The 212121-nt window shown below is 41.1% G+C and overlaps 1 protein-coding gene, 1 long non-coding RNA gene and 2 pseudogenes across 3 annotated transcripts; 2 read left to right on the top strand and 2 right to left on the bottom strand.

Annotated features, from left to right (window-relative positions):
- Positions 1–22742: 22742 nt before the first annotated feature.
- Positions 22743–29188, bottom strand: LOC150018458 (uncharacterized). The gene is made up of 2 exons (XR_016508689.1): positions 28988–29188; positions 22743–23882 (listed from the first exon to the last, which is right to left on the bottom strand). It is a non-coding gene; the product is annotated as an uncharacterized LOC150018458 (long non-coding RNA).
- Positions 29189–29341: 153 nt separating this feature from the next.
- FAM168A (family with sequence similarity 168 member A) lies at positions 29342–204881 on the top strand. 2 transcript variants are annotated; one of them, XM_090265244.1, is made up of 9 exons: positions 29342–29472; positions 146978–147065; positions 185671–185751; positions 188912–188938; positions 194142–194267; positions 200101–200243; positions 201735–201909; positions 203267–203397; positions 204256–204881. In XM_090265244.1, the coding sequence occupies exons 2-8, from the start codon at positions 146996–146998 to the stop codon at positions 203377–203379; spliced, it is 735 nt and encodes a 244-aa protein (XP_090121370.1). In that variant the 5' UTR covers positions 29342–29472; positions 146978–146995; the 3' UTR covers positions 203380–203397; positions 204256–204881. The 2 variants fall into 2 exon arrangements, with proteins under 2 accessions (XP_090121370.1, XP_090121363.1); XM_090265237.1 differs by lacking the exon at positions 188912–188938 and having other exon boundaries at positions 29414–29472.
- Positions 57857–58188, top strand: LOC150018457 (large ribosomal subunit protein eL33 pseudogene; annotated as a pseudogene).
- Positions 91208–91471, bottom strand: LOC150018456 (cyclin-dependent kinase 2-associated protein 1 pseudogene; annotated as a pseudogene).
- Positions 204882–212121: the final 7240 nt, after the last annotated feature.

Here is a 212121-nt window from a genome sequence, read left to right as displayed (position 1 = left end):
ACACATCATATTTTGCATATGATTTCTGGGAGTTCATAGACTCCTGAAGCCTGATGATTACTGTTGGGATTGTTCTTAATTTCCAAAGCTGTGTAGCCTGGTGGAAAGAGTGTGATTGGCAAGTGAGGGGCTTGGAGAGCATAGCAGGAATCCCAGCTCCAGCAGTCCTGCCTTTGAGAGACTATCTGTTTAAATCAACTAAAATTTATTGAGACGAACAAGCCAACAGTACCTTTCATGTTTCTCTTGTAACTGTGGTACACAGAATTTTTTTTTTTTTGTTCACACTATTACAGATGTCCCCCGTTTCCCCCTCCCCTTTGCCCTCCTCCTCCACCTAGCTCCCCTCCCCCACTTGACATTGTTTTCTGTGTCCATGGGCTTTGCACATATGCATATATGTCCTCTGGCTAATCTCTTCCAGTCCTCCCACCCCCTCCCTTCTGAGATCTGTCAGTCAGCTCCATGTATACATGCCTCTTCCTTCATTCATCAGTTTATTTTGTTCATTAGATTCCACATATGAGTGAGATCATATGGTATTTGTCTTTCTCTGACTGGCTTATTTCACTTAGCATAACTCTGACTCCAAAAAACCTCCGCTGCCTTGCGGCATACCTCTTCAGGGGAAAGGCTAAGGGAGTAAACCCCGACAGAAAATCCGGAGCCGGAGTCCCTAAGGCGGTTCGACGTTGTAGTCAACACCGGCAACTCCTGCGGCGCACCTGAAGCCAAGCTGTATTGACTCCGTCTTTCCCTTGGACCCTTCAGCTGCGAAGAGAGGGGGGGTCTGCTGCATGGGCAACAGTAGACCCTCCATATCACCCTGCCCAGGCTCTGTAGCTTCAGCTTCACTGGAGAGGACACTCCAGGGTCATCACAAGATGTCGATTCAACACGGGAGGAGACAGATACCGTGTCACTCCCGAGTTGGACTGCACAGCCATTCTCGGCGGTGCAGATAGACTCTTAAGAAGCTACACCATCGTCTCTCGAGACGGACGGCTGCCGACGACGAATAATATCTAGGTCCATAGATGCTGTCACGAAGAGTAAGAGTTCTTTCTTTTTTATAACTGCATAGTATTGCACTCAGGAAGCTACGCCATCGTCTCTCGAGACGGACGGCTGCCGATGATGACGATGATGGAGTATTGCACTGTGTAAATAAATGTACCAACTCTTTTATCCACTCGTCTACTGATGAGCACTTGAGCTGTTTCCAGATCTTGGCTATTGTAAATAATGCTGCTATAAACACAGGTTTGCACATATTCTTTCTGCTTGGTGTTTTGGGATTCTTAGGATATATTGCTAGAAATGGGATCACTGGGTCAAACGGCTGTTCCATTTTCAGGTTTTTTGTTTTCTTTTAAAAGAGGGGACGGGAGGGAGGGAGAAAGAAAGGGAGAGAAACATTGATGTGAAAAATATCCTATGAGCAGCAACCACACCAGCTAGGGCTCCATTTTCCGTTTTTTGAGGAAACTCCATACTGTTTTCCACAGGGGCTGCACCAGTCTGCATTCCTACCAGCAGTGCACTAGAGTTCCCTTTTCTCCACATCCTCGTCATCATTAGTTGTTTGTTGATTGAATGATGGTAGTCATTCTGGCAGGTGTGAGATGATACCTCGTTGTGGTTTTAATTTGCATCTGTCTGATAATTAATGATGTTCAACATTTTTTCATACCTATTGGCCATTTATATGTCCTCTTTGGAAAAGTGTCTCTTCAGGTCCTTTGCCCATTTTTTGAGTTGTTTGTCTCCCTGGTGTTGATTTGTATCAGTTCTTTCTATATTTTGGAGATTAACCCCTTATCAGATGTATCATTGGCAAATATGTTCTTCCATACAGTGGGTTCCCTTTTCATTTTGCTGATGGTTTCTTTTGCTGTGCAAAAGCTTTTAGTTTGATATAGTCCCATTTGTTTATTTTTTCCTTTGTTTCCCTTGCTGTAGGAGATACATCAGAAAAAAAATACTGCTATTGAGCAATGTCCGAGATTTTATTGCCTATGTTTTCTTCTAGGCTTTTTATGGTTTGGGGACTTACATTTAACTCTTTAATCCATTTTGAGTTTATTCTTGTGTATGGTATAAGTTGGTGGTCTATTTTCATTTTTTGGCATGTACTTGTCCAGTTTTCCCAACACCACTTATTGAAGAGACAGTTTTTGGCATGGACATATGTGTTCATTTCTCTTGGTAGTGATATTTCTGGGTCAAATGGTAACTGTATGTTTAACATTCTGAGAAACCATCAAACTAGTTTCCAAAGTGGCTATATCATTTTACATTCTCACTAGCAAAGTATAAGAGTTCCAATTTTTCCACAATCCTTGTAATTGTCTTTTTTATTATAGCCCTCCTATTAGGTGAAAATGATCTCATTGTGGTTTTGAATTTTTATTTCCCTGCTGACTAATGATATTGAGTATCTTTTCATGTGCTTGTTAGCCATCTGTATATCCTCTTTGGAGAAATGTTTATTCTAATATTTTGTCTATTTTTTAGTTAATTATTATTTTTTTAATGTTGATTTGTAAAAAAGGTTTTTAAACTAAAAAATGAAGGTAGCATTTACATTTCCTGGATGGGGGCATCCAAAAAAAAACCGAGCCCATGACAGGGGATAAGGAGGACAACAATCTCTTGGTGAAAGCCATCTTGGAGGGGTGCATCCAGGCTTCCTGAAGCAGAAGTTAGTTTTATGTGTCAACCTGGCTGGGATGTGGTACCTAGTTATTTAATCAAATGCTAATCTAGGTGTTGCTGTGAAGGTATTTTGTAGATGTGATTAACCTCTACAATCAGCTGACTTTAAGTAAAGGAGATTATCCTTGATAATCATTCTATTAGTTGAAGGGTCTTAAGAGCAAAACTGAGATTTCTCTGAAGAAGACTATACAGTGTGCAGACTGTAATCTCAGTCCCTGCCTAAGAATTTTCAGTCTACTCACCTGCCCTACAGATTTCAAACTTGCCAGCTACGCCTCCCCGCCACACCGCCCTTGCCTGCTCCATTGCATAAGCCAATTCCTTAGATACATCTCTCTATATATTTGTTCTGTCTCCCTGGACAGCACTGACTAACACAGGGCGGAAGAAGATGTCTTCTTGCCATGAACTCCCCATTTCAATCTACTGGAAGCACCAGGTTTGGAAATGGAGGAGGAGAACCTGGCAACCAAGGAAAGGGTCTGAGATCAGGGGTATTGAGACAGAAGAAGAAACAGCATCCTGTGCTCAGAGCTGAGGGCGGGGGTGGGGTGGGGTGAGGGATGCAAATAGTCCCTGAAAAAATGCTCCAACTGGATCATCAGATGCATAAGGATCCATTTCTAGAAGGTCACATTGTTAATCACTGTTTCCATTGTTCTTTGTCTTAGGTCTGCAACCTCTTGTCTTAAGATGAGAGGTGTCTTTCAGCCTCCTGTGCTCTTGTTCAATGATCATGACCTTTCAGTTCAAGAGAAATAATTTGGTTTTGAGAAGAACAAGTAATGCTTTTTAGTTTTTCTTCAAAGTCTTTGACTTGCTCTCTGAAGGTCTTCAACTCTTCATTCACATGCTCAGCTTATCCTTTGCTTCAGAACTTTTCTCCTCTTACACCAAGTAATAATGGACAGATAATTTCTTAAGAGACTCCATTTCTTCCTCTTGACAAAGATCAGTCATTTCATTTTTTCTCCCCTGGAGATTTTGGTTTGCACTTTTTCAGCTGAGGTTTGCTCAGCCTAAAGACTTTTAAGATGATCTGTCATGTGGGCTTTTCTGTTTTCTTTTTGAGCAATGTTGATGTAGCATTGATTTTTCTCTCCATCTTGGATGTTTAATTACACACTCGACTTTTCAACATCAGTCAGTTTCCTCCTGGCTCCTCTTGTTTGGTCATAAATTCTGTCTCCTCCTGCTAGTTCCAAGTTCTACCCATGTTTTCTTCTCCATGGGAAGCTGTCAGGTCTTTCACCTTAGCCAACATTTCTCCAGACGCTTGGTCTAGACGCTTCACACATGTCCTGGAGAACTGTGAGTCTTTCTTTTGTTATCTATGTAGTTTTAAGTTTTCTTTTTCTTTAAAAAAAAAAAAAAGACTTTATTTTCAGAGAGAGGGGAAGGGAGGGAGAAAGAGAGGGAGAAAAACATTAATATATGAGAGAAACATCAGTTGGTTGCCTCTCACATGCCCCCAAATGGGGACCTGGCCTGCAACCCAGGCATGTGCCCTGACTGGGAATCGAACCAGTAACCTTTTGGTTCATAGGCTAGTGCTCAATCTACTGAGCCACACCAGCCAGGGCTGCTTTCGCTTTTTTTCTACTTGCATTTTTTTCAGTTTCTGCTTCAACAGACAGGTTCTTTCTCATATTATAAGAGATTAGCTTATCTTGACCTGAATATTGAGGTTTTTCTTTTCCTAGCTGGTTTGCTATTAAGTGTAAGAGGTACCAAATCATGAGGTTAGAAGTATTGAGGGCATCAGGCACTTTGGCACTTCTTTCATTTCAGGGTGAAACTTACAAGAGCTTTAATTTTATTGAAACTGGTGTTAAATTGCTAAGGGTGTGACTTTTAGTACAGAAAATATTTATTTTCATTGACTAAAAAATTATGCCTGAAACCAAGAGAACTGTTAACACACATACTGTCATGGCAAATGCACTGTTTCCCACTGATGCCTGGGAGAAGGAGACTTGGTCTCACATGGTCCGATACTTCTGCATAGAATTCTGCAGTGACTCCCAAGTTTGCCAGCAGTGCAGATCCGTAGCAGGAGGAAGCCCCTCCATGGTGCCCAGGCTGCACAGATCCCCCTCTGTTGTCACCAAATCCTGCTGGGCTCAGTATGCCGTGGAGAGAACACTGAGCAAGTTTCTTCCCAGAACCAAACCTGCATCTGGCAACTAGGCAGATCATAAATGAGAGGGCTGAGATGGAACAGGACTGATACAACAGCCCTGTAGCATATACCCTGAGACCCCCTCAGTCTTGTCCAGGGCTCCTTCTTTTCTCTATTTTTGTGGCCCTGAAGGCCTCAGTGTGTGCCCTTCCCTCTGCCTGGAAAGTGCTTCTGCTTGCTGCCCTCCTGGAGCCAAGGCAAATTCTGTAGCTACCAGACCTCATCATTCCTGTGTTCCCAGTGCCCAAGCCAGGGCCTGGCACACACTGGGTTCTCAGCGCTCTGAGAATATTCATGGAGATAATGAATGAATGAGTGAACAGAAGAATGAGGGTCCAGACCATCATTTGCCGCCCCTACAGATTAACACATAATGCCAGCTCTGTTGCCTCAGCAGCTGGTTCCCTTAGGAGAGCTCAAAGCTCCCTTCAGAACTCAGCGCAGGATGGTGGAGAGAAAGGCAGGCAGAAGCAGCTCTGCCCCGGGCTCCTCGTTCCCCCTGCTGCTCCCACCCCACCACCCCACTGGGAGGCTTTGAACAAGTCACCTAACTTTTCTGAGTGTCCTTTCCTCATCTGTAAATGGGGGAGAGCAGCGCCTCCCTCACGTGCTGTTGTGAGGATTAACACAAGGGGGGGACGTAGAGCTTGGCAGGTAAGTGAATTTTTGATTCCATTATCTGAGGTGTTAGCAACTCCTTCCATTAATCAAGCAATCCACCCAAGTTTAGCAAGAGCACTACGATAAGAAAATAAAATACCTTCTATAAATTCAAGAAAAAGAGATAAAACATTTTTACTGTTAAGATTGCATGCACGGTAAACATAACAGGCTATTAAAAAGTACTAGAATTAATAAGAGAATTGAGCAAGGAGACTACATGTAAGATAAACATAAAAAGCAAAAAATATTTTAAAGATAACTTTATATTAAGATATAAGATCAGCTGCAACAGTTAGCTCCCCTTTCTGGCACCCTAGCCACCCAGGCCTGGCTGGTTCAGCAGCTCTTCAATGCCTTTTCTAGTTCTCAGCAGGAGCACTCACTGCCAAAACGTTGAAGCAAAATGTCAGTCATTTTTTCTATTCTTAGAATGAAAACCTACAAACAAAACGGGGGGGGGGGGTGTAAAATTACATTTATAACAACCAAAACTATGAAATCTTCCAAATGCCCTTAACAAGAAAGGTATAAAACCTATAACTAAAAAACCACAAAGTTTTATTAAAAGATATAAAACAAGATTTGAAAGAATGGAAAGACGTGTCATGTTCTTGGATAGAAAGATACAAATTCATAAAGGTGTCAATTCTCTAATTACTGTGTAAATTTAATTTAATTCCAGCTAGAATGCTAACAAATTTCCTCCTCCTTCTTTTTCTTTTTTAGGAATTGACAGAGGAAGGATGAAAACTAAGAACAGGGAGGAGATTTGCTCTCCAGAAATCAGGGAGACTAGAAAACCGCTGTGGCCCGAGCAACCTGTGGAGATGCTGCTAGTTTAGCTCCAATATTCGTTCTCCTCATCCTTAGTAGAACCCTAGATTCACATCTGGGCACTTAGCCACTTGTAATAAAGACCACATCTCCTATAGCCTACCTTCCTGCATAATGTGGTCATGTGAGTAAATTCTAGGAAATGAGACATAGGCAGAAGTATCCTGTGAACTTTGGGAAGTGTCCTTAGAGAGAGGGGGACATATCTTTCTTTGTTCCTTTCATGTTCTGTCAGTCGAAAGGTAGTCATTATGGTTGGAGCTTGAGCAGCCACATTGGGCCATGAGAGAAAATCTATGTGTTGAGGATGGTGGAACAAGAAGCCTGGGCCCCTGGAACTGTGTAGGGTCACACCAGCTCTAATGATTTATCTCTGGACTTCATTTATGTGAAAGAGAAATAAGCTTTTATTTAGTTTAAGCCACCATGGCTTTAATTTTTCTGTCACTCACAGGTAAACATAACTCTAATGGATGGTGAGTTTGGTCCCTGGAAATAGGGCACTGCAAGTGACAGAACCTACATACTTAATTAATGAGTGCAGTTGAGTTGCAGATGGCAAGGACTCAGGCACTGCACAATGGGAAGCTGTGACTCTTTGTTATACAGAACTAAAACATTTGATTAAAACCTGGTGTGTAGCCCTGGCCAGGTGGCTCAGTTGATTGGAGTGTTATCCCATGCACCAAAAGGTTGTAGATTCGATTCCCAGTCTGGGTACATATGCAGGTTGGAGGTTCGATCCCCAGCTGGGGCGTGTATGGGAGGCTGCTGGTCAATGTTTCTTTCTCTCTCCCTTTCTCCCTTCCTCTCCCTTTCTCTCTCTCTCCCTTTATCTCTCTCTGTCTCTCTCTCTCTGTCTGTCTCTTTCTCTCACTATCTCTCTTTCTCTGTCTCTCTCTCTCTCTCTCATCAATGGACAGCCCTGACTGTACAGCCCTGACTGGTGTGGCTCAGTTGGTTGAGGGTCACCCTGCAAAGTGAAAGGTTGCCAGTTCGATTCCCAGTCAGGGCGCATGCCTAGGTTGCAGGTTCAGTACCCAGTCAGGGCATGTATGAGGCAACTGATCTATGTTTCTCTTTCTCTCTTTCTCCTACCTTTCCCTCTCTATATAAATTAAATATAATAATACAATTCAATAAAATAAAACAAAAATCAATGAACAAATCCTCAAGTGAGGATTAAAAAAAACAAACAGCTGCCTGTTGAAAACAAAACAACAACCCTTGTGTGTGTGTGTTAGTTACCTGCTACTATGTGACAAACTACCCCCAAACTTAATGGGCTAAAACAACAAGCATTTTATTACCTCTCACAATTCTTCTGGTTGACTGTGATCAACTGGGTGGTTTTCCTGCCAATCTCACAGGGTCTTTGACGAGGTTTCAGTCAGATGGTGGCTGGGGATGGAATATCTAAGATGACTTCACTCGTGTGTGTGACCCCTTGGTGGGATGGCTGGAAGGGCTGTGACCTTTCTCTCCATGTGGCTTGGTGTGGGCTTCTTTACATGCTAGTTGATTCCCAAGTGTGCAAAAATGAAAGTTTCCAGACCTCCTTAAGGCTTTAAAGTGAATCACAGGACCAGCCCAGATGGAAAGGGAGGGTTCTACACAAAGGTATGAATACCTGGAGATACTTCATCGGAAGCAGTCTTCAGGCACTAGCTACCTCACCCTGGAGGGCATATCATGGGCTGACTGAGGTTGTAGCAATGCAGTGTGGCAATGCAGAAAGGAAAATTTAGAATAGTGGTTCCTCCTTGCTCCTTTTAGCAAAGTCCTACTAGAGAAAAAGAGAGAAACTCAAACTAGAGCTAGCTACTCTGTACAACTTTGCTAAGGGAGGAACTCTGCTATAACCTGTAATCTGACTGAGCATCCTGTAATTTTGAGTTTTGCAGAGTTTAAAAAGCCAGCTGCTTCCACACTGGAGCACTTATAAGTGGTAACTGCAAAGTGGCAGCTGTGAGAGAGGAGTTAAGACTAGTGCCCTCTTTAGAAAAGCCATGAGCCGGTAGGCAAAGAAGAATGGTGCTTTCCTGCCCAGCCTGTTGTTTCAGATAGCCTGAGGAGAGCCATCACCCAGTTGAGGGAATGACCCATAAGTAGAAGAGCAGTCTTTAGGCTAGAAAACCATAGATAAGATCTTGGGATGTAGAAATCACATTGGAACTGACCAGAACCAAATAGATCAAAGGTCTACTAAGTTTTTGAAGGAACTGTATTATCAATGTAACCCCAAACCCTGTCTGCAAAAACCTGTGATTGCTCAACCCTCAAAACATTGCTTCTGGCCTTGAACCTGACCCAGCAGGAAGTGGCCTTGGATGACTTCCTCCTGAAGGTCCCTGTGGCCAGAGTATGGATCTGAATCAACATTAGATCATCCCAGCAGTGATCAAGGGCAGTTAGACTTAGTGGAATCTGGAATAGGACCATCCTCTTTGAGTAAGCCTCCAGAGTTCTTGGACAATTCTGGGCGTGGGGACCAAGAGAAATATGCCAAAAACACTTTTAAGAAAGAGAGAGAGGATGCCCTTTTTGTGTCCCAACTAGATTAAGCCAGTTCTGTGTGGTGGCAGGACTCCTGGGAGAAGTTCTGATCATAATCAATAATTGCCTAGTAAGGTATAACTTCTGTTGATGAATAATCAATTGTTGTTAACTTAATAATGTATTTAATCCCCAGTCGGGGCACATATAAGAATCAACCAATGAATGCATAAATAAATGAAACAATAAATTAATGTTTCTCTCTTTCTGTCATTGATAAAAAAATTTAAAAATAAATAAATAACATTACTTTTAGAAAGATAATGTATTTAGTATTGATTATATGTGAAAATGAGTCTATGAAATTGAAAGATCCTCCATTTTTATATCTGTGTGCTGGTCATCAGGGGACCACAGGGGGCCCCTTGGTGGGCTGAGACCACACTAGGAAGATCAGGGGCTCTATGGGGCACAGCACACCGCCACCTCCAGTGCTGATGGGACAACCCTGAGACAGCACACATCTTGGCAATATATAGGATTAAAAAGGAAACCAACAGTATTGAAATTTGATTATCAAGATATAAAAAAACACTAATATAGTAAAGTATGTGCTTCTTTATTAACACATTTAATGACATAATCTAGAAGCAGGTTTAACAACTTAATTTTGAGTGAGTGTTAAGTGTGAATGATGAAGATCTGGAACAACTGATAATGTGGTATGAAAATATTTGGTTTCTGTTAGTGATATAGTCACTGTTAATAACTACCGCAGTGTAGTTGCCAACATTCATAGTTGAAGGAAATACTAAATTCCATTAAGGATTAATGAATATAAAGATATAGTTTTTTCCCAACCAAGTTTACAAACCTCATGAATTATATGAGTCTGTGCATCCCAGATTAAAACATCCTCTTGAAGAAGGAGTGTTTCTAAGCACTAGGGCATTTGCCCCCAGTTGTTAAAGTAACCCTAGCCCTGGCTAGTGTGGTTTATTTGGTTGTAACGTCGTCCTACAGAAAGGTTGCGGGTTCCAATTACCGTCAGGACACATACCTAGGTTGCAGGTTCTGGTCCTGATCAGGGCGCATACCATCCTGGCTCTGGGCGCGTATGAAAGGCAATCAATTGATGCTTCTCTCTCTCCCTTCTCTCTAAAAGCAAAGCAAAAAATAAGTCCTTGGGTGAGGATAAAGTGACCCTAGTCTCCTGGCTGTTATAGTTGAACAAGTATTTAAAGAATGTCATTTTAAAAACACATTGAGTTATATGCTTGCATCAGAGCACCCGCAGATCTCCATCTGGCCTTTCTGCTTGTGATCAGGCTAAAAACAACTTAACGCTGTTGCTGGTTGAAGCCAAATCCCTGCAGTTTACAAGATGCATGAGTGCCCTCTCGTGACCATACTTGGTTACCGCACCCAAGCCGAGCGCCCAGGTCAGTACAGGACTTTCCAACGCTTTAGCCAAGGTGAAGAACAGGGTAAATTGGATACCGCTGTGGGCTGGCATTTTAGAGCATCCCTTCTAACTAAGGTGACCTGAAAGTCTCCGGCTTGGGTAGCACCTATAAAGTTATCCCTAACCCTAATGATTTCCACCAGCAGCCTCTTTTCATGGAGCAGAGATGGGTTAGAATGGGTTGTCAATTTGAACAGCTGAAGTTCCTTCCTAAAGAACCACCAACTGCTCGAGATTGTGGTCTTGGCATTCTCAGAACACAGTATTTGGGAGGACCTTGTGTGAGCCTATATGGCAGAAATCCTGAAGCCCCACTTCTCTGGAGTGTCTGTCTCCTTCCCACACATGTGACAGGCACACAAAGGAAGACAGGCGCGAATGCATACTGAGTGCTACGGAAGGCAGTACAAGGTTTTCAACAAATATCTGATTTATGCTTTCAACAGCTCAGTCTCTGGAGGTGAGAGGAACTGGTGATTTCTTGAGATGAGACCTGGCAGATGAAGGCCTTACCCTGCATGCAGCTTGAGGAGCAAGACTGCTTGAGAGGATAGAGCCAGTGGCAATCACTAAATATTGACATTGGTCAATTCTAGTTTATAGCCACCCTACTGTAACTATCCTAAGAGTTCCTCTTTGCACAACTCTTTGTTTTGCTAAGAGGTTATGGGACACATACAACTAGCCTCACTCAGCGTACAAATATTAAATAGGGTGGAGTAGGGGAAACACACAAGCAGAGAAGCAGGGCACAAACAGACCCTGGTGCTCTCATTACCTCGCTGCACCGTGGCCAGTCCAGTAGAAAGGGCCCTGTTCCAGTAATGCTGAAATGGAGAAGGAAAGTATTTTGCTGACATGAATGATTTTAAAAAATAAATTTTTTCTTTAAAAAGATATAATAACATACAATCTTATATTTGTTTCAGGTGTACAACATAGTGATTAGATATTTACATAAGTTGCAAAGGAACTTTAAAATTGAGTGTATCTGGGGAGGGAAGAGCTATTTGACAATGTCACATTGGAAACGCCCCTGTGGAGGAAGTGGACTAGTGAGAAAGGGGAGCCCCTGCAACCCAGTGGCTGATACCACTGGGCTAATTCAGATATGCTGATCTGTCTGTCTTGGGAGAGGAAACGGGTCTCTAAGGCTATTCAGATATGTCTCTTCTCACACTTAAAAAAACTCTGTGACAATTAGGATGTTTTTGATTTTACCCGAGTCTTCTTAACTGAAAGTGACTTAAGCCATCAAGTTTTATAATCTCTTTTTACAGGAAGTCAGCAGAACAGTCCTTAGATTGACTCAGTGGCTCAACTTGTCACCCAGGACCTTGCCATCTGTCCCCTCAGCCACCCTCCTGGGCAACATCTTCCCTCAACGTTGCAAGATGGCTGCTGCAGATCCAAATACACACCGTTACAGGACAGTGTGCAAAACCTTCCCTCCTTGTCTTTCTTTTTTCTTTTCTATCTGGGAGAAGACTTTTTCTTAAAATTCTGCTCCCACTCTCCACCAGACTTCCCCTTTCATCTCGCTCTCAGAACTGGGGCACACAGTCTCTACTAAACCAACTGCTGGGGGTGAGGACTGTTACCATGGCGGACTTAGAACAGTCACAGTTCGTCCTGTCAATAGGGAAGAAAGAAAGAGGGGCCTGTTGGGAAGCGACCACTTATATCTGCCATTACAATTTTTTTGTTCTTGTCTTTGATTGCAAAAGTCATATATGTTCATTGCAGAAAATTAGGGAAATCCAGAGAATGATAAAGAAGAAAATAAAATCTCCCAATATCCTACTGCCCAGATCCAACTACTATCTTACCCAACTGTAGTATATGTGCTGCTGCAGTGAGCACCGTCTTCTCCACTTGGCACGTGCTTTATCCATCCTGCACTTCACTCCTCCCGGCCCCTCCGCCCTCCTTTTCACCAGTTCTTTAGAGCAGCCCACCCACTCTCAAGCAGTAACAGTTTGTTGTAGGCCCCAAACTCCTCCTCACATTTTTAACTTTGGGAAAAAAAAAAAAAAAGGAAAATCAGAAATAATAGGATGTGTTTAATGGATGTGTATAGTTCAAAGAATACTGTAATGATAAAATGAACACTTGTGAACCCAGCTTTCAGCTTCAAAAATAAAGCATTTTTAATATTTTGAGGCCCTGATCACATCTCCTCTTTTCTTTTTCTGAATTTGCTATTTACTGTATTAGTCGGTTGTTGCTATAAAAATGCCACATATTGCCTCAAAATTCAATGAAAATCTATCTCACCCTCATGGTCTTCGGGTTAACTCCTTTGCACTCATCTAAGCGGGGTTTGGTGGGGGTTTGGTTGGTTGGCTCCAGGTCTGCCCCATGTGTCTCTCATCTTACTTGGATCAGAGTCTGCCTGGGTCAGTCTTCTTCCTGAAGCTCCTTGAAGTCTGAGGGCCACGTCAAACAGCAAAAGCACATTTAAGGCACCACTCATGTCACATCTGCTAACATACCGCTGGCCAAACCAAGGCCTATGGTCAAGCCCAACCTCATAGGGTAGGAAGTATAGTCCCTTCCCAGTGGAGGGGGGTACAGGGAGTATTTGCTAAGCCATAGTCCAGACTATCACAAACATGCCTGGTTTTCTTCATGATTTTACCAACTAGCGATGTATCCCAAAATAATGTATCAGTTGTCTTCTTCTGTTTTTGAACTTTATATAAATGGATTCGGAGTAAATATGTTTTCCTTGAGTTACTTTTCTGCTGCCTCCTCCGTACTTCCTCTCTCCCTATTTTATCAGTCAGGATGCTTGATTGTGAATAGACTCCAGTCCCGGCTCACTTAAAGGAGGTGATTGGAAGGATGTTGGATGGTTCACAGAATTGATGGGAACGCTGGAGAACCAGGCTCAGGAAATAGAATACAGATCAGTACTTGCCTGAGGGTGGAGATGGAGGGGAGATTCCCTGTAAAGGGACACAAGGAAACTTTTCTGGGTGATGGAAATATTTTATATCTTGATTGTGATGGTGGTTACATGGGATATCTATGTTTTCCAAAACTCACCAAACTATACACTTTAAATGGGTATTGAATGTAAAGTATATATTATGTTGATATTTTAAAAAGAGTACCTGCTTTATTTCATAATAATTTTTAAAAGTCTGCCCTGGCTGGTTTAGCTCAGTGGATTGAGTGTTGGCCTGCGAGCTAAGTGTCGCTGGTTCGATCTTCCAGTCAGGATACATCAGAGAAGGAAAACTCTGACTCCAAAAAACCTCCGCTGCCTTGCGGCATACCTCTTCTGGGGAAAGGCTAAGGGAGTAAACCCCGACAGAAAATCCGGAGCCGGAGTCCCTAAGGCGGTTTGACGTTGTAGTCAACACCGGCAACTCCTGCGGCGCACCTGAAGCCAAGCTGTATCGACTCCGTCTTTCCCTTGGACCCTTCAGCTGCGAAGAGAGGGGGGGTCTGCTGCATGGGCAACAGCAGACCCTCCATATCACCCTGCCCAGGCTCTGTAGCTTCAGCTCCACTGGAGAGGACACTCCAGCGTCATCGCAAGATGTCGATTCAACACGGGAGGAGACAGATGCCGTGTCACTCCCGAGTCGGACTGCACAGCCATTCTCGGCGGTGCAGATAGACACTTAAGAAGCTACACCATCGTCTCTCGAGACGGACGGCTGCCGACAAGTGGTTAGTGCTTGATAAAGCAACTGTGGGTTCTCCCCAGGCCAGTTTTACATGACTTGGGGTGATATTACTGGCTCTATACCTGGTCCTCTAGGTCTCTTGTTGATTCTATGAACTCTCCAATAGAAATTTTTTTTTCATACAACACGTTTATTGAGATTCAGTACTTTTGAGTATATTCACAGAGTTGTGCAACCATTATCACAATCAATTGTAGACCATTTTCATCAGCACAGAAAGGAAGCCCACACCCTTTAGCAGTCACTTCCATTTTCCCCTAGTCCCCCAAATTAGTTTGCTATGGCTGCTATAACAAAGTACCACAAACTGGGGGGCTTAAAGCAACAGAAATGTATTCTTTCACAGTAGTGGAGGTTAGGAGTTGTCCAAAACCAAGGTGCTGACAGGACCATGCTCCTCAGCAGGCTCTATGGGAGAATCTGTTCCATGCTTTTCTCTGAGCTACTCAAGTTGCTGGCAATTCTTACTGTTCCTTGGCTTGTAGGTGCACCACTCCCAACTGTGGCTTCATTGTCACCTGATACTCTCTCCTGTGTCTCATATTTTCACATGGCATTCTTTCCCGTTTGTGTTTCTCTTCTCTTCTTATAACATCAGTCATATTATGAATCCACCCTTCTCTAGTATGACCTCATTTTGTTTATATCTTTTTTTGAATATGCTTTATTGATTATGCCATTACAGTTGTCCCAATTTCTTTTCCCTTTGTTCCCCTCCACCCAGTGACCCCCCCACCCTCCAGTTGCCCACCTCCGTTTAGTCCATGCCCATTGTTTGTGCATATAGTTTTCTCAACACCTCCTACTATGCTTCTTAATTCCTGTACCATCTCCCTCCCTTTCCTCCCTTTCTCCTCCCACTGACCCCCCCCCAAATGTTCCCCATACCTACAATTCTTTTCCCACTCTCGTTGCCTACTTAGTTAGCCTTTGTTTCGATTCCCTAGCTTCTGTTGTTGGTTGTTGTGATACAGTTTTCATTTGAATGTTCATAGTTTTGATCCTCTTTCTCCTAAACAAGTCCCTTGAACATTTCATATAACAGTGGTTTGGACCTGATGAACTCCTTCAGTTTTACTTGGTCCTGGAAACACTTCCTCTGCCCTTCTATTCTGAATAACAGCTTCGCTGGATAGAGTAATCGTGGTTGTAGATTTTTGCTTTTCATTACTTCGAATATTTCTTGCCAGTCCCTTCTTGCCTGCAGTTTTTTTTTTTTTGAGAAATTAGCTGAGAAGGCTTATTGGGACCCATTTGTACATAATTCTCTTCTTCTCTCTTGTTGCTTTTAAGACTCTCTCTTTAATTTTTGACACTTTGATTATGTGTCTTGGTGTGGTTCTCCCTGGGTCCAGTTTATTTGGAACTCTCTGTGCTTCCTGGACCTGTAAATCTATTTCCTTCCCCAAGTTAGGGAAGTTCTGATTCATTATTTTTTCACACAATTTTTCCATTTCTAAGTATTTCTTCACCTTCTGGCAACCCTATGATTCAGATGTTGGCCCACTTATAGCTGTACCATAGGTTTCTGAGCCTCTCCTCATTTTCCTTACTTTTCGTTTCCTCTTTCTGCACTGGTTGACTGTTCTTTCCTATGTCCTGATTTGTTGATTTGATCCCTGGTTTTCTTTCCCTCACCACTAGTTTCGTATGTGTTTTCATTCATTTCAGCAGAACTAGCCTTCATCCCTTCCCCATCTTGTTTAAGATCTGCTGTTAGGTCTGTAAGCATTCGTATAACCAAAGCTCTGAACTGAGCCTCAGAAAGATTTCCTGTCTGCTGCTTAGTTAGATTAGATATTTGCTGGCTGGTCAGCTGCGTCACTGGGATCTCTATCATGATCTGTGCCATCCTGACAGTTTTGTGTTTACTTTTGCTTCCTGGGTGTGGCTGTCACCCTCCAGCGCTATAGGGGGCAGAGCCCCATGCACTCATCACAACCAGGTGACCCTTCTCACCACACTGTGGCATTTTGAGTGGGGGCGGGGGTCCACGATGAATTCCTGCCGTTCACTCTCTGCTGAGCGATCAGGAGCTTCCTCCTCCTTCATCCCCGCAGTCCGAGGCAATGGGGGTCTACCTTCCCTGGCATTGGAATCGCGAACTGACGGGTCTGGTGTGCAGCCAGGGGTGCTCCCCAGGTGCTTCTCACCTCCCCTTACCACCATCCCGCCGCTGTCACTGCAGCTGCCGCCACCAGCACAGCTTGACCTCTCCGCCTCGTCTTTGCCCCTTATACCTGTCTGGACAAGCACTATTTCTTTATATCTTCATACGTTGGACTTCCATGTAGCTTTATTTTCTGGAACTTCTGGTTATATCTGGTTTTGTGGTAGTTGTATTCCTTCTTAGTTGTGGAGGGAGATGGAGCGTGTCAGTCTAGGCCTCCATCTTGGCCGGAAGTCTCTTCTTATTTATATCTTAATTATATCTGCAAGAACCCTTTTTCCAAATAAGCTCACACTTACAGGTACCAGGGGTTAGGAATCTAACATATCTTTTGGGGGGATGTAATTCAACCCACAACACCCTCTCATTCCTAGGCAATCATTAATCTACTGTCCATTTATGGATTTTCTTACTCTGGATATTTCATGTAAGTGTAATTATACAATATGTAGTCTTTTCTGTCTAGTTTCTCTCACATAGCGTAATGTTTTTAAGGTTCATCAACATTGTAGTGTGTCGTATCAGTACTTCATTACTTTATTTTTTAATTCTCACCCAAGGATATGTTTATCGATTTTATTAAAAAATATATATATATTTTTAGAGAGGGAAAAGGATGGAGAAAGAGAAAAAGAGAAATATCAATGTGTGGTTGCCTTTTGCATGCTACCAACTGGGGACCTGGCCACAACCCAGGCATGTGCCCCGGCGACCTTTTGGTTCACAGGCTGACGCTCAACCCATTGAGCCACACCAGCCATGGATGTTTATTAATTTTAGAGAGGAAGGGGGAGAGAGAGAGAGAGAGAGAGAGAGAGAGAGAGAGGGAGGGAGGAACATGTGAGAGAGAAACAGCACTTGGTTGCCTCCTGTATGTGCTCAGATCAGGGATTGAATCCACAACCTGGTCAATGCCCTGACCAGGTATTGAACCTGCAACCTTTTGGTGCATGGGAAAATGCTGCAACCAACTGAGATACCCAGCTATGGTATGGATACACCACATTTTGTTTATTCATTCATTAGTTGATGGACATTTGGGTTGTTCCCACCCTGGCTATTATGAATAGTGCTGCTGTGAGCATTTATGTACACATTTTTGTGTGTATATATGTTTTTATTTCTCTTGGGTATATATCTAGGAGTGGAATTGCTGGGTTATATGGTAACTCTATATTTAACTTTACGAGAATCTGACAGATTGTTTTCCAGGGCAGTTACGCCATTTTACATTTCTACCAACAGTGTATGGGGTTTTCAATTTCTCCACATCCTTGCCAACACTTGTTATTGTCTGTCTTTTTAATTATTAGCCATCCTAGTGAGTTTGAAGTGGGATCTCATAGTTTTGATTTGTATTTCTGTAATTGCTAATGATGTTGAGCACCTTTCCATGTGCCTATTCCCATATTCTTTTAATAAATTCCCTTAAATCAGCCAGAATTTTCTGTTGTTTTTGTTGCTTACAACTATTACTCTCTGAAAATTTACTGCAAATCTCCTTGAGAGTTGTCTGTCTTCTAAGTGCATTGTGGGCCTAACAAAGGAGTTCTCTAAGGGTCCTTAGAGTCCTCCTGTAAGGTCCCTGAAGATTCCATGGGTACAGGAGTTCCATTTTGCAGAGGCCCTCCAAAGTCACTAAGGCCCTCAGGGTTGTGAAGCTGTGCCTTAACTCATTCAATCATTCAGTAAACATTCACTGACTCTCCCTACTCATTCCTTGCCTGGCTCTGTGCCTGGGGTCCTGCCTTCAAGAAGCTCATCACCTGCTACAAAGCAGATGTGGACATAGTTGGTTATTGCTCAGATTAATCAGTACTGTTGCAGAGGGAAAGGAAGGGCTCTCTATGCCTGGGAACAAGAGGCTTCTCAGAGATGGAGATAGCTGAGGATGAGTGGGAGATAGCCAGGTGAAGGTGCAGGGTGTGTTGTGGTGCTTAAGAAATGTCTCAGTCAGAGGAAAAGCTTTGTATTAGTGATAAGTTTAGCTTGGTATAACAATGATCTTACGTGACCTAAATAGATCTACTTTAACTGTTCGAGTATAAGCAGTTCAAGTGAGAGTATAAATTATCTATTTCTGCATTAAAAGTTATCCCAAAACTCAGTGGCTTAAAACAACAGACACTTATTGCCTTGCATATTTTTGGTGGTCAAGAATTTGGAAGTGGCTTAACTAAGAGTTCTGGCTCACGGTTCTCATAAGGTTGTACTCAAAACATCAGTCAGGGCTGCAGTCATCTGAAGGACTTTGACAGGAAGCTTGGTTGTTGGCAGTGGGTCTCAGTTCCTCATAATGTGAATCTGTTCTCAAGACATGGCAGCTGGCTTCTGACAGAGCAAGTGATCCAAGAAAGAGTGAGGTGGAAGCCACAAAGCTTTTTATGACCTAATCTCAGAAGTCACATTCTGTCAGGGGTAAATAACAGGAGGTTAAAATTATTGGGGACCATTTTGGAGGCTGGTTAACATAATCTGCCTTTTGACCCCAAGGGAAAATACCCTTCCTCTCTAAGTTCCCTTAAAAGTCTTGTCTCATTACAGCATCAATTTGAGATCCAGAATCTCTTAGTTTAGTCAAGTTCAGGTGCAAATGAGGCTCCTTGGGTGTAGTTTCTTAAGTAATCTCATCAAGTATAGTTGTGCTTTTTCTGGACATCTGCCAATGAATGAGAGGCGAGTTATGTGTTCTCTCCCCACCCAACGTATTGTGGTGGCACAGGCCTCCGGTAACTACTATAAACCCTCCTACTCAAAAAGGAAGGAAAGAGGAGGCACACAGGAGTTGCTGGTCCATAACAATTCTGAAATGAAGCAGGGCACACATTGATTCTGAAATTGAGCAGGTCCATCATTCAGCACCAACTTGGGAATACTTCTCTGTGGGTATTGGTTCTGCACTCTGAGTCATCCTCTCTTTTTAATGAAAGGTAGCCAGTGTTTGCAGCTGAGTAGTTTTTTCAGTCTATTTTCTGTTTGTACAAGTTTAGGAGTCTAAAGCTTCTTTTCATTTTATATGGTCTCTGTCCCTTTCAGATATAGGCATTTAAGTTTTTGACACATGGTTTAGACAAAAAGGTCATGCAGGGAAAAACAAAATCTGGGAACTCCCAGGAGTTCAATATGACAGTGCACATGAAATATTTATTGATATTTTGGAATATAATTAAATCTAACCAAATTTTAAAGAACTGAAACAACACAGAGTATCTCAATAACCACAATTGGATTATGCTAGTAATAAAAAACAAAAAGGAAACTAAAAATCCCAAAAGATTTTGGAAATTGAACAGTACACTACTAAATAATCTATGGATTAAAAAAAAAAAAAGCACATTTCCCTGGCTGGTGTGGCTCAGGTGGGTGGAGCGTTGTCCTGTGGACGAAAAGGTTGCGGTTTCAATTCCAGTCAAGGCACATACCAAGGTTGTAAGTTCAATCCCCGGTTGAGGAACATATGAGAAAGCAGCCAATTGATGTTTCTCACATCAATGTTTCTCTCTCTCTCTTTCTCCTGTCCTTCCTCTCTTTCTAAAAGCAATGAAAAATGTCCTCTAGTGAGGATTAAAAACAAAAACAAAAAAACCCTCAATAGAAATTGAAAAATATTTAAATCAAATGATAATGAAAATATAATATGCTCTGGCTGGGTAGCTCAGTTGGTTAGAGCACTGTCCTGATATGTCAAGATTGTGGGTTCAATCCCCAGTCAGGGTACATACTAGAATCAACCAATGAATATATAAATAAGTGGAAAAACAAAAATTAATGTTTCTCTTTCTCCTTTCCTCTCTTTCTAAAATCTATAAATAAATAAAAAAAAATTTTAACTGTGGAATGCTGCCAAAATCCAATAAAAGGAAGGCGCTCGCACTGCTCAGTGCTGACCTATCTGAGCTGCCGCAGCCCTCACTCCGTCCCATTCTGTCTGCTGGAATTACTTGCGTGCCCTCGACCACAAAGTACTACAACAAAGGAGTTAGGAAAAACATCTAAAAATTAAATCCAAATAAAGTAGAAGGAAGAAAAAAAAAGTTCTAATAAAATGGAAAACAAAGATACTAAAGGGGATCAAAAGAACAAATTAAGAATACTAAAACTGATAAACTTCTGGCAAGTTTGATGAAGGTAAAAAGAGACAATCAATTTAGAAGTAAAGCGTGCCATTACTACAGATCCTATATTAATCAAAAAGATAATGAAAGGATATTATGAATAATTATATCTCAATAAACTTGAAAATTCAGATGAAATGGACAAATTCTTAGAAAAATACAGCCTACTAAAACTGACACACGGAGAAATAGGAAAACTGAGCAGTCCTGTTTCTATGAAAGAAATTACAATTTTTATTTAAAAAAATTTTCCCACAAAGAAAACTCCAGGTTCAGATGTTCCCAGACAATAGAAAAAGTGGAAGTACTTCTCAACTAATTTTATGTGATCAGCACTACCTAGATATACAAACCTAACAGGGACATTATAAGGAAAGGCAATTACAGGCCAAACAAAGATGCAAAAATTCTAAAAAACAAAACAAAAAATCCAACAAACTAAATCCAAAGATCTATAAATAGGATAATACTATACAACCAAATTGTCTTTATTCCAGAAATACCAGGTTGATTTGACATTTGAAAAGTAACCAATGTAATTTACCACACTAATATAAGTTTTTAAAAAATCATAGAATCATCTCAAAGAGATGTAGAAAAAAAATTTGTAAAAGTCACCATCCATTTATGATAAGATCCTTTTGAAATTACAAAAAAATTCACATGTATTGATTAAAGAGAGAGACAGACATCTACTTGCTGTTCCACTTATTCATACATTTATTGGTTGATTCCTGTACATGCCCTAACCAGGGATCGAACCAACAACCTTGACATACTGGGATGATGCTCTAACCAACTGTGCTACCTGACCAGGGCTGATAAAATTCTTTTCAAACTAAGAAAAGGGAACTTTTTTTTATCTGAAAAAGAGCATGCACCAAAAAACCTACGTCAAACATCATATTTACTGGTCAAATATAAAAATAGGGTGCCCTTATCACCACTTCTATTAAGATTGTACTGGAGGCCCTTCCCAATGAAATAATAAGAAAAAGTGAAGGATTAGGAAGAAGATGTAAAAGTGTCAGTATTTGAAGGAAGGGGCTTGGCCCGATTCCTCTGCCAGGGCTGGGTAACTGCTGAGTGGACAGATGGAGCAATGGATGGACAAAGAGAATGTTAAGCGGTGAGGCCCCAAAGACCTTCGCTACACGGGCACCGACCGACCATTACATAATCAACAGAAATAAAAAATCTTATGGCAGTGAAATTGCACACAGTGAAGTTTTTTTTATTGATGAACAGTTGATGGAAAGACCAGAGAAATATTCTTGGTAAAATACACATCAGCAAAGACTTGGCTTTGATCTCCATTTCTATTTTCTTTCCAGGAGCTTCAATATAGCAGTCAGGATATTCTCCTGTTTTTCTTTTCTTTCTTTTTTAAAGGTTTCTTTATTTTGAGAGAGAAAGGAGGGAAGGGAGAAAGGGAACATCAATGCAGGAGAGGAACCTGATTGGCTGCCTCTCGCACACCCCAACCTGGGGATCTGGCCTGCATCCCAGGCATGTACCCTGACCTGGAATGGAACTGGCAACCTTTTGGTTCGCAGGCTGGCACTCAATCCCCTAAGCCACATCAGCCAGATGTTCTCCTGTTTTGACCCTAATGATGTTTTTGTCTTGTGTTTATGAATACAGAGTTTTAGATGGAATTACATCATATTGATTACTTTTCACTGAGAAAATATTTCCCAGAACAAATGCCATTGGGTCAGTTCAATACCTTTGATTTTTCTACATAGCCTATTTTTTCCTTTATTTTTATTGTTGACACTATTGTCTACATAGCCTATTAAATCTCTTTTCAACTTATCCATTTTCAATTAAATTGAAGTATAATTATTTTCATACAAAAAATAATTTTCTGTATAAATTTATTACGATGGTTTTTAAGTATCAACTTAAAAAATCCATACCACAGTTCAGTAATTAAAGCTTGTGTCACTGTAAGTTATCTTTTATGGTCATCATTTCTATGTTCTATCAAGTCTACTTTTCCTGGGACAAATTTTACAGATCTACATTTTGCCTGGAAGATTTACTTTATTTTTCCATCAATTTGTAGTCAATAAGTAATCTTATTGTGTGCAATTTGGCTGCTATCAGTTTTATTTTTTCTGTTGATTATTTAGTAGGTATGAATCTTACTCCACAAACTTAGGGGAGTAAGAAATAACATATTACTTGTCCTGGCTGGTGTGGTTCAGTGGATTGAGCACCAATCTATGAACCAAAGGCTCACCAGTTCAATTCCCAGTCAGGGCACATGCCTGGGTTGCAGGCCAGGTCCCCAGCTGGGGGTGTGTGAGAGGCAACCATACACTGATGCTTCTCTTCCTCTCTTTCTCCCTCCCTTCCCCTTTCTCTAAAAATAAATAAAATATAAAAACAAAAACAACCATATTACTTTATTGAATTTAAATCAAATTAAGTCCAACTTATATCCTGGTATTTTTTTGGCCCCTTCCCTTGCAAAGGATCTGGGATCTTATGTAGAAAAAAATATTTGGGGAGGCCCCTTTCATGCTTCTCTCTACCATATGCTATTCCTCCTTCACCTTTAGAGAGCAAGCCACACACACGTCCAAACCCCAAACCCTATAATGAATAAGTATCGAATCGAGGACATGGCAGTCCAGTAAGGAGAAATGATTTTCCTAATGTCACAGCCTAAGTGACAGAGCTGGGATATGAACCTAGCTTCCTCATGTCTGCACTTTTTATGACACTAGAGTTCTTCACACTAATGTGAAGTATGAGCCATCCCAGGAGACAGGGCAAGAACTAAGAGTGCAATTAAATGTTAAAAAGAGAAAAGGCATAGATTTAAAGACAATGGGTGTTAACACTAGTTTTGCAGAGCTACTGTTAGAGATGACAAATTAAATGAGCTGATAAACATTTCCCAAAACAGGCTCCTCTGAACTGGTATGGGGGGCAATGTATTTGCTAATGACTTGATTACTTGGGTTTCTAGCTTAATTGCTGTATTAGTTTCCAAGGGCTGTCTTAACAAATTGCCACAAACTGGTTGGCTTCAACAATAGAAATTTGTTCTCTCCCAGTGGTGGAGGCCAGAAATATGAAATGAAGAAGGTATTGGCAGGGTCGGTTCCTTCTGAAGGCTTTAAGGGAGAATCCCGCCATGCCTCTCTCCTAGCTTCTTAGAGGCTACTGGCAATCTTTGATGTTTCTTGGCATGGGGTACATGACTAATCTCTGCCCGTATCTTCACATGGCCTTCCCTTTCGTGTCTGTGTCTCAAATCCTCTTCTTCCTTCTCTTATAAAAGCACCACTCATTGGATGTAGAGCCCACCTAAATACAGGATTGATGTCATCCTGAGATTCTTAAGGGCCAAGACCATACTTCCAAATAGGGTCACATTCACAGGTATAGGCATTAGGACTTGAACATGCAGGCATACTCCACAGACATTGGGGGTTTGGTTCCAGACTCCCACAATAAGGTGAGTTGTAATATTTTTGCTGGTGGAGGGTCTTGCCTTCGATTTATAAAAATGCAGCATCTGTGAAACACAGTAAAGTGAAATGCAATAAAATGAGGTATGTCTGTATTTTTTTGGAGACACAATTCAACCCACTATATTTGGTATGCTTTTTTAAAAAGTTTATGAACTTGAGCAGCATAATTTATGTAAAGGATCCTCCTAACTGAAAACTTCCCTCTCAATTCTCTTCTGACCTTTGTTAGTAACAACCTTTACTTCTGTCAGCTCTCATCGCATGAAAAACATCTGATACCTTAATTAACTCTTTTATCTGCCCTAGGAGTTCTGCAAGGTCAGCCATTGTACGGATGAGAAAACAGGTACAGGCCCTGGCCAGGTAGCTCCGTTGGTTAAGAGTATCATCCTGATACACCAAGGTTGCGAGTTTGGTCCCCAGTCAGGGCACATACAAGAATCAACCAATGAATGTATAAATAAATGGAACAACAAAACAATATTTCTCTCTCTTTCTCCTTTCCTTTTGCTTTCTAAAAATATCAATAAATTAAAAAAAAAGAAAAGAAACAGGTAGGTACAGGAGAAGAATCGACTTGACAGAGGACACCCAATCCTGACTGAGGCAGGATTTGAACGCAGGATGGCAAGGCTCTTTCCTGCTGCTGCTGCTGCTGCTGCATGGGAGCTTATGTAGTTGTAATCAATTCATGAAGATTTGTTTGTGATTTACTTTTGCTCTTTATTTAATGTGCACTTTTCCCTTGTGATTAAAATTTTTTTTCAGCTTTATTGAGGTATTTTCCCTGTCATTTTAATTGACAAGTATATATAGTCTATATACTTATTCTGATTGATTGATTCATTAATTCAATCTCCATTTACTGAAGCCTTATCCTGTGAGAATCTCTGGGCTGAACAGAGCTCTGGCCACAGAAATGAACCAAATCACCTTGGTCCTTGTCCTTGATGGCAGTAAATGGAGAACAAACATGATAGTGTAAGCAGGCTGTGGAACTAAGTGGGCTCCTAACCTCAGCAGGTGAGGAGAGGTTTCCTGATGACTGACTTAAGTCTTAAAGGATAGGCAGGATGCAATCATATCCCTTTAATATTGGTTATTAGAATTAAATATTAGGATGGGCATTTGATACCCATCTATCAAATATTAGTTGTGTATTATTAGTTTTCTAGCACTCTGTTAAGCTAGCATAGGTTTCTTTAACAGCCTTCATCACAAATGGCAGAAACATTCATTTGCCCAGTGTTGGGTCATTTACAAAACATTTTACACTTCTATCACTTGCTGCTACAAAAAGCTCTTTGAGAATACTTTCTTTACAGACATTTTTCTTATTTCATGTCTTAGCTAAACTCAAAAATTATAATTTAATTTAATTTTTCAAAAAGATTATATCAAAAGTTTAAACATTGATCCTAATTTGGTCAATCCCTTTCTCTCTCTGGGTCTCAATTTCTTCTACCATAGAATGGTCATGTGAAGTACATTTAGGCTGAAGGATTAAATGAATGATGAATCTTAAGACACCAGCACAGCACCTGGCTCATTAAAGATTGGTTCTCCTAACATGGTCTCTGATGTTCATTTTCCTGCAATTCTAAATCAATTCTTAAGGTAATACTCCAGTCCACACTTGTGCCAAGACTCCTAAATATTATACTTTTAGAGAGAGAATCAACACCAGTTCATTACCATAGCTGGGACAAAACCATCTCAGTTCTCATTAATCAGATAGTTACAGGCAAAGGACAGTGTTTGACACTGTCATTTTGCCCAAGTTTGTTTTAGTTGGGTTGCAGAAAAAAAATGGAACGTGGTAGAAATAATCAACACAAAATAAAACTGACAATGGCTAAATCTACACGTGGTAAAAATTTATTATGGATGGAAAAGCAAACTGAATGATCCCATCTTTGTTGATGGCACTGAACACCACAAAGTTGACTCCAGGGAAAATTCCACTTGGTAGAAATAATCAACACAAAATAAAACTGACAATGGCTCAAATTGCTCCCAGGAAAAGGTGGAGTTGGTGAAAATCATGACTAGAAATTTCATAATGGCTAAAGCAATAATCAGTAAGAATAGTAAAAGTAAATGATGAATCAAATCTTTCTTGTAAAATTGATAAACGCATATATCTTGATGAAAATTCAATAAAGAAAATCTAGAAAAGTTAGAAATTGTTTAACTGTGCTATATAGAAAATTTATCAAGGAGTTAAATTGGATTAATGGAGTTAATTCCTTAAATACTTTAATAAATTCATTAATAATAATTTAAGTTTGAGTAAAGAGTATACATGCCAAGACTTGGCAGGGATCTGGAGAGATAATTCTCTAATTAGATGACGGGTTTGGACTATAAATGGCACTTTATAACATTCAAAACACTTTCATACATATTGTTTTATTGGCTTCGCCTAATGACCTTATGAGGTGACAGGACAAGAATCATTCCTTCCATTTACAGAAGTAAACAGTGAGGTGCAGAAAAAGACTTACTAAAGGTCATCCAGCATGTTCATGGCAACGTCTAATTTAGGATCTGATTCCCAGATTCCTAGGCCAGTAAGCTTCCTCATACCGATTCCCCTAATTCAGATAATCCCTTACTCATGGGACAGGCCAGACTCCTAATTTTGATTACCACTCTCTGCCATTAGGGGAAGTAGGGAAAAGGAGGAGGAGGAGGGAAAAGGGTTTAGGAGAGGGGAGAAGGGGCATAGCTAACTTTTCCTAGGTATTTTTCTTACTATTCTAAGAAAAGAGAACAGAGGAATCAGATGGGTTTTTTGGGCTGTGTGTGGGGCGGGGGTAGGAGTGGGATTTTAAAGTTGAGAGAACAGGATGAAAAATGAGACACAGTTTTAAAAAGACAGTGCCTCATGTATTTTGAGGAAGTGATTCCTAAGAGATAGGAATGTAACTAGATGTAGGTGGGGTTAAGCTGACAGATTGGCTGCAGCAGGACTGCTCTGATCTGGGCAACTTGGGCTTTCTCCAGTAGGCCTGCATTTCTTATGTGGGCTGGCTAGTAAAACCTAAATGTTCTGGTGTTTCTTGCACGACACCACTGAACAATGACATATGAAATCTAAAATACTGTAATTGAATACAAGATTTATGCTAAATTAGAGATTATCTGACTTAATATTATATATTCTAGGAGAACTGGACACAGAAAGAAAATGATTTTTAAGTGTAAGACCTTTATTGTCTAGAGACAATGCTTTGTTTAAATATAGCTTTATAGACCTTCCTGCCTCACTCCCCCTTTCCCACAGTGATCTCTGGCCTAAAGATCAGAAACCACCACTATAAGAATTCAGATATAAGGAAAATCTGTGTGCCTAAAATGTGTTCTAGGGAAAGCAGGACTTTGTCTTGAGCTTCAAAATTAAGTAGGAGATTAGGAGCAATGAGTGTGGAAAGACCAGAAGAAGGAAAAATTTGAGAAGAGACAATGAAAATTGAGACAATTCTGCCCTGACTGGTGTGGCTCAGTGGGCTGGGCACTGTCCTGCAAAGTGAAAGGTTGTTGGTTTGATTCCTGGTCAGGGCACTTTGCCTGGGTTGCGGGGGCCAGATCCCTGGTTGGGGTCATGTGGGGCAACTGGTTGATTTTTCTTTCCCTCTCTTTCCCGTCCCTCTAAGTAAATAAAGAAAATCTTTTAAAAAATCACCTATTACAAAATAATTGAGAAAATTCTCCCTACTAATGTAATGTTCTTATGTGAATTTTAAGTGAACACCATTATTATATTTTTAATCCTCATCTGAGGATATGTTTTTATTGACTTTATATAAAGAGGAAGGGATCTACCCTGATGGGAGATGTAACCTGCAACCTAGAGACAACACTCCAAGTAACTGAGCACCCGACCAGAGTTCATTATTTTAATAGGACTGTTGAGCTTCCAGAAAAACAAGACAGGCCTAGTCCTGGAGCACCACTGAGGGCAATAGGAAGCCATGGAAAGCTTTAAGGCAGCAAAGATATGGTTGTTGGGTATAGAAATTGTATTTTTGAAAATAATCTTATAGCTTAAGAAATTATGTGCTTCTAAAACAGTTCAGGCAATATGAAAATTAAAATTACTTGAAACCTGATACTTTTTCCTCCAAGATTATCACTGGTAATATTTTGAGGAACCTCTTTCCTGAAATCTATGATTATATTGTCTCAAAGTTCCCATAAATTGGACCATTCTACACATGTTGTTCTGTAATCAATTTTTTTCCCGTCGAGATTAAAATGTGAATAGCTTTTCATATCAATAAAGAGATCTATATTATTTTAAATGGCTGCTTAACACCATATTGTTTGTATACACAACTTAGCTGTTGATGGACATTTCCGTTTTCCCCCTATTATCAACACGACCTCATGTAACAACCTCGCGCATTCATCTTTTCCAAATTGTCCTATTATCTTTTTAGGGTGAATTTTACAAAGTAACGGAGGTAGGTCAATAATTATGGCCTTTTTACATTTGGATTCAAGTTGCCAAATCGTCCTCGGGTTTTCAGGGAGACCAGGACGAAGGTGCTGCATTAGTTTTGTGAGACAGTGGCAACGGGGATGGCGAAGAGAGCACCATCTCACAGGTGAGCTTATCCTCCTAGGCCTGTCCTCGGTGGGTTGGCATATTCCTTTCCTTCCTCCACCCCTTCACTTCTTTTTCTTAACATGGAGGCGGACTGCGAACTGAGTCTCCTAGCATTTTGCAGGGACCGGAAGGAAGGCGGGAGACTGTGGCGCATGCTGGAAAATGTAGTCCAGCGAGCCGAGAAAGCGGTGTGGGTGGCTGGGTGGTGGTGGCGGGTGTGCAGATGTGTGTGTGTGTGTGTGTGTGTGTGTGTGTAACTTGTGGTGGTGGTGGCGTGTGCGGACGCGCCCGCGCGCCTGAAGAGGTTGGAGATACTGAGAACATCTCCACCTGGGGATGGTGTGTGTGTGTGTGTGTGTGTGTGTGTAACTTGTGGTGGTGGTGGCGGGGATGGTGTGTGTGTGTGTGTGTGTGTGTGTGTAACTTGTGGTGGTGGTGGCGTGTGCGGACGCGCCCGCGCGCCTGAAGAGGTTGGAGATACTGAGAACATCTCCACCTGGGGATGGGGCCGTGCGGCGGCCTAACTGGTCTCACCTGTGGTCTCCGAGGCCCTAGAAGGCGCCCGCGGATGGCTGGCTTCGTCCCATTGTCCGTGACCGTGGAGGGCGCGGCCCCTCTGCATTGAGCGCGCGGCGGCAAGCGCAGGCCGCGCGCGGGCCAGAGCAAGGCGTGCCGGGAGTTGTGGTCCCGGCCCGCTGAGGCTGTGGGACGTGTCGCGGCGCTGCGCCGGCTCCTCCTTCCCCGCCCTGCTTAGAGGTCCCCGGCTCCCTCCCTTCGCCTCCTCCTTCCTCGCCCGCAGCGGAGCGTCCCCTCCCCCACCGTAGGGCTTCTCGGCAGCTACTGCAGAGGATTCGGAGCCGAGTGGCTGAGGAGGAGGAGGCTCCCGGTCCCTGCGCGCCATCCGCCACCTTACTGGACACGGGCAAGGGAGCGAGAGCGTCGCCTCGGTAGCCTCCAGAGAAGACAAGGGCATCACCGCCTCAGCTGCCGCCGCCGTTTTCTCCTGCAGCGGCTCGCCGGTGAGGAGAGCCCCCACCCCCTCCCCCGCCCCCGGTCCGTGCGCCCTGAGCCTGGGCCGGTGGTACTGGGGAGAATGAGAGTGGAGACTGCGGAGCGCGGGTTGGGGGAAGGGGGTAGCGGTGGAACGGAGGGCTGGCAGGGGAGACTTGTCCTGGCGCGGGCTGGGGGTGGGGTGAGGGTGGGACCCAAGCAGGTTGGGGGTAGGGGGCGACAGGGGAAGGGGACTTTTAGTGGGGAATAACCGGACCTGGGACGGGAGCGTTGGGTTGGGGGGGGTTGGGGTGGAATTTGGGATGGTTTTGGGGCGAACTGGATGACTAGACTGGAGTGGGATGGCTTTTAATGGGGGAGGGGACGGAATGAGGGTGTTGGATTTGGGGTTGGCTTGGACCAGTTGACACTTTGGGATTCGAGCTGGGGTGCGGGGTAGGGTGTAATTTCAATAGAGAGTGGGACTGCGGGGTTGGGTAAGTCCCTTGGGGGGTGTTAATTCAGGAGGGTGGAATTTGGGGTGAACCTAGGGCAGGCTAATAGAGGTGGAAGGAGCTGGGGGTGAGGGGCTTGGCATGAGTTGAGATCTGAGCTTGAAGTGGGCGTTTGTCCTCTAGGGATGGTGGAATTTGTGGAGACTTACGAATAGCGTGGGTTAGGAGAGCAGAGGAGGTAGAATTTGGGGTTTTCCTGGGGAGTGTTTATGGAGGTTGGAATAGGAGCTGGTGGGGATGGGACTTTCAGTGAGGGGAGTATGGTGGTGAGCTGGCAGGAGGGGTTAAGTTAGACATTAGGCCCCAAATGGGCAGACAACTATTGAAATGGGAGGGGGGCACAGTGGGATGGGATTGAGCGTGATCTTAGACCACTGGAAGGGGCATTGGTGGCTCCCTGGGTGCGGGGTCAAGGCAGAGGGCACAGAAGACACTGCTGAGCTGGACTCGCTGAAAGAATAGTGGCAGGTGGTGAGCAAGATTGGGGGATGGTGTCTTGAAGAAAATGTCCCTTGGTCAAGGTGGCAGAGGGAGTTTTGGAGAAAGAATGTCTGAGATGAACTGATAGGGCAGGAGAGGTGGTTGCTGACGGTGAGGTGACACAGGGGTCCTTTAAGGTGTGGGAGACGTGGAGTCGGTGTGGTTGGGGCAGAGAGGATGGAGAGGATGAGCAGTGCTTGCAAGAGGTGGATTGGATGAAAAGGGAGAATTTGCATGGCCTGCAAGAGACTGAAGAGGGTAAAGGGTTGGGCTTAAATGGGCAGCTTTGGTGGGGGAGAGACAATAATCAGAAGGGACTTTGTAGGGGAGAGAGAAGGCTCATTAAAAATTCTCTTTCCTAGAGGACATCTTAAGCTGTTAGTTTAATCTTTTTGTTTTTTTCATTTATGTTAGTATCATTTTTGGAAGTAAATCAATCCAAAGGGTAAAGTTGAGAGGTATAGAATTAAGAAGGGGAGAGTGTCTTCTATTACAAGCACACCTTGGAGATAGTGCAGGTTTGGGTCCAGACCACCGTAATAAAGCGCACATTAAAGTCAAGTGTGTTGTGATCTTATGGATGGTGGAAGGTTTTGCCTTATATTTGTAAAAACTGCAACATCTGTGAGTGTAATTAAGCAAAGTGCAATAAAATGAGGTATGCCTGTGTTCATATAACAAGAAAGTTGGGAGAAAAAACCCAATCCCAAACTAAAGGTGGAGGAGATAAAACTGTAATGTGACAGATATCTTTCTATATGTCTCTGCCTTCTCCTTTCTGCCCTCCCCCTTGCACATTTAAAAATTAGTCCTGGAATTTGAATTAAATAGATTTGATGGGCTTGAGGTAGCATTCCTTGCTTGAGAACTGATGAATGAGACTGAAAAATGAGGCTGAATTTATTTTCTAGTCAGAGAGCGTGCATGTATGCAGAAAGAGCTTAGACCTTTTTTTTTTTTTGCCTTAAAATTGATTGCTTGAAGACTCCATTTATTGGTGTCCTGGTTTGCAAGGCAATTAGGCCCATCATTGTATTGCAGGCTAATAATCCTGAGATGAATCTTGGCACCACTGCTGTATGTAAACAGAGAGGACAGGAAATATGGAAATGTCATAAATATTCATTGGTGAGATGGTTTGGTATTGATGGAGTTTTTCATTTGATTCTCTTCTGACATTACTTGATAAGATTTATAATAATCAGACTATATGTCTATAGATTGAATTTTCTTCTGAAGGAATTCAAGTGGTCAGAATTCTATTAGATACGGATAAATAAAACATATGGTCATTTTATTTTTTAGGGGATGGTAGTGATGTACACACATTACTTTAACTACAGAAACAGTATCTCCAATTTTATTTAAAGCTTAATAATATGCTTATATTCATGGCAGAATGGAGATGTAGGAGGTAGAGAGGGCTGTGCATGGAAGAAACAGTTTTCTGGACTGAATTGCATTAACTATGATATGTTAAAGAAGTGGCTCTTGATTTTAGAGTTCAAACTGAGAAAAAAGGGCTATAAAGAGAATAAAATTAGTACCAATGGGATCAAATCTTTTTTTCTGTTTGTTTTTTGTTTAAGCTTCAGTGGTCAGCTTACAAACAAATCATTTTCCTTGGCTTTCACAGTTGAGCACATAAAAATAGCCAATATTTAGAATGCTTTTTTTTTTTTTTTTTTGGTAGTTCCAAAACGGGCAGAATGATGGAAGGTTGGACTTATTCTCAGAATGAAAGTGCTTCTTTTTTAAAGCAAGGAAGCTTGCTTTATTACAATAAAAATCAGGTTTGAGCAGTTACCTGTCATTCTATGAGAGTGTAATTTAATTAATGCAAGCATTTCCCCATAACTTTACTTTGGGGTCTTGACATTGCTTTTGTGGATCTGCAGGCTTGATCTACAGGTGGAATATTTATATTTTTAAAGCCCTAGCTTTTGAAAGCTCAAAATGAAAAGTAATAGCCTGGGAGAATTGTCTTGGTAGATTCCCCTCCCCTCCCTCACAACTGTGGTCACCTGTGCTGTAGAAATGTCTGTGAAGTGTTTTAATATATTTATCTCATTTGATTTTCCCAATATTCTGGTAAGAAGGGGAGAGCAGATGGAGGTATTAGTAGACACGCACATTGGTAGAATGAATAGCTTGTGAATTTAGGGGTTGAGAGTCCTGGGTTCAAATCCCCATTCCAGAATTTGATAGCTGAGTGATTTTAGTAAAGTCATTACAAACCTTTCATACTTAGTGTCCTGGATGTTGCTGTTCAGTGGGTTGAGTGCCAGCGTGTGAAAGGTCGCCGGTTCAATTCCCAGTCAGGGCATGTGCCTGGGTTGCTGGCCAGGTCCCCAGTTGGGTGCGTGTGAGAGGCAACTGATCGATGTTTCTTTCCCTCTCTTCCTCCCTTCCCCTCTCTCTAAAAATAAATAAATAAAATCTTAAAAGAAAAACCTTTCATGTTTAGTGACAATGGTTATATAACATTGTGAATATACTTATTTCCACTAAATTGTACACTTAAAGATGTTTAAATGGTTAAAAAAACACTTTCATACTTAACAAAGCTGTCAAGGGGAACAGATCAGTTCATGTCCTGAAATAACTTTATGTCCTGAAAACACTGTGCGTATATGAAATATTTACTCAATATTTATTTATTTACTTGCCTGCAAAGTGCCAGGGGAAACAAAATGAACAAAAAACAGCTTTCATGTAGTGGGAGCCAGACGATTTAAATATAGGGAGAGAAGTGAGACAAAACTAATGTGGTGAAGAGTGTGGGTTCTGAGGTCTGTCTATCATTTACTACTAGTTGTGTGACCTTGGGCACAACGGTCTCATCTGTAAAGTGGGCATAAGAGACCTAATCTCATAAAGTTGTTTTGAATATTCAACAGAATAATCTATATAAAGCATTTAACAATAAGTTACATAGTACATTAAAAAATAGTAGTTTTGCCATTATTTGATAGGAAGAGACTAGAATGTGAATAGCCTTGTATGTCTTAATCATTGAGTTCTTAGTACAACATTATGATGATCTACTGTTTATTAAGGAAGTAGTTACTTTACATCATTTGCATGTCTTACTGTAGTCTAAGAACTTTAAACGTAAAGTACTAAACACATGTTACCTGTTAGATTCCTCATCTGTAAAATAAGAAGAAAAAACTTCTCTGAGTTATAGTCTTGCTTAAAGGTTGTAGTCAGTAAGTGGAAGAGTCTGGGTTACAATCCCCAAATTCTAATTTCTCAACCCTGTTTATATCTTCTTTTTAAATTGTGAAACAAGCCATGTATATAAAATTCCATATAACATACATCTTCAACTTAAAGAATGATAAATTGAAGGCCTGTTTTTACTACCAGCTTCACAAAAGGGAGATTTCTAGTTCCTTTTGAGCCTCTTGCATAGCCCTGTCTGATTGAATCTCCCTCCACCTCTCTCCCTCAGAACTAACCATTTTCCTGAATTTTGTATAAACCATTTCTTTGCTTTTCTTTATAGTTTCACCAAACAAGTACATATCCTAACCAATATATATTTTTACTTTTGCAACTTTATGTAAATAGAATTATAGTGTAAGTATTCTTATGTGACTTGCTTTATTATTCTTATTTTTTAACTTTAAAAGCACTTTATTTCTTTCACTGTTAAAGTAACATGCTCATGGTAGAAATTGGAAATTACAAAAAAGTAAAAGGGAGCAAAATAATTGTCTGTAGTCCCATTACCCAGCAATACATCTTAATATAGATAGCAGGAGGGAGCCAGTTTGCATTTGTGGACGATCAGATTATTCAGATGTGGATCAATCACACTTGGAAATAGGAATCAGAAGGAGTAGTAGTAGCGTTTGTGAGCTGTGAAAGAGCACCTTAGAGGTTTTTTTCTCATTGGCAAGAGTTCTTTATTTACTAGAGACTAATTCTTTGTTATACCAGCTTAGGGCTTCATATCACATTTTGACAACTCTTTTGGTCAGAATTTTTGTGCATCTTTCTTTTTTAATTTAATTTAATTTATTTTCAGAGGGGAAGGGAGGGAGAAAGGAACAGAAGGAGAGCAAAATCAATGTACGAGAGATGTATCAATCGGTTGCCTCTCGTGCACCCCCAACTGGGGACCTGGCCCACAACCCAGGCATGTGTCCTGACTGGGAATCAAACCAGCGACCTTTTGGTTTACAGGCCGTCGCTCAGTCCACTGAGCCGTACCAGCCAGGGCTGTGTATCTTTCTTTTTGCAGAAAAATAGTCTTCATTCTTACTCCACTGTGCAGGAGGATCTGTTATCTGATGAACAGAGAATACCATAAACAAATAGGATACATAGTATACATATGTTACCCATATCGATTTCCGGTTAGGGCACGTGCCTAGCTTGTGGGTTCAGTCCTAGGTCAGTGATATGCCAGAGGCAACTGATTAATATTTCTCTCTCACATAGATGTTTCTCTCCCTTTCTTCGTCCCTCCTTTCCCCTCTTAAAAAAAAAAAAGTGAATATGAAAATAAAACAAATCAGGGAGTGCATCCCACACAGAGGTGAAAAGCCTTTCTGAAGGGTTTTGCCAGTGGAGGAGGGAGTACATGGTCAGTTCACAGTTTCTCCCTTGAAACTTGAAGATGTTGGATATAGTGGGACAGGGAAAGTGCTAAAGGACTTTCTCCTAGTGAATTTTTGGGACCTGGTTCCGCATTAACTATATTGACTAGTTCAGAATGAAGCTATTGAAGTGAAGGAGGCAGTATACAAACAAATATAGTCAAATCCTTGTTAGTTTTCTACCTGTAACTTATTACAGAGACAAAGTAAGTGACATGGATTATTTGTGCATATGTAGAAGGAAAATAATACTCTGTTGTTGAGTTGTGTGGATTAAAGAGATAAGAAGGACAAAGAACCTGGAACATTGGCACATATATAGTATGTGTTTAATATGGTAGCTACAATTATTTTTATTTTACTTATGAATTGTTTAGAGCTAGTGTTTCCTCTGGGATGTTCTTTTGTTATTTATTATTTTCTTGGGCTACATCTCCCCTTAGTCATTTAACATTATAGATTTATTTTAATATTATCATAAGTAAAGTAAAACAAAGAACATAAATCCACAGCTGCAACGCAGCCCAAGGCTCAGGAGCTAGTAGTCCTAGGTGTCACAGATATGTTGAAGACATCTATTCAACAAATACCTGTTGAGTGATTATTGGATTGACAGTAGGGGAGTGCTAGAAGTATGGGATACAAAAATTAAAATTCCCTGCTGTTATGGAGCTTCTAGTCAATCTGGTGGGGAGACAAGACGTGTCACAGGTAATAGTAGCGTAGTGCGGTAAGTGCTGCATTGGGGGCATGGACAAGTGGCATGGGCAGGATGGAGGCGGCATGGCCTGACCTGCCTGGGGGAGCAGGAAAGAGATGCTTGAAGGAGTTAATGCATGAGCTGAGACCTGAAGAGTATGTGGATGTCCTGGGTAAGGAGAGGTTAAAAATGGTTCATGTTGTCAACAGAACAATTTTCCTTGATTGTTCCCTCCCAGCATTCTTGTAGGACTTGGTTTGTACCTTTCTTAAAGGCCTTTCTAGCATGTATACCTACTATAAAAACCAAATAAGCAAATACTTAAGTAATGCTGTACTGTCATGCTCCTGTTTTTTCCATGTGCTGTGCCTTCCACCTGGAAAGTCCTCTCCCTACTGAATTCCTTAATTTTTACTTCATCCATTAGATGGAGTGTATTAATGAACATATTTCATAGTTCTTGCTCTTTTCAGTTTGTTGTTTAGCAGGAAAAGATTTTTGAAATCATTAAAACCAGAAATTTAAGAAGAGATCTTATTGATTCTGATTTCTCAGTAAATGTTGATGTTCCTTAGGGTTGGCTCCTTACTCACTGGACTCTTTAAGATTCTTTCCTTCAGTAGCCTTGCCCACTCTATGGGCTTTAACTGCTTGCTACCTCTATGCCGAGGACTCTCAAATTTCTGTGTCCAGTTCAGAGCTGTTTTCTGAGCTCTGGACTTGTATGTCTCATTGGCTACTGGCCACCCATATGCATCCATTTTGGCGATTCTCAAATTCAGTAGGTGCAAAACAGAACTCATTTTCCCCATTTACTTTTTCTGACCTCCCCCACTTTGTACCCCTTTCCACACAAAAGTTAAAATCATCTTTTTCTGTAGTTTTGTCCTAACTTAAAGGTACTGCCATCCATCCAGTCATTCAAAATATGAATCTGTGCCGTAAGTCTTTTCTTCTCCCATTATCTCTCAGTCAAAAATAAATCTTCCTAAATAATTCTGTAATTTATCTCTCCTTCCCTACTTATTACCACCTTAGTTCAGAGACTAACCTCACCTGGAGATGTGCACCAGCCTCCTAACTGGTTTCTGGATCACTCATATGAGAAATTTGCACTCTGCACAGCAGCCAGAACATCTACCCAATAGGTATAAATGTCCGTCACTCCCTTCCTTAAATCCATTCATTGGCTCTAAGATTCAAGCTCCTTGCCATGACGTATTTGGCCTTCTGTGACCTGTCCCTATGTACTCCTGCCTGATTTGCCATTACTGATAATACCAAGCAGCATGTAGTTTCTACAGATACCTTGCTGTTAAACACCTTTGCTCATGCTGTTTCTCCTTTCAGTCATCCTTCTGGGTTGAGTGCATCTCCCTGAAGAAACCTTTCAGAACTCTGAAGGTTGTCACAGCTGTACCCATTTTGCTCACAGGAAGCATCCAGTACATGTCTGTTATAGTACTTGCCTTGTTTTAAAAAAATGAACTGTTCGCTCCTTCCCTTTCCTGAGGGCAGGGACAGTGTCTGTGTAATCGTTATGGTCCTAACTCCTCCTGGAAGGTGCCTTGTGAATGATTAGTTTTTGAACTGAACTTAGGATAGATGGCAGATCAGTAGTATGATATTCTAATGAGGAACAAGTTGATACGTGTTTTTCTAGATGTAGGTTTTTATTTATTTTGGATGGAATTTAGAATTTAATTGGATTGATAATGGCTTTGATGATGATGTTGTATAACACAAGGTTCAAAAGTAGAAGACAGTAAGATGGTGTGCTCAGGTTTTGACATATGCTGTCTATAAAAAATATTTTAGGCTTTGTGGGCCACATACAGTCTCTGTTGTTTTTTCTTTTTCTCTTTCACATTTTTCCCCGCCTTATCTTCCCCCTCCTTCCCTCCTCCTTAAGTTTCATTTTTATCTCCAGGCCATGCAAAAACAGGCCATGGGTATGCCATAGCTTGGCAATCTCTGGTATGTTATCAGAAATCAAACTTGAAGTTGTGAATATTGAAAAGCAAAGCAACTAAAGCAGGTTTATATTTTGTATTTTTTTTATTGTAAAATTTAGTTCCTTGGGCAGTTAGGCATATCTTTAGTATTGAAAACAATTGCACAGAATCTTTTTTGTCGAACTGCTTGGTTTATGTAAAAGTTTTAACATTTTATTAAAAGGACCATTTATCTCTGTATGAAGGTCCTCTTAAGAACACCTTGGTTTATAAAGGTCCAACACAACTCTTCTTCTTTTCTACATTTAGGGAGGTGTCTGGATCCTTTCAGAATATGTCTGTTTTTCTGATGATATAGACTGTGCTTTTTTCTTAAATATAAACATTTGGAAGGAACTTTGAGCTAATACATTTTTCACAGTAAATGTCAGTCCCTGGCTGAATTGACATTGTTATCTTGATTTGCCTTCTGATCATGTCGTTCAGTCTTGACAGTTTCTGCTGATACTCATATTTTCTAGCCTCTGTTTTATAATTTTTCTGTATATTCTAGTTTTCTAATGTGTTTTTCTTCCTCTTGTTTTGAATTTATAGCAAAAATCTCTATATGTATATATAGTTACACTATTTATACTTCTGCAGTATAAATATGGATCTGCAGTGTATAGGTTGGTCATTTTCATTTTAAGGATGAAGTAGTCCAGACTCAAGAGGGTTATTTCTCTCATGCTTTAGGATTAGTAGAGGATGAAGATGGACAGACAAAAGGGACATAATATTTAAACAACAGGCAATATGCTGGGTGCTTTCCTCCCCTTATATAATTTGATTCTCACATTTGCACTGTATAGGATATTGTGTCCATTTTAGAGAAGAGGAAACTGAAGCAACTGAATCCTGTAGGGATTAAGTAATTGGCGTTTGGCTACATAACTAGTAAGAGCAGAGAAGCTTGTATTAAAAACCTGATCTACTTTGCTTCAAAGCCCTTGCTTTTTTTACTGTACTATTTATAAAGCTCCCTGGTTTTAAACTCTTGTCTATGAGTAGTATCTTGGCTATCCATTAGAATCATCTGCAGATCTGTCTTAAGGAAAAGGACATGTTCTATTTCTAACAGAACTGTGCTAATAGAACTTCTGTATGTGAGCCTAATGCAGGTGTGTATATGGGTTTATGTTTATACAGAAATGTAAAATGAAAAGGAATTGTATTGAGGTATATATTAACATGTAGAAAAAAAATGTACAAAAAGTGTAACCACACTCAAATCAGGAAAGGAAACGTTACACCTCCCTGTAAGGTAACCAGTATTCTGACTTCAGTACTGTACCATGGGCTATTTTTGCCTATATATGAACTTACGTAAGGTGTGACTGTATTTTTGCATTCAACTTTGTGAGATTCATTTATGTTTTTGTATGTAGCAATAGTTTGTTCTTGCTCATTGCTTTGTAACAATAGTTCTCAAACATTTTGGTGTCTTCACTCTTACTAATTATTAAAGATTCCAAAGAGCTTCTCTTTGTGGGTTATAGCTGTCAATATTTACTGTATTAAAAATTAAAACTGTGAAAATTTAAAAATATTATTTAAAATAACCCTATTAAATGTTAGCATATTTTAACGAAAATAACCCAGGCCAAAAAAAAAAAAGACGAATATTTTACATTTTTTTCAAATCTCTTTATAGTCTGACTGGATACACTTCTGCTTTTACATTCAATATGGTGCAGTTGGTTGTTTTGCTTGTAGTATATAAAGAAAAATGCAGTCCCATATATGTATATGTGATTAGAAAAGGGAAGAATATTTTAATTGCTTTTAAAAATAATTGTGGATTTTTTTTTAGATATTATATCAAAACTTGACAACTGTTAGTTTCTTAAAGACCCATTGCATTGTGGAGTCTTTGAAACCATATCAATGAGCATTTCGTATTCTGTTATATTAAAATTCATTAGTGTGTTTTTTACTTTAAATGGATCTTCTACCCATGCATAATATTGTAACATCATGCATGGGTTATTTGGAAAATATTGGTTTACTAAATTATGCAGATCTACTGTATGCTGACATATTCTATTATAAAAGGTCAAAAAAATCACATTTGTTACTATCACCACCAATCTCATCAGATAAGTCTCCTAATTTTTGCTTGAAAGCTCAAATTTTTCATTGGATCAAATACTGACAGTTGTTTTCCTTGAAGTGACAATCTCACATTGTTCATTTTTGAGAAAATGTCTGCCAAACATCTATGTCTGAATAATCATAGTTTGTCTGCCAGTTGTTCTTTCAAGTTAAAATAGCGTTTCATGAAAGGAGCAGCTAGCTTAGCTTATAACTCAAGTGCACAAGTGCTTTTAGTGCTTTTCCTTGAGATAACTCTTGTAGTTTGGTATGCGGGAGCAGTGCTTTTTGTGTACTTCCCATATCACAGAATATTCAAAAGCTGTGTAGTTGAGGATTGAGATTTAATAAAATTAATTTTTGTGGCTTAGTGAAGAACATTTAAAAAACTATTCTTAAAAATTTTTCAATTACAGTTGAGAATATAATATTAGGTTCAGGTACACAACATAATAGTTAGACATTTATATGATTTCTAAGTGATCCCCCTGATAAGCCTAGTATCTCCCTGGCACAATACATAGTTATTACACTATTAACGACTATATTCCCTGTGCTGTACTTCACATCCCCATGACTATTTTGTAACTGCCAATTTGTACTTCTTAATTCCTTTACCTTTTCCATTCAGCCTCCCAACCCCCTCCCATCTGACAACCATCAGTTTATTCTCTGTACATATGAGTTCATTGCTCTTTTGCTTGTTTATTTATTTATTTTTAGATTCCACATATAAGTGAAATCACATGGTATTTGTCTTTCTTTGTCTGACTTATTTCACTTAGCATAATACCCTCCAGGTCCATCTATGTTATTGCAAATGGTAAAGTTTCACTTTTTTATGAAAAGTGATATTCCATTGTATATATGTACCACATCTTCTTTATAGTTTTTAAAAATCATATTTTATTGATTTTTTCTATTGCAGTTGTCCCAGTTTTTCCTCTTTGCCTCCCTCCACCCAGTACCCCTACTCCCTCAGGCAGTCCCCCCACCATTGTTCATGTCCATGTGTCATGCGTACAAGTTCTTTGGCTACTCCATTTCCTGTACTGTACTTTACATCCTCATGGGTATTCTGTAACTACCTATTTGTACTTCTTAATCCCCTCACCTCTTCACTCATTCCCCCATACACCCCTCCCATCTGGCAACCATCAAAACACTCTCTGTATCCACGATTCTGTCTGTGTTTCTTGTTTGCTTAGTTTGTTTTGTTAGATTCAGTTGTTGATAGATTTGTATTTATTGCCATTTTAAATGTTCATAGTTTTGATCTTTTTTTTAAATAAGTCGCTTTATCTTTCATATAATAATGGTTTGGTGAGATGAGCTCCTTTAGTTTTTTCTTGTCTGGGAAGCTCTTTTATCTGCTCTTCGATTCTAAATAACTGCTGGGTAGAGCAGTCTTGGCTGTAGGTCCCTGCTTTTCGTGACTTTGAATATTTCTTGCCAGTCCCTTCTAGCCTGCAAAATTTCTTTTGAGAAATCATCTGATGGTCTTATGGGAACTTCCCTGTAGATAACTAATTGCTTTCCTCTTGCTGCTTTTAAGATCCTCTCTTTATCTTTAACCTTTGGCATTTTAATTACGATGTGTCTTGCATCCATCTTGTTTGGGACTGTGCTTCCTAGTCTTATATGTCTATTTCCTTCACCAAATTAGGGATGTTTTCTTTCATTATTTTTTCAAGTGGATTTCCAATTTCTTGCTCTTTCTTTTTTCCCTGTGATGTGAATGAATATTAGGCCTCTTGAAGCTGTTCCAGAGACTGCTTATACTGGCTTCATTTTTTTGGATTCTTTTTCTTCTTCTTGTTCTGATTGGTTGCTTTTGGTTCCTTATGTTCCAAATCATTGATTTGATTCTCAGCTTCATCCACTCCACTGCTGGGTCCCTGTAAATTGTTCTTTATTTCAATTAGTATGTCCTTTGTTTCTGATTGGATTTTTTTTATGCTGTTGAGGTCTTCCTAAGTTCCTTGAGCATTCTTATGGCCAGTGTGTTGAACTCGGCATCTGACAGATTGCTTATCTCCATTTTGTTTAGCTCCTTTTCTGGAGTTTTGATCTGTTCTTTCATTTGGGCCATGTTTCTTTGTTTCTGCATTTTGGCAGCCTCCCTGTGTTTGTTTCTATATTAGGTAGAGCTGCTTTGATTCTGTATCTTGATAGTGTGGCCTCATGAAATAGGTGTCCTGTAGGGTCCAGTGACACAGCCTCTTCTATCACCAAAGCTGGGTACTCAAGATGTGGGCTGAGTATACCCTCCTTTTGAAGTTGAGCCTTGGTTGTTTGTTGGTAGGTCAGTGGGAGGGATTTACCCAGGCCAGTCAGCTGCAAGGATTGGTTGTGACCACTGACCACTAACCTCCACCCTTCATGGAGGCTCAGCTGTACAGGGGCAGAGTGGTGGTGCTCTGGCATGGTCTGTACCTGTCCACTGGGTGCGCAGTCCCTAGGGTTTTCCAGACCATGCAGGCCAAGGTCAGCCCCCACCTGTGTTTTGCCCCAGGCACCCTGCCTGAGCTATAAGGCAATCTGAGATGGCTGCTACTTGTACTGGGCTTGGAGATTCCCAGGTGAAGCCAAGATGTGAATTTAGACTGCCTGCTGCTGGTACTGTGCCTGGGGTCACTTAGCAAGAGTTACAGAAGCTGCGGGCTCACTGAGACTAGGTATTGCTTGTTTGAAAGGTTTTAGGAATTTGTGAAGCATGAGCCAAGACCAGCTATTCACACAGAAAAGCCACTGTTAACAGCTGTAAGCTGAGTGAGGAGGGAACCTCGGGGGATCTCCAGGGCAGGGCAAACAGCATTAGCCAGGTGGATGGAGTCTTAGATGTGGCACCCACCTGCAGCTCTGTGACTCTGTGGCTCTGTGGGGGGAGGGCTCAGAAAAGGGACAGTGGCCTCTGCCTGCATTTCTGTCTGGGAGAAAGCTCTCCCCCAGCTCTCGCCTTGATGTCAGACACTTCAGTTTCTCCCTGTATGCCACTGGTGCCTTCAAACTGCTTCCCTGGTTCTGAAGCCCAGAGGGTGTGAGTCTGAGAAAGTCCATGTGTGGGTTTTTAAGAGGAACTGCATGGGACTCCTGAAGTTTCTTCCACTGAATCAATCCCCGCTGTTTTTTGCAGCCAGAAATTATGGGGATTTATCTTCCTGACACTGAAACACTGGGCTGGAGGTACTGGTGTGGGGCTGGGATTCCTCACTCCCAAGAAATCCCTCTTGAATTTTTATCCACCCCATGTGGATGTGGGACCAGCTCATTCTGCATCTTCACCTCTCCTAGCAATCTGGATGGATGTGGTTTCTTTAATCCCGTAGTAGTCAGACTTCCATTCCAGTTGATTTCTGATGGCTCTGAGTGATGGTTGTTCTATAATTTAGTTGTCAGTTTGATGTGGCTGTACGAGGAGGAGAGCCGTGTTTACCAATGCCACCATGTTGACCAGAAGTCCCACATTTTTCTATTGATGGACACTTATGTTGCTTCCAAATCTTGGCTATTGTAAATAAAGCTTCAGTGAACATAGGGGTGAATATGCTTTTTTGAATTAGTGTTTTGGGTTTCTTCGAATAAGTACTGAGAAGTGGAATTTCTGGGTTCTTCTTTATCTCTTGTTACAGGCTTTATGTTTGTTTGTTTGTTTTCATTCTCATCTGAGGATATTCTAGAGAGAGAGGAAGGGAGATAGAGATAGAGAGAAACCAATCGGTTGCCCCCAAACTGTGCCCTGACAGGGAACCACACCTGCAACCCAGGCATGCGCCCTGACTGGGAATTGAACCATAACCCTTCGGTTTACAGATGATGCTCCAGCCAACTGAGCCACACCAGCTAGGGCTGTTATAGCTTCTGTTTTAAAGTCTATTTTGTCTGATATGAGTGTTACTACACCACTTTTATTTTTTCATTTTTATGAAATATCTTTTTCCATCCCCTTACTTTCAGTCTGTATCTTTTGCTCTGAGGTGGGTCTTGTTTTCTTATCCATTCAGTCACGCTATATCTTTTGATTGGAGCATTTAATTCATTTACATTTACAGTGATTATTGATGGTCATGTAGTTATTGCCATTTTATTAGTAGTATTTTTTATCTTTATTTTCTTCTTAAAGAAGTCTCACATTTCTTGTGATAATGGTTTGGTGGTGATAAGCTCCTTTAGTGTTTTTTGTTTTTGTTTTTGTTTTGTCTCGATGAAGAACATTTTTTAGTGAAACTGAAACTAGCTTTCTGTGTGTGTGTGTGTGTGTGTGTGTGTATCTATGTGTCTGTGAAGAATGCAGTTTGGTGTCACTGCCTTGATTCAACACAAGATGGTATATTTTTATTTATTAGTATGATTATGTTCCCAGTCTTCACTTATTTCTTATTGGGGGAATAGGTGGTTTTGTTACACTGTTTTGAAAGCCAGCATGAATGTTGTTGATTTTTCCTTGGCTTAGTATTGGGTTGGCCAAAAAGTTTTTGTTTGTGGTGCTTGTCTTTCATTTCATTTGAAATAATTTTGTTAGATTGTATTGTGACAGCTGTCATATCAGCATGCATTTAAAAAACCTTATCAAAATTGGTGAGTTTTTGTGTAGCCATTTTAATACTGAAGGTGATAAATGACATTTTTTTTGCATATTATGCTTTTTTATTTCAAGAAAGGTAAAAATGCAACTGAAATGCAAAGAAAGATTTGTGCAGTATATGGAGAAGGTCTGTGACTGATTGAATGTTTCAAAAGTAGTTTGCGAAATTCCGTGTGGGCGATTTCTCACTGGACCTTGCTCCACGGTCGGGTAGATCAGTTGAAGTTGATAGATTTCAAATCGAGACATTAATTGAGAATAGTCAGTGTTCTACCATGCAGGAGATAGCCGACATACTCAAATTATCCAAATCAATAAAGTTACTGGTGCAAATGAAAAATGTGTCTTTTATTTTACAGAAAAAACTAAATGGACTTTTTGGCCAACCCAGTAGAACCAAAACACTTTAGAGTCAACAGTTTTACAACTTTGTCATGATTCTAGACAATCATTGGGCTTGGTGCTTATTCTTCCCTATCTTGTGGTGAAGGAAAGGTATGAACTGTGCGTAGCTGTGGGGAAAAGCGGTTCTCTAGGTGTATTGGGTCTTCCTACCCTTAGCCCGGAGTATTTGCCGTAGGAAAAAAAATGCAGATGAAGCCACATCAAAGTAATCTTGTGTAATGACTTTGATTTTTCCCTGTGATTGGGTAGAAGAGAATGGAGGAAGTAGGCCAGACAAGTCAGTACTGAGTGTTGTTTTCCCTCTCAGCCAGCGCCCTTATACAGCCTGGAACCTTAGTTCTGGAGGGAGGAGAATTAATATTTGTTGTGTGCCTACATTGTGCTAGTAGTGCTCTTTCCTGTGTATTGTGCTATCTTCCAAGGATACAGTTTCACTGATTATTTATGTATTCTTGGTACCTGGAACTTAGTAGGGCTTAGTACATTTTTGTGGAATAATTGAGTCCCTGCTAAATGAGTGAACCAGTTTTTACAGAGTAGGATGTAACCTAACTCCTCTGGGCTACTGTGTAGATTGGTGCTACAAAGTTACATACCAGGGTCTGGTCCCCATTTGTTACTGTGGGGAAAGAATCAATCTTCTTAATGATATACTCTATAAAACTTTAAAATAATTTGGATGTTTAGGAACTGAAAAGATCTAATGGGATGCATTTATTTTAGATTGTTAATCATCTCTTCAGAAATAGGTAATATATCTGTTTTGCCCACATTTTCCCCCTCACTAGCTATGAGACCTTAGACAAGTTATTCATTTTTTCTGTCTTTTTTTACTCTTTAAAAAGGGAAGGGCAGTAATAATAGCACATAATTTCTAGGTTGTTGCAGGAGTTGAATGAGAATTCATATAAAGAATTTATCATAGTTTTTGCGTATGTAATTAATACAGTCAAACCTCGGTTATCAAACATTTTGGTTCTCAAACAATTCAGTTCTCGATTAAGTTGTTCACGGAAAAAATGTCTTGGTTGTCTAACAAAACTTTGGGTCTCAATTACCCAACAACCCTTTCATGCTGATACCTGTATGATCAGTCACACACCTCTCAGGAGACAAAAGAGATTCAGTTATCAAACAAAGGTTGATACTTCTCAAACAGTTGTTTAGAAGAAATTAAGTTTGAGAGCTGAGGTTCCACTGTAAATGGCAGCTGTTATTCACATTATCCTTTTTGTTGTTGTTACTTTTTTAAAAGATTTTATTTTTTAGAGAGAGGGTAAGGAAGGAAGGAAGAGAGGGAGAGAATCATTGATGTGGAAGGGAAACATCGATCAGTTGCTTTTCACATGCCCCCAACTGGGGACCTGGCCCGCAACCCGGGCACATGCCCTGACTGGGAATTGAACTGGTGACTTTTTGGTTCGGAGCCCAGCGCTCAATCCACTGAGCCATAGCAGCCAGGGCCACATTATCCTTCTTGAATGAAGTGTGGGATTTAATGTGATTTTGAGCATGTGAAGAAGAAACAATGGTTTGGCTTTTAAAGCATTTTTATTAGAGAAATAAAGCACCGAGTTTAATGGTTTTTGTATTTTGGAATTTGTTTTTTTGATTGTGGTTTACTTGGTCTTCATGGCAATGAAGCTCTAATTTTGGCTGTTTGCCCAGATTTCTTGATGAATCAATGCAGATATGGTATAGCCTTTGACTCTCCAACTTTTTAAACTTTGTTGTCTAGATGAAACAGGTTGGATTGCTCTGGACACTTCATGGAGGCTGATAGTTCTTTCTAAATTAATAATGTCAGTGGATGTGAGAAACACCTCTTTCTATTTTTTTTCTAACTATATTAGTCATCACTGAGAGGATCCAATATTTTTCCATAGCACCCTGCCCCAGAACCAAAGGAGGAGTGTGTTTTTCAATTTTTTACATTAATTTATGTTGGTGGTAATATGTATATTTTTGAGGTTTATGGCTTTGATAGTACATTTTGATCAAGCTGTGAGTTATGGAGGGGAAAACCACCTAGTCACTATAAATGATCATACCTGAAAGCCTGTCTACCTTTCATCCAAGTGTCATTATAGGTACACTGTCTCCTAGATGGAAGTTAGCATGAAACTCTAGAATACTTAAAATCTTTGAGGTGAGGTCTAGATTCCTTAGTGTGGTATGTAAGGCAGTTAGGTATCCTCTCCTTAACTCCCTCCCTAGTGTCATTCCATTGTTCGTCTATCTTCCCAGCTTTCACATTTTGCTTCTACTACTAATGAAGTGTACATGCATTGACTGTGTATTTGCATTTCTCCACCTGTGCTATGCCTCTTGTTTCAGTGTCTTTGCACATGCTCCTCTCTGGGCCTGTACATCTCTTTGTAATTCTTAATTGGTCTGACTCTTACTCAGCCTGGGAATTAACCTTTTCCAGAAAAGCTTTTCTTGACTTTCCCAGGATGGGGTTGAGTGCCCCATCTCTGGGTTCCCCTGATTGTAATTGTCTGTCTATCTATTTATCTATCTATATCTATCTATCTATCTATCTATCTATCTATCTATCTATCTATCTATCTTCTCCATTTGCAGTGGGTAGGGATTGCATCTGATCATTCTTTTATTCTCAAGAGCCCATTTTTGGACCTTGCACAAAATAGGCATCAGTAAGAATAGGCATCTTGTAGAGCTAATTTATAGTTTTAGGCTGGTCTGCTAGCAGCTGTAATTTCCCATCCAGTTGCAGTTACTTTATGTTGTTCTAGGCTGAGTTTTAGTTATGGCCATTGCCTGTCCCTCCAACCCGCCTTGTGTTGTCTCCACTACCCTTCAGTGCACTCTCATGAAGCTTTCCTCTATTCTTTGCCTATTACTGGGTCAGTGGAGCTGTGTATGCAGTAGGTACTCATGTAGCTATTCAGAGTGAAATCTCACTTGGAGTGGATGAAGGTCACACAGTCACATTGGTAAATGGAGAAATTAGGATCTTATGATTGCTTCTCTAACTCTTGGTTCTTTTCTCTGCTTCCAGTTTTTTTCTTTATTAATCTTTTGGTCAGTTTTAACTTTTAGAAAACATAAAAAACATAAAATGAATGCTACAAAACCATTTTATTAATATTCTGCTTGTGCATTTGCTTTTTTGAACCTAAATACAGGATTTAACTTACGTGTTACAGTAGTGGGATGACACACTTTTAAGAAATGTGGGGTATATACATCAGTTATAAGTAAAAAAAAAGTAGAGTATTTATGACTGCCCTCTTAAGCCCTTAGTAGTTCTGACAGGTGATTTAAATCAGGGCTTCCAAAAAATATTTTGGTGGAGTCTTAGTACCAGACAAAAATAATCATTGTGTGTGTATTTATTTAGTTGACATGAGTGTCAGGCTCTGTGCTAGATAGGTTCTGATGATACATAGAGATTAGTAAGATGTGGTCTTTTTCTGAGGAGCTCCCAGGTGCAAGGGAGAAGGTATAAACAAATATATTACAATTCAGTGTGTTATAGATGCTGTAAAATAAGTAGCAGAGAGGGAGGTGTTAATACATTTTTCAGGGATGAGTTCTTGGAGGAATAGACACCTGAGCTTATTTTCTGAAAGAAGACCAAGGTCCTGTGTGTGGAAGATTCTGGATGTAGAGCCAGAAGACCTGGATTTGAACCTCAGCTCAGCCACCTACTAGGTTTCTGAATTGGAGCAAGTTGTTTAAGCACTCTGACCCTCTTTTTTTACCCCCCTGTAAAGTAAGAATAATCATGTTTATATCTACCTCTGAAAGTTGCAAGGATTTTATAAGTGTGAAAGAACTTCGTAAATGTGCTATACAAATTTTGTATTCTGGTTTTTGTTTTTATGTATTCATTAATAATAATATTTTGACAGATTGGAGCATCAGTTTTCTTACCCAAACTAGAAATAAGAGAAAAATATTGGGTATATTAGGGTATAGATGTCATTTATGGTGTGGTTAACATCATGAATTAGGGTGAAGAGTTTTTTTTTTTTTTCCCCTTGATATTCTTTATTGATTATGCTCTCACAGTTGTCCCAATTTCTTTTCCCTTTGTTCCCCTCCACCCAGTGACCTCCCTCCCTCCAGTTGTCCCCCCACCTTAGTCCTTGCCCATTGGTTGTGCATATAGTTCTTCTCAGCATCTTCCTGTCTACTCCACTCCCTCCTACTATGCATCTTAATTCCTCTACCATCTCCCTCCCTTTCCGTCCTTCCCCCTCCCTCCTGACCTTCCCCCAATATGTTCCCCATATCTATAGTTCTTTTCCCACTCTTGTTGCCTACTTAGTTTGCCTTTGTTTCGGTTCCCTAGCTTCTGTTGTTGGTTGTTGTGATACAGTTTTCATTTGAATGTTCATAGTTTTGATCCTCTTTCTCCTAAACAAGTCCCTCTAACATTTCATATAACAGTTGTTTGGCTCTGATGAACTCCTTCAGTTTTACTTGGTCCTGGAAGCATTTTCTCTACCCTTCTATTCTGAATGACAGCTACTGGATAGAGTAATTGTGGCTGTAGGTTTTTGCTTTTCATTACTTTGGATATTTTTTGCCAGTCCCTTCTTGCCTGCAGGGTTTCTTTTAAGAAATCAGCCAATAGTCTTATTGAGACCCCTTTGTACATAATTCTCTTCTCTCTTGCTGCTTTTAAGATTCTCTATCCTTAATTTTTGACATTTTGATTATAATGTGTCTTGGTGTGGTTCTCCCTGGGTCCAATTTTTTTTGAACTTTCTGTGCTTCCTGGATCTGTAATTCTATTTCGTTCCCCAAGTTAGGGAAGTTCTGCTTCATTATTTTTTCACATAATTTTTCAATTTCTAGTTCTTCTTCACCTTCTGGCAACCCTATGATTCGGATGTTGGCCTGCTTATAGCTGTCCCATAGGTTTCTGAGCCTCTCCTCATTTTCCTTACTTTTCATTTCCTCTTTCTGCGCTGGTTGACTGTTCTTTCCTATGTCCCGATTTGTTGATTTGATCCCTGGTTTTCCTTCCCTCACCACTTGTTTCATATGTGTTTTCATTCATTTCAGCAGGACTAGCCTTCATTCCTTCCCTGTCTTGTTTAAGATCTGCTGTTAGGTCTGTAAGCTTTGTTATAACCAGAGCTCTGAACTGAGCCTCAGAAAGATTATCTATCTGCAGGTCTGATAGATTATATATTTGGTGGCTGGTCAGCTGCATGATTGGGATCTCTATCATGATCCCTGCCATCCTGACAGTTTTATGTTTACCTTTGCTTCCTGGGTGGGGGCTGTCACACCTCCTATGCTAGAGGGTGCGGAGTCCCGTGCACTTGTCACTACCGGGTGACCCTTCTCACCACGCTGTGGTGCTCTGTGTTGGGGTGGGGTTCCAAGATGGATTCCTACCGTTCACTCTCCACTGAGAGACCGGGAGCCTCACCTCCATCCCCATGCCCTCCAGCCCTCACAATCTGAGGCAATAGGGGTCTGCCTTCCCCGGTGTTGGAATCACGAGCAGATGGGTTTGGTCTGCAGCTAGGGGTGCTCCCCAGGCACTTCTCGCCTCCCCTTAAATACGGGTGTCTGTGCTTAACTGCAGTCCCACCGCCATCACCGCAGCTGCCACCCCAGCACAGCTTGACCTCCCCGCCCCGGCTTCGCCCCTTCTACCTGTCCGGATGAGCATCACTTGTTTATAACTTCATACATTGGACTTCCCTGTAGCTTTATTTTCTGGAACTTCTGGTTATTTCTGATTTTGCGGTAGTTGTATTCCTTCTTAGTTGTAGAGGGAGATGATAGAGCATGTTAGTCTAGGCCTCCATCTTGGTCAGAAGTCAGGGTGAATAGTTTTAAGTCCAGAATCCATGATATTTTAGTTCCATGCTATAATGGAAGATACTGCTTAAGGTGCTTAAGGAGTGGTCTTTGAAAAAATACTGAATGTGGATCTGAGTGGTTTGGATGGCAACCCCCAAACTAGGAGGAGCTCTATGTTTTGTCTTCTGTGCAACCATTAAAGTTTATTTAACACTCAGAATTGCGTTTTCCCAGTCAGTTAAACAGAGAAAAATAATACTTTGGAGATTAAAAATAAGGGATAAATTGGGTAAAGTGCACACCACTAGCCTTAATCAGTTAAAAGTTTAATTTTTAGAATATTTAAAAACTTTTTTTCCTTTCCATACCATAGATTTCTTTAGAGAGGCTTGCTTTAAAGAATAGAGGGTACATTCTATCATTTTTACTCTACTAACACTGATAGTATTTTACTTCCTTCTTCAAGTTTCTTCAAGTAATTTTGTAAGGTGAGTGTAAATCTCAACTCTTGCACTTACTGGCTGTGTGACCTTCAAAGTTACTTAATTTTTTTATAACTTATTTTCATCTATAACATGGGGATTTAGTGGTATTTACAGTATATAGTTGTTGGGAGGATAGTTTGGCACATAGTATGATGTTGTTACCGAACAGAGTGGGATTCAGTGCCTGCTGCTGGAGACAGGCATAACACAGATTGATGAAGAAGGAAAAAGGTCTTTATTAAAAGGTCGCCCAATTTGGGGAAGCTGGGGACTCCCCAACTCCAGTCCAACGTCTTCTGCAAAACACAGAAAGAACCCAGCCACCCCCAGAACCAGAGCCAGTGTCCAGAAACCCCAGTCCATCTTATATGTCCTCCTGGGGCCCAAGGCTGTTTGTTACTCGAACTGCTCTCCGACTTCAGGCTCCCGTCCTGGAGTGCACGCTCATGGTGCAGGTGGCCACCATTGCCTCACTGCAACCTCTTCCCTCTCCTGGCCGTCCTGGGCCACTGCCAGGCCACTGCCAGGCCACTGCAACGGGTGGGGCAGGGGAGCTCTGTTTGTGGGGCTCCTGGTGCCTGAGGATGCTTGTGCCCATGGGGCCAGTGAGCACTCCGGCCCCTGCGTCTGTGCACTAATCTCACAGTGAGAAAAGGGGTGCAGTCCAGGACCTTTGTGGCACGGAGTCGCAGTGTTGTGCGGACTGCTGCCAGCGGGGCGCCGCCCAGTGCCAGCTGGCTCCCCACCAGGTGAGCGAGGGGCAGCAGAAGGGGAAAAGGCTTTGAGACTCTGGCTGCCCTTCGTTTAAATCTTCCGCCCCATAATCCTGCATGCTGTCAAAGCATCCAGCTTGCATGCCCATCCCTTCCTAGACTGACCAGTCCGCCCCTCCTCTTGTCACCATGTTAACCTCCAGAGTACATGTGTGCTTCGACCTTTTTAGCCCTGAGTTTCAACTTGACCACCTCCAGCATGTTCCCACCACTCCCTTCTCTGGGGAGCACAGGCTTTTGTTCCACTTTGGGGTCCATCCGTGCTCTCCACCGATCTCACCAGATCCCCCCTGTAACAATTCAGTAAGTGGTAGTATTGTTATTGCTAATTTCGTTTTATAAATGAGGAACTAGATAACAAATTCAGCAACCTGACTGGATTCACTTTAAAGAACCAAGGTTGGGATTCAATCCACGTTTGTGTGATATTAAACACTTTACCCCAGTGATTTTCACCCTTTTTCATCCCATGGCACATATAAAGTAATTAATAAAATTCCGGGGCACACCAAAAAATGTATTTTTTGCCTATCTGACACTAAAAAGGTATAATTTTGATTCATTCACACTGGACAGCTATTGTCATATTGGCTGCTGTCATTTTTTAAATTTGACAATCTAAGGGAAAAGAGGTCAGTGCCCCTGACCAAGCAGTCAGGTATTGTGTGTTTTAAAAATTCTTTCAGCGCACAGGTTGAAAATTGCTGCCCTATCCTTTTACCAGGCCACATTTTTGTAATCAGCATTTCATTTGTATGTAAATGTATTCTGAAGTGCTCTAGAGTGTTCAGAAATAATTTGTTATTCTTAGGTACTTAAAACTTTTCAGTGATGTTTACTAATAATTTATATAAACTCAGAACTAAATTGGTTTGAGAAAGAACTCTTCCCTGTGATCAGACACAACCGAAGGGCAGATATTCTGGGGTCCTGGTTAGTAGTTTGTAAAAAGAAAAGTCTGTTTTTTTCCTCCCTTCTTAAAACAATAAGTGACTCAAATTTAATGCAGTTGCTAAGTTTTTACATGTATACATACATCTGTGAAATCATCACCAGGATTCAGATAGTGAAATATATACACGAGCTCCCAAAAGTTTCCAGGTACCCCTCTGTAATACCTTCCTCCTGCTCTCCTTGATTCCCTGTCCAAGCGACCATTGATTTGCTTTCTATTACTAGTTTAAACAATGGTTTTGAACTCAGGTCAGGATTCAGATCCCTAGTCTGCCACTATATTAGTTCAGCAACTTGGGAGAAGTCATTTCGGCTCTCAGCCTAGTGTACTAATCTGTAAAAGACGAGTTCTATCACCCTCCCAAAGGACCATGAGGAGGATAGGAACAATGTACAGAAAGAGCCTAGCAGGATGCCTGATACAAAACAGGCCTTTAGTCCCTGGAAGTCAATATTACCAGTCCACATTTCAGTTGGTGTTCCCGAGTTCAGAGCTCCAAAATGCTTTTTATTGCTTAGATCTCATGTCCCCTCCCAGTGAATGAGCTTTAGTGTTCTTGAAACAGAAAGGCTTAGGTTTAGGCAGCTTGAACCCTTAAAGGGCTTTCTGGCACTCCTTCCTTTCCTCCTGCATGCCCAGTGTTCCACATACTATTAATTATGAACAGATGTTTCTTCATAAATAAGCAAAGAATGCCATAGCAGATTTAAAAAGTTTTTTATGCCTATGTTTAAGTCTGGCATTGTGATAAAGCTGCATGAGCAGAGCTTGTCAACATTCTGGGATTTAGTTTCCATGTTGCTTTGGGCAAATCATAAAATCTGAGCCTCAGTTCTCTCATATAAAGTCAGGGAGCTCATACCACATAATTTGTTGAGAGGATTAAAGGAGAATTTTAAAGATTGATTATATGATGAAGTTGTAGTTTGTCTGCATCATTCAAAGGTTCAGGTAGCATTTAAACTTGATATCTTAGATTTTTAAAAAGTACAGTTTTTTTTTTTTTAGGTTCTAATAGGTAGCACAAAAAAGCAAAACCAAAGGTTAAAAGTGCTTAGAATTTAAAATCAGAGAAACTTTAACTCAATCTTAATTTAATGGTTGTGTGACCTTGGGCAAATTATTTTAATTTCTCACCTGTCAGTAAGGGGTATCCAGTCTGCCTCAGAGAGTTGCTGTGAGGGTTAGAGAGAGTGTGTGCACAGTAGTTGTTAGACAGTAGTTACCCAGTGATGCTGGTTTCTTTCCTTCCATTTCCAAAATTGGCAGATTTGTGCAGTTCAGTGAGCTATCACTGAAGGGATTACTCTTGCCTTCTCCATTCCACGATGCAGTTTTGGCCCAGGATGCCTGTTAGGTAGTGTCTCAGATTTTCCATTTAGTCTGAAAATGCAGAGTTTTGTGATGCTAACAGTTATTGTAAATTTTTTTTTTTCCTAATTGGAAGAGCTAATGCTATGATTTTGTACTTTTCTCATTAGTTCTCATTGCTATAGCTGGAGGTACTTTGTATTGTGGGAGACAGGGGGCCATTTTCTTGTCTCTTCTGTTTGGGTTTATTTGGGTTGGAAAATTGTGTAATGGTTTCTTAGTGAAAAAAAGTGAATTTGCCGAGTTCAGATTCTTCCTCCTGGGTGAGCCCAGGAATGACCTACTAAGGGGAAAACAAATAGGAAAATGTGGGGATAACTGGTGAGTTCTGCTTGAAAACTTCAGGGTCTGTGAGTTTGGGGGTGGTGGAGAAGAGTCGATTCTCTGTTCTCCTCTTCCTCTCCACAGTGTTTACAGCCCAACACAAAGGGAGCCTTAAGATGGAGGTCTGCATTGTAATTTCCTAGAAATTGCTGCTTCTGGTAAACCACTCATTCAGTTTGCACCTCTTTGCTGCAGTGGATGAAACAATGGGGACAATAAAACCATTTATCTGATAGCTGTAGCCTCAGTGGGATGTTTGTTTTAATAATGGTATAATTTGCAGGACTCATAAATTGTGATTTTATTCTCATGGAAATAACTGCCCAGTGGTGTTTGGATTCTCAGATCTCCTGTTGCGGATAATTTCACTAACATTCTGGCTGACAATTCCCTTTATTCCAGACTTCATTTTAGATTGTTCAGGCTGGCTGGATAATTAGCCCAGTGCAGAGCCAATTTTCTTTAGTTTGGGGCTAGCAGGTGGTTACTAGGTAACTAGAGGATCTTCTGAACCTGGCAGAAATTCTGCATAGGGATTCAAGGCAAAATACCTGAGTTTGGTTTTGATTGTCATCTGAGATTTTATAAAAGGTTTTGTCTATCCAATGTCAAATATCTGGATGAAAATTAAAAAATTGAAGTCTTCTGAATATTTATTGTGTATAGCACCAAACATTCCATTAGTTTGGAAAATCATTTGTTTGAGTTTTTGATTTTTATCTACATGATTTTGTTGGGAATATCCACGGAAGACAAAGGATGGTAATAGCTACCTCATGCTAGACATTGCCCTAGGTGTTTTACATACATTTTCTCTAAATTTTAATTAGAACCCTGAGAAGTAGGTATTGTTTCCATTTTTCATATGGAAAAACAAATTCAGGGAAATTAGGTAACCATATTAAGGTATCTCAGCTAGCAAATGAGGGACATACTAGATTAAAGCTCATACTAGATTTTCAATTATAGTTTGAGACATTCTGAAGCTATATTAAAGTTTATATTACACTCTTAGATATTATAGCAATTGGCTCAGTAATAAATTATACATGACTTCGTACTTATTAGATGTATACAAGCTCTGTCTAGAAGGTATCCATCCAGCCATGGAATATGAAAAATAGAGACATTTATTGAAGATGATACAAAATGCAAGAGACATTTTACATAGGACCATGACGTCTCATCCCCTTCAAATAGGCACCTTGGAACCTCAGACAGTTCTCCTAGTCGCCATCAGCTGCCCTGTCATATTTTCCTGAACCTCATTGATGGTCTGAAATCTCTTCCCTTCCAAAGGTGATTTTTGTTTTGGGAAAAGCCAGAAGCCACAGGATGCCAAATTTGGGCTGTAGGGAGGCTGAGTCACCTGGGTGATTTGATGTTTTGCCAAAAACCTCTGCACGAGATGTGATGCATGAGTGGGCATGTTGTCCTGATGAAGCTGCCAGTCAGTCACCAGTTGCCCATAGCTGCAGCCCTCTGAGTCACGCAAATAGTTTCCATGGAGGAATGTTCAAGCTTAACACAAAATTTGATGCATATTAGTTGCATCAAACTCATTGCTCTAACTCACTCAGTTATTTTGAATGTGACAACCACACAGGACATATGCTTCCTCAACACTTATCACCCCCACTGACTAGTACAGTGAAGTCGTCATTGTTCATGCATGTGCATTCCAGTCCACTCTCCTTGGCTGCCAGGTTACATTGATGTTATGCAAACTGTTCTCATTGTATAAACAATGTTTGGACTTTTTCCGTACAGCCTTCATACATCTGATTATTCTTTATATCATTTAGTCTTACAGAAGTAAGGTACATGGAATATTTTGATTATCTTACCAAAGTTAAAGATGTTCCAGACATACATGGTTTTAAGAATTCTTTTAAAGGCACCAAAGCTTGGTATAGTCACAGAAAATAACCTAGACTTGGAGTTTGGGGATGGAGTTTTTAAAACCTTGACACTGCCGCTTATTGGGTGATCTTGGATAAATGTATTAACTCTCAATGGATAACCCTTCGCCCTTAGATAAGTCTTTATTTTGCACATCTGCAAAATAGGGGTATGATGCCCAATTTACAGGGATGTTAGGATTAATGTTTGTGGTAGTGCCTCATATATGCCTTGTTACATAGTGGGGGATCAATAAATGTTGATTTCCTTCCTTCTTAACTAATTCTACTAGTAGTGAATTGTTAGGATAATTTGATGCTTCTTTCATCATTGGTCATAGGATTTACTAAAAGATGGCCAACTTCTAGTGCCATTATGTTGCATTTCATGTTGATGCTGTTAAATTGACTGAGTTCTTTTTTCTCCAGGAACTTACTGACCAAGCTAGGTACTTTAAGGGACATCTAGGCAGATTGTTCATTGTTCACACCCTCACGATCAAAAAAGTGAGTGCATACAAGGAAAGGGCCTTGGATTTGTGATCATACAAACTGAGTTGAAGCTCCAGCTTTCCTCCTTAGTAGCTGAGTTTTTGGGACAACTGACTTTCTCTGGCTGAGACTTGGAATTGGAATTTTAAGAGCTGACTTCTCATCTGTTGTGAGGATCAAATGAGATAACAATTGTGAAAATGCCTTTTAAATTGAAAAATGTTAAAAAAATAGTAAATAAAAAAATGCTAAGTGTATTATCATATTATAGAGGTCCAGGTGGGTGTCTACCTTCACAGATAGAAAGCTCAATTTTTTGTAGTCATCATGTTTTGGTTATCTCTTCCCTGAAAATTTGTTCTGTTTACAGCATTTCAGTAATGCAGATGGCATTTTTCCTAAGTGAAATATCAACCGCAGTTTTTAATGTGTTTAATTATTGATGTATCTGAATGTTGCAGTGTATTGGTTAAAGATTTTTTTCATGTGAAGAAAGCCTTCTGGCTCTGAATTTTGGTACTATAACCAGTTTTATTCATTGTTTTCTTTCAAGGGGATATCGGATTTTCTTTATTACAGGTGATTGCATTATGTAATCTAGATCATTGCCTTCTCTATTGGGTATTGGGATAGAATATTTGTACAGGACAGCTTCAAAGTCTCCATTTCATTCAATTATAAGAACACTCTTATGTTTCTTCTGCCCCTTTTGTCTTGAATAAGTACAAAGGTGTTGTGATTAGGTAGGAGATGGATTTCATAGGTCCCATTCAGAACCAGTCTGAGTTACTTTATCATATTAACAATATATAATAATGTCAACTGATAGCTGCATAATTATTACTTTGTAAGCTATTTTATATTATTGAATTTTTTTTCGCCATCTTGGCACCTGCTGGGCCTGCCGGGAACAGGACTTCTACAGCTACAAATATGTCTGGGAGGCTGTGGTCCAAGGCCATTTTTGCTGGCTGTAAATGAGGTCTCTGGAACCAGAGGGAGCACACAGCTCTTCTTAAAATTGAAGGTGTTTATGCTCGAGATGAAACTGAATTCTGTCTAGGCAAGTAGATGTGCTTATGTGTACAAAGCAAAGAGCAACACAGTGACTCCTGGTGGTAAACCAAACAAAACCAGTCATTTGGGGAAAGGTAACTCATGCTTATGGAAACAGTGACCTGGTTCGTGCTAAATTCCGGAGCAACCTTCCTGCTAAGGCCATTGGACACAGAATCCGTGTAATGCTGTACCCCTTAAAGATTTAAACTTATTGAAAAGTAAATAAACAGCCCTGACTGGTGTGGCTCAGTTGGTTGGGGGTCCTCTGACAAAGTGAAGGATTCCTGGTTGGGGCACATGCTTGGGTTGTGGGGTTGGTCACTGGTCAAGATGCCAAGGGGAGCCAACTGATGGATGTTTCTCTCACATGTCAGTGGTCCTCTTCCTCTCTCCGTTCCTTCTCTAAAATAAGTAAATAAAATCATTTTTTAAAAGTGAATAAAATGGGAAAAAAATTTTTTCTTTTTACTGATCTGTTTTTTTGCACTAAACTGGTAGCTCTTTTGGGTAGGACCATGTAGTTTAAAATACAAATATATTATCTATTTTATTTGAACCTTACAACTCTGTGAAGTAGACATTATGGTATACTCATTTTATAGGTGAGAGAAAGTGAACTAATTATATAGGGTCATACATTTGTTGAGTGGCAGAATCTGGACTCCAAATCCCAGGTCTTTTGACTACAACTCCTATAATTTTCCCCTCTATCATGCTATAGCTATTGATAGAGCTACGTGTCTGTTTTCTCAGGAATGCACAATAATCTTTTTTAGATGTGGAAAATAGATTTCTTTTTGTAGACTAACTGAAGATAACAGGCAACCTTAAAAAAAAAAAAAAGTGTGCCCCTTTCTTTTTTCCCCAAATACCAGGAACAAAATTCCCTGGTAGATAGACTGTGAGAACTCCTTGAGTGTAGATTGGGTAACTAACTTGCTCTCTCTCTCTCAGTCTAGTGTTATTAAAGAGTGGTGCTAGTCTTATATCCTGTGCTTTCTCCTGATTGCTTCTTTCTTGGCCCCTATTGGATTATATTTGACAATTACAGTAACACTACAGTAGCATATAATATAGTTGAGCCAGTAAATGGTAACTGCCTTCATATGAGAGAGGGATTGCAGTTAATGCGTTTGTAGTACTTGAAAAAGTAATTTGTTGGATGTCTGGGTGAACTTAATTGTATTGGACTCAATTGCCTAGTCAGATTTTTTTGTATTTCTGTGAAGATATGACAGTGGCAAATTAGTTTTCCAGGATATTTCTTCTTAAAAGTACATGTTTTAAATAAATTGAAGTGATGCTATATTGTGATTTCTCTTTTTTTACATTGAAATATTGACATTAAAGTAATAGGAGGCTAACTCAGTAGTATTGGGTTGGTCAAAAAGTCCGTTTGTTTTTTTCTGTAAAATAAAAGACACATTTTTCATTTTCACCAAAAACTTTACTGATTTGGATATTTCGAGTATGTTGGCTATCTCCCATGTGGTAGACCGTTGATTGTTCTCAATTAGTGTCTCAATTTGATCACTATCAACTTCAACTGGTCTACATGACTGTGGAGCATCGTCCAGCAAGAAATCTCCAGCACAGAACTTTGTAAACCGCTTTTGACATGTTCGATTAGTCACAGCACCTTCTCCATACACTGCACAAATGTTTTCGTGCATTTGTTGCACTTTTAACTTTCTTGAAATAATAAAGCATAATATGTCAAAAATGTTGTGTATCATCTCCCATCGTCAATATTAAAATGACTACACAAAAATTCACCAATTTTGATTTTTTAAAAATGCACACTGATACGACAGCTATCACAATACAGTCTAGCAAAATTGTTTGAAATGAACTGAAAGGCAAATGTTACTAGAGCCATCTTATGGAGAAAAACCAAATGAACTTTTTGGCCAACTCAATATATCATTAGAAGATTAAAAAAACTTTGGAACTTAGTGTATCTGGAAGAGATCATGATATGCTTTATTCTCACCCTTTCCTATGTTACAGATAAGGAATTGGAAGCCGAGGGAAATCAATTGATTTGTTCAAGTTCATGTGGTTTGAAAATGGGAAAATTTGGGACTGGAACCTAGGTTTCTCTGTTTTTGCTACCACTTTCTTTTGCAAACTATTTTTTTTTCCTTTGGCAATTCTGAAGCCAGATATTGATCAAAAGGGGTATCACATGGCCAAAGCCACAAACTAAAGTGTTTTGTCTCATCTGTCCTGCAAATAAATTAGATAGATGAAAGAAAAAAATGGAAGGAGGAAAAAAAGAAAAAAAAGAAATTGTGGCTTTTGATAGGAGCACCCTAATAGTAAACAGATCAAGGAGCTAGTTCCATTGATAGCTTTCTTCCAAGTCCTTGAGAAGAAGCCAGCTTTGCTTCATTTAGCTTCTAGGCAATATATGCAAATACAGTCATACTTGTAGCCTGTTTAGTTTTCTAGGTATATTTCCCTGCCTTATTTTTGTATATGATTATACTTCTAAATGTTTGAGAATTCCTAAGCCCCTCCTCTTATATTAGTCTCACATGGTTGTTATGTTCATGTAAATTATTTCTCACCTAGGAATGTCATAATTGACTCCGTTGTTCCAGATTATAGAGTTGAGTGTCAGGTAGTAATCTACATATTACTGGATCTTTTAAGAGTTGTTGTAATATGGAAATTGTATGAGATGGAAAATGAGAATTTTTAGTCTTGCTTAGTTGGCTACATACCTGGTCCTGCTCTGTCACTTGGCACATATCAATCCAACTCTTCTCACTTTAATGTCTTGGGTGCACACGTGCATATATACACATGAATGTTCCCCTCTCTGATTTTGAAGGTACTACTGATACCTAGTAAATTTTTTGGGCCTTGAAATTAATCAGTTTCCTTGCAGGTTTTTACAAGTTTGGAGGGTAAAAGGAGTACAGTGTAGCTGCTGAAGCAGAGAGACTCAGAACTTAAGTGGGTCAAACAAGATAGATGTTTATCTCTTACGTAAGTTAAGTGGTAGGTCTGTCATAACCAGGTAGGACAGAGATTCTGCTCATGAAATCATCCAGGGATCCAGATACCTTTTATTTTGTTGCTGTCCCAGGATGGTATCCTCAACGGTATGCTCAAAGACAGCTTATTAACACATCCACCTTCTAGTTCATGAGAAGGAAGAAGAGAAACATAGAGGGCACGTAGTTGCCTTAAAAAAAACAAAACAAAAATCAAGAGTTGGAGCCGTGACCGGTGTGGCTTAGTTGGTTGGACGTCATCCTGCAAAGCAAAAGATCTCTGGCCCTGATTCCCAATCAGGGCACATGCCTGGGTTGCAGGTTTGGTCCCTGCTTGGGGTGTGTGTGAGACGCAGCCAATTGCTGTTTCTCTCTCACATCAATGTTTCTATCCCTGTCTTTCTACCTCCCTTCCCTGCTGCTCTCTAAAAATATGTAAATAAAATCTTTAAAAAAGAAGAGCTGGAAGTTTCTTACATCACTTTTCCTGGCATCTCATTCATTAAATGTACTTAGAAACATGGCATGCCTAGTTTTAAGTAACACCGAGAAATGTAGATTCCAGCTGGTTGCATGTACCTCAGTTAAATCTTGGCAGAAAGCAAGGCCAGGGGAATGTCTGCACTAAAAGAAACAAAGGGAAAATGGGTACTACTAGTAGTCCCTTCACAGAGTCATAGGTAGAGAGTGATAATAATATAACCCTTCCCCCATCCATTCTGTAGTATTTAATACTCATCACAACTTTTAAGGTAGGTGGTATCATAACCATTTTGATTTTAAGGTATTAAGTAATTGGTTTAAAGTCACATGTTTGACTCACAACTGAACTTACTATCTTTTCCCAAACCTTTTCTTGTGTTTCCTATCTCAGTGAGTGACGTGATCCTCTCAGTCACACAAGCTAGAAATGGGGGATTTTCATATCTTTCCATCCTTCTGCAGTCACTGAACTGTGTAGATATTATCATCTTAACATTTCTCCAATCTATGCCTTTCTCTCCATCACCACAGCTGTTGCCTCAGCTCAGACTCTCAGCATCTCTTGCCCAGACAGTAGCAGTAGCCTCCGTTCTTTCCTCTGCTGCCAGGGTCACCTCTGATGGCCTCTTCTTCGCAGCCTGACCCTGCCAAACCACTTGCTCTCTTTGGGATTTACCGTTTACGTTTATACTGCCAAACCTTTACTCATGTTGTTTCTTCTGTTTAAAAGGTCCTTTTTGTCAACCTGGCAAACATAGCCTTTAAAAAAAAATTTAGAACCAATATCACTTCCTCTATAAAGCTGTTGCTTTCTTTTTTAGGTAGAATTGACTTCTCTTTTCATGCTTCTCCTGTGTTGATGCCTGTCACTTTGTTGTACTAATTTGGAATGTGTCTTCCTTATCCCGTCAGCACTGAATATTGTGCCTGGTAGAGAGCAGCTACTCAATAATTGCTTGAATAACTGGAGTATGTGATGGACTGTTGTTACTTGAATCCACATCCTGTGTTTTTCTTATCATAATGACTCATCCTATGTGAGTGTGTACATACTGTTCAGAAATCGCTTCCCACCCAGCACTGTATTTGGTGATCTGATCTTCCTGGCTCTCTTTTGTTTGGCATTCAGGAGTAACCCTGCTTGGAAAGGGCTGTTGCAGCAAATGGGTACTTTTGGGGCATCATCATCGCCCTGTCACGTGTTTAGAGTTCACATAAACTCTTTAGTTTGTAAGAGTCCATCTCTTTGAAAGGTCACCCTTTTACCTTAGAATAATCAAACTTGTGAGAAATTATTCTTCCATTTGGGTTTCGGAGGTGTGCTTTATTTGGCTTTTATGCAGGTGCTGCTAAAGCCATTGTCTATAACTTGCAAAATAAATGTTGGACTTTAATTTTTTAATTTTTATTGATTAAATCAAGGGACAAAGAGGTTTGCTATACATTTTGGAGGAAAGGTAGGCAAATTAGAAAAAAATGCATCCACTTAAGGTTAATTACAAACTATATGAAAATGAAAAGCAGTGCGCACAATTTAGGGGGATATGGTAACATATCAGTGATGAATGTAAATTCAACTTGGTCATTATCGTTTCTGATCATGGAGGCTCGCTTATTGTGGGTTTAAACCATCTGTTTTGGTGTTAATCCTTTAAAACTCAATTGGTGGATGTTAACGTGATAAAGGGTAATAAAGCTTGAAATATGGCAGTCATTTGGTCTGGTTTACTTTTCACTTAAGTGTCTTTGGGAAAAAGGAAAGGGGGGATTAATACTGTAGTTAACTATTTTGATCTCAGCTCGAGCCCTGCACACCTGTCACTGGCTTGTGGAAATATTCCTCCATAATTAAGAGTTCCCTTCTCACATTATTACTTAATTGAATGCCATAAGAGCCTGGTGAAACAGTGGAATCTTAATTGTGTACCAGCTCTTAAAACAAATCACCAATGTTTAATGTGGTATTGTCCTTATAAGCCTTCCCTGGAAACAGTTTGTGTGTGTGTGTGTGTGTGTGCGTGTTTTAAATATTTATGTTTTTTTAGGTATATTTTATTGATTATGCTATTACAGTTGTCCCAATTTTTTTCCCCTGTGCCGCTTCCGCCTGGTAACCCCCTTCCCTCCAGCAGTTGCCCCCATAGTTCATGTCCATGGGTCCTGCTTATAAGTTCTTTGGCTTCTCCATTTCCTTTACTATTCTTTACATCCCCTTCTCTATTTTGTACCTACCAATTATGCTTCTTAATCTCTGTACCTTTCCCTTCTTCTCCCCGTTCCCCATCACTGCTGATGACCCTCCATATGATCTCCGTATCTATGATTCTGTTCCTACTCTAGTTGTTTGCTTAGTTTGTTTTTGTTTTTTAGATTGTTATTAGTTGTGAGTTTGTTGTCATTTTAATGTTTATAGTTTTGATCTTCTTGTTCTTAAATAAATCCCTTTAACATTTCATATACTAAGGGCTTGGTGATGATGAACTCCTTTAGCTTTACCCTTTCTGGGAAGCACTTTATTGGCCCTTCCATTCTAAATGATAGCTTTGCTGGATAGAGTAATCTTGGTTGTAGGTCCTTGCTTTTCATCACTTTGAATGTTTCTTGCCAGTTTCTTCTTGCCTGCAAAGTTTCCTTTGAGAAATCAGCTGATAGTCTTATGGGAACTCCTATGTAGGTAACTCTCTGCTTTTCTCTTGCTGCTTTTAAGATTTTCTTTTTATCTTTAGCCTGTGGCATTTCAATTATGATGTGTCTTGGTGTGGTCCTCTTTGGGTCTAGCTTGTTTGAAACTCTCTTTGTTTCCTGGACTTGTATGTCTTATTTCCTTCATCAAATTAGGGAAGTTTTCTTTCATTATTTACTTCAAATAAGTTTTCAATTTCTTGCTCTTCCCCTCTTCATCTGGCATCCCTATGATTCGGATGTTGGTACTTTTGGAAGTGTCCCAGAGTCCTCTTATTCTCTCCTGGTTTTTTTGAATTCCTGTTTCTTCATTCTGTACTGGTTAACTGTTTATTTCTTCCTTATGTTCCAAATCATTGATTTGAACCCTGGATTTCTTCCCTTCACTTTTGGTTCCCTGTGGATTTTTCTTTTTTTCACTTACTATAGCCTTCATTTCTAACCTTATGCATTTGCCATATTCAGTGAGTTCTCTGAGCATCCTTATCACCAGTGTTTTGAACTCTACATCTGATAGGTTGGCTACCTTCATTTCGCTTAGTTCTTTTTCTGGGGTTTTGATCTGTTCTTTCATTTGGGCCATATTTCTTAATCTCCTCAATTTGGCAGCCTCCCTGTGTTAGTTTCTATGTATTAGGTAGAGCTGCTTTGACTCCCTGTCTTGGTACGCCTGTTATGTTGTAAGGGGTGGAGCCTTGGGTATTTGCCAGGGTAGGACAACTCGTTTCACTGCCTTGTGACTCTATATGTGGGGAAGGGGACAGAGAGAGAACAGTGCTGCTTGCTGGACACTTGCTCTGTTTCCATCACTTCACCTACTTCCTGGAAGTGACTGCCACCCTCTAGCTGCTGTCCTGGTGGTGGTTCCCAGAGTGGGTGGGTTTGCATGTGTTATAGGACTGTGGGGGTCCTTTAAATGGACTCTGCTGAGAGACAGTCAGATTTTTCTGCCTCCTCACTGGTTTTCACAGCCAGAAGCTACAAAGCTTTATTTTCCTGGTATTGGACCCCTGGGCTGGCACCTGGGGGCTGGGATCACTCCCCAGTTGTCCCTCCCAGCTTTTATCTGGCACACATGAATGTGGGACTGCCTATTCCTCTGGTCGCCACTGCTGCCTTGCCACTGCTGCCTCCTCACTGCTACGTCCTGTCCACCCTGGCTCCCCGTCTCTGCCTCTCCTACCTGTCTGGGTGAATATTTCTTCTTTAAATCCTTGATTGTTGGACTTCCATACAGTTTGATTTTCTGGCAGTTCTGGTTTTTGTTTTAAGGTTAGTTGTGATTCTTATGGTTGTGCAAGGAGGCGAAGCATGTCTATGTATGCCTCCATCTTGGCCAGAAGTCTGGAAACAGTTTTGATCTTCCTCAAATCCACAAGGAAGTATTGTTCCTGTGTTTTGGAGCATTGGGGATTCTGCTGTTTATAAAAGTAGGATTCATATAATTTACTTTAAAACATCTTTCTGCAAAGACTTAAAGAATATAACTAATGTTTACATGATGCTTTAAAACTTGATCAAGTGCTTTCCCTTTATATTGTTTTTTCTATAATAACTTTATGAAGAAAGGTGTTATACTTATGTTTTCCGTTTTACTGGTGAGAAAACTGAGGGTCAGAAGAGTGACTTGCCCAAGGTTCCACAATTAGTGAGTGGTGGAAACTGTGCAGACCCCAAACCCTACCTCCTGTTTGGTATGTCATGCTGTTCCAGTGAGCATAAACTGCATGCATAGAAATGTCAGTTTTGTGGGTTTGTTTGTTTGTTTTTTAACTTACTTTGTCATATGCTATGTGGTCTCAGCTTAGTGTGCTTGACGCTTTTCTCTTTGAGCTTTCAACCCTTACATACAGTGAAAAGAGGCAGTATGGTAGCAGGTGAAGAAACTGAAGTGCTGGGGAATGGTGGGTTGTCCAATTTCATGTTTGTATCTAACTGAAACATCTGTAGGGTTGACAGGGTATTTGTGATTCTGCTGCTTGTGTGGACAAACCCTTTGAGTGCTGAGTGGTTTTGACAGCTGGTCTAAATGAGCCTCTGTAGCAGTCACCTCAATGCCCCAGCGCCCATTGTCCTCTCCTACCATTAGGACTTAGTAGTAGAAAAAGTTATTGATAGGGAATCTGGAAACCTGGGTTTTACTGTTGTAGCTGGGTGATTTTCTACTTGGCCTGTTCTCTTCAGGACTGAGTTTGGTCAGTACCACCTCTGTGAAGACTTCCCTGAGTCCTCTGGGTGGCCTTAGTGCCTTTTTATTTGTGGATGCTGTAACACTTTAACATATCCACTGTAGTTGCACTTATTAATATTTACTGCAGTCATGTTTCTTTTCCATGAGAACTGTACCTCTAACTCCCTTTTCTACCAGACATCTGTACTTGTGAATAATCATTGCCCTAAACTCTATATTCCATGAGAGCACAGCCATAGGGGTGCCTGTGGTAGGCATTGGTAATTTGCTTCCTTAGTTTCTCTCCTTTCTCAGTAATGGCCTCAGATGTTGGTTTTGGGAACCATACCTCCTCCCTCTTTGTCCCGTGTGGTTTGGGTAAGAACTTCTTAGCTCTGATGTACCTGAACCAGGGGTAAATGTATGTTCTAAGCTGGTATGCACTGGATGTTAAGGACTTTTGTGGGAGGCACTGCAAAAGACCCTCTCCCAGTCCTGCTGGACTAGAAGGGTGTTAGCTTCTAGAAGGACTAGAAGCTGCTGAAGTGTTTTGCCACTGTAAGAGCAGACCCTGGCTCATGAGAGAACCAATACTGAGGCAGTAAGGATAAAGAGATGGAGTTTGTAACTTTCAGCTCATAATTGAGGCTGGCTCCTCCCTAGTCTTCCTTACCTGAGCTTCAGGTAATTAAGCCTGTAATTACACTTTCTGCTTAAACTAGTTTGGGTTGAATTTTCTCTCATTTACAATGGAAAGAGTACTAACTGATCTGTTTATTCCTCTTCTGTACCTATCATAGTGCATGACCTAGAATTTGTTAAATGCACAAATGATTTCTATGAACATGAACAGAAAGTTTTCTTTCTTAGTCTCGGTTTCTTTTCTGTAAAATGGGAATAATAATTTCTGCCCTGCCTTACTCAAGAGTTTTTGTGAATTAATGGAAAAGTTTTCTGGTCTCCTTCTGCACTTGGTCTGTGCCAAACAATTCACCATTTAAATATGTACTTATGTATAATGGTTAACTTGTTTTCTCTCAACTAGATTGTATACCTTCTAGTAATGGGCCTACATCTACACCTGTTGTGTTCCCCCTAGTACTCAGTACAAAGGTTGGGAGAATAGTGGCCTTTCATGAATACTTATTAATGACGACATTAATTTATTGTATTACTTTCTTCAGGCCAGACATTGTGTAGGCATTCTGCATAAATTATTTCTAAACCTTACTTAACTAATACCTGTCAGTATAGCTATTAGATAACTGTAGTGTTGTTTTCAGAGTTTAGGTTATACAATTAAGCAAGAGAGCTGACGTTATTGGTTGAGTTAATGATAGAAAATAAATGTGAATGAGCCTTCTAGAGCATACAGTTCGAACATTGTAGACAGGTTCTGCAACTTTAAGTGAAATGATGTATAAACAAGAGTGAAATTCACATAGCATTTTATCAGCACTGCAACAAAATGACTTCAGTGAAATGATATTATTCAAGGAATGTTTGAGGGATCTGGCTTAGGTGAATGATAGAGATGAATATAAAAGGAAATACCAGATAGGGATGAAATCTTGGTCTGGAATTGCTTGAAAAGCCACCAGTGAATCTTTTCTGGCCATAGTTTCATTGATTTCACCAGTCCATTGGATTGGTATTAAATAATGAAAGATAGAGTAGGGGTATTAGAAATTCTGGTCACAAGGGGAGAAGAGGGGGGAAAGAAGGGGAAAGGGCTAGTCAAGGCACTAGTATAAATGACCCATGGACATGGACATCAGGGTGGGGATTGAGTGGGAGGGGACAGGGGAGAGCAATGCAATAGAAAAACAACTGTAATAGAAGTACAACTGTAATAGGAAAACAATTAAAAAATCTGGTCACAAGTGTAGTGTGTAGCATGGCAATGCCCCATTTAATAGCTCAGTAAATGTCCCCTCCCTGGATCCCTTGTGAATTAATACTTTGCTTAATTAAACATTAACATATATTAATGCTTGACTGGTGCTGAGGGAGTGTTTTGACCAGGTTCTGGAAGAACCACCTTGTTAGTAGGAAACCTTTAGCTCTTTATTGGACTTTAAAGTCAGAAATCAGATTAAGCAAGAAATCGAATGGAAAAAGTCTAACTAGCATTATAGACTTCATTCATGATGGAAGACATTTTCACCTTGAAGCAAGATCTCAGGATTGTAGACCAAGGTCTGAATCAGATGATACTGAGAACCTGCTACATGAGTTGCGTAATATTGTCTTATATAATCTCCAGAAGAGCCCTTTGGGGTAAGATTACTTTCCCCTGTTATCATGAGGGTCAGAGAGATAGAGAGGGGTCATACAGTTGTCATGTTTTAAATCGTAGTCCTTTCTAAGATTGCAGCATTGAACCTCAAGATCAAGAATCATATAGGAGAAGAGGATATTTAAATTATCCAAAAAATTATTATTGTCCAAAGGGAGTGAAGTGTCACTTTTTACCCCTTGGTTAAATGATACAGATATGAAAATAAAATAGTTTCAGCAATGGAAGGAGTCCTTATGAAGACATTGGTGTATGGATTTTTTAATCCTCACCCAAGGACATGTTCATTGATTTTAGATAGACGGGAAGGGAGGGAGAGAGAGGGAAAGAAGAAATATCGTTATGAGAGAGAAATATCGATCCACTGCCTCTCATACATGCCCCAGCTGGGGACCTCTAATATGTGCTCTGACCAGGGAGGAGCCTGCAACCCAGGCATATACCCTGTTGGGGAATTGAACCTGCGACCTTTTGGTTTATGGGATGATGCTCCAACCAAGTGAGCCACACCAGCCAGGGTGGTTTATGGATTTTTAAAAAAAAGTGAATGTCTATATTATTTCCAGTCTTATATGCCATAATTTTAATACACTTATTAGGGATATAGTAGGGTATACCAAATTTGTGTGGTCTTTGATGTGTATTCCACAAAGAAATTTAGGGTAGCTTACAATAGTAACAATAAAATAATATGAAAAAGAAAATGGTTCAGTACTAATGAACATAGAATAATAAATGTGTCTCCCCACTTGCCAGAGGCAAACTACAAATTGACCTATGAATTTCTTAGAAACCTAGGAGGGAAGGATGACTTTTAAATGGAGAAAACAAGACAGTTCCTCTGGGAAAGCAATTTAACGTAACCGAGTTTATCGTCCATGCGTAGGAAACAGCATGGATATAGGTACATTGGCATAAAATCTGGACCAAATGCTCTTTGTTTACATGTTTTATACTGTTTTAAACAGTGCCTTTTTGTAGGGTCCTACTCACAGGGAAATGGATTAAAATGTACAAGCTACAGTGTAAAGTAGTATAGGGTAAATTCCCAGAGGTGGAACTTAATCTACACTTCTGTGATTGTAGAGGGTCAGAAGAGGGGGAGACCATTTTTGGCTTGGGTAACTAGGATTGTCTTCCCAGCAGAGGAATAAGTGCATTGGGAGTGGAGCAGGTATAGGTACCCCCACTTTTCAAAAGTTTTCTTTATTCTACTTCACATTTACAGAGGACCTATATTAGTACTGTTTTTGCTAACCAAAAACCAGAATTTCTTTTGGATTTTCACTTTATGAAAAGAGGCAAAAAGCAAAATTAGCATTCAGTGTTTGTCTTGGAGCAAGCTGTTACAGAGGCAGCTCGTACCTGAGCAGCAAGAGTGGCACTGCCGGGCTCCTTTCCATGGAACTGCACTCAGTATCCCAGCATCGAGATGCCATAGCTTTGAACTGTGTCTATGAGCATCTGAGCTTTATCTTGATTTATAATATTTTGTGCATCCGTTAGCAAGATATGTGCTAAGGTATCAGAAAAGCATAAGAGCGCTTATAAAAGCATTGTTATGCTTAGCAGAAAACTGGAGATAATGAAATGTTTTGAAGTAGTGAGCAAGATTAAGAGATAGTGTGTGCATTGAATTTTGGGTCTGAGAATGTTCCAAAATTTTTCCATGTAAATTAATGGTAATTGCTTCTTCACTTTATGCCATTTTGGCTTATGAAAAATTTCATAGAAATGCTTCACTTTTGGTTAGTGGGGGAAACCTGTAGGCTCATTTGGCTGAAGTCAGGACTTTGTGTAGGAGCCCAGACCATCCAAACACGTTATAGGCATCCAGATACTCCTGTTGTGGGATAGATGTCAACTTCTTGCCCCTTCCTGGAGACTGAGGGGCTCCTCATTTCTCCTTACCAGATACACCTTCTGCTAGGGCCTTCCTTTGTGGTCTGGCTTAATTCCGTTTCTCATGTTGGATATACTCTTAAGAAGCTATTGGGTTGGCCAAAAAGTTTGTTTAGTTTTTCCGTACTGTGGCTCTAGTAGCACTTAGTTGTCTTTCACTTCATTCGAAACAAGTCTGTTAGATTGTATTGTGACAGCTGTCAAATCCATGTGCATTGAAAAAAAAACTTACCCAATTGGTGAATTTTTGTGCAACCATTTTAGTATTGAAGATAGAAGAAAATACGCAGCATTTTTGGCATATTATGCTTTATTTTTTCAAGAAAGGTAAAAATGCAGTTGAAACACACAAAAAAGATTTGTGCAGGGTATAGAGAAGGTGGTGTGACTGATCAAATATGTCAAAAGTGGCTTGCTAAGTTTCTTGGTACTATTAACATTTATGCCAAATAATTCTTTGCTGTGGGGCTGCCTTATACATTGGCAGATGTTTAGCAGCGCCCTTGGCCTGTACCCACTAGAAGCCAATAGCAGGAGAGAACCAACATGCTCAAAATATCCAAATCAATAAAGTTATTGGTGAAAATGAAAAATGTGTCTTTTATTATACGGAAAAAAAGGAACAGACTTTTTGGCCAACCCAATAGTATTAGTGTAGTACTATTACTAACACTAAGGTCTCTAGATCACCTTCCGGAGCGCTCTCCACAGACTCAACTCTATGGAATGTCTGTCTCTTTTCCCAAGGCCAGCAGTTTTGACCCCTTGAGTCTTCAGGGTCCCTGTGACAGGAAAGAAACATAAAAGAAGGGGTCTGGAGGCAATCCGCATCCTTCATTGTTTCATGTCAGTGTCCTAGAGGTGATGAGCACTGTGGTAATTGTGTGTTTGGCAACTCCCATTCCACCTCAAGGAATTAGTTTAAGTCAATTAGTCATGGTAAGTCCATGCCCGTGCCAAGGAATGATTTAGGAATGGGTATGTGCCCAAAGTCTAGCCAGTGAGACATGACAGGAATACTACTGGAGGCTTTTAAGAAAGGTTCTTGGCTCAAAAACAAACAAACAAAAAAACAAGAAAGGTGGCCTCTTTTTCCAGTGGATATTTTCCACTATTTATTTATTTACTTAGACTAAACTGAGTCAGTGTTGTCAAATAGAGATATTAATATCTATGTTGTAAGGAATATATGATTTAATGTTTGGAAGTGTCTGAGAACTGTACAGATGTTCTTAGTTCATTGGATAGTAGATGTCACTCAGCAGAGCTTAAAGGAGCATTGGACTTGGTGGAGCTGGGAGTGTAACAGATGGAAGTGGGAGAAGCCGAGGGAAAATGGGCTAGAAGGTGGTGATTTCCAGGCCTTGTCTCGGGGAGGAAAGGGAGTGATGGCTATTAATCGATGAAGCATTGTTAAGCAGGAGTAGTGCTAGTGGAGTGCCCTCCTGAAGGAAACATTGGTATAAATATTTTAAGTGTCTGTGTCCTGCTTGGTCAATTTAGAGTCTGAAAGACCTGTGGTGAGTCACACCTCTCTTCCTTCAGTGGCTCAGTGCCCAAGAGCATCCCATCTCTGGCCATTGGGAATTGTCTAGAAAGGTATTTGGTAATGACTCAATCTAGGTACTCCCAACTGATAAGTTTTAGCAGAGCTGTAGGGGAGGACAAATTAGGGACCAAGGCTGCAATAGTAGCACAGAGAGGTACCTGGTTGGGGAGGAAGGAAGCCAGTTCTTTTGAGACAACGACTAATCACTCCATGAGGTTTGGGAGTCAGATAGACCTAGATTCAAATTTCAACTTTACCATTTATATCTGTATCAGCCTAAATGAGTTAATATGAAAGTATAGAATTACCTTTCAATGTTACTGTTAGGATTGGAGATAACATTTATAAAGCTCCAACTATAGTGCTCCACACATATTAGGTGTTCAAGTAAATGATAGTTGTTTCACTGTTACTAACAATAATGAGGTGAGGTCAGTGAGCCTCTGCTTTCATAACACATCTATCAGATTACCCATGGATTTGCTTATTTGTGACCCCTTGGGGGTTCTGCACTTAGTATTTGTTTTAATTGGTACTCAACTACATGTAAAATTACATAAATTGGATGTGGATGGCAATGGCAGTTGAACGGAGAGATAGAGGAGACATTGCTATTTGCCTTTGGCTCTAAGCTCCTAAGGATTGGCCTTAGTTTTCAGAGTGATACTCTTACTTCTTTGTCCTTTTTCCCATTTCTTTTTGTTTACCCATTGCTTTCTTTTTAAGTAAGTTTTTTTTGGTGCATTTTATGTTTTAAAAATAGTGGTAAATATATAAAATTTACCATTTTAGCTATTTTAAAGTGGACAGTTCAGTGACATTAAGTACACTCACATTGTTGTGCAGCCCTCCCACCACCCATCTCCAGAACCTTTTTCATGTTGTGCAGCTGAAACTGTATTCATTCAACAGTAACTGCCCATTTCCTTCTCCTTCGAGCCCCCAGCAACCGCTATTCTACTTTCTGTCATTATGGATTTGACTACTCTAAGTATCTCATATGAGTGGAATCATACAGTATTTGTTTTTTATGACTGACTTATTTCACTTAGATGATGTCTTCATTATGTGTCAGAATTTCCTTCCTTTTTAAGGCTGAATAATAGATAGACAACATTTTTTAAAAAGTCATCTCATGATGAATGCTTGGATTGCTTCTACCTTTTGGCAATTTTGAATTTCCTATTGCCTTTTAATATAACAGCATGCCGCCGCGCCTTTTCTTTTTCTTCATAAATATCTATAGAGCAGCTTCTTTGTGCTCACTATTTTTAGTATTGGAGGCATGGCAGTGACCAAGACAAATGGAGCTCACATTCTGGTGATGAGAATGGTGTCCTCTTCAGAAGCCTTGCCAGGGTCTGGGTTCCCCGATTTGCAGAGTTTGTGTCCGGCCAGGTTTCATTAGTGTGCTGCCATTTTGGATGTTGCTGACCTTAGCTCAACTTTCTTTGTGTCTCAAGTTTGACACCTTCTCTCAGAGGTCTTTTATGGGTCCCTGGGCTAGATTGGTTGCTCTTTCTTTGTGCTAATCACCTTCACTTATCTTTTCCGTAATGCTACCTAACTGTGTCTTCTGCTGGAATGAGCTCCTTCTGGGCTGGTGCCCTTATTGATTCACATGCAGCTGCTCGAGGCATTCTGGGCCTCTGGGGCAGGCCTCTGATGACTTACTTCTGCAACCACAGCTTTCACCACTGCTTGCCTGCTTGCACTTTGTATTTTAGCAATACTGAAATGAATGTCATTTCTCCAGACATGTTAAATTGTTTCTATTCTCTGGGCTGTCACTTTTTCTTAGAAGGTTCTTCACACCTTTCTCCTTGAAATCAGTCATCTTCCATGAAGCCATCCCGGACCTTCTCTAGACTATTTTGCCTCGTTCTTGCTGCTGCCTTCTTTTGCGGTCTTTATCACACTGTCTCGTAATTGACAGGTTCCATACTCTCAAGGAACTCACACAGATTTTAGCACTAGGTTTATGCCATCTTCTTTACTCATTGACCTTGATTTTGCTGTTGACAGACTTTCTGGAATGAAAGTGACCTCCTGGGAATCTGGTTAAATTTCCTCTTTATTTTGCTTTCCCTTTGTGTTTCACCCTTGTAGTTGTGTTGGTTCTCACTAGGATTAACATAATCTTTTTGTATAAAGATAATATGCCTTTTATATGCTTCTCATCTAGCAGATTCCAAAGATCTTGGTCAATTCTGATAGTATTTAATACCCTTGTTTTTCTTCTGTAAACTGCCTTCACATTGTGGCTTTTTGAAAATGCCTCTTATGGAAAATTAGAAAACTTGGCCAATGTCTCCCAATAGCCTGTCCTCACTATATCCTCCCTATTCCTACCATGAGAGATTAACTTTTAAAACTTGTAGGATTTTTAAAAATATTTTTCTACTTATTTTATATAAAGATCATACTATAGACAGTTTTGTGGAATGCTTTTTAATTTAACATTAGATCATAAACATTTTACAGTGTTATTGAAATTTTTTATTAAGCATCAGTCTTTTTATTATTATTTTTTATTGTTGTTCTATTACAGTTGTCCCAATTTTTCCCCATTGCTCTCCACTTCCCTAAGCATCAGTTTTAATGACTGTATACTATTGCATTGCATGATTCAGTTTATTTAATCATAACATTTAGATTACTTCCCATTTTTTGGATGTTGTAAATAACACTGTGATGAGCATCTTTGGTTGTAAATTTTGGTCTGTATTTTCTGATAGCTTTTTTTCAATAAAATATAGAAATACTGTGATTAGAGTAAAAGTGTAAATTTTTTTAAGACACTTGCTACATACTGTCAAGTTCTTCTAGTTCATTGCAGGGACTTAGTATTAAGTATTTGTTAAGTGAAAGAATAAATACTCCCCAGAAAGACTGTGCCCAGTTATGCTTTCTACAGGAGGGGATGAGTGCCTGTAACCGCCATACCACTTTTCATATTTGACACTTTAGTGTCCTCTGTCCTCATTTGTTCATAGTTAGGGTTTTTTCCTCTTCTTAGTTTCAGATTTGATTGATTTCTCTATACTCAGGTCAAATAAAATCAGGGTTTTGCGTCTCTCTCAAAGAAACACAGACTTTTCCCTTATTTGGTCACTTTCCTTTTTCACCTTTACACCATTCATTGATAGTATCTCCTGACTCTTGCAACCACAGATTTGGAAGAACTTGACCACTCCCATATCTACTGTTTAGAATATGGAGAGAGAGCAAGTCCTAGTAGGAAAGAAATTCTAGAACTAGTTTCTGAGAGCTCATAGGAGATTCTAGTTCTTGTCCTAGCTGAGTGGTCTTAATCTTTAATCTACCTGGGACTGTGCTTCTTATTGTAAAACAGGCCTACAAAAATACTCTTCTTGCTTACCACACAAGCTTGATAGAATACCTCAATTAACAAAACAATACATTCTTATTGAATGGATACTGTGGGAAGAATGTCTGATAAATTTAGAGAGGTATTCCTCTTGTCACAGAACTGAGATATCTTCATTCAGCCATTCATCATATTCATTCCACTGGTCAACCGATATTTATTAAGTTTTTATGCTAAGTATTAGGGAGGAAGACGGCAAATAAATTGTAATTTAATGTGAAACAATCTATGATATTGGTATCAAATAGTCACAGTAATAGCGACTAATGTGTAATAATTACCTGCTGTGCCAGGCACTGTTCTAAACCCTTTACCTATTATATATTGATTCCCTTAATTCTCACAATAAACTTTTAAGGTAGCTGCATACTTACTGTTATACAAATTATAGTGAAGTACAAAGGAGGGTATAAAAATAGTTACCATTTATTGAATGCCCACATGAGCCAGATGTTCTATATATATTTTATGTACACTTCATTTTTCACCTCAACTCCACAAGGTTAGGTATTATTTTACACATGAAGAAATAGTTTCAGGAAGGTTAAGCAATGTGTTAAGTTCATACAGTTTGAAAAAGGTAGAGTTGGAATTGAACCCAGTTTTAGTCCAATTTGAAAGCCTTGGTTCTTCAAATTTTGTTGGTACCAGGCAGGAAGGTAGGTAAAACTCTCTAGGCTAGGGAACTGTGGGATCAGTGATATCAGAGTCCATTGCCTTTTAGAGGAAAAGAGGTAAAACTGAAAGATTTTTCTTTAAATTGTGAGATTGTTCCTTCTATGCCCCAGTGTCCCCTCCTCCCTAGGACAGACTAAGAAATCCTCTCATACCAACTTGAATATGTAGGTACTTCCTAAGTACTGTACTCGTGGCTCTTGCTATTTATGGCACGTGGCAGTTCAAAATGCTTTAGCCAAGTGCCTAATAACTGAAAATGCAATATTCATTCAGGCAGCTGCACCATGCAACCAGATGGGCTTTAAAACTGGTATGTTCATATTTTAAAAAAAGGAAACTTAATTTAAAAATGTCAGTGTGCAACTTGATATTGCCATGTTAGAATTTTCTAATCCTTTTTCCTCTAATAAAGCATAGGAAATGTTTCATTAAACTGTTAAATTGTTTACACTTGTTGCACACAGCACAGACGTGCTCAGCTGGCTGAAATGTTTTTCCAAAATTGTGTGCAGTGGAAAAGAGAAAAATGTGCAGTTTTAGTTTGAAGTCCAGAATAGCTATTGAATAAAAGAGTGCAGTGTAATTTCTTTGTGCTTATGAAATTGACTTTAATAGTTGCTTTTGTAGTTGTGCTATATAATTAAATCATGGTGTTACGGCTTTGAGGAGCATAGACTATGGAAAGAGACCCATTAAAAATAGATTGTATTTAAAACTATTTGCATCCGAGGAGCGCTGTCTTACCAGTTTTTTTAAAGTATATTTTATTATGTCGTTACAGTTGTCCCAATTTCTTTTCCCTTTGCTCCCCTCTTCCCAGTACGCCACTTCCCACCAGCAATTCCACCCGTTAGTTCATGTCCATGGGTCGTGCATATAAGTTCTTTGGCTTCACCCTTTCCTATATGATTCTTAACTTCCCCCTGTCTATTTTTACCTACCAATTATGCTTCTTAGTCCCTGCACCATTTCCCTGTTCCTTCCCCTTTCCCCTCCCAACTGATAACCCTTCAAATGATCCCCATACCTATGATTCTGTTCCTATTCTGGTTGTTTGCTTAGTTTGTTTTTGTTTTTCTTTTTTAGATTCAGTTGTTGATAGTTGTGAGTTTGTTGTCATTTTAATATTCATAGTGTTGATCTTTTTAAAAAATAAATCCCTTTAACATTTCATATAATAATGGCTTGATGATGATGAACTCCTTAAGCTTTACCTTGTCTGGGAAGCATTTTACCTGCCCTTCCATTTTAAATGATAGCTTTGCTGAATAGAGTGGTCTTGGTTGTAGGTCCCTGTTTTTCATCACTTTGAATATTTCTTGCCAGTCCCTTATTGCCTTCAAAGTTTCTTTTGAGAAATCAGTCTTATAGGCACCCCTTTGTAGGTAACTCTCTGCTTTTTTCTTGCTGCTTTTAAGATTCTTTCTTTCTCTTGAACCTTTGGCGTTTTAATTATGATGTGTCTTGGTGTGATCCTCTTTGGGTCTGGTTTGTTTTGGACTCTCTGTGCTTCCTGGACTTGTATGTCTGTTTCCTTTGCCAAATTTGGGAAGTTTCCCTTCATTATTTTTTCACATAAGCTTTCGATTTCTTGCTCTTCCTCTTCTCCTTCTGGCACCCTTATGATTCGGATGTTGACACATTTAAAGTTGTACTTTTGTGTGTGTGTGTGTGTGTGATAAAATACTATATTGTCTCTCTACTTTGTGCAGTAACATCCTGACTGATCTTCCTGCGTTCCTGTCCCATCTCCCCCAGATCATCCTTCATACTGCTTCTCTGTGAGCTTTGTTAAATGTACATTGCATTTCTTTTTCTGCTTTAAAACCTTTAGAGGTTTCCTATATCTTTGAGGATGAAATTCAAACTCCTCAGTTTAACTTAAAAAGTTGTTGTTGTTGTTGTTGTTGTTTTTAATGATTTGGCCTCTACTTGCCTCATTAGTCTTGAATCTTCTTTTTCATGTTATTCCAGTCAGACTTGGAACTTACTGTCCAGGTGACATTCCTGTGCCTTCATCAATGCCATTGTCTCTATTTGTGACACCCTCCCACCCTTTCTTCATCTCCCAAACCCTTAATTACCCTTTAAGACATAGCTTGGGCTCATCTCTGATCAGCATTCCCGTGGCTTCCCCCTCTGCTGCCCCTACCACAGATTACCACTGGGGTTTGAGCCTCTCTTTGTGCTCTTTATAGTTCCCCTTATCATGGAACACTTACCACTTTGTATTATGCCAACTTACCTTTTTTAAAAATTATTTTAAGTTGTTATTCTATTACAGTTGTCTCAGTTTTTCCCCCTTTGCCCTCCTCCGCTCATCCCACCCCCTCTACCTCACCGCCGCTTCCACAGTCAATTCCCAGCTGTTGTCCACGTTTGTGGGTCATTCATACTTCATATATGTTCTTTGTCTACTCCCTTCCCCTTCTTTCCACCATTATCCCCCTCCCCACTCCCTTCTGGCCAACTTACCTTTCTATCTGCCACTAGAATTTATTTATTTCTCTTTATTAGCTCTTATTAGGTGCTCAGAAAATGTGTGCCAAATTACTAATTTTTTAAATGTAAAGAGCACACTGAGAATATATTAATTTATGGAGTCCTGAAAGTGTAATAAATGTCTAACAATGTTTTCCTGTTTTTATTTCTGCTGTGTTGTGTCTGCTCCAGTATTTGAAAAAAGATTCCTTTTAGAATCACCTGCAGTTCAGTCATATGCTAGACCTGGGGGGAAAAAAAAGTCCTCTTCATCGTCTCACACGAATATTGGAGCTTCGTTTTGGGGAAAGGGACTGAGCAAAGGCTTTCTGATTATCTTCTAACTATTGTAGTTCCTACCTCTTTCTACAGGTTGGGATGATGGTGGATTAATATCATTGAATAAATGGAATAGAGGCCCTGGTAATGTGTGATAATAAGAAATGTGGTACAAGCTCTCTGTTACCAAGTGTCATTCCTAAGAGATGTTCCTAAGTGCTGGGTGCTGGGGTAAGGAAATAAATTAGTCATAGCTCTTGTCAGACTGCCTGCCGTATATACTGTGTGCGCCTCAGGGAACATACGTATATAACTTATACGCAGCAATGATAGAAATGTTTTATATCTGTGCTGTCCAGTATGGCAATCACCCACCACATGGCTGAAACTAAGGAACTGAATTTTAAATTTTATTTAGTTTTAATTAACATAAATTTGAATTTAAGTAGTTAACATGTGTCTAGTGGCTACTATATTGGAAAGCACACATCTAGAGGGGCAAATCAGTAGAGAGACAGACCTGTAAATAAGTATGATTAAGTGTAACAGGTTCTATGATAGAAATATATCTAGGGTTCTATCTAAGCTTGGGTCAGATATATCTGGGGGAAAGTGGAACTCAAAAGAAGTGGAAGTGGGGAGAGGGAGTCAAGAGAGTGTCGTAGCCTTATGCATCTTAACAGATGAGTGAGTATATCTGATTGTCACAATGTGCGCTTACAGAGTTACCACTATCAGGGCGTTCATAGGTTATCAGTTTTTCAACTCTCAGGATACAATAAAACATAGTTACTCCTAAAATCTCACTGTATATGATACAGTCTTATCTTTGATTCAGAAAGGAACATAGGAAATAATAAATGTTTTTGGTTATTAGAGCTCTTATGGTGGTAGGCAGTTAGACCTGAACAAAGGAAAGAAGATGGGCACCAGGGGGGAAAGCCCAAGATGCCTAGCAATGGGCAGAACTGGAAAGACAAGGACCTCGCATCCAGGGTGACCTTTCCTCCCCTCGCATATTTGCTGGTCACACAGTTTAGACTCCCTGACATTTCACATTGTTGGTCATGCAGTTTGGACCATCCCCTGCCATGTTGCTAGTCATGTGGATTAGACTCTCTTAGAGGAGGAACGAGCAAGGGGGCCAGGGAATAGCCCTTAAGCAGTAAGCCGCCAGAATAATGAGGTTCTGACCCGCATCAGATACATCTAGGCCTCAGCTGTTTTTCAGCTCCAGGCCCAGAAAAGCAGCAAAACCAGACAAGCAATGCCATGGCTGGCATCAGGACCAGCTGCATTGACTAATGACCCCTTGCCCTGGCACTGACCAATCATTAGAGACCATGATCCTGAAAGGACACACCTGGAAGCTGATAAATATTCTACTGGGATCCTCTTCTGAGACCTGCAGATTAACACCCTCAGAGTGGAGGACACAGTGCAGCTCTTCCTTGAGCAAGCCTGAGCCTTTCCCCACTTTTTCCTTTCCCCTTTCTCCTAAGCTCACGGGCCCTTCTTTTGCCTCTGTAACTTGTTTCCTGGACCCACTTCTTCCATGGTTCACTTTTTCTGCCTCTGTGACTTCCTAAATAAACTTTCTCGTATAGTTTTAGTCTTGGCTCTGAATTCTTTCTTAGCCAGAACTCCAGTACTGAGGTTGCTGAACCTAGGGCTGGTCTAAGACCTGGTGCTATTTTCACTGCCAATATTACTATATAAAATTGATGAGAGAGCTGGTAAGTTGAAAATCCCTTTTTAAAACATAATAAAAGATATTGGTTGGCACTTGCATTTAAAATGGAAAAAATGTTCAATTTTTGGATGAACAAGTAGCACTTCCAAGATATAGGCTAATTTCCTAGTCACTGGCAATAGAATAACAAAAGTGTGTTTTGGCTGTTAGGAGATTTACAGGTTTGAGGAGCATACGATACCCTATGTTAATCTACATGTGGATGTATGTCTACAGAAACAACAGCATGCTCTCATTGAATGTAGGATGAGTGCTGTGGACATGACTAATACCTTAAGAGAGGGAAGGAAATGAACGCTGCTTTGGGACAGTTACAACAGAGTTTGTAAAATGGATGGGACCTGATTTGTTCCGGGAATGGCAGATAGAACTTAGGTAAACCAAATTTTTGTGGGGATGAATCTCGTGGGAACTGTGGCATCTAAAGGTGCTGAAGCAGCAGCAGGGCATAGTTAGGGGGCAGTGGGTTCCTATGTGGCAGGTATTTAGGGTTCTTGAAAAGATGTATTTGGAAAGCAAGGCAAGAGCCAATGTGCAAAAGAACCTTATTTATGAGTTAAATGTATAGGCTGTATTCTGAAGGTAGTGGAGAGCTGTTTGAAAGTTTCAGTTGGGATTTGCTGTCACTTTTCAGAAGCAGTTGTGGGTTATCTAGAACTTTTGGGGAGATGGCCTGCAGATGCACTGTGCTTCGTGTGTGGGTATTTATGAAAAATTATGGATTGCATGGTGAGTGATGATAAGAGCCCCCTTGTTTAGTAGTAGTACCCTGTGGAAAGGATAGAGAAACCTTTTTACTCTGACTTTATTCATTTACCCATTATTTATATATATCTTCAACAAATATGAGTGCTTGTCTGTGCCAGGGTCTGTGCCCTGGGAATCTAGATGTAAGTTATAGTTTCATCCCCCAAGAAGCTCATAATTTGACTTTTGTCTAGGGTGAGTTCTTGTTTGATAAATCAGGAACACTCCTATGCATCCTGCAGAATAGGGATTAGGACCCTGATGGGTAGTGCTGACCATCCATTTTAGACATTCCTCAGTTCCTGCCATGCTGCTGCGGATGCCTCTTTCTCCCCAGTAGATGCTATTTTCTCCCCTCACTTTTCCAGCCAGAGAATTCTTATTTGCCCTGCAGCCTGGCTAGAACACTGTGGCCTTTTCTATTTCTATCACTCTTATGTTAATTAGGTTAATTATGGCTTGAAAAAAATTTCCACCTGCCTATGTATGTTTGCTTAGGGGAGAATAGAGGAGAGGAAGTAGTTTTATGCAAGTCTCTGAGCAAAAGAGCTATGCTGCAAGCATCCCAACTGCTCCAGGGTACCGCACATTATGATAGGTAATAGTTATTAGAGAGCTAAGAGAAAAATTAAGTGTCAATTTAAAGAATTGCTTTTTGTTTGGAATAAGCCAACACACCAGGCAATTGAAGTATGAAGGAAGAAAGGGGAAGAACTCATGTTTATTGAGGACCAGCCACTGATCTAACTGCTTTGCGTATAGTACTTCCTACCTTGACCCTTAAAGATGGATAATATTATTTTCATTTTGCAGGGGAGGAAATTGAGGTTCAGAAAGGCAAGACAGGAGGTCTGAGTTTGAATTATGGCTCCTCCTTTTTTCCCTTTGCTTTTTTAGTTGTGACATCTTTGCAAGTTATTTTAACTATGCTTCTCACTTGGTGGTTAAAGAATATGAGGAAGGGTGGCAGTCAATAATACTTAAGTCAAGGATTCTTTCTGAGGATTAAATGAAAAACCTCCTATGAAGAAATTAATTTAGAAGCATAGTAGGTGCTTAGTTAAGTTTGGTTTAATGTGAGCCTATTTTGTTTAATCAGGGATTTCTTTTAAGAATTAAAATTCCTGGAAAGAGTGAGACATTTTTACAAAGAAATATGGAGAATTAAGAAATGTGGCCAAGGGTTTAATATAGTTAACAATGTATTTATTATATAGTATATTATGTTTATTTCATAGAAGCTACAGGAGAGAAATGAATGCATGTACTGAGGAGCATTCACTGACCTTCCTTGAATAGGAGGCACTGATTATGAGAAAGTTAGTTCCATTTCCCTTGTTGTTGTTGTTTTTTGTTTTAACCCTCATCCGAGGATATGTTTACTGATTTTAGAGAGAGGAGGGGTGAGAGGAGAGAGAGAGAGAGACATCAATGTGACAGAGAAACATGGATCAGTTGACTCCTGTTCATGCTCTGATTGGGGATCAAACCCGCAACCTAGGTTTGTGCCCTGACTGGGAATTGAACCTGCAACATTTTAGTGCACGGGATGATGCACCACTGAACTGAGCCACCTGTCCAAGGCCTGTGTCCCTCTTTTCATGCAGCAGAACGCTGTGGGCAAGTAATAAAGGCAGGAATATTGGATTTTATGATGCATGATTTTGGTAATCATTATCTTAATCTGTGGTTATAAATCTGTGTTCTTATGATCACTTAGTCTTTGGTTTATTAATTCATAGTTATAGGTGTTACAGTTAGGTATTAATTATGCTTGCTAGTAAGAAGTTGGGGAAGAGAGGTGAGAAAGAACCCTTAGATTTGAAGAGTGAATGCAGGACGAACTTCTGGATCTGGTGATCTGCTATAGATCTTAAGTCATGAGCTGTATGTTTCTTACCTGCAATACGTTATTGAACAGTAAATATTAAGTAGAATAAAGAAGGTGAGCATTATCTAGCATTCATTAAATGTTAAATTGAATGTGAATGGTGAGAATGTTGATAAGTGGAACCTGAATAAACCCCAGGTTGTATTTTTTAAACTTTTATAAAATAACAGCTGTATTGAACTACAATCCACATACCATACAATCCATCCATTTAAAGTGTACAAGTCAATGGCTTTTAGAGTGTTTACAGAATTGTGAACATTTTTATTATCCCAAAGAGAAACCAGTACTTTAGCAGCCACACCATACTTCACCCATCTTTGCCAACCCTTCTATTTTCTACAGTAGATTTTGCCTATTCTGGATATTTCATATTGATGTTATCATATAATATGTAGCCTTTTGTAACTGAGCTTCTTTCATTTAGCATAATGTTTTCAAAGTTCATTAATGTTGTAACATGTATCAATGCCTCATTCATTTTTATTGCTTAATATTCCACTGTGTGGATAGACCATGTTTACCATGTCTATTCATCAGTTAATAGACATTTGGGTGGTTTCTACTCTGTTGGCTCTTAGGAGTAATGCTACTGTGAGCATTCTTATATAAGTTTTTGCATAGATATATGTTTTTGTCTTTCTTGGATAGAGGAAATGAGTTCTAAGGAGTGGGAATGCTGGATAATTGGTAACTTTATGTTTAACCTTTTAAGGAACTCCTGACTTTTCCAAAATGATTGCACTGTTTAACATTCCTACGAGCAAATATGAGTGTCCCAGCTTCTCCACATCCTCTCCATGACTTGTCTTTTTGATTTTAATCATCCCAGTGAACGTAGAGTGATATCTCATTGTGATTTGGTTTGCATTTCCCCAATGGCTAATGATATAGAGCGTATTTTAATGTACTTATGGCCTATCTTGTTACTATTTTTAAGTATCTTTTTGTTTTACTTACTGAGCTAGTAATATTTTTCTTCAATAAGATGATGTAATTAGTAATTAGTAATACTTACCAATTTGTTAGTTGGTTATAAGAGGATCCCAGAAGAAGAAAAATATCACTTCATCTGATTATTCTCTCCTTTTTTAGTTACTTCTTTCACTAGATGAATTGCAGGTCCTCAGAGAGGATATCCAGAAAAGAGTGATTTTCAAATAATATTCAGTCTGTTTAAGGGAAGACCAGATGGAGGACATATTAATTAAAGAGTAATTAATAGCTGAATTGATTACTGGTATTGATTATAGAGCACTTACAATTTGGTCTTGGCACTGGGGCTAAATCAGTGAACAAATTAAAGTTCCAGCTTTGAGTTGCACTCTACCGGGCAGAGACAGGAAAAATTAGGCAATGTATGGGGAAAGGGAGTTATTGGAAGGGAGGGGGCTATTTTAATTATGATCGGTTAATCTGTGCCTCTCTGGTGAGGTGAAATTCAAATACTGATCTTAATGAAATGAAGGACCAAGTCACATTGATTTGAAGGAAGAATGCTTTAGTCAGAGAGAAATTCTAAAGTGCTAAATCCTTGAGGTGGGGTTGTGCTCAGCTTATCAGTGAATAGCAATAAGGGAAAGAATGTTCCTTCTGTACAAAGTAAGGAATCCGAGGCTTGTGTGTTCTTCTTAGTCTTTGCTTTTGGCCACCTCAGAGTGTTTCCAAAGAACATGAGTGTTGGTTTTAAAATTTAATTTTACTGCTGTGTAGCTGAAGGGTAATGAACAAAGGGAACAATGGTACTTGGTAAGATCAGATAGGTAGAAGGAAGCCGGGTTACATGGTATCTTGTAGGCCATGGAAATGATCTTGTATTTTTATTTTGAGTGAGATGAGAAGCCATTGCAGGGCTTTGAACAGAGTGACATGATATGAATTGAATTTAGGAAGCTGTTAAAAGAGTTAGGGAATGAGATAAAGAAAGCTTGAGTCAGTGTGATAGCAGTAGAGTTGGTAATAAGTTGTTGGAATCAGGGTATGTTTTGAAAGTAGAGCTGATAGAATCAGCTGGTAATTGGATGAAGGTTATGAGAGTAAGAAAGTGGACAATGGAAGGTTTTTTATCTGATTGGAGTTGTATGATTTGGAGATGGGAAATATGGGGAGGAGCAAATATGTAGGAAGGGGTCAAGTGTTTGGTTTTAGACTCATTGTATTTAAGGAAATGTCAGGCAGGCAGGTGGATATACAAATCTGGAATTCAGAAAAGTCCAGGTTGGAGATACAAATCTGGGAATCATTAGTGTATGTAAAGTCGTGGAGTAGATGTGATCACCTAAGAAATATGTGTAGATAGAGCCAAGAGATCTAACAGGGGAGCCCTGGACACTCTGACACTGGGAGATTGAGAAGTTCAAAGGAATAGCTGATGAAGTAAAAGAAAAGAAGTACCAGAGGCCAAGTAGTTTGTGGGGGTAATTGCAAGTGTCCCAGCTTGGCTGCTTAGAGTCCTATTGTTTAATCGTGGTTTGGTTCACTTTATATTTTTGGGCCTTGGCATGATCTGTGAAGTATAAGATTGTTTCTAAACTTTTACCCACCATCATAATAAAGATTTTTATATAAAACTTTATAGTTTGCACAAAGCATTTCCATGTTTTTATCACATGTAATTGTAACAAATCTATGTGACTTATGTTTTTATAACTATTTTACAGATGGAAGATTGAAGAAGTTTAGAGACATGTCCAAAGTCACATAGTCATAGTTAGAGACTTGAACCTAGATCTGCCTGATCTCAAAGCCTGTGCTCTTTATACTATGTAACAGTTATGTGTTCCGTCAGTGTTCCAGAACTCTGTGATTTTGATCACATAATTCATTTATTCATTCATTCATTGAATATGTGTTGAGTACCTACAGTGTACTATTCACTGTTCTAAGTGCTGGGGATACAGTTGTGATGAAGGCTAAGTCCTAGTCGTCAGAGACCTTTCATTCTACTCGGGGAGACTGGTAATAAGCAAAAAATCAACCAATAAATAATATAATGTTAGTGTCATAATAAAAAATAAAGCAAGGTAAGGGAACAGAATATGTTAGGGAATGATCAAGAAAAGCCTCTATAAAGAGATGGCATTTGAGCAGAGACCTGAATGGCATGTGAAATGTGATAAAGGAAACCAGAAAAAAGGTTCAGAGGCAGGAATGAACTAGATGTGTTTGAGGAACAGAAGGATAGGAGGTCAACAAACAAAATGTGTAGAGGTTTGGAGTCATTTAGCCCAGGGGAGTTGGTTCTGACTCCCTTCACTTAATTTACTGTGTGACTCTGGACAGAGTACTTGGCTTTTCTGAGTTTAATTTCCTTATCTGTAAGACAGAGATAATAAAATAAAGGCTGTCTTGAGAATTAAATGAGAATGTATGTAAAATACCTAGACTGTTGCCTGACACATTACTATGTTAAACATGTTTACTGCACGCTATTATTGACTGTGTCCTAGGTACGTATTTCACTGTCATCCAGTAAGATCAGTTTTTCTCTGCTTTTTCAATTTGTTTTAGTCAGCAGAGATTAAAGTTCTGTTTTTGTGCCTAGGCTGTGTTAAGCACTCTTCCTATGCTCACCTTTGTGTTGAAATCAAGGAAGGGAATGTTGGATGGAAAAGAAAATGACTTAGAAGTTGATGAGTAGGCATAAAAGTAAGGGCTTAAGATTCTGGTCATTGTAGCCTCCAATATACTCATTTATTGTGGAAAGAAACTGCATGTGCATTTCTGTCATCTTTCCTCATCACTGGATACTAACTGTACTCAGGCACTTACCAGCCAGGTTTCCTACCGACCCAAACCTGCTTGCCTTAGGGAGATCAGATAGGAGCCAAGTCCTCCATCTTTTTAAGACCATCTGTTTTCAGACCCACAGCTGCTGCCCTTACAATTGCAACCCAACACAACTGGAATGATTTATTCATCTCCAGGTAACATTTGTGCACCGGCCTTCCAGCTGAGTACAGTATCAGCATTACACTTAATGAAGCATGCAGCACAGGTGGCGAGCTGCACCGGAAAGGATGCTTCTGGCTTTAGAAACGGCTTATGGACAGGTGGAGGTAAGCGTTAGTCCTTAGAGTGTAGCCAGGGGAAGAGCAGAGTGAACACTGGGCAATTAGGGAGACTTTCTTGTCCAGTAGAGCCTTGATTATGTATCTTTTATTTCTGGAGTTTCGAGATATAAATGTTGTACCACTCTTGAGTTCGGTGAGAAAATTAAAACCCAGAGAAGGGAAGGGACTTAGTTTAAGCTACATAGCAGTTTGGCACAGCTAAGGGTGGAACTCAGGTATTCCAATCCTTGGTCCAGTGCTTGCTTTCACATATTTTGTTGTGCAGTGAACCTGTCTTCTTACATATAAAATGAGGATAATTAACACTTGTTTTGAATTGTTTTGAGGATTAAATGAGAGAGGTTATATGAAAGCTGCTTAGGTCATTTTTGATCATCAGAAAGGACTAAATAAATACTAACCTTTTCTTCAGTTCAGTTGAGCCAACATTGATTAAGCATCTACCTTGTGCCAGCTATTTCTAGGCTCTTCAGTTAAATTATCTTGTTTAACCTTTTAGGTTTATTTCTCTCTCCCCTTATTATATTTAGGGTCTAATTGGTACAGTAGTACTTTTCGTCTCTGACAAAATCCTTCCACAGTCAAATCTTCATAACCACTGTTGTTGCAAACAAGTGATGCTTACTTTTAGAAAAATCTAGAGTGTTAAGAGTGTAATGTGAACCTGTGGTGATATCTAGTATGAATGTATGGACCAATACAGCTAGAGCTAGTCTGTGACTCTTGGCTTCTGCCCCTCCTGCAAGGTGATTTAGGGACCCTCTGCTTGAAGGGCAAATCATGACTGACAGCACTCTTAACACCTCAGAGAAGCTTAGTTTCTTTTTTGGAATGTTTCATTTAAGTGAATTGCTTCCTTTTCACCTTAGATTTTAGGCTCTTGGATATGCCATCTGCTTCTCAAACCCAATTTTCCTTTACCACCAATGGCTTGCAGGCAGCTGGTCAAATGGAGAATAAAAGCTTTCTTCAGCTCATGGTGGTTTTGTAAGAGTGGGAAGGCCTCAGGGAGAGATTGCATCTGCTTATTGGAATTCATTTGTGATGCCTGCCTGACTAGGCAGTATTTTTACCAGGGACTCTGCTGGGGCTGGCTGAGGAAGAGAAAAAATTTTGGAATTGAGTTCTGTCATCATGGGTTTTAGCTATTTCTATCCTTGCTACTATCAGCTAGGGATTCAAAGAGCTTGTTGGGATTGCTGCTCCTTCCTTCCTTCCTTCCTTCCTTCCTTCCTTCCTTCCTTCCTTCCTTCCTTCCTTCCTTCCTTCCTTTTGTACCTGCATCTATTGTCCAAGCTTTCCACTGGCACTTTGTTTTCCCTGGTTGTTGTTCTGTTTGGTGCATGGATGGCTGTGTGTAATGTAATTCAACAGAATGATTTAAGTGAAGAATGAGTAAAATAAGGGAAACCTAGTGTGAGGTAGTGGAAAGCCTTGGTAAACCCATAGACATGTGGCTTGAAATCTCAGCTTTGCCTTATACTGCTGGCTTTATGATCTTGAATAAATCATTTAATCTCTTTGAGCCATAGTTTCTTTATCTCTGAAAATGGGAATATAAATATCTGTCTTGTTCAAGGTTGTGGTGAGGATTAAATGAGAAACTATATGGGAAAGAATGTTGGTGCTCATCAAATATTCCTATATGACTTTCTTCCCATCTCCTTAAGGAGTGTACATGGGGAAATCAGACATGTATACAAGTTATTGTATGTGTGTGCACATGTGTATTGACTTAATGTAACTGAGAAGTGGCTGGAATTTGCCACGGTCATTGAGAATTGGGAGGCTGAGGGCTTGGGGTGGGTGCCTATCTTCCTTGAAACCAGGCTGAGAGATAGACTCTGATAAGATAACATAACACAGTCTTTGTTCTTTTAAAGAAGACCTTAGGAGGGAAAAACAAAGAACCTGGCCATGGAGGCCTTGTGATACTGGTTTACTCAGGGGGGCCATTAGTGTCTCTGGTAGCTAATGTTATCTTAGAGATAGAATAATCCGCTTCACAGTTAACTGAGAGCATAAGAACTGCCTTTTAGGAACAGTAAGTACATAGCTTGGAAAGTTATAGTCCCCAGCCCCCCTCCCCCCCATCTGTTACATCATCAGCAGAATGGTCTTTGCCAAGATTAAAATCTGATCATCTTAATTTGCTGTTAAAACTCTTCATTGGCCCTGGCTGGTGTGGCTCAGGTGGTTGAAGCATCGTCCTGTAAACTGAAAGGATGGGGGTTTGATTACCTTTCAGGGCACATGCCTGGGCTGTGGGTTCAGACCTTGGTTAGGGCAATTGTGAGGGGCTGCTGATCGATGTTTCTCTCTTGTATCAATATTTCTCTCCCTATTTTTCTTCCTTGCATCCCCTCTCTCTAAATACAAACAAACGAACAAATATTTAAAAAACCTCTTAAGTACCATGTTTTCTGTGATGTCCTCCCTGGCTTCTGCAGATGAGGTGCCATAGGATGAAAGGCTTCCCTCCTCTAGGTTCATCTAGAATTTTGTACATACAAAACTCTTTAACTATGTGCTGTAGCCTAAGTGATTAGTAGACAGAATGATGTCTCTTAATGCTTTTGTTTATGATAGATACATTGACTATTTCATTTTTGTGTCTTCATTAGATACTCAGTTTATCCATATGTAGTACGTCCATTCACAACAGATACCTTTATTTTTTGTTAATGAAAATTAAGCTTCATTACATCAAATAATAAATGCATACAAAAATGCAAACAGTTTTAGTCACTTTCTTCCAGATGTTTGGATCAACTTACAGGAAAGGCAGAACTGAAGCCTACATACAACGTTAGGAAAAATTTGAGGGGTCCTTGTTAAGTGAGGTTTGATAAGTTGCCTTTTCTTTTCTATTTATAACTTGTGCATTTTAAACATTTTGTTTATTTTTAGAGAGATGGGAAGGGAGGAAGAAAGAGAGAAACACTGATGTGTGAGGGATACATTGACTGGTTACCTCTTGCACACCCCCAACTGGGGACCTAGCCCGAAACCCAGGCATGTGCCCTGACGGGGAAATGAACTGGGAACCCTTTGGTTCACAGGCTGGAACTCAACCCAGTGAGCCACACTAGCCAGGGCAATTTGTACATTTTAAAAATTGACGTCAGCTCTGACAGATGTGGCTTAGTTGGTTGGGCGTCGTCCCGCAAAGCCAAACGTCACCAGTTCGATTTCTTGTCAGGGCACAAACCTGGGTTGTGGTTTGGTTCCCGGTCAGGATGCTCAGGATGGATACGAGAGACAACCCATTGATGTTTCTTTGCCTCTTTCTTCCTCCCTTCCTTTCTCTCTCTTCAAAGTACTAACAGTGATGCAAATGCTTAAGCAAAAAAAGAAGTTATATTAAGCAGAATCTGTACTGTTTGACCAGAGAGGAACAGGGATAGGCTACTAAGTAAAGTGTGCTGTCTGTATGCACTAAAAATATAACCCTTAAGAGCTGTATTAGTTTAAGAAGAGAAACAAAGAAGAGTTTGAGTAACATAAATGTGTTCAAAAGAGAAACAGTGGTATCTTGGAGACAAACTATGTTTGCTGTGAGATATGTAACTTTTATGTGCATTTTTTGAATCAGTCCTAAAACAAACAAACAATCCAAAAAACCGCCACCACCACCAACAAAACCCTAAGTAATTCCTATTTAAAATGTAAATCCTGATCAACTGCAAAACCTCTTCTCCATCTTAGAGACTATAGGTTCAGAACCTAATGAACCATGGGAGGGACACAGGGAGTAGAAACCAAACCATTTTGAAAACAAGTTTCAGATGAATTGAAACTTCTTGGAAGAAGATGGAAAACCTTCCATGCTAACAAGGCAGCTAGGATCTGGCATTCTGTTCCATTTAAGCCAAGCACTCTTGAACTGGTCCTCTAGCATGGGTGATGCCTCGTTTTAGTCTTTCCATTGCACTCTTGCTTCCCGAATAGGTGACTCTGATCTCTTTCCCCAACTCTTCGATGTTGTCCAGGAGTTCTGTGTATTTGCTTTGGGTCATTTGGCTGTTCCCAGTTCTCTTAGTGTAGCCTAGGGACAGTACCTCATAGTCACTCAGCAGCTAGCGGGGCTATGAGGACATTGCCATACGTGGAGGAGGGCAGGTGGGCATGTGGGTGGTCAAGTTTGGTTTGTAAGACATCCCCCTAACGTGGCGGGTGCATGCGGCCTGTTGGTGTTGGTGCACCAGGCTGTGCACTGCCCAGCTCCCGTGTGCTTTATTTGTTGATGGGCCTCAGACTGTACCCCACAACAGATATCTTTAAAATTAGAAAAATAAATGCAGAAAGAATGCAGCACCTTGCCAGACTTAGCAAACTGTATTTTATTATACCTCTTATCCCTGATTAAGTGAATACCCATCATTAAAATGAACAATTAGAGATCTCGAAAAAGCTGATTATCAGGTTGATGGCATAGGTCCAGCTGATCTGACTCTTAAATCATTAACAAACTTTGGTCAAGAGAAACATAACTGTTATGCTTTCTTTCCTTCTCTTCTTTTTGTTATGCTTTCTTTCAAATAACTTCATTTGAATCCTCACATTTCTTCTGATATAAATAGGGCCTGAATTCTGTTTTTCATTTTAGAGCATTTCCTAAATGTCTGGTGATCTTTGGTGTCCTTATTTTTAAATGGGATACTAAAAAGCTGATTGGAAATTTTTATTTTTCTTTAAAAACCAGAGGGGAGAAACATCAATTGGCTGCCTCTCACATACCCTGAACTGGGGTCCTCGCCCGCAACCCAGGCATGTTCCCTGACCAGCAATTGAACCAGTAACCTTTCAGTTCACAGCCCAGCACTCAATCCACTGAGCCACACTGGCCAGGGCTGATTGGAAATTTTAAATACTGATTGTGGATATCACTGTTTGATCTGCCTGAGCTATTTGTGGGGCAGTTACAATATCATTATTTTTATCTTTTCACTAAGGTGGGTCAGGTTATCTGGAAGGATCCTCTCGTCACCTTCCAAGAGGTTATAGGACTGGCCGCCACTGGTCTAGAAGCTGAATGGGGGAACGAAAACTGCCAGGAGGTCCTCAATATTCGATTCACTTAGACTCTTATTTCCAGTGTAGTAACCCTGCTATTCCCTTTTTCTAGAGATCCACTATTTTACCCTTTCCAAAGGGAAAAGAAAACCCAAATGTGGAGCTACTAGTTTCTGAATTTTGTGTGGGTTTTACAGGTTAAATTGTTACATTTAATTTTTTTTTCACTGCTGGCTTAGTATTTATCTTTCTTGGAGCTGATAAGTCAGTTACTATTCATTAATTTGCTTTCTAGTTTTCAGAATTTTGTGGCTATTGTTTTTCTCCATTTCTCCTTGTTTTTATGGTTTTATGCCTTATAAAAAATTCACAGGTAAAGTTTAAAATATCTTATATAACCCCCTTTTCAGAATTGACAAAATACTATTTAATCTTTCATAGGATTCAAGTTCATTATTTTGAACATCAGTTATTCTGCCGTCTGTGTTGCACTGATGCCCATGGGAGCTATTGTATTCTACACTAAGTACTTTCATGCTATATTTTAAAACAAAAACAAAAGCTAAGGGCTACCTTTTTGATGAGTACTATGTTTTTTATATTCTTGTGGTTGTTTTGGAATTATTGTTTTGCATTTTCTTCTTGCTGTTTGTGAAACACAACGACAATATTGTTCTCCTTTCTTACCTTGTCACTTCTCACCTACTACATATGGGTGCTCCCAAATTACTGAGTTCATTAGATGTGTTTTTAAGGGAAGAGTGAGCCCTGGGGACTCTACTAGTAGTGAAGTGCGAAGAATTAAAGACAGTTATTTTGGCTTTGAAGAGGCTTTTTTGCTTACCTCTTAGCTCTCTGTGTCTTCCAGAAAGACAAGGTTATTGAATAGCTGAAGTCTGTACAGATGAGGTATTACAATAAAACTTCATGGCTTGTCAAGTAAATTGCTTTCATCCATATCATCTCCTTTTTATTTTAAGCTTCACAGTAATTCTACAAGGTAGAAAGACAGGTAAGATTATTCTTGTTTTATAGATAGGGCGATTTGAGGTTCAGAATGATTAAGTGACTTTTTTTCCCATCACATAACTGAGTGGTAGAGCTGGGCCTAATGTCAGGTTGTCTGACTCAAATCTTCGTGCTCTGTCCCTTCTCTTTTTCCCTTTGTATGTGGCATTCTACAAGAGAGGGTCAGATTCCTAAGATTAGAGTTCAGTGCAGTAAGGAATGGTCCTCATTTGATCCTAATAGTAGTAGCACAGTGGGATGGGTTATATTTTTCCTGTTTCCCACCTGGGGAAATTAAAGCTCTAGATATTAAGTGACTTGTTCAAGGTCATCTGGTAAAATAAAAGTGGTAGAACTGGGACTCATTCACTTCTTCTGACTCCAAATCCTGCTCTCTGATTGCAGTGCATACTTCCTCTTTAAATTTGATTTGAGCTGCCAAAAGAGAAGATATGCCTGAAAGAGAAGATATGCCAGCCACATGGATATTAGACAGCGGTAGTTTGAACTGTTAGTAAAGAGTTAAGTCCTCTTCCCTGGGAAGATTTCAGCAGATTGAAATTCTCAGGCTATTTTTCCATTTTACATAAAGGGGGAAGATAACTGTTGAGTTTGAACTTGCAACAGATTTTAATTCCTTTAGTGGAAGCACTGAAGTTACACAGTTGCATTGCCAGTTTGGCACAAAGAAATACTTAAGCTCTCAAGTAGAAATACTTAGTTTCTAGCCTAATATTCTGGACCCCATGAGAGATCCATCATGAATCAGGGAGTGTTAGGGCTTTAAGATCCATTCATTCTTAAGCTTAAAGACTGAGTTTGTCTAGACAGTTTAGTAGAATAATTCTGTATATGTTTATCAAGCTCCTACTATATACTTGGAACAATAATGGACACTGGGGAATGTCCTGCTTAGGAATCTCATGGTCTAGTTGGGAAGGAACATACAGATAATTACATTATAGCGAAAGAAAGTGCTATAATTGAGAGATATACAAAGAGCACCCAACAGGGGATGATTAATTCTTCCCAGATCAAGGGTGGGGGGCGGTGATTGGAGAAAACTTCATAGTGAAGATGATGATTGATTTGTGCTTGAAAGATAGGTCAGCTTCTAGAAGGGGGTTGAGAGCATTGTAGGCACAGGGAACAGTATGTGCAGAATCTCAGAAATATGAAAGAACTTGCCCTCTGAGGAAACTGGTGGAAAGCTTGATTCAGCTAGAACCAGAGAGTCAGGTAAACTAGGTCTCCTCTCTGGTCTAGGGCTCTCAAGGCCTCTTTTTATTATGCTGTGCCAGCATCTGCTCACCTAGGAGCATCCTTATATGCAAGTGTTCTCTGAAGTGGCTGCATCTCTTCTCCAGTCTTGCAAGCCTTTCTTCAGAGCTTAGTTATGATAATCATACTCTCCCCTTAGAAAGCTTTCCAGGCTGATTCCTGATACTTCTCTTCTTCAAACTGCTGTTGCCCTTTGTAAGTCAATGCAATTCCCTCCTGAGTTAATACTGACAAGTGTTCATCCATAATTTGTTTCTGTATTGCTTCCTATTCTAGAAGGATTCACCAATTGTGCTATTTTTTATTATGCCCAGAGTGGAGGTTTATTGTTTGATTACTTGTACCCTTAAGCCTTAGTTATGGGTTTATTTTGAAGTTGTTTAACCTTCTATTCAACTCAGGAATCCTTCAGTTTAGGGAATAAAGTGTGGTAAATTGGAGCCCTCTAGGAAGCTTTTTCTTATCCTCCCGGAGCTAGTAATTCCTTTTCTTTTTGTCTTAGTGCCGGTCACCCTGCCCTAGAACTCTCTCCCCCTCTCCCCCAACCCCTCACCAATGTCTGTCTCCTCCTGGATATTTGCCTCCCTCAGGGCAGGGATTTGGTATAGTTTATCTCTTGTGTTTTTTCAACTGCCAACACAGAGCCTGGACACAAGTGTTTGGTATATGTTTATTTGTTGAGAGTCAGGATGCAGCAGTTCTAGTTTCAGTTCTACCAGTCTGTGACCTTTGACAGAGCTCTTGTGATCTTTGAAATTCCAGTTTTATTACCTGTAAAATATGGAGTCTGTACTCCAAGACCAGTGTCATAGCATTTATTCTACTTAGAGTAGTCAGGGTCCAGTTGAAGCAATAGAAGCCACACTAATTATTTGAACAGGTAAGTTTTAATATAAAGAATTGTTAAACATCACTGATCATCAGAGAAATGCAAATTAAAACCACAGTGAGATACCACCTCATACCTATCAAAACAACTATTATCAATAAATAAACAAACAACAAGTGTTGGTGTGATTTTGGAGAAAAGGGAGCCCTCATGCACTGTTGGTGGGAATGCAGACTGGTGCAGCCACTGTGGAAAACAGTATGGAAGGTCCTCAAAAAATTAAAAGTGGAACTGCCTTCTCACTCAGCAATTTATTCTTCTTCTGGGACTATATCCAAAGAAACCTTAAACACTAATTTGAGAGAATATATACACCCCTATGTTCATCACAGCATTATTTACAATAGCCAAGATTTGGAAGCAGCTTAAGTGTCCATCAGTAGATGAGTGGGCAAAAAAGTGATGGTGCATTTATTTACACAATGGAAATCTTACACTTTGCAACTGCTTGGGTGGACCTGGAGACCATTACACTAAGTGAAATAAGCCAGTCAGAAAAAGACAAGTGCCGTATGATTTCACTCATTTGGAGTCTAATGAACAAAATAAACTAAAAAGCAAAATAGACGGATTTGTAGATGGAGAGCAGGCTGACAGCTGTTGGGGACTGGGTGGGGGGTGGAGGGATAGAGCAAAAAAAAAAACTCATGGACACAGACAACAGTGTAGTGATTACCAGGGGGAGGGGAGTGGGGGGAGTTGGAGGAGGGAATAAGGGAGATAGTGAAGGACGGAGACTTTACGTGGGGTAGTAAACACACAATACAGTGTACAGATGATGTGTTGTAGAATTGTGTACCTGAAACCTGTGTAATTTTGTTAACCAGTGTCACCCCAATAAATTACATAAAAAGGAAAAAATGTGAAACATTAAAAGAATGAGGTACAAAGTGGTTAACTACTAAAAGAGATAAAAAGAGAATTCTAAGGTGTAATAGGGTGGTAACTATAGAAAACGACTATCAAACTCTAGGGCTGAGGGAAAAGTGAACAAAGGAAGAATTTAGAAGCTTAAGAAAAGAGAGCTTCATGAGGAACTGGGATTGGGACCTTTGAGGAGAGTGTATGGTTGTCCTAAAAACGTGCTGCTTGTAGTGGTGGTGAAGAAGAAACTGGGAGGCACTCACCTTAGAACTGGGAGAGCCACTGTTGAAATCTACCACCTCTGCTTGCTGCCTCAGAAAAATCAAACACCGGGAAAGTTCTCTTCTTTCTTGCTTAGCCTTGCAGTCTCCTTCCAGCACCCTCTATTGGCAGAACCTACATGAACCAGCTGGGAAAGGAGAAATGTAGTCTGCAGAGTCCAGTCCAGTATCACAGAGCAGGGCAATGTGAAGAACTGGTTTGGAGCTTTAAGGCAAAAATTTATAATTTGTGTATTTGTAGTAATCTGTTTCGCTATTTGTCTTCCTAATGCCACCATGAGCTCAGTAGTGGCTGAAATAGTGTCATATTGGTTTCTGTATCTGCATTGTCCCCAAAGAGGCCTGGCACTACAGAGTTGCTCAGTAAAATACTGTTTGAATGAAGAAAGGTCTCTTAAGATTGAGAAATTTAGATGTTTCTCTAGGTTGGCTTAAGTCTGATTATGTTAGAAGGGATTGGGGTCAGGCATGCTCTGTAGCAGTTGAAACCTTGTTGAGTGCCATTTATCTTGTGCCTGTCTTGTACATAGCTTGCGGTAGATGTTAGAGTGAGGACAGGAAGAACATTCTTTTACTAATATTCATGTGAAATAGCCCTGGCCAGGTGGTTCAGTGGGTTAGCGTATCATCCCATACACCAAAAGGTTGGTTGTGGGTTGCGGGTTGTGGGTTTGATCGTAAGTCAGGGTACATAGCTAGGCTATGGGTTCAATCCCTGGTCGGAGTGCATACAGGAGGCAGTCGATTGATGTTTTTCTCTCAGGTTAATGTCTGCCTGTCTGTCTGTCTCTATCTCTCTCCCCCACTCCCCTCTCCTCTCCTCTCCCTCCCTTCTCCCTCTCCTTCCCTGTCTTTCCCTCTTCCTTTCTCTCTTAAAAATAAGTATATCCTCAGGTGAGGATGAAAAAATATATATGCATGTGAAATTAATTATATTCCCTTCCCTAAGGCATGAAATGATATGAAATCTAGGGTAGGTACTTTACACTTAAGTATATTTCTCAGAAATTTAGTTCATTTTCTTGAAATAGTATCTTCTGTGAAATTTAGTTCATTTTCTCCCTACAGCCCATTGTATTATCCCCATTTTACAGATGGAGAAACTGAGGCCCAGAAAGGTTGAAGGACTTGACCAAAGTTATACAGCTAGTAAGTGCCAAAGCTAGCCTAGGTTTGGCTGTTCTAAAATTTGAACAGGGCAACATTCTCCTCCTTTCTCCCAGTTTATGAGGGTGTGCACAGAGTTTTTGTTAGCTGACAGCAATAGAACTCTGGAATTGATTTGTGCTTCTGGCCATTTGGAGCTGGGCAAGTACAACAGAGCAAAACAGCTGCACTTGGCAATGATAGTGTTTGTTAATAATTGCCATTTAAAATAAGCCAGTTTGAGCCTGAGTTTCAGAAAACCTGTTTGGGAATCAGTGGCTCTCTGGCAACAGGGTGTTACTCTTTATTTATTTATTTTTAAACTGACACTAACAGCTTACGAAAGAGTTCCGATGTGTTCCCTGCAACATTAAGCTTTTCCTCTCTAATTCCTATAGGTTACTTTCCTTTTCTAGGGTCTGAAACTAGATAGGCCACTTAATTATTATTAAGAAGCAAATCCCCATGTGGCTGGTGTGTTTGTTGCTTCTGGACCAGCATGCACAAAGCTTTTAAGTAAATTATTTAGGCTTGAGAGTCAGTTATTCCTTTCTTGGGTCATCAGCCAGGCAGAGTTGGGGACCCTGATGTTGGTCTCATTGCTTGCAGGGTCAGAGTATTGCCTAGAAGAAATACTGTTAAGAGAAAAACTTTGCATTAAAAACATTGGAAGAGCCCAGTAAATCAGGATTTGTTAATCAGATTATTTAGCTGGTTATTTTGTGATTATCCTCTGGGGTGGCCACTGGGATTGGCTGACATGGGAGTGTGATTTCATCATGACAGGGAGAAGTCCTTGGATCAGTGTCATGTTTCCTTAGTTTCTTTTGCTACTATCATTGACTCTCAGGATAGTTACCTTCTCCTTTGATTTTCCTGGCAATAAACACTGCTGCTGTGCAGCTTTTGAGAAACGATGACATTTATTCTCTGTAAGGACACAATGAAAAAGTCTGAACATATCATTTATTTTTAACTGCATACTAATTAGAGTTGAGCTCTTTCATTTTGTGATTTAGGGTTGAACAGGAAAGGCAGTGTAGTGGAACTAGTATGGGTTTTAAGAGCAAGACCACCTGGGCAAAACCCCATTGTGCTACTTAATAACTTAATAACTGTCATTCTGTCTGAGCCTTAGTTTCCTCATCATTAAAATGAGAATAATAAATAAGATTGATAATAATAGTGATTTATGATTTGGGGTAAGTTTGTGAATTTCTCTGAACCTCTATTTACCTGTAAAATGGAGGCAGTAATTCCTCCTTAATAGGTTTGGCTTATAAAGAAACTGGCTAATGTAAATGAAAGTGTCTATTGGAGTGCCTGGCACATAGTATTTGTTTATGCTGAGTATTAAATAAGTTACTATGACTGTTCTTAGGAGATCTGAAGAAAAAGACTTCTGAGGATAGGGTAGTTCCTGTGGGATGAGTCAGGACTTAATAATAAATACTCATTGATTAATTTGTTCAGTGGGGAACTCTTGTCATTTCCTTTATGGACAGTTTTACTTGATCTGCTGGTGTTCTTTCTCTTACCCATCATGTCTACAGACAGAATTATGCAGTGTTTCCCCTGAGAGTTTCCTTCCCAAGCTGCAGTCCTGATTGTGTTATTCCAAGTTGCTCTCTATAGAGAAAGCAGAGTACAAAGGCCGAATTGTGGTTCAAAACTTCCAGTATCTTGTATTTCTGGGGCCATTGTTTTGAATACAACACTGAGGAGGGATTGTCAAAGGCCTTTAAGGAGGTGTGATTGAGCTATTTTTTTTGCTATTTTCTTTCTTTCTTTTTCTTTCAAGTTGTGGATATGGCGTTTAATGAAGAAATAAATTAATAATGTAGACTTTATAAACTTAAAAATTACTCTGTAAAAGAACTTGTTCTGAAACTAAAAAAAAACAAACAAACCACAAATTAGGAGAAAATCTTTCCAAAACACATTCCTGATAGAAGATTTCTGCTCAAAATACACAAAGGACTTTAAAACAACCCCATTAAAAATGAGTAAAGATCTCTTTTTTGCTCTTTCTTTACTCTAAGCCAAGAAAGAGGGTTGGCCAGTGAAAAAATGTTTTATGGACCACTAAACTAGATGTCTCTGCAAAGCTGACCTGTGATCTCTCCTTAGCCTCTTCAGGCAAGAGACTCTAGCAAGTTTGAATTACAACGGTTCCAGTTCAAGCATTTCATTTCTCTTTTTGTCACAGAGTTACAGAATCCTTTGAGATCTTCAGAAGCTGACACAGAGATTAGTGGACTTGTTTAAAGTTATATTGGTAAAACCAGATCTAGATTTCTTCCTGTTAATTCTTTTCCTTCAGTACTTTTGGAAAAGTAGCTATTTATTTCATAGGATGTTTAGCCACAATAAGCAGCTAATTTTTGAGAATACTCTGATTTTCCTTCTCATAAATGCTGCTGCAGGATTGTATTGAGCTGTAAAGTTTACAAAGTCCTTTCATGGCCAGTGTTACTTTTTTCTTCATAACACTTCTGTGAGATAAGCAAGTCAGATACTCTTAGATGATTTTTGGTTTAGTTCTTGTTTTTTTTAAAAAATACTGATGAGGAAATTGAGGTCCAGAGATGGGAGGTGACATGTTCAGAGTCACATAGTGGGTCAGGGGTAAATTTAGAATTAGCACTAAAGAGCAAGAAGGCCATTTTATTGTTCAGGTGTTTGATGATCACAGGGAACATTGTCACACCTTGCTAACACTGGATATTATCATTCTTTACAATTTTTGCCAATCCAATGAGAGACAAGTAGTTCATTGTTTTAATTTTCATCTCACTAATTACTAGTGAAGTTAAATATTTTTTTCTGTTCATGTTTTTTAATTCATTTTAATGAATTCAATAGCAATCGTGTAGTTCACTTTTTATTTCCTCCTTGTACAAAAATCAGTCAATATTTTTTAATGTTTATTGGTCATTTGTAATTCTGTGAACTTTGCATCATTTATTGCACATTTTCTGCTAGGTTGTTGCATTTTTTGCGCGGGAGGTCTTGTTAAACACATTAAGGTTATTCATCTTTTGATATATATGCTGAAAATATTTTTGATGTTTTATTTGTGAAACTTGGTGCTTCTCTAGAGCAACAAAGAGAAAATTTTTTTATCCTAGGGTAACTGTTTTAATAATAGCATACTATTGATACCACTAATACTACTACTGAACATTTACTTCATGAGTTTTCTGAGAACTTTCATATTCTTTCTATCTTTTGTCCTTTCAAGAGCTTCATGAGGGAGCTTATGATTTAAAAATAAGATGGATTGAACATGTACATCTTCCCTCCTTTTAAAAACTCCATTGAAATGAAATAAAACTAGCATTAGCTCACAAAGGCTAAGAGAGTAGGAGAAAATGGAAAAGAGGGACAAGCGCTGAGTGACAGTGGGTGAGGGAAAGCATGAAGCCAAGACTGCGGAGGGAATGTGACCATGAACAAAACCATTTTGTGGTGCAGCACCCTAGAAAGCCCTTGATATTGGAGGGTCTTGGCATCTTGAATGCTAGGATGGAACGGGAGCTGAGAACAAGAATTCAGAGATTATATAAGGAGTAATTAAACTCCCATTATTTTTTCTTTATCTCAGCAGAACTTTGGAGGTTTATTCTCTAAAGGAATAAAATCAGAAAGGCCCTAGATTTGAGAATACCAGCTTTAGCTGCGAATAGAAGAGAGGTGACAGTAGAAGAACAGATTAAGTGAAGGTGTCCATCCAGCTCTTAGCTTCCAGACATAGGTGATCAGGCTTATTCTCCTCAGGTGAGATATTGGGGAATTACTGTCTGAGAAACTGACTGACAGACATTTGAGAGCCTCCTCAGTGAAAGACTGGGTTGGTATTTTCTCCTGATACAGTGAAGCCTAGAAGTTAACTTGCCTGGTTGCTTATACAGTCTCTCTGTGTGTACCTTATTCTTAAATATCAAAGACTAGACAAAGATCACTTGGTATTGGAGAAAAACCTGTAATATGAATAACAGAAATAAAAACAAATAAAATGAACTCCATTCCCAAAAAGGAGAGCAGGGAGAAGGGAGAGCACAAGAGAGACGGCACAGAAAGCAAAAGAATATTTGAAAACAACTCAGTTCAGAGAAGATCTTGCCTAAGTGAACTAATAATGGGGCCCTATAAAAAAAGGAATAATCAGAGAACAAGAACTTTTAGACACTTAAAATATATCAGAAATAAAGAATAAAAACAAACGTGTAGAAAGGAGAAGAAAACTTAGAAGGTCAGTTTCAGATTTATTTAAATTTAAGCAAATTGTTGTAATTATTTTTGATGATTTTTCAATACCTCTAGTTTTTTTTCCTTTAAATTTCTGGGTGTCTTAATAGTTAGATGTTGGATCACAGAGTGAAGGAAGTTATCAAAGAAATAATATAATTTCTTAGAATTTTTAAAAAGATTTTATTTATTTTCAGAGAGAGGGGGAAGAGGAGAGAAAGAGAAGGAGAGAAAAATCAATGTGTGAGAGAAACATTGATTGGCTGCCTCTCACACACCCCCAACTGGGGACCTGGCCTGCAACCCAGACATGTGCCCTGACTGAAATTGAACCAGTGACCTTTCAGTTTCAACCCACTGAGCCACACCAACCATGGCAATTTCCTAGAATTTTTTTTTAAGTATATTTTATTGATTATGCTGTTACAGTTGTCCCAACATTTTTCCTTTTGCTCCCCTCCACCCAGTACCCTTTTTCCCTCTAACAGTGCCCCCCCCTTAGTTCATGTCCATGGGTCATGCATGTAAGTTCTTTGACTTCACCCTTTCCTATACTATTTTTTTCTTTTTAATTATAATTTATTGATTATGTTGTTACAGTAATTCCAATTTTTCCCCCCTTGCTCCTCTCTGCCCAGTACCCCCTCCCCTCTAGCAGTCCCACCTCCCTTAGTTCATATCCATGGGTCGTGCATGTAAGTTCTTTGGCTTCACCCTTTCCTATATTATTTTTAACTTCCCCGTATCTGTTTTGTATCAACCGATTATGCTTCTTAATCCCTGCTCCATTTCCCCATTTCTCCCCCTTCCCCCTCCCAGCTGATAACCCTCCAAATTATCCCCATTCCTATGATTCTGTTCCTATTCTGGTTGTTTAGTTGGGTTTTGTTTTTATTTTTTAGATTCAGTTGTTGATAGTTGTGAGTTTGTTGTCATTTTAGTGTTCATAGTTTGACCTTCTTTTTCTTAAGTCCCTTTGACATTTCATATAATAATGGCTTGGTGATGATAAACTCCTTTAGCTTTGCCTTGTCTGGGAAGCACTTTATCTGCCCTTCCATTCTAAATGATAGCTTTGCTGGATAGAGTAATCTTTGTTGTAGGTCCTTGCTTTTCATCACATTGAATACTTCATGCCAGTCCCTTCGTGCCTGTGAAGTTTCTTTTGAGAAATCAGCTGATAGTCTTATAGGCACCCCTTTGTAGGCAACTCTCTGCTTCTCTCTTGCTGGTTTTAAGATTCTCTCTTTATCTTTCACCTTTTGCATTTTAATTATGATGTGTCTTGGTGTGGTCCCCTCTTGCCTGGGACTCTCCGTGCTTCCTGGACTTGTATGTCTATTTCCTTTGCAAAATTTGGGAAGTTTTCCTCCATTATTTTTTCAGATAAGTTTTCAGTTTCTTGCTCTTCCTCTTCTTCTGGCACCCCCATGATTTGGATGTTGGCATGTTTAAAGTTGTCCCAGAGGTTCCCAAGTCTCTCCTCATTCTTTTCAATTCTTGTTTTCTCATTCTGTACTGGTTGACTGTTTTTTTCTTCCATATGTTCCATTAATTTGAACCCCGGTTTCCTTCCCTTCACCATTGGTTTTGTGTGGATTTTCCTTCATTTCATTTAGCATAGCCTTCACTACTTCTCTTATGCATTGCCGTACTCAACCATATCTGTCAAGCTTATGAGCATCTTTATCACCAGTGTTTTGAATTCTGGGTCCGTTAGGTTGTCTGTCTCCTCATCTGTTAGGTTGACTATCTCCTTGTCACTTAGTTCTCCCACTGGAACCTTGATCCATTTTGTCTTTTGGGCCATACTTCTCTGTCTCCTCATCTTGACAGGCTCCTGTGTTTGTTTGCCTCTGTGTCTTAGGTAGCTTCCTAGAATTTAAGTACACATATGTTTAGGTTGAAAATCCCATCAAGTGCTCAGTACAATGAATAAAAAGAAAAAAAGAAAGAAAGAAGCAAACATATCATCATTAAATTTCAGAACACTGGATAGAATGAGAATATCACGAAAGCTTCCAGAGAAAATTGACGGGTCACAAAAGCATTGGACTTCTCAAAAGCAATATTGGAAGCTACAAGAAAGTGGAGAATTGCCTTATATTCTGGGAAGAAATGATTTCCAGCCTAGGATTCTATACCCCATCCAAACTAACAATCAAATATGAATGGGGTGGGGGGCATTTTCAGATTCCTCGAAAGATTTCCTATATATGCTATTTTTGGAAACTTGGTAGTTTGACGTACCACAATGAGATAAGAAAGATGAAGGCATCCAATATAGAAAAGCGAGAAGAATAGGAAACAGGGGTATCTAATATAGAAAAGCAAGTAGGAATTCCAGAATAATGGTTCAGGTGTATTCCAGGACCACAGCTATGCAGGAGGCCTAGAGACTAGAGAGAGTGACCATATTAGAACAAGAGGTTGGAGGTCTCCAAGAGAGATGTTTTAAAGGAAAGATAAAATGAAACCAATAAATTATCTGACATATATGACCATATTAAAAGGAACCCTAACATTATCTTGGAGAATTTAGAGATGAATTGTGTAAAAAAGACATTAAAACTGGGAAAATTAAAAATGAGGCAACTATTAATTCTAGGGAAAAATAGGATTCTAGTTATCCAGGAAAGGCAGTGCAGTCATAAAAAACTATGTGGCTTAGCTGTGAAAATCATCATAATGTAAACTGTGAATATTAATTTTTCAAAACATTTTACTTTGAAATAGTTATAGACTTTTAGGATGTTCCCAAGATAGTACAGGGAAGTCCTATATACCCTTTATCCAGTTTTCCTCAGTGGTTAGATCTTAAAACTATAGTGTAGTATCAAAACCAGGAAAATGACGTTGGTGCAATGTGTTATTTTATCCCATGTATAGATTTGTGTAACCACCACGGTAATCAAGATACGGAGTATTTGATTTCCCTCATGCTGTTCCTTTGTGGTCATAGCACGTACCCCACCTCTAATCCCTAACTTGACAACCACAGATTTGTTTTCCATTTGTATAATTTTGTCATTTCAAATTAAGTAGACATATAAGTGGAATCATACAGTGTATGTGACCTTTTTTTTCATTCAGCATAATGTCCTTGAGATCTATCCAAATGGTTGTGTGCCTTAATGGTTCATTCTTTTTGATTGCTGAGTAATGTTCCATGGAATGGGTATGTCCTAAATATTAGTTTAACTAAAAATTGTGTTGTGACTATGTTAGTGGAAGTATGTGTATATGTGTATGGGTTGTTGTTGGTGGATGATCATGTTATAAAAGAACAAATCCTCATAACAGAAAGATGATAGTGACTAAAATTGACAACAAGCCAGTATAAGCCTTTTTTTATTTTTATTTTTGGAAATAAAGAGAGAAATACTAAGATAAAGAGCTAAGAGTTGAAAATGATTGCCCTTGGGAAATAGAAATCAGGAGTAAAGTAGGGGACTGCTGCTTTTTTGTTATAAGCCTTATAGCACTTATTACAGACATGAAGTAAAGGGTTATTACCACACATAGAAATAAGGCCCAGAGAGTTACGGACCTAAAGTTTTAGGATAAATAACTAGAGAAGCTGAGACTTCAGCTCTGGCTCTCTGACTCTCACCAATGTGCTTTCTGTCCCACCCTGCCTTGGAATGTTTGCTGGTGATGTTCATACAAATTCTTCCAAAAGAGTCCTCACAATATTTTTTATATTGGTTGTTACAGCCTCTACATCTAGGGTGCTGCAAAGTGCCTGGCGTAGCAAACAGGAGTCCTAATGACCCAGACTGATGCTGGGTAGTAAATAACCATAAAGCTGTTTTTGAAATGCGAGCTCAACAGCCATGTCCATTTTCTATTCTTTAGATGGAATAAGGATAGATCTTTTATAGAAATTGCGTGGATCCATATTTTTTTTCACTTTAAAAATTGATTGTTGGCCCCTGACAAAATATCGCTGATCATAAGAGAGGGAAGTCACAACCTAGGTATGGGAGTCAAAGAACTTGAATGCAAGGTGTTGCTTCATTACTTTCTTTTTTATTTTTATTTTTTCCTCTCCTTTACCAAAGCACAGTAGGATTTCTTCCTTTCTCAGCTGCAATTTCAGTTTCCTTGAGATTTCCCTCTTTGGTATCCAGTGTTCCCAAATTTCCTGTGCCCCAGGTAATCCTTTGGGTCACTTCTGCAAATGATTTATCTTTCATCCACCATGCATGAGAATTTTCAGTGAGGACTGCCATTGTCTTGTGCTGGAGGATTATTCTTTGCCCTAATGTGCCAACTACAAGATTCAAACCCAGAGTAAAGGCCTCAGAATGAGGGAGGGCCCCTTAGCCTGGTGAAGTGCTCAGGACTGGAAGGTGGGTAGAGGTGGATGTGTCTCAACTCTCTTGTTCCCAAGGAGCAGTCCCTTTTGAGTATTTTACAGGTGTTGCAACAACAGTACAGATAAGAATATAGGGTGCTTGTTATTCAGACTGACCCAGAGAAGGGGCCAGAGGGCTCCTTCTCTTATTGGTTCTCACCAAGAGTACAGTTAACATTCACAGGCTAGAATGCACTGGCAGAAAAAGCCACCAGTCCTTTCAAATTGTAAGACTAAAATCAATCTTACTATTAAAATAATAGTGCATGCATACATACATATATGTATATATATATATATTCAGAGAAGGAAAACTCTGACTCCAAAAAACCTCCGCTGCCTTGCGGCATACCTCTTCAGGGGAAAGGCTAAGGGAGTAAACCCCGACAGAAAATCCGGAGCCGGAGTCCCTAAGGCGGTTTGACGTTGTAGTCAACACCGGCAACTCCTGCGGCGCACCTGAACCCAAGCTGTATTGACTCCGTCTTTCCCTTGGATCCTTCAGCTGCGAAGAGAGGGGGAGTCTGCTGCATGGGCAACAGCAGACCCTCCATATCACCCTGCCCAGGCTCTGTAGCTTCAGCTTCACTGGAGAGGACACTCCAGCGTCATCGCAAGATGTCGATTCAACACGGGAGGAGACAGATACCGTGTCACTCCCGAGTCGGACTGCACAGCCATTCTCGGCGGTGCAGATAGACTCTTAAGAAGCTACACCATCGTCTCTTGAGACAGACGGCTGCCGATATATATATATTTTTAAGGATTTTAGTTATTTATTTCTAGAGAGGGGAAGGGAGGGAGAAAGGGAGAGAAAGAGACATTGAGAGAACAATCAGTTGCCTCTTGCATGCCCCCCAACTGGGGACCCAACCCACAATCCAGGCATGTGCCCTGACCAGGAATCGAACCAGTGACCTATCAATTCAGAGGCCAGCATTCAATCCACTGAGCCACACCTGCCAGGGTGCATATATATTTCCTGAAACTACCGTACCATAATAAAATTTTATCAGCTCATTTATAACTTGGAACTAACTAGTTTCACCCAGTGTAAGAGACACTCTTCTAGACCAAAGAACCTGGTAAGGTATTGTTTGCTGGAAGGTCCCGGGTCTGTAAGGTGGTTTTCTGGGAACCATTGCCAGTAGTGGTTTTTTATTTTCCAGCTGATTATTTCAGTTATCTTTGGGTGCAGAGACAGATGTTTGACAGTAGTGTGAAATAATGTGTAAAACCCATCTCTTATCAGGAGCTTGACATCTAATAAGAGGACCGAGCCTTTGGGCAGGGTATGAAAGGAACCTCTTTGATGTTCTGGACTCTATAAAGGGGCTGTTTTTTTTTAGACAGGGCGTCCTTTGGTGACAGGCTTGATCATTCTCCCTATTTAAGGATTATAGTTTCAGTGAAACATTTTGAGATGACTGCTAAAGAGACTAGGTCAAATCAGGCATGATTTATGAAATGCACCACTAATGAGGCAACGAGAAAGTCAATTCTGTCTTTCTGTGCCCTGAAATTTTAAAGAGGTTAATTACAGGAAGGCCTTCAAATCATGTGTTCCTTTGTCTTGGAAATATTCTCATTTTTTGAATAATGTGCTTGTTATGTGACTACATTTAGTTATATAGTCTTCATTATCAGTACTTATTTACTTGAGTTCTTTTGTTTTATATCTAAAGTTATATAAAGCTGGTTTTAAAGTAATATTTAAATTATAATTTTAAGAGGTGACTCAACTGATATGCTACGCTCCCTGATCTATGATTAAACCAATACTACTGCTTCAGAAGTCTATGCTCTGGTTTTTGTGCCATTCCCCACCTTGTTCGCCTTGTGCCAGCCACATTCATTGTCTCTCAGTTCTTTTGAGAGCCTATCAAGTTCTTTTCTGCTTCAATGCCTCTGTCCATGCTACAGTATTCTCTCACTTATCGTGGGTGTTACATTCTAGACCCCCCTGCGATAGGTGAAAATCCGCGAAGTAGGAACCTTACATTTATTTTAGTAGTTATATATTTTTTAAGGCTTTATAAACCCTTCCCACACACTTATAAACTGTTCCCAGTCCCTTATTAACCTTTCCCACTCCCTTATTAACCTTTCCACTCCCTTATTAACCTTTTCCACACTTTTATAAACACTACTTATGTTCTTAAAGATATTCTACACTCTTAAACCTATGTAACTTTAACAACATATGTATATAGTACTGCAAAATCCCACAATACAGTGAAAAATCTGCAATAAATAATTAAATATAATATTTTTAAAAATCCCACGATACAGTGAGGCCGCAATAAGTGAACCGTGATATAGAGAGGGACTGCTGTACAGGATGTTATTTGGATATACTATAAAGTGCCGCGTTGACAGGAGTATGGGTATTCCCCCTCCCCACCGCCAGAGAAACAAGTAAGTATTCTTTCTGAACTAGTTAAAGCACACTTCTTTCCACAAACACTATCGTTTCTTTTGTCTTTGACAACATAGTCTCCTATTAGAATTTCTCAGCCAACCATCAGATTCAGTCTTACATTTTTTCCCCACAGGCAGTTGCATTATGCCAGGTACTTTCATATATTTCATTAAATTATCATAACATCTCTTGAGGAAACAGTGTTACTACCGTCATTTTAAAGATGAATAAGTCAAGGGCCAGTGAGTTCAGATAACTTAGCCACAATAGTAAGTGGCAGAGTATAGATCTGAATTCACATATTCTGGGTTCCTTTCTTTTTTTTCTTTTTTCTTTTTAATTATATTTTATTGATTTTGTTGTTACAATAGTTCTAACTTTTTCCCTTTTTGCTCTCCTCTGCCCAGTACCCCCTTTCCCCCAGCAATCCAACCCCTCTTAGTTCATGTTCATGGGTTGTGCATATAAGTTTCTGGACTTCACCCTTTCCTATATTATTCTTTTTTTTTAAAATTAATTAATTAATTTTTTATAACAATTCCCCCCTCTCAGACTTAAGACCCTTTATAATCTTATAAAGGACAATGGGTGAAGGTCTTGTGCTCCTCTAGCTGCTTCAAGCTGGACATGGTCGTTGTCCTACCTACCCTTGGGCCCAGAAATCCCTAATAAGAGTGGGGGTGTGGAGGGGAGGGTGGCCTTCCCACATGGGGAAGGGTTGTGCAGACTCCAGGTCAGTGGCTGTCCCAGGACAACGGCGTGCTTGGTTTAACAGGCTGGCACCCTTGTTGTATTCTGGGGGCAACAGATTTGGCAACAGGGTTAAAAGGGATTATTCAATCCATAACCACTAGATGATAAAAAGCAGGGATTAATTTTTCAATGTCTCACATTAGGGAAAAAAAAAAAAAGGTTTCTTTGGAGAAAGGTGTGCCAGGCACATCTCATCTGTCCAAAATCCTTTTGCCCACTATACTTAGTTTGGGCTGAGGGAAATATTTTAGGTTTTCCCCCCTCTCAAACCCCTGGGCCTTTTCTGTCCAAGCCATTAGGATAGAAAAGAGAAACCAGTTTTAAAGTGAAGCCCGCAGACCACGCCATGCTTGACCAACCCAGCTACTTAGTTCAGCCAAACCGTTGAGTCTCAGGAGGCAGCGATGCAGACAGGGTTAAGTGAGGCCTATACATACAGACAATCACTCAGGTAATGAGATCGTTGGCCTATGCCCTGTGAAAACAGAAAACACATGTTAATTTATGCAACATAACCCACAAACCAGTCTCTAAATTTGCAAGACTGTCTTATTGGAAAGACATCCACTTGCAAGGCATTTGACATTCTTCTTGCCTGTAAATTAAACATCTTTGATGATACCACAGACATAGTTTAACTTTCAAATGAAAACAAACTTTAAATGAGGATAAACTTTAAAGACAGCTGCACTGTGACTTTATAGTCTACCATTGAGCATTGTGATTTTCCTTGAATCACAATATTTCTCCCTAAGATTACCCTCCTTGTCATTAAAGGGACCGCATTAAGTCCAGTTTTAATTTATCCTGTTCGTTTGCATAAAAACAAGAAGAGCAGCAAATGATCATATATGATCTTTACTTCTGTTTTGCTGGAACTTATACAAGGAATTGGGTTCCTTTCTTGTGACACTTATATTAGTCAGGACGGGCAGTACTATGCTGTGGTAACAAATTGCCCACAAGATTTCAGTGGCTAATACAACAAAGATTTGTTGAATTCGTGCCCATATGAATTTCAGTGTGGGCCAGGCAATTCTAGAGGGCAGTTGTCCTCCAGGAAATGATGACTTGGGTATGTATGCTCCTTCAGTCTTAGGACTCCACCATCTCAACGTTAGAGACTTCCAGGGTGCCTTTGCAGGAAAGATAGGGAGAGGGAGAGAAAGGGGGAGCTCGAGCACTCTGGAGGGTCACACAAGGACTCTTGAATATTCTGCTTGAAAGCGAGACATGTCAGTGCTGTTCACAGGTCATTAGCACTGCCTAACTTCAAGGAGTCTGGGAATTGTGGGGAACTGTGGGGAACTCATGGATATTCAGTGGTTAGGGAATATCTCTGCCAGACCCCTTCACAACAGATGCTTCCCAAGGGAAATTACTTTTACGTGGTACTTGTTTCCTTTTAGCTTACATCAAGGATAGTTGAACATGTCTGAGCCACGTTTTATACCTTGAGAGCCTTGAGGTCAGGAATTAAATTAATAAATGAGCTTGCAATTAAACATTATTGAACACTTGTTCCAGGCCTTGTTTTCTTTCCAATATCTGTAGCTTTAGCTGTCTATCTACATGTGTTACAAGTAAGAAAACTTGATAGTACTAGATTTTAAGTTCCTAGAGGGCAGTATAGAATAATAGTTCAAAGCACTGATTTTAAGGGTTAAAATTCTAGGTCTGCCCCTTCTTAACTCTCTGACCTTCTGCAACTGTTTTTTAAAAACAGTTTTATTAACATGTAATTCATATACCATAAAACCATGCTTTTAAAGTATACAATTTGTAGTTTTTGTTTATCCACAGACTTGTGCAACTACAACCACTATCTAATTTTAGAACATTTTCATTATCCCAAAAGAAACCTTGTACTTTTTAGCAGTTACTTCTTCTCCCCGCTCCTAGGCCCCTGGAAAACACTGAACTACTTTTGTTCTCTATGGATTTGCCTGTTCTGGACTTGAGCAAGTTACTGAACTTTTCTGTGCCTCAGTTTTCTCATCCACAAAGTGCGGACAATAATAGCTACCTCATCAGGTTGTTCTAAGTGTGATATGGGAGCAGGAAAGTATTTAATTTAAAGGACTTAGAATTGTGCCTGACATAGAGTAAATGCTATGTGTTTGTTGTTTTATTATTCAGCATTCTTGTGATCACTATTTTGTTCCCTTTTAGCACCTAGATAGAAAAGGACTTGACACATGTTAAGCATATTCATCTAGTTTCCTCTGGGCCAGGTACTGTTTTAGGGGATCTCAGATATGCTTTAAAATACTGTTGCTGTTCTCAAGCTGTTCACAGTCTCATGGCAGACACAGGTATATAAGGAGTATATAAATATACTCTTAACATGGGCTAACCCTGTGAGGTGGGGATGCGTAGGCTCAGCGATATTAAGTAACTTACCCAGGGTCCTGTAGGTAATAAGTGGTGGAGCTGGAATTTGAATGTGAATCTGATCGATTGCAAAATGTGTTTTTACTTTTTCTGATGCTTACAAAAAGAACTCGCTGCTAGTTGTCTGAAGTTTTTAAGTCCTACAAAGCAGAAACTATGTTTTTGACTAAAAGAGCTTGAGATTCAGTATATATTTTGAAAAATTGAACTCCCGAGCTCTGCTGCTCTATTGATCCCTCTTTACCTTCTCTGGCGAGAAAAAAACCTGAGGACAGAGAAGGTCTAAGAGTGTCCTCAACTCTGGGCAGGATGGGCTGTGCCCTGTTTGGTTTTGTTCGTTATCCTGCCAGGCCCCTAACTGGTATCTCTCCTTCTCTGGGCAGTGAGGCTCCTTTGTGTGAGCAGGGATCCTGGGACATGAATGGAGAGTTTGTGCCAAACTTCCGGTGAATGAGAAGTACTCCCGTAGTTAGCCATGACCTCCTAGCAGCAGAAGCATTCATCATTTGGCTTCCACTTTCGTATCTGCCCCTTAAGGTTCCTTTGGATCTGCCGATCACAGAGCAGCTTCCATGGAATCCAGCAGCTTGTTCCTGGTTGTATCAGACATTATCTTTACCACCCTTTTGGCTCACCTACTAAGTGGGCTAGTGTTGTGGTTATTTTCCACAGAATATCAAAGCAGGGAGAATTCTTAAAAATCCCTGGCTAACCCCTGCTCATTTTGCAGAAAAAGAGTATTTACCCAGATCCCACAGATTCTGTGGCAGAGGTGAGACCAGAACCCTGATCCCTTGACTGTAGAGACCAGTTCTTCCCTCTACCAGGCTCTGCTATCTCTTGTTTTCCTACTCACATAGCATCATAAGCTTTTAGAGGGCAGAGGTCATACCTTATATATCTTTATATCTGTTAGCTCAAATTTTTAAGGTATAGCTAAGAACCTCTCAGATTTGTTATCTGATTTTACATGCGAAGGATGTTACCTTGTTGAAAGAGCTAGGTAGACCTAGATGGGGGTCTTGTCTTGGAATTGATGGAGCTGGGATTTCAACTCAGATAGTCTGAGTCCAAGCAATCCAGTCTTCTTTCTAGTAAACTGTATCTGGATTGATATGATTTTGACAGGGGAAAAACAGTTCAGACAGAGGCAGTGGGTATTGTCTGCACTTGGAGAGAAGCAACTAGCTAGAGCACAGGTTGAATTTAAATGAAGGGAAATGGGGGGGAGGCAGTGAGAAACTCTGGGAGGAGGGGCGGTGATGAAGGTTTGGAACCAAAGAGGACCGATCACTTTAATGTGGGCTTCCTAAAGTAAGCTTTCTGGATGGAGCCTTGAGGTGGGCCTGAAGGATGGTAGGATTTGAATTTACAGCGATGACACAAGATTTGTGGGAAAAAGTGAGCACACACTTACCTTCCTCTTTAAACAAAGTGGGAAAGCCAAGCACCTATGTAATTTGTCTAGAGCTTTGTTAGGAAGAGGGGAGTGCTGGAAAGGAGAGGTTGGGGTAGGTTTTAAAAAGCCTAGAATTCTAGATTGGAGGATTTAATTTTTATTTCCATTAATATCACTGAAGATAGGCTCCCTTTTCGAGGATGAGTTGTGGGAATGGACAGCAGCTTTTTACCCTTTACAAATTGGGGCTTTGTTTTAGACATTTCACTTTGATTAACTTAACATATGCACCTATGGCTATTCTTCAGCAGCCTCAAAGGTCTATGACATTTTCTAATTTCTCGCTTTCCTGAGGCGAGGATTTGATGAGGCAGTCAGTAGTGGATGGGAGAAATTTACTTAGCTAAGGAATGTCTCCCACTTAAAATTCGTGACACTTGAAAATTTGGGGATTCTTAAGCCATCTCTGGAGATTTATTCACAAATGATAAGGTTTTTGATATGTTGTCTTTCTATGATCTTTTATCCTAAAGTCCACAATCAGCCTAGACCTTGGTTCTGATCTTAGCTGTAGTCCTTGACGAGTCTGTGTGACCATGGATTAGCCTCTCTTCCTTAGTGCCTGCATCCATAATAACAGTAGTGCTGGACTGGTTAACCTCTGCAGGCTCTTCTGGTTCTGCTATTTAAAATACAAGAACACTTCTGATTCTGATATTTTAGGACTATATACGGAACACAAATCAGCCCTTTTTTTGATATTCTTCATGTGCACAGATCATAATGCATTAAAGTGTAATTATAGCACAGTGACTGTACACATACTGGCTTATCAACACATACTCATGAAACATTCTCATTCATGATCATGCTACTACACTGGCTTTTTGAGTATTTTTCTTGTGTCCTGTCCTTTTTATGTCCCCTGCTGCCTTTCTGTTCTAGCTCTACCTTCTGTCATCCTGCAGAGCAAGCCTTAGACCCAGAGACACCACTGTGTTCTAGTAGTATTGGAAAAAATGCCCCCCAAACCCAACCAGCTGCTTCCATTGAAAGCTGGCCTTCCTGGCAACTGTGCATTATTAACTGCAGCATAGGCATTCTGCAGGGCTCAAAGGAGGAGACATGGCAGTTTGGTCCCAACTTGGTAGAAAAACCCGAAGTCTCACCTTTCCTGTCCGTTGTAAGTGCGTAGATTGCATTTTCACTTCTGCTTTACTGCTGTATTAAAGATATTTGGGAAAAGCCAGAAATGCAAAAGAGAGAGCTATGAGGAACTATATTTAGAAAAACATTGTTTAAGACAACTGTCTTTGGATATGTTCTTTTCTCATTTTTATTAATTTGCTTAATAATTTTGGATATGGATGATAGTAATAAACATTCCAAATATTTTATAGTACTTTTCCTGACTTATGTAACATATCTTCATAAACAGCCTGGAGATGATGATTACTACCAATCGTTACTTTTTATTGAGTACTTACTATGTGTTCAACACTGTGCTAAGTGCTTTAACATATATTATCTCTCTTTTATATCAGCTGTAAAAGTTGATTATCACCATTTGGAACAGATAAAGACATTAAAACCTGAAGAAATTAAATAACGTGCCCAAGATCACACAATTAATATGTGATAGATTATAATTTGAATCCAACCAACAGTGCCTGGCTCCACAGCTGGTTCTGTTAATGTCTGTTCTTTTTCTTTTTTTGTTTACTGGCTCTCTGTGAGATATGGTATTGTATGTTTACTTACTGGTGAGCAAGCTGTTGAGAAAGGTCCTAACTTGGCAATAATCCACATGGCACATAAATGACAGACTATATCTGCCATTTCCCTGCTATAGAGGTAAATTTTGATCATTTGATTTTTTAAACAATTTTATTTATTTATTTTTAGAGGAAAAGAGAAGGAGAGAAACATTAATGTGTGGTTGCCTCTCACATGCCCCCAATTGGGGGCTTGGCCCTCAACCCAGGCACGTGCCCTGACTGGGAATCGAACCGGTGACCCTTTGGTTTGTAGGCTGGCACTCAGTCCATTGAGCCACACCAGCTGGGCTTGATCATTTGATTTAGAATCTATATCCCAGCTCTTCTTTATTCATTTTTATTTTAACAACCTTATTTTTATATCCTAATAAAATTAATCACTTCACATTCTTTTGGATTAGTCTTGGTCGTCGTCGTCGTCGGCAGCCGTCCGTCTCGAGAGACGATGGTGTAGCTTCTTAAGAGTCTATCTGCACCGCTGAGAATGGCTGTGCAGTCCGACTCGGGAGTGACACGGTATCTGTCTCCTCCCGTGTTGAATCGACATCTTGCAATGACGCTGGAGTGTCCTCTCCAGTGAAGCTGAAGCTACAGAGCCTGGGCAGGGTAATATGGAGGGTCTGCTGTTGCCCATGCAGCAGACCCCCCCTCTCTTCGCAGCTGAAGGATCCAAGGGAAAGACGGAGTCAATACAGCTTGGGTTCAGGTGCGCCGCAGGAGTTGCCGGTGTTGACTACAACGTCAAACCGCCTTAGGGACTCCGGCTCCGGATTTTCTGTCGGGGTTTACTCCCTTAGCCTTTCCCCTGAAGAGGTATGCCGCAAGGCAGCGGAGGTTTTTTGGAGTCAGAGTTTTCCTTCTCTGATGTACCCTGACTGGAAGATCGAACCAGCGACACTTAGCTCGCAGGCCGACGCTCAATCCACTGAGCTAAACCAGCCAGGGCAGATTAGTCTTGGTATGGATTATAAATAAATATAAAAAATCTTACTGGAGATGCAAAGAAAAATAACATGGTGCAACATGTACAGAATTAGAGGTGCTCTCATCATATAGCATCTGGGGGGATATTCCTAAATGAGTAGTTCAGGCTATGAGTGATTTAAAGAGGGAAAATATGAGCTATGATTTAACAGGGAAAGAGTTTTTTTTTGGGGGGGGGGCTTGTTAAGTATAGTATATAATAAAAGATCTACAACCCTCTTAAGTGTGATTAGAAAAAAAAAAAGAATTTTCTAGCCAAGTTTTGATTTTTGGGTAGAAACACAACTCAGAAATGTTTACATATGTGAATAGGAAAAGCATTGTACACTGTATGCCCTGTCTGGTGTGGCTCAGTGGATTGAGTCCCAGCCTGCAAACCCAAGGGTTGCCAGTTCAGTTCCTGGTCAGGGTACATACTTGGATTGCAGGCCTGGTCCCTGGTTAGGGGTGTGCAAGAGGCAACCACACATCGATGTTTCTCTCCCTCTCTTTCTCCCTCCTTCCCCTTTCTCTAAAAATAAATTTAAAAAATCTTAAGAAAAAAGGAAGAGTAATATATGTGACACTTTCATGAATTTTTCATTTAGTATATTTGTGTTTTCAATACCTAGCTTTTATAAATGTTTATGGAATGGTTGAAATTTTTGGTCAGAGCCTGAAGTTGCAGGGGTACTATGTCATTAATATAATATAATATAAAGGGCTAAAGATGGAACCTTTAAATAATATCTAATGTAGCCACTACTTCTCTTTGATGAGTAAAGTGGGGCCCAGAGAGTGGAAATGACTTTTCTAATAAGTTGTAGGGGAGGACTACAGCTCCTGGCAGCACTAGTGATTTTTCTGGAATAAATTGCCAATGTTTTCACAGAGATTTTATGAGCACAGGTAAAACATACAGAGAAAACATTGTTGAAAGTATTTTGAATCCCTGACTTTTTTACAGATACAATGAGCCTATGGATATTTTTTCTCTCTCCTTATTTTTATACTTCTCTGTCCAAGGTTTACATTAGAAAGATTCAGTAGGTTGAACCTAACTTAAAAAAAGAACAAAACGATTTCATTTATTTATTTTTAGAGAGAGTGGAAAGGAAGGAGAAAGAGAGAAAGAGAAACATTGATGTGAGGAAAAACACCAACTGGTTGCCTCTCATGCATGGCCTGACTGGGGACTGAACCTGCAACCATGAGGCCTGACCAGGAATCAAACCAGCAACCTTTCACTTTACGGAATGACACCCAACCAACTGAGCCACACCAATCAGGGCAGAAACTAACTTTTTTTTTTTTAAGTATATTTTATTGATTATGTTGTTACAGTAGTTCCAATTTTTTCCCCTTTGCTCCCCTCTGCCCAGTACCCCCTTCCTTCCAGCAATCCCGCCCCCCTTAGTTCATGTCCATGGGTCGTGCATATAAGTTCTTTGGCTTCATCCCTTCCTATATTATTCTTAATTTCCCCCTGTCTACTCTGTACCAACCGATTATGCTTCTTAATCCCTGCACCATTTCCCCATTTCTCCCCCTTCCCCCTCCCAGCTGATAACCCTCCAAATGATCCACATACCTATGATTCTGTTCCTATTCTGATTTGCTTAGTTGGATTTTGTTTTTATTTTTTAGATTCAGTTGTTGATAGTTGTGAGTTTGTTGTCATTTTAGTGTTCATAGTTCTGATATTCTTTTTCTTAAGTAAGTCCCTTTAACATTTCATATAAAAACGGCTTGGTGATGATGAACTCTTTTAGCTTTACCTGGTCTGGGAAGCACTTCATCTAACCTTCCATTCTAAATGATAGTTTTGCTGGATAGAGTAATCTTGGTTGTAGATCCTTGCTTTTCACCACATTGAATACTTCTTGCCAGTCCCTTCTTGCCTGCAAAGTTTCTTTTGAGAAATCAGCTTACAGTCTTGTAGGCAACTCTCTGCTTCTCTCTTGCTGCTTTTAAGATCCTCTCTTTATCCTGAAACTTTGGCATTTTAATTATGATGTGTCTTGGTGTGGTCCTCTTTGGGTCTAGCTTGTTTGGGACTCTCTGTGCTTCCTGGACTTGTATGTCTATTTCCTTTGCCAAATTTGGGAAGTTTTCCTTCATTATTTTTTCACATAAGCTTTTGATTTCTTGCTCTTCCTTTTCTGCTTCTGGTACCCCTATGCTTTGGTTGTTGGCACATTTAAAGTATTCCCAGAGGATCCGAAGCCTCTCCTCGTATTTTTAAATTCTTGTTTCCTCATTCTATACTGGTTGTCTGTTCTTATCTTCCTTATGTTTTAAATCATTGATCTGAACCCCGGTTTCCTTCCCTTCACCATTGGCTTTGTGTGGATTTTCCTTTGTTTCATTTAGCATAGTCTTCACTTCTCCCCTTATGCGTTTTCCATACTCAAGCATATCTGTCAAGCCTGTGAGCATCTTTATCACCAGTGTTTTGAACTCTGTGTCTGTTGGGTTGGCTATCCTCGTTTGTTAGGTTGGCTATGTCCTTGTTGCTTAGTTCTCCCACTGGAACCTTGATCTTTCCCTCTTTTAGACCATAGTTCTCTGTCTCCTCATCTTGACAGGCTCCTATGTGTGTTGCCTCTGTCGCTCCTGTTATGTTGTAAGGGGCGGAGCCTTAGGGATTCGTCAGTACAGTGCAACTCAATTCACCACGTTGTGACACTGTATGTGGAGGAAAGGTCTGAGAGGGAACAATGCCACTTGCTCAGCACTTGCCCCTTTTCTAGGCACTTCTCCCACTTCCATATGGGACTGGCACCCCTCTGGCTGTTCCCCTGGATGTCGTTCCCAGAGTGGGTGGGCCTGTGGATGTTCTGGAACTGTGGGGGCCCTTTATATAAGCGGACTCTGCTGAGAGACTGCAGTTTCTGCCTCAGCCCCAACCCCCACTGGTTTGCACAATCAGAAGCAACGAGACTTGATTTTCCCTGGTGTTGGGATTGTGAGCTTAGTTGTCTGGTGAGGATCTGGGAACGCTCCCCAGGTGTTCCTCCTGACTTTTTAAAACGTGTAACTGTGCTTTCCGCTGGCCTGCTTCTGCTACTGCCACCACCACACCGCATCCTCTCCGACCCGGCTCCGTCCCTCCTTCCTGTCTGGATGAGTATATCTTCTTTATATCTTTGTTTGTTGGATTTCCATGCAGCTTGATTTTCTGGAACTTCTCGTTGTTTCTAGTTTCGAGGTAATTGTATTCCTTCTTAGTTGTGGAGGGAGACGTGGTGTGTGTCTACGCCTCCGTCTTGGCGGAAGTCCAGAACGTAACTTTTTTTAAAACAGATTTTATTTATGTTTAGAGAGAGGAGAATGGAGGGGAAAAAAGGGAGAGAAAAATCAATGCGGGAGATACATCTATTGGTTGCCTTTAGCATGCCCCCAACTGGGGACCTGGCTTACAGCCCAGGCATGTTCTCTGACTGTGAATCAAACTTGCAACCTTTTGGCACTCAATCCACCGAGCCACACTAGCCAGGGTGAACCTAACTTTTGATCATAGTTTTCCCACAGTGTACATCTAGCAGAGATTTTTTTTCCCTCAAAGGCCTGGTTCAAAACATTGGCCTTTATTTCTGATGTATAATTTACCTCTCCTTCCTGGTGTTTGAGCCTTGCTGGTCTTGATCAATGTCTGTTTTCTATGCACAGCCTGCAGTTAACATGGGTGTCCTGGTGTGCAGCTGCTTAGGAAGCAGTGGGTGAGAGTGGGCAGGGTGGGTTATTGGCAGTGCCTTTATCTCCTTTGGTTAACCCATTAACCCAGAGATCTTGTCTCATCATAATGAATCTGTAAATCTCAGTGCTAGAAGAGGAAACTGATGTGAAAATAATCCGTTGGTGTTGTTTAACAACAGAAAGGAATGGAGGTCAAACGAGGTCCAGTAGTAGAGAAGGAATTGAAGTCGATAGTTCTGGACTTGACTAAGCTCAGTCATTTATAAGCCATGTGACCTTGGACATGTCCTTCATCTGAACCTCAGCTCTCCCATCTATAAAATGGTGTTAGTAATGCCAAGTGCCTCACACGGGATTAAATTTTTCCCCAGGTATATGTGTGACTTGTTCCTTTTTCTCCTGTTTTGGGTCTTTTCTCAGGTATCACCTTCTCAGAGAGGTTTTCCCTGTTTTCTTAAAATTGTAATTCCTGTCTGGCACTCTGTGTTCCCGTACCCTGCTTTATTTTTCTGCCATACCACTAATTAACCATATTTTTTGCTGTTGTTTTGCTCCCAGTCACAATAACAATAAAATACAGCAATAATAGTAACAGCTGACTCTTTTATGTTAGGCACTATTCTAAGCAGTTTGCATATGTTAAACAATTTAATCCTTATAGAAACCCTATGAGGTGGTACTATTATTATCATTCCCATTTTATAGATTAAAAAACTGAGGCATAGAGAAGTTAAGTGATTTTCAGAGAACATGTAGGTGGTTAGTAGTGGAGCCAGAATCTGAACTTAAGCTCTCTGGCTCAAAGTTCTTGCTTTTAATCACTATATTATATTAATACATAAACTTTTTAAGGAAAGGGATGTTTGTTTTTGTTCACTGCTGTTTCACCAATACCTAGAATAGTACCTGACATGTAGTAAGCAATGAATATTTGTTGAATGAATGCACACTGAAAACATGTGAGCCCTTGGCTGGTGTGGCTCAGCTGATTAGAACGTAGGCAGCCAATCTATATTTCTCACATTGTTTCTCTCTCTCTCTCTCTCTCTCTCTCTCTCTCTCTGTCTCTCTCCCTCCCTACCCCCTCGCCTTCCTCTCTCTCTAGACGCAATGAAAACATGTCCTCTGGTGAGGATAAAAACAAAGAAAAGAAAAGAAAAGAAAAAATTTGAGAAAAAAGTTAAATGGAGTTGTTTCATGTTTTTACCTTGACTCCTTTTTATTATCTTAGATCCGCACTATTGATCCAGTTTTGTGCTATTCAATATGGTAGCCAATAGCCACATTTAAGGTGCTTAGTATGCTCAGTAGCCACATGTGGCTAATAGCCACTATATTAGCAGATGTAGAACATTTCATTTTTATATGTATACATTCATATCTCAGAACTCATTGACTTCAAAACTTGTCAGACCCTTGATGATAAAATGTTTCAGCACTTGGCACTTGCTCGGGATTTGTCGCACTTGTTAGAACTGGTATGAGTCAGGATGCCGCCCTGCAAGAGAAAAATGCTTCATCATTTGGTACTCATCGGTTTCAGCACTTGTTACGAGTTCCAGAATGAATTAATGATGAGTACTGAGGTACCACTATAATTTTTTTAATTTTTCAATATAGTTGACATACATTATTATATTAGTTTCAGGTGTTCAACAGAGTGATTAGACATTTATTTATGTACACAGTGATCACCATTTAGCACCATCTGACACCATACATACTCATTACAATATTAGTCACTATATTTTTTGCGCTGTACTTCACATACCTGGGACTGTTTTTTTATAACTGCCAATTGGTACTTCTCAATTCCTTCGCCTTTTTCACCCATCCACCCATTCCCATCTGGCACCCAACAGTTTCTTCTCTGTATCTGAGTTTGTTCTGTTTTTTTGTTTATTTTGTTGTTTAGATTCCACATATAAGTGAAATCACATGGTATTTGTCTTTCTCTGACCTTTTTTACTTAGCATAATAGCCTTTATGTCCATTCATTTTGTCACAAATGGCAAGATTTCATTCTTTTTATGGCTGAGTAATATTCCATTGTGCATAGGTACCACATCTTATTTGTTCATTTGTCTATAAGTGGACACTTAGGTTGCTTCCATATCTTGGCTATTATAAATAATGTTGCAGTGAACATAGGAGTGCATATATCTTTTCAAATTGGTATTTTGGTTTCTTTGGATAAATACCCAGAAGTGGAGTTGCTGGGTCATATGATAGTTATATTTTTAAAAGTTTTTGAGGACCCTCCATACTGTTTTCCATAGTGGCTGCACCAATTTATAATCCCAACAATGCATGCAGGTCCCCTTTTCTCCTCATCCTGACCAACGCTTGTATGTTAGTTTATTAATGACATCCATTCTAACAAATGTGAGGTGATATCTCATTGTGGTTTTAATTTGCATTTCTCTGATAATTAGTGATGTCCAGCATCTTTTCATCTGTTTATTGGCCATCTGTATGTCCTCTTTGGAGAGATATCTATTCAGGACCACTGTCCATTTTTTAATTGTTTGGTTTTCTTTACCATCTTAACCATTTTCAAGAGTGCAGTGCAGTAGTGTTAACTATATGCACCTTGTCATACAACAAGTCTGTAGTACTTTTCCTTTTGCAAAACTGAAACTATACCTATTAAAAATCAACTCCTCTTCCCCAAAAGCCTCTGGCAACCACCATTTTGCTTTCAAAGTTTTTTGCCTTTTTGTGATTAGCTTATTTCATTTAGCATAATGTCCTCAAGATTTATCCATGTTGTAGCATATGATAGGATTTTCTTCTTAAGGCTTAATAATATTGTGTTGTTTATATTCACCGGATTTTCTTTATCCATTCATTTATTGGTGGACATTTAAGTAGCTTACACTTGTTGGCCATTACACATAATGTCGCAGTGAACATGGGTGTGCAAACATCTCTTCCAGATCCTCTTTTCAGTTCTTTTGGATCTAGACCCCAAAGTAGGATTGCTGGATTATATAGTAATTCATTTTTAATTTTTTGAGGAACCTCCATACTGTTTTCCATAGTTTCTGCACCATATCCTTGCCAATGGTTCATTCTTTGGGTTCTGTTTTTGTTTTAGGGGTTTTTTTTGGGTGGAGGGGTGCAGATAGTGGCCATTCCTAACAGATGTGAGGTGGTATCTCATTGTGGTTTTAATTTGCGTTTCCTAGCTGATTAGTGATATTGCTCACCTTCAAGTTTTTTGCCCATTTTTCAATTAAATTCTTCGTAAGAATATGTTTTAAATAAGTACCCTAGTGATTCTGATGGAGGATGGGGGTGGGTAGGCCAGCAGCTGTGATGGAGAGTGAGGAGGCTTGGATCACTCAAGCTGCATTATTCGTAATTAGGTTCTTCTTGACATCTCAGTCCCTAGTTTGATTTTTTTTTTTTTTTTTGTAATGTCTATACTGTTAAGCCTCAAATTACACTTCCCTGGGGAGTCTTCACTGTGTCCTAAAATCACTCTGTCTCCCATTTCTTGAGCCTTAGCTTCTTTTAATACAGTCTCTTTCCTTTTAATCAAGAATGCTTGCTTAGTTTTGGTGCTGCTGGGCAGGAATCTAATTCTCCATTGCTCCCATCCTCCATATTTTTCAGTGTTTCTTCAGCTTAATCACAGAAAGGCTTCCTGATTCTGTAGCCCAGAGCATTCTGAGGCCTTTGCCTCAAATAAAGGTGGTTCTGCCAGGTTTTTCTGAGCCCTTTTGTACTGAAACAAAGGACTTGGATACGCAGAATCTCAGCTGTTTCAATCAGTTCCTGGTTCAGTCTTAGACCTCACCTCTGCAAGAGCCCAGTAGTCTTTGAACTAACCAGTAAGCGGAGGTCTCTTGTACTTTGGGTAGAAAAGCAGCCTTGCTGCTGCTCTACTAGCTGGGGGAGTCTGGAGGCCAGAGGTTCAGTCCTGGATCTGTTACTGACTTGCTTTGTGACTTTGATCAAGTCATTTGGCCTCTCTTTTCTCCAATACAGAATGAAGGGCTTGAATTAAATGATTTTTGAGTTTCTACCAAGCTCTTAACATTCTTTGGTTCATTTCAGTTAAGCAAACTATGTACTTGTGTGCTTGGCTCTGTATTATCCAGTGAGGAACCCCATAGGTTAACAAGATAGCCCCTGCTTTCACAGAGCTCATACGCAGCCCAGGAGAGTCTGACTGGAAGCAGGCGTAGAATGGGACTATCAGCAAGTGTGTTTGCAACAGAGAACAATGATTAGTTCTAGCTGGAAGAATGTGCAAAGCTTCATGTAGGAGCAAGTTTGAGCTTTTGGTTCGTCTTCACCTCTGTTCTGTTGTTTTCCCTTCTCCTCATCCCCATATGAGTCCCCAAGCCCATTTCCTTTTTAAATTTTGCCACAATTTTCATAAGTTGTAGTCTTCCTTAAAACAAGTCAACAAAACAATAACCTTAAAAACATAGGCAAAGTCACAGAAATTCTTTCCTCCCTTATCTAAACTCCTACAATAGTTGTACAAGTTACCTGTAAAATTCCTTTAGCTATTATTATCTTGCCTTTAAAATAATTTTTTTTTTTAAATTTAGAACTATGAGTTCAAGCTGCTTTTCTCATTTTGTCTGCCACCAGGATTTTAAATACTGAGTATTTGGGTCTCGTTTTTGCTACTACACTGTGAGCTCCATAAGGGCAAATAGTATATCTTATTCTCTCCTCATCAATGCCTCTTTCAAGTGATTGACAAAACAAATACCCCAGCACAGAGTGTCATTAAATGTGGTTTTGTTTATTTTAAACCCAGTCTCTTGACTCTGATATAGATGTCATATTTGCTTATTTATTCAGGATGTGCTGTTTATGTAGTATGCTTAGTTTATAATGTGTAAGTCTTTTTGTCCATCTTGATCCTTCTTTCTTGCCTTAATCATCTTCTTGGCTCTAAAAAACACAGTAAACATTATGACCAGATGAAAAGAACACTGGGCTTGGCGTGTGAGGTATCAGGGGTAAAGTCTGGGCAAAGTTACTTCTCTTTTTTGAGTCTTTTCTCATTTGTAAAGTAGAGACTAATCCCAACCTTGATTCTCCATTGCTTTGGAAAGTAAAAAATTGATCTTTTTCTTTCTTTTGCTTTAACAAACATTCCCAAAGTACCTGCTAAGTCCTCTGCTAGATGACAGAAAGGAAGAGTCAGATGTGGCCTTTGTCCTCCAAGGACTTAACCTGCTAACCGGGCAGGGCAGATGGGTATCAACACAAAGGAATCTAGGGAATGAACAAAGGTGGTGGTTAGGGAAAATAATTGGGGTAAATGCTTGAATGTGGGGCTTGTCAGCTTATGTTGCATTGATCTTGATGAGAGGTAATGGCGGCTTGAATTAAGGTGGTGGAAATGGGGGTGGCTAGAATTTATTTTAGAGGTAGAAAACCAAAAGACTTGCTGTTGGACTAGTTGTGAGGTATAAGAAAAAGGAAAGTCAAGACTGACACCAGTGACTTCCGGCCAAGATGGAGGCCTAGACAGACATGCTGCGTCTCCCTCCACAACTAAGAAGGAATACAACTACCTCAAAACTGGAGACAGCCAGAAGTTCCAGAAAACCGAGCTGCATGGAAGTCCAACAAAGATATAAAGGAGAAATACACATCCAGACAGGTAGGAGGGGCAGAGCTGGGGTGGAGAGGACGTGGTATGGTGCAGCAGCAGCGGCAGACTGGCAGAAAGAGCACTCACACATTTTAAAAAGTAGAGAGGGACAGCAGGGGAGCTCTCCCAGCACCACACTGGGCCGCACAGCTCATGTTCCCAGTTCCAGGGAAAATCAAGCCTCCTTGCTTCTGACTGTGCAAACCAGTGGGGGTTGGGGCGGAAGAAAAAACTCCTAGTCTCTCAGCAAAGTCCACTTATTTAAAGGGCCCTAGAATGTCTGCAGACCCACCCACTCTGGGAATGATGGCCAGGGCAACAGCTAGAGAGGTGCCAGGCCCATATGGAAGTGGGAGAAATGCCTGGAAAAGGGGTGAGTGCTGAGTAGGCGGCATTGTTCCCTCTCAGGCCCCTTCCCGACAAACAGCACCACAACTCGGTGAAACGGATCGCCCATACTGAGGCTCTGCCTAAGGCTCTGCCCCTTAAAACGTAACAGGAGCGACAGCTCTACTGAAGACACAGAGGCAAACACACACAGGAGCCTGTCAAGATGAGGAGACAGAGAAGTATGGCCCAAAAGAGGGAACAGATGAAGGTTCCAGTTGGAGAACTAAATGACAAAAAGATAGCCACCCTAACAAACGAGGAGATAACCAACCCAACAGACAGAATTCAAAACACTGGTGTTAAAGATGCTCACAGGCTTGACAGATATGCTTGAGTATGGAAAACGCATAAGGGAAGAAGTGAAGGCTATGCTAAATGAAACAAAGGAAAATCCACACAAAACCAATGGTGAAAGGAAGGAAACCAGGGTTCAAATCAATGATTTGGAACATAAGGAAGAAAAAAACAGTGAACCAGTACAGAAGGAGTAAACAAGAATTGAAAAATATGTGGAGAGGCGTAGGAACCTCTGGGAAAACTTTAAATGTGTCGAAAACCAATGCATAGGGGTGCCAGAAGCAGAAGAAGAAAACAAGAAATCAAAAGCTTATGTGAAAAAATAATGAAGGAAAACTTCCCAAATTTGGCGAAGGAAATAGACATACAAGTCCAGGAAGCACAGAGAGTCCCGAACAAGCTAGACCCAAAGAGGACCACACCAAGACACATCATAATTAAAATGCCAAAGGTTCAGGATAAAGAGAGGATCTTAAAAGCAGCAAGAGAAAAGCAGAGAGTTGCCTACAAAAAAGTGCCTATAAGACTATAAGCTGATTTCTCAAAAGAAACTTTGCAGGCAAGAAGGGGTTGGCAAGAAGTATTCAATGTGATGAAAAGCAAGGACCTACAACCAAGATTACTCTATCCAGAAAAACTATCATTTAAATGGAAGGTTAGATGAAGTGCTTCCCAGACAAGGTAAAGCTAAAAGAGTTCATCATCACCAAGCCGTTTTTATATGAAATGTTAAAGGGACTTACTTAAGAAAAAGAGTATCAGAACTATGAACATTAAAATGACAACAAATTCACAACTGTCAACAACTGAATCTAAAAAATAAAAACAAAAAGAAACTAAGCAAACAAGCAGAATAGGAACAGAATCATAGGTATGTGGATCATTTGGAGGGTTATCAGCTGGGAGAGGGAAGGGGGAGAAATGGGAAAATGGTTCAGGGATTAAGAGGCATAATCGATTGGTACAAAATAGGCAAAGGGATGTTAAGAATAATATAGGAAAGGGTGAAGCCGAAGAACTTATATTCATGACCCATGGGCTGAACTAAGGGGGGGGGGGGTGGGATTGCTGGAGGGAAGGGGGTACTGGGAATAGGGGAGCAAAGGGAAAATAAATTGGGAAAACTGTAACAACATAATCAGTAAAATATACTTAAAATGAAAAAAGACTGACATGAAAATTTGGACCTGTGATGTTGAAAGGATGGAGTTGCCATTAACTAAACTTGGGAAGACTTCCGGAGAAACAGATTTCAGAGGATGAGTACGTATAAAAATTTTAATATAGATGGTACTTAGAGTCTTGAGATTGGATGAGGTGACCTTGGGAGTGCATGGAGATGGAAAAGGGAAGAGACCCAAGACACCTAGGTCACTACAAAATTCAGAAATTGGGAATGAGCTGTTAGAAGGATGAAGGAAAAACAAAACAAAACAAAAACTCACGAAAACTCAGTGAATATAGTGTCTGGAAACTAAGTTACGAAAATGTTTAAAAAAGGGAGTGGGTGATCAACTGGGTCACATGCTGCTGATAGTAAAGGAAAATGAGAGCTGAAAATTGATCACTAGTTTTAGCATAGTAGAGGTTATTGGTAACTTTGATAACAGTTGTGGTGGTATGGTGGGAATGAAAATCTAATTGGAGAAGTTTTAATAGGATGGGGAGGAAAGATGAGAGAAAGCATATAAAAGCTGTTTCTAGAAGCTTTGTTGTGAAGGGAAGGAGGGAGAGAAATGAATTTGGTAACTGGTGTGTTAGATGGAATAAAGAGATTTTGTTTATTTACTTATTTGATTAGAAAAGTAACAGTATGTTAATAGGAATAATCCTGCAGAAAAGGAAGATTCTGATAATGTGGGAGAAAGAGAGGGGAAATGACCAGAATAATGTCCTTCTTTTAGTGGGAAGCTAGAATTTGGTATATATCAGTGGAAGGCTGGATGCGGACTGTTGTCCATGGTAATAGGAGAGATGTTAGAGTATATGTACATGGATGCAGTTTGGTAGGTGGGATCTTGTGAAAATTCTCTTCTGGATGATTGATTTTATTTAGACAAATAAGCAAAATCACTAGGTAAGAGTAAGATTAGGAGCAGAGAAAGTAAATCGTCTTGGCAAATACAGGATGATTGTCAGGTTGCATTTAGAGCCCACTTGGAAATAGTGATCATGATTTTAACTTTAGTAAATGTAGTTGTGCATGTTTTACTCCTCCCAAGACCTATGCCAATGTAGGCAGAGATTAGATGGTGCATTGGATTTAACCAGAGCTGTGATTTAATCAATGTAATGTTAATACATATACAGGCCCAAGGGAGTGATTACAAAAATTGACCAATGAATTTAAACTAGCCAGGATTAAGAAGGAAGTGAGGATATGATGAAGGCGATGGAAATGAAACATAGCTAGGCTCAGTAGATTGAATGTCCTGATAGTCTGAAGGATTGTTAGAGTTGGGGTACTACAGTGTTCTGTACTGGAAAGATAAGAGATAGTGGTTGGAAAATGAGATATTTGGAATTGAGGTTATGGAAGTTTGGAAGTTACGTACTGGTAATGACAAGGTCAAGAGTATAACCATGGGAATGAGAGGCTGAGGTGGGCTGGAAATCAAGATCAACAGAAGATGGGAGGTTAGGTAACTATTAGGGCAATATGTTGTAACCATTATTTATATAGTTACTGAGATTACCAAGAATTACAGCAAGAATGTTGTTGGAGAGAATAACAGTTTGCTAGGAGCCACAGTCTTCAAAGCATACGAGGGAGTGACTTGGGGACATAAATGGCTACAAGATGGAGTGCTCTTGAATCTGATGATGTTAGATTCAGAACTGGATGTTTATATGCAGGAGGGTCTGGAAGCAACAATGGGGTTAGAGTAATAGTAGCTGGGGAATGAGTGAAAATCAGCCCCCATTTGAGAAGGCTACAGATGAAACATTTTGCTTTGAGCAAGAAAGCAGTGGGGTGGGGTGGGGGGTGTTAATAGAAGAGGTTGAAGATACAGATACTGCTTCTCAAGGGGTATTTTCTCAAAACCAATGCTACAAAGTCCTGTGTAATGATATAAAATGCTTTGCGAGGATTACAAGAGCACAGAGGAAAGAGTCCATCACAGGCCAGACTATTCAGTTCCCTCATTAGTAAAATGGGAGTAATAAATAGTACCTACTTCATAAGGTCATTGTGAAAACTAAAGGAAGTAATGTATGTAAAGCTCTTAAGAAAAATGCCTGGCTCATAGTAAGCATTCCATAAATATTAGGTAATAATAATATTCAGGGACGACATCCTAGAGAAAGGGGTGCATGGAGTTAGATTATCTAGACCCTGGGCTCTTTTGTCTCTACTGTAACTAGCACATGGGTGTCTTTATTTGACTCGACATGTTTCCTTTCTCAGCTAACTCTAAGGTCCTTATCTTTATATCTGTAATGCTAGTACTGGGCCTCGTATAAAATAAAATTTAGTGAAGGTTTTTGGACTGAAAGAAGGAAGCAAGCAAGCATCATGGGAGCCAAGCAGGCTTGCTTTAATGACCGAGAAGGTTCTAAAGACATGTTTTCTGGGAGCCCTACCTGGCTCTGAATTACATCTGACAGTGTATTCTACTATAGTGTTATTCTTCCTCCATGTTTCCTCATTCTTTACTACCTTTATATACCCTTTCTGCACTACTTTGGCTAACCTCTAAACAAATAAACATAATGGTTGGCGGGTAGTTAGTCAGTGCTTAAGCTTGAAACCCTTTACTTCTTTTTATCTTTTCCTCATCAAACCCTGCATAGAGTTTCTAAATCCTATCAGTTCTGACTCCAAATATTTTCTGTAGTCTTTCCTTTTCTATTTTATCTATTCCTTTCTGTTTCAGATATTCTGTTTCTCTTCTACAGTCCATTTTACATCTTTTACTCTGTTCAATAAAACATATATGATTGTCACTTTGTGCTTGAGTCCTTCATGGCTTTCTATTTATAGTCATAGAAATTCTTTTTTATTTATTTTCAAGATGTTATTTATTTTTAGAGAGAAGGGAATGGAGGGAGACAGGGTGAGAAACATCATTGTATAAGAGAAACATTGATAGGTTTCCTCTTACATGCCCCCAGCCGGGGACCTGGCCTGCAACCCGGGCATGTGTCCTGATTGGGTTTCAATCCAGTGACCTTTCTTTTTATTTTATTTTTTTAAAGATTTTATTTTATTTATTTTTTGACAGAGGGAAAGAGAGGGAGAGAAACATCAATGTGTGGTTACCTCTCACATGCCCCCAACTGGGGACCTTGTAGCAATTCTTTAGATTAAGTGGTAGTGTTTCCATTTTATGGATGAGGAAATAATTGCTTTCTTGTAGCAGCAGATAGCCGCAGAGTGATTGCTACTGCTCTTACTCTTTTGAGGATCTCTGAGTACTCTTGTAGAACCCTAGATGTAGGAGCTCTACCTAATACATGGAAACAATCACAGGACGGCAGCCAAAATGAGGACGCAAAAAAGTGTGTTCTTAATGAAAGAGCAGAACAAAACTTCAGAAAAATAACTAAATAAAATGGAGACAAGCAATCTAGATGCAGAGTTCAAAACACTGGTTATACGGGGAGGAGCAGATGAACTTAAGAGAACTTCAGCAGCATAAATAAGGACATAGAAACCATAAAAAAGGATACGGAGACCATAAAAAAGAATCAGTCAGAAATGAAGGATACACTAACTGAAATGAATAATTTACAGGGAATCAACAAAAGAATAGATGAAACAGAATCAAATCAGCAATTTGGAACATAATGAAGCAAAAAAAACAAAAAACAAAAAAATTTGACTTCCGGCCAAGATGGAGGCTTAGATTGACACGCTCAGTCTCCCTCTACAACTAAAAAGGAATACAACTACCTCAAAACAAAAGATAACCAGAATTTCCAGAAAATAAAACAACATGGAAGCCTAACGTATGAAGTTTAAACCAATGGTGCATGTCCGGATGGGTAGGAGAGGCGAAAAATGGCAATCTGGTCTGTGGTAGCAGCGGGCATAGCGGTGGGACTGCGAGAAATGCCAGGGGTGCAAACCCGGCTGCAGTCGACTCCCGGCAGCTTGTGGCCCCAATGCTGGGGAACGCAGCGCCCCCATTGCCTCGGACGGTGAGGCCCAGGGAGCAGGGGGACGGATCCTGGTCTTTCAGCAGAGAGTAACGGCAGGAATCCATCTTGGACCCCCGCCCCCACACAAAGTGCCACAGTGCTCGCAGATCGCTGCCTGTCGCCGATCGTCGCAGGTCGCCGGGCAGTGACAAGTGTATGGGGCTCCGCCCCCTATAGCCTGCCCAGGAAGCAAAGCTAATCACAAATTTGTTAGAATGAAGCAGACAATGATTGAAATCCCGGTGATGCAGCTCACCAGGAGGCAGATGTGGAATCTGACAGACGAACAAATAGAAAACCTCTTAGAGGCTCAGTTTTCAGAGTTATAGTTATAAGGTGGCTTACAGAATTAACAAAAGATTTGGAACAAGACAGGGAAGGAATGAAAGCTACTCATACTGAAATGAATGAAAACACATATGAGAGTGGTGAGGAAATAAAATCCAGAGATCAAATCAACAAGCCAGAACATAGGGAAGGAACAGTGAACCAGTTCAGAAAGAGGAAACAAAAAGTAAGGAAAGTGAGGAGAGGATCAGAAACCTCTGGAACAGCTATAAACGATTGAACATTTGAATAATAGGATTGCCAGAGGGCGAAGAAGAAGAACTAGAAATTGAAAAATTATGTGAAAAAATAATGAAGCAGAACTTCCTGAATTTGGGGAAGGAAAGAGACTTACAGGTCTAGGAAGCACAGAGAGTTCCAGAAAAACTGGACCCAGGGAGAACCACTCCAAGACACATTATAATCAAATTGTCAAAAATTAAAGATAAAGAGAGAATCTTAAAAGCAGCAAGACAGAAGAAAAGAATCATGTACAAAGGGGTCCTGATTAGACTATCAGCGAATTTCTCAAAAGAGACCCTGCAGGCAAGAAGGGACTGGCAAGAAATATTCAAAGTAATGAAAATCAAAAACCTACAGCCACGAATACTCTATCCAGCGAAACTGTCATTCAGAATAGAAGGGCAGAGAAAGTCTTTCCAGGACAAAGTAAAACTGAAGGAGTTCATTAGATCCAAACCACTATTATATGAAATGTTAAAGGGACTGGTTTAGAAGAAGGAGGATCAAAACTACGAACATTAAAATGAAGCTGCATCACAAGAACCAACAACAGAAGCTAGGGAATCAAAACAAAGGCAAACTAAATAGGCAACGAGAGTGGAAAAAGAACTATAGGTATGGGGAACATATAGGGGGGAGGTCAGCAGGGAGGGGGAAGGGGGAAAGGGAGGGAGATGGTACAGGAATTGAGAAGCATAGTAGGAAGGAATGGAGTAGATAGGAAGAGGTTGAGAAGAACTATATGCACAACCAATGGACATGGACTAAAAGGGGGGGACAACTGGAGGGAGGGAGGCTGCTGAGTGGAGGGGAGCAGAGGGAAGGGAAATTGGGACAACTGTTAACAGCATAATCAATAAAATATATTTTTTAAAAAAATCGCCAATCAGCAGCAAAAAGAAAAAAAGAATTAAAAAAAAAATGAAAATAGTGTAAGGAGCCTCTGGGACAACTTAAAGCATACCAACATTCACATCACAGGGGTGCTGGAAGAGGTGGGAGAGCGAAAAATTGAAAACCTATTTGAAAAAATAATCACAGAAAACTTCCCTAATCAGATGAAGGAAATAGACATACAAGTTCAGGAAGCATAGAGAATCCCAAACAAGATGAACCAAAGAAGCCCACACTAAGAGGCATCATAATTAAAATGCAAAAGGTTAAATACAAAGAAAAATGTTTTTCTTTCCTTCACCTGAGGATGTTTACTGATTTTAGAGAGAAAGGAAGGAAGAAAATGAGAGAGACAGAAACATTGATGTGAGAGAGAAATATTGATTGGTTGCCTCCCATATATGCCCCAACTAGGAATTGAACCTCCAGCTTATGTATTTACCTGACTGGGAATCAAAACCACCTCCTTTTGGTGTATGGAATGACACTCCAACCAATTGAGCCACCTGGTCAGGGCAAAGAGAGAATCTTCAAAGCAGCAAGAGAGAAGCAATTAGTTACTTCCTAGGAAGCACCCATAAGACTGTTAGCTGATTTCTCAAAAGAAACTTTGCTGGCCAGTAGGGATTGGCACAAAATATTTAAAGTGATAAAAGGCAAGAATCTACAGCCAACGTTACTCTACCAGCAAAGCTATCATTTAGAATTAAAGGACAGATAAAGAGCTTCCCAGACAAGAAAAAGCTAAAGAAGTTCACCACCACCAAACCAGTATTATATGAAATGTTAAAGTGTTTCTTTAAGAAGATTAAAAATATGAACAATGGAATGGCAACAAATACATATCTATCAACAAATGTATCTAAAACCAAAATTAAAAAGCAGAACAGAAACAGACTCATACAATGCCAGATGGAACGGGGGTTGGGATGGATGGGTGAAAAAGGTAAAGGGATTAAGAATTACAAATTGGGAGTTCTGATCAAGATAAAGGTGTAGGTAGGCACACTTTGCCTCCTCACAAAACCATAGAAAGAATTACAACCAGATCTTGAAACTAATAACACCTAGAATTGTCAGAAAATCAAGTTGTAAGGAAGTCCAACAATCAAGGATTTAAAGAAGCACATACATCCAGGTGGGTAGGAGAGGCAGAGTCGCAGAGACAGGTGGAGAGGCAGTGAGGTGTGGAAGGGTGGCGATGGGATGGACAGGAGGGATACCTTGGGAGGGAATGATCACAGACCCAGGTCAGACTGAACAGCCCAGGGTTCCAGTACCAGGAAGATCGATCGCCATTACCTCTGGCTGTAAAAACCAGCGGAAATTGAGGCAATGGAAGAAACTGCCAGATTTTCACTGCTGAAAGGGCCACCACCATCTTAGAAAGTAGGCAAACCCATCACTGGGGCAGCAGCTGGAAGGGTGCCAGTTACACACGGGAAGGGGATGAAGTTACTGGAAACAGGTTGAGCACCGGGCGAACTGCCAGAAGGCAGGTGGCAGCATTGTCTCCTCTCCAAGCCATCCCCACACAACTTGGTGAAGCAAGTTGCCCTGTCATGACAATTACCTAAGGATCTTCCAAACACAATTTACAGGTGCCTTTTCTACATAGGCCACACTACTAAGACAGGGAATAAAAGGAGCTCTACCTGATACACAGATGGAAACACGGGGAGGCTGCTAAATTGAGCAGACAAAGAAATATGGCCCAAATGAAAGAAGAGAACAAAACCCCAGAAAAAAAATTAAGTAAAATGGAGGTAGCCAACCTATCAGATGCAGAGTTCAAAACACTGGTTATCAGGATGCTTAGAGAACTCCTTGAGTATGGCAAAAAAGTAAAGGAAGAAATGGGGGTTACACTAAGTGAAATAAAGAATAATTCACAGGAAATCAACAGAGAAGGGAAAGATGCCAGGATTCAAACCAACAATTTGGAAATTAATGAGATAAACATAAAACCAGAACAAAAAGGAGAAACAAGAATTCAAAAAAATGAGGATAGGCTTAGGAACCTCTGGGACATCTACAAACATGCCAACATCCAAATCATAGGGATGCCACATGGAGAAGAGGAAGAGCAAGAAATTGAAAACTTATTTGAAAAAAAAAAAAAAGGAAAGGAAACTTTCCCAATTTGGTGAAAGAAATAGACATACAAGTCCAGGAAACACAGAGTCCCAAACAAGTTGGACCCAAAGAGGACCACACCAAGATACATCATAATTAAAATGCCAAAGGTTAAAGATAAAGAATCTTCAAAGCAGCAAGAGAAAAGCAGAGTTACCTGCAAAGGAGTTCCCATTAAGACTGTTAACTGATTTCTCAAAAGAAACTTTGCAGGCAAGAAGGGACTGGCAGGAAGTATTCAAAGTGATTAGAAGCAAGGACCTACAACCAAGACTACTCTATCCAGCAAAGCTGTCATTTAGAATGGAAGGGCAGATAAAGTTCTTCCCAGACAAGGTAAAGCTAAGGAGTTCAATACCACGAGGCCATTATTACAGGAAATGTTAAAGGGACTTATTTAAGCAAAAGAAGAAGATGAAAACCATGAATATTAAAGTGGCAACAAATGCACAACTATCAACAACTGAGTCTAAAAAACAAACTAAGCAAACAACCAGAACAGGAACATAATCATAGGTATGGAGATCATTTGGAGGGTTATCAGCTGGGAGGGGGAAGGGGGAAAATGGGAGAAATGGTGTAGGATTAGGAAGCATAATCAGTTGGTACAAAATAAACGGGGAAGTTAAGAATAATATAGGAAATGGAGAAACCAAAGAACTTACCCACATGACCCATGGACGTGAACTAAGAGGGGAAGATTGCTAGAGGGAAGGGGTATTGGGCAGAGGGGAGGAAAGGAGAAAAATTGGGACAACTGAAATAGCATAATCAATAAACTATACTTTTAAAAAGGAAGTACAAAATGGTTGTTACAGAATAGTCATAGGGATATAAAATACAGCATAGAGAATATAGTCAATAATATTTTAATTATGTATGGTTTCAGATGGGTACTAGATTTATTGGAGTGATCACTTAAAAGTTATGTAATGTCTAATCATAGGGGTGTACACCTGAAATATATTGCATGTCAACTGTATTTGAAAAATAAAAAATGATTTTAAAAAAGACAAATCTCTGCTCTCATGGGCTTTACAGTTGGAATGATACAATTATATTATAGTGTGGTATAGGTAGCATTTAATTGAGCCCTGAAAAGATGAGTAGGACTTATCCAAATTAAGATATAGGGAAAATGAGCAGAACCCCTGAATGATGGAGAAAGGTGGTATTTCAGGCAAGGAGAACAGCATGTGTAGACTCGGTAGCCAGAGAGAATGGCATGTTCGGGGAATTCAAAGGATATCAAATCACTGGATTGTAAAGAGTGAAGGCAGGAAAATACTCTTTTGAAATTTCAGCCATTTTAGATATCACATCTGGATGTCATGGAAAGTGTGGTGTCGTGGAAAGGACACTGGACTTGGGATCTAGAGTCCTAGATTTTAGTCCCTGGCTTTCCATTAACAATTTATGTAACTTCTCTGATTATGTTTTTCTATCTGCAATTTAGTAATTGTTATTTCTCACACATTCTTGTAAACTACAAGTGCTACATTATGAAAGCTTTCCTTGACCCTTCTGGCAAGCGAAATGACATCCTCTCTCTGTTTAAAGCATTTTTTTTGTTTTTGTTTTTTGTTTTGTATGTTTTATTGATTATGCTGTTACAGTTGTCCCAATTTCTTTTCCCTTTGCTCCCCTCCACCCAGCAACCCCCCTCCTTCTAGCAGTCCCCCGCCCTTAGTCCATGTCCATGGGTCATGCATAAAGCTCTTCTCAACATCCCCCTGTCCATCCCCACCCTCCTGCTATGCTTCTTAATTCCTGCACCATTTCCCTCCCTCTCCCTCTTCCCACTCCCAGCTGCCCTCCCCCCACATACTCCCCATACCTGTGATTCTGTTCCCACTCTGGTTGTCTGCTTAGTTTACCTTTGTTCCATTCCCTAGCTTCTGTTGTTGATAGTTGTGAGTTGTCATTTTTGTGTTCATAGTTTTGATCTTCTTTTTTCTTAAGTAAGTCCCTTTGACATTTCATATAATAATGGCTTGGTGATGATGAACTCTTTCAGCTTTACTTTGTCTGGGAAGCACTTTATCTGCCCTTGCATTCTAAATGATAGCTTTGCTGGATAGAGTAATCTTGGTTGTAGGTCCTTGCTTTTCATCACATTGAGTATTTCCTGCCAGTCCCTTCTTGCCTGCATAGTTTCTTTTTAGAAATCAGCTGACAGTCTTATAGGTACTCCTTTGTAAGTAATTCTCCTCTTCTCTCTTGCTGCTTTTAAGATTCTCTCTTTATCCTTAATCTTTGGCATTTTGATTATGATGTGGCCTGGTGTAGTCCTCCCTGGGTCTAGTTTGTTTGGGATTCTCTGGTGCTTCCTGGACCCGTATGTCCATTTCCTTCCCCAAATTAGGGAAGTTTTCCTTCATTATTTTTTCACATAATTTTTCATTTTCTTGCTCTCCCTTTTCACCTTCTGGCAACCCTATGATTGGGATGTTGGCATGTTTATAGCTGTCCCAGAGGTTTCTAAGCCTTTCCTCATTTTCCAAAATTCTCATTTCCTCCTTCTGTAGTGTTGACTGTTTCTTCATTATGTTCCAATTTATTGATTTGAACCCTGGTTTCCTTTCCTTCACCACTTGTTTCATATGGATTTTCCTTCATTTCAGCCAGGATAGCCTTCATTCTTTCTCCATCCTGTTTAATCTTTGTTGTCAGAGCTGTGAGCATCCTAATCACCAATGCCTTAAACTGTGCTTCTGTTAAGTTGTCTTATTTCCTCATCCGTTAGGTGTGCTACCTGCTCATTGCTTAGTTATGCCACTGGGACTTTGATCTGCCCCTGCTTCTGGGTCGTACTTCTCTGTTTCCTCATCTTTCTGTGTTTGCCTCTGTGATTTGGGCAAGGGCTGTCGCACCTCTTACGTTATAGGGGGCGGAGCCTTAGGTATTTGTCAGTACATGGTGATCCATTTCACCACGTTGTGGCGCTGTATGTGGGGGAGGGTCTGAGAGGGAACAATGCTGCTTGCTCAGCACTTGCCCCCTTTTCAGGCACTTCTCCCACTTTCGTGTGGGACTGGTGCCTTTCTAGCTGCTGCCCTGGCTGTCATTCCCAGAGTGGGTGGGTCTGCGGACATTCCAGGACCGTGGGGGCCCTTTAAACAAGCGGGCTCTGCTGAGAGACCAGCAGTTTCTGCCTCTGCCCCAACCTGCACTGGTTTGCACAGTCAGAAGCAATGAGGCTTTATTTTCCCTGGCGCTGGGACCGTGATCTGCGGGGTCTGGTCAGAAGCTGGGAATGCTCCCCGGGTGTCCCTCCTGAGTTTTTAAAACGTGTAACTGCGCTTTCAGCCAGCCTGCCACTGCCGCCGCCGCTGCTGCCACCACCACTCCGCGTCCTCTCCACCCTGGCTCCGCCCCTCCTACCTGTCTGGATGAGCATTCCTTCTTTATATCTTTGTTTGTTGTACTTCATGCAGCTTGATTTTCTGGAACTTCCAGTTGTCTCTAGTTTTGAGAGTTGTATTCCTTCTTAGTTGTAGAGGGAGACCCAGCGTGTCTGTCTAGGCCTCCGTCTTAGCCAGAAGTCCACATTTTGTTTTAATACAGCACTTCCATTATAGTCATACTTACACATAGCTGTTTCCCCACTAAAAAGTAAGTTATTTAAGGGCAGAGAAATGACACATAATAAGTCCCAAGTACTTGTGAGGTTTAATGAATACTACAGATGTTCCTCGACTTAGGATGGGGTTACATCATAGCTTAGCCTGGCTGGTTTCTACTGCATGGGTGTCACTTTCACACCTTCATAAAGTTGAAAAAATGTTAGGTCAAACCATTGTAAGTCCGGGACTGTCTGTAATTGGATCCTTTCACACCTTCATAAAGTTGAAAAAATGTTAGGTCAAACCATTGTAAGTCCGGGACTGTCTGTAATTGGATCCTATATTCAGGGAAATTCCTTCTGAAATTTGTTTGCCCTTAATGGGGAAAACCCTTGAGAAGAAATTTTGTATTATTTGCAAGCATTTGGCCTGAGAGACAATTTTGTTGTGATTTTGATAAACAAAAAGTCATTTTACTAAAACTGTTTCAATGGGCTGAATGCTCTAGTGGTTAGAATGTGACATTTTGCAGATGAGCATCTCATTTGCAGGCAGGCACAAGAGATGGTTGTTGAGCTTTGGCATGAAAAGATCTCTCTGTTAACTGTGGAAGTCTTTTTTGATATTGAGATCCTCTTGGCAGATTCCTAGAAATCAGAGTTCTCATCCATTTCATCTTTAAATTGAAACGCTTTCTGAGATGAAATGACATACAGAACCGTAAAATGCAGGATATAATATGCAGTCTGATTACATTTGGCAGACACGATAAAGAAACAGACATCTACTATAAAAAACTGGGCTTCCTTGCATAGCATACTTAGAGAATTAAGGAAAAAATCTCACTGAAACGGAGTTCTCTTTAATTGGTTTGGTAAGATATTAAGCTGCTGAATTTCAATAAAATGTTTCCTTATTTACCCATTAATTAATTCAACTAGTTAACATGTTTACTGAGCACCTGCTTTAAATCATGCCCTTTTTTAGAAGTGCAGTAATGAATAAAAGATAGAGTCCCTTCACCTCATGATGCTTAAAATGTTGCAGGAAGAAAAGAATTGGGGAAGGCAATTATAGCTGCAATGAGTATTTACAACAGAAAAGTTCAGAGAGCTCTGGGATCATAAAATGGCCTATAATGCCCAATCTGGCCTCTGAGATCCTTCGTAAGAGCTGAGTGGACACAACTCAGAAATGGGGACAGGATGATAATATCCCTGCCATGTGTTTCCTCAGATTGTGTGCTCCAGCCTTTCAGAACTACTTGATATTCTCTGAATGTGCCTTGCTTTCTCATGGTGCAATTTCACGAATGGCCTTTTCTTCCCCCCTCCCTCTGTAAAATTCCTGTCATCCTTCAAAACATAGATCAGATGACACAGTCTCTTGAAGTCTTCTGTATCTTTACCCCTCCCAATTAAATTATTAGTTTCAGCTACATATAACAGAAATCTAAAATAACAGTGGTTTAAAAATACAGAGGTAGGTAGGCCAGAATTGAAATAATAGCTCCATGAAACCAAGGCACCCCCTGCTATCCTCAGTTTGAGACTTTCATTCTCAAGGTCAGTTCATGGAAAAGAAGGCTGATGAGCTCCAATCATTATGTCCTCGTTCTAAACAGCAGGAAAGAGTAAGAGGAGAAGGAGGGGCACCACCCCCAGCTAACACTGTTCTCTTTAAGCAGCTTTAAAGCAGAAGTCCTACACCATATTTCAGTTATATCCCATTGAACAGAAATAATCACATGACCAGACAAGACAGATTGAGAAATGGAATCCTTTAACTGAACATAGTGCCACCTAATGGCAGTTAGTTGTCTGTCTTTAAATTCTAGCAGCCAGTATAATAACAGTACAGTTGTCAGTTCCCTGTCTATCTCCCTCATATGAACACCCCAGGGACAGAAACTGTGTTCCATTATCTCTGAATCTCTTAATACTTTGCAGAGATTTTAGCACAGGAGGTATCAGTTTATGTATATTAAATGAGGGTATCAAAACTAAATGATTTAAAGTCCTTTCAGCTTATAAAAAACTTGTATTTTTAACAGCTTTTTTGACTTATAATATATATAAAATTCACTCATTTTAAGTATACAATTGAATGATTTCTATTAAATTTACAGAGTTGTGCAACTACCACCAAAATCCAGTTTTAAACCATTTTTATTACCCTAAAGAGAGCTTTTGCTCCTGTCTGCTGTCAATCACCATTCCTACTTCAAGTCCTAGATGACCAAACATCTATTGTCTGCCTCTGCAGATTTTCCTTTTCTGAACATTTCATATAAATGGAATCATACAATATGTGATCTTTTGCTTTGGCTTATTTCATTTAGCATAATATTTTCAGGCTTAATCCATATTGTAACATGTATCAGTGGCTTACTCCTTTTTTATTGCTGATATAGTTTATATTTTTATAAGTCTTAAAGGTTATTTTCTTAGTGGTTGTTTTGAGGATTAAATCTGCCTTGATTTATTACAAATTATGTATGTATTACAGTCAACTTCACATACAATCTACTTTAGATACAAACTTATTTACTTTCAGTAAGCTGTAGAAACATTGTTCCAGTGTAACTCCATTCTCCTTCCCCTTGACTTTGTGCTATTGTCTTTATATAAATTAATTTTTTATCCATTATATGCCCAACAATACAGTTTTAAAGTTTTCGATTTATAGCTGTCTTTTGTCTATTAAGAGAAAAAAATAGAAAAATATTTATACTATCTTTTATATTTATCTCTATAATCAGCTTCACTGAGGCTCTTTATTTTTTTCTTTCTCATGTGTACTTGAATTACTCTCCAGTACCATTTTGTTTCAGCCAGATGGCTTTAATATTTTTGAAAGGCAGGTTGTTAGCAATGAATCATCTCAATCATTATAATGGAATGTCTTTATTTTTGCCTTTAATTTTAAACAGTAGTTTTACTAGGGTTAGAAGTTTTGGTTGACAAATATTTTTCTATTTTTTAAAAATATTTTTTTTATTTATTTTTAGAGAGAGGGGAAGGGAGGGAGAAAGAGAGGGCGAGAAACATCGAAGTGTGGTTGCCTCTTGCATGCCCCCAACTGGGGACCTGGCCTTCAACCCAGGCGTGTGCCCTGACTGGGAATCAAACTAGCAGCCTTTAACTTTGTGCGCCAATGCCCATCCAACTGAGCTATACTGGTCAGGCTACAGCACTACTTTAATTTTACTTTATTTTTTTAATTACATTTTGATTATGGTATTACAGCTGTCCCAGTTGTTCACTCTTTGCCCTCCTCCACCCAGCACCCCCACATTCCCTCAGTCAGTTCCCCCACCATTGTTCATGTCCACAGGTCATGCATATAAACTATTCGGCTACTCCATTTCCTATACTGTACTTTACATCCCCATGACTATTCTGTAACTACCTGTTCGTACTTCTTAATCCCCTCACCTCCTCACCCATTTGCCCACACCTCCCTCCCATTTGACAACCATGAAAACGCTCTCTGTATCCACGATTTTGTCTCTGTTTTTGTTTGGTTAGTTGGCTTTTTAGATTTAGTTGTTGATAGATATGTACTCATATTAATTGCTATTTTATTGTTCATAGTTTTGATCTTCTTTTGCTTACCTAAGTTCCTTTAACATTTCATATAATAATGGCTTGGTGATGATGAACTCTTTTCGTTTTTTCTTGTCTGGGAAGCACTTTATCTGCTCTTTGATTCTATGATATCTTTGCTGGGTAGAGCAATCTTGGCTGTAGGTCCCTGCTTTTCATGACCTTGAATATTTCTTGCTAGTCCCTTTAAGCCTGCAAAGTTTCTTTTGAGAAATCAGCTGACATTCTTATGGGAGCTCCCCTGTAGATAACTAACTGCTTTTCTCTTGCTGCCTTAAAGATTCTCTCTTTATCTTTAACCTTTGGCATTTTAATTATGATCTGTCTTAGAGTGGACCTCTTTGCATCCATCTTGTTTGGGACTCTGTTCTTCCTGGACTTGAATGTCTAAATTCCTTCACCAAATTAGAGAAGTTTTCTTCCATTATTTTTTCAGATAGATTTCCAATTTCTTGCTCGTTCTCTTCTCCCTCTGGCACCCCTATTATGCGAATGCTGGAACACTTGAAGTTGTCCCAGAGGCTGCTTACACTATCCTGATTTTTTTGGATTATTTTTTCTTCTTCTTCTGATTTTTTTTTTTTTTTTAATTTCCTTATGTTCCAAATCATTGATTTGACTCTTGGCTTCATCCACTTTACTGTTGTTTCCCTATAAATTATACTGTATTTCAATTAGTGTATCCTTCATTTTTGACTGGATCTTTTTTATGCTGTTGAGGTCCTAACTAAGTTCCTTGATCATCCTGATAACCAGCGTTTTGAACTCTGCATCTGATACATTGCTTATCACCATTTTGTTTATTTCTTTCTCAGGAGTTTTTATCTGTTTTTTCATTTGGGCCAAGTTTCTATGTCTCATTTTGGAAGCTTCTCTCTGTTTCTATGTGTTAGGCAGAGCTGCTTTGACTCTGTGTCTTGGTAGTGTGGCCTAATGTAGTAGGTGTCCTGTAGTGTCCAGTGGCACAGTCTCCTTTATCACCCATGGTGGATACTCGAGGTGTGCCTTTTTTGTGGGCTGAAAATACCCTTCTCTTGTAGTTAAGCCTTGATTGCTGTTCACAGGTCAATCGGAGGGATTTACCTAGACCTGTCAGCTGCAAGGACATGCTGTGACCACCAACCTCCACCCTCTGGAGGATCATCTGTACAGGAACAGGGTGGTGGTGCTCTGATGTGTTCTGTAACTGTCCCCTGGGTGTGCAGGCTCAGAGGTTTCCCAGGTGGTGCAGGCCAAGGTCAGCCACCACCTATGTTCTGCTTGGGGCCACCCTGGATGAGCTGTAAAGCAATCTGGGATGGCTGCTACTTGTGCTGGGCTTAGAGATTCCCAGGCCAAGCCAAGATGTGAATCTAGGCTGGCTTCTGCTAGTGCCGGGCCTGAGGCCACTTAGCTGTTGTTTGTTTGAGATGAATTAGAAAGTTGTGAAACATGAGCCAAAACCAGCATTCATATTGAAAAGTCACAGTTAACAGGTTGAATGGTCCTGTAAGTTTGGTGGGACAGAGTCTCAGGGGATCTCCAGGGCTGGGTAACAGTGTTAGCCAGGTTGATGGAATCTCAGATATGACACCCGCCTGCCAGCGCTGTGGCACTGTAGGGGCGAGTGCTCAGAAAAAGAACAATGGCCTCTGCCCGCCTTTCTCCCTGGGAGAAAACTATCCCCTAGTTCTTGCCTTTATGCCAGACACTCTAGTTTCTCCTTGTATGTATGTCTTTGGTGCCCTTCAAGCTGCTGCCCCGGTGCTGGAGCCCAGAGGGAGAGAGTCTGAGTAAGTCCTAAGTGCTATGGGCCCTTTAAGAGGAGACACACTCGAGAATCCCAGTTTCTTCCACCACCCCAGTGCCCACTGGTTTTTACAGCCAGAAGTTATGGGGATTTATTTTCCTGGCACTGGAATCTTGAGCTGGGTGGTCTGGTGTGGTGTTGGGGATCCCTTGCTCCCAAGATATTCCTCCCAATTTTTATTCACCACAAATGGGTGTGGGACCAGCCTGTTTTATGTCTCCGCATCTTCGCCTCTCCTACCTGCCTGACTGAAGTGACTTCTTTAATTCCTTAGTTTTCAGACTTCCCTCGATTTTCTGACTGTTCTGGGTGATAGTTGTTTTGTAGTTTAGTTGTAATTTTTGCTGTGGTTGTGCAAGGAGGTGAGCCATGTTTAGTTACACCCTCATCTTAACCAGAAGCCTTTTTATATATTTTGTGTAGAGATCTCTTATTGTATACATATGCTTTGCGAAATTTTTCTCTCATTCTGTGTTTTGTCTTTTCACTTTTTTTTTGTCTTTTCACTTTCTTGATGGCATTCTTTAAAGCATAAAAATTTTTAGTTTCGATTAATGCAGTTTACCTGCCACCCCCCCCCATTTGGTTATTTGTGCTTTTGCTATCATATCTAATATCTAAGAAGTCATGTACAAATCCAAGGGCTTGAAGGTTTATGCTTATATTTTCTTCTCTCTTCTAAGAGTTTTTATCTTTTTAACTCTCTCATTAAGGTCTTTGATTTATTTGGGGCACTAGACTTGAACCTGTCCCTTACTTGCTTTGTGACCTTGGACTATTTACTTGCCTTTTCTCAGCTTCACTCAGTCGTTGCTGCAGCCTGGGAGACACTGACTACCAAGATGAGACAACTCTTGGGGGCAATGAAAATACTTTGTATCTTAATTGTGGTGGTGTTTTTACAACTGTATACATTTCTCAAGACTTATAGAACTGTATACCCAAATGGGGTTTTACTATGTGCAAAGGAAATAAACCTGTCTTTTAAAAATTATCTTACAACAACTCTACAAAGGATGTGTTATTTTTTTCTCTTTTGAAGCTAGAGAAAACCAAGGCTTAGAAAGGTTGGTGGACTTGCCTGTGGCCTCACATTTGGTATGTGGCAGTTCCAGGATTTGAACCTAAATCTGCCTGATCATAGAGCTTGTGCTCTTCCTACTCATTTTTGGCTGGCCCTGGAAACTGTTAATAGTGTGTGGATTCTGTTGTAAAAGACTGACCTTCCCTTGAAAGCCGGGAACCCTGTTTACCTGTGAGCAGCTCCCCGAAAGTGGTTGTCACATTTTTATTCCAAATTTTGAGCCCCTGGCAGACCTCACTGCTGTTGGTTGTTACTAGCTGGGATTGGAATGGATGCTGTTTTGGAGCGCTGCCCAGGCATGATCTCCTTCTGAGGCTGTGGCACTCATTTTGAAGCAGCAGGAGACCAATTTCAAAGCTGATGAGTTTCTTTGGTTATGAAAAGCAATTTCATACTTTGTCCAATCAACAAAATAGAGTATCTTCTCCGTAGAAGAGTGCCCAGATGTTTACAGACCAGTTGTGCTGATTAGCACTTTTAGTCTTCTTTACCTTGGCTTATTTAGAAGAGAACTGGGTAGACAAACAAGGGATCCAAGGCGGGGAAAGTGTACAGGAAGTCTTCTATGTTGTTACATCACTGCCATCATGAGTTACATCTGTGCTTCCCTTTACAGTTGCAATGCATTTTAACATCTGCAATCTCTCTTAATTCTCTCAGTACCCTGTCAAAAGAGTGCTTATATTTAGAGAGAGTGTATTACATGGCTGTATTCTTGCATAACTCTGGCTGTAAGAATATTTTTTCCTTAAGTTGTGCTGAAATATATATCTTGCATCCTCAAATTGCTCTAGTTTCAACTTGTCACCTTGTGTTAGTTTAATATAGCCTATTTCTGCACATTGGGCACATTTGTGGAAGTTCTGACCTCTGAAATTGGCCAGTGACATTTTCCTTTTTGCCCATTTAACCCCCTTGGCTCCCCGCCCCCCCCCCCCCGAGAACCCGTATTTTCTTCATCTCTCATTTACAAAACCCTGGGCAGACTAATTAATTGCAAAGGAATTGTCATCAAGCCAACTGTTGACTGTTTGTCTTCAGTGTTTGACTGTTTCCTATCCTGAGGTGCTACAGGAAAAGTTAATGACCTAAAAAATCACCCATCTATCATGTGAACCTAGTTAGGAGGGAATTGTTTGATTTTTATGACGTGTAAATAATACGTGTATGTCTGGAGACATGCTTTCAAATGTGTGTTGGCCTGTGTATCAAAGATGGTTCCCTAAATAAGGTGGGACAAATTGGCTGGCTAATAGAGCTTAATGGCAGATTTTCTGTTAATCAGAATGGAGAATGTGCTCCATTAAGATAATTAACAGAGCACTTGTGCAGGTGATACATACTGCACACAAATTTCCAAGTTTATTTTTTTCCCTTGAATAAATTTTGAAAGAGACCTTGGCTGTGTTCCATTGTTTGCATTAAAATGATCAATAGCAATAAATTCCCCCCTCCGTTCTTTTGAAAGCTGTTAGTAACTGGTATCTTGTCCTCTGCAGGTGCAGAGGGTGGGTGAGATACTTGCTACTCTTCCTTCTAGAATCACCAGGCACTTGGGCTCCCTGGTAAACAGAGGTGTATCCTTTCCCAGCTCCTGGACTAGCATCCTCAGAATTAGAAAGGACCTTGGACAGCCTAAACTAATTGATTTTACATCAGAACATTGAAAGCCACACAGGGGAAGTGACTTGGCCCTGTCACACGGTATGCTAGTGACAGAATCATCTGGGATAGTGGGGCTAGTATTGAACTCAGAGTCAAAGGCCTGGGTTGGTGTTAGGCAAGTTTTATCACCTCTCTTCTCCCCAGCATCTTCATCTGTATAATAGGAAAAGTGTCTAGCATAGGGTCAAGTACAAACAAATGGCTTTTTGTTGAGTCCTCTTTCTGCTATACCATTTGCTTCACTATGAGTTTAAACTGAAGATTATAGGGAGGAAGCTGATTTTAGGGAGAACGAGTAATTAATAATCAATGCTATTTTCTCTGTTTCTCTGTAGGATCCTCTGTCTTCCACAATGAACCCTGTTTATAGCCCCATGCAGCCAGGGGCTCCTTATGGCAACCCTAAAAACATGGCTTACACAGGTGAGTTGTGTGAGAACGGCTCTCATTGAGAAAAGGTGGGTAAGGTTGTTACCAAATAAGTTGCTGGAGGAGTTTTGATATATGCGCCTCCAAAAACTTAGGTAAAGCTTGCAAACCAATAGAAGGGGGACATGACTGGGATCCAGTGGAGATGGAACTGGCATTTATTGAGAGTAAGGATTATTGAACTGCCAACCAGGGGAAAGGAAGGGAGGTAACATTTACTTACTGAGTACCTATGATAGGCCTGACTCTGGGCTGGATACTTTAATCTTAAAGCAGTTCTACAAGGTACAACTTATCATCACATGTCACAGATGAGAAAATCATAGTCACAATAGGAGGCTACAATAAAAAACAAAATAGATGTTTGAACCCAGGTCTGCTGATTGTGAAGGCTGATTTCTTTGTTTCCTGAATTGCATACCAAACTGCATCCTACTTCTCTGCCTTTGTGCATGTTGTCCCTCTGTCTGGAATGCCGTTGTCCCCTGACAGCATCACCTTATTCTTTAAGAATTAAGCTCAGAGCTCAGACAACACTTTTCCAGGAAGCAGTCTCTCCCTTACTTGTTCTTAGGCAAGTTTTTTTTTAAACTTTCCAGAGTCTCAGCGTCCTTACTATAAAATGAGAGCAATAGTATTGCTTTGTTTTATAGGGCTGCTATAAGGATTAAATGAGCTAGTGGAAGGCACTAAGCATATCATATCTGGTATAAAGTAAGTGCTTAATAATGGTTCTTATTTTTTACAACTAAATAAAGTGGGTAGAATGTGTGGTAATGGAAGTGAATGAGAAAATGTATGTAAGTTGCTAGCATGGTGCTTAGCATACCATGAGCCTTCAAAAATAAAATGAATTTAAATCAAAGGTAAAGGTAACAGTATGAACAAGGACATGGAGGTAAGAAGGTATGGTCAGGGTATAGTCAATACTTGAGATTAGCTGGAGTAAAGATTAGAAAAGGGGAGACTTCCGGCCAAGATGGAGGGATAGACAGACATGCTGCACCTCCCTCCACAACTAAGAAGGAATACAACTACCTTAAAACTAGAAACAAACAGAAGTTCCAGAAAATCAAACTGCATGGAAGTCCAGCAAACAATGATATAAAGAAGAAATACTCATCCAGAAAGGTAGGAGGGGCGGAGCCAGGGTGGAAAGGTCACAGTGTGGTGGTGGTGGTGGTGGTGGTGGCGGCGGCGGCAGCGGCGGCGGCAGGCTGGTGGAAAGCACAGTTACATGTTTTAAAAAGTCAGGAGGGAAACCTGGGGAGCGTTCCCAGCTCCTCACCAGACTGCACAGCCCAAGGTCCCAGCACTGGGGAGAATCAAGCCTCATTGCTTCCGACTGTGCAGACCAGTGGGGGTTGGGGCGGAGGCAGAAACTGCCGATCTCAGCAGAGTCCGCTTGTTTAAAGAGCCCCCATGGACCTAGAACATCCACAGACCCACCCACTCTGGGAATGACGGCCAAGGCAGCAGCTAGAGGGGTGCCAGTCCAGTGAGGAACTGGGAGAAGTGCCTGGAAAAGGAGCAAGTGCTGGGCAAGCAACATTGTTCCTTCTCAGACCCCTCCCCTCCACACATACAGCGCCACAACGTGGTGAAACAGGTTGCCCTGTACTGACTAGTACCTAAGGCTCCGCCCCTTACAACGTAACAGGAGCAACAGCTCTACCTAAGACACAGGGGCAAACAAACACAGGAGCCTGTCAAGATGAGGAGGCAGAGAAGTATGGCTCAAAAGAGGGAACGGATCAATTGTCCAGTGGGAGAAGTAAGTGACTAGGAGATAGCCAACCTAACAGATGAGGAGATAGACAACCTAACAGATGCAGAATTCCAAACACTGGTGATAAAGATGCTCACAGGCTTCACAGATATGCTGGAGTACAGCAAACGCATTAGAGAAGTGAAGGCTATGCTAAGTGAAATGAAGGAAAATCCACAAAAAATCAGTGGTGAAGGGAAGGAAACGAGGGTTCAAATCAATGATTTAGAACATAAGAAAAAAAACAGTCAAGCAGTACAGAAGGAGGAAACAAGAATTGGAAAAAATGAGGAGAAGCTTGGGAACCTGTGGGACAACTTTAAACATGCCAACATCCAAATCCTGGGGGTGCCAGAAGGAGGAGAGAACGAGCAAGAAATTGAAAATTTACGTGAAAAAATAATGAAGGAAAACTTCCCAAATTTTGTGAAGGAAATAGACATACAAGTCCAGGAAGCATGGGGAGTCCCGGGCGAGCTGGATCCAGAGGAGACCACTAAAATGCCAAAGGTGAAAGATAAAGAGAGAATCCTAAAAGCAGCAAGAGAGAAGCAGGGAGTTGCCTACAAAGGAATGCCTTTAAGACTGTCAGCTGATTTCTCAAAAGATACTTTGCAGGCAAAAGGGACTGATGAGAAGTATTCAATGTGATGAAAAGCGAGTACCCACAACCAAGATTACTTATCCAGCAAAGCTATCATTTGGAATGGAAGGGCAGATGAAGTACTTCCCAGACAAGGTAAAGCTAAAAGAGTTCATCATCACCAAGCCATTATTATATGAAATGTTAAAGGGACTTACTTAAGAAAAAGAATATCAGAACTATGAACACAGAAATGACAACAAACTCACTACTATCAACAACTGAATCTAAAAAATAAAAACAAAATCCAACTAAGCAAACCAGAATAGGAACAGAATCATAGGTATGGGGATAATTTGGAGGGTTATCAGCTGGGAGGGGGAAGGGGGAGAAATGGGGAAATGGTGCAGGGATTAAGAAGCATAATCGATTGGTACAAAAGAGACAAGGGGAAGTTAAGAATAATGTGGGAAAGGGTGAAGCCAAAGAACTTATATGCACAACCCATGGACATGAACTAAGGGGGTGCGATTGCTGGAGGGAAAGGGAGTACTGGGCAGAGGGGAGCAAAGGGGAAAAAAATTGGAACTACTGTAACAACATAATCAATAAAATATACTTTAAAAAAAGATTAGAAAAGTGGGAAATAATGCTTAAAAAATAGGTTAATAATGGTCTTGGTGGCAGGTATCTCAGGGAACTCCTGGGTTGTTCCAAACTTTGTTCTATAACAGCACTAGAGGGTGCTTCAAAAATTCTTCAGATATATCATGTGATTTAAAAAATATATATTTAAAATATTTTTATAAAGCACACCAATTCATAAGATGATCAGTGTGTTAAGCTTGTAAGAATACATACCAATTTTTTTAAACTGTTAACATTTGCGGCTACTTATTTGTAAATCAGGATTTTCTCAATGATCCTAAATAACATTCAGAAATATATTGGAGGTTGAGTCTGATATGACTATAGCTGTCCTCACTGACTTTCAATTTCTTTTTTAAAAATTTAATCTTATTGTATATTTTTCCATTACCATTTAGTCCCCTTATATCCTTAATGGTAAATGTTTTTTCTTTGAACTTCTGTATGTTTAGTCTAGTAAAGTTAGTTCCAGTAACTGGGACCCTTTGAGCAGAACCCTATGCCTCTCTAGCTCAGGAGGTCTGTTGCTGTTTTCCTTCCCAGTTCAGAGTTTCAGCAACCTGAGTTCCTTTGCCACAGAAGACTGAGATGCTTTGGCAGACAGAGCACAGAGTAATCCTATGGGTTTCCTGTGATCGTGACTGCTTTCACTTTTACTGAATTGCTAAACTTGAGAAGAAAATAGTTGCATTTGTCTATTAATTTGCACAAAGATTAGGCAGTGTGGTATTTTGGAAAGGGAACAGGCTTATCTCTGTATGGCACCCAGTAGAACTTGGTAAATGGTTTCAATTGAATGAACAACAACCAGGTTTAAATCCCAGATCTGTCAGATAATATAATAGTTAAGGGACTTTGGACAAGTTGTTAAACCTCCCTAAATTTATTATCTATTTCATAGACCAGTGGTGAGAATTAAATGAGATGAGTACTTCACCAGAGGGACGGTGGAAGGATTACCTTTGTTTCTGCTAATAACCAAGAAATATTATCAGCCTGGAACTAAGTTTTAAGTTAATTTCTCTGATGGAGATTCTAGGACCACACAGGTAGTAGTATAAACTCCACACTACTGGAATAAATTCAGTCTTCACATGGGCCAAGGTTCAATTTCTTAAGGGAAACTGTCTTTTTTTAATCTAAGCTTCCTAGAGTCTCTTTGTACTTTTTTTTTTTTTAAATAATTTATTTGTTTGTTTATTTTTAGAGAGAGGGGAAAGGAGAAGGAGAGGGAGAGAAACATCACTGTGTGGTTGCCTCTCACTCGTGCCCCCAACTGGGGACCTGACGTGCAACCTAGTCATGTGCCCTGACTCGGAATCAAACCAGCAACACTTGGCTCGCAGGCCGTGTACTTTTGAGTCAGTTTGTTTATTTTATTTTTTTTTAACTGACAATATGATTTCCTCTTAAGGTCCCAGCTTTATACAGGGAAATTTGAGTTCTGGCTCATGACCTCTCCAAGGCCCAAAGCCTCATCTCCCACCCCTGTGACTTAAAAAGCAAGTTCTTTGACTGCGCAGACCAAAATACCCTCCCAGAGTAGTCCAGCATCAGCTCACTATGAAAGTTCCTGATTTTTAGTTTCCTGTATGTTTTGGACCCCTGGAGATTTCTTTTTCTTTCTTAATATCTCAATATTGTCTTTGTTTTGTTATATAACAAAGTATTTCTTAAACTTTATCAAGTTTTTCTAGGTGTTATGTACTAGGCAGATTTTCAGGTTATCTTTTCCTTCACATTGCTGGATATAGAAGATTCAAGTGGGATGATTTGTAAACAAATGCCAGATATAATAAATGTTAGTAACTGAGATGCTTTGGCAGACAGAGCACAGGGTAATCCTGTGATTTTCCTGTGATCCTGACTGCCTTATTCTTATTGAATTGCTAAACTTGAGAAGAAAATAGTTATTTATCTATTTTAACATTTATTGTTAGTAACAGTAATGGTTACATTAAAAAGTATTAATTACCATTTGACAAACACATGCTATGTACTGCACATATATATATATACACTAATTATAATCTTATTAATCATTAAACCCATAGTACATGTCCTTTACAGTTAAAAAAAACTGGAGCCCCTGGCTGCTGTGGCTCAGTAGACTGAGCATCGGCCTGCAAGCCAAGTGTCGCTGGTTCAATTCCCAGTCAGGGCACATGACTAGGTTTGCACGTCAGGTCCCCAGCTGGGAGCGCAAGTGAGAGGCAACCACACAGTGATGTTTCTCTCCCTCTCTTTCTCATTTCCCCTCTCTCTAAAAATAAATAAGTAAACAAATAAATTGTTAAAAAAAAAACTGGTAGTTTAATTCAGGTCATCTGACTTGGACAGCATATAGTATATCTTTTAAAGGATGAGGAAAGATTTGAACTCCGGTCTTTTATTATTTAAAAGTATATGTACTTTCTATGATAGCAAGCTGATCTGTCTTAAAACATGTGCTCCTCTCACTGCTCCCAGTGATATGCTAGGGAAGGGGGTTGTATTTTCCATTTCGAGGGCTAGGGAGGCTCACCTTGGAAGAGCTAGAGGCCTGGTCCTGGCCAGCAGCCCCTCGTGGACTCTGCATGTAAAATGATTATATCTCAAAGGGATGTGCCACTGTATTTACAGGACCTAACATAATAAATAGATGTACAAATTGCTGTGGAAACATGGTGAGTATAGTGGAGAGGTCACAACTCTATCAGAGGTTGGTGTCAGGAAAGGCTTCAGAGAAGTCAGGCATGGAACTAGGTCTTCAGACATGAGATGGAAGTCTTAGTTTCAGGTCTAGTTCTGCTACTAATAATGCAAGATACTGGATAAATCCTGCCCATCTCTCTTGCCTTCGTTTCCCATTCAGGCTATGAGTTGTTTAATAATTTCCCTTCCAGTTCTTAACATTCTGGACTTTATAAGTTTTTGTTAAATCTCTTTTGTTATAAAACAACATTCTTGAGCAAGATCAGTAGGAAACATGAAAGCCTTTTCACAAATATCCTAAGAAAAGGCAGGTGTAACCATATCATCACCAGTGAGTTGAGTTCTCATTCCTTGCCAAATATGCAGTTTAATTTAGTTCTCTATTAGTTACTTATGATTCTTAGTCAATGGAGGTGTAATTTAGTGGCCCTGAAAACTGGTGAGATCTTGATAAAGGACTAGAAGACCTTTTGGCTATGCTGCATAGATTCTCATTGGAATGATTTCTGTTGTTTAATGTAGTGGGCAGAACCCCCCCCGCCCCCCGCCTGAAGTAAGAAGACCTGAGTTTGAGTCCTGACTATGCCTCTAATTAAAATCTTTAACAAGTCACTTTACTGCCGAAGGCCTCATTTTTCTCCTCTGTAAAGTAGGAAAAATAACACCTACCCTATCACTTGCTTATGAGACTTAAAGGAGATAATTGATCTCTAAGAGCTTTTAAAATGAGACAGAGCTAGTCAGGGTGAAGCTGGTTCTGTGATTGAACTGTTCCTATCTTGAAAATTAACTGCTTGCGCAGGCCAAGGCCCAGAGGAGGCCGGGAAGTTAATGAGGTTAGCAACTTTACTAGTGCTGAAACTTCTTTTTTGTGTGTTTTAAAGACAACTCCCTGGAATTTGCTTCCTGGAGTTCCACTTCCCAAGTAATCATAGAGTTTGGGGGCAAGAATTGAAGAAGTCCAGTGCTTGGGCAGAAAGTATGCCTGGGTGAAGAGGACACTGTCTTATGCCCCATACAATACAGAGTAAATTTGTTTCTCCCGTGGATAGGTTATGAATAGCAGCTATCTATTATTAACAGTTATGGTTGCTATTCGTTGCGCATGCGTTGTCAGTCGTGCGCAGCATTTTGGAAACTTTCCTATCCAAGTACATCTGACATCAGAGGAGAATGAATTCATTCCTGGATCGATGGGGGAATAGTCCAGAGCCGGTACTCCAGGGTTAAATTTTATTTGAAATTTATGGATTATCTTCAAAATTCTATTATTACCATCCCAAGAAAGTCCACCATATTTATTCAGTGCTTTCATGTACCTGTATTGTTTAGTATTCTTAGGGGTTTCTGTTCTCAGTTTGAGAACTATGTCATCATTATTTCATTTAATCCTTATTATTCAAATGTTAATATACATAGACACAAATCAAGAAAAATTGAAAGACTTGTCCCTGGCACAGAGCCAGAAAGTGGTGGAGCCAGGATGAAGTCTAAATTTGGTTGTTCCATGTTCTTACCACTGAGCTACATGTAGTCGATATTATTTGCTGCCTTGTAATTATTTATGTTTCTGTAACACTCATTGTTCTTGCAGTCCTCGGTGCTTAACAAGTACCTGACACAAAGTGAACCCTCAGTGAATATTGATTGGTGAATGAATAAATGACTAAATGATTAGGCCCCTAATACTGAAGCCTTTTTAGAGGCCCATAAATCTCTGGCACATTGACTTTGGAGTTTGGAATAAATATTTTTGTTCTCTCCAGCAGTGATTCACAGCTTTAAACCATTGCTTCCACACAAAAAATAATGGTATTTGTAGAGAACTCAAATTAAATACACAAAGCTGCCCAGGAGCCCCTATGCTCTACTTCCTCCCCAGACACCCTAAGGGCATAAGGAATCAGTGTCTCAATTCACCTGTAATCCATTGATGGCTCCTAAACTGCCATGAAGGGTATCTCAGAATTATCTGGCTTTTGTTTGTCTCCCTAGTCCCCAGTATACACTTTCACACCCTCTCTCTCCTCCATCCTTGTACCCATTCACCCCTGGTCATTACTGTCATGAGCACAGTTGTATTGTGGATGAAGCTTGAGATTTATTCTTTTAAAGTTTTTTCTTTTCCCCTTAGTAGCAGCTAAAGTGGTAAGTAGTCTGTGCACACTTAGGAAGACTGGCAGACTTCTCTGGTGGTGGCTTGTCCTTTCTTCCAAAATGTATCTCCTGGAGCTTCTAGGAGAATTTCTCTTCTGAAAACCCACAGGCATTGCTCAGTGTCCTGAAGCTTTTGAAATCTGGTCCTTAAAGAGAAACCTGTAAAAACCTGTCACTACTGGTTTTGGAGGTTGGGGACCAGGAGGTATTATTGGAGAGGGTTGTTTGTTTCTTTTTAAAAGGCTGTAAGCAAAATGGATATCGTGGTATTGTGAATCTCTTCTTAGAGTTGGAGAAACTTTTTCAACATATGAAGGTGGCCAATTGTGAGTTTCCAAATTCTTGGTAACAGATTTATACCATTTATACCTAAGTGTAGTCCCCAGGCCTAGGAATTTGTTACAAATGCAAATTATTGGATGCCCCCAGATGCACTGAATCAGAAACTCTGGAGGTGGTTCTCAGCAATCTGTGTTTTCACAAGCTTCCTCGCTGATTCTGATGCTCATACCTGCTACTTAGTAAATGTTCAATAAGCACGCTTTCTCTTCTCTCAGTTCTGTGAGTTTGTCTAGGACTCTGGCCTTCATGAATGTCATAATTCCTGTGGGTAATACCCTTTCAGTTCCAAACAGCTTTATAAAAAGAGGTCATGTGTCCTGTTGAACACATGTATCAGGTATGACAGGAAGGACTGGCCACTTGGACAGGTTCGGAGGTCTGTGAGCAGGCAGCTCTAAACCCTGCACATAGGAATAGAAGATATAGTTTTCAAAAAGATGGCCAACAATGCTATCTTTTTCATTGCCCATCTTAGGAAAGCTAATTGTCCCTCCACAATTGGCTTTTTTGACCTCCTGTTGGGTGAGGTCAAAAGTGTGATTACTTGAAAATTGCTCAGCTGGTAGGGGAGGTACTTGAATTTAAGTGTCTAAATCAGATTTTTGCTATTATTGATCTCAGCAGGAAAAGAGGCAGAAAAATCAATAGTCCTTGATCTTGTGTAAGCTACAAAACTACACTTCTTGTTACTTCCAAAGATCTCTGGCTGCCACGGAGAAACTTGGGCCTTCATGGTCACTACAAGTGCTGTCATGATTGTAAGTTTGTGCTGAGTTCCTTGAACTCTGTCATCTTACATCTGTGTGGCAGGAGGCTTGGAATCTTTGTGGTACCATGAGATAGGTAGCGGTGAACAGCCAAGACCTGACTTCAGACCTTCCTTCCCTCTTCCCTCCTTAGGTACACCCTGAGCTGGAAGAACTGAATTCAGAAATGCGGAGAAAAGGGCTGGGTACAGTATTTAAAAGGGGTGGTCTGTTCCCAAGCAGCTCTGTTGTGGTTTAGGGTACTGACAATCTTGAGGTTCCAGAGGAGCTTGGAGTCTTGAGGAGGAAGGTTAAGTAACTTATATTATTATAATCATTTTCATCATTCAAGTACCCATTCCTTACCAAATCTAGTGCTGTTTTTCATATAGCTTAATGGTTAAGATTGCCTAGTTTTGAATCTTAGCGCCATAATTTGATTATTCTATATTACTTATTAAATGCCTGAAGATGCTATTTGAATACTTGACTAATGGTAATTTAAACAAATATGGGATATATTCATATAAAAGAAGTTTGAAGGTCAGTGGCAGGTAGCATTGATTTATTGGTCAGTGATATTAAGACTAGTGTCCCCTGACTCTTGACTTTTCTCTCTTGATCTAAGATGACTGCTATAACTTTAGGCATCATGTCTGTGATCAAGGTAGAAAAATGGGGTGTAGGGGAACATCAGTGATGTTCATCTTCTTACAAGGAAAGTTAGGCTTTCCCAAAATTCCCTCAGGAGACTTCCTGTATATGTCATTGGTCAGAACTGGGCCACCTGGCTACTCCTAAGTGCTAGGAAGGCTGGGAGAGTGAGTATTTAGCCTTTGTAGTCTCAGCAGTCAAAGAACAGAGTGGGTTCGGAATGAGTGTGGGGTTAGCCAGCTCATGGTCTCTCACAGTGCTTGGGGCAAGTTAATTAGCTTCTCTAGCTGGCTTCCTCATCTATAAAAGAAAGAAAATAATCGAACCTACCTCATGAAGGAGTTGTAAGGATTCAATGAGATCCATGTAAAGGGCTTTACATAATACCTAATACATAGTAAGTAACAATATTGTTTTTATTACTAGCATTATTATCATCTCAGCTCTGCAAAGTATTGATAACTGTTATCCCATCTTACATAAGAGGAAGCTGAAGTTTAGGGAATGGAAGTAATAACTTGCCTGAATTCACAGATTTTGAAATGGCAAAATGGGATTAGAATCTATACCTGAATCTAAAGCCTATGCTCCTTCTCTTACACTAGGAGTTGAGTCAGCAAAGAAATGGCAATTAGCTGGTGAGTTTGTCTTGTCCACACTCATGGCTTCAGCCACAGACTCGGTGACTGGGGATGGAAGAAACTGAAAAGAATAGGTTTAGACAGGGAGAGCCCAAGCAGAAACCCATCTGGGGCATGTGAGGACAAAGAACACCACAGCTAGAGGGTCATCACCGGACTGACACTGGATCCAGCAAGTTAGGGTATGAATATTTAAGAAAAATGGAAATATAATTTGATAAGAACTGTAAGAAGAGCCAGTATAATAGAGTAGCCAGAAGGGGCCCCTAATCTAGCCTGGAGAGAAGAAGGTAAGGAAATGAAATGAAAGGCAAGGGAAAGACAATTCAAGGATAGAGGACAGCCTGAACAGTGACATGGACACAGAGCAGTCGAATTGAGTATGCTAGAACAGCTATGTGTTGGTGTTGGTGAAATGTAAGATGCCAGGCCAGGACTGAAATAGGACATCTAGATGGCTAGGAGCCAGACATGGAGGGTCTTATGCCATGCTAAGAAATTTGGAACTTAATCCTTGACCACCAGAGAATTTTAGGCATGATGGATAGGTTGGCGTTTTTGAAAGGTCTCTGGATGTGTGAGGAGGATTTATTGGAGAGAGAGAAAATTGAGCTTAGAGGGTAAGTTAGGAGGCTCTTAAAATAATTCAGTCAAGATACCTGAACAAGGGGTGGTATTTGGGATGGAGAAGACATGTTTGAGACAGTTTTAGAGAGAACAGTGTCTGGCATACAGTAGACATTGAATATTTGTGGACTATGAGTGATTAAGTTAGAACTTGTCATTGGATTTGGGGAGTGAGGGAGAAGGAGGAATCTGGACTTATCCCAGGCATCCTCTGGCTTTAAGTGACAGACTGCATGGCCATGCCTTTCACTGAGTTCTGGGGAGCACTGATGCCAGCATGTGTTTCTTAGGTAATTTTCTCATAACCCTTGAGAAATCCCCCTTTTTTCTAGTGCTGGGATTCCTAAACTTAATACATGCACCTTGGTAATTACACAGCAAAATAATGCTCTTCCCATTTTACAGACTTGGAAACTGAGGTAGAGTAGTTAAATAACTTGCCTGGGGTTATCTTGCTACTCAAAGTTAGGAGATAGTCTTTCCTTTTCAGCATGTTGCCTCTGTATAGACTCTCGAACTTCCCATTGTAATTTTAAATGATTATAGGCCATAATAAAGCAATAAAATTCAGAAGATTAAATTGATCGAATTACTCAGCCATTATTATAAGGCAGGAAAGATCTACTGATGCCTTCATAGTGTTAAGAGGAAAAAATAACTTACAGAAATAGTCTGCCACTCCCTTACCCTTATTCTTCTTCCTTAGATAGATTGAATTTCACTCTTAACTGTCACTTACATAAATGTGAGTAAATTACTTAATCTGTAAAAATATGGGAGATGTTCAGTTAATGGTATTGTTATAATTTTGCAGACACAGAAACAGAGATTCAGACTTTGATAAGGATTATAAGGGTCTTGCCAGCTCACATAGTATGCTAGCGGCATCTCTAAACAAAAAATGTGTTGAAATGGAAGCATTTTTTTGGAGGGGAATCTTGGACCAAAGACATGTTCCCTATTTCATTTGATTTGAAAACCCACTCCTGGTGTGCATGCCATGCCTATTTCCCTCATACTTCTTTTAGGACCTCACCAGTGGGCTGACAGGTCCCTAGTAATATCATCCCTTTAAATTTACAGAGCTCAAAAAGAGTTTTTAGGACATTCTTACACATAACTAGAAAATCTGGGTAACAGGATTCTAGTCCTGGTTCTGCCTGAAGGAAAGTAGCAGTTATTTGAAACAGGTGAAATGTCTTAATAATAGGAGAGTAATTGAATTTACCTAAGTGTCAATAATATAATTTTATAGTATATTTTGTTTTTTCCTCATTTTCAAAACAATGTATTCATTTTAGAAAAACCAGAAAAGAGTAAATATAAGAAAAACATCCATAGTTCCCCTGAACAAGAGGTAGTCACTGTTAATACTTTGGTACATCTCTTTTTTCTAGTTCTTTTTAAACGAACATACATACACATTATTTTTCAATAAAAATGAGATTATATACTATGTACTATCCTGTGACATCTTTATTTAAGGAATTATGAGTTTTGTTGGCTCATTTAGATTTGTTTCAGATAATGCCCTTTTAGATTGCTTTGACTTTCACTGTTAACAGTAGCACAAAGCAAAACTAATATACTGAAAATGAATAAGAAATAAAAGTGCAAAAATGTGGGGCCACTTTTATGTACAAATTTTTTAACGGGACAAGAATGTTTTAAAATGCACAAAAGATTGTAAATACACATATACACACAACAGTACACAAATTACCTGTATCAAAGCATAGTTACTGATTCACTGTCTCTACAAAAGCCAGGCTTACTGGGAGCTTGCTCTTTTCCAGCTTGTGCTTGGCCAAATGGCAGTAGGCCTAATCACCTGGAGCGGTGCCACGTAAGGGAGAGGAAAGGGCAGGAGGTAAGGGACATGATTGAGGATCTAGAAGCTTTTCATTAAATGCCTTAAAATCCATGGGCAAACATCCATTTCCAAAAGGGAACTTTTAATGAAAAGGGTAAGGATGGGAGACTAACATTTATTGAGGTAGTTGTCACTCTGTGCCAAGTACTTATGCTACGTATTTTGCATGCTATCTTTTAAAATTTTTTAGCCTACATGTGTTCTTGAGGTTCAGTTCAGATAAAGAGACTTGCCTGAGATTTCATGTCTGGTAAGCAGTACAGCTGACTTCTGAATCTACATTTCCTGCCTTCAGAGCCCCTGTTCTTCCTCCTGGGCTGTGATGGCTCCTGCAGGAGGGCCAGAACAGGAAACTCCTCATGACTGTGTAGGAATGCTGAGATGGGTAACTACAAAGCAAGTTCAGAATTGCCCTGCTTACCCTCCTAGCCAGCCCACATACAGATAAGAAGAAGTAAAAAGAGACGCTGGTCCTGACATAGAGTAGGTCTCAAAAAATGTTTACCAAACAAGTAAATTAATGATTGTGTCTTTTTTTTAAACTCTCAAAACTCCTGAAACACCAATTTGATAGAACTTATGCACCTCTATGTTCACAGCAGCACTACTTACAATAGCCAAGTGCTGGAAATAACTTAAGTGCCCATCAGTAGATGAGTGGATCAAAAAACTGTGGTACATTTACACAGTGGAGTATTATGTAGCAGAAAGAAAGAAGGAACTTCTACCGTTTACGACAACATGGATGGAACTAGAGAGAATTTTGCTTAGTGAAATAAGCCAGGCAAAGAAAGAGAAATACCTTATGCTATCACCTATTACAGGAGACTAATGAACAACACAAACAAACGAGCAAAATTGAACCAGAGGTATGTAAACAAGGAGTAGACGAACAGTGACAAGGGGGATAAGAAGGGGAAGGGTCTAGTCAAAGAACATGTATAAATGACCCATGGACATGGACAGCTGGGTGGGGACAGACTGTGGGAGAAGAGGTGGGCAGGGTGCGGGGAAGCAATAGGGAAAAAAGTGGGACAACTGTAATAGGAAAACAAACAAAAATCTTTAGTGGGGGAAAAAAATATCAAAACTGAGACTGAGTTGAAGGGATTTGCCCAGTTACAGAGCTAAAAAGTAAGAGCTCAGATTTAAATCTAGGTCTACCTATAAATGAAGTTCTTGGTGTTTCTGTAACACTGTACAGTTTGTCTCAGTTTGACACCTGCTCTCAATGTGCACAACAGTGTTACTTGTTTGAATAAACAGTACAGAAAGGTACATGGCCTGAGCACAAGTACTCTATACTTAAGGTCTCTCTTATAGCTAACTTGGAGTTGCAGCAGCAGCCTCTGCATTCCAGAAGCCAGACCTGATTAGAGGGAAAGGGAACCAGGGTAAATGCTGAAATTCAGTTTGTCCTTTCCTGTTCTTCCATAACACTCCGTGTCTCCCTCTGTGACAGCCTTTTCCCAGAATGCCTAATACCAGAGTTAACTTCTGTGCTTGCTTGTCTCTCCCATTGGATGATTAATTTGTAGAGGATGAGGATTATGTCTTTTCATTTTGGATTTATCATAGCACCTAGGGCACATGTAAATTTTTAATAGAATTTACCAGCACTTGTGTACTTAGTTCACTTTGAAGGCAGTCACTCAGTATTAACATTTAACATAAACACAGTTCTAAAATGGTTGGACTTCTGGCCTTCCAGCCCACAACTAATTTTATCACTGGGAAAGAGCTAAGAAAGGTTGTAAGTATGTAGGGTTCACAGCAATAAAATGAGTGTAAAAGTGAGTGTGGATCACCTGGGGGGGGGTATATTTAGATCTATGCCCCTAATTTCCTTATTTTTAAGGGGAAAAGATATCTTGCCTTCATTCTGGAAAAAATAAAAAACCCTCTGGGTCTTCCTATTTCCCCAAGCTGTGACCTTTACTATCAACATTTACTCACTTTCTTTTTCTTTTAAAGATTGCATTTATTTATTTTTGGAGAGAGGGGAATGGAGGAAGAAAGAAAGGGAGAGGAATATCAATCAGTTGCCACCAATTGTATGTGCCCCAACCAGGGACTGAACCCACAACTCAGGCATGTGCCCTGACCTGGAATCAAACTGGCAACCTTTTGCTTTACAAGATGATGCCCAACCGACAGAGCCACACCAGGATAACATTTACTCATATTTAACACATCCCACTTTTCCAATGCCTTCATTAAATCTGCTATGTATCAAATCATACTGGATTAAAACAAAACAAGATTCAATTATATACTGTCTATAGGAGATACACTATAGATTCAAAGACACAAAAAGGTTGAAAGTAAAAAGATAGAAAAAAAATCTTGTAATAGCAATCACAAGAAAACTAGAATGGCTATACTAATTTCAGACAGAATAGACTTTAAAACAAAAAATATGTTACTAGAGGTAAAGAGGAATATTTTATAATAAAAGGGTCAATCCATCATGAAGATATAACAGTTATAAACAAATATGAACCTAAGAACAAAGCCCCAACTACATGAAACAAAACTGACAGTAATTAAGGGCAAAAGAGACAATTCAATAATAATAGATGGACACTTTAATAACTTGCTTCCAATAATAGAACAACTAGGCAGAAGATCAACAAAGGAATAGAAGACTTGAAGAGCACTACATACCAATTATACCTACCAGGTATCATCTATAGGATACACCAACAACAGAATATAATTCTTCTCAAGTACACGTGAAACATTCTCTAGGCTGGAGCCATAAAACAACTCTCAGTGCATTTAAAGGATTGAACTCAAAGTATATTCTCCAACTACAATGGAAGTTAGAAATCAATAACAAAGAAATTTGAGAAACTTGATTATGTGAAAATTAAATTACACACATAAATAACCAATGGGTCAAATAAATCACAAGAGAAATTAGAAAGTGCTTGGGGATGAATGAAACACAACATACCAAAACTTATGGAATGTAGCTAAAGTAGTACTTAGAAGCAGAATTATAGCTGTAAATACCTACATTAAAAAAAGAATGATTTGAACAACTATAATAAAATAACAATAAGTAAATGAGTGAAAAAATGAATGAATGATTTTAGGACTTCCAGTCAAGATGGCGATATAGGCAGAAATGGCTCGTCTCTTCGCACAATCACATCAAAATTGCACTAAAATATAGAACAACCATCACTCAGAACTCCCAGAAATCGAGTTGAATGGAAGCCTGACGACTATAGAATTAAAGAAACCACATCCATCCAGACTGGTAGGGGCAGAGATGTGGAATGGGCTGGTCCCAACACACACGTGGTAGATAAAAATTCGGGAGGGACATCTCAGGAGCAAGGAGTCTTAGCCCAACACCAGGCTCCACAGTCCAGGGTACCAGTGCCAGGAAGATAATTCCCACAACTTCTGGCTGCAAAAATCAGCAGGGATTGTGTCAGTGGAAGAAACTACTGGAACCCCAAGAAGTTGCTCTTCAAGAATCCGTACACAGACTCACCTCCTCAGACTCACTCCCTCTGAGCTCCAGCACCAGGGTAGCAGCTTGAAAGGCACCAGTGTTATACAGGGAGAAACTGAAGTGTCTAGCATGAAAGCAATAAAAGGGCATTGTCCCTTTTCTAAACTCTCCCTCCACAGAGCCAGCAAGCTGGTGCCATATCTGAGACTCCATCAACTTGGGTAACACTGTTTGATCTGCCTTGAAGATCCCCAGAGACCCTGCCTCACTCAACTTAATGAGCCCAACCAAGCAGGTTTTCCATATGAATGGCTGGTCTTGACTCATGCTTCACAACTTCCTAAATTCTATCAACCAAGCAACAGCTGGCTTTAGTGAGCCCCAGGAAACCTATATTCATTCACAACTTGGCTTTTCCTAGGAATCTGCAAGCCCAGCACAAGTAGCAGTCATCTCTATAACTCAAGCAGGTGGCCCCAGGCAAAACACATGTAGGGGCTGACCTTGGCCAGCACCACCCAGGAAACCCCAGAGCCTGCACACCCAGAGGATAGCAACAGACCGCCTCAGAGCACTACCACCCTACCCCTGCACAGCTGATCCTCCATAGAGGACAGAGAGGTTGATGGTCAGTGGTCACAGCCAGTCCTTGCAGCTGACTGGCCTGGGTAAATCCCTCCCATTTGATCTGCTGATAGCAGCCAGGGCTCAACTACAAGAGTAGGGTGTACTCGGCGCATGTGAAGGGCACACCTCGAGTACTCAGCTTTGGTGATGGGGAGGTTGTGCCACTGGATGCTACAGGACACCTACTATATTAGGCCACACTACCAAGACACGAAATGAAAGCAGCTCTGTCTAATACATAGAAACAAACACAGGGAAGCTGCTAAAATGAGGAGGCAAAGAAACATGGCCCAAATGAATGAGCAGATCAAAACTCCTGAAAAAGAATTAAACAAAATGGATATAAGCAATCTATCAGAAGCAGAGATCAAAACACTGGTTATAAGGATGCTCAAGGAACTTAGTGAGGACCTCAACAGCATAAAAAAGAGCCAGTCAGAAACAAAGGATACAGTAATTGAAATAAAGTATGTACAGGGAAACAAAAGTAGAGTGAATGAAGCAGAGAATCAAATCAATGATTTAGAACATAAGGAACCAAAAGCAGCCAATCGGAACAACAAGAAGAAAAAAGAATGCGAATAAAAAAGGATAGTATAAACAGCCTCTGGAACAACATTAAGAGGTCCTACATTAGCATCATTGGGGTGCCAGAAGGAGAAGAGAAAGAGCAAGAAATTGGAAATCTATTTGAAAAAATAGTGAAAGAAAACTTTCTTAATTTGGAGAAGGAAATAGACATGCAAGTCCAGGAAGCACAGAGTACCAAACAAGATGGATGCAAAGAGGCCCTCCCCAAGACACACCATAATTAAAATGCCAAAGGTTAATGAGAGAATCTTAAAAGCAGCAAGAGAAAAGCAGTTAGTTGCCTACAGGGGAATACCCATAAAGCTGTCAACCGATTTCTCAAAAGAAACTTTACAGGCTAGAACGGATTGGCAAGAAATATTTAAGGCCATGAAAGGCAGGGACCTGTAGCCAAGATTGTTCTACCCAGAGAAGATACCATTTAGAATTAAAGGGCAGGTAAAGAGCTTTCCAGACAAAAAAACTAAAGGAGTTCATCATCACCACACCTTTATTATAAGAAATGTTAAAGGGACTTATTTAAGAAAAAGATCAAAACTATGAACAATAAAATGGCAATAAATACATATCTAGCAACAACTGATCTAAAAAACAAACTAAGCAAACAAGAACAGAGACAGAATCATAGACATGGAGAACGTTTTGTAAGTTGCCAGATTGGAGTGGGGTTTGGGGAACGGGTGAAGAGGTGAAGGGATTAAGCAGTACAAATAATTAGTTGTAGAATAGCTATGGGGATGTAAAGTACAGTATAGGAAATGGAGCAGCCAAAGAACTGATATGTGTGAGCCATGGACATGAACAGTGGTGTAGGGATTGCCTGAGGGAGTGGGGGTGCTTGGTGGAGGGGAGCAAAGGGGGAAAAATCAGGACAACTGCAATAGCATAATCATTAAAATATAATTAAAAATTTTTTTTTAATTCCACCTAACCTTTCACCATAAAACACTGGGAAAAACACAGCAAACTAAACCTAAAACAAGTAAATAGAAGGAAATAAAGATTAAAGCAGAAACTGATGAAATTAAAAAACAAAAACAATAGAGAAAAATCAAATAAAAGTTGGTTATTTAAAGATTTTATTTATTTATTTTTAGAGAGAAGGGAAAGGAGGGAGAGAGGGAGAGAAATCTCAATTGGTTGCCTCTCATATGTGTGCAGCCTAGGCATGTGCCCCAACTGGGAATCATACTAGTGACCTTTTTTTTTGCAGGCCAGTGCTCAATCCACTGGGCCACACCAGCCAGGGCAAAAATTGGTTATTTGGAAAGATCAACAAAATTGACAAACTTTTATTTAGACTGATCACGAACAAAAGAGAGAAAACTCAGATTTCTAAACTCAGAAATGATATAGGTGATGTTACTATGGACTTTACAGAAATAAAAAGGATTGTAAGGGAATACTATGAAACATTGCATGGCAACATATTAGATTGAAAGACAAATTACTAGGAAGACACCAACTACCAACACTGACTTATGAACATATAGAAGTCTGAATTGACCTATAACAAATAGAATTAGCAAAAATCTAAAGCTAAAACAAAAAACCCACAAAACTTTCCACAAAGAAAAGCCCAGGACCAGACAGCTTTATTACTAAGTTCTAAGTAACATTTAAATAAAAATTAATACTAGTGTTTCACTAACTTTCCAAAAAAATATAAGACACGTTCTCATTCTCTAAGGCTAATATTGCCCTGATATCAAAGCCAGAAAAAACATCATGAGAAAATAAACCTACAGACCAATATTTCATTTGAATGTAAATGCAAAAATCCTCAACAAAATCCTAGCAAAACAAACACAAATAAGTTATAGAATGGGTTATATGAGGTCTGTCTGGAAAAAGTCCAGCCACTGTTAATATAATGAGAATGGTTTGCACAACATCAATGTAACCTGGCAGCCAAGGGGAGTGGACTGGAATGCATATGCGTGAACAATGACGATTTCACTGTACTAGTCAGTGGGGGTCATAGATGCCATTGAGTGGGTATATGTACTGTGTGGCTGTCACATTCAAAATGACCGAGCAAGTAGAGAAATGAATATGCATCAAATTTTGCATTAAGCTTGAACATTCCTTCACAGAAACTACTCACATGAGTTAGAAGGCCACAGCTATGGGCAGTTGGTGATTGGCAGCTTCATCACAACAGTATGCTTCCTCATGCATCATGTCTTGTGCAGAATATTTTGGTGAAGCCCTGCTACTGCCCTGCCACTTCTGGCTTGTCCCAAAATTAAAGTCATCTTTGAAAGGGAGGAGATATCAGACTGTCGATGAGATTCAGGAAAATATGAAACAGGGCATATTATGGTAATTGGGAGAACTGTGAGGTCCCCAGGTGCCTACTTTGAAGGAGACTGAGGCCTCATTGTCCTATGTACAGTGTTTCTTGTACCTTGTAACTTCTTCAGTTAATGCCTCAGTTTTTCATATTACATGGCTGGATACCTTCTGGACACACCTCATATTATACACTGTGAGCAAGTGGGATTTATCCAAGGGGTGATACATTCAGCACAGGAAATCAATCCAATACACCATATGAAAAGATTAAAGGAGAAAACCTCCATAATCATTTCAATAGACACAGAAAAACCATTTGACAAACTCCAGTACCCTTCCATGATTTAAACAAAGAAATGAACAAAAAACCCAACAAACTAGAAATAGATGGAACTTCCTCAATGTGAAAAAGGGCATTTATGAGAAACCCATGGCTGTCATAATACTTAATAGAAAAAGTGTGACTGCTTTTCCTCTAACATGGGGAACAAGGCAAGGCTTGTTCTAGTTTCACCGCATCAATTGAACACTGGAATGGAAGTTCTTACCAGGGCATTTGGGCAAGAAAATGAAATAAACAGTCATCCAGATTGGAAAGGAAGAAGTAAAACTGTATTTGCAGATGACATGATTTTGCATATGGAAAATTATTAGGAATCCACATACAAGGAACTATTAGAACTAATAAATGAGTTCAGCAAGATTGCAGGATATAAGATCAATATACAAAACAAAAATCAATTGTATTTCTATACAGTTGTAATAATTTAAAAAATGAAGTTAAGGAAACAATTTCATTTACAATATCAAAATGAATAAAATACTTAGGAATAAATTAACAAAATTAGTATAACATTGTTGAAATAAATTAAAGATCTAAATAATTGGAAAAATATTTCATGTTCATGGATTGAAAGGTTTGATATTTTTAAGAAAGTAATTCTTCCCAAATTGATCTACAGATTCAACACAATCCCTATAATATTCCAGCAGGCTTGTTTGCGTTTTTTGATAAATTATTCCTAAAATTCACATGGAAATTCAATGGACCCATATTAGCCAAAAGAATCTTGATAAGGAACTACTTAGAGAACTGCCCGATTTCAAAGTTTATTAGAAAACTACAGTAATCAAGGTAGGGTGGTTCTGGCATAAGGATAGACATATAAATTAATGGAATAGAACTGAGTATCCAGAAATACTCTTACATTTACAGTCAGTGACTTTCAACAAGAGTACCAAAAACAATTCAGTGGGGAAAGACTAGTCTTTTCAACAAATGGTGCTGGGAAAACTGGATTCCACAAATGAAAGAATGAAATAGGACCCATATTTCACATCATATGCAAAATTTAATTCAAAATGTATCAGAGTTACCTATAAAAGTTAAAACTATAAAAATTCTTAAGACTTCTGGCCAAGATGAAGGTAGAAACATCTGATCTCCTTCCACAATCATAAGAAGGATTACCTCTACCTCAAAACTAAAAACAACCAGAACTACCAGGAAACTGAACTGCATGGAAGACCAACAAAGATATAAAGAAGTAATATTCATCTAAAGAGCTAGGAGAGGCAGAGCCAGGGTAGAGGGAACACAGTGTGGTGTCTGTGGTGGTGGCAGTGGCAGTGGCTGTGGCTGTCATGCAGAAAGAGCAGTCACACATTATAAAAGTCAGGAGGGATATGGGGAGTGATCCCAGCGCCAGACCAGACTGCACAGCTCACAGTTCCAGCACTGGGGAAAATAAAGCCTCATTGCATCTGACTGAAAACCAGTGGGGGTTGGGGCAGCGGAAGAAACTGCCAGTCTTTCAGCGGAGTCCACTTGTTTAGAGGACCCACACAGTCCTAGAACATCTGCAAATCCACCCACTCAGGGAACCACAATCAAGGCAACAGCTAGAGGGGTGCCAGTCCCATATGAGAAGCAGGTGAAGTGCCTGGAAAAGGGGCGAGTGCTGAGCAAGTGGCATTGTTCCCTCTCAGACCCCTCCCCTACATACAGTGCCACAACGTGGTGGAACAGGTCACCTGAACTGACAAATACCTAAGGCTCTGCCCCTTACAACGTAACAGGTGCAACAGCTCTACCTAAGACACAGAGGCAAACACAGGAGGCTGTCAAATTGAGACAAAGAAGTATGCCCCAAAAGAGGGAGTAGATCAAGGTTCCAGTGGGAGAACTAAGTGACGTGGAGATAGCCAACCTAACAGATGCAGAATTCAAAACACTGATGATAACAATGCTCACAGAACTGACAGACATGTTTGAGTACAGCAAACACATAAGGGAAGGAGTGAAGGCTATGCTAAGTGAAAACAAGGAAAATTCACATGAAGCCAATGGTGAAGGGAAGGAAGCTGGGGTTCAAATCAATGATTTGGAAAATAAGGGAGAAATAAACAATCGGTACAGAATGAAGGAACCAGAATTGAAAAAAAATGAGGAGAGACTTAGGAACCTCTGGGACAACTTTAAACATACCAACATCCGAATAATAGGGGTGCCAGAAGGAGAAGAGGAAGAGCAAGAAATTGAAAACTTATGTGAAAAAATAATGAAGGAGAACTTCCCTAATTTGATGAAGGAAATAGACATATAAGTTCAGGAAGCACAAAGAGTCCCAAACAAGCTAGACCCAAAGAGGACCACACCAAGACATATCATAATTAAAATGCCAAAGGTTTAAGATAAAGAGAGAATCTTAAAAGCAGAAGGAGAAAAGAAGAGCATTTTACCTACAAAGGGGCTCCTATCAGACTATCAGCTGATTTCTCAAAAGAAACTACAGGGATGCAAAAAAATGAAACTAGACCACCAACTTACACCATACACCAGAATAAACTCAAGATGGATCTAAGACTTAAATGTAAGCTGTGACACCATAAAAGTCCTAGAGAAAAACATAGGCAGGAAATTTTCAGATATCCCATGTAGCAATATTTTCACTGATATATCTCCTAAGGCAAGGGAAATAAAGGGAAGAATAAACAAATGGGACTGCATCAAACTAAAGAGTTTCTGCTCAGCAAAAGAAAACAGCAAGATGAAAAGGGAACCAACCATATGGGAAAATACATTTGCCAATGATACCTCAGACAAGGGATTGATCTCCAAACTATATAATGAACTTATACGACTCAACACCAAGAAGATAGACAACCCAGTTAAAAATGGGCAAAGGACCTGAACAAACACTTCTCCAAAGAAGACATACAGAGGGTCCAAAAGCATATGAAAAATGCTCAACATCACCAGCCATCAGAGAGATGCAAATAAAAACCACAATGAGATACCACTTAACACCTGTCAGAATGGCCATCATCAACAAATCAACAAACAAAAGTGCTGATGAGGATGCGGAGAAAAGGGAAGCCTAGTGCACTGTTGGTGGGAATGCAGACTGGTGCAGCCACTTTGGAAAATAGTATGGAATTACCTCAAAAAACTAAAAGTGGAACTGCCTTTTGAACCAGCAATTCCATTGCTATGATTATGTCCGAAGAATCCTGAAACACCAATTCAAAAGAACCTATGCATCCCTATGTTCATAGCAGCACTATCTACAATAGCCAAGTGCTAGAAACAGCCTAAGTGCCCATCTGTAGATGAGTGGATCAAAAAACTGTGGTACATTTACACAATGGAGTACCATGTAGCAGAAAGAAAAAAGGAACTTCTACCATTTGCGACAACATGAGTGGAACTAGAGAATTTTGCTTAGTGAAATAAGCCAGGCAATGAAAAAAAAATACTATATGATATCACCTGATACAGGAGACTACTGAACAACACAAACAAATGGACAAAATTGAACAAGGAACAGATTAACAGTTATCAGGGGGGAGGGAGGAAGGGAGAGAAGGGGGGTTGGTAAGTGGGGGAAGGGTTTAGTAAAGGAACTAATATAAATAATCCACTTACACGGACAACAGGGTGGGGATTGACTGGGAGAATGGGGTGGACTGGATGGGGGGTAGCAATGAGGGAAAAAGTGGGACAATTGTAATAGAAAAACAATAAAAATAAAATTGAAAATAATTTTTTTTTTAAAAAGAAAAACTGCAGGGAAGAAGGGACTGGCAAGAAGTATTCAAAGTGACGAAAAGCAAGAACCTACGACCTAGATTGCTCTATCCAGCAAAGCTATTGTTTAGAATGGAAGAGCAAATAAAGTATTTCCCAGACAAGGTAAAGCTAAGGGAGTTCATCATCACCAAGCCATTTTTATATGAAATGTTAAAGGGACTTATTTAAGAAAAAGATCAAAACTATAACCATTAAAATGACAACAAACTCACAACTATCAACAACAGAATCTAAAAAGTAAAAAAAAAACATACTAAGGCCCTGGCGGGTGTGGCTCAGTGGATTGAGTGTTAGCCTGTGAACCAAAAGGTCACCAGTTCTATCCCCAGTCAGGGCACAGGCCTGGGTTGCTAAACCAGGTCCCCAGTTGACGGTGTGCAAGAGGCAACCACACACTGATGTTTCTCTCTCTCCTTCTTCCTCCCTTCCCCTCTCTCTAAAAATAAAATCTTTAAAAGAAATAAAATTTAAAAAAAAACAAAAACAAAACTAAGCAAACAACCAGAATAGGAACAGAATCATAGGTGTGGGGACCATTTGGAGGGTTATCAGCTGGGAGGAGGAAGGGGGAGGAATGGGGAAAGGTACAGGGATTAAGAAGTATAATTAGTTGGTACAAAAGAGGGGGATATTAAGAATAGTATAGCAAAGGGAGAAGCCAAAGAACTTACATGCACGACCCATGGACATGAACTAAGTGGGGTGGGATTGCTGGAGGGAAGGGGATACTGGGCAGAGAGGAGCAGAGGGAAAAAATTAAGACAAATGTAATATAATCAATAAAATATACTTTTAAAAAGCTACAAAAACTTTTAAAGAAAATGAGGAGGTATATCTTTCGTGACCTTAGATTTGGCAAGGTCATGACACCAATAGTACAAGCAACCAAAGAAAGCAGTAGATAAACTAGACTTCATCAAAATTTAAAACTTGTGCTTCAGAGGACACCATCAAGAAAGCAAAAAGACAACCCACGGAATGAGATAAAATATTTGCACATCATCTGTCTGATAAAGAATTTGTATCTAGAGTATATAAAGAACTTGCACTATAATAGAGACAAATAACCCAGCTAAGAAATATGCAAGGAATCTGAATAGACAGTTTTCCAAAGAAGATATATAAAAGGCTAATAAACACATGAAAAGATGTTCAACATAATTAGTCATAGTCATCAGGGAAATGCAAATCAAAACCAGGAGATACCACTTTAACATCCCTAGGATAGCTCTTATCAAAAAGTGAGATAATAGCAAGTGTTGTCAAGGATATGGAGAAATTGAAACTCACATACTGCTGGTGTAGCAGCTGTGGAAAACAGCCTGGTAACTCCTCAAGTGGTTTTTCTGTTTCTGTGACTTGCTTATGCTTTTCTTTTTATTTGGTAATGCCAGTCCTTTTATCTTTGCCTGACAGAATCCCACCCATCCCACAAAGTCCAATTCAAATTCCAGTTTTCCAGGCATATATGCTCCTATACCTAGAAACCAAATCGCAAGGTTGTGTATCCTTATCTGTTACTGCAAAATTACCCTTTAGAATGCTTTAATTCCTATTGTTTCACCTCCTTTTCAACGCTTGATATTGTCAAACTTTAAAATTGTTGTCAGTCTGCTCTGACCTGTGTGTCACAAATGGCTGGGTTTTGTCCCACAGAGCAAAAGTTCACCAGTTCAGTTTCCAATCAGGGCACATGCTTGGGTTGTGGGTTCAGTTCCCAGTCAGGATGTGTTGATGTTTCTCACATTGATGTTTTTCTCCTCTTTCTCCCTCCCTTCTCCTCTCTCTAAAAATAAATAAATAAATAAATATGAAATGATATTTTATTCCTTTTACTTGCATTTTGCTGATTACTAGTGTAGTTGAACATCTTTTCCTTTTCCTTCTCCCTAGTCATTTGAGTGAATTCTGTGAATTGCATGATTAGACGCTATTGGCGTATTTTCATTTTCTTATTATTAATATGAGCGCTATATTCTGGATATTAGTCCTTTGTTAAATGTGTTGCAACCTCTTTTCTCACTCTGCTTTTTTTTTTAACTGTTTATAGCATCTTGTCATACAGATTTAAACTTTGATGTGTTAAATTAACCATTGGTTTTTCCTTTTGGTCTTATCTAAGAAAGAGTTTTAATTTTTTTTAGTTTATTATTTTTGAGAGAGAGAGAGATAAAATATCGATTTGTTCCATCCATCCAGCATTTATCAGTTGATTCCCATTTGTGCCCCGACTGGGGATTGAACTGCAACCCTGGCACATTTGGGATGATGCTCCTACCAACGGAGCTACCCAGCTAGGGCAAGAAATACTTTCTAATCCCAAGATCAAACTGATATTCTAATTTTTTCTAATAGTTTTAAAGTTCTCTGTATTTTAAAAAATATTTAGGTCTTTGGTCTTTCTAGAATTGGGGAAGTATTATGTAGGGTTCTAGTTTATATTCTTCACACAGAAAACCAAGTATCCCAATATGTCTCATTGAATCTTAGTGAAAGTCCTCCTTTTATCATCTCTCTTTAAACAATAACCAAATCATCAGTTTTCAGAATTTCATCATACTCTTTTATTTTATTTTATTTGGAGATAAATGCAGGGAGGGTGAGAATCATTGGCCGGACAATCTGTAAAGTGCTGAGTATCTCCCCATCTGCCTTCTAGATGCAAGGGAACAAACAAACAAAGCAGCAGCAGCACGGCAGCAGCAGCGTTCTCCTGGAGTGGCAACTGAGACCGAATTGGCCATCTGCTTTCCATTAAAATTACTCCCATACCAGCAGATAGGGGACTTAAGGGATATTTTTAGATTTGTGAGAGAATATTTTTCCCCTGAGGAATAATAGCACACATTTGGCCTCATGTGCTTACCTAGGAGAAATTTTATTATTAGCTTTTACATAGCCTGTTTTCTTATCTTTTGTTGATGGTAGTTTTTACACTAAAGACATACTAAGTTAAGCCGGCTTTGGTAATAGCAGCCTTCCTCCTCCAGGGCTCAGCCAAGGTGAATGACGGACAAATTGCTGGCCTTTTATCTGGATGGGTAAATTCTCCCTGAAGATACAACCAACTGGGAGCATAACTGATTACTGGATATTCCCCACTCCTTTCTTAATACCTCAGGGGGAGTTGCCTTGCCCTAAGAACAGTGCTTCACTTACACCCTTAAAATTCTCTGAGACTCACTGGTGGGAGCCTGGGTGGCTGGGCCTTGAATCCAGTGCAGAGGCTACCTCAGATTCTGGTCTGGGCGGGCCGTCAGAGCCAGCACCGCAGAGCCACTGCCTGCCTGGGCCGGCCCATGTTCTGCTGCTGTAGCACCCTCAGCAGCCCTGCCTCCGAGCTAGTAAGAGGAATGTCAGATTCAGGCTTTTTTTCTGGAACTAACAGATTATCAAGGCTCCATTTAATTTATTTTCTTCCCTTTAGTGAAGAAAAAGGCCTACAAACTCGGCAGGTAGAACATTTCCATCTTACTTTGTAGTTTTTCAGTTCACAGCAATAAAAATGAGGTTTTGCTACCAGGATGAAGTTTATAGGCTCTGTCTCCTGAACATCTTTGTAGTTCCCTCGCTCTATATCCCATTGTTACTGTTTTAGCTTTGCCTTTGGGCTACTGCAGTAACTTCCTATCTTGTCCCTCCTTCTCTGGTTTCACCCACTACTGCACCGCTTTCTGTATTGCTGCTGGAGTAGTGTTTGTAATACAAAAATCTGTAACTCCCCAGTTTAAAATCCTCCAATGAACTGTTATTTATTGATGATTTCCATCCCTTGGCCTGGAATTCAGGTCTCTTCACAATATATTCCCAGTGAATCTATTTATCTTCATTTCCTACCACTTCCCCTGCACTGTGAACTCCAACAGATTGAACTATTTGCCATTTCCCTAACATGGCATAAATTTTTATGCCTTCATGCATGAAACATATATATTTCTTTGTCCCCATTCCCACAAACCTGACAAACTCCTGCTACTCATTGTTCAAGGTCAACTAAAATGTTTCTTCTTCTGAGAAGCCGTTCATTTCCAACTCTCCCAGACCTGTTCTTCACTCCCTTCTCAGCTTTCCACTAACACCCCAACATTATTTGATTATATATTATATATGTTGTTTATAGATTAATATAAATAACCTATATTATTTCCCCCATTAGACTGTAAACTCCTAGGTAAAGAACATCATGCTTGGCACAGAGTAAGCATTTGCTAGATACTGACTATGCTGGTGGGCGATGATGAAGAAATCTGGATTAAGTCACTTTAGTCTTTCACTGATCACCTGTCACCAGAATCTTATATCAGTTCAATTAAAAAAAGAAATCAGGGAAAAACCATCAGAAGAGTGAACAAGGCAGGAAAAAAAAAAGACATTGTTTTTAAGGAAAGAGGATTTGTAAATTAAGTCTGGCCAAAGGTGAGCAATCAGAATGGGAATGAGTTGAAGGAATTGGGTCTGTTAAATTAGGACAACAGGAAATTCAGGAAGAATAACTGATATCTTCATATCTCTGGAGGATTGTCCTGGAGCAGAGGGAACAGACATGTTCTGTGAGGGTAGAACTAGGAGCAGTGATTGGGAAAATGTTCAGGGTTAGATTCTTTATAAGGTAGGGTTTTTGTTTTGCTTGTTTGGTTTGGTTTGGTTTGGTTTTAGCTCAGACTGAAGAATTTCTTAAACTCCAGAGCTCTCTAGCACGTACTGGACTGCCTGAAGTGGTTCAGAGCACACCACCGTTAGAAGGGTATGCTGGCAGAGGCCATGTGGCCAGCTGTGTGGGCCCTTAAAAGGGTGTTTCTGTGCTGAGTGGCAAATTGACTCACCACTGATACCTCTTCTAACTGTGGTTCAATGCCTGTGTGGTGCCTTTCAATAACACGAGCATAACCCATATGAGGACAGTGAGTGGAAACAGGATAGCCGTTTTTTTCTTTTAAACCGAACCATCTTTGACCAAATTAATTCTCTGGAGTAATTTCCTGTCTTCTCATGTGTTGAAACTGAAGTAAAAGAATCTTGGCAAAGAAGATGGCAGCCAGATCCAGAGGTTTATGCTGAGTAGACTCATGTTTGGAGGAGAGGTAGGGAGTTGGTAGGAATAGACTTTGTCTCTCACTCCTCAGGCCTGGGTCCTATCTCCACTCTCTATTTACTAGTTGTGGAAGGTAAGTCTGCTTCAATATCCTCCTCTCTAAAATGGGACTAAAAAGTATGTATTTCATAGAGTTAGGGTGGAAATTAAATTAGATAAAGAAGCGCCTGGCACAGTGCTCAGAGCATACTACAGATTCAAAATGATTTCCTTCCTCTCTTGCCATTTATTGATTGATCGATCGATTGATTGATTGATTGATTGATTGTCTTTAGTCACCCTGGCCTTGTGGTTGGTGGAGGGAGGTAGAAGAAAGGGTATATTATAAAGCTCTTGCAATAGTCTAGACGAGAGTTTCCTTCTTTTTAATCACGAGCTTCAGAACTAAAATGTCTCCATTGCATGTGTCCCCTGCTCACAAAGGAGTAATCCTCCCTGTCTTCCTGAGCCAAGGAGTTAGTCTTCCAATAGCCTTTTGTTACTCTGCTAGTTTTACTTCCTAAAGATAAGATAGTTACTGAAAAAGTCCTGATTTCTCTCGAAAGTGATTTCTAATGTCCATATTAATCGAAAAATAGCTTTACATTTCTTCAGTCCTAATCCTAGTGATGAGAAAAGGGGATTAGATTGTATTGATACCTATAAAGCAATTAAAATGTATACATCAGAATCCCAGGAAACTTGATCAGTACTATATAGCCTTTGGGATACAAAGGAGAAAAGCTCGCTTAAGTCCACTTATTCTCTTCACTTGTGACCTTCAAAGAATATAAATACAGAAGGGGCAGACTTATTTCCAAGGACCAAATCATAGTTATTTGGTGCGTTTAGATCAGGTCTTGCTTTTAGGATTTCCTTCCCACTGACTTGTTGAATAATCTTAGCCAGAAAGTCACTTCACCTCCCTGAGCCTCCGTTTTCTTATTTACAGGGGGCGGGGTGGGTGGGTGGGGGGCTAAAGTGTTAGTGTTGTTTTGAGGCTCAAATGAAATACCATGTGTGAAAAATGTCTTTTGTATGCGCAGTGGGTGAAATACACCTGGTGTATTATTTGAACTCGGTATCTTTACCCTCAATGAGCTTCAGCAAATCCAGGCAGCCATGGGGGACTAGGACTGGAGTGTGCTCTGCTCACTTGGCTGGGTCAGAGCCTTGTCCCGAGAGTCTTTGGACTGTGCCGGGAGGAGACCTCCAGCAGGGAATAGCCGCACACTAGCAAATGCTACTGTGACCTGAAGCGTACATTTTAGTGATAAGAGATTGTCTCTCATTAACAAGGAAACACATCCTATGTCAGGTTGTTAAGTGTTGTGAAGAAAAAGCAGGATAAAGAGCAGAGAGGGTAATGAAAGTTGAGAATACTGTTTTAGAGAATGTAAGGTGACCTTTGAACAGAGTTCCAGGAAAAGGGAATAGAAAGGGTCTGAGAGAGGAAAGTGCTTTACACTTTTGAAGAGCTGCGAGGAGGCCATTCTGGCTGGAGTAGATTAGCATGGGGGCAAATAGTAGGAGAGGAGGTTAGGGAAGTAGCTGAAGCCCAAGTGGGTCATTAAAAGGATTTCACTGTGATTGTCATGGTAGCTACTGTGGGGCTTAATGAGAGGAGTGTCAGATTGGATTTATTATTTTAACTGGATTGCTCTGGCTGCTGTGGGAATTAGACTGCATGGAATCAGGCAGAAGGAGGGAGACCAGCTATTGCAATAATCTAGGTAAGAAATAATGATTACTTGGAGTAGGATAGAAAGTGTGTAGGCAGTGATATATGGGCCAGATTTTGAATACAATCTGAAGGTGGAACGGAAAGGTTTTGCTGATGGATTGAATGTGGATAGGAAGGAAAACACCGAGTCAAGGGTGGCTCTAAGGTGTTTGGCCTGAGGAGCTAGAATAATAAGCTGTCATTTACTGGTGAGGAGAATTCTGCGGAGGGACAGGTTTGGGAGGAAGTGGGAGAATAGGAAATAAACTCTTATTTTTTTATCTTCTTATTTTTATCCTATTTTTTTCCTCACCCGAGGGTATGCTTATTGATTTTAGAGAGGGAGGGGAAGAGAGAGAGAGGGAGAGAAATGTCAACGTGAAAGAGAAACAGCAATCGATTGCCTTATATGTACCCTGACCGGGGATTGAATCCCCAACCCAGGCACGTGCCTTGACCAAGAATCAAGCCCATGACCTTTCAGTTTACTGGACAATGCTCCAACCAACTGAGCCATGCTGGCCAGGGCTTATTTTTAAATATTTTAACTTTGAAATAATAATAGCAAACTCTGTGAAGCCTTAAACAATTTCCTACTTCTAGCAACCTATTAGGTAAGTAATATTTATTAGTCACATTTTACAAATAGGAAAACTAAGGCACAGAGAAGTGAAGTAAATGATCCAAGATCACACATATAATTAGTGGTGTTGCTGAGATTCAAACCTAAGTCTGGGTCTAGCTCCAGAGATCACACTCTTAACCACTCTGCCATATAACCTTGGAGAGTAGGAAACATCCAAGTGAAGATGTTGAGCAGGCTGTCAGGTGCTGTATGAGCCAGAAGTTCAGAAGGGAAGTCTGGTCTAGCAGTAGGTAACTCGGGCATAGTTAGTAGACAGATGATGCTAAAAAGGTAAGTTAGGGTCATCTACCATAAAGGGAGACATGGTCACAAGAAGGTAGAATGATGAGATCAAACCCCTGAAAGACAACCTTCCCTCTCAGGTGTAATTCACCCTTCAGTCATGCTCCTTAGAGCCAAGGAGGGTACAAGCCTAGCCACTGTGAATGCCTCAGCAGTGCTACCCTCCATGCTTCTGCCTGGAATGGCCTTCTCCTTTTTGTCTACATCCAGGAACACCTAGTGCCCAGTATAATCCTGGGAGACAGTAGGCACTAAATAAATGTTGGTTGGTGAAGGCTCCTTCTCTGCCTACTTCGTTATTGTCATGGTAATTTTCAGGCTGCATTGTAACCGTCAACTTCCCTGTCTTTCTCTCTCATTAGTGACCTCTCAAGGCCAGGGACCCTGTTGGATTTCTTTTATTTTAAACCGTTCCTAGCTTCAGAATACAATCTCCCTGGAAATCTTTTTATTTAGTACCTGTTCTGTACCTTATCTGTGCTAGGCACTAGAGATGACAACATCATTGTCAACAGAAGCAGCAAGATGAATCATCAGTTGGGGACAAGGAAACAAAATAATGAAAACAAAGGCAAAAAAGTTGTGGGGAGAAAGCTCAGCTCATCTTGATGCCTTGCTGGACAGAGAAAGTTGGTGGTGGGGAAGGGTTATTCTCTACTAGCCACACAAGACTCTCGCCCAGGGCATGGAGTGGGAAGGAGGAACTGACCAAGAGCTATTGTGTACAGGCAACTAAGACTAAGGAGTTTACAGTTTTAGGAGAGCGAGGCAAGACAGGAAATATAAACAAACCAGTGAAGTACAGTGTAATGAATTCTGTAATTGGGGATGGAAGTATCTTCAGTTGTGTTCTGTTCTAAAGAGTAGAAGCTACAGGTAGTCAGAGTTGGGTGCAGTATGAGAAGTCACTTTTAATCAGAGCATTCTCATGGAGTTGGGGGTTCTCAGGAAAGGTGTTCACTCTCAGTAGAGATGTAAAGGCTGGAATGAATGATCCCATGAGCCTGTTGTGTAGAAGAGGCTCTAGCCCATATGTGAATGTGGACCAAATGGCCTTATCTGCCAAACTGAAGTAACATCATATAAAAGCTCCTAAAGTGGAAGGCATGCATCTGCAGCGACATGGCAAGAGTGTCATTACCCTTGGCTGCATAATCTCTCACATGGAGCTGAATCTGGATCATTTTGCTTCCCAGATTAAATCCCTGACTTTCTTCTTGAGAAGTGGCATATCTCCAGATTGCTAATTAACTGACAAGTTGGCTACCTCATTCTGAAATCAGAAAATGAATGAGGGGTCTCAGGAAGAGAGATAATTTTCTTTGGAACTGGAAAATATTTAGAGAAAGGTATATTAACAAAGATACATTATTAAAGCTCAATATTTACAAATCCCAAAGAAGCTTTTAGGGACTTAGGGATTTAATCTTTGACTTTTAAAATCTGCTTTTCATTGTCAGTCAAAATACCAATGAGCATTAAAAAACTACAGGGAGGCCCTGGCTGCTGTGGCTCAGTGGATTGAGCGTTGGCCTGCAAGCCAAGTGTCGCTGGTTCGATTCCCAGTCAGAGCACATGACTAGGTTGCACGTCAGGTCCCCAGTTGGACTGTGCAAGAGGCAACTGATCAATGTATCTCTCACACATTGATGTTTCTCTCCCTTTCTTTCTCCCTCCCTTCCCCTCTCTCTAAAAATAAATAAATAAACAAATAAATAAATTATTTAAAAAAACACTACAGGGAGCGGTGAGACAGGCAATCTTACACATTGGTGGTGCAAGTGCAAATCGATACTTTCTAGAAAGTAGTGTGGCAAAATATGTGAAGACTAAGCATGTCACTTCTGGTCACCTTTGCTGCTATAGCCCTTATCTGAGCCCCATCATCTATTGGCAGAAGTTTACAATAGCCTCTATGCTTCTCCCTACTTCCCCTCTTTTAGTGTGTTTCCAACACAGCAATCAGAATGACCATAAGTCAGATCATGTTATTCTTCTGCTCAAAACCCCATGATATCTCATTTCACTCAGAGTAAAAATCAAAGTTCTTACAGGAACCTATTAAGACCCTACATGAACTGACCAGCTCTTTATCTCTCTGACTTCTACTACTGTCCCCCTTGCTTAGTCCACTTCAGCCACACTGGCCTCCTTGCTGGTCCTCAGCATGTCCTATATGCTCAGAACTTAGGGCCTTTGCACTGATTAATCCTTTGCACTGCTCGGTTTTCAGACAGCTGCTTGGTTAACTCTTATTTACTTCATATGTTTGTGAAAATCTTACCTTTTCAATGTGTCTTATGCTGGGTACCCTATTTATTTTTATTTTTATTATTTTAAACATTTTATTTATTTATTTTTTAGAGGGGAAAGGAGAGAGAGAGGGAGAGAAACATCAATGTGTGGTTGCCTGTCACATGCCCCCAACTGGGGACCTGGCCCACAACCCAGGCATGTGTCCTGACTGGGAATCAAACTGGAGACCCTTTGGTTGACAGACCAGCGCTCAATCCACAGAGCCACACCAGCCAGGTTGAGTTACCCTATTTAATATTGCAATGCCTGCCGCCAACCCTGGGCACCTCTGATGTCTTTTACCTTCCCCTTTTTCTCTTTCCCATATCACTTAAGACTGTGTTTGTTTATAGTTACTATTTATTCACTGCCTCTTACACACTTTCAGAATCTAAGCTCCACAAGGGCAGGGATCATAGTGTCTTGCAACAGAGTTGATACTCAGATATTTGTTGAATGGATGAGATTTAAAAATAGCGCTGTCTTTTGACATAGAAATCTCATTTCTAGAACTGGTTCCTAAAGAAATAATCAGACATGCAGCCAAAGATTTATTTAGGTTGTTCTCTTAGCTTATTTACAATAATGAAAATTTGCAAACAACCTAGACATCTAAAAGTAGAGAAATGGTTCAATGATATGATATAGCTACGTAATGGAATATTTAAAAGATATTAAAAATGTTTTTGAAGAATGTGTAATTACATGGGAAAATAATTATAATGTGAAAGTGTTAGTAGATGACTATAAAATTATATATATCCCTATCTCACACCATATAAAAAAATGGGTCAATTATTTAAATATAAGAGCCAAAATCATAACACTATTTGAAGAAAAGAAAACATAAGGGTAAATCTTCATGACCGTGGATTTGGCAGTCGATTCTTAGATATAACACCAAAATCATGAGCACAAAAGAAAAAGTGGTAAATTGGACTTCATCAATTAAATTTTTTTTTGCACTGAAGGCATTTTCAAGAAAGTGAAAAGACAACCCGCAGAATGGTAGAAAATATTTGCAAATTGTTTATCTGATAAAGGTTTACTATCTAGAATATATAACAAAAACAAATAACCCAATTTTAAAATGGGCAAATGTTTTAAATAGATATTTCTCCAAAGGAGATATACAAATGCCAACAAGTATGTGAGAAGATGCTTAACATCATTAAGCATGAGAAAATGCAAATCAAAACCTCAATGATGATAAACTTCTGGTCAAGATGACAGAATAGGTAAACATGTCTCACCTCCTCACACAGCCACATAAAAATTACAACTAAAATGTAGAAGAGCCATCACTCAGAACCATCAGAAATCAAATTAAATGGCAGTCTGACAGCCACGGAATTAAAAGAAACCACATCCATCCAGACTGCTAGGAGGGGTGGAGATGAAGAACAGGTTGGTCCCACATCCACATGGGGTGGATAAAAATTTGGGAGGGATATCTTGGGAGTGAGGAGTCCCAGCCCCACACCAGGCCCTCCAACCCAGGATTCCAAGTACTAGGGAGATAAATCCCCATAATCTCTGACTGCAAAAGCCAACAGGGATTGAGTTGGTGGAAGAAACTTCTAGAGTCCCAAGAGCTTCCTTTAAAGAACCCACACACAGACTCACCTGCTCAGACTCACTACCTCTGAGTTCAAGCACCAGTGACATACAGGGAGGAACTGCAGTGTTTGGCATCAAGGTGAGAGCTGGGGGACAGCTTCCTCCCGGACAGAAAGGCAGACAGAGGCCATTATCCCTTTTCTGAACCCTCCATACACAGAGCCACTGAGCCAGCAGGCTGATGCCATACCTGAGACTCCTTCAACCAGGCAAATACCATTTGCCCCATCCTGGAGGTCCCCAGAGACTCTTGTCACATCCAACTTATGGGCCCACCCAAGCTGCTTTTCCATTTGAATGGCTGATCTTGACTCATGCTTCACAACTTTCTAAATCCTCTTAAAGAAGCAACAGCCAGCCTCAGTGAGCCCCCAGCTCCCATACATCTTGCTATGTGGCCCCAGGCCCAGCACTACCAGCAGCCAGCCTAGATTCACAGCTTGGCTTCACCTGAAATCTCCAAGCCCAGCACAAGTAGCAGCCATCTCAGATTGCTTTATAGCTAAGGCAGGGTGGCCCCAGGCAAAACAAAGGTGGGGGATCACCTTGGCCTTCACCACCCGGGAAACCACAGGACCAGCTCACTCAGTAGACAGGTACAGACCATGTCAGAGCAACACCACCTTGCATCCGTACAGCTGATCCTCCACAGATGGCAGAGAGGTTGGTGGTCAGTGGTCACAGACAGTCCTTGCAGCTGACTGGCCTAGGTAAATCCCTCCCATTCACCTGCCAGCAGCAATCAAGGCTCAACTATAAGAGGAGGATGTATACAGCCTACACGAAGGCTGTGTTGGACCCTACAGGACACCTACTACATTAGACCACACTACCAAGACATGGAATCAAAACAGCTCTATGTAATACATAGAACCAAATACAGAGAGGCTGCCAAAATGATGAGACAAAGAAACATGGCCCAAATGGAAGAACATATCAAAACTCCAGAAAAATAACTAAACAAAATGGAGATAAGCAATCAATCTTATGCAGAGTTCAAAACTCTGGTTATAAGGATGCTCAGAGAACTTAGTGAGGACCTCAATGGCATAAAAAAGATCCAGTCAGAAATGAAGGATAGTCCTGGCCAGTGTAGCTCAATGGGTTGAGCACTGGCCTGCAAACCAAAGGGTCACTGGTTCGATTCCCAGTCAGGGCACAGCCTGGGTTGCAGGCCAGATTCCCAGTTGGGGGCATGTGAGTGGCAACCACACATTGATGTTTCTCTCTTTCTCTTTCTTCCACCCTTCCCCCTCCCTAAAAAATAAATGAATAAAATCTTTAAAAGAAAGAAACAAAGGATACACTAATTCAAATAAAGAAGAATTTACAGGGAAACAACAGTAGAGTGGATGAAGCCAGGAATCAAATCAATGATTTGGAACATAAGGAACCAGAAGCAACCATTCAGAACAACAAGAAGAAAAAAGAATCCAAAAAAACGAGAATAGTATAAGCAACCTCTGAGACACTTTCAAGTGTTCCAACAGTTGCATCATAGGGGTGCCAGAAGGAGAAGAGATCGAGCAAGAAATTGGAAATCTATTTGAAAAAAAACAGTGAAAGAAAATTTCCCTAATTTGGAGAAGGAAATAGACATGCAAGTCCAGGAAGCACAGAGAGTACCAAACAAGATGGATGCAAAGAGGCCCACCCCAAGACATATCATAGTTAAAATGCCAAAGGTTAAAGATAAAGAATCTTCAAAGCAGCAAGGGAAAAACAGTTAGTTACCTACAGGGGAATACCCATAAGCCTGTTAGCTGATTTCTCAAAAGAAACTTTGCAGGCTAGAAGGGATTGGCAAGAAATATTCAAGGTCATGAAAAGCAGGAACCTATAGCTAAGATTGTTCTCCCTAGCAAAGATATCATTTAGAATTGAAGGGCAGGTAAAGAGCTTCCCAGACAAAAAACTAAAGGAGTTCATTATCACCACACCTTATTATATGAAATGTTAAAGGGGATTTAACATTTAATTATCATATAATTATCATATGACAGCAATTTTGCTCCTCGGTATATACCGAAAAGAATTGAAATCAGGACTCAAACAAGGACTTGTGTCCCAATGTTCATAGGAACATTGTCCACAGTAGCCAAAAGGCAGAAAAAACCCATGTGTTCCATCAACAGATGGATGGATAAACAAAATGTGGCATAAACATAGAATGGAATATTATTCAGCCATAAAAAGAATGAAGTTCCGATACCCGCTACAATGTGAATGAACCTTGAAAAGAGTACACAAAGTCAAAGAAGCCAGATACAAAAAGACAAATTATATTTGATTTTGTTTATGTAAAATATCTAGAATAGGTAAATTCATAGAGATAAAAAGTAGATTAGAGGTTAACAAGGGGTGTAACAAGAGAATTGTTTATTATAGAGTATAGAGTTTCTGTTTGGGGATATTAAAAAGTTTTAGAAACACATAGTGGGGATGGTTGCACCGCATCCTGAATGTAATTAATGCCACTGAATTGTACACTTAAAATGGTTAACATCACAAATTTTGTTACATATACTTTGCCACAATAAAAATTTTCAAAAAAACCCTCACAAAACACCATATAAAATATGCATCAGTGGGCTGGATCTGGCATGTGTGAGTTCTCAAGCCAATTGTGAGCATCGCTTTCCAGCTGCTCAGTGTTGTTGGTAGCTTGAAATTGGCGAAGGTGGGAGTTATTTACACTATGAAACTTGGCAAAAGCTGCAAAACAGAGCTTCACCTCAGTCCCCTCAGCCAATTGTTTTTACCAGCACACCACTGAATATATGTATATGAAATTATATAGAAAACTGGAAAGATAGATGCTAAACTGTTATTACCTTCAGGGAGAAGGATCGTAAAAGTACACATATGCTTTTTATCACACACATTTCTATAGTATTTCCATATTTTCACAGTGATCATATAGACATGTATTTCTTGTACTTTTTTTTTTTTTTAATGAATAGGAAATCTACATATGTTGGGATTGTGGTATTGGTGGCTTTTCTCTTGAGAAGGTAAAAGCTAGTCACGTACACTGTCTGAAATGGCCCATGAAGAGGCTGAAGACCAAGCCTGGGACCTGGATATGTTTCCTCAGAAATTTGCTCTTCTTTTTGCCCAGCTAAATGGAGCTTTTCTTGTCTCTTTGTAGGTTACCCCACAGCCTACCCAGCAGCCGCCCCTGCCTACAATCCCAGCCTGTACCCTACCAATAGCCCCAGTTATGCTCCAGGTAAGGAGAAAGTAGAGATAATAGTGATGAGTAGGGTGGGAGGTGGGATCTATTATATTTGGAAATGCAAACCCACCTGCTGGCCTTTCCCTGTCCTTAATTGCTCTGGGCTCAACTTGTCTAAGTATGATTCTCCTGGGAATTCCCTCTGGGAATTGGGGCAGTTCAACCTTAGGGTGGGGGCAGAAGTAGAATCTCTTCCACTTGGGACTTCAGGTTGACCCATATCTCCTTTGTTAGAACGTCTAAGACATGCATCCTCCTCACGGAACCTTTTCTGCTCTCCCTAACGGTATCCAAATCCATTCTTTGCTCAGTTGCCCTTGAGGGTGTCATTGAGACTCATCAATCAATCAGTCAGTCTCTGTCTCTCTGTCTCTCTCTGTTTCTCTCTCACTCTCTCACACACATGCACGCACGCACGCACACACATAGCCAGCTTTCTGGATGTGAATTTGCAAGAAAGTGAGAGACTTGCCACCAGAGGAGAAAGAGCTGGTTTTCAAGCTGAAAAAGGAACTTGTTTTTCAAAAATAATAAAGACCCAGCACTCCTTGGATGCTGAAATAGTTTGTTCTAGTTTGGGCTAGGAGCACTACAGAGGCCTTCTCACTGATCTTCATTCCCACACTCAGCCAGTGCTTTAACACTCAAGGGGCAGGAGAAAGAGTATGGGCTCTGCAGTTAGTCCTGGGTTTGAATCCCGATTACTCACCTCACTAGTTGTGAGGTCTTGGACAAGTTACCTAGCATCTGAGAAATCAGGGTTGTAGATGATTTTCTGTCAGTTCCTCTTCAATTACTCAGCAAGGATTTATTTGTTGAATGTCTCCCACAGTGGGATAGACAAGAAAGAAAGGGTGCTTCCTTTGACTCAGTAGCTTACAGTCCATTTGGGAGCTGGCATATAAACAAATTCATCGCTGTGCAGTGTGATGAGTATTGTAGAAGGAATACATGTAAGAGGAGAGGAAGCAGAAGAGGGAACAACAGTCTACCTGAGATTGAAAGTGTAGGGGAGTCTTCACAGAGGGGCTAGCAATAGGGACTTGAGGGAGAAAGTAGGAGGTGTGTAACATTGGAAGCCCACCTGAGGGTGGGGGCTATGAATTTGTCAAGACTATTCCCCAGCCCTGCGGTATTTTCTCATAAATTTCAGAATTTATGGTGAGAGAATTGTTTTGGGATTGGTATGGCAAGAAAGTGGAGGATGGGGAATAAATAGCTAATACTTGTTGAATGGTCCCTATGTGCCAGGGAATATTTTAAGCTCCTTGTGGATATTGACTTGTTTTATACCTCAGCAAAGCTTTGAGGTTAGTACAGGTACTGTTCTTATTCCCATTGTCCACCTAGAAAAACTAAAACTTTAGAAGTTGGGAAACTAGCACGAGACCCAAGCCCAGGCATCCTGCCGCCACACGTGCATGTGCTCCTAACCCTTGTATTACACTTGGAGTCGGCCAGAGAGAAATTGAGGGATTAGACTAGAGCAACCAGAGTGGAAAGGGAAGGGAGAACAGACAGGAGGCTGAGACTGGGGGGTTGGGGCGGGGAGCAGAGATTGGAAAGCTCCTGACATGTATAAAATACTGATTAAGCTTCAGTTTTAAAACAAACTTCATATTTCCCTCATCAAACATTATTTTCTTCAATTTTGTATTTTGAAAAGTCAACATATTTCTAAGCTATGACTAAACCAACCCAGCTCAGAAATGCACAAAATCCATTAGAGAGGGTGGTATTAGCTCATTGTGTCAGAAAGCCCCAAACTGGGAGTTGGAAGACCAGGGTTATAGAGCACACACACCTGATCTGTTTCATATATTGGGAGGGTGGCCTCTGCATTCAACAGGTCTCTGGGCTGCAGTGGGGGAGCTCCTGCTGTAGAGGAACTCTGACTGAGGACAGAGGGAACAAGTAGGTTATTTCTGCTTCCTGCCAGAGCCAGCCATTTATGATGATGCCGAGAGTTGCCTGTGGGATAGAAACCTGCAAAGGATCTAGGCTCTCAGGTTTAAATTTCTCTCAGCTTCTTCACAGAGACCAAGAAGTTGCCTCAGAGAGCTATTGTCAGCAGCTCTGAGAACCCTAATCTGTCATCTGTCCAGGTTACAGGGAAACATTTCATTGTTTCTGAAGGCAATGTAGGTACTTGGAGCTTTTTCCAAAGTTCTTATTGACTTCAGGGTTCTTACTTAAGAATTATCCCACCCTCCCAAGAGGAAGGAGCCAACTGGGCCTTGTTTTCAGAATCTGGAGACCAAAGGATGTGTCATATTAATGGTAATCTGACTTGAAAATGAGAGGAAAGAGTAAGTAGGGTAACTAATATAGGTCAGAATGAAATACTGTCTCAGAAGATATCTGTTTATAAATCGTTTTCATCTCTTGTCTCACTTGATTTCATAGCAGCCTTGTAAAGTACAAATACATTATTCCCATTTGACATATGACGATTCTGGGGAGAGGCAAAGGAAAGGATTTCTGTTTTATAAACACCTGCTGTCTTCCAGGCATTGTGCAAGGCATGTCCCAAACATTAATTTTTACCTTAGTCTTGTGAGTTAGTGCTTCTTGCCTCCAATTTTGCTCAGCAAGGTTAACTTGTCCAAAGTTGCTCAGCTAAAAAGCAGTGGAACTGGGATTCAAACCCAGCCTGTCTGACCCCCACAGCCTGTACTCCTGCTGCACCCACATGCTCCCAGAGGCCTCAGGGAATGAAGTGCCTTTGCATTGGTCCTAGCTCTCTGGGACTTCACAGAGAACTCTTCAGAGGCCACAATGATGATTTTTGTCTCTGAACCTTCGTGTCCTCTAGCACATAGTCATGTGTGAAGTCCCTCTCCAGTACTTGGGAGAATTGAATTTACTCTTCGCATGGGCAAGCAAAGAGCGGGAGCTTGGGCTTGTTCCCGTCCAGGCAGCTTCTGGGTCAGCTGCCTGGAAGGTGCCTCACCTCAATGAAGGGGCTTTTATGGATGGCAAGTCTGTCACTCCCCTCCAGGGTAGAGGCACTTCACACCCTCTGCATTCTCTGTTTCTTGTGTAGCTTGGGGTAAACTGCTAACTTGAGACAAAGTCTGTTTTTGTAACTGCAATGTGTACTACTTTGCACAAATTCTTAGTGGTAATTTCAACTAACATTTCTATCCAACAGAGTTTCAGTTCCTGCATTCAGCTTATGGTAGGAGAGCTATTTTTCCTCATATGTATTATGGCCTATGAATGTGTTATCTCATAACAACGGTAGATCCCCTCCCCTTTCCTCCCCAAATCCCATCCCCTAGGCTTGGGCTCCCCCAGGTGGCTCAGCAGCAGTTCCTAAAGCATGCAGGAACATGTCTGATGGTGCAAAATCATGGGTTGGAGACACACATAAACCGTCCCCTAGGGCAGTAGTGAAGGATCATGGCACTAAAAGGCGTCTCTCCCCTTCCTCACCTCTGGGGTCCTGATCTGACCTAGGTCAGAAACTTTCATCCTGACCTGGCTGCTCAATTCAAACAAATGAACAAAAATTCCTGAGTCAGTATAGCTCCTCTGTTGGCTTTGTGGCAGCCCCTTGGAGGAGTGCCTGGATTATGCCACTAAGAACCCCAAATTAACAGTCTGCCCCAGAATCAGATTCTTTATGTCCATTGGCAGTCTGACATGTTTGAAGACCCGGTTGACTAGAGATACAATCTGTTTCCTTAGCCCAGATCTGGAGCTCTGGATCTTTTTCAGGACATTTTCCTGTATGGAAAGATGTGAGGGCCAAGTGTGCTAAAATGAGTGAGGGACCAGAGCGAGGGTTCTCTGGGCAGTGTGGACTCCAGGCCCAAGGCACCACAGGAACTTCTGGGCACCTGTGAGGGTCCCAGCAGTGTAACTTGACTAGGTCCTTTTTGTCATAGACAGGAAGGGACCATGGGAGGAACTTGTCACTTTCACCACCCTCACCTGGGCTGCTCAGGACAATGTTATTGTAAAATCTCTGCACACCATCTCAACTTCTGCTCTTAAATTATTTGTTGAATATTGAATTTATGTTTGGCGCATCTTTCAGGAGATGAGCTGTAAAAATTTCTCTTTGCCGCTCACTGCTGTGGACTGTGTGGTCTTGGGCAATTTGCTAATGTTTCCAGGCCATAGATAATGTGTTTTATCCAGATGATTTCTGAGGTCCCTTTAAATGCTACCAGCCTGTCCTCTTAAAATTTTTTAAAAATTATTTTTTCTCACCTGAGGACATTTTCCTATTGCTGGGGGCAGGGGGTGGGGAAAGGGAGGGAGAGAGAGAGGGAGAGAGATTGACATTGATGTGAGAGAGAAACATCAATTGGTTGCCTTCTCATATTCACCCCAACTGGGGATCAAACCCGCAACCTGGGCATGTACTCTGACTTGGAATTGAACACGCAACCTTTTGGTCTGTGGGCAACACTAACCAACTGAGCCATACCAGCCAGGGGTAATTTTATTACTTCAGTTGTGCTAGTTGCAGACTTGTTCCTCCTATCCTTTATGGGGAGTCATTTTTTTGTTTGCCATAGGCTGTATGAACTTGGACATAAGACTCCATAAAAAGTGGGAGAAGCTCTCATGCTTCCTCACCCCTCCAGTTACAGCATCCACAGTTCTGTGCCAGGCCCTAAGCTGGCCCTTTGAAGATACAAGACCAGCAAGAGAGGGTCCTTGTTCGACGAGCTCACAGTTTAGTGGGAGAGACAGAGAAGCCAGCTTCTAAGAAGTAAACGGGCTGGGCTAGTGAACCATATGCGGCCTAGGCTGTGGTCAAAGGGTAGGGAAAAGAAGAGACTTAATAATAGAGATAGATGAGTCTTCAGTTCATGATTGATGAATAAATGTTTACCAGGTAGCATTTGGGGAAAGACTGGGCCAGGAAGAGTGAGCATTGTGAGCAAAAATACAGAGATGTGACATTCCTTGGGCATATTCTGGGAGTGATAAACAGTTTGTGTGGCAGTAATACAGGGCTGAAGAGTGAGAACAAGGAGAGGGTCTAGAGAGATCACAAGACTAGATCATGAGGGGCCTTGAGGGCTGCACAGGGAGTTCAGCCTTCAGGCTGTAGGCAGTGGGCAACCATGGAGTGTTTTTAAGATAGGTTTTGTGATTGGGTTTAGGACTTAGAAATATCACTCTGAGCACAGCTTGGAGATGACAGAGGTTTAACAATAAACAGCACAGTGAGGAAACAGTTGCGGTAGTTCAGGCGAGAGATGAGAGCTTAAATTAGAACTGTCCACAGCTGTGAAAATGGAGGAGGCGACAGATACCACGATTAGAAACTGTAAAACTGGGTGACAATTTACTTTTGATCCTCACTTTAATACTATCAAGGGAACAGGAGTGATAACTCTTGCCATTTTGTGAGACAACAAGCAGAAGTTTAGAAAGGTGGTGACTTGCCCAAGTTCTCACAGTTAATCAATAAGTGGCACAGCCCAGGCTAGCACTCAGATTTCCTGACTTACTGCACTGTTCAGGATGATGGTCCCTTGCTGCCTCTCCTCCTTGTAAGTGTGCTTAACAGACTGTTCAAGTGTCAGAGGGGGTGAGGGCGCCGTGTCCGGGGACGTGAACAACCCAGCACCTGGATGTGGGCAGCAGGCTGTGGCTGGGCCCTGGCCCTTCTCTGCCAAGAGTTCTCTGTCTCTTCTTTTAGGTTGAGGAATAACACGTGTGCTATAGTACACATAGTACACCAGTCTCAAATGTACAGCTAGGTAATAGTTGACATATGTGTACACTTGTATTTAACTGTCACCCAGTTCAAAACATAGAAACATTTCTAGGAGCTGGTACCTTTCATGACACCCAGGAGCAGACATACCTGTCAAAGCAACCTCCTCGTTCCCATGCCTCTGAAAGGTTCAGTTGGATTGTCTTCATCCCACAACTGAGCTCTGAACTGCTACCACCAACAGGATGGGCTACTTTAGAATTGTACACGGAGGAGGAAGATCATGTGGTACAACTAACTGATGAAGAAGTCAGGTTGATGGCTGGTAGTCTTTTTTGTTTTAAGTCTTCCTATTTAGTTATTTAAATTAGTAAGTATTCTAATATATAAAGAAATGTAGAAAATACTAAAGTGTGTTTCTTTATAATGAAACCAGAAGATACTTCTTTGGGAACATGTATAGTTTAGTTCACTTGATTACCTGGGAAAGACATAATCCAAGGCCCAGTCGCACTTGCTTCTCTCCTGGCTAACCTGGAATGTTATTTTACTGTGTGTGATGCTGTCTTGTTCACTCTCTGGTTGGCGTGTGGCTGTGTTGCATCCCCAGCTAGACCATAAGTACCTTGTGTGCGGTGACCATGACCCACGTGTGTTCCTGTCCACTGTGGCGCTCCCCTCAGTGCTGAGTGCAGTAGGCCTCAGTCACTGTTTGGTTAATTTTGACTTACTTATTTTGTTGCACTTCAGGCTAATGCCAGACTTTTGGCTTATGATGAAAATTATGGTAAAGTATGCACCACTTGGGGAAACAGCTGGACTGGGACTGGACCTCCAAATTCTCCAAATTCTCTGCAGCCAAATTCAGGCCTCCTGCGAGTCCCTGTGGGGTCTTGAGGGCATGGATTTGCTCTGTCTTACTTACCAGAGCTACATGTTTCACTTTTTAGGGAGTTGTTTCAGGTGGGCAGGGCTGTCCAGCCACATGGAGTGGCAGGTTCTAAATTTGGAGACAGCTTGATAAGATTTTTCAACACTAATTGGATCCTTTATTAATCCCCAGGCCCTACTCACCCCACCCCCAATCCCAGAAAATGAAACCCAGGATAATTGTTTAAAACTGACTGCCCTCGTCCTACGTTGTCTGCACAGCCATGTCTTGGTGTCCAGCCAAGGCGTGGACTCTGCATGGAATCCTGCTGGGTCTCCATTCTTTCTGCCAGAATTCTCCTTTTAGTGTCACTTCCCTGCCCATGATTTTCTTCTCATTTCTCAGCACCTGCTGTATGTATTGCGGGCCATTAATGCGAGCACAGAGTCAGCCCACAGCAGCTACATCCCTAGCCTTGGACCAGCAAAAACAGCAGTCCTTAACTTCCTTCACTGCGTGCAGTACCTTCATGATTGAAGGAACCAGAGGCATCACCTGTTACTGGGGCAGGCAGAGGGTTATGGGCTCTCTCTGGAAGTGGACTATCCTTATCCTGGTGGAATTAGAGTATATAGGTACACTGTCTTCTCATAACATCCTGTCTTACTGTAGCCCCTCATTAAAATGTTTCAAGTGTATTTAATTGATGCCAGTGCAGCCCCACCGCCTCCTAATATACTTAAAAACACCCCATATCCACGACTCCCAAGATCTTATTTGAATGGAAAAGATACTGTTAAAAAGTCTTTTTCCCCCCTAAGTAGCAATTTGGGTCAAGAATGTTTCTCCTCTAGTGTTTGAAAGTATATCATGGGAAATATCTAAAATGTTAGGCATTTCCCCCCTTTGAAACCCTATTTCCTCTCTCCTTCCCCACAGGATACCATGAAGGTAAGTTTTTTTGAGTTATTCCCCACTTCTAGAACATATGAAGCATCATCCTTCAAATGTTCAAGCTGAGCTTGAGTCAGAATGGGAATTCTTTGTAGGTTTCTTTCAAACTGGGCCTCATCTCTATATTTCACACCTACCTCAAGTTTGACATTTACTTTCTTAATGGCCCAAAAGATCATCTCTAATTCATGAAGAGATATCTCCAAGTGAGGGAGGCACCAGTGCACCTCAGCAGGAGGTGTAAAGGGTGTGCAAGAGGTTTGTCTGTCTGGCCCCAGTTGGGTATACAGAAGGAACTAGCAGGGAGTGCCCATCCCCCTGGCCAGTATGGGACTTCTGAGCTGCCAAAGCTCAGTCCCTTTAGAACAGGTGACAAGTCCAGGAAGGTTTGTGTCATGTGGTAATTATTTTGGGGTCTGTCTTTGAAAGCTACTTATTAAATATACCTGCAGATGAGATTTCAGGCATGAGAAAAGATTACTCAATATACAGTCAATATACAGTCAAAGGCTCCAAGTTGCTACACATTCATGAGAAAACAGCTAAGGACCAGTCCAGAGCCTTAGACCAGAATGTCACACAGTAGGAGGCAGTATTCATAGGCATCTCTGTGGTTTCAGTAGCGGGCAGAAAACTCTGGCTATCCTAGTTTAGTGTAAGCTCAGACTTCCTAGGTTTCAGATCGTCTGGAAGCACACGTCAGCACTCCTCTCTCCCGCCCACCTAGTAGGAAGGCCGAACCATCCCGTGAGTCTGAACAGGACCCCTTGCGTTACGTGTTTTCATCCAGCCAAAGACCCTTGCTTTGTGTCTGTGATTGGTGTTGCCCACTTCTTATTTCTGCCTAATGCCATTCTTGTGTCTTCCCTTAAGCAACTCTGCTGATGAAACAGGCCTGGCCACAGAACTCGTCTTCCTGTGGCACTGAAGGCACCTTCCACCTCCCAGTGGACACCGGGACCGAGAACCGAACTTACCAAGCATCCTCTGCGGCTTTCAGTAAATACAGCCTGTCTCCTCCTTTCCTTGTTCCCCTTGGTTGAGACTGTTATGTCTCTTAGGAAGAAACGAAAGGGAATTTTAAAAGTGACATAAGACTATTTTAAGAGATTCTTTCACGCACCCCCAAAACTAGCCCTCCTCATACAGGAAAGGTCATCCTCTTTGATTATGCAACCAGCTTTGGAGAGACACAAAGCAGTGAGGGCGAGAGACGGGGGTGCTCACCTGGCCAACAAGTTTGATGAGGGAAGGACTGTTAATACATTTCAAGGGAAAGGACAGAGGGAACATGAGAACACCTGCCTGTGGACCTTTAGACAGAGAAGGCTCTTCCAGCTAGCACAAGGTTTCTCCGCCTTGGTGCTGTGGACATCTGGATTGGGTCATTCTTTGTTGTGGGGAGCTGTCCCGTGCACTGGAAGATGCTTCGCAGCATCCCTGGCCTGTACGCACTGGATGCCAGCAGCAAACCCTCATTATGGCAATCAAAAATGTCTCTAAATATGGCTGAATACCCTCTGGGAGGCCACAGTGCCCCCTGCATGAGGAATAATGCCCTTGTGGAAGCTGCACAGGGGAGTAGCGTAGGTACCTGGAGTCTCCAGGGAGGACAGAAACCATCTGGCCAGTCACACTGGTCACACTCATCTGGAGGCTCAGTGAGATGACTGATGGTTTGGCCTTCACATCTTATTTTTAACACAAAATGGTTCCAGTGGGTAAAATGAGGACCAAAGTTTAGAAATTCCTGAGTGGCATTTTGACTCTGTGAGTGGAAACTTTGCACCTTAGTGGCGCTATCCGAAAGAGGAATGGCCGGCTTCGGATGTGGTGAGCGCCTGTCTCTAAGGTTGTTCCAGCGGCGGGCTGAACGGGACCTGGGTGGGATGTTGCAGACTAGCCCCACAGTATGTGATTGAGTGGGCTATTAATCTATGAAGTAAGTAGATCAGAAGAATACATGGCATTTTTTTCCTTCAGAATGCCCACTGTGATTTTCTTCTTAGTTAGCATTGCTCCTAGGTGTCAACATCACCTTATGTTTATATATAACATAACTCTCACCTTTTGGAGAATATGCTTTCATAATCACCCTCTCATTTAATCTACACTGTGGTCCTACTACTTGGGTAGATTTTTATTTCACTTTGAAAGGTCATACACCTTTCAAATACACCATCCAACTAGTAAGCAGTGCAGCTTGCAAAAGACATCACCCAGGTTAAGCTGCCATTACTCTCTTTTTTCATAAGAGTAATTGTACTCTTTAAGAGAGGGATGGCAGCAGTGGGAAGTATTTCCAGATACCCATGGCATTATATATGTAAGTGGGCATATACATATATCTACACTTATGGATGTAGATGGTTATGGGCATATCTGCTGTAGTGCAGCAGAAAGAGGCCTGGAGTGGAAGACTAAAAGAGTTGGATTCTAGATTCGGTTGTGTGTAACCTTGGACCTTGGATTTTCCAATATAAGGTCATCTCTTAAGGTTCTCTCCAGCTATTAAACTCCTGATTCTGCCCTGACCAGTAGTTGGCCCACTAGCCTTTGCTCACTTCCGCAGAGGCAACCTTTTCTACAGTGAGAAACTGAGTATTAGAAGGCCTTGCCCTCCGCGTTGAAATCCTCCTGCCTTCCCATTGAAATGTCCAGTAGCTGTATCCTGCTGCCCTCTCACAGGTTATCATAGTCCACTCTCTTTTAAGCAAGTAGGGTATCAACCTATGCAATTTTAAATAGAGGGGGGATTGACTGACCCATACCCATCACGGTTCCTCCTAGCACATAGATTTTGTGACTTATAATGCCACAGAAAATTCAGGGCACTTTGACAGATTCAGTTAAATTTCCCCAACACTTGCTAAGCCTGTTTGTAATTAGGTCTCCCTCCTACTTATTCAGCACTCCCTTGTTCAGCTACTAACAAGGAGACTTGAGGGTCAAGGCAAGAATCAGACAGAGCTTTGTCTAAAAGGCATCCTTGATGTGAGGATCAGTGCCTTTGAGGGTGTAAGGGCTCTGCAACTGAAAAAGATTTATGGCAATGCAGAAGGACTGAAGAGAGGACTGAAAAGGTTCTGCCTTGCTGATGTACATGCTCCTTTTATGATCCCATGTGATGGAGCCTAATATTGCAGTTAGGAATCTGAGAGAAAGAAAAGAGAATTACAAGCAAATCCTCTTTTAAGGCAAAGCTGGGACTTCAAGTGATCATATTCCTTATTTCTGTCACGATACCGCCTTTAGTGAAATGGTGACACAAAGGCTCATATACCAAATGCCCAAGATTGGACTACAGAGACCTATAGCTCAGAAAGGAGTTCTGCCCAGGGCATGGTAAGACCTGAACTCTGGGCCCAGCTCTGCACTGATTTGCTGTGCAATTTTGGGGAAGTCTCTGCCCCTCTGGGCTCCAGGTTCTTCATCTGAAACAGAGAGCATTGAATTCAAGTTTGTAATGTCCTTAAGGCATAACATTCCGAAGACATAACTCTGTGGCCCTCAGACTTAGGTAGAGCTCCTTTAAGGAGAGTCAGGCTTCCCATGAGTAAGCTGACTGTTCATTTGAGCAAAATGCATGAGATTTTTTGCATCAAACCCAATACCTTCTTTTACTTAGATGCACAAAGTAATGACCTTGAAGGTACCCCAGGCTATAGCCCAGGGGATTTTCCAGTTCATTTCCTCAAGGGTATGAACAGGACCACCAGTCAGTTGTGGAAAGTCCTCTGCAATGACTTCCTCATAAAGGTCTAAATGAAATACTCAGAAGGTCAGCATTAGAAAGGTCCCTCTGATATTCTCTAATGTAAATGAGGGTATTTCTTGAAAAAAGAATTGATCTGACTCATGCCAATGGGGGCCCCCCCAGGACAGTTTCTGCAGCCTTCTGACACAGATGGTAACCTTGAGAATCACTGTAGCTGGAGGAAGGAGCACTGAGTCCTGAGTCCTTGCGAGCAGTCGCTCGCTCTCTCAGCATCTGTTCATAGCATCTGTGAGGCATGATCTCTGAGACCTCTTCTAGCTCTGCATGCTGCTTCTCCCTGCTCAGGCTGTCTGGACAAACAGGCAAGGCCTTCTGCAGCATCATCAGTTTGGCTGCCAGGGATGTTTTGGCTACTGATTTGTATTCTGAGTATGTGTGTGTCTTCATTTCATAACATGAAAAAAGGGAAACAGGCTCAGACAAGGTTATTCTTAGATGTGGAAACCAAATTCTACTGCAGTCTCTTGGAGCCTTTTCATTTTTGTCAGAGGGATGATCTCAACACTTTGTAGGACGGTTGTCCTTGTGGAGTAGAAGGAGACGTGTGGGTTTCCCCAAGGGATCAGAATTCCAGAGCACGGTCTCCGGAGCATAAAGGAGAGTCACCAGCATTGTTGGCTTGTTAACTTGAAAGAATGATGAAATGGTGGCATTTTAGATCGTGAAATTTTAGAATCTTAGAATCCAAGAGTCTGTGTTACAAGTTGGATCATGCCATGAAAGTCGTAGTTTACCCTCCTGCCTACTGTAGTCCTTCCGCCTGGTCTCTGCTTGGACACCCCCAGGACAAGAAGCTCACACTCTCGATACAGAGAAAAAGGATAAAAACTAACCGTTATGAAGGGCTTTGCACTTATTAATGTATTCATCACAGTAACCCTACAAAGTAGGTAACTGTTTTTACACCCTGCTCCCATTTTACAGGTGAGGAAACTGATATCTTCTACAGTTGTTAAGTAGCGGGACTGGAGTTTGGGCCCAGGTAGTCAGGCTGGCTCTGGGTTACTCATAACCGTACTCAGTGCTGGGCAGCCTCCAGAGACAGGCATCTTAGGGTTTGGGGGTGTCCTGCCCTCCTGTAGAGGAGAGATGCTTTCCTCTCCGGCAGGACTCCTCATACCTTGTTTTATCCTTTTAAATCATGAGTCAGCAAGTTAGTAAATATTTTAGGCTTTTCAGGCCATATGGTCTCTGCTACAACTACCGTTGTAGGCAGGAAAGCAGCCATAGTCAATGTGTAAGTGAGCGGGCATGGCTGTGTTACTGTAAAACTTTATTTACCAAAACAGGCTATGGTTACCAAAAACCGTTATTTGCCTAGTTTAGATGCTAATGGTATGAATAAAAGATTCTGTGGTAAAATTAATTGGGAATAGTCTCCTGCGTGTCCCTATCTTAGATATTCATATATGGTTCATCCTCTCATTTTAAAACTTCTCAGGGTCATGGAATAAAAAACAAACCAACCCATTTATCTCTCTTACATTGCTGCTGCTTTCTTCCTTTTTTTCTTTTTTTTTGTAAAACAATGATTAAGATCCCTCTGTGTCCCTTGCATACTCTTTGGGACATGTTCAACCCCCTTTGTTGTGCAGATAAGTATGCTGCATCTCTAAGGTGAAGTAACCCTCAGATGGCTCCCTCTAGATGTCTGCAAACCTAGGCTCCCTGTGTCCCCCCAGCTTCTGCTTCTCATCCTGTTACCACCTCTTGTGATTGGCTCCATAGCCTAGAAGCGGAGAAACCTGCTGCAGACTGCTTGCCCGCATAGCCCCTGCCAGCTCGTGTCTGCTTCTTATCAGTGCTCCCTTCTCTTGGATGTGTCCTTCCCGCCCCGTCTTCATTGCTGCTATTTCCCAAGTGAACTGGACCACAAAGTTGGTTTCTCACGGAACAAACTGTGGATCTCTAGGTGGAAAGAGAATTCCAGGGAGGGAAAAGGACATGTTTTGTGGTGCCTAAACTGCAGCTCCCATGTCCTGCCAACTCACTGGGGACATGGGGGCACCAAGGCAGAGCTGTGATGTGGACTAAGAGAGATTTGTGACAGTATGGCGCCGTCCCTTCAACTCAGAAAGGAGGAGAAGTTTCCTATAAAAGACTTGCCCTTGCTAAGACCCAGGGTCCCCTTATATAGGTCCTTGAGTTCTGTCAGTCATTCATTTTGCGATTTTTGTACCTGTGTGATGGCATGTCTCAATATTTTCCTGTGAACGTAGACTCAGATTCTCTTTTCCCAAAGATTGAAAAGCAGTGCAGTTTGTTTGAGTGACCGATTGTGAGTTTCTTGGGGCCTGACTTCTCAGCCTCACCCCCAGCCCTTGTCTACCCTGCTGAGTTACCCCCGTGGCCTGGGCTCGAACTTGATGTGAACCTTTGTGACCCCTGACTTCAGGCCCTCAGGCAGAGGTGGCCCTGCCCCAAGCCCCAGGAGGAGAGGAAGAGGCAGCTCTACAGAGCAGAGTTTTTCAGTATCTCTGAAGTTGAGGAGCCCTGAATGGTGTTTAATATGGAGTTTTCACCTTAAAACTTGGCAGGGAGGAAGGGGAATATGGTGGAGGGAGAGAGATACATGGGGGGAAAACAGAGTAAGGGGAAAAGCAAGACAGAAGGACAGAAACAGCAGCAAAAGATACCCTGAGTACTTAGGAGAAAAAGCAGCAAGATAGTGCAATAAAGAGCAAGCAGGTTGAGGGTCTCCCATCTGTGTGCACCTGCCCCTCACGGCATGTAGCTCAGAATCCGAGACTGTTGGAGCTACAAGGTCCCTTAGGAGATCATTTGATTCCATCTGTAGTTTTATAGATGAGAGCCCTGAGACCCAGAGAAATAAAAGATGCCAGAATCACGCATGCAGCCCTGTGTACCAGGACTGAGGGAGCTGCCTTGGGACCAGGGCTCTCTGGGTGGAGCCCTGTTCTCTGTCTGTTCTCATCTGTGTTTCCAGCCTGGATTCACCCCATTCTTGTCTGGGGAGTCGTGACTGGGACCTGCTACCTTCAGCAATGCTATTCTGCCAACTAATTGGAAGTCTCTTTTATTGTCTTGGTACAGGATATACTGCAGGGACACCATACAAGGTCCCACCGACCCAGAGTAATACTGCTCCGCCCCCCTACTCCCCATCACCCAACCCCTATCAGACGGCCATGTATCCCATCAGAAGTGCCTACCCCCAGCAGAATCTGTATGCCCAGGTATGTACATGTGGAAGCCTGGGCCCACCTCCTCTGCAGGTAAAGGAGCCACCAACCTAGGTGGGTGGGTGCGGGTAAGAAAGAGAAGAAGAGTGTGTCGCTGAAACATGTCTCTGCAAGTCTGTACACTCTGTCCCTCCACCTCAGCCCCTGGGGCTAGAGTGGGGGGCAGAGGTGACACAAAGTCACCAAGGTCAATGGAGCCCAGAATGCCAGAGGGACAAGGGCCCTAGGGGATCATCTAGCTCAACTTCTTTTCATACAAGTGGGGAATCTGAGACCCAGAGAGGGGGGTGACTTGTCCAGGGTCACACAGGGAGCTATTGGTTGAGTTCCGAAGAGACCCCTTATATCTTGGGCAACTACCCTTCCTTGATAAAGTCTGAGTGGGGAGGAGGTAAGTGCTCAGGCTCTGCCACCAGTTCCATGTATGACCTTGGGCACGTTATTCTCTCTCTCTCTCTCTCTTTCTCTCTCTCTCTCTCTCTCTCTCTCTCTCTCTCTCTCTCCCCCCCCCCCCCCCCTTAGTGCCCTCTTCTGGGCTCCTTCAACTATGAGGCTTTAACATACTCATGGCACATTTTGCTGGAGTGACATTTGTACATGAGGTTTTAGTAGTAAGGAGAACACTTTAAATTTTTAAAAATAGCTATGCCGTAGAGTAGAATGAAAAACCTTTTAAGGAAGATAAGCTTGAGATAAATTTTTCTTGTTCACGGTCGGCTGCTTTGCACTATGCTTTCAGATCTCAGATTACCCACCACATTCTGAAGCTCTTGTCATTTAGTAGGAACATTTGAGAAGCTGTGGGTTAAGATGATCCAGGGACCCCTGTCTATTCCCAAGGGCCAGCAGGACTGTCGCTGTGATAGCAGGAAGCAGCCCTGTGATCCAGGCAGTAGGAAGTCACCTCAGACCATTGTTTCTGTCCTCAGCCTTTTTTCTTCTAAAGGGAAATAGTAGTAAGAGGCATCTAGGGACAGGCTCTGCATTTAGGACATTTCCCAACATGTACAACAGCAGCGTTCGCACAGTGCGACACACCCGCTAGTTCTCCCTCACACGTGCACACCAGCCGTGACCACATCCTCTTCACTCACTGATTGTGGTATTGCCTTTACCTTTAGGAAGCTTATAGAGTACGTTGCGATAAAGTACAAACATTTTAAAAATGCTAAAGTCAGTGTTAAGGGGGTAGAGCTATTACCCCCTTGGATCATCCTAGCATCCCCGGGAACCAGGCAGAACAGGGCTGGAGCCTTATTTTTCAGACCAGAAGCTGAGCCCCACACTGAATTGTCCACTTCCTCATAGCAAGACAGAAGGGGAGCCCCACCTGGGGCCCATACCCGGTGTCCCTGGCCTGGACAGTGTTTCTCTGGCCCCATCTATTAGGGTCTGGGAAGAATAGGTTCCCCCACTCCTCTCCTCCTCTCCACATCTCACCTACCTCTTCAAAAGCCTATGTGACCTCAGTCTCTTTCCACCCAGGGAGCCTACTACACACAGCCAGTGTATGCTGCCCAGCCCCACGTCATCCACCACACCACGGTTGTCCAGCCCAACAGCATTCCCTCCGCCATCTACCCGGCACCTGTAGCTGCCCCCAGGACAAACGGCGTGGCCATGGGCATGGTGGCTGGCACTACCATGGCGATGTCAGCAGGTAAGGGCCACCTTCGTGTCAACGTCCATCCATCCCCCTCTCCCAGGAACTCATGGCTTAGTGGCAAACAATCATGGAATTGACTGTAGCATGGCAGGAGAAAATCCTGTACCGGGGACTCTGGGAACCAGAGGAAGGATCCTCTAAATCTGTCCGCAGTGATGAGGAAGATTTCACCAAGGAGGCTTATTGAACTAGACCTTAAAGGGTGAACAGAGGCTAACCAGAGAAATGAGAGAGAGAAGGGCAGTGCCAGCAAAAGAACAGGAGGATGGCCTGTTCACAGAATGGAAATGGTCCAAGGCACTTAGAAAGGGGTATGAGTTTGGAAGGGTGGCTGGAGCAGTCAGCAGCGATCAAGTGGGGAAGAGAATACCTTTAGCTGACAGGGAGCTAGCAAAGGGATTTAGGCAGAGGAGAGGTGGGGCTTGCTTTAAACATTCTCTCTGGTCGCAGATAGGGGCAGAACCAGACGAGAGGCTGGAAGCACGTAGGTCTAAGGGAGGCTGTCGTTTAGAGGGGAGATGAGGACGCTAGGACTCTGATAGCAGCAGGGGTTCTAGAAAGGAGGGTGTGGGGCAATGTTCCTTAGGCGGCAGGAGCTTAAGGACCTGTCCAGTAATTAAGTGTAAGGAGTGGGAGAAGCAGGAGTTCAGAAGGACCCTTCTGTATTTCTGACTTACTCTGGAAATTAGACCAATGCCCTGCCCCTCAGGAACGTTGAGGGTAGAGGTGGGAGAGATGCCAGAGGAAGAGCAGGTTTAGGGAAGTCTGGATGATTTTATTTTCCAAAGAGCGTGAGAAGACAAGAAGGCAGTGAATGATTTTTAGAGTCCCAACTTCTAAAGAATCAGCTGGGTCACCTTCTGAGGGTTCGAGTGGGCTGGAGTTGGGTGTTTAGGGTTTTATCCTGCCCCTAACCTAAGGGTTGTTGAGGCCTCTCATTTCCCAGATCCAGTCAGCTTGGTACCAGCCTTTCATTCAGGTCCTGGGTACCAGTTACCAATAGATCAGACCAGAGCCTTGCCGTTAGGGACAACTAGGTTAGTAGGAAGCACAGCCACATAAATCAACTTACCCCTCAGTATGATGGTCCTGCTGTGAGAGCAGCAAGCAAAGAAGAGTGAAAGAAGGCCACTGTAGTAGCGTGATTGGCTCTGTCCTGGAGCATTAGGAAAGCTTTCTCAAAGGAGATGAGCCCTGGCAAGGTGGGGAGGGCAGGTGGCAGTTCAGGAGCTGGCTAGGGGGTAGGGGCCCAGGCGGGAGCAGCTGTGGCAAAGACCGTGGCTTCATCCTCTTCATCCCAGTTCCCTGGGATAGCCTCTTCAGCTTTGCTCTTCTCTCTCTGGATGCTCAGGGACCCTGCTGACCGCACCCCAGCACACTGCGATTGGGGCACACCCTGTCTCCATGCCAACATACAGGGCCCAGGGGACCCCTGCATACAGCTATGTGCCACCGCACTGGTAAAGCCTGCAGCCCATCCGAGTGAGTGGGGCCCGGGGCGGGAAGGGAGGAGGGTGACTAAACACTGGATCTGCTTCATCATCCCTGGCTAGATCTGAAGCACAGGTGTCGGTGGGGCAGGGGACAGTTACCAGTTGCTTTCATGCTTAAGTTCAGTAATATCACTCTTAATAATAGCTGTCACTTCACAGATATTCTAGGTACTTTACATGGTATCTCATAATTCTTTTTTTTTTTTTTTTTAAGATTTTATTTTTAGAGAGAGGGGAAGTGGGGGAGAAAGAGAGGGAGAGAAACATCCATGTGTGGTTGCCTCTTGCGCCCCCAGCTGGGGACCTGGCCTGCAACCTAGGCATGTGCCCTGACTGGGAATCAAACTGGTGACCCTTTGGTTCGCAGGCTGGCACTCAGTTCACTGAGCCGCAGCAGCCAGGGCAGGTATCTCATAATTCTTACAGTAGCTCTGTGAAATAACCAGTGAACATGAGGCTGGGACTTGAACTCCAGTCCTCTAGTACTAAATTCTATACTTTTTACTGTACGGTCTTCACACTTGTTTTAACTGTGGGCACCATTCTTCAACTGAAGTCTTACCTCAGTCAGATGTTGGCTGTGACTGGGGCCAGGTAGAGACCTCAGGCCGACGCCCTCCACCCGCTTCCTCTCTGCCCTCACAGCTCCTTCGGCAGGGCCAGTGAACCACAGGGTGCCAGGGGTGTCACTGGGGTCCTCTGCCCTGCCTCCTCAGCTCCCCTGCCCTCCGCACGCTGCGCAGCAGGCGGCTCCCCTGAGAGGGCACAGAGGCTTCCACGGGGAGGGGAGGGCTAAGTGGCCTTGGGAATATCACTCTCACTGATGGCTTCCTCCCTCTCCCCCCAGATCTGGAGTCACACATTGTATGCAACTACTCGTCTTACACCGGTGCTGGAGCAGTTCCCTAGCAGCAGCACCTCTATTTGCAAGAAGAGACAACGGAAGTGCAAGGGTCACTTTATGCATCTTTAACGGTTTTGATTTTTATTTTTGGTTTTTGTAAAAGCTGCTTTTTTAATCTCCTGCCTCTCCCCACTTTCCCCCTCTTAGCCGCTGCCCTTCCAGCTCTACCCCTCCTCCTATCTGACCAGGCACTTCCTCTCTGCTCTTCTTTCCTCCCCCTAAGCATCCATTCCCCAGAGATCCCAGTCTAATGGCAAATAGAGTGGGGTTTGTTGCAGTGGTTCAGGTGAAGGCTCCGTTTCCTTTGGAGAGTGTAACAGATGTAGCCCTCGGGTGCAGGGTAGGCGCTCAGAGCTGTTGAGCAGGCTACTTCTTTGGGGGATTGTTTCCTTTTTGATTTTTCTCAAGCAAGATTAGTCTAGGACATTATCATGTCCTGACACAAATGAAATGTCTTCTGAGAACCATCGCAACAGACCAAGAACAAAATCATCTAATTAGGAGTGTTAGTAGCAGCTTAATACCCCAGATGAGAACCTGGGAAAACAAGATTCTTTCTTTAGGAGAACTGGGGGGCGGGGGGGGGGTGGCAATGTGGGAGGGAAGAGGGAAGAGGGCTGCTTGACTGCTGGCTTTGGTTTGCAAGGTCTCTGGCCAGACTGCCAGGGCCCAGACCCTCTCGTTTGCACAGTAATGTAAACTGACCCGGCACTTCCTCAGAAGGCGATTTTGACCTCAGACCTGCCAGGCAGCTGCAGGGTTGTGGGATCCCCGCCTCTCCAAGCCTGGGGAGGCCAGGTGCCCTCTGTAATCCAGACCTTGGCCTCTGAGCCCTCATGGACCCACTCTGATGAGGAGCTGCCTCCTCATTGGAGTGGGAACCTGTGGCATTTCTCTCCCTTCCTTCTACCCTTCCCAGTGCCAGGACTCACCCATCTGTCCTTGGGGCCAACAGGCAGGCCAGGCTCTTGGTTACCTTTGCCACTCGTGGCCAAAGTGAAGGAACCACATTCCAGATGGGTGCTGGTGGCTTTGAAGGCCAGAATAGTGAAGGAAAAGCAATAGCAATAAACATTTCATAGACTCATGGAACTGAAGGGACCTTAGCAATCCTCTCATCCATTCCCCTATTCGATAGATGAGGAAGCTGAGGCCCGATAAGAGGAAAGGACTTCCCTTGATCTTGCAGTAAATTAGCATTAAATGCAGCCTTCCTACCTAGGGGCATGTTGCCCACAAAAATTTACCTAGGGATGGATTGGCTTGGTTTTGTAAAAATTAAGTCAGCAATGCCCACATCCGGTGAGCTCTGGAACAGTATCTGTCTCTGGGTTTCTGTTCTTTTCCTCCATGGACTCCAAAGGCAGGGGCTGAAGACTGGGCAGAGGTTACGTGGGGGCAGATGGCAGGAACAGAAACGAAGAAATAGCCTTTGGAAATTGTGTGAAAACATCTGGAACTTTTCGTCCTATACCTGACTCCAGCCCTAGGAGAACAAGCAGGTGGGCTGGCTGGAAGGGAGAGCCTGGGCTTTGAGGACAGCAGCTCCTCATCCTCAGGGGGGAGGAGGATGAGGGTTAGGCCCAGGAGACACTGGATCTCCTGGGAAAGGAGGGTTCCTGGATCAGGAGGTCCCACTAGTCTCAGCCAGAGCCTGGTTCGTCCAGCACTGCCCCCTACACCCAGCGCGGGGCTGGGCCAGCAGCCCCCTAGTGGGGCCAGGGACATTTCACTGTACAAAGTGGGATCATTGGTAACATTTGGGACTTTTAAATAACTTTTTCAATTTAAATTCTTAGAAACTTGAACATATCCCTACCCCTACCTCCCACGACTCCCTAAAGGAGGAAAATATCAGCAACCCTTGGGCCAGAAGGACCTCAGAGGCTCATCTGGCCCCATCCTGAGAGGGCCAAGCCCATTGGCACCCTCAGCCCGGAGCCAGGAGCTGGGGGCCACCTTCTTGGCCTTCCAGGGACCTGTAGGACCAGTAAGGAAAGACCCAGCTATTCTAAATGGTCTGTTGAAGTTTTATTTTAAAACAAAGTTTTCCAGTGTTAATCCATTTTTTTGCAAATACCTCCTCCTACTCTCTGGTTTTATAAGGGTGGATGAAGGTTGTTTTAGATTATGTCATACATATTTGGAAAATGCCAAAATAATAATAATAATAACAATAGAAAGCTTTTGCATTTGTCAGGTGCTTCATAGATTTCAGAGCACTTCACAGCCTTTAATTTACTGGCCCTGAGACAGAGAGACAGGGTCAAACAAGGAAGCTGGTTCTGGAAGGAGAGGGGACTTGCCCAAAATGGGCAGAATGCTGGTACCCCAGCAGCCTCCCCCGAACCCTGCCACCTCAGGATGGGCTGGAGCAGTGCCACAGAGAGGAAGGGAAGGAGGAGATTTAGGAAGGACCTTATTATTTTTGTTCTTTCCACACCAGTAAGTAAAAACTAATGTCTAGTACCTTGCAGTTCACAAAGCAATTTCACATTCATCCGCTGATTTAACCCTGTGAGATAGAGTATTCCTCCCATTTGGTTCATGAGGAAACTGAAACTCGGAAAAAACCGACTTGCTCCTAAGTGGCAGAGGCACTTGAATCCCAGTCTGTCTGCTGTCTCTTCCCCTCCAGTCTGACTCCGCACACAGCCTTGCAGACTGAAACATCTATGATCTGCACCCTCTCTTAGCCCTAGTATGTAATTCAAGATCAAAGACAGGCCTCAGGGCATAAACAAGGCTGTGGTCTGGAAGAGCCCAGGCCCAGCACCCCTTCTTCAGTATGCGTGTTAGAGCCCCAGCTCAGCTGGCCTCACCCTGTTGCTTTGACGGAGATCCACAAGCCTGGCCAGACTTGGGGAGTCATTGCAAAGGGACTAAGCCAGGGAAGCAGGGACAGCGCTATGCTTTTGATAGGACGAGCACATCTGGTAGGTTCACAGATATCTGTCAGAAGGTACCATGGGCATCATCCACAGATACTGGGTGGCCCACTGGTGAGGCTGGACAGAAGGTCAGAGCTGAAAGGGCCCTGTCATTGTAGGAAGGCCAGCAAGCCAGAGACAGGGTGTGCCAACATGACAGCTGCAGTGCTGGTACCGCATGCCAACCCTCGCCACCCAACCCCACTGCCTCTCCCCAGAACCCAGCTTGGTGGCCAAGGTTAGGGGCATATAGGTGGTTCTAGGCACAGCAACCCTCTTCACTCCCCCCCCCACCCCCATTTCGATTTGACTCCTCAATCTGGGGCCTAGGAAGCTGTAGCACCCCAAATGGTGAGAGCCTGAAATAGTCTGCCATATTTTGGGAAAAAAAGTTGAAAATTTCTTCCCCATGAGACAGGATAGTTGCTGCTGCTTCTCCCTCTCTTTCTCTCTGCGTCTCCTAGCAATGACCCTAAAGTGGTATTCTATTCCCATCCCTAAATATTGAACAAGGACACACACCTGTCCAGAGTGTTTTTCATGTACAAAGTACTTTGACATTGATTGCCAAAATACCCATTTTATAGAGGGAAAAAAAATAAGTCTCAGAGGCTTAAGAGACTTGCCAAAGGTCACAGAGCTCATAAAAGAAAGAGCCAGCATTTGAACTCTTCAGATCCTCTGCTTTCTGCTGGCACCTGCTGGGTCCGAGTGGAAGGCCTGAGGGAGGGGCTGGCTCTCTACCCCATGGGTGAGGGCCAGGCCCTAGAGGCGGTGCCCAGTCCTTACTCCTTATCCCAGCTCTCACCTCTGGCCACTCAAACTCTTGTAAGTTTGACGTCTCCCAGACGTCTGGGGGGTGCTTCTTTGCAGGGGCTTGCTTTGTTCTGAGTGACCTTGAGAAATGAATTATGGGGCGTAAAGTAGAGCAGGCCTCTTGGTCAGCAAGTTGTGTATCATTGTGCAGACAGGACTCGGCCAGAGTCTCAGTGAGGCACTGGCTTAGCCAGGCCAGGAGCCCTGCACATCAGATTCCTCAGCTCTGCTCCATGGCCAGAGAGGGAGGGCATGCGTCTTTGTCTTGGTGTGGTCTTGGTCACGGCGCTCTGACTAGAATAGTCACTTAGATGCCACTATGGCATTTCTCCCCAATTGCAGTTGAAAGTACATGGGGGCTGTTTTTCCATTCTGCATTCTACCACATCACTATAGGGTGCCCAGCTGCTTGCCAGGCTTGGGAACCTGGAGAGGGGTTAGGTCAGACTGTGGAGTGGGCAGGCAGGAAGCAGGCTCCAGGCTGCTGTGTAACCCTTGGGGGATCCAGGCCCAACCCAGCCCTGAAAGCAGGATCACAGTAGAGGATAGTCAGCCAGACTAACATCAGAATCCACACCGGGCCTCGGAGAGCTCAGGCTCCCAAGGGGCGTATCCCGCTGGCTGCAGGATTTGTCCTTTACCTGTCCATCTCTTCCCCTCTCCTAGAGAACTTACTTCTGAAATTAGGTGTTACATGGTTCCAGGGCCCAGCCTTCAAAAGTCCTGCCAGGCCAGCTTCAACATTCCATAGCCAACCTTGCCTGAGCCGGACTTGGTCCCACTCAGTTTCTTCAATGGCTATTTTCTATCTTACATGCTGTTGAGTTCAGCCTAGTGGCCAAGTGAGAAGCACAGGAGTTAGGACTGGTTGTCACAAAGCCTGAAAGGAAGCTAGAGCTCCCACTTTCCTGTGGCTACATCCCTAGTCCCCAGGCTCCTTCCTTGCTGTGGCAGAGAGACCCTGTACCCATTCCAGCTCCTGGTGGAGGGCTGTTTTACTTCCCGAAGAGAACAGATATAACAGCTTTGCAGATAAGTACGATACCAGCCCATGGGAGTCAAATGGGTGACATCATCTTTGAGCCTGACCCCAGCGAGACCAGCATCTCCAGGCTCCAGCCTTCCTCCTCAAGCCTGAGAATCGGGAGGAGAGGGACTGCCCAGAGACCACCTGCTCAAGTCATCCAGGTTATCTGGATCTGTGGTGGGACTCAAGCTTCTCCTTACCCAGGGGAGGTAAGACCAGGCCTCTAGCAACTTGAAGTTGTCTGTAATGACCTTTAAAGGCCCAGAGGCCTGTTCCCGTCTCCTGACTTAAAAGGCATCTGCATCCCTGTTTCATATCACATGACAGAAACCTGTTCTCATGGCATGTAACATCCCTGTGAGTGTTGTATATGATTTTGTATTTTTTAATTCATTTTAATCTACAGGTTGGAATCTAATTTTTAAATTTTATTGGAATTTACATTTTAAAAGGAAAAACATTTAAAATAATAATAAACCTTTGACCAGTGTCTTCCAAGTAGTTTGATCAAAGAACTTATAAGTGTTTTCAAAACACAGCCTGGAGTGCAAAGATTGGAAAGCCCCATGGCCTCACTTGTGTATGTGACGTGTAAATTTGGTTTTGTTTTATTGTTTTGGATTCTTTTGGGTTTTTGTTTCGTTTTGTTTTGAAGATCAGATAGTGATCACTCTGAAAGATTGAAGCCAAGAATTTGTAACTATGATATTTACTGTAAGCTGTAGAACATTCAATAACTATTAAAAAAAAAGTTTCCAAAAAAAAGAAGTCTGGGGTGACCAGACTGGTGGTTCTTGGGGCAGGGGGACACAGACCACCTTCTGGGCCAGTGATTCCCCTGGGTTTCTCCCCAGGTTGATTCTAAACTTGTTTTCACCAGTCAGGTGACACCTATGCTGCGTCTCCCTGCAGGCATATGGGCTGCCCTGGGACTCGCAGGTGAGGGGCCTGGGAAGTGGCCATCAGCTCCTGGACTAAGGTGTGTGATCCAGGGGCCACGCACAATCAAGGCTGATGTCTGTAGTGCCCACCACACGTGGCTGGTGCTGCATGTTATGCGTGGTAACTCAGAATCCTCACAGCCCGATGGGGAGTGAGCCCTGTTGTCAGGCCTGTCCTCAAGAGGGGACAGCTAAGGAAGGTAAGTACCTTGTCCAGGTTTACAGAGCTGGTGAGGGGAAGACCTAGAACTCACACTTGGTCTAGCTCCGAAGCCAAGGCACTAAGCTGCATGTTCTTCTGCCCACCCCAAAGGAGGCGATGCCTGAGCTTGCAAAGGGTAAACCTGTCAGGTGGGAAACAAGGGAAGTTAAGTGGTCTCCATCCAAATGTTCACCAAGTGTTGACAGATATACATCCTCAGCATCTCTTGTTTCCTCCTCTAGACAAAGCCACTGCCCTAGTGCAGGTCAGGGCTGCTCTGCCCGCCTTCGTGGGCACCGTTTCCTTCCAAGGCCTGGCCCCTACAGTCTGTACTCACCCAGCCTCCAAGTCTTCCAGCTCCTCGAGGGGAGAGAAAGCAGGCCAAAGGCCAAGTGGCGTGGCTCCCACTAAAGCTGGAGTTCTTACATGGATTCCTAACCCTCCAACCCTTCCCACTGCACCACACTCTGTGCCTCCCGGGCACCCTCCTGTCCTCACCTGCCATCCTGACATGAAACTCTCCCTCCCTTGTGCAAAAAGCTCAGGTGTGGGAGGGGAGGGTACCTGCCCACAGACAGTGCCAGCCTGAGTCAGAACAGTTCTCCAGGGCAGGAAGGGGATTTTTACCAGGAACCTGGCTGCAGGCCACAGTGGCAGGGCTGAGGGCCAGGAGCTGGCAGAGAGGCCAAGAGCTGGCCCCGGCATGCACCGTTCTGAGCCCTGGAGCAAAGGGTGTGCGTGCGGTAAGGAGTGATCAGCCCAGGCTGCGCCCCTCCAACTCCCACCTCTGCCAGGTGCCCGAGCAAACCTTGAGCTCAAGAGCTGACAAGGCTGCCAGGATTTAGAGGGGGCAAGTCTGGGAAGGGACAAGCCAGGAAAGCTCCCAGGGGAGGGTAGGGGTCCTGAGGGCCAGGACATCAAGAACTGATCACTCAGTTCCTCATCCCACTCTTGGGAGCTGGCCTCAGTGTCCCCAAGGGGCAGGTGAAGACTCGGAGAACCATACCTTCTGGCAAGCAGAAGGGGGGGGCGGCGTGCTGTCTGGAGGGGAGTAGTGCTTATTACCCCTGGGCTCAGCACCAAGGTGGGGGTGTCCCTTACCTGGCCTGGGAAGCCCATTCCCAGTTTCCACCCTAGCTGGTACCTGTACGTGCCTCACCCCAGGTGAGGGCATTTAGGAGGTGCTGTCCTCACCCCAATGTCACCTCAATCCTAGGTGAAATGGAGTTGGTTGACTGAGGAGACATGAGAAGCCAAACCCTGAGATGCAGCTGAACAGCTGGCAAATAAGGACACAGTGCACCCTGGCAGCCCCAGGGAACATTTCTTTGGGTGCCCTGGTGATGCTCGCCAGTCTCCGACTGCGGAAACCGCTGTAGACATCAACAACCTTTAGTGTTCCAGGGAAGTCCTGATACGCAGCCTCTCTCCTTCCTTCTAGAGCAGGTGAAGCTTTGTTTCCTGGGTCCTGAGAGGCGCCCTCCCTCTCCTGCCCACCTGAGAAGCCCCAGAGAGGTCTGTGGCATAGAAAGGAGAGGTGGGGAGAGCTGGAGTCTCAAGGTTTGTGTGCCCAGCCCCCCTTTGGGAGAGGCCTCCTGCGGGCCCAGCACAACAGCCGCAGGGGGCCTGGGCCCCCCTCAGGAAGCCTCCCCACACCTCCAGCTTCCATCAAGCATCCCTTTATGGTGCTTCTGCCTCTCCTTGGGCTTCTTTCCCATTAGTTTTAAATGTGTCCCCCTTTCCATGTTCAAAAAGAAAAAAACCTACCGAACACCAAAAGAACCTAGAATTGAACTGAAAACCCCCCTCCCTGGGGTCTAAAGTGCCAGCAGCTATGGCTTGGCAGTCAGGCTTCTGCCGAGGGCTCAGGCCACTCAGACGGGCCCTGCTCTT

This window comes from Furipterus horrens, unplaced genomic scaffold (genome assembly GCF_987537825.1).
Source record: "Furipterus horrens unplaced genomic scaffold, mFurHor1.1.pri manual_scaffold_2, whole genome shotgun sequence".
NCBI lineage: Eukaryota > Metazoa > Chordata > Mammalia > Chiroptera > Furipteridae > Furipterus > Furipterus horrens.
This window is presented reverse-complemented; position numbering and strand designations above follow the sequence as displayed.

Excerpts from the sequence above, each read along its gene's own strand:
- FAM168A (XM_090265244.1), top strand. The coding sequence starts at position 146,996 with ATGAACCCTGTTTATAGCCCCATGCAGCCAGGGGCTCCTTATGGCAAC. Across the intron at positions 194,268-200,100 it reads AGCATCCTCTGCGGCTTTCA|GATATACTGCAGGGACACCA; the intron begins GTAAATACAGCC and ends GTCTTGGTACAG. Across the intron at positions 201,910-203,266 it reads TACCATGGCGATGTCAGCAG|GGACCCTGCTGACCGCACCC; the intron begins GTAAGGGCCACC and ends CTGGATGCTCAG.